This window comes from Oryctolagus cuniculus, chromosome 6 (genome assembly GCF_964237555.1).
Source record: "Oryctolagus cuniculus chromosome 6, mOryCun1.1, whole genome shotgun sequence".
NCBI classification, from domain to species: domain Eukaryota; kingdom Metazoa; phylum Chordata; class Mammalia; order Lagomorpha; family Leporidae; genus Oryctolagus; species Oryctolagus cuniculus.
In genome coordinates, this window is record NC_091437.1 from 67,210,353 (window position 1) to 67,427,603 (window position 217,251).

General features: G+C 50.1%; 2 protein-coding genes and 3 long non-coding RNA genes across 20 annotated transcripts; 3 read left to right on the top strand and 2 right to left on the bottom strand.

The window, feature by feature from the left end:
* Nucleotides 1–4,515: 4,515 nt before the first annotated feature.
* MAPK9 (mitogen-activated protein kinase 9) lies at nucleotides 4,516–60,763 on the top strand. Of its 11 annotated transcripts, none has more exons than XR_011389921.1 (13): nucleotides 4,516–4,709; nucleotides 15,949–16,119; nucleotides 27,487–27,616; nucleotides 32,899–32,957; nucleotides 37,221–37,359; nucleotides 47,568–47,733; nucleotides 48,890–48,955; nucleotides 49,108–49,179; nucleotides 52,730–52,912; nucleotides 53,970–54,094; nucleotides 55,193–55,256; nucleotides 56,397–56,468; nucleotides 57,742–60,763. XR_011389921.1 is itself a non-coding variant. In XM_070076505.1 (13 exons), the coding sequence occupies exons 6-13, from the start codon at nucleotides 37,231–37,233 to the stop codon at nucleotides 57,882–57,884; spliced, it is 954 nt and encodes a 317-aa protein (XP_069932606.1). In that variant the 5' UTR covers nucleotides 4,632–4,709; nucleotides 15,949–16,119; nucleotides 16,512–16,750; nucleotides 27,487–27,616; nucleotides 32,899–32,957; nucleotides 37,221–37,230; the 3' UTR covers nucleotides 57,885–60,763. The 11 variants fall into 11 exon arrangements, 10 of the variants coding, with proteins under 10 accessions (XP_069932605.1, XP_002721353.1, XP_008273220.1 ...); XM_070076505.1 differs by lacking the exon at nucleotides 48,890–48,955 and adding an exon at nucleotides 16,512–16,750 and having other exon boundaries at nucleotides 4,632–4,709; XM_070076504.1 differs by lacking the exons at nucleotides 48,890–48,955; nucleotides 49,108–49,179 and adding an exon at nucleotides 48,731–48,802 and having other exon boundaries at nucleotides 57,737–60,763.
* A 25,620-nt stretch (nucleotides 60,764–86,383) lies between these two features.
* RASGEF1C (RasGEF domain family member 1C) lies at nucleotides 86,384–175,629 on the top strand. 6 transcript variants are annotated; one of them, XM_008274993.3, is made up of 15 exons: nucleotides 86,384–86,509; nucleotides 151,305–151,550; nucleotides 154,590–154,772; nucleotides 154,940–155,062; nucleotides 156,121–156,258; nucleotides 158,913–159,113; nucleotides 159,910–159,984; nucleotides 162,973–163,062; nucleotides 163,992–164,094; nucleotides 164,633–164,712; nucleotides 164,795–164,890; nucleotides 166,224–166,319; nucleotides 168,239–168,362; nucleotides 174,507–174,579; nucleotides 175,005–175,629. In XM_008274993.3, the coding sequence occupies exons 3-15, from the start codon at nucleotides 154,596–154,598 to the stop codon at nucleotides 175,027–175,029; spliced, it is 1,401 nt and encodes a 466-aa protein (XP_008273215.1). In that variant the 5' UTR covers nucleotides 86,384–86,509; nucleotides 151,305–151,550; nucleotides 154,590–154,595; the 3' UTR covers nucleotides 175,030–175,629. The 6 variants fall into 6 exon arrangements, with proteins under 6 accessions (XP_008273215.1, XP_069931916.1, XP_008273219.1 ...); XM_070075815.1 differs by having other exon boundaries at nucleotides 154,594–154,772; XM_051833827.2 differs by having other exon boundaries at nucleotides 86,487–86,600.
* Nucleotides 92,821–96,172, bottom strand: LOC138850063 (uncharacterized). The gene is made up of 3 exons (XR_011389448.1): nucleotides 94,583–96,172; nucleotides 93,667–93,781; nucleotides 92,821–92,992 (listed from the first exon to the last, which is right to left on the bottom strand). It is a non-coding gene; the product is annotated as an uncharacterized lncRNA (long non-coding RNA).
* Nucleotides 175,630–199,988: 24,359 nt separating the features above from the next.
* LOC138850004 (uncharacterized) lies at nucleotides 199,989–206,164 on the bottom strand. The gene is made up of 3 exons (XR_011389388.1): nucleotides 204,604–206,164; nucleotides 204,161–204,199; nucleotides 199,989–200,189 (listed from the first exon to the last, which is right to left on the bottom strand). It is a non-coding gene; the product is annotated as an uncharacterized lncRNA (long non-coding RNA).
* Nucleotides 206,165–213,895: 7,731 nt separating this feature from the next.
* LOC127487622 (uncharacterized) lies at nucleotides 213,896–214,494 on the top strand. The gene is made up of 2 exons (XR_007914629.2): nucleotides 213,896–214,039; nucleotides 214,150–214,494. It is a non-coding gene; the product is annotated as an uncharacterized lncRNA (long non-coding RNA).
* The last annotated feature ends 2,757 nt before the right edge of the window (nucleotides 214,495–217,251 follow it).

Below are 217,251 nucleotides of genomic sequence, written 5' to 3' on the forward strand. Positions count from 1 at the left end.
CTTGTGTTGGATGATTTTGCACAACTATAGGCTAATGTGTTCTGAGCATGTTTAAGGCAAGCTAGGCTAGGCTAGGCTATGATGTTAGGTGGATTAAATATTTTCTTGTTTAAAAAAATATTTATGGGGCTGGCACTGTGGCACAGTGGGTTAATGCCCTGGCCTGAAGCACTGGCATTCCATATGGGCACCGGTTTGAGACCTGGCTGTTCCACTTCCAACCCAGCTCTCTGCTATGGCCTGGGAAAGCAGTAGAAGATGGCCCAAGTCCTTGGGCCCCTGCACCCACATGGGAGACCTGGAAGAAGCTCCTGGCTTCAAATCGGCATAGCTCCAGCTGTTGTGGCCAACTGGGGAGTGAACCATCGGATAGACAACCTCTCTCTCTGCCTCTCCTTCTCTCTGTGTAACTCTTTCAAATAAATAAATCTTTTTTAAAAAAGTATTTATTTATTAAAAAGAGAAGAAGCGAGAGTCTATCCACTGGTTCACTCCTCAAATGCCCTCAAAAGCCAAGGCTGGACTAGGGCTGAAGGCAGGAACAAGTCCTTGAGCTATCATTTGATGTCTCCCAGGCACATTAGCAGAGAGCTGGACCAGCAGAGGCAGCTCTAAATCCAAGGCACTTTAATATGGGATGATGCAAGAGTCCTAAGTGGTGGTGGTTTAACCCACTGCACCACAACTCCTGCCCCTGGATTAAATGCAGGGTTTTTTTTGTTTTTGTTTTTTAAAGATTTAAGAGTTACAGAGAGGCAGAGAGAGAGAGAGAGAGAGAGAAAGAGAGAGAGAGAGATCCTCCATCCACTGGTTCACTCCCCAGATGGCTGCATCAGCCAGAGCTGGGCTGATCTGAAGGCAGGAACCTGGAGCTTCTTCTGGGTCTCCCACATGGGTGCAGGGGCCCAAGCACTTGGGCCATCTTCTACTGCTTTCCCAGGCCATAGCAGAGAGTGCGACTGAAGTAGAACGGCCAGGACTAGAACTGGCACCCATATGGGATGCCAGCACAGTAGACGGCAGCTTTATCCACTACACCACAGCACCAACCCCTAAATGCACTTTCTACTTAGGATAGTTTCAACTTAGGGTGGATTTACCCAGACTTATCCCATTGCAAACTGAGGAGCATGTATATTTGTTCCTCTTCTGACAGAGGCAAATAGAAATGCTGCTTCAGGGGCCAGTGTTACAGCACAGCAGGTTAAGCCACTGCGTATGATGTCGGCATCCCATATGAGCACTGGTTTGAGTCCTGGCTGCTCTACTTACTATCCAGCTCCCTGCCAAAGCACCTGAGAAAGCAGGTGGGCCATGTCCTTGGATCCCTGCCACCCATGTGGGAGACCTAGATGAAATTCCAGGCTCCTGGCTTTGACCTGGCCCAGCCCTGGCTGTTGCAGCCATTTGGGGAATGAACCACGGGAATCAGGGGATGGAAGGGATCTCTGGCTCTCCATCTCTCTCAGTACCTCTGCCTTTCAAATAAAAAAATCTTAAAAACAAAAGAACAAATGTAGGTCCAACTGACAGGAGGTTCTACTATGGCCCTTTGGTACTCCCAGCAGCAATGGATGGAGATGAACAGATTTCCTGTGGCTCCTCCAAATCCAGCTCAGGAGAACCAGTGGGAACCGGAAGCCACGGCAGCACTCCCAGACCTCCATCCTTAGCGCACCTAACAAATTAATGAGGGACTCCTGCCAGAATCCCTCTTCCTAAGCAAAGCACAGCTGATACAACGACTGAGATGTTTGATCTGGGTGAGATCTAGAAAATGTGTCATCCTCACGTCCAGGAGGCAGTGGCCATCCTGACTTTTGTGCTCATAGTTCTCTTGCTTTTCCTCAGTGTTCCACCTCTGTCACCCAGGCATCGATTCAACCAACCACGGATCAAAAATATTGGAGGGGGGGCAGTGTTATGGCATAGCTGGCTAAGCCACCACCTGTGTTGCCAGCATCCCATGTGGGCACCTGTTCAAGTCCTTGCTGCTTCACTTCCAATCTGGCTTCCTGCTGATGTGTCTGGGAAAGCAGTAGAAGATGGCCCAAGTCCTTGGGCCCCTGCACCCACGTGGGAGACCTGGAGGAAGCTCCAGGCTCCCGGTTTCAGCCTAGCCCAGTGCTGCCCTCTGCTGACTCACTGGTGGGTGTTTGTCCTCTGTTTTCAGAACTAGGCCATCCCATTGTCCCTTGGTAGAGGAGCCCGCAAATGTCAAAACCTACAAATGCTCAAGTCGCTTCTGTAAAACAGGATGCTATCTGCAGAGAACCCAGGCACACCCTCCTGTGTACTTTCAATCATTTCTAGATTTGTTGTAATACCTAATGCAACATGTACATATCACATATTTGAGTGGGTTGAGCACAGGTGTACTCCTTGTCTGGCAAATTCAAGTTTTGCCTTTTGTAATTTTTGGAATTAAAAAGAATATTTTTTAAAGATTTATTTTATTTGAAAGTCCCAGTTACAGAGACAGAGAGAGAAAGAGACCTTCCATTCACTGGTTCACTCCCCAAATGGCCACAATGGTCATGACTGGGCTAGGCTGAAACCAGGAGCCTCGCATGGGAGACCTGGAGGAAGCTCCTGGCTCCTGGCTTCAGATCAGCTCCCCTCCGGTCACTGCAGCCATTTGAGAAGCGAACCAGTGGATGGAAGACTTCTCTCTCTGCCTCTCCTTCTCTGTGTAATTCTTTCAAATAAATAAATCTTTTTTAAAAAATGAAATACATCAACAAGTGCTCTGGGTTAAACCAGAGCTGTCGGAGAGCTGAGTCCTTGTGCCACAAATCAGCAGTGCCAGTTCACCCTCAGGCCCACAACTCTCCAGTCCGCTTGCCCCATCGCCAGCAAGACCAGGTGACAGGTTCCTGAACATAGCACATGGCTCCTCATTGCTCAGCCTCGGGGCCCAAGTGCCCTCTCTGCCTGCCCAGCCTCTGCAGGGGCTTCCTCCTGTCTGGAAGTTCTGCTGCTGCCCCTGCTTCTCCCTGGCTGGCAGGTACGACTGGTGTCAGTCACACACATGAGTCCTGCCTGGCTCATATCACGCTTGCAGGCCTCAATCAGGATTCTCTGTGCCAGACCAGCTGCCCTGTCCCACGTCCCCCCAGCTCTGTGTCCACAAATGTCTACTGTGTTGGACAAACCAGGAATAACCAGAATTCTTACAGAAACCTCAGTGACATATGCCTAATTGCATAAGCACAGACAGCAAACTTAGGTTACTTACCGTGCACCGGGTGACTGCTAAAAACCAGGCCCAAGTGCCTCTGGAAATCCACTGTCTCTTCCCAGCCTGGGGGGATGTGTCTATGCACATTTGCTCCTTGTTGGGACCTCATCTCTGATAGCCCGGCTTTTACTAGTTTCTCATCTTTTTCAGTAACGGCAATTTTAGGTTCCCTGTTTTCTCCTGAGCAGCTAGCTGAGGCAGGTGGCAGGAGCCCACCAGATGGGTCCATTTCAATGCAGACCACGTTCAGGAGCCGGGATTAGTGATACTCAATTTTAGAAAACTCCCCCTGGCGGCCATGGGAGGACACCACGGCTAGATCCCGTTCTCTGCCCCACCCCTCCTCTGAGGCCGTGGTGCCTGCACGAGCCCGGCCCTTCAGAACCTGGGTCACAGGCTCGCTTCTCTCCCCAGATTCTGCAACACTCCACCCCAGACCTGCAGGGTCCTGCTACTCCCCCTGCTCTGTGGACCTCGGCGTCCCGGGACTGCTGCCCCAGCTCCTTACTCACCACTTATCAATCACGGTCCCCAACTCTATCGGTGCCCGAAATCCGACGCCCCTAGCCCACGACTGGCCTCGGAGCTTTTCCCTCGGGGAGCCCCGCCTCCGCCCCTCATCCCAGCTGTACTTGTCCGGTCCCTAGGGGGCCCTTCTGCTCCCCCTGAGCCCTGTCAGCCAGCACACTCCCTCCTGCTCCTGTCGGCCGGGAAGACTGGTGCACGACGGTCATCTCCTCGCACCCTGCGCCTGAACCCTGACCTTTGGCCGCACCCCTAAACCCGTCCAGTGGGGCGTGCGTGCGGCACGTCCGCAGCGAGCTGAGTCCCAGGCGCCGCGCCTCCCTCCTCCTGTCTCCTTCCAGGTCGCCTCGCTGCTGGGCGCCTGCACCTGCAGCCCCGGGGCTCGGACCCACGAGTAGCCCCGGTCCTGAGGCGCCGCGCCTCGCCTGCGGCCCATCCTCTCTCGCCTCCTCCCGGCTCGGCGTTCGGCCGCAGCTCTGCGGACCCTCTTTGCCCGGAGAGAGGGGTCATCGGGCGACCTCAGCCACGCCCGTCTCTCCAGCCCACTACACGCCGCTACACGCCGGCACTGCCCCACGCCGCCTCCGGACCCTGCACCAGACCTCGGACGCAGACCCGGCCTGGCCTGGCCCCGCCCGAGTCGCCCGACAGCGGCCCGCCCCCTAGCGCGATTGGCCGCACCCGCCGGGCTCTCCGCGCACTGATTGGTGGAGTCACGGATCGGTCAGGCCGGGCGCCGCGGCGGCGGCGGCGGCGGCGGCTGAGGGGAAGGGAGCCGACCGGAAGGGTCGAAGCGCCCCGCGCCCCTCACACCCACTGCGGCGGCGGCGGCGGGGCGGAGCGGGGCGGGGCGGGGCGGCCAGCCTAGCCGGGAGCGGCCAGCGCGCAGCGCCGCCAGTGCGCCCGCCCGCCCTCTACCCCGGCGCGGCTGCAGGGAGGCGAGGTGAGCCCGAAGGGCTGGCTAGGCCCGGCGTGGGTGCTGGGGTCGGGCGCGGCGGGGAGCGGGGTGGGCGCGGGGCCTCTGGGGCCGGGCCTCCGGGGCTGGCGGGAGCCGCGGGGTTGCTGGCGGGCCGCAGCCCCTGCCCGCCCGTGCCGCAGTCGCCCCCTCCCGCCCGCTGCCAGCGGCGAGGACCGCGGAACCTGGCCCCGCAGACCTGCCCGCGGGGGTCTGTGGCCCCCTCCTCCAGGCGGGCCGCGCAGCTGCCCTCTCGCCCCGGATGCTCGGTGGTCCCCGCGACCTTGGATTAGGCGCTGGCTGCCCCTTCGGGAAAGTGGGGCCATGTCTGATCTTCAAGACTGGGCTGTCTGTGGGAGCACCTGGACGCAAGTCTGTGCACACTGGTGGACTATAGGGCCGGATACTGCCCCTTGCTGGCGTGAGTGTGGTGGGGGCCCCCTCCCCACCCATCCTGTGCCTTGTCATTGCGCGCCCAGTGCTCAGCTACGCGGAGCAGGCCCTGCCCACCACAGCTCTTCCCCAGAGCACTGCTCCCTGGGCCCGCTAATCCTCCCACCTGCCAGGAACTTGCTAACCTCCGTGTCCCCGGGACTTTGCACCTGCTGCCTCTCCTGTTTACGTCGCGTCCAGGACCTTTTTGTTCCTTGCTCTGTCCAGATGTCTCATTTTCAGCGAGGCCTTCCTCGGCTACCCTCTGCAAGGGATCATTCTGTCTTGTTATTTTGTTTCATTTTCTTCCTAGCACTCTGAGTTGAAACTGTTCTATTTATTTGCCTCTCCTTTTCTGTCTTCCCCCACTAGGCTGTAGCTTTCTGTAAACAGGTAGTTGTCTGATTTGTCTGCTTTCTCCTGGTACTTATAGAAAGCATACAGTAAGTATTTGATAGTCTCAGTTCAGCGAATGAATGAATGATGTAAGGAGCGTGCCTACCTGTTGTCTCTGCTTTACCTGTTCATTTAGTGACTTCTGAGTGACTTGTGAAACTCGGAAGCTTGTTCTCATTTTGTAGAACATCTTAACGTCCTTGACCTCTTTATTTGGTAACTATGGTAACGAGCTATGATATAAAATGTTACATCTTTATAATGGTTTAGCTCTAACGACCTCCTAGTAAATCCAGGAGACAGCCACTGAATTCTCCATTATCTAGGTCATGCTTTTTGCTGGGCCCTAGGGACACAAAGGAGAGAGCGACAGGGTCCCTTCCCCCAGAGAGCCTGGGAGCCCCGTGGAAAAGGCATGACGCACAGGGTTGGTTCCAGGACAGTGGATGATGCCTGCGGAAGGGTGGAGCAACAGGTGGTGCTGGTGGGCCTCCACGCTTGCCAGGCCAGGAGAGGTGCAAAGAGTGTGAAAGGGCAGGGCCAAGGAAGGAACCTAACGCTGTGTGGCGTTGGCCAGGTGTGGGAGCGTGTAGTGGTGGGGACCCTGGAGGAGGAGCCCCTCGCCCAGCAATTTTCTAAAAGAAGCTTCAATCCACAGTTGCACCTGCACTCTCCTGATTTCTCAATATTGGCAGTAGCTGTTTGTTGTTGTTGTTGTTGTTGTGAGCCTAGCCAAATACAGACCTCATTCAGCCTGGTTGCGGGATTGTGGTCCTCCAGGACGGACTGTGGGTGGGAGCCCGGCCTGCTCAGGTGCTTACTGAATTGTCCCTGGGGCCCTGGAAGGAGCAGCGAAGACACCTGTTTTCACAGAGGAAGAAAAGCCCAGAGTCCCTGCTCTGCAGCACAATCCCTCACAAGACGATGCTTCCCTGGGGCCCCCAGCCCTGCCTGTGCTCCTCTGGCTTCTAATTCGTTCTGAAACAACAACACTCAATCTGTGTAATGCTTTCCTCCATTTAACCTTTTATTCTCTTCAGAAGTAACCAGTGGGGTTAAAAAAAATCCTATTTTGGCATAGACTTCTGTGGAAAGCTTTCATTTGCCTGAGGATTTAACTTTCAGGATCCTGGGACTTTAAAATAATTTAGTGAAAGGGCATAACTTTGAAATAAGTGTTAAAGAGTAGAATTGAATGTTTCTATTTAAAATAAAATCAGGTTTCTGGCTAAAATATCAGGCAAAGTGATTGTTAGTAACCAGTTATTCCCTGATGTCTCAGGTAACCTAGAAGTCAGGGATTTTTCTTAAGAAGTGCTGATTTGGCTGCAAGGCAACTATTTTTGGTCTAAATATGTACCTGGACTTCACACTTGGCAAGAAAGTTTCCATTTTTATATTTTTATCGTTAATTCTTTTTTTTAAAGATTTATTTTTATTTATTTGAAAGAGTTACAGAGAGAGGTAGAGACAGAGAGAGAGGACTTGGGCCATCTGCCACTGCTTTCCCAGGCCACAGCAGAGAGCTGGATGGGAATTGGAACAGCCGGGTCTCGAACCGACACCCATATGGGATGCTGGCACTGCAGGCCAGGGTGTTAACCTGCTGCACCACAGCGCTGGCTCCCACCTAATAATTAATTCTTAATCATTTGTACTTGATTGTATGAACAAGGTTTCAGCATTAGTCTTTTAACTGTTTATGATAGTGACTCTGAAAAGACACAAAAAGAACGGTATCCAGCTTCAACAGTTAGAAACCCTGGCTGATTTTGCCTCATTGGTAGCCTCTTATCTGTACACAGTTACCTCCCGTATTTTTAAACAAATCCTAAGTGTTATTTCACCCATGAGTTTTTCATTATATACTTGTATATCACTAAGAGGTAGGGACCCGAGGCTGGTGTGGAGGGTAAAGCTGCTGCCTGTGACGCCGGCATCCCGTATGGGCACTGATTCGAGTTCCTGGCTGCTCCACTTCTGATCCAGCTCCCTGCTCATGGTCTGGGAAAAGCAGCAGAAGATGGCCCAAGTGCATGGGCCTCTGCCACCCATGTGGGAGATGTGGATGAAACTCCTGGCTTCCACCTCGCCTAGCCTGGGCAGTTGTGGCTATTTGGGGATGAACCAGCAAGTCAGACTCAGGGTGCACTCCTGTGCCCTGGCCTCCTGAGATAAGCTGGGCTCTTCCCTCTGGAGGTGGCAAGAATCGTGTCTATCCCCATTTCTCAAATGGCTGCAGGCATGTGCTCTGGCTCACTCAGATCAGTAGCAGACCCACAGGGGATCTGACTCTTGCATCCTGATTTTAACCATTGCCCCATACATTTTTTTTTCCCCACATAGTTTTATCTTTGAATAAACATTTACTGGGCATGCCCTTTAATAGCAGGATATTGAGAAATAGGTCAGACGATTTTCTCTCATAAGGAGCTCACAGGATGGAAGCAAGAGTTTCACTGGTGGTACAATAGAAAACAAGTTCAGGACAAGGCAGGGAAGAGGGCACATCCTGCATACCGTGAAGGGAAAGGCTGTGGAGGGAAACGCAAGAGCGGCAGGTGCTCAAAAGAGAATGCAGGTTACCCAGGAGCAGGGGAGGGGAGGGGAGTCATTTCAGGCAGATGGAGCAGCTGAGGTAGAGTCCTGAAGGTGTCCAGTAGCTGGGCGGGGCTGCTGACCCCAGGTGGCTGACATTGCCCAAGAGCAGATCAGAGGGCCTGCCGTCTCCCGTGCTGTGCTGATCAGGATTCCAGTCTTCCTGAAGGAATCCAGGGAATGGTATGATTGCTGCATATTTTCAGCAAATCTCTCTCTCTTTAAAATTCTCTATCTTGCAAAAAGTATAGATTCATGAGAAGTTGCAGAGACAATACAGAGGGGTCCCAGGTGCCGCTCACCCAGTCTTCCCCCTGATTGCATATTTACTTAGCTCAGTAGATATCAAACAGCAGGAAGTTGGCTCTGGTGTAACGTGTGTACAGCTTATTGCCATCACATGCGGCTATTCATGTGACAGCCACCACCACCACAATCAAGACATGGAACTGTTTTGCCCCACCCCTTTATAGCCGCACCGTCCCTAGGCCCCCACCATCCACAACTCCTAGCAACCGCCTTATCTCTCCTGTATCTCTGTAATTTTGTCATTTCAAGAATATGGTATACATGGAACTATATATATAGTATATGTGTATATATATATATATATATATATGACTTGGGATTGCCTTCTTACCCTTGAGTACTGCCGTGCCTCAGTACCCTCAGGGGACTAGGTTCTAGACACCCCTCCACTCCCGCCACCCAGATACCCAAAATCCATGGGTGCTCAAGTCCCTTATAGAAAATGACATAGCATTTGCTAGCATGCACCTATCATCCCGTGTAAGTCATCTGCAGATGATGTGGAATACCCAGTGCGATGTGTTATGTAAATAGTTGTACTGTATTGTTTAGAGAATGGCAACGAGAGAAAAGTCTGTCCGTGTTCAGTACAGTTTCTGAAGACATTTTGATGTGCTGTTGATTGACTCCATAGGTTCAGGACTGTGGGATGTCCTTGAGATCCCCCTTAGTGTAGTGTGTGTCTTCTTAAGGATGGGAAGTATCCCATGATGTGGCTGTACATTCACCCATTGAAGGACCTGGTATAGACAAAGCTGCTGTGATAGTCGTGTACAGGTTAGCGTGTGGACAGGCCTCCCTCCATTCCTCCCATTTCGAACGCCGTGCTGTGGCTGTTTGGAAGTAGCAGGAGTTGCTTCTGAGAGAGCAGTTCTGCTGCCCATCTGTGGAGTGCTGAGAGCAAGGCCAGAGAGGAATAACAAGAAAGCCCAGGTCCCTTTGAGCAGGACAGGAGGCCGGGAATCACACTCGCTCCTTGGAGCCCATGATGGGTGAAGTGAAAACCAAATGCTACTTGATTTTCTGTCTTGCAGTAAATGATATAGCTTTAAGAACTGATGGTTCAAGAGGCTAGAAGGTCTTGATTGTCTAGGAACTGTTAAGTTGTTGTGTTAAGCTATTCATAAGAATTAAAATAGGGCAGTGGAACCACTAAGAAATTGAGCAGCGGGTGCTGAAGCAGAGGGATTGTGAGAGTCTGCTTTTCCCTGTGACTGGCCGTCAGTTAATTCAATAGTGTGTGTCCTGAGTATTCGGGAGGCTGCTGTGACTGAAGGTGTACCTGAGCGTCATCTTGGCAGGGAGAACCCACCAGGGTGAAATGGGAATGCCCGAGTGTCTCCTGCTCCTCTCCGGCTCTGGGACACACAGCTTCACCTCCTGAACACAGTTAGATGGAAGAGCGCTGAGTGGGTCACACGCGCCTCAGTTCACACCTGGGTCGTGCTGGGAGTTTGGGCAACTCCTGGACTGTCTCCAAGCCTCAGTTTCCTTGTTGGCAGAGTGGGGACAGTAACCCTTTACAAGCTGTTTGTAACTTATAAAAGCCTGGCCCACTCTCCTGCTTCCGGTCTTGTCTCCGACCTGTCCACCATACAGCTTGCAGAACCACTATCCCGTAGCTTTCATGAAAAACTTTTCAGTCCATTTTTAAATGTGAAATGTGTGCACGGTTTAAAAAACAGAACAGAAAGTTGTCATGGGAAGAGTGAAAGTTTCTCATTTCCCGCTGTTTCTCTGGGCTTCCTGGCATAGGCTGTGGGTTTGTGTGTGGGGGTGTTCTTATGTACATTGGCATTGATGTGTGCATTGTTTTCCAACTTGCCTTATTTCCTTTATACATCTGAGATACCTTGCAGATCAGTACACGGGGTCCCCGCCTCCCATGTAATGGCTTTATGCTACTTATATGCCATCATCTAGTCAACCCAGTGTGTATTTAAGGTTATTTCTAGTGTTTTGCCTGTTAAAAAAGAGGTACTACAGGGGCTGGCGCTGTGGCTCAGTGATTAAAGCCACCGCCTGCAGTGCCGGCATCCCATATGGGAGCTGGTTCTAGTCCTGGCTGCTCCACTTCTGATCAAGCTCTCTGCTGTGGCCTGGGAAGGCAGTGCAAGATGGCTCAAGTCATTGGGTCCCTGCACCTGCATGGGAGACCTGGAAAAATTTCCCGGCTCCTGACTTCAGATCAGCTCAGCTCTGGCGGTTGTGGTCATCTGGGGAGTGAACCAGCAGATGGAAGATCCACCCCCCCACCCACCCCCCGCTCAACCTCTCTCTGTAATTCTGTCTTCCAAATAAAATAAATCTTTTTAAAAAAAGTACTACAAACCCTTCCATGGATATCTTCAAATGTTTGAATACATGTATTTGTCAGATACATTCATAGAATTGTAGTTTTCAGGTTAGAACTCCTGTGTGTTTAAAGTTTACATTAGCTACTGCATGTATTCTTTCACCAGTGTGTATCACCAGTGTATAGCTCTCACCAGCTTGTGTGAAGGTACCTGCTTCCTCGCGCCTTGATTGATACCGTGGACAAGCCTGAGCTCTGGTGTTGCCTTCTCCAGGAAGCCTTCTCTCCCTGCACTGCTTCACGCCTTTCCCTCCTTGCTTTTGGGGAGCTCATGGCCTGGGGGAAGGAGATGGACCTGCAAAAGCTGTGTACTAAGCCCAGGGCAGAATGGTGTGGCTTGGGGGGCATGAAAAATTCTTACACTTGCCAGTTTGTAAGCCTATTTTCCAAGCCCCAGTTGATGGTGTGTTTTGTGGAGGCTTCTTCCTGACAGAGTTTATTTATCCAGAGCTGAGTTCCATGCTTTCCTAGGCTGCTGCGAGGTTTTCCATCTTGTTCTGCTGAAATCCAAACTTGATAGAGAAGGTGGCTCTGACAGGTGCCCTCTTACGTGATATTTTTTCCTGCGTAATAAGGACGACATAATATTGGAATTATTTAAGTCTCGAGGTGAATTTATATTCAGTTTCTGCAAGCCAGTATGATTGGATGTCCTCAAGAAATGCAAACAGCTGGCCTGACACTACTACTCAAAGACAGACTGCAAGCTACTGTGGCCGAGTCCAGTGATGCTCTGAAGGTGGAGGTTGGCTGGTGCCAGTCCCAGTGTGGGCAGGGGTGCAGCGTGGGGGTGGCTCTGTGCCTCCAGGGTGTTCAGGATTTGGCTGGTGGGCAGATCTGCTTTATGACCTTGTGACCTCCATCTCCGGATCACGGACAGCCAGTTCCTTGGCTAGCAGCAGGAAGGAGGGCAGGTGGAGGGTGGGCAGCTTTCTGACCTGGGGGTTGCCTCCATCACTGCTCTCGTCCTATTGGCCAGCGTCGGTCATCTGGCCCTACCTGGCTACCAGGAAGGCTGCCAGACTCATCTCCAGCAGGGCAGCTATTTTTGTCCTCCAGGGATAGGAGGTTTCTGTCGCTAAAGTGAGCAAGGAAGGAATGGGTCCTGGAGGCCGTCAGCAGCCTGCGCGCAGTCACACTGCTATCCCGTAGGTACTTCCTGCTGGCTGTCCTGCCTTCTCCAGCCTCTTCGCCCTCCTCCTCCTCCTCTCCAGACCCACAGGTCATGTGCAGCCTGCCTCAAAGCTGCGCTTTTCATTCCATTCCCACCTGCCACTCATCCAGCCCCGCCTTAACCTCCCCAGAACCCTGTGTGGACAGCAAGCCGACAGCATGCCCTTGGTGCTTGAACGGCTTCTACAGCCCGTGGAGATCTGGCCTCCTTTTCCCTCTGCGGCTCCACTCCCCCACCGCCCAGCAATACTAGGTCTCGGGTGACTCATTGCTGTAGGGATGTGCCTCCACCTCTCTGCCCATGCTGCTCCTCCTCCCATTCCCAAACCTTTCCCTGTCCTCCCAGGATTAGGGCCCTCCTCGTTTCGTAGCTCTTCCTGTAGGTGCCCACAGCCTATGCTTTGTAAGCGTGCTGAAGGCAGGCCCGGGGTTCTGGCACAGGACCCTATCTGCAGTGGGTAGCTCTGTACTTACGAATGGTGAAGGAGCAACTGCCCCTCTGGGTACTTGCCTTTTGGCTCAGTCTGTCTCAGTCCTCTGTCTTTGCACCAAACAGGAATCTACCTTGTCTGGACACAGTATGAGACTCTTCCTCTATTATCCGCCTCCTGCATGTTTACATTTTGCCTATAGCCCTTCCCTCATTGCAACTCATGTTATAATACCCAAAGAGAGACATCTGTTCCTTATACTTCTCCCCCAAGCGGTGGATAATCTGCTGCTTCAAGACTGGCTCCTAGATGTTTGTGACAGACAAAGGCACCAGTACATGTTGAACTGTCACAGCCTCTGACAGACTGTAAGTTGATCTTTAGAAAAAGCTGTTCCAGTCATTTTCTACTACCACTTGTATTTTTTTTTAAGATTTATTTTATTTATTTGAAAGAGCTATAGAGAGAGGTAGAGACACACAGAATGAGAGAGAGAGGTCTTCCATTCGCTGGTTCACTCCCCAGATGACCGCAATAGCCAGAGCTGAGCTGATCTGAAGCCAGGAGCCTAGAGCTTCTGCCTAGTCTCCCATGTGGGTGCAGGGGACCAAGGATGAGGACCATCCTCCACTGCTTTCCCAGACACAATAGCAGAGAGCTGGATCAGAAGCAGAGTAGCCACGACTAGAACCAGCGCCCATATAGGATGCCGGCTTTAACCTGCTGTGCCACAGCACCAACCCCCACTTGTTGAATTCTTTATTTAATGGAGAGTTTAGGGGCTGGTGCTGTGGCTCATTTGGTTAATCCTCTGCCTGGCCGGCATCCCATATGGGCACCGGGTTCTAGTCCTGGTTGCTCCTCTTCCAGTCCAGCTCTCTGCTGTGGCCCGGGAAGGCAGTGGAGGATGGCCCAAATGCTTGGGCCCTGCACCTGCATGGGAGACCGGGAGGAAGCACTCGGCTCCTGGCTTTGGATTGGCACAGCGCCAGCCTTGGCGGTAGTGAACCAACTGAAGGAAGACCTTTCTCTCTGTCTCTTTCAATCTATAACTCTGTCTCTCTCTCTCTCTCACTGTCTAACTCTGGCCAAAAAAAAAAAGTAAAAGTAAAATAAAAAAAATTAATATATTTAATGGAGAGTTAAGCTTGTGATTATAAAGTAAATTGAAAGTATGTCATTGTAGCGGGTCAGCGCCATGGCTCACTTCGCTAATCCTCCGCCTGCGGCGCCAGCATCCCATATGGGCATCGGGTTCTAGTCCCGGTTGCTCCTCTTCCAGTCCAGCTCTCTGCTGTGGCCTGGGAAGGCAGTGGAGGATGGCCCAGGTGCTTGGGCCCCTGCACCTGCATGGGAGACCAGGAGGAGGCACCTGGCTGCTGGCTTCAGATCGGTGTAGCTCTGGCCATAGCGTCCATTTGGGGAGTGAACCAATGGAGGGAAGACCTTTCTCTCTGTCTAACTCTGTCAAATAAATAAATTTTTTTAAAAAAGTATATCATTGTAAAAATTAAAAATAAGAAAAGATGAGGGAGAGTAGGGTATGAAGTATCATTATGCTCTTGAGATTTGTTTGCTTTATTTAAATAATAGAAAAAATAAAAAGCTTTTTTTTTTCAGGTCAGTTACATGGGCAGCCTTGTGAGAGTCACTCAATGCCCTGGCACGTGTCAGATCAGCAGAGATTGTTGGATACTTGTGCTTTACCAGGGATGAGGCCCTGCCTGTCCTGTCCTTGCCACGTGAGATGCTTGATGAACAAGACAGACTTTCCTGTCCTCCCAGAGCCCAGGGGGCAGGGATCTGCCGGCCTTGGGAGGCACCTGAGTCCTCCCCAGGGCTGTGTGACCAGCAGGCACCTGAGTCCCCCCCAGGGCAGTGTGACCAGCAGGCGTCAGTTGCTCTGGAGTGGCAGGGCTGATAAGCTGGGGTCGTTGCAAGAGCAGTCAAGCTGTCCAGCATCTCAAGCAGCACGGTGTCCCTGGATGCACATCCTGCCACAGGTGCCGATGGCTGTCAGCTGAGTGGATCGTCACACTTGCAGTTGCACTTCAGCCGCTCACCTGAGCACAGGGGCAGAAGCACGCTGCAGTGGTTACTTGGAGGAGCTATTACTTTGACTTGAAATTGTTATTGAGGCTAGTTATTAATCAGTATGCTTCCATCTTTAAGAGGAATCCTGGACATCATGGAGTTGAAATAGAAATCGTCACTGTGATTCATTATGTAGACACTGAAAGTAGAAAGTAGAAAAGGAAGGCATTTGATGGACCTGTAGAGTAAAATATAAATTCTGTGTTTTATGGCAGAATAGAATGTTTACCTGCATGATTTTATTCTTAGGGTTTTTTTTTTTTTTTTTTTTTTGGACAGGCAGAGTGGACAGTGAGAGAGAGAGACGGAGAGAAAGGCCTTCCTTTGCCGTTGGTTCACCCTCCAATGACCGCCGTGGCCGGCGCACCGCGCTGATCCGAAGGCAGGAGCCAGGTACTTATCCTGGTCTCCCATGGGGTGCAGGAACCAAGCACTTGGGCCATCCTCCACTGCACTTCCTGGCCACAGCAGAGAGCTGGCCTGGAAGAGGGGCAACCGGGACAGAATCCGGCGCCCTGACTGGGACTAGAACCCGGGGTGCCGGCGCCGCAGGTGGAGGATTAGCCTATTGAGCCGCAGCACCAGCCATTCCTTAGGTTTTTTAATATAAAAAAAAAAAGACCCAAAGTTAACTTACTAACTTTTAAATAAATGTCATCAGGCAAAAGCCGGGAAACAGTTACCTATTCCGGTTTGCTGGTTTTCCGTATGAAATCATCCATGCTCCTGTAGAGAGGGACTCTCAGCCTTATGCCTAAACCACAGAAGTGCCGCTTCTGTGGCTGCCAGCCTATACTTATGTGAATAAACATCACGTGTCAGTATGATTGACTGCAGGTCGTAGCAGAGTTCTCTGGATGTGTATGTCAGTGTTGAAGCATGGTGCTGCTCTGGACCCAGCCTCACGAGACAGGTACACTGCCATGGATATGCGTGACACACCAGTACCACCATAGGCCTGTCATTGTGTCCTATGATTCATGCTTTCTGGTTTATCCCTTTGACCCAAATCTGTGGACTCAGCAGAAGACAGATCCATTTGCCTTCCTTTGGGAACTCTAGAGGTGATCATTTTGCAACAGTGCCCCACCTTTGGTCAAGGTATCCAGGCAGAAAGTGGGCCCACAGGCAGCAGGCTGTTAAGATCTTACCGCATAGTGACTCTCGTGGCTGGCAACAATGTAGAATTTCATTTCTGATCCAGTCTCTTGATGGGAGCTTACAGGGCTTGGAAATTTCTTCTGTTCCCAATGGCCTTGTACCAGTGACATACCTTTGCATTTTTTTGTGTCTTGCTTATGTTCAGCCCTTGGTCAAACTAAACTTTTATCCACTTACAGTCACACCATCTTCTATGCCAATAAACTTGAAACTGTTCAGTGAGGGGTGTGTGTATAATTTCAGTAAGAATGCATATTCATTTCATTTCTCTTTTAAGGAACCTGACAGCGGTACCAGCACTTGGGAACACTGTATGACACTACATCATGAGTGACAGTAAATGTGACAGTCAGTTTTACAGTGTGCAAGTGGCAGACTCAACGTTCACTGTCCTAAAACGTTACCAGCAGTTGAAACCAATTGGCTCTGGAGCCCAAGGAATCGTTTGGTAAGTATGGCCTGTTTAATCGTGTGGGTTGAGTTGTTGCATACTCCTGTATCTTCAGAATTTAGAAACACTGATTTTTTTTTTTAAAGCTCTGATATAGGTTTATGAGCTGATTTGAATCAACCTCTTGCTCTAGTTAGATGTAGTCAGATTGTAGTATACATCCCATAGTCTTAGAATGCTGCATAAATTTAAATAGGTAGCAGTTTTTCCTTGGCTTTGTTTATTTCTCTGTTTCTTTATTTTCTTTTCATCCCCTTACTGTTATGATTTCAGAAAAATAGGTATGACAGAGAGTTGTAGAACAGGAATTTGGTTTTTTATTCTTTTCTTCATCATGGCCACCTTTTCCCCTCCCCCTTTTATTCCCAATCACTCCTATTCATTTCTAGGCGCCACCATTGCAGTGCCTTTGCCATTCATTGGCAGGATGAGGCCAGTCAGTGTCATTATCACTCCATGGATTAACCAGGAAGGGATGCTGTGAGGGGTTGGGCTGGCCGCCTCTTCCTGGTGTTTCACTTCAGCCATGTGTCCAGCCCAGGACGCCAGAACCGTTAGTCTGACCCTGAACCCTAGTCACATGCATGGTAAGACAGTCAGCTGCAGCAGCGTCACTGGCCAGCTAAAGGTAACGTCTTCACATGTTTTCTAGACGACGGTTACAACACACCCCAAACTTGTTATCCCTCATTCCAGGGCAAAACTTTTTTTTGTCAAATAAAACAGATTATCTTTGCCTTTGAAATAAATGATGATGAATCTTAACATCTGCTGTTTACAGCTAGTAGGTTTTGGGGATTCAAGGTCAAAGAGGACTTTTTTTGGATGTGCCGACAGGGGAGTCTATGTTTCCATGTGGGGGTGTTGAGCTCAGACGGTCTTTATCAGTGATTTCAGCTGGTCTCTTTTGTAGAGGTGTATGATCAGGAAATTAGGTGTTTTCTTCAGCTGAAGCTGGTGAAGGCCCTGGGAGCTAAAAGGAGAGAAGGAGATGGAGCTCTGTGGAAGGAATGTCTGGCTCCACTCATGAGTGGTAACGTGCTGTGTCGGTACCTAAATGCACCGTGCAAAGAGAAGGCTTACCGTCATGGGCTGGTTCAGACTAGGAAATGTTGATGCTAATACATTGTAAAAAAGAAGACATTCTTTTCATTTCTAATCAAGAATATCTGGAATTAGATGGTAATTTTACAGAAACAGTTTGGGGAGAGACAGAGGGAGAGACAGAAGAGGGGAAAGGCGGGAAATACAAAGATCTCGGGGGAGTCGGCTTGTGGCTCTAGCGAGGCAGCCAGTAACATTCTGCATTTGCTCCAGTTGTCTTGTTTGTGAAAGGTGGCAGATGTTCCCTGATCACTGTGAGCTCTACCCTGTCCCTCACGGGGCAGATGGGGAAGCCAGGGGCCTCTCCCGTCTCCTGGGTGCTAGCAGTAGCCTGGGACCAAAGCTTAGCTCCTGACCTTGGCCCTCGCTGCTTGCCCCAAGGAAAGGCTTGTCCGTTACTTTTGGTGTGACCAGGACTCTGGCCCAGTCTTTGTTTACAATCTTTGTAATAATGAATAAATAAATATTCTTTAAATACCTATTTGAAAATTTTCAGCTACTTGTATTTATCTCAAGACAATTATTATGATGATGAACACTTTTAATTTTTATAACTATAACTGATTCTCAGTTTTATGGTATTCTCATAGATTTCTAATTGAGAAAGTAAAAGGTTTCTAAGTGATTTTAGCTTTCTTTTCCCATTTCTATGTTGTGTCAATCCTTTACTGGTAGGATTGGAAAATAATATGTGTCATAAATATATGTGTCATAAATATATGACACATTGCCATTTAAAAAAAACATTTTCCTAAAATAAACTCAGTAATAGATTAGCTACTACTTTGGCAACAGGAATTGGGTTTTTCTGTCATATTTCGTATTAAAATATTGCCATTTTGCAGTTAATTAACTTGGTGATGTGAAGCCGCCTTTCATTGTTAGCTTATTTTTTTTAAGATTTATTTATTTATTTGAAAGGCAGAGTTACAGAGAGGCAAGGCAGAGAGAAGTCTTCCATCCACTGGTTCACTCCAAAAATGGCCACAACAGCTAGAGCTGGGCTTCAGATCATATAAAGATTTCAGATTTATAAAGCCAGGAGCTTCTTCCAGGTCTCCCACGTAGGTGCAGAGGCCCAAGGACTTGGGTCATCTTCCACTGCTTTCCCAGGCCATAGCAGAGGGGGGATCAGAAGTGGAACAACCGAGACTAGAACTGGCACTCATGTGGGATGCTGGCACTGCAGGTAGTGGCTTTACTGGCTGTGCCACAGCACCAGCCTCTGTTACTGTACTTTTTTTTTTTTTTTAAGATTTATTTAATTTACTTGGAAGTCAGAGTTACACAGAGAGAGGAGAGGCAGAGAGAGAGAGAAGTCTTCCATCCACTGGTTCACTCCCCAATTGACCGCAATGGCCAGAGCTGAGCTGATCCAAAGCCAGGAGCTTCTTCTGGGTCTCCCACATGGGTACAGGGGCCCAAGCACTTGGGCCATCTTCTACTGCTTTCCTAGACCATAGCAGAGAGCTGGTTTGGAAGTGGAGCAGCCAGGTCTTGAACCAGTGCCCATATGGGGTGCCAGTGCTTCAGACCAGGACTTTACCTGCTATGCCACAGCGCCAGCCCTGTCTGTAACTGTACTTTGACATTATCCATTGATGCCCTTGGGCTGTGGTACGCAGAATAACGCTGCCCCTTCCCCAACCTGCCCAGATGTCTACGTTCTAATCCCTGAAGCTGAAGCTCATGGGTATTTTACTTTACGAGGCATTAAGAGCTTTGCCGATTGGGTCGTGTTGATGATCTGGAGATGGATGACTGGCCTGGGGGGTCCAGTGTAACTAAGAGTATTCTTGGAAACAGGAGGGAGGAGGGTCATAGTCAGAGAAGATGCCGTAACAGAAGCAGAGTTTGGGGTGAGCACAGGATGTAGGGATCCTGTTGAAGCCTGAGCTGCCCAGGAGCAGATTCTGCTCTGGGGCCTCCAGGGGGAGCCTGATGGCAGCCCTGTGACTTGCAGAACTGTGAGATAATTGTGTCGTTGGTATGTCGGTGATTGGTGCCGATTTGTTACAGCAGCAGTAGGAAACAACACAGGGGGCATGTGTGGTCTCATCTTTTTGAGAAAAAAATATCACAAAGCAATAGTGTATGATTTATAAAGCTAGTTACTCTTCTATTTAAATGTAAGCTTTAGGAAGACATAGGGACAGGTCTACAGGTACACCAGAAGTGCAGGTGGGGCCCAGGCATGTTCAGGATTAAATGGAAGAGCTGGAATGAGAGTAAAATATTCTTACTCCCAGTTTTAAATTGTTTCTAAGTTGTCTTTGATTTTTTTCACTAAAAAGATGTTAGTAAAATTTATTGGGAAGCAAATTTTAAAATGTATATCATTTTTAAAGTGTTCATAAATGTCAACTGAGTTGTGTGTCCTTTCTGGCATCAGCTCCTGCTGACCTTCCACAGAAGTGGACCTACACTGCTAGTACCCTCAGGTACCCAGCAGAAATAAGTGTAAATTCTCCCTGGAGGGAGATAGCATCATGCGAGGTATCATCGAATTTCTAGATGGCAGCATTACAAGTGCAAGGTCCAGAACCAGTCAAAAGTAACCAGACATGCAAGCAGAGAAGACAACACGAACAAGAAACAACAGACAAAAGGAACAGATCCATAGGAAATGTGGTGTAATTAGATCCAGAAGTTGTATTAACTATGATAATATATTTAAAGTAATTAAAGACAGAATGAAAATTTTCAGTGATGAAAACTATTTTTAAAAAACAATGCAGGGGAGCCGGCGCCGTGGCTCAATAGGCTAATCCTCCACCTTGCGGCGCCGGCACACCGGGTTCTAGTCCCGGTCGGGGCGCTGGATTCTGTCCCGGTTGCCCCTCTTCCAGGCCAGCTCTCTGCTATGGCCAGGGAGTGCAGTGGAGGATGGCCCAGGTGCTTGGGCCCTGCACCCCATGGGAGACCAGGAAAAGCACCTGGATCCTGGCTCCTGCCATCGGATCAGCGCGGTGCGCCGGCTGCAGCGGCGGCCATTGGAGGGTAAACCAACGGCAAAGGAAGACCTTTCTCTCTCTGTCTCTCTCTATAAAAAAAAAAAAAAAAAAAAAAAAAACAATGCAGGGGCTGGTGCTTTGGCGTAGTGGGTAAAACCACCACCTGTAGTGCCAGCATCCCATGTGGGTGCCAGTTCAAATCCTGGCTGCTCCACTTCTGATCCAGCTCTCTGCTATGGCCTGGGAAAGCAGTAGAAGATGGCCCATGTCCTTGGGCCCCTGAACCCACATGGGAGACATGGAAGAAGCTCCTGGCTTCAGATTGGCTCAGCTTCGGCCGTTGTAGCGATTTGGGGAGTGAACCAGTGGATGGAAAACCTCTCTCTCTCTCTCTCTCCTTCTCTGTAATTCTTTCAAAATAAATCTTAAAAAAATTAAATAAACCTAATGAATGGATTTAACAGTATGTTAGATATAACTGAAGAAAGAATGATCTGGGAAATAAGTCAGCAAAAAATAACCCAGAATGAAGCGTGGAGAGACAAATGAGTATAAAAATACAGATACCAAAGAGGAGCTATGTTCATTTTCTACTGCTGCATGGGAGATTACCACAAACTTGGTCATTTAAAGCAATCAGCATGTATTACCCCATAGTTGGTGAGCTCAGGCATCTGAGTGGGTTCGCTTGGGTTTTCTGCTCAGCATTTCTCCTTGGCTGAAGTCCGAATACCTCTCATGTGGAGGCCCTGGGGAAGCCTCTGCGCCCAGACCCAGTCACGTTGTTGGCAGAATATCCTTCTTGGCAGCTTCATGTCTGCCAGCCAGAGGCCTCTCTGTGCTCCTAGAGGTTGCTTGTTTCCCTCCTCAATCTTAGAGGTGGCAGTGGCAAGCCCGGTCTTTCCTCTCTTCCCAGCGGCCGGAGCAAGCTCTTCCTTCACAGGGCTCACATATGTTAAGGGGAGGAAGCTTAACACAGAATGACCTCTGTGCAGAAAGCTAAAAAATTAAGAAAAAACCCCAAATAGTGATGAGGTATACCATGTGTATGACATACTTGGTGCCAGTTTTCAGGCTTGTCAACAGATTGAGTATAATCTGAATCTCAACAGACTTTTATTTAAAAAAATGAGTTTAACAAGCTGATATTAAATTTATGCTCATAATGTAAAAATGAATGTCCTAAAATGATAAAGATACCCTTTAACAAAGAAGAAGGACTCGTATCAGAAATGAAGAATTACCAGAACCTTTGGTGATGAAAATGTGTGGTGCAAGGAAAGGCACACAGATACAGATGGGCTTCTGATTTCAGATGGTGGTGGCCTTTGTGTTAGCTTTTTGTAACCACAGCAGAATATATGAGGCAAGTAACTTTTTTTTAAGATTTATTTACTTATTTTTACAGATTTATTTATTTGAAATTCAGAGTTACACAGAGAGAGAAGGAGAGGCCGAGAGAGACTGGTCTTCCATCCGCTGGTTCACTCCCCAGATGGCCGCAATGGCTGGAACTGTGCCAATCTGAAGGCAAGAGCCAGGAGCTTCTTCGGTCTCCCATGTGGGTGCAGGGGCCCAAGGGCTTGGGCCATCTGCCACTGCTTTCCCAGGCCATAGCAGAGAGCTGGATCAGAAGTGGAGCAGCCAGGACTTGAACCGGCGCCCACATGGGATGCCGGCACTGCAGGCGGTGGATTTACCCGCTATGCCACAGCGCCAGTCCCCAGCAAGTAACTGTATAAAGAGAAAAGATGTATTGAGTTCACAGGTGTGGAGTTAGTCCAAGATGGGGCAGCCCTGTTGGTTCGGGCTCTGAGAGGGCAGTGGATGGCAGTGGCAGAGCCTGTGTGAAGGAAGGATCACGTGCCGAGCCGAGAAGCAGAGAAGTGGGTGAACCCAACACAGGCCTTTTTATTTATTTATTTATTTTAACAACAGTCTCCTGAGAACTCAAGAGGTTACTCAAGAACTACCTTCCTAGGCTCATCCGTGATGACCCGAGGAGCTGCCACTGGGTTCCATCTCCTACAGGTTCTAACGCCTTCCAGTGGTGTTACCCTGGGGACCCAGCCTTTAACACATTGGATGATGAGGATGCCTAAACTCCTATCTGAACCAGAGCAGCCTTACAGAGCAGTGGGGAGAAGACAGGCTTTCAAGGAGCAGATGAGTATTCAAATGGGAAAAGGTGAAATTACAGGCAAAACAGTCTCAGGTGACTGGCTTGATGTGTAGGGAAAACAATAAAACCTATTAATGATACTATGGAAGATGTTCTCCATGATCTTTGGGGGCAAAGAAGGGCTTTAAACAAAATATAAAAAGTACTCATAAAGGAATTCATCATAAAAGATTGACAAATCTGTATTAAAATTATGAAAATCTTTAAAAAATGTCATAAAGAAACAAAAGACAAGCATATGACTTATATAGGAGCCAGAGTTATGGCACATCGGGTTCAGCTGCTGCTTTCGATGCCTGCATCCCATATTGGAATACCAGTCCAAGTCCTGGCTGCTCAACTTCTTTTTTCTTTTCTTTTTTTTTGTAAAGATTTATTTATTTATTTATTTTTTACTTATTTGAAAGGCAGAGCTACAGAGAGGCAGAGGCAGAGAGAGAGAGAGAGAAGTCTTCCCTTTGCTGGTTCACTCCAAATGGCCGCTGGGGCCGGGCTCCACCTTTGATCCAGCTTCCTACTGATGCCTCTGGGAAGACAGCAGATGATGGCCCAAGTACTTGGGCCCTGCCACCCATTGGGGGGACTCGGGTATAGTTCCTGCCTCAGTTGGCCTTATTTAGACCTGGATATTTCAGCCATTTGGGAAGTGAACCAGCAGATGGATGATATATCACACTCTTGCATGCTGTTCCTCTCTGTCTCTCTGTCATTCTGCCTTTCAAATAAATAAATCCTCAAATTAAAAATTAAATGACTTACACAGTCATTCATACATCACATATGAAGAACTCTAACCAGGAAGACAACCAAATAGTAAGCAGTTCATCACAAAAGAGGATGCAAATAACAAATCAACATAGGAAAAGGTACTCACTGTCTTTATTATTTAGGGAAATATAAATTAAAACCACAATGAAATCCCACTAGACATGCAACACAGTGGTTAAAAGCTAGACTTGATAATGCCAAGTGTTGGGGAGGATGTGGAACCACAGACACACAGCTCTCAGACGGATATGGCTCTCACAAGCACTGCTGGCAGGCCTAGGAACTGATGGAACCACTTGGGAAAAGAGTTTGACACCTACTAAAATAGGATGCATGCGTTCGCACTGTCGGCTGTGTGGTCCTGAGAACTTGCATGCATGGGGCTGCAGAGCTAAGTGCAAGAAATGTTTATGACAACATTTTTTGATAATCACTTAAAAACAGCCAAAATACCTGCCAATGTAGTGTGATACTGTCATGCAAAGGACTGTTACAGCCATGAGACGAGATGAATTACAGCCTCATACGCCATCAGCTGGTGTAAGAAGCCAGACACAGGACATTGCAAAAAACAGGCAAAAATTAACTATGGGAACTGGAGGATACATCTTTGGCTGGAAAAAGCGGGAAGTGGCCATCATGAAAGCCAGAAGTGATCTGTAGTAGGCAGGAGGAACAGTGGTTACTAGAGAGTGGGAGGGGCGTTGGGGACTTCGACAGAACATGGCTGTTTATGATGAGGCATTGAGCTCAGGAATGAAACAGAAGCATCTGGCAAGCACCAGGCATCTCTCCCTTGCAGCACTGAGCCCAGGGTCAGTGGGGCAGAGCCTTTCACGTTCCAGAGAAAGTGGATTTTCCACCTAGAAGACGGTTATTCAGGGAGAGGGCACAATCCGATCAGTTAACCTTCCAAAGGCTTTTTCTGAGGGGATTCTGGACAGTGTAGCCCAGCAGGGAAGATAATACAGGAATATGTGTACAAGAAGCAGCGGAGGCCAGTGAGAAGAAATCCCAGGGTAACAGCTGTGTGGCAGGCTCTGCAAACCCCAGGAGAAAGGTCTGCAAACTGTGGAGTGGATCCCAGAGAACACAGCACATGAGTGAGGAGCTGAGAAGTGCTGGTCTGCTGACAGGCTAAAAACAATGTTTTTCTTCTCTTAATAAGAAAAACAATTTTCCCAAATGTGGGAGAGGCCGGCGCCGCGGCTCAATAGGCTGATCCTCTGCCTACGGCACCGGCACCCCGGGTTCTAGTCCTGGTCAGGGGTGCTGGATTCTGTCCCTGTTGCTCCTCTTCCAGTCCAGCTCTCTGCTGTGGCCAGGGAGTGCAGTGGAGGATGGCCCAAGTGCTTGGGCCCTGCACCTACATGGGAGACCAGGAGAAGCACCTGGCTCCTGCCTTCGGATCAGTGCTGTGCGCCAGCCCCAGTGTGCCGGCCGCAGTGGCCATTGTGGGGGTGAACCAATGGAAAAGGAAGACCTTTCTTTCTCTTTCTCTCTCTCTCTCACTTTCATTCTCACTGTCCACCCTGCCTGTCCAAAAAAAAAAAAAAAAGTGGGGGAAAGATAGAAAAAGTCGGGGCTTTAAAGTAAAACTGATTTTTCAAAGGACATGCAAGGCCAGCACTGTGGCATAGCGGGTTAAGCTGCCGACTGCAGTGCTGGCATCCCATATGGGTTTAGGTCCCTTTCCAATTTCTGATCCAGCTCTCTGCTGGTGGCCTGGGAAAAGCAGCAGAGGGTGGCCCAGGTAGTTGGGCCCCTGCTACCCACGTGGGAGACCCCGATGAAGCTCTTGGCTTTGGTCTGGCTCAGCCCTGGCGGTTGTGCCCATTTGGGGAGTGAGCCAGCAGATAGAAGATCTCTGTCTCTTTGTAACTCTGACTTTTAAATGCTTAAAAAAAGAAGAAGAAGAATAAGAAGAATGTGATGTTTGAGCAATTGACAGGGTGTAAGAAAATGGAATCCTTTTGCCCTTGATGCTGGGAATAGTCTCATTCTGTTAGGAGTGGCAGCAAAGGCCATGTGTCATGTAGAAGTTGAAGTCAACCCCAGTTCTGCAGCTAGTGATGTCACAAATGCATGCGTGTTTTCTCTGACGCTCTCTCTCCCTCTCATGGTTTTCAACTTGTAGACACATCCTAAAGAAGAAACACAAAAGGCTGAATTGAATATACAAAATGACTGTGTTCTCAGACTTGACCTGGGGTTTTAGAGGGAAAGAGAGAGAACTGAGAGCTGGAGGAGGAGGAGGTGGAGTCTAAGAGGCTCGGGTTGCTGCTGGGGAGGCAGGAGTTTCCTCTGAGAGCTGCTGGAATGAAAAGTTTAGGCTTGTTATTCAAAGTCTAAAGGTAACCCAGGGGAAAAAACCCCTTGCTAATGTAAGAACAGAAAACTGAGAGGTGCTAGAGATTTGAAGTAAGTGGGTGACTCCTCACTTTTCATAATGGGGAGAAAGTAGCTAGTTTCTAAAGTTGACAAATAAAGACACTGATGAATAGAATAAAACTAGTAGAGTGAATTCTTTCAAGTTAAGAAGTAACCTCAAGAAACACAAACGCGTAATAAGTGGAGACTGTGCTCCTGGCATTGGCGCTGGGCGTGGGAAGCCTCTCTTCACTCAGATAGTTGATCTGGCTCATTGTGGACCCACACTTATTTTAAGTTGACAAATAAAAGTTATAATTATCACATATAACATACCGTTTTGAATTATGTATTCATTGTGGAACTGCTAAATTAAGCTAATTATCCTATGTATTACTTGATACTTTTTTTTTTTTTTGTCCTGAGAACACTTACAATCTTGGCAGTTTTCCGGAATATAATACATTGTTATTAACTGCAGTCACTGTGGTGTACAATAGAGCTCTAAAACTCACTCCTCCTGTCTGAGAAACATAAATACAGACAGAAAAATGTGTATGTGTGCATTAACTAATGGTTTGTTTCACAAATAGGTTTACCTGCAGTGCTTTGTATCTCATTTGAATGGCAGAGTTAAATTTGGGCATGGGCCGGCACCACAGCTCACTAGGCTAATCCTCCGCCTTGCGGCACCAGCACACTGGGTTCTAGTCCCGGTTGGGGCGCCGGATTCTGTCCCAGTTGCCCCTCTTCCAGGCCAGCTCTCTGCTGTGGCCAGGGAGTGCAGTGGAGGATGGCCCGAGTACTTGGGCCCTGCACCCTATGGGAGACCAGGAGAAGCACCTGGCTCCTGCCATCGGATCAGCGCAGTGCGCCGGCCACAGTGCTCCAGCCGCGGCGGCCATTGGAGGGTGAACCAACGGCAAAGGAAGACCTTTCTCTCTGTCTCTCTCTCTCACTGTCCACTCTGCCTGTCAAAAAAAAAAAAAAAAAAATTTGGGCATGAGCTCTACATATTCCTATGTGCGCACACATAATGTGAACTGAATTAAATCAGCCCAAGACATGGAGGTTCTGGTATCCTAAAGGCTATAGTAGGCTGTCCTCAACTCAAAGACAGCTTGAAGAATTCAGTTCAGCGTTGTTGGGAAAAAAAAATACTAAAAGAACATTAGTATCAACAGTGTTATAAACTTAAGAGAACAGATGAGACCCTGTTTTAAATGGTGCTTAGATTGGGAGGTGGCCTGGCGAGCAGGCGGAGGCGTTGACACTGACGGGACATCAGTACCAGCTTGTAACCTGGCAGTGTGTGATTGGGCTTCACAGTTTTTCACATCTGTTTTCTAGAGGAACGCAAGCACTGAATTCCAGCAGAGAAGTGAGATGCTGGACTTTGTTCTTCTTTCAGCAGGATGAGGGGTGTTTTTCAGTGGTATGTTAGGGATAGATTTTGATACCTTGGGTACTTATCACAAGCTGAGGTTTCAGCTTCTATTTTCTTTCTAGATCCTTTTGCCTGGGGAAAATACTGTCATAATTTAGCATTATTATATTCTTGTCATGAGCAAAATTTCACCATTCCCTCTGCTGCAATACTCCAAAATATGTTTATCTTTTCATCTGTGATGGCAAGGACCAGTTTTTTCAACCTACTGACATGCGTAAACTGAAGATTTCATTTCTTAACCAGTCTCACATGCTTAGTGTGAAATTACCTGCTTCTGAAATACTAATCTCAACTAATAAGGTGAGAATTGGGTGTGCCAAGTATCCCTGAACCCCATGCTAGTGCAGCACCAAGGTCCTTGCCTCTGTGAAGAGTTATCCCATCCTGAGCCAGTCACCCCCATGCCCTCCACCTGTAGAAAGATTTTCCTTATTTCTTATGCTTTAGAAAAATAATACATTGAATGTATATTCTGCATTTCTGTTTCTTCCAAAAACCATCCTAATAGATTGATTATTCTATTTCCTAATTTATAGTGCTGCTTTTGATACAGTTCTTGGGATAAATGTTGCAGTCAAGAAACTAAGCCGTCCTTTTCAAAATCAAACTCATGCAAAGAGAGCTTATCGAGAACTTGTCCTGTTAAAGTGTGTCAATCATAAAAACGTAAGTCCTGCGCCTGTTTGCATGCTTTGATGTTGTCAGTGATAACATGGTTTTCAGAGCGTTGGGAGATACACGGAGTTCAGACACAAGGTAAACGAATGACAAAATGACTAATGCAATGCCTGTATTTTACTGATAAAATTCTGAATTTACATTAGAGAAATGGAAGTTATTGAAGGCATCATAATCCATTTGGGAATCTAGGTCGCTCTGCTGAGGGAGAGGAGCCAGTTAATCCCAGAACCGCTTGCTGTCCACTCTTTCTTTCTCTGTTAAATGGGAACAGGATCCATCCAACCAATAGAGAAACAACTATTTCTTAGGAAACTTGTTCTCATAGCAGCTTTTTTCCTTGCATACAGACACTTCAGGTTTTTTTTTTTTTAATATTTATTTATTTTATTTAAAGAGTTAGAGAGACAGAGAATCTTCCATCTGCTGGTTCACTCCCCAAATGGCTACAACAGCCAGAGCTGAGACAGGCCAAAGCCAGGAGCCAGGAGCTTCATCCGGGTCTCTCATGTGGGTACAGGAGCCCAAGTACTTGGACCATCTTCTTTTGCTTTCCCAGGCCTTCAGCAGGGAGCTGGATTGGAAGTGGAGCAGCTGGGACTCAAACCAGCGCCCATAACAAGTGCCAGCATCACAGGCAGTAGCTTACCCCACTATGCCGTAATGTTGGCCCCGATATTTCAGGATTTTTTTTTTAAGATTTATTTATTGGCCAGCGCTGCGGCTCACTAGGCTAATCCTCCGCCTTGCGGCGCCGGCACACCGGGTTCTAGTCCCGGTTGGGGCGCCAGATTCTGTCCCGGTTGCCCCTCTTCTAGGCCAGCTCTCTGCTGTGGCCAGGAAGTGCAGTGGAGGATGGCCCAAGTGCTTGGGCCCTGCATCCCATGGGAGACCAGGATAAGTACCTGGCTCCTGCCATTGGATCAGCGCAGTGCACCGGCTGCAGCGTGCCGGCCGCGGCGGCCATTGGAGGGTGAACCAATGGCAAAGGAAGACCTTTCTCTCTGTCTCTCTCTCACTGTCCACTCTGCCTGTCAAAAAAAAAAAAAAAAAGATTTATTTATTTATTTGAAAGAGTTACAGAGAGAAGGAAAGGCAGAGAGAGAGAGAGAGAGAGAGAGAGAGGTCTTATATGCTCTGGCTCATTCCACAACTGGCCACAACAGCCAGAGCTGCGCTGATCTGTAGCCAGGAGCCTCCTTGGGGGTCCTCATGCGGGTGCAGGGGCCCCAGGACCTGGGCCATCCTCCACTGCTTTCCCAGGCCATAGCAGAGAAGTGGAGCAGCCAGGACTTGAACTGGCTCCCACATGGGATGCCGGCACTGCAGGTGCTGACCCCACTCACCATGCCACAGCGCTGGTCCTGACGTTTCAATTTTACATGCATATTCTTATTTGATATTGCATTCTATATAGCTATACTGGGCATGTCCTCAGAAATCAAAACACTAAATTTTAAGAAGAAATAGTATGTTCTTGAAAATGAGGTTGTATCCAGGCACACTGTGGGTCACTCCTGTTGTGCTCTCTGAGCATCACTTTGATGAAATCATGAAGTGGCAAATCTGGAACAGATTACATTAAACTCATGTTTCCCTTTGTTTTTACACCTACGCTGACTCCTCCTGGTGAAGGGAACATTAAATACAAAACCAAGATAGGTTCATTATTTTGAGTCTGTGGTCCGAGTTGGTTTTACTATCTCCAGCAAGTGCTTTATTTAACTTATTTCTTAATTTTTTTCCCAAGTTATAAGAAAATGTAGTTATTGTTTTTAAAACTCAAGCTATATAAACAAGAAAAAAAAAAATCTCAGAACCCACCACCCACAGATCACTCACATTAACATGTTGGTGAGTGTTCTTAGGCTTGTGTGCAACTGTACCTAAGTGAGATCAGTTGTGTTACCCTTCCTCCTGCTTTTGTTGCCCAGAGAATATCTGTGGCACTCATATGCTTTAAGGAAGAGAGAGAGAAACCATTTTAAAAAAGGCAGCGTAGTATGTACAATAATTTACTTAATAAATCTCTTGTTGTTAGGTAGTTTTCAGCTTTCCTCTGTTATAACCAATACTGTACTGAACAGTACTGAAATTCACACTTGTCCCGTGAATTACTTGGCTAGGATTGCTGGTGAGAGGGCAGGCCCCCTGCTTGTTTTAATAGATGTTGACCTCCAGACAACTGTCAATTTTACACTTCAATTAAGAGTGTCTGAGAAGGCCGGCGCTGCGGCTCAACAGGCTAATCCTCCGCCTAGCGGCGCTGGCACACCGGGTTCTAGTCCCGGTCGGGGCGCCGGATTCTGTCCCGGTTGCCCCTCTTCCAGGCCAGCTCTCTGCTATGGCCAGGGAGTGCAGTGGAGGATGGCCCAAGTGCTTGGGCCCTGCACCCCATGGGAAACCAGGAGAAGCACCTGGCTCCTGCCTTCGGATCAGCGCAGTGCGCCGGCCACAGCGCGCCAGCCGTGGCGGCCATTGGAGGGTGAACCAACGGCAAAGGGGGACCTTTCTCTCTGTCTCTCTCTCTCACTGTCCACTCTGCCTGTCAAAAAAAAAAAAAAAAAAAAAAGAGTGTCTGAGAATCTCTTTCACAAAAATCCCCTCATACTACATATTATAGATTTTTGTTTTATTTTTGCCAAGCCGATAGATAACAAATGCTATTTTATTTTTATTTGTGAAGTTCAGTTTATTTCCATACATGTATTAGTCATTTATTTTCTTTTTTTTTTAATTTATTTAATGAGCATAAATTTCCAAAGTACAGCTTATGGACCACAATAGCCTCCTCCCCTCCCCGTGTCTTCCCTCCCATCCACAACGCTCCCCTCTCCCACTCCCTCTCCCCTTCCCCTTCACATCACAATTAATTTTCAATTATCTTTATATACAGAAGATCAATTTAGCGTATGTTAAGTAAAGATTACCACATTTTGCTCCCACACAGAAACATAAAGTGTAAAATACTATTTGAGTACTAGTTATAGCATTGATTAAACACCTAAGAGTAATTGTGTATTAATTACAGAGCTCAACCAATAGTTTTAAGTAGAATATAAAATGCATCTTTTGTATTGTTGTGGCTTCCCCCCGACCTCCCTCCCTCCCATGGCCCTCCCCTCACCCACTTCCTCTCACATCCCCCCCCCATCACGTTTCATTTTCGGTTACCTTCATATACCGAAGATCAATTTAGTATATACTAAGCAGGGATTTCAACAGGTTGCACTCACACAACCGAACCAGGTATAGGGTATTGTTCGAATAGTAGTGTTGTTTTTGAGTTTCATAGATAAACATATTAAGGACAGAGATCCTGCGAGGGGAGCATGAACCCAGTGACTCCCGTTGTTGATTTAACAATTGGCACTCTTATTTAAGTCATTTATTTTCATTTGTTGAGAATTTGGTTTTCATGAACTTTGTCCATTTTTCTGTTGGATTGTTAGTCTATTCTTATGCGTTTGTAGGAGGTTTTTAGATATTAAAGCTATCAATCTCACTTTTGTTTCCATTTCACATTATTTATATTGTTTTTGCCACACTGATTTTTTTTGTAAAGTTTATTTTTGGTTTTGTTTTAATGTTATAAAATCTCCTAGGTTTCCTATCATGCTTAAAAGAGACCTGTATTTATCAGGATTATATTAATGTTTATCCATAGTCAAATATTCTGTGGTTTCATGTTTTAGATTTAAGCCTTTGTTTTGCATTTATCTTGTGTTGTATTTGAAGTGTGAATGTAGTTTTGTGGTTTTTGCTTTGGTCAGCCAGTAACTCCAGCCTGCGCTACTGAATAATGTTTTCCTTCGTCATTTGAAATGGCTGAGGGGGTGCCTTTGATGCTCAGACAGTAGAACTCATTGTCTCAGCCATGGAGCCTGTTGTGGGGTCAGCCCAGCTGCCCTCTTTGAGTAAATATATGATGTTATGAAGTGTTCCATCCTTATCAGAAGAAAAATGTGAGCTTAACTGTCAGGTTTCAAAAGTTTATAGAAGGCCAGCGCCGCGGCTCACTAGGCTAATCCTCCACCTTGCGGCGCCAGCACACTGGGTTCTAGTCCCGGTCGGGGCGCCGGATTCTGTCCCAGTTGCCCCTCTTCCAGGCCAGCTCTCTGCTGTGGCCAGGGAGTGCAGTGGAGGATGGCCCGAGTACTTGGGCCCTGCACCCTATGGGAGACCAGGATAAGAACCTGGCTCCTGCCATCGGATCAGCGCAGTGCGCCGGCCGCAGCACTCCGGCCGCGGCGGCCATTGGAGGGTGAACCAACGGCAAAGGAAGACCTTTCTCTCTGTCTCTCTCTCTCTCACTGTCCACTCTGCCTGTCAAAAAGAAAAAAAAAAGTTTATAGAAGTATATACGTAGTACTTAGGCCTTCAGAATTGAGAAGACTGCTTTACTTAATATTTTTCAATCCATAGTTTCTTCTTCTTTTTTAAGTCTAGAGACCAAAAGACATTATATAAGGGCACTTCAGAAAGTTCATGGGAAATGGAATTAGAAGGTGTTTATTTTGCTGCCAAAAAATTTTTGAAATCCATAGAAAATGAAGGACCTTCATAAAATTTATATAAAATGAGTATTATGAAAAAATGCATAGATTTCAAAAATTTTTGCACCAAAATAGAATCAGTCTGTCTGTCTGTCTGTCTCTCTTAAAGATTTTATTTAATTGAGAAGCAGTGTTACAGAGAGAGACAGAGACAGAGAGGGCTTCCATTCAATGTTTCACTCCCCCAGTGGCCACAAAGGCTAGACCTGGGCAGATCAGGAGCCAGGAGTTTCTTCCAGGTTTCCCATGTAATGCAGGGATCCAATCACTTGGGCCATCATCTACTGCTTTCCCAGGCCATAAACGGAGAGCTGGATCCAAAGAGGAGTAGCCAGCCGGGATAGGAACTTGCATGCCATAGGTGGAGGCTTAGCCTACTACGCCATAGCGTCAGCCCCTAGGATCTCTTAATTCCATGTTCCATGAGCTTTTTGAAATATTGTCATATGTTTGAATTCTGTTATAATAATAGAATTTACTGGGGACATATGCAAGTGATTTGATTTAAAGTACATATTATTTTTCAATTGATGTTGAATGTTTTTCAAAAACTATGTAAGAAATAAAATGTTTCATAAAAGCAATAATAATAAGGAGAATAAGAAACACTGAGTTCTACTTTGTTTTTTTTTTCCAGTTTTATTACATTTTAATGCTGTTTAATTTTTATACTCAAGCAGTCATGACATAATATAATTAATTTTCTCTTTTCAGATAATTAGTTTGTTAAATGTATTTACACCACAAAAAACTCTAGAAGAATTTCAAGATGTGTAAGTATCATTTAATTCAATAACTCACGATGCATCAAAAACTAAAAATTTATTCTTTTTTTTTTTTTTTAATTTTATTTGAGAGGTAGAGTTACAGACAGTGAGAGGGAAAGACAGAAAGAAAGGTCTTTCCTCGGTTCACACCCCAAATGGCTGCAACAGCTGTGCCAATCTGAAGCCAGGAGCCAGGCACTTCCTCCCGGTCTCCCATGTGGGTGCAGGTGCCCAAGGACTTGGGCCATATTCCACTGCTCTCCCAGGCCACAGCAGAGAGCTGGACCAGAAGTGGAGCCATCAGGACTAGAATTGGCGCCCACATGGGACGCTGGCACCACAGGCAGATTAACCCACTGTGCCACGGTGCCGGCTCCCAAAAACTAAAAATTTAGAAAAAAGAAGTAACTATAGATGACAATACATTTTTTTAACTTTTATTTAATGAATATAAATTTCCAAAGTACAGCTTATGGATTACAGTGGTTTCCCCCCCATACCGTCCCTCCCACCCGCAACCCTCCCCTTTCCCACTCCCTCTCCCCTTCCATTCACATCAAGATTCATTTTTGAATCTCTTAATATACAGAAGATCAGTTTAGTATACATTAAGTAAAGATTTCAACAGTTTGCTCCCACACCGAAGCATAAAGTGAAAAATAATAGATGATTTTTTAAATGATGATGAAATCAGATCAGACCTATTGTCATGTTTAATCCCAGTGAGAGTCAAGTTGGGAATTGATAATTTCTTTCTTTTCTTTCTTTTTTTTTTTTTTTTTACAGAAGATCAGTTTAGTATACATTAAGTAAAGATTTCAGTCGTTTGCACCCCCATAGAAACACAAAGTGAAATATACTGTTTAAGTACTTGTTATAGCATTAAATCTCAATGTACAGCACATTAAGGACAGAGATCCTACATGAGGAGTAAGTGCACAGTGACTCCTGTTGTTGACTTTACAAATTGACACTCCTGTTTATGGCATCAGTAATCTCCCTATGCTCCAGTCATGAGATTCCAAGGCTATGGAAGCCTTTTGAGTTCTCCGACTCTTATGTTGTTTAGACAAGGTCATAGTCAAAGTGGAGGTTCTCTCCTCCCTTCAGAGAAAGGTACCTCCTTCTTTGAAGACCTGTTCTTTCCACTGGGATCTCACTCACAGAGAACTTTCATTTAGGTTTTGTTTGTTTGTTTGTTTGTTTGTTTTTTTACCAGAGTGTCTTGGCTTTCCATGCCTGAAATACTCTCATGGGCTTTTCAGCCAGATCCGAATGCCTTTAGGGCTGATTCTGAGGCCAGAGTGCTGTTTAGGACATCTGCCATTCTATGAGTCTGCTGAGTATCTCGCTTCCCATGTTGGATCACTCTCCCCTTTATTTATTCTATCGGTTAGTATTAGCAGGTACTAGACTTGTTTATGTGCTCCCTTTGACTCTTAGTCCTTTCATTATGATCAATTGTGAACTGAAATTGATCACTTGGAATAGTGAGATGGCATTGGTACATGCCACCTTGATGGGATTGAATTGGAGTCCCCTGGTATTTTTCTAACTCTACCATTTGGGGCAAGTCAGCTTGAGCATGTCCCAAATTGTACATCTCTTCCCTCTCTTATTCCCACTCTTATGTTTAACAGGGATCACATTTCAGTTAATTTTCAACACTTAAGAATAACTGTGTATTAATTACAGAATTAAGCCAGTCATATTAAGTAGAACAGACAAAAAAAAAGACAATACATTTTAATAATATAGACACTTTTCTCCATGGAAGAGAAATACTCAGAAAAATGGGTGTGAACAATTATTGTGCCTAGAGGGTGTTGTGGTTTGCGTGTCTTCCAAAGGCCCATGTGTTAAAGCTTTGATCCCCGAATCATCTGTGAGTGGGTTAAGCATAGAACTTACTAGACTATGGTGTCTGAAGGTGGCATCTCAGAAGGTGAGCAGATTGGGTTAGGTTGTGGGGAGAGCCCCTGTGGCTGTGTAAGGAGGCACCCGGGACGTGAGGAAGAGCCTCCTGCCCCTCTGCTTCCTGGCTCAGCAGTGCCTAACCAGCGGGGGGCTCTGATCTTGGGCTGTGAACTCCCCAACTGGAGCCAGAATCAGTCTTTTTCCTTCCTAAGCAGCTTTTCTCAGGTGTGTTAGGTAAAGTAATAAAAAGCAGAGTAACAGGGTTATCATCTCCACCACAGAGAAAGTACAGCTGGGGAATTCTCCAGAGTGGCTGGGACCCTCCGTGCTGCTGCTCCTCTTCCCTGAACTGAACACTTTCTCCAGGCTCCAATAGCCAGGACTGTAGCATGCAGGCCTTTACAAGTGTTATTTGAGATGATATATCACTAAGTGTTATGTCCCCAGAATCTTCAGTGGAGTTACCTTACCAACAGTGAGACAGAATAGTAGCTGACTAAGGCGTGGTGCCAGCTTCATGCTCAGTTTGTTGGTGTATTCAGCCAGTAAAGTGCTGTGCTCTCTTGGACTTGCTCGTATTAGTGACACACAAGACAAGCACCCCTTTTATTTTAAGAATTGCAGGTGACAGACTCCTTCCTGCAGCCTGGCAGGGGAGCAGGAGCGGGAGCAGACAGACAGCAAACACAGTACATAAGGAAGTGCAGAGTCCAGGAGCACGTAGACTAAAAGACAGGCTGGGTCCGAGGGTCCGAAGTGCTGGTGGTTGGCAGTCAGGCTGCGGTTTTGTTGTTGTTATTGTTGATTTTTTTTTTTAAAGATGTATGTTATTTATCTGAAAGGCAGAGTTATGGGGTGGGGGAGGAGATAGATATTCCATATGCTGGCTGGGCCAGGCTGAAGCTAGGAGCCAAGAGCTTCATCCATGTCTCCCATTTGGATATGTAGGGGCCCAAGGACTCAGACCATTTCCTGCTACTTTCCCAAGTGGAAGCAGCCAGGTGCCTGTATGCGATGCTGGTACCGCAAGTGGTGGCTTTACCCGTTACGCCATGACACTGGACCCTGGGCTTCAGTTTTGTTTTTGTTTTTCTTAAGATTTATTTTATTTAATTGAAAGACAGAGTTACAACCAAAGAGGGAGAGAGAGAGATCTTCCATCCGTTGATTCATTCCCCAAATGGCCACAACAGCCAGGGCTGGGCCAGGCCAAAGCCAGGAGCCAGGAGCTTCAACCAGGTCTCCCATGTGGGTGCACAGGCCCAAGCACTTGGGCCATCTTCTGCTTCTTTCCCAGGCCATAGCAGAGAGCTGGATCAGAAGTGGAGCAGCCAGGACTCAAACCAGCACCCATGTGGGAGGCCATTGTCACAGGCATTGGCTTTACCTGCTATGCCACAGCACTGGTGTAGAATCTAGACACCTCTGGGGAGTTTTGCTTTCAAAGGGAGCAAGGAAAGAGTAGGGAAGTAAAGTCAGAAGTTCACTTTTGCTGTTGTATAATCAATTCTGTAAAGATTAGAGTTTAGGGGCTGGAGCTGTGGTACAGCAGGTTAAAACCCTAGCCTGCAGTGCCAGCATCCCATTTGGGCACCAGTTCAAATCCTGACTGCTCCTTTTCTGACCCAGCACTCTGCTATGGCCTGGGAAATCAGTAGAAGATGGCCCAAGTCCTTGGGCCCCTGCACCCGTGTGGGAGACCCAGAAGAAGCTCCTGGCTCCTGGCTTTGAATCAGCTCAGCTCTCGCTGTTGTGGTCATTTGGGGAGTGAACCAGTGGAATGGAAGATCTCTCTCTCTGTCTCTACCTCTCTCTGTAACTATTTCAAATAAATAAAATAATTATTTAAAATAAAAGGTTAGAGTTTATTTTTTAGAGCAGTTTTATAGTTTCACAGCAAAATTGAATGTTGCTACAGAGATTTCCATGTGCTCCATGGCCCCACAGCTGCACAGCCCTCCCATTACCAACATCCCTGCCAGAACAGTGCATTTGTTCCCAGGAGGAACCTGGAACAGTGTGGTTTGTGTGCCACCAAGATTGAGCCAGCAGCAGAGCAATTTAGGAAGGAGGAGAATTTGAGTGTGTGATATTGTTCTTAACTTACAAGACATTGGGTAAGTTAGTTGTTTATATATTCTTTGGGAAAATTTTACAAAGTTCCATTCTATATTTGCTTCTTTTCCAGATATGTTATAAAAATCTGGAGGAAACAAGTTATCTTTTTTACTTTAGCCAGTGAAGATCTTGGATAGTAAGTTACTGCTGGTTCATAAGCATTCTGGGTTAATAATGATACAGGAATTTTGAATAATTTCCAGGTGCACAGCTGATGGTTTCTTTTGTCCTCAGGTATTTGGTGATGGAATTAATGGATGCTAACCTATGTCAGGTGATTCACATGGAGCTGGACCATGAGAGAATGTCCTACCTTCTTTACCAGATGCTTTGTGGCATCAAACATCTGCACTCAGCCGGGATAATTCACAGAGTAAGTGTAGTAACATTTGTTTGTAAAGTCGACATCCTTTGGTTGTCATAATCCTTTAGATACAAAAAAATAATGCTTTTTAAAATATTGGTGTTGAAAATCCAAGTAACCTAGAGAACGCTGTTGTGTTTCAAAATATGGTTCAGATTAGAAGCTGCTTGCGGAGCACCTGGTTTGCAGGCCTGTTCGAGCTGCTGGGACTCTGGGAGGAGTGAGCGCTGCTCCTGCTGTTAGGTTAGCATTTTACTGTGCAGTCACACTTCTCGCCTGTTAACTTTTTATTTTGAACTTAAAACAAGAATGGGACACAGCTCCCAAATGCCATTGAATCCAAATTCACCTCTTACTGCTATTTTTTGTCATATTTGAAATCTCATTTTAAAAAAAGTTGAGAGACACACACAGACAAATGCAGCAAGGGGGCTCCCATCCAGTGTTCACTTCTCAAATGCCTGTCATGGTGGGGTTGGGCAGGTCAGGCCTGAGCTGGGAGCTGCGGCTGAATCCAGCTCTCCCATCATGGCTGCAGCAGCTCAGTTCCTGCAGCCATCACCACTGCCTCCCGGCGTCTACAGCACCAGGAGTTGAACCGAGGTGCTCCAGTGTGGGATGTAGATGTCTTAATCAGTGCCTTAACTGCTAGACTAGACCCTTACTTCTAAAATCTCATTTTCAACAGGCAAGGAATTTAGATTTGGGGTGGGAGAGATCAGAGGACGACAAACTTAAACAAGACAGTTTCCTGACTCCTCTTACTTGCATTATGCCCCAGTTATGTGTGTTTTACATCAGGCAGTTTCGCTGTGACAGGCCCTCTGCCTCTCTGGGGGAGCTGCCTCACGAGACACCCTTAGCATCTGGAACGGCCCTGGTGTGGCCATGCACTGGCTGAATCCGGGATGTGAATGAGCTGTCAGGACTTGGCATTTAAAAACCAGGGAGACATGTCATTCTCTAAGCTGGTTTTATGTGTTTCCTTGCTTTATGACTTGAACCACTATAAGCAGAACATCGTGATAGAAATTTTTTTAAACACTTAAAATGTTGTGTGAGACCAGACGTGGATATCACATCATTTTATCAGAAATATATATTTTTAGTATTCTCTGAATTATTACTGTACTAATTTTGTTGAAGGACTATCTTTAGATCTTATGTTGTAACAACAAGAAGTCCTGTTTTCCTGGAACTAAAATCTGTTTGGGGAAGAAGATAGTGTGGCCAGGACAATGAAGCCTGGAATGAATGGGTGACTTTTTTGGTGTTTCAATAGCATTAATTCCTTTAGATCTGGTGGTGCTGAGAAAGGTGAGGTCCATCACAGCCACTGAACGGAGGCCTTCCACAGTGACAGTGCCGTGACCACTCCATGTGAGCTCAGGACTGTGGTATAAGGCCAGCACCCGGGCCGGCCTCTGTGCCAGGGCCTGGCAAGTTGATTAGCATAGGGTATGTGACCAAATACAGCTTTTGCTGCCACCAAGTGGTCACTTAAAACAGTATCTGGCTGGCACTGTGTCATAGTGGGCTAACACCTCTGCCCATGGCACCAGCATCCCGTATGGGCCCCGGCTGCTCCTCTTCCTATCCAGCTCTCTGGTATGACCTGAGAAAGCAGTAGAAGATGGCCCAAGCGCTTGGGCCCCTGCACCTAAGCGGGAGACCCAGAAGAAGCTCCTGGCTTTGGATGGACCCAGCTCTGGCTGCTGTGGCCATTAGGGGAGTGAACCAGCAGATGGAAGACCTCTCTCTCTGTCTCTCCCTCTCTCTGTCTGGGACTCTACCTCTCACAATAAATAAATAAAATATATTTTTAAAAAGTAAAAAATAACCAGTATCTTAGTTGACAAATTCTCTTTACAAATAGTAAATAACACTAAGCTTCTTAATGAAAAAGATTTCCTAACATATCATTCTGTTCCTGTTGCTAAAAATTTCACAAACCTTTATGTAATTTAAGGCAATCTTAATATCTCTTAATGCACATGGTATTAAATTCAGACATCAGTATAATTTCCCCCATTCTTAGGCCTTATTAATTTTAGAAGGGAAAGCAATAAACCTAACTTACTTCATTCCTCTTGGGCCCAGAGATTAGGGGCAAACAGTGTCCCTCAGTTCCTGGAGACCACCATATGAGCTATAATACACGCAAGACTTTTCTGTGAGATTGAGTCGATTTCCTTACCTGCAGGTTCTGGTCCTCACCCAGCCTCCAGTGGGAGATGTTAAGAAAATAAAAAGTACAGTGTAACAGCTATTTGCATAGCATTTACAATGTGTTAGGTATCACAGGTCATCTAGAGGGGATTTAAAGTAAAGGGGAGGATTGCATGGGCTCCTTACTACACTATTTTCTTTTACTTTATTTATCTATTTGAAAGGCAGAGAGACAGAGAAAGAGTGAGACAGAGAGATCTCTCTACTGGTTTACTCCTCAAATACCCATGGTGACCAGGGCTGGGGCAGGCTGAATCCGGGAGCCTGGAACTTATTTTGGGTCTCCCATGTGGGTGGCAGGTTCCCATGTACTTGACCCATCACCTGCTGCCTGCCAGGATGTGTGTTAGCAGGAAGATGGAATCAGAAGAGGAGCCAGGAAGCAACACCAGGAACTCCACAATATGGACTGTCGTGTCTTAACTGCTGTGCTAAATGCATGCTCCTCCATCATTGTATATGAGGGACTTGAGCCTCCTTGGATTTTGGTATTGTGGGGGGGGGGGGGGATCCTGGAAGTAATCCCCTGTGGATACCTAATGACGACTGTGTTTGATCTGTACAGCCCAGGTCCTCTGCTGCTGACCAACAGGTCAGTAGGGCCCAAAGAAGCATTGGATTTGCTCAGTTCAGTGTTTAGACCATCAAGACCTGCGAAAATTATCCCATTGCCCACCTCTGCATTCTGTCCACCTGTTTTGTCCCCTCCTACCTCCTACACCTGTGGTGCTCTGCCAGGCTCTGACTGTTTTCGTGTCTGCTCATGGACATAATACACACTTGTAGTAGCAAAGTTTCAATGTTGCACAGGTATATAAAACAGAGGGAAGAGCCAGCACTGCCCCCTCCTCCCCACCCCCAACCCTGTCCAGGCCCCTAGAGGAGAGGAACCTGAAGTTAGCCCCTTAACGTGGGAACCATTTTGTGTGAACCAGTTCTCTCCCTTGTCTATACTGCCACGCATGTGCAGAGACAAACACACACACTTTTGGTTTTGCTTTTTATAAAGTTTTGTTCACAGTCCCACTGCTCTTTAGTTTATGTAATTCACAAAATTAAAAGAAATGAGAGGGCCGTGGTCCTCCATCGCCACTAGAGGCGGCCATGACAGCATTGGGGGGACATTTCCTTCCAGCTTTGCAGTGCCACTGCTGTTTGCTTGGTGTTCATGCCACCTCTGCGTCCTGTATGACTCTTATGCTCTCAAAGCATTCTGTGTAACTGTTCTGTAACTTGCTGGACAGGTTGGATTATGTCTTCATCAAGGAACAGCTAATTCTGCAGGTGTCTGTGAAAAACAGATGCCCACCCCCTGCCTCTGTTTCTCTCTCTCTAGGAGCAAACTCTATCAGTTCTTGTAGCTGATTATTTTGATATTTACTTCTGTACCTTGAGATAGTGTGTTGAGATCTCTCTTCACTGACCTCTTCTGTGTTTTGGGCATAAGATACAGATTTAGATCTTCAGCCCAGAGCACCTTTCCCCTGGCCCCTGTACCCAACACAGTTAGGATGGCGCCCTGTGCCTTCTGTCCTCACTGACCTTGTAACTGTTCCTCACGGCTGAGCTTTATGCCGGACTTATATTTATTCCTCCTTTACCGTTTTTATCCCTGCAGTTAATAGCATTTCTCTGTGGGTGTTTGAAGTGTCGGCGTGTACGTTTGAAGTGAGGAGTGGTTTTCTGTGTTCTTACCACTCCTCTGACCCCGAGCACCTGCCAGGTGTCTAAAGCTCTGGGTGCACCCGGGTGTCTCCTCGGTTTCATCCCAGAGCAGCTCTCTCCTGGAGGCCCTGCCCTGCTCGCAACTGCACGGGCAGCTCCCGTGCTGGATGCAGGTGTTTCCCGGGGGTCCCCTTGCCTCCTGCCATGTTGGGGTCCCGCTTCCTGACTATTCTCTTCTCTTTCTCGCTCAGATGACTCCATTTTTGGTGGAACATAACTTCCAACAGCTTCTAAAATACAGTGCAAGGGAGGCAAAATTTTTGAGGCCTCAGTGTCTGAATCTCCGTTCTGCCCTCTCACATGACTAGCTGTTTGGTTGGATACAGACCTAGGAGCCCAAAGTCAGTTGCCTCATTGTGGTGAACACAGTAGCCTGTAGCAAGACACCCAGCAGGCCTTGGAGCGTTCCACTGCTGCCTTAGTGCTCCCTCTTCGTATGTGCCTGGTGTGAGTTCTGTTGTGATTTTGTCCTTTGCACTCTGCACTGTGATGGTGATAGCCTTTACGTGGACATTGTTTTCAATGCTGGTCCTGGGCGTAGGGCCTTCAGTCTGCAGCTGCGTGGTCCTGAGCTCTGAGAAATGTGTGCTCGCTGCCTTGGCCCTGTGCTTTAGTGCCCCCTTCTGGGAAGTTCTGCCAGGTCCTCAGCACATGCCTTTTCATAGCATTTCTTCTTGCTGCCTGGGTGCACTGGCATCCTTTGGATGGTGTCTGTTACTCTGACGTGTTTTTTTTTTTTTTTTTTTTTATTACACCCGGTGTTGGTTTTCTCTGCCCTGGGCTCCATTTGCAGTATGTTTCATCTCTCCATGTCCTGTGCAGGGCTTTTGTGTGCTTTTGGTGTTTGAGACAGGAGCATTAGAAGGCATTGGCAGTGCTGGAAGCATGGACAGGAAGTTGGATTTCTTCAGGGCCACAGGGGCCACAGATGTCCTGTGGGTCTTATCTCTGGGGCCACTTAGTTTCTCTGCAAAGGTTCCTGCATTGCCAGGGACAGGATACATGCCTGGCTACTGGTAATATGGGGCTGTTTGGGGCAGGGCAAGGCCAGGAGTAGCTGGGATTCTCATGTGGCAGAACACAGACTTCTGCTCACCAGGCCTGTCTTAAGTGGGGCCTCAGCCACGCTCTTTTCTGTGCCTAACACAAGAGTATGTGTTGGTCCTGTGCCTGACCTCCCAGATCTGGAAACAGGCAGAGGCCTCATTCCCAGGGTACAGGTGGGAGTCTGGGGGGTGCCTACATGTTCTGTTCCCCGCCTTGTTCTGCCTTCTGCAGCACCTGTGGTCTATTTCCTGGACCTTTCCTGGCTATTACGGGCCAGCACAGAGGTTGGGCTCCCCATCTCTGCTCTAAGTCATTCACTCCTCTGCTGGCTTTCACCCCACAGAGCATGAGGCTTGCCGTTGAAGGCATCAGTGATGATGGGCTTAGACAGGAGAGGTTTACTGGGAGAAGCCTGCAAGGGAAAAGGGGAGCAGGTCAGCAAGGTAGGGCTGTCAGGGCAGTCCAGGCTCATTCCTTGTGGGAGGGGAGCGGGGAGTGGGAGGCAGCTGAGTCCGAGCCTGTCAGAGGACTCTGTGCCACCTGGTCTCCTGTCCACTCAGTCATGGCCGAGTCACCATGGGAGGCATGGTCATGGTGATGTGGTCAGAAGCTGCCACGGGGCCGTCGTCCCTTCTGTTTGTGCAGCGGGAGACCACAGAGTGCATTTCCATGACCTCCACAGTCCCTGTTCCCCTCAGCTCTGCTTATGCACGGGGGCCGAGGAGGCAGCTCTGGCTGTGCTTCCCACGGCCTCCTCTTCCCCAGGGGAGGCTTAGAGGATGGGCTCAGCAGAGTAAGTCATGGCCCCTGGCCTGCAGCTGCTCTTGGCCACAGCGCCTGCTCCTCTTCTTCCTTCTTGATCAGTCATGGACAGCCTTGGCCAGGGCAGGTTTGTGTGGCTCAAACTTCCATTCCTGAGGGGCCAAGTCTGGGAGTCACCATGGGCCACCCCAGAGGATGCCACCCCATTCCTCAGCTACACAGCTGGCTATGACGTGCTTGGCAGTTGAGTAATCTTGGCGTGTGGAGTGAGAGTTTTTGTAATAGGGAAGGCCAACTGGAAACGGGGACCTGCCCCCTCAAGATAATGCATCAAAGAGGGTATTGCACCCCACGGTGTGGGAACAGCAAAGGAGGAGGCAGACAGTGGCCCCTGCGCTCTCTCACCCATCTGGCCCTTGGGGAAACCCAATGGGGCTGGAGAGTGGCTGTCGCTACACAGGCTCAGTAACTGGCGGCCTGGTACACCATCACCAAGCAGGACGCAGCTTGCTGCCCCCACACCCGAGTGTTGAGCCAGCACATGCCTCTCTCCATCCTAACTGAAACAGGCCCAGGAAGCTCTGCACATGTGTGGGTGGACAGCGGTATCTTTTCCATTTCCCTAAGGCCTGGATTAGCTCTCCTTCCCTCTGTCATGACTTGAGGGTGGATCTGGGCCTGTAGTTCTGGTCCTGCCAGCCCGCAGTGGAGGTGGTGTAGGGTGGTGGTGCTTGGGTATCCAGGCTTTAGGATCCACCTGGAGCTTGCGTCCCATTGTCCTCACTGTTAGGTTTTTCTCCTTTCCCATTGTGCAGCCACCAGGGGCAGTGGCTGAAGGTCCCTGTGCGGAAGAGCCAGGGGAGTGCAGACTACAGACGCTTGTCCCTGTGTGCCGGGTCCTCCCTCCTAGGACACCTCTTCCTTCAGCTAGCCTGGACCTGGGAGTTGAGCAAGCAATGAGGGTGGTTGTTCAGGACAACCCTTCCACCTCCTGCCACTTTGCGCCTGCCTGTTTTTGGTCACAAAACAGTGAACATTGTTGGCTGCTCAAGGAAGCACCATGCTCTGGGTCAAGCCTGATCCATGGGGCTTGGGTCACTTTGATCATCCCTGGTGTGTACTGTTTTTCTGGTTTCTGATGGCTTTCAAGATTTCAGGGGTATTGAGGCCGGCGCTGTGGCGCAGTGGGTAAAGCCGCTGCCTGCAGTGCCAACATCCTGTATGGGCACCAGTTTGAGTCCCAGCTGCTCCACTTCCAATCCAGCTCTCTGCTGTGGCCTGGGAAAGCAGTAGAAGATGGCCCAAGCCCTTGGGCCCCTGCATCTGCATGGGAGACCCAGAAGAAGCTCCTGGCTCCTGGCTTCGGATTGGCGCAGCTCTGGCCGTTGTTGCGGCCAGTCAGGAGTGACCCAGTGGATGGAAGACCTCTCTCTCTCTCTCTGCCTCTCCTTCTCTCTCTGTGTGTAACTCTTTCAAATAAATCTTAAAAAAAAAAAAAAAAAAAAAGATTTGAAGGGGAGACCTATGTTGACTCTGCTGTCTTGATTCTGGAGGTTCATTGGTTTGGGAAAGCTGACTGGTTGTTTTGTGGAGGCTGATTGGACAGAGTCTGTGAGTGTGGGAGAGCTCTCTGGAGCCCCTGTGGCCTCTACCTGTCTCCCCATTGGCAGAAGTGGGGCTGGCACTGCCTTGCGCGGAGCTCCACATGTCAGGATGGCTGTCCCAGTTGCAGATATCCCAGACCTGAGTTTTATCTTAGCTTTCCAGTAGATGGCAGTAAAGTGTGTTGTTTCACACGTCCTGACAGGTGGCTGATTGGCTCAGGTCATCCAGCCCCTCAGCTGGTTTCCATGGTTGCACTAGCCCTTGTGAGAGCTGTGCTGCTGCGCTCACTCTGTCATCCTGCAGGTGTGCTGCTGGTCCTGGGCCAGGTTGGCTCTCAGGTGCTTCTCTGGTGAAGCATCTGCAGGCTCTGTGTCCGCAGATCCAGCTGACCATGGAACGAAGACATTTTTAAGAAAATTGCATCTCTTCTGAATATGTGTATACTTTTTTTCCCCTTGTTGCTATTCCCTATACAATACAGTATGACAACTATTTGCAAAGCATTTACATTGTATCAGGTATGGTAAGTCATCTAGAGGTGACTTAAAGTATACAGAAGGCTGTGTGGGGCTTCTATGAAAACACTGCACCTTTTTGTGAAAGGAACTTGAGCACCTGCAGACTTTGGTACCCATGAGGGGTCCTGGAACCAGTCTCCTCTGGATAGCAAGGACAACTCTAGTTGCACAATACCCTGAGGTGGACTGGGCGGGCAGGGCAGGTCCTCTTATGGGGCCTGCTGAAATTTTTTGTTGTATTTTTACTTTCTAAATGATTTACTTACTCACTTGAAAGGCAGTTACAAAGACAGAAGAAGAGAAAGACAGCAAGGGGAGGAAAGAGCTCTTCCATCCACAGATTCAATCCCCAAATAGCCACAACAGCCCAATGCTGGGCTAAGCCAGAGCCAAGGAGTTGGAGTTGGATCTCCCATGTGGGTGGCAGGGGCCCAAGCACTTGGGCCATCTTCCTCTGCCTACCCAGGTGCATCAGCAGGGAGCTGGATCAGAAGCAGAGCAGCAAGGACTTGAATCAGCACTCATATGGGACATATGGGATGGGATTCCAGTGTTGCAGGCAGCAGCTTAACCCACTGCGTCACAACGCCAGCCTTTGTTGTATTTTTAAATATTATTTTTGTAATTTAAATTTTCCTGAATTCAGAACATTGAACAGTGTTGAAACATAATTGTAGCTGTTGTAAATTTTTAAGTGGATTTCTGCTTATCCTGATCACAACACCACAGCTGTCACCATCTCCAAGGCACCAGGTTTGCAACCCATCTGTGGCCCAGCAGCTAGGGTGGTTTTTGTTTTTGTTTTTGTTTTTGTTTTTTTTTTTTTTGACAGGCAGAGTGGACAGTGAGAGAGAGAGAGAGAAAGGTCTTCCTTTGCCGTTGGTTCACTCTCCAATGGCCGCTGCGGCTGGCGCGCTGCGGCCGGCGCACCGCGCTGATCCAATGGCAGAAGCCAGGTGCTTCTCCTGGTCTCCCAAGGGGTGCAGGGCCCAAGGACTTGGGCCATCCTCCACTGCACTCCCTGGCCACAGCAGAGAGCTGGCCTGGAAGAGGGGCAACCGGGACAGAATCCGGTGCCCCAACCGGGACTAGAACCCGGTGTGCCAGCGCCGCAAAGCGGAGGATTAGCCTAGTGAGCTGCAGCGCTGGCCCAGCAGCTAGGGTGTTTTAAGCTCATTTGCTGAACAGTTTTATGGAACTTGAAACTTCACATTTAAAAGTATCCAGGGTTCTTTCTCATGGCAATGATTTAGCCATTTAATGTTATACTCTGGGAAGAACAGATATGGATTGTCTAAAAGTCAGTTTTAGGGTCAGATTGTAGTCCGCAGGCAAAAAGTCAGATTCCTGTGGCCTGAGGAAGGGTCTGCGACATGGGGGATCCACATGAAGAAAGGCCCTTATGAAGTGTGTTAGGCACTGGAAGTCAGTGGAGGGTGGGGAAAGTGTTCATTCCAAACAAAAGTTTTCTGAATGTATGTGTTGAATGGAGCCTCCTGCCCAGGAGGGCCAGGGAGGTGGTTTCACTTGTGCCAGGTGGGACTCTGGAGACCATAGCCTAGGTAGTGCTGTAGGGAGAAGCAAGTTCCTGTAGGGGGCAGTGAGCAGGAGTTGAGATTGGTGATCCTGGAATTCCAAGGGGAGAAGAGCCATAGGGAGGCCAGAAAACTCTGGGCCTGTGCTGTCTGGAATGGTGGCCACGTGAGGCATTGGAGCACACAAAATGTGGCCATAATTATAAAGTGCAGGCCGAAGATAGAGCACTGAAAAATATTGCAAAATATCACATTAGTGATTGTTCTGTGTCGCTTATATTTTAAAATAACACTGTGAATGTATTGGGTTAAAAAAATAGATGGTTAAAATTAATTTCATCTTTTGCTTAGACTTTTTTACATGACTACTAGAAAATCTAATGCAAACATAGGGTCTACATTGTATTTTTACTGGTCCATGCTGCCCTGGTCTGAGGAGTGAGTGTGAGGATTTGGGGAGAGAGTGTTGGAGGAAGTGAAGGCAGAGCAGGTAGGAGGGTGGAGTGGGTGGTGGCTGCAAGGGGGGAGCCGGGGCTGGGCAGCCTGGGCAGGGGAGGGCTATGCCGTTCTGGAGGTTTTACATAAAGGAAGGTCCCGAAGTTTCCATGCAAGGGGGGCTCCAGATCTCCTCAGCCTGGTTTGGATTAGTTTAAGAGTAGGATTTTCCAAAATGATTCCCAAAACAGAGTTCAATTCTGACCTTTACTCTACACTCACTCACTTTAGTAGGTACTGACTGCACCAGCCCTCAGCCATGTGGTATTCATTTTATTAATTTAAACCATTTCTCTCCTAGGACTTGAAGCCTAGCAACATTGTAGTGAAATCAGACTGCACCCTTAAGATCCTTGATTTTGGCCTGGCCCGGACAGCGTGCACCAATTTCATGATGACCCCCTATGTGGTAACGCGGTATTATCGGGCACCTGAAGTCATCCTGGGTATGGGCTACAAAGAGAACGGTGAGTACACAAGGGAGCAGAAGAGGCTGTTGTTTAAAAATAGCGCTAGGTTAGTACTAGTTTTTCTTTTTCCTTCGCACTGTATGAAGTGTAATGTGGAGACAGTGTTATGTGTAGGTTATCATAGTCCATAGATTAAAAAATCATTAATTTTGTATCTACAATGGTTAAAAGCATTCACTTTTAAAAATTCACTTTTGAAATTATTTTTGAGCTTTTTACAAAAATCTAGTAGTGCACAGATGCTGGGCATGCAGCTGGGGTCAACACACCCCAGGAAGAACAGTGCCAGGGCCTCCCACACCCCCCAGGCCTCTCGCACAAGGGTGGCCATTGTCCTGAGTTCCAGCACCACTGACTGGCCTCATTTATTTTTGAACTTGTTTTAAACAGAATAATGCAACGTGCTGTCTTTTATGTAAAATTGGTGTTTTTTAACCTGAAAACTCAGCTTGTTCTAGCAGTATCAGAGCTCTTTGAAAACAAGAGTTCTTTTTCAACAAGTTGGTTGAAAAGAACTAAATCACATTTACTTGTACGAAGGAAAACAGCAGAAGTGAGTTTTGCTCCAGGTATATGTCGATGCTCTGTAGCCTGTGCTTCTGCTCTTGAGGGGCACAGCTCTGTGTGCCTCCTGTGGAAGGGGGAGAAAATCAGATTCCCAGTTCACGTGCCCACCCCCGCCTCCCCCAGCAGGGGCCCCTCCTGGCTCTGCCTGTGCTGTCCCAGGACCCACAGGAGAAGTGGGGGCCCCCCGGCACAGCCTCACTGAGCCCAGCCACGCCAGCCCGCCTCTGTGGCTGTGCCCACTGGACGCTGCTGTCTTTCTGACATGGCACCCTGGGGAAGGCTGTCTCCGGAGGTGTGGTACCCATATTTTACAGAAGCTCCCCCTGACAACCTGGTGCAATGGAGCGGATTTGTTTTGTCTGGGAGGGGTTTGAAGGAAAGCGGTGCGGGGGCTCTGGCTGGTCAGTAACCACCTGGTGTTTGGTAGTGGACATCTGGTCTGTCGGGTGCATCATGGCAGAAATGGTCCTCCATAAAGTCCTGTTCCCAGGAAGAGACTGTATCCTTCACGGGAGGGGCCTGAAAGCGTGGTGTGCACACACACTTCTTGTTTCTGCTTTTCTGTTTCTGTTTTTGTTTTTTTAAGCCGTAAAGTATTGGAATCTTTGGCAGTAAAATCCCAGATTGCTGCAAACTGAAGGCTAAAATAGAGGTCAGCAATCATTCATATTGTGTGAAAAGTTCACCCTTAGCTAGCAGTTTATCTCCTGTATCTGTGTGTTTAGTGCACTGTTAGAACTCCTCTTCCTCACCTTTGTTTTGTTCATGGCACGTCATAATTTTATCATTTCATTTTATTTTCAGTTGATATCTGGTCAGTGGGTTGCATCATGGGAGAGCTGGTGAAAGGTTGTGTGATTTTCCAAGGCACTGACCGTATCCTTCCCGGGACCTTGACCCCGGCCATGCTTTCCATAAATGCCACAGGCAGCATGATCTCACCTGCTTGCACGAATGCTCCAAAGGAAAACAGCGTCCTCCACACTGTGTTCTAAAGGGGTCTTTATTGTGTCTGTTAAATTAGTGTCACAAAGCAAGTGGTCTTTTTTACTTGACTACCTATGATGATTTTGTTTAGATTTAGAGTCGCGTTAAGCTCTTAATTTTATTTAAAAAAAAAACTGGAAATTTATGCAGAATAAGTTATTCACTGTTTGATAAATGCATTCAGACATTTAAATGAAAATGATGTTTTATTTAGTTCATTCTATTAACTAGAAAAGGTGCTGTCTAAATTTAATGGGCTAAAATGTTTGCATGATTTTAATTAAAGACTATTTAGTTAGTTGTCAGTATGTATTAATAAGGTTCTCCCCCAGTGTAAGAACTGAAGTTTACTACCGAAGACCAGAGTGAAAAAGTTTAAAATAGGAATTTGGGGAGAAACAATATCTTAAGTTTACTTGTTTGTTACTCTGTTAATAGAAATTTTAGTTGCGACACACTAGGGAAGTTAAGTAAATATTAAATGCAAAGATGACCCGTCCTGTGGTCAGCAGTCAGGTTCCTGATGAGCAGACAGGAGGCTGACCACACAGTAGCCGTGAGAGCCCTTCCTTCTTATCCCGTGATCCTCCCATCTCCAGCATTCTCTACCCCAGCATGCGTCTTCCCACTTGTGTTCTGACCACTTCATCTTTCTGTTGGTGTTGATTTTGTGTTTTGCTCTGAAAGGTAATAGTGGCCCCTGCCAGCCGATGCTGGCTGCTCTGAAAGGAAATCAGGCTCTGTAGTTAGTGATTTGTGTGTATTTTATGAAAGTAATTTTCGTTTTTTATAATTTTACAAGGATAGTTTTCTTATGAATTATTCACAACACAAACCTAAAATGAAAAAAATCCTATATTCCTATCATTTTATTTATTTATTTATTTTTATTTTCCACATCGTAATCACAGATTATATAATATGTGAAGATAAATATAGCATTTTATCTTGTTCTTACAAATTTCAAGCACTTTTCCATACCTTTACCTCAAATTCATTTGTTTCAAACTATAAGTATTTTGCAATAAAATTGAGTAAATTCAACTAAAAAGGGAGAACTTATGGTAGTCTAATAATTAAAAACTGAACATAGTTTGTCTCAATTCTTACTCATGCCTTTCTTTTAGTAATTAAGAAATATTTTCTTCAATAAGTACAAAAATGAAAAATGTGGGTACATTTTGGTATACTCTAGTAATTTGAAATTTCTACTTTATATTTAATATAATGTCAGTAATTCATGCTTTTATCTATAGTGTTACCTAATGTTGTTCTCACACCTTACATAGAGATCCACACTATTTTCTAAGGGAAATTTCGCCAGCTTTTTCAAATATTGCATTGAGATTTTGAGGGATTAAGAAAGGTTCTGGAAACCAGACTGAGATTCTCAGAGATCCACTTCAGATTTGCAACCAGAGCAGAAAACTCCTGTGCCCTCCTCGCCCACTGTGGCCTATGAGAAAGAGAAAGTGTTAGCCAAGCCACCTTCAGCCCCAATTTGGGCTCTTCCCCATGGCAGCTGTGCACATCCTTGAGCAATCCTGCTCAGAACCTTGGTTTTCCTTTTGTAAGATGGGAGACTTGCCATATGCCCCTTAGGATCTTGGGCGTTAAACAACAGTGTCTGCACATGCCCAGAAGTCCCCCAGGCTGGTCAGGTTCTGCTCCAGGGCCCTCGGGTTCTGTAAAAATGACTCTTTATCCAGCAGGTGTTTATTCGGCCAGGTTCCTGATCTGACGTAGGTTTTGAAAGGCTCATTCCGGAGAGGAAGGCTGGACGCAGGAGACCCGTGGGAATGGTGGAGGCCACACCATGCTGGTTGGCCTGCAGGTGGGGAGATGGTCAGCACTTCAGAGCCAAGTTAGGAGATGTCTGTTAGTAGAAAAACCCAGTGAGGAGTTCAGGAGATAGTCTGAAATAAAGAGAGGAGGGGACCATCAATCCGACAGTAGCACTGAAGCCTCAAGGCTGGCAGTGAGTGCCTGCAGAGAGGAGAAAGAAGGGCCAAGGATGAACAAGCTAAGGCCTAAGAATTGACCATTGGATGGGGTGCTGGCCACTGGCAACCCTGATGGGCACAGGTTTCCTGGAGTAGGGGAAAGCCTGGGAAGAATGTGTTAAAACAGAGTGAGAGGCTGGGAATTAGAGACACAGGAAAAGACAACTCTTGAGAGAGTGTAGGAATAAAGAATGGAGTGATAGGTAGCAGATGAGAACCAATAACAGTGTGTCTTCAAGTAGGCTGAAGATGGGGGGCAGGGCAGAGGCCCAGATAGCTCCCCAGTGGTAGATGCTGCGTAGGTGTGGGGAGGGGCAGCTGGGCGCCCGAGGTGCTTCTGGGAAAGAGGAGAGAAGGAAAGCTGTGAAGTAGCTGTCACATTCTGGTCAAATAGGACAGTAAAAGGTAGGCATGCCTCTCACGTGGTAATGTGTGTGAAACAGGCATGCAGGAGGAGATCCCGCAGGCATGCGGATGCCTGGGACCCGTTACAAGTGTGATGCTCAGGAGCGTGGAGTTGGTGTGCCGGAGCCCCGCCTGGGCTGCTCCACAGCGCTGTGGGCTCGTTGTCTGAGACAGGCCCTGTCACTTTGTAAGCCACTCTGTCCGTGCTTTGCTCGGGCTGGCTTCCTCTGGTTCAGTTTGCGGTTTCAGTATCACTTTCCATGGTTACCATTCCAGCCGTCCTAAGCTTCACAGGCACCCTGGGAAAGGGGCATGGCTGCTGTCACCCGCGCCGTCCAAATCAGGAAGCTGACCCCTGGGAAGATGGACTTGGGAGTGTTTAGTGCACAGCTGAGTCTGAAACCAGGTCACGTGCTTTGAAAGGAAGCAGATGCCCATGGTGTTGGGCTGTGTCAGGGCCAAGCTCTCTGGTTGCCCTGGCTCTTTCTCAGCCAGGTACAGACATGGCTGGGTCCTGCCCTGCCCCTCCCCCTGCTACCTGGGGCCAGGCCCATGGCAGGGCTTTGAGTCCCTAGCTGTAAGCTGAGGACAGCAGAGAAGTTCTCTCCACAGGTCTCTCAAGTTCTCCACTTTAATGAGCCGGGATCTCTTTATCTAAGGGAACTTTAGGAAACTGATTTCAGTGTCAAGTGATGGCTATCTGATTCCGTGTTTAATCATTGCCGCCTTGGGTGCTCTTAGTTGTAAGTTAATTTTGGACAAGAATGGAAAGGTAGATAGCCTTCCTTGTGCTGATTTAATAAACTATGATGATAAGATGCAGAGTGTAAGAGTTTTTAAAATAATCTAAGCTAGAAACAGAAACCTTATTTGAACACCATTTCCAGTGCTTCTGCTGACCCAGTGGGGTAGCCTCATTAATTTCTTGTCATTGAGTATAAATGTAATTTAAGTACTCCCTCAGATGGTGCTACTTAGTGTACTGTGAATGTAAGGCATTTCAGTTGCATTTTCCTCAAGAGACCTCTTAGATATTGATCAGTGGAACAAAGTCATTGAGCAGCTAGGAACACCGTCCGCAGAGTTCATGAAGAAACTTCAGCCAACTGTGAGGAACTATGTGGAAAACAGACCGAAGTACCCTGGAATCAAATTTGAAGAGCTCTTTCCAGATTGGATATTCCCATCAGAATCAGAACGAGACAAAATAAAAAGTAAGATATCCTCTTTCTCTCATACTTATTTTTGAAATCCAGGAAAAGCTTGCTTTTTTTTTTTTTAAATGTGTCCATTCTAAAGCCTGTGAATGTTGGGAGGAGAAATAGTTGAAACCACAGAATACAGTCAGGTGCAGGCCAGACACCTGGTACATGAAAGCACTGTGGGGAGAGGGCTATAGATGCGGAAGTGTTGTCCTCCGTGTTCAGATCAACCTGAGAGGTTCTTAGGCCACAGTCCCAGCAACTGAAATTCAGAATGTCGTTGGATATAAAGAAAGCTGGAGTGAAGATTGCAGAGTCAGAATCCATGCTCGTTGTTCAGTAAAAAGACCTTTCCTGCCCTTCAGTGTCCTTCACTGAAATGTGATTGTTAAGGAAAACGGTCGATTTGTTTTCATCCGCATCGAGCTGCAGCCTTGCTTTGTCTGTACAAGTTGTGAACTTCATTCAGTTGCCAGAATCTAGCTGAGCCTGTGTTTTAGTTATTGAACTTGTTGGTTTTTCCCTAACTACTAATCTCTAAATTTAGGGGAAAAAAAATAAGTGAGTATTGCTAATATTGTATACAGCTAGGCCAAACAGAGGCATCTCTACAGTGTTTTATTTTGTGAGAGTATCAGACTCATGTGTGGTTTTAAAAGACCGTTCTAATTTCATTTTAATGTGACGGGAAAAAAATACTCATGCCCACACCCCTGGCAGTGCCGCCTGAGCTCTTACCCCGCGCCCCGCTCCCTGCCATGTGCTCTCAGCCGCGGGCCCCCTGCAGACACTGGCCCAAGGTGCCTCGGAGCCTCCTACTCCATCTTGGGACACAGATTTCTCCTCCCCTTCCTGGGTCAGAGGAATAAGAACACGTTGGAAAGCCTGGGTTTTTTGTTGTTTTTTGTGAAAGTGGCTGTTTGAGTTTTCCTTAAGGCTTTGGGCTCTGTTGATCTCTAACCTGTCACATCTCTTCAGCATTCATTTATCTTTGTTATGTGTGTGTAGTACACATTTACTTCTTCACTGGGTGTTTTCCTGAGTTCACCAGTCTTTGTTTTCACCCTAGCGAGTCAAGCCAGGGATCTGTTATCAAAAATGTTGGTGATCGACCCCGACAAGCGGATCTCTGTGGACGAGGCTCTGCGCCACCCGTACATCACTGTCTGGTACGATCCTGCCGAGGCAGAGGCGGTGAGTGCTGATGCTGAGAAGGCAGATGCAGGGCTTCCCCCTGGTTGGCCCAGAATGGCCACGCAGGAGCAAACAGGTGCTGGGTTTAAGGCTCCTGACTGCACAAGGGCCAAGCGTTGTTTGAGACCTGGTCAGGAGCAGTTTGGGGCAGTTGCTGCTGGGGCTGCAGCTTAGAGCATGAACAAGCTTACGTGGAGACAACTGTCTTCACTTACACAAATGCCAACACGCGGCACTTGACACCGAGCGTGTGTCCTAAGAAGCCTGTCGTTGGGCAGTGCGCTGTTGCGTGGGCACTAACAAAACCACGGTGTCACCAGGCAACATATTCTATGGGAGCACCGTTGCAGGCGTCGTCGGGTGTTGGCCAAATCTGTCCCTTGTTCTGTGTCCCTTCGGTGCCTGGCCTCAGATTAAGTCCTCTTCCTCAGGCTCCTCCTCAGAGAGGCTGAGTAGTTTGCTGGAGAGCACACTGACCCAGCCCAAGGGCATCCGTGCCTCCCATGGCCACGCTGGGCTGAATGACCTCGAGCTGCCGGTGAACGATGCCCTAGCAGCGTTCTCAGTCCGTGCTGGCAGGTCTGCAGTGTTGGCTTGTGGATTCCAGCACCAACTTCAACATTGTTGGTGTGAAAAGCATCTGACTTAGAAGCAGGTGTTTGCAATAGCGCATCTGTGAGTTAGGTATTGGGATTGGGAGTTCTACCATGAGGAAACAAAATGTATTCCAAGAAAGTACCACCCCTTCCATAGCTCCCAACACAAGGCCTTGTCTGGGGAGCTCCAGGGAGCAGCCTGTGATTATCATTTTATAACTGTGTCTGAGAAGATGTCATTAGAATATCCTGAGGTCCTGCGATTATTAAGAGGATTATTATTAATAGCTCAATTTCTGGTTAATTCTTCCTTAACCATTTTGATTCTGAAACTGATGTAAAATTATATACTGATATATATATATTGAAATATATTCAAATATATATTGAAATTGATATAAAATCTTTAATGAACCATTTGTTAATGAAAAGAAATTCATATCACTCTGCCAAATGTCTCACCTTTTTTTGAAGTTGACTTTACATGTAATCTGGTTTTTAGCCACCACCTCAGATTTACGATGCCCAATTGGAAGAAAGAGAACATGCAATTGAGGAGTGGAAAGGTAAATCCTGACTTGCCGTGCCCCCGGGGTCGGGGGAGGGGGCTTTCCCTTTGCTAGCAGCCCTTTGGGAAGGACCAGAGACCCCAGCCCACTCACCTCTTTCTAACCGAGGGAGAGAGGAACATGTGTGGCCTTGTACTGCTTGTTTCAAGGATGAAGGATGAGGGCTTCTTCACCTGACTTTAAATTCCCAGATGTTGCTTTGTAAACTGAACCCCATTGATGGTCTCACTGATGATGTGTCAGGTTGTAAGGCAGCCCCGGTTCACATAAGCAGACATGGGAACTCTGCTGGTGTGTTTAAGCCATACAGTTGCACATAACAGTACAAAATCTAGTTGCAGATCAAAAATATGCAAGTAGATATTATTATCACCTGAGATTAACCAGGCACCCCACCACCACCACAACCTAGACAGCAGTGTGGAGGCTGACTGACAAGTTCTCATTCAAAAGCAGGGTCCCTGGTTACTGAGAGCCCAGAGCCGGGGCCAGTGGGGGTCAACCCTGCTGGTGTGACACGGGGAGCCGGTTCCCTGTGCAGGCACCCTCGGCCTGCCGTTCCCATAGCCATACTCACAGGCCTCAGGAAATGCTACAGTGTGCCAATGTCAGTTCACATTACTGCCATTTTAGAAACCCCTAATAACTTACTTGGTAGGCAGTTAGTTCTTACGAGTGAAAGTTGAAAACTAAAGCTGAAGCCAAGAAAAGACTGAGGTGTACAGATTGATTTCTGGCCAAGCTACAGGGGCCATAGCCCACACGGGCCAGTGTCACTCGCAGAACCACTGTGACAGTGGAAAGAAGTCTGTGCATGCCACTGGGTAGAACATCCAGTCCTTTAAAACGTCGGTGAAAGCCACTCTTCTCTCCCTTTCTCCCCTGACTCCTTCCCCACCCCCTGTTGAACTCAGAATGGCCCTGTGTTTCTAGCTACCTTAATGGTTGTGTGGAGGAGTTGCGAGTGGATGTTTTGGCCTAGGCAGATTCTGTCACTGAATTGCCTGAGTGTCGCAGTTTAAAGCGCTCACCACGGAGCCCAGAGCCGGGGGGGGGGGGGGGGGGGGGGGCGGTGATTTGAAGCAGAGCTCAGCCAGCAGAGACACTGAGGCATTTCACCTGCATCTCTGTTTGAAGAGCTAATTTACAAAGAAGTAATGGACTGGGAAGAAAGAAGCAAGAATGGTGTTGTGAAAGATCAGCCTTCAGGTTAGTGATTGCTCTGACCGCTCGCAGGCCGGCGCGCTGTCTCCTTTGCCTCTGCAGCTTCTCCAGATGGCAGTAGTGTGTTAAGTGCTGGCTTGGCCAGCCTGGGGTTTGGGGACTCTGTGGAAAGAGCCTGCCCTTTGGCCTGTGCTGCTGGTGGCTGACAATTTGCTGATGTGCAAGGCACTGAACTGCTGCAAGAGCTGCTGCCAACCCCATTCCCAGATGAGGAAACCGAATTTAAAGTCTTTGTTCCAGTCCCATCCAGTTAAGTGCAGGACCTGGGCCATCGTCTGCTGTTTTCCCAGGCCATTCACGGGGCACTGGATCCAAAATGGAGCAGCCAGGACTCGAACTGGTGCCCAGATGGGATTCTGGCATCACAGGCAGCAGCTTTACCCACTATGCTACAATACCAGCACCTGAAGGTGTTTTTATATGAGAAGTTTTCTTTGAATATTGATGCTTTTTTCCTTAGAACATAAATAATGTTCCAACTGAAATGTCTGATGATACTTGAATCCCATCCAGGTTTAAGTCTTTGTGATACTGAGTTTTAGGGTAGATATAGCAATTTCCTTTTAATGTCAATTTGAAATCACCAGGTTTTTTTGTTTTTGTTGTTGTTGTTGTTTTTTAAGATAGTTAATGTAATTATACGTGACTACATGCAAGGGTGATTCAGAAAGTTCATGGAAAATACAATCAAAAGATAAGTTTATTTTGTTGCAAAAAAATTTTTAAATCCAGGGACTGGCCTGGGAAAAGCAGCAGAAGATGGCCCAAAGTGCTTGGGCTCCTACATCCATGTGGGAGACCTGGAAGAAGCTCCTGGCTTCTGGCGTCTGCCTGGCCCAGCCTTGGCCATTGTTGCCTCTGGGAGGGGATACCAGCAGATAGAAGCCTCTATCTATCTGTCTCTCTTCCTTTCTCTCTTTAACTCTGACATTCAAATAAATACATAAATCTTTTAGAAAATGTTCTTTAGAACCATACATAGATTTTTCATGATACGTATTTTCAATGAACTTTTTGATAACCTATGTATATTTAACCATCGGGAAGAAAAGGGGAAAAGACGGGAATATTTGGGATACTGGTCCTAAAGACAGGCTCCAGAGTTCGTGATGCCCAGTTGACTGACTTCCTGTTTGTGCTAGTAGTTAGGATGGGGAGCTGCAGAAGGGCAGCGCCAGGGAAGGGCCTGAGCCTGCTTCCCTGGACTGGCAGCAATGTCGTGCCTCAGATTTTATTCTGCTTGGTTTTCTTAGCACAGATGCAGCAGTAAGTAGCAACGCCACTCCTTCCCAGTCGTCATCTATCAATGACATCTCATCCATGTCCACGGAGCAGACACTGGCCTCAGACACAGACAGCAGTCTTGATGCCTCAACAGGACCTCTGGAAGGTTGTCGATGATGAGTCAGAAATGGTAGACTTGTCATCAGTGAAGGGACTCTTGCTTCCTGGGCCTGAAATGCTTGGGAGTTGATGGAACCAAATAGAAAAACTCCATGTTCTGCATGTAAGAAACACAATGTCTTGCCCCTACTCAGTTCTCCTAGGATTGCCTGCTTAGATTATAAAAGCGAAGCAGATCATGGCTGAAGAAAAAAAAAGTGCAAGCCCCAGTTTTAAAAATTTTGTTCAAGATCATTTCAGGTGAGCAATTAGACGAGGTTAACTTTTGTTTGAGTTGTAGGTGGTGGTGGTGACACTCATCCATAACTGCTGGGTCTCATGTGCATGTGACGACAAATGCCTGCGTGACTTGCCCATCTAGCACTTTGGAAATCAGTATTTAATTGCCAAGTAATCTTCCAGGTAGTGCTACTTCTAGAATTATCTCCTAATCCTCCTAAGTAATTGGATATCTGTCCAGAAAAAAATAGGTTTGTGTATATTAATTGGCCACCATCATATTATCATATCTTACCTTCTTTTACGGTATGATTTATTCTATCTTTTGTATTTCAGAAAGATTATAATGGAATCTATTTAATAAATAAAACATATAGCTTTTCTTAAATTTGCCATGTTTTGGCTGAGAAGTCTCACTGCTAGCACCAGGACCACATCCCTGGATGCTGTCTTCTCTGAATGGTCTGGTCTCGGGTGATTGTACAGTCAGCTTTACTGCATGATCAAGTTCTGTTTTATTTTGTGCTGCTTAAAACACACTCACCTTTGAAGTCCTATCTTCCTTACGCCTTTTTCTCTGGGTCTTCTGGGCTTATTATTAATTTAAAATACTACCTGAAACTCCCATCTGCTTTATTAAGCATATGACACCTGTCTCAATAATACGATAGCAAACAGATTCCCGAATCTGCTGCCTAATGGTCGTGTTAAACTTTCTGAAACGGTCGCTGACTGTTGTTGCAATAATTGACTTCGTCAGAGACTGGCCTACGTGGTTCACTTCCTTCCCTGGGGTGAAACAGGTGATTCCAAAAGGCAGCGGTTCCCTCGGCAAACCCCGCGTTCTCGCTTGGCTTTTTCTCTGCTGAAAGAAGCCGGGTGAGTGCCCCTTGGTCTGTCGCGGGGTGGGGCTGAGTTGGGAGGCCCGCTTGCTGCTGCTGTTGCCTTTTGTGGCCGCCTGGCCGCCTCGCCCTCCCTTGCTGAGGGAAATCTGTGAATGTCCTGGGACACTCTGCAGAGGAATGTGAAGGAGAAACCCTCCAGAGTAGTGATTAACGTTGACTACCTTCTGATTTTAAACTGCTCACCTGAAATTGATGCTTTCAGACGTGATGAAATGTCAGGTTTTCAAGATGCACTAAGATACTGAGTATACAGTGTCACTGCAGAAATGGAGTTAGGGCGATCGCACTTCGGCTGCCTGTGCTCTTAATGTGTTTCCCCTTGAGCTTATGTTGTTACCAATTCATTATCTCGTATTCACTTATTTGAAGCTATTTGGTCAATATTCTATAGAATGTGTTCTGAAGGAGGAAGAAAGTTCATGCTAGATGTAAAATATATGATTCTGTCTGCACCAGTTGTATCTTATCGGTTGGTTGGTCTTGTCACTGGAGACTGGAACCCTTGAGGAACAAAATTGACATTGAGATAAGAAGTAGTTTCCTGAAGTGTCTGTTAGACACCTTCAAGAACAAAGAGGAAACAGTAACTTGGATTGAGGCCAAAACACCTGTTCCGTGGCTTGGGGGCATTTCCACCTTGTAGACCTGATGGTCTCGGTGAGGAAGGCATCACTACACACACGTCAGCATCTTACGATGGCCTTCTCTCTAACACATTCAAATAAAGAGACTTTACTAAGTCTAGTTTAAAGGCAGAAACAAAGAAAAGGGAGAGTTTTACAAACACGTCACCTGCCACAGGCTGATGGTGAGGCCTCCTCTGGGTCCTGCTAACGGGGAGACACCAACGAGTAGAGTGCCGTGCCCGCAGGGTGGCCTCTGCCGCGCACTGCTGTGTGCACTGAGTGAGCCTGCCGCCCTGAATGGAGCCCATGTCAGCGTGGACAGGGTCTCCACCAGAGAGAGTGCACCAGGACAGGCACCGAGCTCCACGGACATACCTCACCCAGTATCAGGGTCCCCCCTTGTGAGCCGACATCTGCCAGGGTCCTGGTGCAGTCAGAGTGCTGGGGATAAATGCTGTCGTGGGATAAAGAACTGAAAATGTGCTCAACTTTCTCATCTTTTCTATTTTATTTTTGTAATTTATATTGTACACAACCCTGGAAGTAACTATTTTGGACATGTATTTTTATAAACCAGGTAATTTATTATTATCCTGGAATTTGGACTAGGTTTGTTTCTTTTATTGGCTTCATTTTCACTCCGGAAGGAAATGACTGCCTCCCCGATGCCTGGGTCTTAATTTCAAGCGCAGGTTCAGGAGAGCAGAAAGAGTTCTACCAGAATAGAACAGTCTGGAAACACTGGCCACACCACGTTGACCGGGCTCTGGGCCTGGAGATAGAAACAAGGCTCATCTCTCGTTGGGGGCCTGGAACAGGGAGCCTCAGTGCCGAGAGGCGAGCACCCTCCCCAGGGCCCTGCTGACACCCAGAGCCCAAGTGTGAAACACAGAGTGGAATACCGGTTTAATCCGGATTTCATGCTGTGTAAGTCAGGTTAATGATGTCTGAGTCCGTCTGATTGATTTCCAATGTAACTCCTCTGGTATTTCATATGATAGTAAATACAAGTGTGACCTTTCAGACTGCATATCTCAAAAGTAACATTGCCTAATGTTTTATAATAAAATATATTGTGTGTGTTTTGATTGGTGAAAATAATGCAGACTACATTTTAAAAGAGAAATGTGTAGCACGTCCAATTTTTTGTTTTTCATGACGATTGTGTACTTCTGTATCACCACCTCCGATTACAGGATTTCACATGAACACGGGTAGATTTTGGAGTGCCATGATTCCATCTGGTATCAGAAAATGTTTGCAAATTGAGACACAAAAACATTTCTCTGTTAGTTCTCTCAGTGAACATATTCTGCAGATTCCTGAATCTCCAGTTTTTCAAAAGCAGAGGCAGTAAGTTTTGACTCCTAAAACATGCAGGTACAAGATTGAATACTCAGGGCTTCGGTGTAGTTGTTTTCCTGTAAGGGGCAGCCAGAGGACTGCCCCAGGCTCCCTTTTCCCAGTGGTGCATGGACTCTGTGCACTGTGCCACGGCTTTTAAGGCATTTTGGGAGTTCGATACTTGAAACCACAGCAACGGAAGGGCCCACCGAAGGCTCAGTATCACTCCAGAGAGGGGAGTGTCAGTCCTGTTTTTAAAGGTCTAAGAGAAGGGAAGTGTTCCTGGTGTTGATGTGAGGTTTTTTTTTTTTCTCTTAACTGCTGTGTGTGTCCCACAGTGGAATACCTGAGGCAGTTGGCTTTATCACGGTTTTGGAGGCTGAGTTCCAAGATCAGGTGGTCTCACTGGTTTGGCATCTGGTGAGGATGGTGACTGGCAGCGGTGACGCACGCACAGAGGAAGGCTCCTGTGGCGAGCCAGGAAGCAGTGCGAGAGCTGGGCCCGGGCTGAGCTTTTCTAACAAACCTGCTTTCGAGACCCGCCTTCCAGGGGCAGCCCCCATGAACTGAGGCCCTCTCACCAGGCCCCATCTCCTCACGCCTTTCACACCTGGGCCATTGGTGGACATTCAGCATCCAATAGATCCAGATCATAGTGGGCTCTCCCAGTTTCACTGTGGACAGCACAACAATGTGGTTTGTTTGACAACTGAAAGGTACATATAAGTTGGGTGGGGTGAGGTGCACTAACATGTCAAAATGTGTATGCTTATTGTCCAGAAGATTTTGTGTCTACTCATGGGAATGTAAGTATGAGGTTACCTTTGACTATAAGGCAATTACTTGATTTTTTTGTTTGTTTTTAATCAGGGAAGTTGGCAACAAAATCAGTAATAATGTGACAGAGTGGTTAGCCATGTGTCCTGCAGCCAACATCTGATACACATTGACCGTGTAAGTGGATGTGTCTGTCACAGTCTCTGGGGACGAGTCCTACCCTGTGTCCCCAAGGCCTGGAGACCAAGCTTTGGTGCCAAGAGCCGCAGCACTTGCTGTCTTCGTTTCCTTGCCTTGGTGTCCCAGAGCGAGAAGGGAGATTGAGAATCATGCCTGATCCCACCACGCAGCAGTGAGGAGGCTGCAGCCCCAGAGAGGAGTTCCGGGCCCAGCATCAGGTCGCAAGTGACAGTTGCCTCCTGAGTCTCATCATTCACCCTTGGCTGTAAATACCTTTGAGAAGCCACCACAAAAACCAGAACCTTCCCCCTAGGAAAATACCATCAAGGGAATCCGGGACCCCAGCAGACGCTGCATTAAGAGCCGCTGTCAGATGCAGCATCCTGATGGTTCACATGCTCAGAGGAGCTGCAGCCTGCAGGCCGTTCCATGGCCTCGCTCTGCACTCTGCTGTACACACTCGGCTATAATTCCCTCTGCGCCCAGCCCCAGTTAGTACTCTGGTTTGACATCAGGAAGAGAACACAGTACTTAGTTTCAAGCCGAATCTGCAGGCCAACAGTGGAGGCTTAGGGGAACAGAATTAAAGGCATCTCAATTTCACCATGATACTGTGCTGAACTTGGAAATAAATTCTTCCACTTAGATTCCCACTTAAATGGCTGATTCTCCAAAAACATGTTCTCCCTCCTTCCCAAATGCCCTGTGACTTTCTTAGAATGTTAAGTGTTCATTTGCACACATATGATGGGAGTAGACAGATTATCTAGTTCCCACCCCGACCTGAAGACACCCTTGCTGCTCCTCACCCAGCCTCTGCCCAGATGGTTTTCCCAGAGAAATTCTCTTCCCACTGAATTTGTATCGTTTTGACTCTTAGAAAGTGTTTTGTTAAATTGAGCTGACACAGGGGAAGGGTTTTCTCTGCACTATCTTGCATTTCTTCTGTCAGCCCCGGGTTATTTCAGAATCCAGTGAGGTGAGCAGACAGGACAGGAGGTCAGTGCTGAGGAGCTCAGCTGACCACAGTTAGGGCAATGTATATGTCAAAGGAGAAGGGAAATAAGGAAAAGCCCCCAGGCCTGTCCTGTGGGTAAAACAGCAAGTCTGACCCATTTTTTAGACAGGCTTTAAGTATCTTAGAAAGGTCAGCGTCCAGTCTTCCCTTCTCTAGGTCAAACTCCAAGTTCTTCCAAGCCACTTGAGGCTGAACAAGGTCCCAGAGCCACACCTCTTTGGGCATTCGTTGTCAGCTGCCCTGAAAATACAGACCTAGGAGTGGACAGAGTTCCAGATTCAGCCTGAGCAGTGCACCCTTCAAATGAGTGGCTCCCCCACGCCCCATTAATTGCCACCCTCCCAAGGAGCCTTAGCTTTAACAGCTGCATCATACTCGGCACCTGCAGCCCGGCCCTGGACCTCATTGTGTGGGGTTGCAGTTGACTCTGAGTCGGTCCTTCTGCCAGCTTCCAACCTTGGTCAGTCTTCTGAAATTCTGTCCAGTGATGAGTCACAGCCTTAAGGCAGACCACACAGTGAGGTGGCAGCGTGCATTCAGTCAGCACGGGTCAACCCAGTGGCCCACGTGGAGTGTTACCTGCCGTGAGGCTGCGGGGTTGGGGGGATCTGTGGGAAACCATGAACACCCCTCAGTACCATTTGCTGCTCAACTACCAGTCTGGTGTCAAGAAAGACACCTGCCTGTGGCCCAGAGTTCCTTCTGTATTTCACTTAAGAGGAACAGGAGGTGCACACCAGCTTCCCACACCCCCAGGCTCCAGCTGTCCAGAACCGCCCGAGGTCTCCACCTTGAGCCTGTCCTGCCAGAACGCAGCCAAAGCCCGGGGCTGTCCATGGTATCTGTTTTCTGTTTGTCGCATCCTTCACTAGCTCCTTACCTTCCATGAAAGCAGCCTGTGGGACAGGCAGGGGCTGTGCTGTGGATGCAAGTTGCTCCTAAAGGTTCATCTGCTAGAAGCTTGGTCCCAGTGTGGCCGTACTGAGAACGGCATCCTGTAAGAGGGAGCCTAGTGAGAGATGGTCAGGTCATAGGGGCACCCTAGTAAGTGGATTGGTGCCTTTATGGAGAGACTGGGTGGGTTCACTAAGACTGGATTCGGGCTCATGGGTCCATTAGAGTGGATTGTTGGCGAGTGGCTCAGCCTCCCCTCTGTCTGTCCCACACGGGCTCCTGCCACACACTCCCGCCTCTGCTTTGTGTGTCTCCACCACAGTGGCACAGCGCAGCGCCCTCGCCACAAGCCAAGAAGATGCCAGCACCTTGCCCTGGGAGCTCTGCTGCTGTGAGCTACAGAAATTGAGTGAGATCCAGGCTGTCCTGCAGGCTGCACGCCCTCCATCATGTCCTGAAACCTGGAATATTTATCTAAAGCTTTCATAGATGCACCCCGATCCTTTGGGTAGAGTGCATTTCAGTGAGACCATGTGTCCTTCATAGGAATCCATGCCGAGACAGTTCACATCTCTTTGACCCGCTGTTGGGGATGTTAAGTTGGCTTCTGGGTCCGGTGGTGACGATCCATTGGCCCTTCAAACAGTTGGGGTCTCTCCTTGGGAGGAGCTCACTCCAGGGAAGGGGCCCGTCTGCACACCCCATGCTTCTCATCTCCACCTCGGCCTTGTGGTGAGCCAGGAGGATGTCAGGAGGGCTCCTGGAACAGTGACCCCCTTCTGCAGCTCCCCTGCCAATGGCATTTGCCAGTGTTGTGCTGTCAGGTGTCCCTGGCATCCGTGGGGTTGTCTGGGGGTCCCGATGTGAGCTCTACCTGAGAAGCAGCCCCCACGCCACATCCTTTCCCCTAGGAACCGTGTTGAAAGTAGGGTGCAGGGCTAATAGCACCCTCAAGTGGTATCATGGGAAAGCTTCTTTTGGGGGCTTTTCCTTATTTCCCTTCTCCTTTGACATATACATTGCCCTAACTGTGGTCAGCTGAGCTCCTCAGCACTGACCTCCTGTCCTGTCTGCTCACCTCACTGGATTCTGAAATAACCCGGGGCTGACAGAAGAAATGCAAGATAGTGCAGAGAAAACCCTTCCCCTGTGTATCCTTCACCCAGGTCCCCTGGGGTTAACCAGTTCACCCCCACATGCCTGTCCTGTGCCCTCATGGCGCGCACCTGTGCCCCTGCACGCACAGACACCGGCGTGCAGTCAGGAGCTCCCCCTGCCGGCTTATTGATTTATTTACTTATTTGTATGGGCATCCAGATTTTTCAATGTGAACTCATGAATCCACGAAGTAGATACAGATGTTTCTCTAGACAGACATAAACGAGCACCTGTTTGTCTTTCGGATGCAGATATTCAGTCCTGAAGCTAAACGTGTCCACGTGGACTTCAGGGAGAAGAGCCGAGGCAGTTCACAAAGAATCTCAGGGGGGCGCTAGTGAGCCTGGGCACGCACACTCCTGGCTGCAGACCAGGAGGCTGAGCTGCAGGATCAGGCAGCTGTGCACAGGGCCTGGCCTCACAGGCCCGAGGGACGGCACATGGGCTGAGGACTTGCCCGGGAGAGGCGGGGGGGGGCTGGAGAGACAGACGCTATCTATCTATCTATCTATCTATCTATCTATCTATCTATCATCTATCTATCTATTTTACCTGACTAACAAACTGATAAGATTGACAGAAAAAGTTAAAATTAACTACTTGAACCAGACACAGGAAGTTCAGTCAGGAAGGGGGGAGAAAAAGGAAATATGGTAAATTGAAAAACTGCAAAAAAAAATATGCATAAGTAAGTACTATATGCTAATTAGAACAAATGTAAATGACCAGAACATACTAAACAAGAAAAAGACTTAAAGATCCTAAGCAAATATAAAAGCTAGCAATATGTCAGAGGACAAATATGTACCCATTTTAAACAGGAGTTAAAAGTCAGATGCTTGGCCTAGCTAGGGTTCAATTCCAGGCCCTGGCTCCTGACTCCAGGTTCTTGCTAATGTGGACCCTGGGAGGCAGCATGGCTCAGGCAGGAGGTCCCTGCCTCCCACACTAGGGACCCAGACTGAGTTCCTGGCTCCTGGCTTTCCACCCCCAGCCATTGCAGGGATTTGAAGTGAACCAGAGGATGAGCGCTCGCTCGCTCGCTCGCTCTCCTTCTCAAATAAATTTAGGGAAAAATGTCAAAAAAAATGAGTTTAGCACTTGCCATCATTTGTCTGTGATGTGGCTCCCAATTCATGCAGACTTTCTTTTTTATCTTATTTTTAAAGGTTTATTTATTTATTGAAAGACAAAATTACAGAGAGGCAGAGGCAGAGGCAGAAAGAGAAGTCTTCTATCCGCTCATTCACTCCTCAAATGGCTGCAACAGCTGGAGCTGGGCCAATCTGAAACCAGGAGCCAGGAGCTTCTTCTGGGTCCCCTACACAGGTACAGGGACCTAAAGACATGGGCCATCTTCCACTGCTTTCCCAGGCCATAGCAAAGAGCTGGATTGGAAGTAGAGCAGCCGGGACATGAACCAGCGCACATATGGGATGCCGGTGTTGCAGGCTATGGCTTTACCCACTACACCACAGCGCCGGCCCCTCATACAGATGTTTAAGCCTCAGTCCCCTGCAATGGTGCTGAGAGGGTAAAAACTAATTCCATTTAGTGTCTGGAGATGGGGCCTTGGGGAAGAGACTGGGCTGCAGTGGGTCGCTGGGTGGAAGTCTGTGGTGGAGCCATAATGGTTTTATGGGGAGAGACCACATGGATGGGGTGCTCCTCATGGTACCCCATGTGCTTGTTCTGCATCCGCCACTCTGATCAGATGCCAGACCAGTGGGGCTGCCCGGTCGTGGACTGTAAAGCTCCAAAACCTTGAGCCAACATAAACCTGCTCCTTCCTAAGTAGCTTTGCTCAGGTAGCTTAGCTGCAGTAACAGAAGCCTCCTAATACAGCGTCAACCCCAGAGATTGACAAAGGAGCAACAGAGCAAACCCAAAGAAACAAAAGAAGGACCATAGAAATAATAGGGATCATGAAATTAGAAAACCAAAATGAGAGCGAAAATTAGCAAAACCAAAAGGCTAGTTAGACAAACCTCTGACAATTATGATTAAGGAAATAAAAGGGGGGCGGCTGGCATTGTGTAGTGGGTAGAGCTGCCACCTGTGATGATGGCATCCCATATATGCGCCAGTTCGAGTCCCATCTGCTCCACTTCTGATCCAGCTCCCTGCTAATGACCTGGGAAAAGCAGTGGAAGATGGCCCAAGTGTTTGGGCCTCTGCCACCCACATGGGAGATCCATATGGAGTTCCAGGCTCCAGGCTATAGCCTGGCCCAGCCCTGGCCATTGCAGCCATCTGGGAAGTGAACTATGGGATGGAGGATCTCCCCTACTACCCTTACTTGCCCTGCCCCTCCTCTCTCTGTAACTGACTTTCAGATAAATAAATAAATCTTGAGGCTGGCACTGTGGTGCAACAGGTTAACACCCTGGCCTGAAGCGCTGTCATCCCATACGGGCGCTGGTTCGAGACCTGGCTTCTCCACTTCTGATCCAGCTCTCTGCTATGGCCTGGGAAAGCAATGGAATATGGCTCAAGTCCTTGGCCCCTGCACCCGTGTGGGACACCAGGAGGAAGCTCCTGGCTCCTGGCTTTGGATAGGCACAGCTCCGGCCGTTGTGGCCAATTGGAGAGTGAACCCGTGGATGGAAGACCTCTCTCTCTCTCTCTGCTCTCCTCTTTCTGTGTAACTCTGACTTTCAAATAAGTAAATAAACACATCTTTAAACAATAAAAATAAATAAATCTTTTAAAAAGACTACAAGTCACATGCCAAGTGGAAGAGGGAGATGATGCACAAAAGGTTAACAGTGTTCCAACAAGTAGGAGAACCTCATGAAGCAGGGAGAGCTCTGTGCAAACGTCAAATGCCAGCCGAGAGTAGCCAAGCACCTCTCCCGGAGGAGGTGATTTCACCTCGGCAGTTCGGAGAGGCCAGTGTCACCGTCGCCATCTCCAACGGGGGAAACAGGAGTAGGAAAAGAGCGTGTTTCCACAGCCAGGGAGAGCAGAGCTGGGGTCCGAGGCCAGCTGAGCCAACACCAGTGCTGGAGCCACTGTGTGTTCTGGGTGGTCTCTGGGAGGCTTGAGTGGGCCTGGGACCACCCAAGAAAGTGGGGGCGTAATCAAGGTCCCTTCCCACTGTCCCACCCGCCCCCCGCAGGTACTGTCGGGAGAGTCGGGGCGACAGGTCAATTTTTACTAAACTTTCTCCAAGCAGATAAACCCTCTCTTCCTGAAGCTTTTAAATGCCCAACGCAGTGTTTGCAGCGAATACAATCCTGATCCCAAAACAAGAAGTGCGGCGGGGGGGGGGGGGGGGGGGGTGTTCCTGGATGCTAACCGAACCCAGGAGGGCCGGTTTTCCTCCATAACACAAGGGTGACTGCACTCGCCTGTTTCTGTTTTTTAAAAAGAGACTCAACAGAAGCTTCCTCTTGGGGCAGTGGCAGAGCAGGTCACGGGAAGATCGGGACAAGGCAGCGGCTGTCAAAGGACCTTAGCCGCCTCCCCATGGGGGCCACAGAGAAGGTGTGCCCACGTGTGCTCCTCCCTGAGCTGTCCACGGTGCTGCAGAGGGCAAAGCCCAAAAGGAGCAGAAGAGGCCGTTGGGGGTCTGCGTGCACACACGTGTACGTCTATACACCGGGGAGCTCCAAAAAGTTAACAGAAAATGCAATTGAAAGGCACGCATGAACTTTTTGGAAAGCTCTTTGTGCGCGTGCGCATGTGTACCAATTGGCAAGCGGGGCGGAGCTCTGGCAGGGCCACTCCTAGAAAGGCCAGTCCCCCACGGCCAGCGGTGGCCCGCAGTCCGGCTGGGGGCACAGGGCGCTGCTCCGCAGGGCACACACCCAAAGGGAGCCTTCTGCAGGGCCAAGTCTGCGACTCTTCCGTGGGGCAATGGCGCTTCCCCGGCTCTCCAGACCTCCGCCCTCCCCTCCCCGCCACCCCGTCCGGGTCACTCACCCTCAGCCAACGCCCCCAGTACCTCTGTTCCAGGTTCCAGGCTGCAGGCGGCTGTAAAAATGGTGCTGGGCCCCTGCCTGCAGGGGGTCTTAACCTCCAGGCTGAAGTCACGCAAGCAGCCCAGCCTGAGTGGGCAGAGCCTAACGACCACATAAATCCGGGCTGGCCTCGCCTGGGAACCAGAGCTGAACAGGGGAGCCCAGGGCTGGAAGGCAGAGGGCAGTGGCTGAGCTGACCGCCACAGACAAGGAGGACTCCATGGTAAAGGGTCCTGCGCCTATTGACTCTCACCCAGAAACCACTCTCCCTGTCTCTAACGCCACTGCAATGCAGTCCCCGTGCTTAGGGACAGTGGCCAACGGTCTTAAGAGCCCTCCCGGCTTCGCGTCTGTCCTGCTGCCACCCATTTTTCACCCCGCGTGGAACGCGCCTGCAGGGAAGCCCCTCAGGCGTGTCTGTGCCCCACAGAGGGCCACCACGGTCTCCGTCAGCCCCAGGGTGTTCTCAGGTGTGGGCTCCCTGCTGCCACCCGCTCACACACAACTTCGCTTCATTATCCAGGCTGCCAGCCCTCACATCTGGGTCCCTGGGGTGTCCTGAGATCCTCTTCTGTGCTTTTCCCTCAGGTCAATTCGAAACATGCTGAGTTCAGGTCGGTAGTGATGATGAGGGCAGTGGCCAAGGCTAGCGGGAACCGTGGATTCCACTCCCACCTTTTTATGCTTTCCCTTGAGCTTCTCTTTACAGATTTCCATTCTTATTTGTCAGGTTTATTTTCATTTTTCCAGGTTTCTTTCTGGCTTTATTTCCATGAGAGGAATCACGCCACAGTAGGCATGGTGAGAGTAATCATGACCCAAGATTTTTCTCTAAGGTAGTAGGTGAAGCCTCTGTCTCTGGCACTGGCATCCCATGTGGGCACTGGTTCAAGTCCCAGCTGCTCCACTTCTTATCCAGCTCCCTGCTAATGCTCCTAGCAAGCACTGCCCCAAGTGCTTGGGCCCCTGCACCCATGTGGGAGATCCAGAAGAAGCTCCTGACTCCTGGCTTCCTGTGGCCATTTGGGGAGTGAACCAGCAGTTGGAAGACTCTCTCTCTCTCTCTCTCTCTCTCTCTCTCTCTCTCTCTCTCTTTCTCCTTCCTTCCCTCCCTCCCTCCCTCCCTCTCTTTGTCTGTAACCCTGTCTCTCAAATAAATAAATACATCTTAAAATAAAAGAAAGAAAGAAATATTTCGATCCACATGCAATGACAGCTGCCTGCTTAGTGCCAGCCCATTTAAAACCACGCTGGGTCAAATGCCTGCCAAAAAGGAGGTAAATACAAGACCGGACCAATCTCCCTGGTCTGCTTGGGTAGAAGACAAGTCGGGCCACTGGATTCTCCTACACAGACGCCAGCAAGAAGGAAGGCATCCCCTGGGGAGAGGACGCTCTGATGCAGCATTCCTGTATATAAATGCTGTCTTACACTCATTGAAAGGCATTTTATTGTTCTTTACATATATCAAGTAAGGAGTGTTGAACACTTCTCCCATTGCATAGATGATCTACAAGGTCAGATACCTTGGAAGTCAGCATGACAAGATAGAGTAACACGTTAAACTTCACCTTTGAATTTTTTACCATCTTAGACTAAGTTATCAATCAGGATTGTCTATAAACAGCTATTTGGAAACACTTGCCATTGGAGAACTACTGTATGCAATGATGTTTTGCCAATTTCTTGGAAGGACTAACATAAAGGAGATACACTATCAGTAGAATTTTTTGATTATGTGATCACAAGACTTGAGATAATTAAAAAGAAAATTACACATCAAAAAACTTTGAAGTGCAAGAAACATACAGAAGATTGGACAAGTTGTCAGTGCACATCTCAATGGATTTCTACAAGCTGAACACACCTGTCAAAGAAGCACCCACTTGGACCCAGAAGGGAGGCCCCACTGTCATCCCAGAAACCGCTTATGTCCCTCTGCAGTCACCAACCCCCAGGGGTAACCACTCTCCAATCTCTAACCCTGCAGATTAGTCTTACTGGTTATTATCCTTCATGTTATTGGAATCTACAGCACATACTCATGTCCAAGACTCCCTCCATATTATTGAATAGGGTTGTAGTTCATTGCTTATTGCCATATAGGATTCCATACTTTACTTTCCCATTCCACCATTGATAGGTTCTTGTATGGGTTCCAGTCTGGGACTATTGCAAATAGTGCTGCTGAAAACAATTGAGTGCACATTGAGGATATTGCTTTTTTCTGATGGGGGCAGAATTGCTGAGTCAGGGGATGTATTTGACTTTAGTGAGGTATTGGTTTTCTGTTGCTACTGTAATAAATTACAACAAATGTGTTGATTAAAACAACACAGACTTAGCTTCTCACAGCTCCGCAGATCAGGAGTCTAGGCTGGCTCTCAGTTTCTTTGCTCCAGATTTCACAAAGCTAACAAAAGGGCTCATTTGACTGGCCCTGGGAAGAATCGAATTTCCCCTGAGTTCCTTCCTGGCTGTTGTAGGATGGAGGTCTTCATCTCCTTGCTGGCCTTACCAGGGCCACTCTTAACTCTTCCTGGTTCTTACATGTGGTCCCTACACCTCAGAGCCAGCAACAGTGCTTGGAGTCTCTCCAACTTCCCTTAGGCTGGATCTATTCTGCTCCAGCCAGAGAAATGTTCTCTTAAGGGCACATTTGATTCGATGGATCACATGCAGATAACCCAGGAAAATGTTACGTGGCAAAGAAGAAACAAAGATGTAAGGGTAAAGACTTCAGAAGAGGGTTCGTGAGAAAAGCATATTATGAAAAGTATGCACTGATTTATATTTTTTAAAGATTTATTTATTTATTTGAAAATCAGAGTTACATAGAGAGAGAAGGAGAGGCAGACAGAGAGAGCAGAGAGAGAGGTTTTGCATCCACTGGTTCACTCCCCAGTTGGCCACAATAGCCAAAGCTGTGCTGATCCAAAGCCAGGAGCCAGGAGCTTCTTCCAGGTCTCCCCTGTGGGTGCAGGGGCCCAAGGACTTGGGCCATCTTCTACTGCTTTCCCAGGCCATAGCAGAGAGCTGGATTGGAAGTGGAGCAGCCGAGACTTGAACTGGTGCCCATGTGGGATGCCGTAACTGCAGGCGGTGGCTTTACCCACTACACCACAGTGCTGGCCCCCATTGATTTCAAAATTATTTTATAGTAAAATAAATGTCACGTGTTATAACATGTCTGAATATGATCTAGTTTGAGGCATTAAGAAGGATAAGATGTCAATGTGAAAAGAGCCTCAATTAGAGCAACATGAACTCTGCTAAAACTAAAGCTGGACAGAAGAATCTGAAATCACTGATGCCTTATGAAAAGTTTCTGAGGGCAATGTCCTGAAGAAATTGGCAGTTTAGAAACAGGTATTCTGCTTTGAGAAGGGACAAGATGATGCTGAAGATGAAGCCTGTAGTTGCAGACTGTCTACATCAATTTGCAAGGAAGGACTTAACCTGGTTCATATTCTAGTTCAAGAGGACTGATGAGGAACAGCAGATACAATGGCCAACAACACGATAGAAATCTTAGTTGGTTCCGTTTACAGAATTCTGAGTGGAAAATTAAAGTTTCTATTCACCAAGTGCCAAAATTGTTACATCCAGATCAGTAGACAAAAGCAGGGCTTTCCGGGGAATTTTAAACAACACCAATCAACATCCTGAAGCATAGGAGCCAGCACTATGGCACCGTGGGTTAAGTCCTGCCTACAATGCCAGCATCTCACGTGAGCACGGGTTCAAGGCCCAGCTCTGCTTCAGATCCAGCTCCCTGCTACTGCACCTGGGAAAGCAGCAGATGATGACCCAAGTACTTGAGCCCCTACCACCCACTGGGAGACTCAGATGGAGTTCCAGGCTCCTGACTTCAGCTCTGGCCATTGTGACCATTTGGGAAGTAAATCAGTGGATGGAAGATCTCTCCCACTCTTTAACCTTGCCTTTCAAATAAATCTTTAAAAAAAAAAAAAAGAGAGAGAGAGAGAGTCTGAAGAATTGCTTCAAAGAATTCTAACAGGAGATGAATCACATAGCTTTACCAGTACAATCCTGAAGACAAAACACAAACCAGTGGCTACCAGGTAGAAGTGCTCCAGTCAAAGGAAAAGTGGACTGGTCAAGAGCAAAGGTCATGGCAACAGATTTTGGGGATCCTCAAGGTAATTGTTGAACTTTTGGGGGGAGAAAAAGAACTATAACATTTGCTTATCAGGAGAGTGTTTTTGAGAAGTTAACCAGAGATTTATCAGAAAAACACCTATGAAAGCTCACCCAAAGAGTCCTTCTCCACCAAAACAATGCTTCTGCTCATACCTCTTACCAAACAGGATAAATTTTGCGTGAGTTTCAATGGGAAATCATTAGAAGCCACTTTATGATTCCAACCTGGTCCTTCTAATTTCTTTTTTTTTTTATTTTTGATAGGCAGAGTGGACAGTGAGAGAGAGAGACAGAGAAAAAGGTCTTCCTTTTGCCATTGGTTCACCCTCCAATGGCCGCCACGGCCAGCACGCAGCGGCCGGCGCATCGCGCTGATCCGAAGGCAGGAGCCAAGTGCTTTTCCTGGTCTCCCATGGGGTGCAGGGCCCAAGCACTTGGGCCATCCTCCACTGCACTCCCGGGCCATAGCAGAGATCTGGCCTGGAAGAGGGGCAACCAGGACAGAATCCGGCACCCCGACCGGGACTAGAACCCAGTGTGCCGGCGCCGCAAGGCGGAGGATTAGCCTATTGAGCCACGGCGCCGGCCTTTAATTTCTTAAATCTTCTAACTTACTTTCTTTCTTTCTTTCTTTCTTTCTTTCTTTCTTTCTTTCTTTCTTTCTTTCTTTCTTTATTTATTTTTGACAGGCAGAGAGGACAGAGAGAAAGGTCTTCCTTAGCCTAGTGAGCCGCGGCGCCGGCTGCTTCTTTAATCTTAAAGAAAACTTTTTAAGGGCACTCATTTTTCTTCAATTAATAATATAAAAAAGACTTCATTGACATGGTTAAACTCCCTGGATCCTCAGTTCTTTAGGGGTAGACCAAATGGCTGGTATCATCACTTACAAAAGTGTTCCTGAATTTGATGACAATTATATTAAAAAATCAAACATATTTTTAATTGTTAGTGCTTTTTATTTTACTTCTTTGCAAGAGAGAAAGGTTTTATCTGTTCATTTACTCCCCAAATGCCCACAACAGCCAGGGTTTGACCAGGTTGAAGCCAGGAGCTGGGAACTCCATCTGGGTTTCCATCCAGGGACCCAAGTACTTGAGCCATCACCGCCTCCCTCTCAGGGTATGCATTAGCAGTAAACAGAAATCAGGAATGGAGCTAGAACTAAAATCCAGGCACTCTAATATGACATGTGAGCATTCCAAGCAGCATCTTAATAGCTGTGCCAAATGCCTGGGCCCTGTACTTTTTTTTTTTTTTAAGATTTATTTATTTATTTATTTGAAAGTCGGAGTTACACAGAGAGAGAAGGAAAGGCAGAGAGAGAGAGAGAAAGAGAGAGAGAGGTCTTCCATCCGCTGGTTCACTCCCCAATTGGCTGCAATGGCTGGAGCTGCGCCAATCCAAAGCCAGGAGTCAGGAGCTTCTCCCAGGTCTCCCATGCAGGTTCAGGGTCCCAAGGACTTGGGCCATTTTCTACTGCTTTCCCAGGCCACAGCAGAGAGCTGGATCGGAAGAGGAGCAGCCGGGACTCGAACCAGTGCCCATAAGGGATGCCAGCGCTGCAGGCAAAGGATTAACCTACTGCTCCACAGCGCCAGGCCCCTAGGCCCTATACTTTTAATCTTTATCTCTTAATTCCATTTTTTCATGACCGTTTTCACGTTCTCTTACAGATAAAGATAATTATGTAGAATAGAAAGGATTTTTTATGTTTTCAGCTCCAAAAATGATAAATATTTGAGAATACAGAGATCCTTACCCAAATTTGCACACTGCACAATGTTCACATCGAACATCACATGGTGTCTCACAGATGTGCACCATTTTACATGTTAGTTTAATAAGAACTCCAGGCCAGCGCCGCAGCTCAATAGGCTAATCCTCCACCTAGCAGCGCCGGCACACGGGGTTCTAGTCCCAGTCGGGGTGCCGGATTCTGTCCCGGTTGCCCCTCTTCCAGGCCAGCTCTCTGCTGTGGCCAGGGAGTGCAGTGGAGGATGGCCCAGGTGCTTGGGCCCTGCACCCCATGGGAGACCAGGAGAAGCACCTGGCTCCTGGCTTCAGATCAGCGCGGTGCGCTGGCCGCAGCTCGCCAGCCGTGGCGGCCATTGGAGGGTGAACCAATGGCAAAAAGGAAGACCTTTCTCTCTGTCTCTCCCTCTCACTGTCCACTCTGCCTGTTAAAAAAAAAAAAATAAGAACTCCAGTTTTGTGCTGCTGCTAAAAACTTTGGCGATTATTTTTGACTCAGGGATAGCTCTTCCTTCTCCAAAGCCCATACCCCAATCCTTGCCTAGGGCCAGCAAATGCTCCCAGGAATAAAAGCCGTCCTTCAACTGGTTCCCCTCAGTGGAGTTTTAGTCCATCTAGTATTTGTGCTTCCACAACTCTCTGCAACCTGTGAAAATATAATTTTAAAACATGTATCCAAATTTTTCTGCTTGTCAGAAGGAATCCTGTACTGCCTTTTGACTACTTATTATGCAAATATCCTCTCATATACAAATGAAAGAACAGAATAACAAATCTTCCTCATGTTTTCCTTGATCTATCACCTGGAAAGGTTTTTATATTTATGTCTTCTGCTATGGACAGAACTGTGTCCTTCCGAAATCCTAACCCTGAATGTGGTGATGTTTGGAGACTGTGCTTTTAGAAGCTAATTAAGGTTAAATGAGGTTGTATGGTGGGGTCCTAATCTGAGATTGCCGCTTGCTAAGAAGAGGAAGAGAGTGGGAGATGCAACTGCACATTAAGAGACTCTGAGCACACAGCAGGAGAGCCCTCACAGAACCCAGCCACGTCAGCCATGGCTGCCGGTCTAGAACTCTGAGGAAATAAGCTCTGTTACCCAATCCTGGGCATTGTCTTATAGCACCCGAACTGACTGATATATCTCCTCTATGTGTTAAGTAATTTATTGACATCATGAAATTTTACCCCTAAATTTTCCAGTGTGCACTTTAAAAATTAAAGTTAATGCCAAATCCATACTCAAATGTCCTAAGTTACAGAACCTTTTTAAGAGCAAAACAGCTGTACTGAACCCAAGTGCTGCCTAAAATATTTTAATTATAATCTTACTTAAATGTGTCTGTACACAAGGTAAACAGAACCTGAATTCTGAATAAGAGGGCTTGTGGGATATAATTAGTAAGCCACTGTGCTTTTAACCCTCTTCCATACAGTTAGTCAGTGGAGAAGCAAGTGATTGAAAACTTTGACAGATCTCACAACTTTGCTGATCACTCATAGGAAACAGAAACCTCTATTATCTATAAGTAAAAAATCCAAGCGCAGTCCATTGAAGTAAAGAAGCCGGTGATTCACACTCTGGTCCATTCAGACAGAGCTCAGCCTCCTAACTTCCCTTCCCCATCGCTCAGTAGGACGGAAAGCAGAAGCCGCACACGATCGTCTTCCCCTCCCTGTATTTTGCTTCCATTCCTTCTCCCTTTTTTTTTTTTTATATTTATTTATTTATTTATTTATTTTTTGACAGGCAGAGTGGACAGTGAGAGAGAGAGACAGAGAGAAAGGTCTTCCTTTGCCGTTGGTTCACCCTCCAATGGCCGCCGCGGCCGGCGCGCTGCAACCAGCACACCGCGCCGATCCGATGGCAGGAGCCAGTTGCCTCCTCCTGGTCTCCCATGGGGTACAGGGCCCAAGCACTTGGGCCATCCTCCACTGCACTCTCTGGCCACAGCAGAGAGCTGGCCTGGAAGAGGGGCAACCAGGACAGAATCCGGCGCCCCGACCCGGACTAGAACCCGGTGTGCTGGCGCCGCAAGGCAGAGGATTAGCCTAGTGAGCCGCGCGCTGGCCCTCCCTTTTTTTTTTTTTTTTTTGTCTCGATGGGGAGCCCGAGGTATGGCCAGATGGGAAAGTCCCACACTTCAGTTGGACTTGAACGCTTCCATCTCAGAGCTGTGCCTCTCGGGACCCCACTCCTGGTACCAAGTTCGGCCACCAGGCAGGGTCGGGTCAGGAAAGCAGAAACCAGGCATTTCAAGGAACTACATCTTCATTAGATACGCAAGAACCTAGTTCAACAGATCTGGGGAGGCTCGGCAGAAAAGAACACGGAGTAACTATAGGGGCAGCGGTCGCCCCCTAGGGGTGGAAGAAGGAAGGAACGAGTCCGGGCTGTTTCGGGTCCAAACGTTCCCAGGAGGGCCCCACAGAACAGGGCCCGGCCATGAGGAGGGTGCACCGGGCCGGCAGGGGCCTCCGTGGGAGAAGCCACGAGGCTGTCCTAGGAGCACGGGATGAGCTGAGTGTGGCACTAGCTTCCCTGCTGCGGGGTGGGTGGGAGAGAGGGGAGCACCTGTCTCCTCAACTCCTTCTAGAACCTTCCATGGCAGAAGCAACACAGGGGCAGCTGACAGTGGGCCCCCTGGGAAGTTCTCAAAACCGGTGCAAAGACACTTTGGGGGAGAACTTGCTTCTTCCTGCTCCAGCTCAGGGCCCCTGCACAGGCAGCAGGTCCCAGTGCAAAATGGAGGGGCGGGGCTGGTGTTGGGCAATCAGACACGTTTTGCCTTCCCACCGTGGTCTCCCAGCCCCTCCTTCCCCTCCTCACTTCTGTCCACTGAGCATCATTCTAGGCAGAAAAGAATTAAAACTTGAGCTTGTCAGCATGAACTTCAGTGTTCGTCACTGTGCTGTTCAATTCCAGTTTCAGATGCTAATGTGAGAGCATTCAGCGGCCATGCCGAATCACTGAGGTTTGTGCCTCACAGTGTGGACACAGGCACACACCGGTCCTCCCCAAGGAGCACTGCCCGCAGGAGTGCTGTGCACCCTCAGCACTGTCAGGCGGGCCCTTCCTTCTTCTTCCCTTCAGAGTCATCCTCTTCAGCCTGACTGGCTGACAAGTAAGAGGGCATTGCACAAAGTTCAAGGAAGCTGGCGTTTCAAGTTAAGTTGGTGTTGGGCCCTGCATTATGGCACAGTGGGTTAAGCTGCTACCTGAGATGCTGGCATCCCATGTGAGCACTGGTTCGAGTCCCAGCTGCTCCACTGCTGTTCCAGCTCCCTGCTAACGTGCCAGCAAAAGCCACAGAAGATGGTCTGAGTACCTGGGCCCTGCCACCTCCATGGGAGACCCAGATGGAGTTCCTGAGGCTTGACTTCAGCCTGGCCCAGCTCCAGCCATTGCAGCCATTTGGGGAGTGAACCAGTGGATGGAAGACCTCTCCCACCCTCTTTCTCTGTAACTCTGCCTTTCAAATAAATAAAATAAATCTTTAAAAATAAAGATAGGCTAGTGCAAGCATTTGGCCTAGGACTTAAGACACCTGTTAAAACGCCCACATCCCACATCAGAATACCTTGATTCAATACCTGGTGTGAGCTCCTGATTCCAGCTTCCTCCTGGGAGGCAGCAGCGATGACTCAAGTAAACTGGGCCCCTGCCACCCATGTGGGAGACCTGGATGGAGTTCCTGGCCCTTGCTTTGGCCTGACCCAGCCCCAAGTTGTTGTGGGCATTCAGAGAGTGAATCGGTTGGTGGGAGGGTCTCTCTGTCTCTGTACTCAAATAAATAAGAAAGAATTTTTATTAAGAGAAACTTGTTTTGGTGCAAAATAATTGAAATCTATTGTGATGTTTTCATGACACGCATTTCCGTGAAATTTTTTGATGATGCCTCTTGAAAGGACAGGTGAGAAAGGATTTGATTGGGGCCAGTGCTGTGGTATAGCAGATAAAGCCACCACCTGCAGTGCCAGCATTCCATATGGGCTCTGGTTCGAGTCCCAGCTGCTCCACTTCCCATCCAGCTCTCTGTTATGGCCTGGGAAAGCAGTGGAAGATGGCCCAAGTGCTTGGGTTCCTGTGGGAGACCTGGAAGAAACTCCTGGCACCTGGCTTTGGATCAGCCCATCTCCAGCCACTGCAGCCTATTGGGGAGTGAACGGCTGGATGGAAGACACCTCTCTCTTTCTCTCTCTCTCTCTCTCTCTCTCTCTCTCCCCCTCTGCCTTTCTGTATGTTAGTGAAATGGCGCTTTTTATCTGTGATGCCATCTAAGACCCAGGTGCCATCTTAGGCTCTGGCCCCATTGCTATTTTGCATAGTAAGCTTTGGTCCTAAGCCCAGCCTGGCTGGCTAGAAGTCAGGTGACAAAATGGCCCAACCACAAGCATCAGTTCCACCCCCATCCTGACGGGATTCATTGCTCCAGCTTCCCTACCCTCTGCAAGACTTAACAGGACCTGCTTCCTGTACACATGCTCTCTCTCTCTCTCTTGCCCTCTTGCCCTCTGCCTCCAGCCTATCGGGTTTCCCCCACCCGACCATAAACCTATCCCTTAACTCCGATGTTTGCTGTGCTTTGTGGTGGCCTTACACTATAGCTCCGCCTTTCAAATAAATAAATAAATATTAAAAAAAAAAAGGATTCGATCAGGTTCCTCCCACCAAGTCATTCATGTGCTCTGGAATGCCGCTGTCTCCTGTCTGCCTTGGAAGCAGCTGCTGGTTGCAGCAGAAAACACACATCTCAGGGCTCTCACGTGGCGCTAGGCGGAGCACTGCCCTTGTCCTGCTGGGCTCCAAAGCTCCATCAGCCTCTGGTGCTCAGGCATCGCAAGCCCTAAATGCAGATGGGCGAGGTTGGCTGCATGTGCTCTAGGCATACCCCCTTGCTCCACTGGGCTTCACTTGGAAGACATGATCAAGATCAACTTGAGTATTCCAAGATAGCGACAGCAGAGCCGCAAACCTTGCCTGGATCCTGTGCAGCTATCCGGATGGCAGCCCATGGAACCGGCCCTCCCTCTGCCCAGCAATTCACAGCTCACTCAGTTTCTCCTCCCTCAGTCTGCTCTGCCCACCCTTTTGTCCTTATGACCGTGTGTGGCCTGTCAGAAGCTCACCGTTCCCCCCAGGGGACTCTGCAGGGCCACCGCCCACCGCCCACCGCAGCTTCTCTGTCTTGCTTGGAGGTGTTCAGCAGCACACAGCCCGTCGTGCACAAGTGTGCCGGCCGGAGTGTCCAGGCTGCCCGTTCCCACACCAGGCACCAGGATCGTGGATAGGGCACAGACTGGAGACACCACACCCTCAGAGCTCACACACACTTGTCCCCAGGCTTGCTGGGAGGAGAGACACATCCAGGCAAAATGACCACGAAGGAAATAGTGGAGATACTGGATCCCAGGCTTGGCTGGGTTCAGACCTGGTGGGCACCTGGCCAAAGGTTCAGATTCCCAGGCCCCAAGCAAGCACTCCGAGCGGAAGTTCTTGGCAGGGGCTTCAGGCATCTGTGTGTGAGCAAGCCCCCCGGGGAGGGCACGACTCTCACAGGCCCAGCCTTCCCAGCTGGGCCTGTGGTCCTGCAGCAGACAGCAGCCCAATCCCAGCCGCACCCAGGGAGTCCAGCAGGAAGCCTGGAGGGATTGGGTGTGAGCTGGCCAGACTCTGGACCCTGGCTTTGCTGGCAGCCTGCAGAAGTTGCTTGGCCTCTCCGAGCCTCTCCTGTAGACCAGGGTATTAGTTTCACACTGCGGCTGTCATGAACTTGGTGGCTCAAAACAATACAATTTTATTGTCTTCCGTAGTTCAGAAGCCAACATGGGTCTCATTGGACTTAAAAACAATGTGTTGGGGCTGGCACTGTGGCACAGTAGGTTAATCCTCTGCCAGCAGTGCCGGCATCCCATATGGGCACTCTTTTGAGTCCTGGCTGCTCTTCTTCTGATCCAGCTCTCTGCTATGGCCTGGAAAAGCAGTGAAAAGATGGCTCAAGTCCTTGGGTCCCTGCATCCACATGGGAGACCTGGAAAAAGCTCCTGGCTCCTGGCTTCAGACTGGCTCAGCTCCAGCCATTGTGGCCATTTGGGGAATGAACCAGCAGATGGAAGATCTCTCTGTCTGTCTCTCATTGTCTGTAACTCTACCTCTCAAGTAAATAAATAAAATCGTTAAAACAAACAAACAAATAAAAAACCACAATGTATCAGCAGGCTTGGTATTTCTGGGGATTTTAGGGGAACACCTGTCTCTTGAGGTCACCCATGTCCCTTGGCTCATGGCCCCTTCCTCCAAGTCTCTGTCCCTACCTCCATTGCCCCTCTCCCTGCCACAAGATCCTGCAGGGTCCCTTTGGCATGGAAAGTGATGTGTTCACAGGTTCTGGAGATAGGACCTGACATCTTTTGGATAGCAACCCTCTTCCCTTTAGACCAGCATTTCTTGAAGTTTGCCCATATTCTGCCTGCATCTGTGTCACCTGACACCTGCTACAGATACGGACTGGGAGCCACTCACACCCAAACCTGGAGATGCTTTTCCCAAGTGTTCCAGGCCATTGCTACACACGCTAACTCTGATGGCCTGGACAAGTGAGACCCCAAGTATGGCAGGTGCCAGGAAGGCCAGGAAGACAGCAGAGGTGTGCATGCTCAAGCCCCCCACTGGAGCTGGGTGGACAGACCGTGTGGCAGCCTCCCCCGAGCTTTGGGGCCGGGGCCTCTCAGGAAGTGTTCCTACAACTGCAGATTTTGGCTCCTCAGAACCTAAGTCTGCGCTGCCAGACACTTGGGCTCCGGGCACCAGTCCTGGCTGTGCCCACAAGGACAAACACGGTAGCCGTGGCCCCTCTCGGCTGGGTCCCCAGGTACTGCTGCCTTGTGGGTCCCCCAGGTTCACCTTCAGGGTGCCGGGGTGCTGCTTGTGGGTGACAAGGAAGGAGACCCCAAGGACTTATCGTGGGGTAGTCATAGTGTTCCAAGCACGCACCGTGGCAGGCAAGTTTCACACCCTGTGGAAATCTTACCTGCTGGGCTGCACGGCAGGGCTGGCTCTGCTCATGCTGGGTGGAGCTCACGCCTCTGCCTCTGGGGGCTTTTCACTCTGGGGGAGTCTGCTCAGCCTTCCTGCCAGCCCTGAGCAGCCTGGGAGAGAGGAGGGCTTCCTCCACCCAGCAGGGGAGCTCTGACCCTCTGCCCAGGTCCCCCAGGGCTCTCCATCCAGGCCTTAGTTGTCATGAGGGTGTCCATGCACCTGTCTGGGCAGTTCCTCCCACTGCACTTCACTCTCCCTGCCCCTTCCCTGGCTCCCTGGATCCCCCCAACATGGACACAGAGCCTCTGCTTCCTGGGGGCCTTGCTGGGAGGCTTCCGTCATCCTCAGGCCGACCTGCAGCTGTGTGCAATGGGTGCTGGGGAGCCAGGTCAGCATCAGGCCCCCGCTCAACCCTCCACATACACTCATACCACACACACATGCTTACCACACACATGCACACCACACTGCACATACCACACACACACACACACCACATACACACACAGCTCACACCACACACACATGCTTACCACACACATACACACCACACACCACACTGCACATACCACACACACACCACATACACACACAGCTCACACCACACACACATGCTTACCACACACATACACACCACACACCACACTGCACATACCCCACACTCACACTATACACATAGCAACACACACAGCTCACACCACACACACATGCTTACCACACACATACACACCACACACCACACTGCACATACCACACACACACATACATCCCATATACACATACAACACACACAGCTCATACCACACACTTACCACACACATACATACCACTCTACACTACATACACTCTACACACTTACTACACACATATCACATACACTGTGCACACACATGTTTACCACACACATACCCCACACTCACACTATACACATAGCAACACACACAGCTCACACCACATACACATGTACTACATACACACACTCATACCACACACACACACACACACTATACATACTCACCATACATGCTTACCACACACATGCCACACTGACACCATTCACCTTCACAACACACACCCTACACACACATTCACAACACCACACACATTCACACCACACATATGCACGCACACACACACTACCCCATACATACTTGCTACATGTATGCATTCCACACATACCACACATACACTCACCATGCACCCACTCATACCGCAACACACCCACAATACTGCACACAATACCACATACACCCCTACCATTCTACAATACACACATGCACACAGTACTGCATATGCATGCACACAGGACACACATACCATACACAGGACACACAAACACCATACACTACACACACATATGCTGCTTGCACATGCATGGAGCACAGCTGCACATGTGCACAAGCCCCATGCAGACACACACACACACTCGCTGCATATAGAGGCCGTGGTCTCTGTGGCTCCTCTCTGATCCCTGTGCAGAGTAGTGGCAAGACAAGGCCTGGTCTATAACTGGGAGTCCCATGCTCCCACCCTTGTGGCCACACAGTGACCCCGGGCTCTTTGCCTTTGTGGTCATTTTGGAGAACACTCCCCAGTCCCAGGAACGGCAGAGTGACAGGCACTGCACTAATAAATCGCCTTGGCTGCAGCCCAGCACTCTGTCCTCATTGCTAGGTGGCCTCGCAGCTGGCTTGTTCCTTCCTGAGTCACCTGCTGTGGCTGCGCCAAGAGCTGGAGGCAGAGGTGCTGCCAGGGTCCTGCAGGCTCCTGGCGCTGTCTGCCTGCAGCTGCTGGGACCCCAGGGGTCTCCTTCTGTCACCTTGAGGGCCCACACTGGAGTCTGCACCTGCAGGCCCAGCCATCTGCAGACCTCCCAATGACCCCCAGCCCCATGGCCTCAACACCCCTCCCTCCCCCGCCCCCCCGGCCAGGACCCGCTGCCTATATCCCTCCTCGTACCTCCACTCGGACTCGGCTTCCTGCCACTCAGCCCCATGGCTCCTATCCTGAAACAGCCCTGCTTGGGTCTGTTGCCTCCTCCTTGCGGGCTCCTGCTGCCTCTCCCTCACGTCCATCTCTGTGTCAAGCTGGTGGGGCAAACATGGGCAGCCCCAGAGTTGTATCTGGGCCACATGCAGCAAGGCAAGGGGGCACACTGGGAAAGGCTTTGTGGGTGCCTGGGCTGCATGACTGGAGACAGCCCCACTGTCTCCTGCTCAGGGCACCACTGGTGGAGTTGAGGCCAAATCAGAGGCTCCTTGCCCCACCCAGGAGGCCCTGTCCCCTTCTGCCTGCCCCCTCCCAGCCCTGAAAATGATGCTGAATCCACGCTGACCATAGGACCTTTGCCCCTGCCATTCCCTCTGCCTAGAATATTCTTCCCATTGTTCAGGGACCAGCACAAACTTTGCCTTCCCAGACAGCCCTCCTGGTCACACTCAGCCTCCTGGCCCTGTTGCTTCTCTGGTGCCACTGAGCACTCTTGGAGGTGATCCTTTTGATTATCTCATCTGCATGCTTAGTTTTCAGCTCCTGTCTCTCAACTCTGAGCCCTGGGTGGGCAGGAGCCCCTGTCCTGCTTGCCAAGCCATCTCCGGCACTTGTTGCAGATCCAGTCCTCTGGCCCCACCTCTGCCTGCAGTCTGGAGTGGGAAGGGAGGAGGGGATGAGGTGGGCTGGGTGCCAAGGGGCTCTGCAGGCTAGTGTGCTCTCAGGTGGGCTGGAGGACATCTCCCAGGGCCTGGCCACAGCACCTGCAGCCAGGTGTCCCCAAAGCTCCTGGCCACACTGGCCACTGTGCCTGCCGTGTCTCCTCTACCCTGCCTGACGTCCGGTGTGGTGACAACAGCCAGAGACACAGCCTTCCCACTCACGTTCACAGGGCACAACCCAGCCTCACTCAGAGGCTCTGGCCATTGGTGGGGAGAAAGGGGCTCCAGCAGGGCTTGCCCAGGCCCCTACTGGCAGAGAGGGGATGGCATGGGCAAGGTGCACAGGCGTTGTCCTGGTTAGGAGGGCCCCCGTGATGCTAGTGCCCCAGCCTGTCACAGGGAACGATCAAGTGGTCAGAGCTCTCTCCGGCTGCCTTCTGTCTCCTGTGAACCCCGGCAGGGCCCTGGGAGGACACACCAGGACTGACCTCACGTCTACCTGCTGCAACCACCATTCCCCACCCCCACCTGCCAGCCTCTGTCCCGCCCTCCCCTTCCCCCACTGAGCCTTAGCACTGGCCTCAGCCTCTGGTGCTGGCCCTGTCCCAAGGCCCCACTGCCTCCCTGCCGAGCCCACCCATCTCACATGGGGCCCAACACGCCAGGTGTTGCAGGTGGGTGTTTCTCTCTCCGGGCCTCAGTTTCCCCACTGTGCGAGAACCGTGCTGGACTGTTGCTTTTCCCTGGCCCTTCTGGAACAGCCCTCAGGGCACGCGTGGAGTAGCCCCTTCTCCATCAGGGCCAACCCAGGGCTACTGCAGCCTCAGCCACAGGGAGGCCACACCCAGATCTGAGAGCCTGCAGAAGCGGTTTGAGCTGGTGTCTCTGAGCCCGTTCCTGCAGCCCTGGGCTCTCCCGCGAGCCATCAGGCAGATGCGCCCTTTCTGAGGGTGTCGGCCCAGGGCTGCTGGGGGCTGGGAGGTGGGGGAGATGGACTGGCATACCACACCATCTAAGCACCTGGATCTAGCTCTTCCCGAAAGCATAACACCTTGGCTTTTTTTGCCTGAGTGGATTAGATTGCGTTTCTGCTGCGTCTCATGCGGAGGACAGGTGAGCTGACCTCTATGCTAGGGCAAAGCAGGACCCCCGCACTATGCAGGTGGGCCCGGCTCAAGGCCCTCCCTTTCTGTAAGTGAAGCAGTTCCTGGCAGCCCAGCCGCTTCAGGGTGGTGCCCATCCTCCCTGGGCTTTGCCTCCTTGACTTACCTGAGGGGTGTGTGTGTGCGAGCACACCCGTGCGTGTCTCTGGCTGTGTGTATGTGCATATATGCGTCTGTACATGTACACGTGTGCAAGCTTCCTATCCCCGGTGGCCTCCGGACCTGGGGCCATGGACAAGCCGCAGGTAAGTGGTACAGATAGAAGGAAGAGAGGCACGGCGGCAGGAGGCGGGGGGAATTGCAGAGTCCGGCGGTGGCAGCCGGGGTCGGAGCCCTCTGGGATCCAGGCACAGGTAGGGTAGGTTCTGCTGATGCAAGTGGGCAGCTCTGGCCTGTAGGGTCTGGCCACCGGGTGGGAGGCCAGCCGCAGTGGAGGGTCCTGAACGCAGGACCGGACACATAGCCTTGACCGTGAGGCCTAGGAGCAGTGCAGGGGCCCGAAGGGCAAGGCAGCGAGGCGTCGGGAGGCGCGGGCTGGGCAGCGGGGAGAGGGCTGCGCGGCTCCACCCCGCGCCCCTCCCGCCCTGCGCTCCCCTGTGCGGCCGCGAGGGGGCGCCGCACCGCGCTCCTCAGGGGCCGGCCGCCAGCGCACCGGCGGCGGGCGGCGGGCGCGGGCAGCGCCCCGGGTCCGCGGCGCCGCGGCTGGCAGCGGGCGCAGCGGGCACTGCCCATGGGCCGGGCCCGGAGCTCGGGCGCGCCGGGAGCCGGTGAGTGAGGCGCAGCCTGGAAGGACGCCTGGCGCCGGGGCGGCTGCGGGCGGCTGTGGGCGCAGCCCCCCGGAGGAGGTCGGGAGCGGAGGTGCGGGCAGCGAGCGGGCGGGGACAGCGGGCATCCGGGCCGCTGGCGGGGACGCGCGGGCTGGACCCCGGGCGCAGGTGCGCGCGCGGGTGACCGTGCATGGGGCCGGCCGGCGGCGGGGAGGTCCGCGCGGCTGGGCGGTGGGCGGCCGAGGGTGGCCGTGAGGCGCGGGGATGTGCGCCCGGGTCACAGGGCCGAGACGCAGGGACTCGGGGTGGTGGGGCGGGGACCCGCGGAGGCACACCCCCGTCCCCTTGGCGGGAGACCCGGCTCTGCCGCGGGTACCGCGCTGCCTGGGCTTGTGGAACAGGCTTCTTTCAGCCACTCTGGTGGCAGGAAAAGCCAGCCTGGACCCTGTGCCTCCGCCCTGTGGTAGACCTCAGTTTCCCCGTCTGTGAAATGGGGACAGCATAGCTGCCCTGCAGGTGCGTGTGAAGCCGAGTCCTCAGGGGCAGAGGGCGTTGCCACCGAAGCCGGGATTGCATTTGCGGAATGGACAGGTGCTGCCCTCAGAGGGCCTGCAAGGGCGGGCGGCTGCTGGGACTCTGGGTGTGTCCCCACGCAGTGACAGTGGGCAAAGTCCAGGGACTGCTGTTTAGATGGGACAGTGAGGTCTGGAGGGGCCCTGGGGGAGGGGCGGGGGAGGAAGAAGAGGCGCCCTCTTGCCTGCTCCGTGCTCAGCAGCTGGGCTAGGAGCTGGCCAGGGTGGGTGGTAAGCATCCCAGCCGCCGGCCCCTGGGGTTGTGAGGCACCGTGTGCTGTGCTGAGCCCCAGAAGCCAGAGAAGGCTGCTGGGAACATCCGCCTGCCAGACAGGCGCTGTGTTCCATTCCACAGGTGAAGCAGCTGAGGCTTAGAGAGACAAGACCTGCTCAGAGTCGCAGGGCCATGCTCACGCTCCAGCTCCAACAGCACGAGCTTCAAAAGCCATAGGGCAGCTACAGTGCCAAGCAGCCTGCCTGGGGCGGCCCAGTCACTCCCGGTGCATCCACTGAGCGCCTACTGTGTGTAGCTGGCTCCCTGCCCCGGGTGGGAGGGGGCGTTGAATGAGAACAGTAATCAAAGAATACACCGAGGTGTGCACAGGGGCGCCGTGCTAGGGGCAAAACACATCAGGGGGACTGGGGCAGAGAGAGGCCCGGGTGGGGGGGCAGAGCCTCAGACTGGCCAGGGGGGTGTCCCTGAGCAGTCACCTCTGCCTGCGACAAAAGGATTGGATCCCATCGATAAGGTCTGAGCGAACAGCAGGTGCAGGTGGTGGGGGCAGCGGCTGGAGCAGACAGGTGGCGGGGGAAGGGGTAGGGGCTTGGGTTTTCATCCGGGTGCCGTGGGCATTCCTCGGAGGGTTCGGTGTTGGAAGGACGCCTGATGGCCTGTTGGCAGATGGAGAGGGAGCGGGGAGGAGGTGCCAGCACTGGCCAGGCGGAGTGGCCGTGAGCACATGGAGGGAGGTTCTTGAAGAGCAGCCAGCTGGCTGTGTGGCTTGCCAACTGTTGTAGATGAGAGAGCCTGGTTTGGGGTCAGGTGCTGCCCATTACCTGAGCTCAGTGCTGCTCCCCAGTGTCCCTGTGCACAGAGGGGCACCTGCCGAGGTCAGAGGAGAGGCTGGTGCTCAGGCTGAGGCTGGGCCCTGCATCTGCGAGTCTCTGAGCATCGCTGCAGCTCCCACTGCTGTTTGGGCTGAGACCTGGAGCCAGCCATTTCTCCAGCAAGCCCAGGCTGCCAGGTTCCTGGTTGGAAGCCAGGAGCTGAGCACAGCAGTGAAGACCCTGCGTCGAGAGTGCCTGAGTTTGAGTCCCAGTCCTGCTTCTGACTCCAGCTTCCTGCTGATATGCACCCTGGGAGGCAGGGTGCACCTCAAGGAGTTGGGTCCCTGCCACCCACGTGGGCGACCCAGACTGAGTTCCTGGCTCCTGGCTTCAGCCTCACCTAGGCCTGACTATTGTGGGCATTTAGGGAGTGAACCAGTGGATGGAAGATTCCTATCTGTCTCTACCTTTCAAATAAAATTTTAAAAAGTATATATATTAAAGGAACATGTTACTTAAAAGCTGAAATCTGGGTAGGGTTCACCCATTGCCACATTGGCATCACAGCCTCTGGACTTGGTCAGCGGTCCTAGACAGGTATCTTGTCTTAAAACGTAAAATTAATATTTGCATCTCCTTTCTCCCACCCTGAGAGACTGGCTCCCCACAGCACCGATATATTTAGTCGTTTGCCTAATCCTAGAATTCACCCCAAATCTTTTCAGAATTACTGCTGATGAAAACCTACAGGGTCAAGTCCAGGGTTTCTCTGGGTGTGCGGTCAGAGCGCTCAGTGACCCTGCTATCAATTTGATCCTGTGTCAGCTTCATGTGTTCTTGCAAACATTCATTTTGGGGCTTTTCCTGTAAACATGATGCTGTAACCTTTTTTTTTTTTTATATATGTACGACATTTCTGTGCGCAAAGGTCAAAAGCATACCAAGCTCCACTCACAAGTCCCCATGCCATCCCTGGGTCTTCCTCCATGATCCCATACACAGACACACCCATCCTAGTTTCTGCTGCTTCTCTTTTTTTCAAAGCGAGCCCTGAATGCGTTATGACAAAGGTTAGCCTGTGCATGTCTTCTGTGCACCTTGTTTCTTTTGATCGGGAGCAATGTGGCAATCCCTCCTTCCATGTGTCTTCCTTCACAGAGCTCCCAGCTGGTGTCCCGGGATGCACTTGGGGTTTTGCCCCAGGTGTTTGTAATTGAAAGTAATGGAGGATGAGTAACCTTGAACATGTTGTTTGCATTTGTGGAGATGTGTCTTTAAAGATTTATTTATCTATTCATTTATCTAGATTTACTTATTTATTTGGCAGGCAGAATGATGGAGACACACACACACACACACACACACACACACAGAGAGAGAGAAAGGGAGAGAGAGCGAGCTTCCATGCACTGGTTCACTCCCCAAATGCCTGCAACAGTGGAGACTGGGCCAGGCCACAGCCAGGAGCAGGAACTCCAGCCGGTTCTCCCACATGGGCAGCAGAGACCCAACGACTTGAACCATTTTCTGCTGCTCTCCCAGGTGCATTAGCAGGGAGCTGGCTCAGAGCACCTGGGACTCAAAACTGGTGCTCACAAATGGAATGTTGATGTCTCAAGAGGTGGCTTAACCCTCTGTGCCACAACACCAGCCCCAGGAGGTGTATCTTTAGAATAAATTCCTACAAGAACTAGGAGTAGATGTGTGTTTATTTTACTGGATATTCCCGAATTCCTCATCAAGGGATTGCACCTTTTTGCACTCCTACTGCCGATGGATGGCAGTGTCTTCCCCATGGCCTCACTGACTGAAGAAATATTTCGGTGCATTTTGAATTTATGTTTATATTATTAGGAATGAAATTTTATATCCTTTCATAGGTTGGAGTCATGTGGTTATCTTTTTCTATGAATTATTTGTCCATAACGTTTTGCCTACTCTTTTGTATTTTTGACCATTTTTTCCTTGAATGTAAAAGTTAGCTTAAAATACGATATAGGGGCGGAGGTTTGGCACAGTAGGGGAGATGCCACTTGGGAAGCCCACATCCCGTATCAGGCTCCTAGGGTGCAGATCACGGCTCTGCTCCCAATTCCAGCTTTCTGCTAATAACGTGCAGCCTGAGAGGACAGGTGATGGCTCAAGTAGTTTGGGTCACCGCCACCCACGTGGGAGACCTGGATGGAACTCCTGGTTCCTGCCTTTGGTCTGATCCAGCCCCAGCTATGTGGGATTTGGGTGTGTGTGGGGAGGGCTCTGCCTTTCAGATAAATAATATAAATAACACAAGAAGATATATATATATATATATATATATATATTTGTCAGGCAGAGTAGACAGTGAGAGAGAGACAGAGAGAAAGGTCTTCCTTTTCCGTTGGTTCACCCCCCAATGGCCGCTGTGGCTGGTGCACTGGGGCCAGCGCACCATGCCGATCCGAAGCCAGGAGCCAGGTGCTTCTCCTGGTCTCCCATGGGGTGCAGGGCCCAAGTACTCGGGCCATCCTCCACTGTACTCCTGGGCCACAGCAGAGAGCTGGACAGGAAGAGGAGCAACTGGGACAGAATCCGGTGCCCCAACCAGGACTAGAACCCGGTGTGCCGTCGCCGCAGGCGGAGGATTAGCCTATTGAGCCACGGCGCCAGCCAAGGATATTTTTAAAAACATGTACATATTAGCTAGTATTTATAATTTGCTATACTGCAAATATTTCTACTGCTTTTTTTTTTTACTTTGCTTATGATGGGTTTTCCTATAAAGAGACTCACTCTGATGTAGTTGATTTAATCACACTTTGATTATACCTGGTTTTGAATCATAGGTAGAACCCATTTCTAATTATTTAAGCCCAATTATTTAAGAATTCATTGTGTTTTCAATACCGTAGGGGTTGTGTTTCATCTGTGCTTCCAATTTTCTACTTCTCCGGATGCCTGTCCCTCTCTCCCAACACCAGGTATTAAAAGCCCATCTTTTCTCAGAGATCTGAGATGTGCCTTAATCGCATGTCAGCAGTCCAAAGGCATGGGCCTGCTTCTGCTCTCACAGGCTTGGCCGTTCCTGTTCATCAGCATCTCGGGGTGTGTGTGTGTGTGTGTGTGCACTCCACTTGTCGTTGCTGTCCTCCACTATCTATCTGACAGGGCTCGTCTCATCTCACTGCTTTTTAATTTATGAATTCCCAGCTTTCCAACACGCCGCTTGTGTTTGGGGAAGGAACGTACGAAGTGCATATATTAAATTCAGGATTATTCACATCTTTATGAAAAGATGCACTTTAGACAAAAACCAGGTCTCTTTCTGTCCATTCAAGGCTGCTTTCAGGAGTGTTTTGTTGAGGTCTTCCTCACAGAGGGGTTTTACATTTCTTGTTAGGTTTATTCATGAGTATTTTACTTCATTTGTTGTTATTAAAAATGTTTTTCATCAACTATGTTGTCTGACTTGATTCTGTGTCATTTTATTTTTCTACCTTACTAAATGCAAATACACTTGTTGGTAGTTTTATCATTGATTATCTCAGATAGTTCAGCTCCTTTACTGATTTTTATGAATCTGCTTTTTTTTTTTTTTTAATTTTTGACAGGCAGAGTGGACAGTGAGAGAGAGAGACAGAGAGAAAGGTCTTCCTTTGCCATTGGTTCACCCTCCAATGGCCGCCACTGCCTGCGCGCTGCAGCCGGCGCACCGCGCTGATCCGATGGCAGGAGCCAGTTGCCTCCTCCTGGTCTCCCATGGGGTGCAGGGCCCAAGCACTTGGGCCATCCTCCACTGCACTCCCTGGCCACAGCAGAGAGCTGGCCTGGAAGAGGGGCAACTGGGACAGAATCTGTTGCCCCGACCGGGACTAGAACCCGGTGTGCTGGCGCCGCAAGGCGGAGGATTAGCCTAGTGAGGCGCGGCGCCGGCCTGAATCTGCTACTTTTTTAAATGAAATTGGCTAAATCCTTCCACGTCAATATTAAATATTGGATGTATCTTTTCCTGAACTTTGTAAAATGGCCTCTAGTACCTACCCCACTGAAGAAGATTCTGATTTTAGGATGGGGAGAGATAATAGATAGATAGATAGATAGATAGATAATAGAAAGAAGAAAAGAGAGCATGAAATAATTCCCATTTTATTAACTGGATTTTTTTAAAAACTAGGAATAAGTGTTAATTTTTGTTGAAGCTATATATGGAGAGAATTATGGCATGTCTCTTCAGCACTAACTTTTTAAAATATTTATTTTTTAATCTTTGAATTCAAAGGCAGGGAGAGAGAGAGAGAAGGAGAATCTTTCATTCACTGGCTCACTCCCCATATCCAACAACCAGGGCTGGGCCAAGGCCAAAGCCATGAGCCTGGAACTCCATTCAGTTCTGCCATGGGGGTGTCAGGGACCCAAGTACTTGGGCTATCATTTTCTGTTTCCCAGGATGCACTTGCAGGAAGCTAGATTAAAAGCAGAGTAACAGAGACCCAAGCCAGTGCTCCAGTATGGGAGGCAGGCATCCTAAAAGGCGGCTTAGCCCACCGCACTGCCTTGTTCGCCCCTCTGTAGCACTATTTATGGGAAGAATCATGACTAGATGACCCATGTCAGGCTTGGGACTAGGGTAAGGCAAACAGTCAGACACAAAATGTGTGAATCTTAACACGAAGCCCTTCTTTCATTCCTGAAATAAATCCACTTGGGCACAATGTGTTTTGATAGACATGGTTTTATTAGTTCCCTGTTGCTCTGTAACAACTTTCCATGGACTTCGTGGCTTCCAGCAACACACATTGGTGGCGTCCTAGGTTCTGTGGATCTGGGTCTCGGCGTGGCTGGTGTTGTCTCTGCTGGTGTTGTCCAGGACTGGGTTCTCATCTACAGACTGCACCAGAGAAGGATTTGCTTTCCACCCACGTGGTTGTTGGCAGCCCTCGGTTCTTTGGAGTTGAGGGACCGAGGACTTAAATCTGTGGCTGGATGCTGGCTTTCCGGCCACCCTCCACTTCTAGAAGCCACCCACATTTTCTAGGGACACCTGCAGTGCCTGCCTCACGGGCTTCCCCAATGCAGCCATTTGCTTCCTCAAGCCAGCAGTCTCCAGAACAAATCAGCAAGTCAGATTCTCAACGTAGCATGACATACATACCCTGACCGCGTAACCTAACCGTGGCCATATCCCATCACCAGCGCCACATTCTGTGGGTTAGGGGAAAGTCAGGGATCCTGGCTGCTCTCCAAGGCATGAATGCCAAGAGATGGGGACTGTAGGGGTGGCCGTCATGCAGACCCTCTGCCTCAGAGTGTTGGACTCTGCTTGTTGGTACTGAATTTTTGCTGCTGCTTCCTCAGGCATCACTTGGTCAGACACAGTTTAGCATCTGATGGTTCCCTCAGGAGGACCTGTGAGGACCCCACCCCCCAATGCTTGCTTTCAGTGCCCTTCATATTTGAAGGACAGGTGGGCTCACCCTTTCTGGCCTTAAATGTGTTGCAATGCCACATGTTGTCAAGAAGTCTGCTATAAATGTGTTTTCCTTGCCCATGTAAGTGACTCACTCATTGTCTGGAGTTCCAGAGATGTTTTCCTTTGCGTTCAGTCTGAGTTCTTTCGCTAGAACAAGTCTCGGAGTGGATCCATCCGGAATCAGTTGTCTCAGGCACATGGGGGAATCTGGGAATGTACAGATTCAGGCGTTTTTTTACCTCCAGGAAGTAGTCTCAGATTATGGTTTTAAATGTGAATTACATCTCACTCTTCTGATTTTCTCCTTCAGGGATTCCAATAATACATATGTGTGTTTAGATCTTTTTTTTCCTTTTGTTTCTACCACTTTATGATTCTCTTTATTACTTTGTTTTGGGATTGCTTTCATTCATTTCCTTAATGAATATTATTAAATGTTTAGCCAAAGCTGTTATCCCTCTGAAATCTTTTACTGTTCGTTTCTGAGCTGATTTTGTCATTTTCTTTCTTAGGCTTGGGCAACTCTAACTTCACGTCTACCTAATGTTTGGGTCCATTTCTGTTTTGGTTTTCAATTTAGAGTCTGTTTTTTTCATGTGTCTGGATGTTTTCTTAGTGTTTCTCAGTCTGTTGAGGCTTCTATGAGAAAATACCACACACTAGGTGGTTTGTGAACCACAGGGAATTTATTTCGCAGTTCAGGAGGCCCGCCGACCTGGGTCTGGCTCCGGGATGGCGCCTGCTCAGCCCCACACCGCAGAGGGGGAAGGGCACCCCAGGACCCGATCGCCTCCCGAGGGCCCCACCAGCCAACACCATGCCCTTGGGATTTCAACGTGAATTTGGGGGCCACACAAACACCCCATCTACTGCAGCAGGCAACTCAAGCCGGGCGCAGCGTGGTAACCTTGTTACCGTTTTCACAATGGCTGGCAGGGAGAATCTGTGTCGGCCCCTAGGTTGGCGACGCATGGCTATGATCTGTGTCTTCCCTCAGCTCCGGATTACCCTGGAAGGCTGCGGGCAGACGCCGGGGGCTCGCGGCTGCCCTCTTCTGTTGGTGCTGGGCCTTGATGTGGGGGCGCCGGCTCCCGTTCCCATTTCACTTTTACTTCTGTGGGGTCGTGGATTCCAGTGCTAGCGGCATCCATTTCCCGCTACGCCTGCAATGGCTGCCGAGGACCGCTTGAGCTGCATGCCTGACCCCTACGTGGGCGGAACTTCCTCTTCCTCGGGCTTTTCTTCCCGGTTCATGGCCCCCGTCCGCGCAGCTTCCGCCCTGAGCTTCCCGCGTGCCCACACTCGCACGGGCTCTGGCGCCCGTTCTCAAGGTTTCTTTCCTAATTCGCACCAGTTTAAGAGGCACCGCATCCAGTCCCCCCATTATGCTGTAGGCGGCTGGAGCTGGTTCTGTTTCCTCTCCTGGCGGTTACGGCAGGCGGGTTTGCGTCAGGGCAGCTGCCATCTTGGGGGGGGGGGGTCCTCAGCTGTCCTCAGCCTCTGCCCTTGGGCAAGTGTCATGCGCTCTGGTGTCTTGTCTTCACCGTCATCTGCCCAGCTTTTAACCATGTGGGACATGTGCTGTGTCTTCTGCTAAACCGTGTCAGAGCAGGTGGTGGGAATCGTGATGGCATCAGAATCACCATAGAACAGGGAAATTCTACAAACCCACAGGCCACATATCGCACCCCAGGAATTCAACAGCAGCACAAAGATTCTCTGTCACCCAGTGCATATTTGCTTTTCCTCAGTCGCCCCCAATAATGTTCTTTTTGGCCTTATTTTAAGATCCAGGATCCAATCTGTGATCAACACTGCATTTGTTTGTCTTATTTTAGATCTTTTTTTCATCGTTCCTGACATTGTTTTGATGGCTCCATGTGAATTTTCTCCCACAATTTGGATTTTTTTTTTTCCAGACTGCTTGAAATCTGATTCAGGCTAAGCGGTTTCTAAGTTGTTTTAGAATCAGAGGATGTTCTCTAAGCCCACCCTGCCTTTCGCCTCCTGGTCCCGCACCCCCCGGGCCTGGGCGTCAGCCAGCAGGTATGTGGAGGGGAGGAGTAGCACTGGGGGGCCACGGCCTGAAGTCTTCCCCAGAACATCTTGTGATGCGATTGGGCTCCTTCCTCATTCCCAGTGCCCTTCCTGTCACAGGGGGCTGCCTCCACTCCTTCAGACTCTGTGGGTTCCTCTGTCAGCAAAAAACGCTCATGACTTGCCAGGCCTGCCGAAGGTCCCCACAAGCAACCAGGTATCACAGCAGATCCCCAGGTCTCCAAGGCCCAGGTTTGAACTCATCTGCTGTGGCCTGAATGTTTCCCTATAATCATGTGTAGCCCCCTGGTGTGATGGTACCGGGAGGTGGGAGGTGCAGCTTTCAGGAGCTGGCTGGGTCATGAGGGCAGAGCCCCCCTGAGTGGGACGAGTGCCCCCTTGTGAGAGGTGCATGGGAGTTGTCACAAGGGGGCGCAGCAACAAGGCCCCATGTGTGGGGCAGAGAGCAGCCCTCAGCATACCCCAAACCTGCCGGCACCTGATCCTAGACTTCGCCGCCGCCACAACTGTGAGAAGTCCATTTCTAGTATTTAGAAATTACCCAGCCTGCAGCATTTTGTTAGAGCAGGACTAGCATCCACCAGTTCCCTCACTGGGGACCCTCTCAACGTGCTCAGGTTCACTCTAGGCCTCAGGTTGCACAGGGGCCAACTGCGTAGGGGCCAGACCCAGAGCAGTGTCTGCTGGACTTTCTCCTCTGCTCAGTTTCAGAGATGAGGGTTGGGGGCTGGATCCCCCCCCCCCCCCCCACTACCAGGCAGAGCTTCCTGTGGCCCTGTCTGCAGGGGGTGCCCTCTGGGGCCTGACTGTGGGTCCTGCAGATTCCCGCAGTGTCTTGAGCCACCTCCAGTGCATTGCCACCTGGGTCGCCCCAAACTACTGGAAGCGTGACCAGGAAGAGCCCTGTTTCTAACCTGAGTGCGGCCCATGGGTGCATCCACCCTGCACCGAGGAGACTCCTATTTGGGGTCCCAAGCAGTGAATGTGGCTGAGGGCGGGAAGGGGCCCACCTCATAGAAACAGCTCACCAGCGCCTCTGCAGGCTAACTGTTTCCTTGGTTCCTGTGGTCGTTTGCTGGTTGAATCCAGACAGCATTCAAAAGTGCCAGAACCTGGCTGTGTGATAAATAATAAATGACCACTGGCTCTCTGATAGTTCAAACACCTGTGCAGTGCCCCTGGCTGTGTGCCTGTCACCGCCTCACAGCAGGCTCAGGGACATGAGGGACTTCTGGGGGTCAACCAGCCAGGAGGGGCTGCGAGCTGTGTCTGCTGTTTGGGTTTCGCCATCTACAGTCTGGGTGACTTTGCAGCAGCAGCAGCGGTGTGGCCTGCACTCGCCTCCTGTCCTTGAGGGGCCCTGCTCTCTGCTCTCTGCTTGCCCCCTGCCGTGGTTTGACTATGGTGCCTCCTGCAGAGGCTTTACTGGAGCTGTAAGAGGTAATAGGTCTTTGGGACCGGTGCTGTGGTGTAGCCAGTAAAGCTACCGCTTGCAGTGCCGGCATCCCATATAGGCGACGGTTCGAGGGTTCGAGTCCCAGCTGCTCCCCTTCCGATCCAGCTCTCTGCTATGGCCTGGGAAAGCAATAGAAGATGGCCCACATCCTTGGGCCCCTGCACCCATGTGGGAGACCCGTAGGAGGCTCCTGGCTCCTGGCTTCATATCAGTGTAGCTCCAACCATTGTGGCTGATTGGGGAGTGAACCAGCGGATGGAAGACCTGTCTCTCTCTGCCTCTCCATCTCTCTCTGTGTAACTCTGACTTTCAAATGAATAAATAAATCTTAAAAACCATAAGAGGTAATAGATCCTTAAAGGGCCATCACTCTCCTCCCTGGAGTGAGTCCCTGCAGGTGCTGGCACCTTCCCAGCCTCTAGAACCATGGGCTGAAATAAGCCTCTTTGTTCATAAATTCCCCAGTTCAGGTGTCTTGCCACAGCAGCAGCAAATAGGCTAAGACATCTCTCAGCCGTCCACCCAAACGAAGGCCAAGTGGCCCCCTGGCTTCAGGTCTGGGCTGGGCTCAGCCAGGAGCATCTTTCTGCACACCCAGGAGCCTTTCTGTCCTGGGAGCCGTCAGAAACCCCTCTACACTGGCCGCGCCCTGGGTCCCAAGGTCGGAGTCCCCTGTGCCCCACAATGATCTTGTCCTTCACAAGGGTGTGTGGGTGCAAGCACTGGGGCTCTTAAGTGCCCGGTGTGCTCCCCTACACTTCTTCCATACGGGTGCGACTCTTGGCAGATGGGCCTGTTCCAGAGAGACCGGGGTAGGGGTCAGCAGGACGCTGGATGCAGGGCTGGCCACAGGTGCCCAGCAGTAAAAGGGACCTTGTCCTGCAGTGGAGGCTCGGGGGGAGCCTCCCGGAGCCCAAAGCACCTGCTCTATATTTGGTGTTAATCGAGTCTCCCAGGACTCAGCAGAAGCATCCGCTTTGCAATACAGAGCATGTATTGACTGCCTGGCACCCACCGTGAAGGCCATGCCAAGTTCTTTCTACAGTGTTTGTGGGGGGGATGCATTTGAAAAGGTTAATAAAGTTCATCAACTCCTAGCGAGACTGACCAAGAAGAAACGAGAGAAAATATAATTTACCAACACCAGGAACGGGAAGGTGGTGTCCCTGCAGGTTCTGCACGCACGAACAGGATGGTAGAGTCTGTGTGTGACGCCTGCCGGCGCATTCGCCGCTTTCCATGAAGCAGACGATGGCTTACAGCCGTCCTCACTGCGGTCAGTGGAAGAAGCCAGAGAAAACCGGGACACTTCTATTTCTGCTCAAGACATTGAACTTCTGACAAGACACCTTCCCAGACAGACAGCTTCAGGCCCAGCAGGCTTCCCTCATGAATCCTGCACAGTACTTAAGGAAATACCGACACACCCTTGTTTAATTAGAACAGTCTATCTGACAGTGACACGTAGAAGAGAGAGGGTGGATCTGTGGACGCCCTTGTCATCTTTGTGTGGGAGTGGGTGCAAGTCATTTACAAAACAGCTCAGAATTAGCTAGCAAGGCTCGTACCTGCTGGGAACCCCGGCAAGGAGCAGTTCCACTGCTGAGCTGTCCCAAGGGAACGCTGTGCCGGTGCCTGTGCCTGTGCACGCCCCCAGAGCCCTGCTCTTGGTGGCTACACCTGGAAGCCACCTCTGTCCCATGGGTAGGAAAAGAGAAAAAGAAATGTGGTACACTCACATAGTGGACCGTCAGTAGGGTCATGGGAGTAAAGAGAACTGTATACAAGGTGATGCCAGCTCCCTAAGACGTTAAAAGCAAGCACACTCGACCATATATTGTGTAGGGGAACAGGTTTATGAAGTGAAATTATTTTTTAAAAATTCAGTACAATAGGGGCTGGCACTGTGGTGTAGCGGATAAAGCTGCCACCTGCAGTGCCAGCTTCCCTTGAGTGCCAGTTCGAGTCCCAGCAGCTCCATTTCTGATCCAACTCGCTGCTATGGCCTGGGAAAGCAATAGATGGCCCAAGTGCTGCACCCATGTGGGAGACCCAGAAGAAGTTCCTGGCTTTTTTTTTTTTTTTTTTTTTTTTTTTTTTGACAGAGTTAGAGAGAGAGAGAGAGAGAAAGGTCTTCCTTCTGTTGGTTCACCCCCCAAAATGGCCGCCACGGCCAGAGCTACACTGATCCGAAGCCAAGAGCCAGGTGCTTTTTCCTGCTTCTTCCTGGTCTCCCACGTGGGTGCAGGCGCCCAAGCACTCAGACATTCCTCCACTGACTCCCAGGGCCACAGCAGAGAGCCGGACTGGAAGAGGAGCAACCGGGACTAGAACCCGGCACCCATATGGGATGCTGGTGCTGCAGGTGGAGGATTAACCAAGTGAGCCACGGTGCCAGCCCGCTCCTGGCTTTTGGCTTCAGATCAGCCCAGCTCCATCCCTTGCAGCCATCTGGGAGTGAATCAGTGGATGGAAGACCTCTTTCTCTCTCTGCCTCTGCCTCTATGTAACCCTACCTTTCAAATAAAATCAATAAATCTTTAAAAAAAAATTCAGTGCAATAAAAATGTTAATCATGTCACATAAAAGATGTTAAATTATTGTGGTTTAGCCTTTTTTAAATGTATACATGAAGGAGCTTTAAAAAGTTCATTGAAGGGTTCAAAGGACACAAGCACTTGAACCATCTTTCACTGCTTTCCCAGGCCATAAGCAGAGAGCTGGATCAGAAGAGGAGCAGCCAGGACACGAACTGGCACCCATATGGGATGCCGGCACTACAGATGGAGGCTTAGCCTACTATGCCACAATGCTGGCATAAGCTGATCTTTTAATTTCATTTTTCCAGGAACTTTTTGAAGTATCCTTGTTCATCAAAACATCATATTGTAAACCATTATTATTCATATACAATGTTTACTTGTAAACTATACTTTAAAATCAAGCAATGAGTAAATTATTTTTAAGTTCTAGCTAGTGAGAGAGGGAGGGTAGTGAGGCTGACAGGGGTGTGTGGAAGGCCTGCAGGTGTCTCATTTGTCATCACGCACTGTGGCTGATGCACGTGCCGCAGGTCATCTTTCTCTGCGGCATACTCATTGTCAATGGATACAGGTTGAGAATCCTTTATTTAAAATGCTTGGGACCAGATGTGTATCAGATGGTTTGTTTTCTCAGATTTGGGGATATTTGCATACACATAGTGAGACATCTTGGGACTGAGACCCACGTCTAGACAGGAAATCCAGTTGTTTTCCTAAGCGCCTCATACACGCAGTGTGAAGGTCATTTTTGGTGGTATTGCTGCGGTGCCTGCATTTTCACTCTGACTCATCGCGTGAGCTCAGGTGTGGGATTTTCCACTTGCGGTGTCCTATTGCCACTCGAAAATGTTGGATTTTGGAGCATTTGTATTTTGTTATTTTCAGAATAGGGTTGCTTGACCTATAATAAACTCTTCCTTAAACAAGAAAAAAGAGATTTATGTATTTTTTAAAGATTTATTTATTTATTTGAAAGTGAGAGTTACACAGAGGGAGAAGGAGAGTCAGAGAGAGAGAGGTCTTCCATCTGCTGGTTCACTCCCCAATTGGCCGCAATGGCCAGAGCTGCGCCGATCTGAAGCCAGGAGCCAGGAACTTTCTCCAGGTCTCCCCCGTGGGTGCAGGGGCGCATACACTTGGGCCATCTTCCACTGCTTTCCAAGGCCATGGCAGAGAGCTGGATCAGAAGTGGAGCAGCCGGGGTCGAACTGGCGCCCATATGGGATGCCAGCACTGCAGGAGGCAGCCTTATCCGCTGCACCATGGTACTAGCCCCAAGATTTATGTATTTGAAAGGCAGAGTATCATAGAGAGGAAGAGAGAGAGAGAGAACCTCCCATCTGCTGGTTCACTCCCCAAGTGCCTGTAGCAGCCCAGCCAGGAGCCTGGAACAGGCACTCCGGCCATCATTCAGTTGCTGCATTCGCAGGCCCATTAGCTGGGAGTGGGACCTGAAGCCAAGCACCCGGACTTGACTCAGTGCACTGCAGGAGGCTTCAGCGGCTGCTCCACGGTACTGGCCCCTGGAATGTTCTCTGGAGAGGCTTTTCACACCTTCCACCCATCCTCCTGCTGGCTGTGTTCCCACGTGGGAAAGCGCCAGGGCACCTCTGCCTGAGGGTACCCCTGAACTTGTGTGAGCGCCACAGGCAGGGTCAGCCCAGAGGCAGGATGTGCAATGCCCCCTGCTGCTCGTGGCTGTAGGGGCCGGGAGTCAGGCAGAATGTGTGGCTGGGGCAGGAGGAGAGTGCGGAGCCAGGGAGAGCCCTGGCTGCTCAGCACCCTCTCTGCACTCCCTCGCCGCAGCCTGCTTACGGGGGTAGATGGAGGAGTGTCAGCTACAGCACCTGGGGCCGTCCTTGCAGGGGCGGGGCAGCCTGCACACCCAACGCCCAGACGCTGACTGCTGGGCATGCGGCTGACTCTGCAGCCTCAGAGAAGGCTCATCCTGCTCTGCAGCCCAGCAGGGGTTTGCAAGCTGCGTGGACCCTGTGTCACGTTCCCATACTTTGCTGTTTGCTGGTAGTGCCCATCTCCTGACCACACTAGAACTTCTCCCAGCTCAACACTTCCGACAAGCCCCTTAGGAATGCAAAATTGCACACTCAGTAGTTTCTGCAAGCATGGCCAGGATGTAAGGAGGCTGAGATGGCAGGCATGTGACAGCTGCTCCCAGAACGGAGTCCCAGCCCGGGGCCTGCGGTTTGCACACAGATATTTGTGCGTGAGCACAGCCAAATCGCATTAGCACTTTGGATGATGGAAAGGACTGTAGCCGCCTGCACGCCACGCTTCTGAAATGCTTGCCGGGGAAAATGTACTTCTCTTTTGCAAACAGTGAGGATAGAAAGGAGGAACAAATCAGGTTATTGTGCTGTAACCAATTTCATGTGCGGAGTCGTTGACAGATGCGCATTTCGTGTAATAAATGTGATCGGTGATGTTGCCACTCACCGTAATGAGGGGAGAGAGACTGGAAGCCAGCATCCTGCCTGGACAGGGAGGATGGCTCAGCCATTCAATCCTCCCAGAACAGGGAGGGCAGCCCAAGGTCACACAGCACCCAGGCCTGGTGTGACTTTCAGGAGAAAAGTCACAAAATTTCCTCTTGCCTTTTTTTTTTAAACCTTTTTTCATGCATTAAAAAAAAAAGAAACGTGAAGCATGGGAGGAGCATTGAATGGCCCCATACTCTCCTCTCAGCTCCCACAGTTGTCAGCATCTGTCCCCCACCATCAGGGTCTTCAAGAAGGTCTAGGCGCAGTGTCAGGGGTGATTGTCACAGAGCCTAGGACGCTGCTTGGGACCCTTGCATCCCTCATCGGAGTGCCTAGTTTGAGTACTAGTTCCCTCTGTGTCTGATCCAGCTTCCTGCTAAAGAACACCCTGTAAAGCAGGAGATGGCGACCCAAGTACTAGGGTCTTTGCTACCCATGTGGAAGACCCGGATGGAGTTCCCAGGCTGTTACAGACATTTGGGGTGGGGGAAGCCCTATGGGAGCTCTCCTCCTCTCTCTCTCTCTCTCTCTCTCTCTCTCTCTCTCAAACAAAATAAATAAATAAAAATTAATTAAAAACTAAGGCACAATATCACTGCCCCTGTCGTGACTTTGACATGCGTGCATCTTGGAGTTTTATTTGCATAACCGACATGCCACTGACACAGCTCATGAAATTAATAATAATTCTTCATATTGCTGTCTGTTTGCTGGTGCTATGAGAAAATCCCTGCGCTGGTAATTCATGCTGAAGAGAGGTTTACTGAGCTCCCGGCTCTGGAAGCTGAAGTCCGACAGCCTGGCATCTGCAGCTGCTGGCACCTGGCAGGGCCTCGTGCTGCCTCCCGACAGGGCCGAGGCGTCAGAGCCGGGCACTGGCTTGGGTCTCTGCTTCCCCACTTTAGAAGGTCATGGAGGCCACTGTGGGGAGCCCCTCCCTCAACCTTACAGAATCCGATTTGCCTCCTAAAGGCCCCCGTGCAGATACCATTAAGATGACTTGGAGCATGAAGGTTTGGGCGGCACCTCCAGACCCCGCCCATCGTCAGGAGCCCCAGTTGTTTCTCGTGGGTTTTACCGCTGGTTCCGTCAGCATGCATGCAAGTTCCACGTTTTGTGTGGCTTCATGTATCTCTTCAGTCTGTATTTCTAGGATAGACTTTGGTTTTTTGTTCGCTTTGGTCTTTATTCCATTGATTTGTTGGGGACCTAGAGATATTTAGCCTGCAGACTTGGCTGTTGTGTGCTGCTGATGTCCTCTGACCTGTTTGTTCCCAACACGACCCACAGGGTAGTTAGGCCTGCATTAGCACAGCCCTGTGGAAGTGCAAGGCCAAGCCCCGTGAGTCCTTTGAAGTTTTCTAGAAGCCATATCAAACGGTAAAATTAACTGTAATCACATTTTCCTTAACCCAGAATATCCAAAACATTACCATTCCACGGGCTGGCGCTGTGGCGTAGTGGGTAAAGTCACCGCCTGCAGTGCCGGCATCCCATGTGGGCGCTGGTTCGAGACCCCGCTGCTCCACTTCTGATCCAGCTCTCTGCTGTGGCCTGGGAAAGCAGTAGAAGACGGCTCAACTCCTTGGGCCCCTGCACCCACGTGGGAGACCTGGAAGAAACTCCTGGCTCCTGGCTTTGGATCTGCGCAGCTCCGGCTGTTGCGGCCAATTGAGGAGTGAACCAGCAGATGGAAGACCTCTCTCTCTCTGCCTCTCCTTCTCGCTGTGTAACTTTGACTTTCAAATAAATAAATAAATATTTTTTAAAAAATTACCCTTCCACTGAGTCATCGATATCACTAACGAGGCATTGTACGTTCCTTCTTGTCTTCAGAATCACAGGAGTATCTTGTGCTTGCAGCACATGTCCATTCCAATGTTGTTATCAGAAATACTTGGCCTGCATTTAGGTCCCATAAAAATTACAATTGAAAACACACTTATAAATGTTCTAATGGCTGAGTCCAATAGCAGGTTTTCTAAACTTTGAACAGCTGTGCATGTGACCGACAGCAACACTCGAGACCCAGGTAGCAAGTGGGAGCCATTGCCACGGTCAGGAGACTGACCCGAGCCCTCCAGCTTTTTCACACAGCACAGTTATGTTTGACTGTGTCCATGTTGGGAGCATCTTCCTTCCAATGCTAGGGGTCTGTCTGCTGTGTGGGCAGACAACAGTTTGCTCACTGCGATGGTCCAGAGGTCCCTGCCCCCAGGGGCACCCGTCCTTCCCTGGCACCTGTTGATGTGGCGGATTAGGCTATTAGGTTGTTGTGTAGCTACAGTCACCAGTCAGTTGACTGTAAGGTAACATTGTCTTGTGACATGATTGCTGTTTTTAGCCCTTGCATATACTCCTGTGGAGCTGTGGTCTTTCTACTTTTTACTGGCTGAACATTATGGTTAGTGGTACATTAAGCCTGTGATTATAGAGGGGATTGAAATTATGTGTTTTGCAAAAATTAAAAAAAAAAGAAGGGAAGAAGGAGGGGAAGTGAGGGGGGGAGGGAAATATGGTTATCCTCTTAGAATACCTATGCAGGGCTGGCGCTGTGACCTAGCGAGTAAAGCTGCCACTTGCAGTGCCGGCATCCCATATGGTGCCAGTTTGAGACCCAGCTGCTCCACTTTCAATCCAGCTCTCTGCTATGGCCTGGGAAAGTATTGGAAGATGGCCCAAGTGCATGGGCCCCTGCACCTAAGTTGGAGACCTGGAAGAAGCTCCTGGCTCCTGGCTTTGGATAGGCGCAGCTCCAGCCATTGTGGCCATTTGGGGAGTGAACCAGCAGATAAAAGGCCTCTCTTTCTGCCTCTTCCTCTACCTCTGCCTTCCTCGACCTCTGCCTCCCTATAACTCTGCCTCCCAAATAAATAATTTTTTTAAATTATACCTATAAAGTACATGAAATCTATTCTCTTTCCATTAATAAAAAATTTTAAAGTGAGATTATCCCGGGTGGGTCTGACTGAATCTGGTGAACCCTTCAAGAACAAGGTCCTTCCTGAAGTGGGGGTTGAAGCTCTAGAGAGTCTCCTTGTGGCCTTGAAGAACCAAAATGCCATCGCTGAGCAGAAGGTGGAGCCTCTGAGAGCTGGGGCCCTTGGACTGACTGGGCTGGATTCTGCCGACCACCGCCGAGCTCAGATGAGACACTGTCTCAGGCTTTTTCTGCGGCTATGGCATAATACCTGGCATTGGTAGTTTATAGAGAAAAAGGTTCATTCTGACTACCATTCTGGAGGCTGGGGAACCCTCCAGTTTGGCTGCCATCACTGAGGGCCACGCGCCGTGTCAACCCAGAGTGGGAAGATGGAAGGCCAGGTGGGCACTTGAGGAAGAGACAGCATGAGAGCCAATCCCCGTTATAACAGCCCCCTCCCACGGTCAGGCCAGTCCCGCCAGAGCCAGGGCTCCCTCGCTTGAAAAAGGCATGCATCTGCCCTCTCACCACCTCTGATCACCATTCCACTGGGGACAGAGTTTCTGTGTGTGTTTTGTGGGGGAATAAGCCACAGCACCGTGAGTTCAACCTTGGGAGTCCCCAAGCAGAGGACTGGATTGGAATGTTCTAGAATCCTGCCCACGGGAACTGAGATGTTGTAAGTTTATCTTGTTTAAAATCATGGAACTTGTGGTCACTTGTTACACAGCAATAAGAAACCAACTCATGTATCTATGGTGTCTGCTGTTGGTGCTTTAGGACATAAATAAATTGCTGTGGATATTTATAAGCAAGTGTGTGCATGGATGTTGATTTTATTTTCGTTCCCATTTATGAGTGAAATGGGTAGGTCATGTAGTTAGTTCACATTTAATTTTCTAGGAAATGGCCAAATTATTTTCCAAAGGGGTTTGGACCATGGTGCATTCCTTGTAGTGATGTATGGAGATTCCAGTTGCTCTACACACTTGCCAGGTTTGGCACTGCCAGTCGTTTGCATTTTAGCTCTTCTAATAGGTTGTATCTCACTGTGACTTCAGTGTTCCCCAGGAGATAATGGTGTTGGGAGCTTTTATTTTTTTAAGATTTTATTTATTTAAAAGGCAGAATCACAGAGAGGCAGAGGCAGAGAGAGAGAGAGAGAGACAGAGAGACAGAGATCTTCCATCCGCTAGTTCACTCTTCAAGAGGCCGCAACAGCTGGAACTGGGCCAATCTGAAGCCAGAAGCCAGCTTTTTCTGGGTCTCCCACGCGGGTGCAGGGAGGGTGCAAGGACTTGGGCCATCTTCTGCTGCTTTCCCAGGCCATTAGCAGGGAGCTGGATCAGAAGTGGAGCAGCCAGGACTCAAACTGATGCCCATATGGGAGGCCGGCACTGCAGGTGGCAGCTTTACCCGCTATGCCACAATGCCAGCCCCTGGGCACCTTTTCTTGTCCCTGGCTGTCATCTGTGAGTCTTTGGTGCAGTGTCAGTTCATGTATTTTGCACATTTTTAATTGAGTTTGTTGGTTTTTTTTTTTTCTGAGAACTCTTTCTATATCGTGGATACAAGCTCTATTTCACATAAGTGATTTGTAAATTCCTCCAGACACTATGTGGCTGTCGTTTTATTCTCTTCATGGTGTCTTTTGAAGAGCAGAAATTCTTAATTTTGGTGAAGTAAACTTTGTTCATTTTCCTTTTGGATTGTGTTTTAATGTTTATTCTGAGAAATTATGACCTAACCCAGAATTATAAAGATTTTCTCACACATTTTATTCTGGAAACTTTATGGTTGCAGCTTTTATTTTTGTGTCTGTGTTCAATTTTTAGTTAATTTCTGCCTTTGGTGGAAATAATGGATAAATATCAATGATCTGGGCCGGCGTCGCGGCTCAATAGGCTAATCCTCCGCCTAGCGGCGCCGGCACACCGGGTTCTAGTCCCGGTCGGGGCGCCGGATTCTGTCCCGGTTGCCCCTCTTCCAGGCCAGCCCTCTGCTGTGGCCAGGGAGTGCAGTGGAGGATGGCCCAGGTGCTTGGGCCCTGCACCCCATGGGAGACCAGGAAAAGCACCTGGCTCCTGGCTCCTGCCATCGGATCAGCGCGGTGCGCCAGCCGCAGCGCGCCGGCCGCGGCAGCCATTGGAGGGTGAACCAACGGCAAAGGAAGACCTTTCTCTCTGTCTCTCTCTCTCACTGTCCACTCTGCCTGTCAAAAAAAATAAATAAATTAAAAAAAATATATCAATGATCTGCATCAGATAACGGGTTGTTCCAGCATCATTTGCTGAAATGATCATGCTTTGCCACAGAACTGTGTTTGGCTGTATTTTTGTGGCCCTGTGTCTAGGCTCTGTGAACCCAGCGAGCTTCTTCCCTAGCTGTTCAGCCGATCTCTGTGTCTGTCTTGATGCCAGGACCCACTGTCTTGCTTACTGTAGCTTTAAAATAGGTCGTGAAGAGAGATGGTGTCTTAGCCCACCCTTTGGAGATATAACAGAATACCTGAGACTGAGTAGTGTATGAAAAAGAGATTGATTTGGTCCATGGTTCTCCTGGATGGAAAGTCCCATCAGCGTCGCGCCAACTTCTGGCTGCACCACAGTGTGCTGGAAAAGCAGGAAGGGAGCTGGCTGCTTGCAGAAGGGGCGTGTGAGGGAGCCAAAGCAGGAGAACCAAGCTCACCGCAGTCACACCCTGCTCTGAGAACTAGCCTGTCCCTTCCAAGGTGGCACCCCACAGCCTGCCTCTCTCTCTCTCTCTCTCCTCTCTCTGTTTCTCTCTCTCTCTCTCTCAAGATTTATTTATTTTCTTGAAAGTCAGAGTTACACAGTGAGAAGGAGAGGCAGAGAGAGAGAGAGAGAGAGAGAATCTTCCATCAGCTGGTTCACTCCCTAAATGGCCACAATGGCTGAAGCTGGGCCAATCCAAAGCCACGAGCCAGGAGCTTCTTCCAGGTCTCCCATGCGGGTGCAGGGGCCCAGGCACTTGGGCTGTCTTCTACTGCTTTTCCAGGCCATAGCAGAGAGCTGGATCAGAAGTGGAGCAGCTGGAACTTGAACCAGTAAAGCCCCACCCGCTACACCACAGAGCGGAACCCCTAATTGTCTCTTAAAGGCCAGCCACCTCCACACCACTGCACTGAGGACCAACACATGAACCATCAGAGGGCCCTTGCATTCCACACCCAGGATGGGCATTTTGGGTTTGACTTTGGGTTTCATTTGCCTTTCTTTTTCCAGTTTCTTAGGGTGGCAGCCAGTGTCATTGATTTCAGATGTTTTTGTTCTACAGTAGGCATTTACTGCTCTAAATTGTTCTGTTAAGTACTGTTTTGGCTGCATCCCACGTATTTTGATATGTTGCATTTTCCTTTTTGTTCAGATAAATACTTTTTAGCTTTCTTTATGAGTTTTTCACTCATAATTATTTAGAAGTGTATCATGAGTTTCCAAATGTTTGGGGAGGATTTTCTATATCATTACTAATAATATTTAATTTAATTTATTTGTGGTGAAAGGTCACTTTTTATATGCCTAAAATCCTTCTAAATTTTTAGAGACTTGCTTTATGGCCCAGAATGGAGTCTACCCTGTTAGATGTATGTGGAAATGGGTAGGATTAGGGGGCCCATGATGTGGCGTAGTGGGCTAAGCTTCCGCCTACAGTACTGGCATCCCATATGAGCACTGGATCTAGTCCCAGCTGCTCCACTTTTTTTTTAATTTATTTATTTATTTGAAAGTTAGAGTTACACATAGAGAGAAGGAGAGACAGAGAGACAGAGAGGTCTTCCATCCACTGGTTCACCCCCTAACTGGCTACAATAGCTGGAGCTGGGCCAATCCGAAGCCAGGAGCCAGGAGCTTCCTCTGGGTCTCCCACGAAGGTACAGGGGCCCAAGCACTTGGGCCGTCTGCTACTGCTTTCCCAGGCCATAGTAGAGAGCTGGATTGGAAGTGGAGCAGCTAGGACTTGAATCAGTGCCCATATAGCATGCCGACACTGCAGGCGGCAGCTTTACCTACTGTGCCACAACGCTGGCCCTCAGCTGTTCCACTTCTGATCCAGCTCTCTACTATGGCCTGGGAAAGCAGAGAAAGATGGGCCTAGTGCTTGGGCCCCTGCACCCGTGTGGGAGACCCAGAGGAAGCTCCTGGCTCCTGGCTTTGGAATAGCTGAGCATTGGCCATTGTGGCCATTTGGGGAGTGAGCCAGCAGATGGAAGACTTTTCTCTCCCTCTCTCCCTCTCTCTGTAACTGTACCTGCTATCTTGTGAAGGGTTCTACAAACATTGTCCTGTGCAAAATGGGACAGGTGCATTGGGCAGCCTCACTTTATAACAACCTACTCTCATGAGAACTGACCAGGTCCTGAGAGAACTGCATTAATCCTGTCCAAGAGCAGGGCCTCCAGCAACCTCACCACCCTCCATTTAGGCCCCACCTCTTTGTAAACAATTTTTATTTATTTTTACTTATTTTAACTTACTTGAAAGGCAGAGAGACAGAGACAGAGCTCTTCCATCTGCTGGTTCACTCCCTCAGTGCCCACAACAGCCTGGGTTGGGCCAGGCTAAAGCCAGGAACCAAGGACCCCCTGAAGGTCTCCCACATGGGTGGCAGGGGCCCACACACTGCCTCCCAGGAAGCTGGGTTAGAAGCAGAGCAGCCGAGACTCGAGACTCAAACCGGCACACTCTGATGTGAAATACCGTTGTCACAAGCGGTGGCCTAACGCGCGCGACCCCACCTTTTAAAGGTCCCGCTGCCTCTGAACACCGCCACATGGGGGCCACACTCCTGCGCATGAAACTTTGGGTAACAAACTTCATCCAAATCCCAGCAGCTTACAAAAACAGGCGTCATTTTCTCATTCTCTGGAGGCCAGAATTGAGATGACCGAAACCAGTAGTAGAATGTTTCTTACCTCTTCTTTGTCCTGGTAGTTTATTTTTTGTTTTAAATTTCCTATTTATTTTAATTTTATTTGATAGGAAGAGGGACACACATACACACACACACACACACACAGAGAGAGAGAGAGATCATCACTCCCTAAATGCCCACAGGAGCTGGGACTGGGTTAGGCCAAAGCCGAGAGTCTGGGATTCAATCCAAGTCTTCCATGTGGGCAACAGGGACTCAAGTATTTGAACCGCATCAACCATTGCCTCCCAGGGTGCCTGGTAGCAGGAAGCTGGATCGGAAGCAGAGTAGCTGGGACTCAAACCAGGTGCTCTGATATGGAATGTGGACTTTGTTTTTTGTTTTGTTTTGTTTTGTTTTTTAAGCGATTTATTTATTTGAAAGTCAGAGTTATACAGAGAGAGGTGAGGCAGAGAGAGAGAGAGGTCTTCCATCTGCTGATTCACTCGCCAGTTGGCTGCAAAGGCTGGAGCTGCGCTGATCTGAAGCTGGGAGCCAGGAGCTTCTTCTGGATCTCCCACGCAGGTGCAGGGGCCCAAGGACTTGGACCATCTTCCACTGCTTTCCCAGGCCATAGCAGAGAGCTGGATCAGAAGTGGAGCAGCCAGGACTCAAACCAGCACCCATATGGGATGCTGGCACTGCAGGCCGTGGCTTTACCTGCTATACCACAGTGCCAGCCCCCGAAGTCAGGTCTTAACAGCTGCTGCAACCATTGCATTGTATTAGGGCCCTGTCCTGACTGCACCCGCAGGGCCCTCTTCCCCGGGGCGGTCAGTCTGAGCTACTGGAGCGTAGGGCTTCAGAATGTCTTTTTGGGGGATACAGCCCAAGCTGCATTGAGGCTGTTGTTGTCATGCACTTTACTTCCATGCGTTTCCAAACCCCACACAAAGTGGTTATTTTGGCTTTCCCCTGTCTATTCTATTTTAATGCTGTCTCCATGGAAAGGGAAAACATGTTCCTATCTGCCCAGGTTGTCACTCTTCCCAGAGTCTGTGATTGCCTTGTGTGGATCCAGTCTGGGGTGGTGGCTCAGCAGGCCAGGGAGCACCTGACTGTTGCTGATGGAGAGCAGAGCCGAATCCAGCCAGCAGCGACCACTCAAGGTCCCTCTTCACCTTATTATTCCTGCTGCATGTACCTGAGCTCCCCTGGCCCGAGGTGTCACCTGTTTGTCTAGGCGTTGAGGAGACCGCCATGGTGAGCCCCTCCATGTTTGTTTGCCATTGGGATGCAGGCATTGGTGAGTGCAGAGTGGCACAGGGAGTGGGAGATTTCCAGGTAGCTAGGGCTGCTGTCTGGCAGTCGGGTGCTGGTGGCCCGAGCACGTGTAGAGAGCTTGCCAGGCTGCCGGCTGCAAATCCTATAGCAACCGAGCCTGAGACGAAGCTGTATGGACCTGCAGTCAAGAGCTGCCCTCCCCTCACACACTGATGGCCAATTAAGGGTGGAGGCTGAGCTCCCCTGAGACTCAGGGACCAGGGACTCAAAAGTGATGACATCTATTTTTAAAAAATACTTATGTATTTGAAAGGCAAAGTTATGGCAGGGGATGGGGCAGAGATCTTCCATCTGCTGGGTCACTCCCCAAAAGGCTACAGTGGCCAGGGAAGAGTCAAGCCAAAGCCAGGAGCCTGGGACTTCATCCAGGTCTCCCATATGAGTGGCAGGTACCCAAATACTTGGGCCATTTTCTGCTGCTTTCCTGGGCACATTAGCAGAGAGCCAGACCGGAAGTGGGGCAGCCCAGACTGGAACAGGCGCCCGTATGGGATGCGGCAGACTCTGCAGGTGGAGGCCTCACCCACTGTGCAAGGCTGGCTCTGATTGCTGATGACATGGTTGAAAAGACCGCAAAGTGTGGCCCGCGTGCCAGTTTGTCTTCTGACTGCTTTGGTCTCGGAGCCCGTATCAGAGCCCCTGCGCAGTGCTGGCCTGAGAGGAGGCGGCCTTGTGGCTGCTGGCCGTGTACAGCAGCGGCTGGGCTGCCCTCGATACCAGCCCCTGCTTTGACAAATGACTGGGAATCAATCACCCTGCTCTTTGTCAGATTCCAATGTGCCCTGAATGCTCCTGTGTGTTTATTACCTCTGCAGACTAATAAGTAGCTGGAGGGAGAGGGACTCTCTGCTGGCTTTTAGCATAATTGGCTGCCTGGCTCGCACGCGCGCACACACACTCACACACACACACACACACACGCCCTGTCCAGAGCTGCAGATGGGGCACAGTGCGAGCAGGCTGGCGGTGGCGACCCTGGCCCATCCCTGCCTCGCCGGCCCTGCGGTCGCTTCACCTCCATCTCCTTTCTCTACGTCTTTCCTCTCCTTTCTCCAGTGTCTACATGAAAAAGCAAAGGGAGTCAGAAGTGCCGAGAGGGGTAAAGGAGAAACCCCAACCTCTCCTCCCTTCCTTTTGCACAGATCCTCTGCCGCTCCGGTGGCTCACACTGCTGGGCTGTCCTCGCTGAGCAGCTCACAGTCTCCTGCATGTATTCCTTGAGCAGAGGGGCCAAGGCTCACTCACCCAGCACCCTGAGGCCAGAGGCATCTCGTCCCGGCCGCCTTGACCATGGCAGCCGTATCGATTGCGGCACTTTTTTTCTGGATTAGGTCCTTAGGGTCACTGCTGGATCAAAGGTCAAAGGCGTTGGTCCCAACTGGCTTTTCTGCCTTTGTGCCATCCGCCAGTGGGGTCACCACACTTGGGGTCCCACTGTGCCTCATGCTCCTCCTCCCTCTCCACCCTGGGCCCCTGACCCGCCCTGCCCTTTGAGCCTTCCAAACCTCCCCCCTGGGCTCAGAAACCTCCCCTCTCCCTGGCTTCCTCCTGCTGCCCCCATCCCTCCAGCCTCTTTGCTCTGCCCTCATCTTGGTCAGGTCCACCAGGAGCTCAGTATCCCCTTGTGACCCGCCCCCCATCCAAATATCAGCAGGACTGTGGCTGTCACCTTCCCGACCTTGTCCAGACCGCAGCCCCCCCTGTCCAGGCCCTGGTCTTGCAATCCTCCCCGTACTCCATCCTCCCTTCACTCTGAACACCCAAGCGACACGGTTGTCTGGCCTCTGCCCATCCCTGCCCCATGGCAAGTCCACCTTGCCTTGCTCTGGCCCTGCTGACCTTGGCCTTCACGGCTCGCTGCCTCCTCTGGGCTTTGGCACTGCTGCCGACACGCGCTTCCCCTCCCTGGGTGATGAGTTCCCCACCAGATACTGCCCCCACACTGCAGCCCTGGGGCATGGCGGTCACCCGGCCCATTTTACAGAGGAGGATGTGAGCAGCACCTGACCGCCCCAGGGCCAACAAGGAGCAAGGCCAACTGCGGCCTGTGGTCAGCCTGCAGTGAAGCCCATGTTAAGAGGGCGGGACTCAGCCCGCTGTGGTGGTTAGAGGCGGTTAGGGTTGGGTCATCAGGGCAGAGCCCCCGTGACTGCATCCCAGTGGCTAGGTTGGAAGGACAGAGATGGGAGGAGACCTACACAGTGCTCCCTGGGACTCTGCTGCAGAAAAGCCAATGCCAGAGCAGGCCTCCAGACCTGTGGGCCAGAGCAAACCTCTTTTCTTTATAAAGTAGCCTCAGGTCTTTCGTTATACTAATGAAAAATGAACTGATTTACACAAGGGTATTAGTGGTCTTTCCACAGCGAATACAGAAATGCAGAGAACACGTTTGCTTCAGGTGTGGCTGGATCTGGGATGAGGTCTTGGCTCCACCTTCTCCATGGGGGCTCCTTTTGCAGGAGGGCCCCCAGCCGCTTCACACCTCCCATCCTCCCCTGAGGACAGAGCGAGGGGCTGTGCTCCTGCTGTTCACATAGATGCTCCCTAGGCTGAGTCTCATGGCCACCACCCACCCCACCACCACCACCACGGGGCACACGCACCCATGAATCTGTCCAAAGGCTGGGCCCTACCCTGCCCCAAACCATCACAGTCCTGCCCCAAGTGGCTCTGGAGCCCTGTGTCCTCCCACTACAGGCAACAGAGGAAAGACAAATGGGCTCTGTTGTCAGAAGCAGGAGCAAATGCTGGGCAGGCAGCAGGCACAGGGGCCATGGCTTCGGGCAGCTGCAGCAGGGCCAAGCCTTGGCGTGGGACCCAGACGTAAGTAACTGGGTCTCCATCTGACACAACTGGGCTTGCCCCAGGCCAGCCCCGCTCTGCCACGCCCAGCTGCAGCCAGGGCAGAGGGCTCGTGCAGGCACCCATCCCAGGGTCTCTGCTGGGGCTGCAGGAGTCAAGGGGAGGCTGAAAGTGGGGCCGCTGAACAGCCTGCCTCCTGAGGGGGTCACAGCAGAGGCTCTAGGTGAACTCAGCATGAATCCAAAGTGACAAGAGCAGGCGGGCGGAGAGGGACAAGCCATCGGGGCTCCTGGGCCTGGGGTCTGGTAGGAAGACGGTCCTGAAAGTGTCCTGTCCCGGAGTGGATATTCCTGGAAGCATCTGCAGCCAGCCACACACACACACCCCCACTTCACGTGGAGGGCCTCCCTCCCACCCCAGGTCCCCTCCAGGCTGGGAGAGCTGCAGCCCCTCGGAACCCCTCCTGGCCTGTAGCCCTGTTCTCTGGGAGGCCAGGCTGAGTGTGGGTGGGAGTGGCGTGGGGGTGGCAGGAGTCAGAGACCAGGCCCTGGGACCCTACCTGGGCTGCACAGGAGCTGGGAGGAGACACAGGTCTCCATGTGGCTGAATCCCTTTTTGGGACAAAAAAAGGTATTAACCCCAGAAGGCAGCCTGGCTAGGCGGCACAGGCAATGCTTCTTCCCTCCCTGGCTCCCTGTCCTGGCAGGGCCCAGAGGGTGTGATTGATGTCACCGAGCAGGCCCGAGGTCCCCTGCCGAGCCCAGAGCAGGAGGAGACTTGGCCAGAAGTCATTACACTGATGACAGGATTGATGGCCCCGGGTGAGGCCGAGGCTTTGCAAGATTAAAGTGGGCACTTAGCATGGCTGGATCAAGTGCCCTCCTGGGGCCACTCTGTCTGCCAGAAGCCTACGGGGAGAGAGGCAGGTGGGAGGCAGGCCTCTGCCTCCAGGGCCCACCCGCTGCTTGGGAGGGGGTAGCCACCAAGGCCTGACCAAGTGGCATTTCCCTGTGACACCCCAAGCCAGGAAGTCCTGAAATCCACCCACCATGTGTCCTTGGCCCCAGACCTCTCTGATGGACCAATGATGCCACCCCTTTGGGCTTTGGGCTAGGATGAGGCTTGAATATAGCCATGTAGCATTCAGCACCGTCTTCAGTCATTATTATGAGTTATATGTTTATTTAAGTGCATTTTACAAAGCATATAGCGAGGGCATTAAACCCTTGAGTTCACAGATGTCCTTAGTAAGGGGACTTGCTCACTTTAGAGTGTAACCCGATAGGAGAACCACGAGCAAGTGAACAAATAAGTGAACAACACAGGGACGCTCTGGATTGGGACCTACCCCATGGGACCTCGGCATGGCCTGTCGAATATGTGCAGAAATGAGGGTCCGTAGGCTGAAGGTTGGGACCAGGGGACTGCACAGGGCAGGTATGCCCAGGGGGTCCCGAAATCTGAGACACCCTTTGCTGGCTGGAGGATCTGGCAAGGCTGGGTGGGACCCAGGACCAATCAGGAGGGGGATGAGGCCCAGGCATCTGCATTTTCTGGGAGCCCTTGCTGGCTGGCTGGCTCCACCGGGATGCCTGTCAGCACCTGCATCTGGCCAGCAAGGCCCTTCTCTGGTGGTGGGAGATCTCTCCTGCAGACACACAGGGCTTTGCTGGCCTCTGCAAAGGCGACTGCAGCCAGGAGGTCTCCTGTGCAGCTCTTGGGCTCTGTTCCTGCTCTGATTACCTGAGATTGCCTTTCAGGATGATGTCTAGGGAGATCCCTTTGCCTGGGTCCCTGGGATTGACTCCTGTGCCTGGGGTCTGAGCAGCCTGCCCTTGCCCCCGCTGGGCCGCCTGGGTTGCATCCCAGGCCAGCAGCAGAGTCCCTGACTTGGGGCAACCCTAACCCGTTTTCAGAGTGTGATGGAAGCCAGCGTCTGCCCAGGTCCACAGGAGGGTGGGGGCAGTCTTGCCGCCCGTGTTCCAGCTGGGGGCGGAGTGCAGCCCAGGCCTTCTCTCCAGGCCTCAGTTTCCCCTTCTGTGAAATGCAGACTACACCAAAAGTCCTTTGCAAGGGGAGACTTTGAATGTTCTCAGCATGAGGAAATGCTACAGGTGTAGGCAATGGGTGTGCCACCCAGCCTGAGTGAGTTTGATACGGGGTACACAATCATCAGAACATCACACTGTACCCCTGTGTGCAGTTAGTATGTGTAAACCAAAATGAATCATAATAAAGTAATTTGAAATAGTTAAAATAGGCATAACACAATGTAAAACTTACACTGTATAAATGACAGGTCATTGTTGAAAGATTTAAAGAAATGGTAAAATGTCCCAGGTTCACAGATCGTAAGACAATATCATTAAAAAAAATTCCCCCAAATTATCTGTAGGTTTAGCACAGCCCTTGTAAAACTCTTAGCTGATTTCCTTGCAAAACTAGGCAAAGTTATCTCAAATTCCTATGAAAATACAAGCGACCCACAATATCCCAGATAATCTTTTTAAAATTTTTTAAAAGATTTATTTATTTGAGAGGCAGAGTTAGATAGGGAGAGGGAGAGACAAAGAGAAAGGACTTCCATCCCCAAATGGCTGCAACGGCTGGAGCCGCGCTGATCCGAAGCCAGGAGCTAGGAACTTCCTCCAGGTCTCCCACACGGGTGCAGGGGCCCAAGGACTTGGACCATCTTCCACTGCTTTCCCAGGCCATCAGCAGGGAGCTGATTTGGGAGTGGAGCTGCCAAGACTTGAACCAGCACCAGTATGGGATGCTGGTGCTGCAGGCGGAGGCTTAACCTACTATGCCACAGCGCCAGCCCCCCAAATAGTGTTGAATGAGAAAAGCCAGGGACTCCTATGTCCCAATCTGAAATCCTAACTACACAAGTACAGTACTCAGAACTCAGTGGTATTGCCTTGAAGATAGACACCAGCAGAATACAGTTGGGAGCTCAGAAGTGGTCTGTGAATATTCTAGAAGACACAAGGCTGCACATTCCCAAATGGGTTGAATGGTGTATTCCGGATATCTCAGCAGCTGCAGTTGTTTTAAACACGGCTTTGCAACAAGTCGCGAGGGAAGCAGGTTCACTTTGGCATGCTTGTGCACCTGCAGCCCTGAGTGCTGGCAGTGGATAACGCCCCACTGTCACAGAGCTGCAGCCCAGAAAGGGACTGAGCCCAGCAATCTGGGTGTGTCACCGGTCTGGGGGCTGGGACACACACACACACACACACACAGGGCTCCCCGCTTCTCTGACAAGGGTCCTTTCTCTGCCTGCCCCAGGGTTCCGAGGGCACCAGCGAGCACAGCATGGTTCTTTGTTTTATCGTAACCCTGATGACTTCATGCTCCCTTGTTCTTCCCAGAAACGAGGGTGACACATTTGCCAAAGTTCAGCTGTGAGTGCCTCCTCAGATCAGGAGGGAGGAGAAGCGTCTGAAGCAGCTGCCGCTTCTCCAGTGGCTCCCAGATGCTCCGCGTCCCCGTGTGCCCTGGCTGGGGGCGGGGTGCTTGGCGTTTCTCCCAGGCTGGGGTGCCTGGGCACCACGGCCGCCTGCCCTGGGCACCTCTGGGGCCTCGCCGTGGCCTCTCCATGGAGGATGTCCCCCAGTCCTGGCTCTCCATCCACCCCGTCATCCACCAGTACTCAGTGGTGTAGAAGCCACACGGGGGTTATTTATTGGGGAGACATGAAAAAAGCTTAACGTTTTTTATTTCTCTGTCATTTAAGAAAAATTCCAGACCCTTGGCAGTCACCTCTGGCTATCAGAGCAGGGCCTCGGGGAGTAATGTCCATGTGGTCGCTTAAACCTAGGCAGCTGTGGCCCTTGTGAGGCCCTGGTCCCAGGCAGGTCCAGACACTGGGGCCCCCTGCCTCGTGTCCCAAACCCTGGGCAGCCATGGCTATTGAGTCAGGAGACAGGACGGCAGGCCTGGCCTGGGCAGGGGCAGCAGAAGTGAGAAGTGGTGGTGGCAGTGGGGTGGGGACCTCCCTGGGCCGATGGGCAGTGCCAGGCCCGAGCACAGTCCCAGCCAAGCCAGCTCTGCTGAGCTTGCAATGGAATGCGGGTGCCCAGTCTTGTGTAAGCCCCCACTGTGTAAACAAGGCAGGCGTGTTCAGTTTCCAAGGGCTAGGGTGCGACCCGGGCAGAACACCGTGGCCACTGCTTGTCAACCCCTGGGGGACTTCAGGAGCCACCGGTGGCACGCTCCCAGCAGGGGCCCACAGCTCTGGTTCAGGGGGACAAAGGGTGCACTAGGCCAGGTCTGCCCGTGAGCCGGTAAGTGAGAGCCAGGCAGGGGCTGGTGGGCTCTGCTGGGGTGAACCTACCCAGAGGGGGCTGTGTGTGGCAGGGCAGCTGCAGGTGAGAGGGCACAGGTGGAGAGGCTATAGCATGGGGTTCCAGGTGTGGGAGCATGGCTTGGGTGGGCCCAGCTCTGGTCTGGAGAAGGCAGGGAGCGGCCTGGGCTCCGTGTGGGCTGGGTCTGGAAGGCTCTGGCAGAGGGCACCGTGGCCAGGCTTTGTGGGAGGGTCTGTGTGGAGGAGTGGACAAGTAGATCTGGCAGCCGTGCTCGGGACTCCACCCCAGCCGTGCCCCCATTTCCTTAGCCACCTCATGATCGCTTAGCCTGGTTGTACTCTGCCAGGCTGTGGAGGGGCTCAGGAGAGAGGCGAGGACAGTGTGACGGCAGCAGAGGGACCGGCAGCCGGGTGGGTGAGGCTTCCCGGAGGGGGCATCTAAGGATTGGGGCGCAGGCTGGGGTCATGAGGGGCCTGCATGCCCAGGGCAGGCTCGGGACAGCCAGTGTCCACTCTGCCCCCTGTGCCTTTGGTCCTCCTTGGTCCACCTTTGGGTGAACTGGCATAAATGCACCTGCACCGAGCTGACGGCGTGTCTTAGGAGCCGGCTCTATAGATGTGGGAACCGAGGCCCAGAAAATTGAGGGCCCCCACCCTTCCCTGCCCGCAAAGCAGGTCCCTGAGCCTCCCAGCTTTCCTCCTGAGACCACTCTTAGAAGCCTCCAGAAACCACAGGAGGAAAACAGAGCGTTTATTTTTGACACATGTTCCCTGTTCGCGGAAGCGCCTGGGAGGTGTTAGTCAGGAGGTGTGGGTGCCTCACGCACACTCTGGGAGCCCGAACTGCTATTTTCACCCCCCACCCTCACGAGGTGGAGGTGGTGTCCCTGCAGGATCTTGACGATGGCTGCAGTGGGTGGGGAGCCGAGGCCCAGCCCTGGGCACCCCAGGGGCATCACTGCAGGCGTCAGAAAGGCAAGCGTTTAGGAGCCAGGGGGAGGCTCTGAGGATGGTGGGGTGCTTGTTCACTGCAGGGTCTCCTGGCCCTCGGGAGTTACGTTGGGGGCCCAGGCCCGCAGGGAGAAAGGACTGTGTCCTCACAGGCGTCCCCTTCCCAGGGCTCTGCAGGAGGGAACGGCAGGCCCCGCTGCGGCCGGCGTCGGCCCTGCCGCCTCTGAGTGTGCTGGGCCGCTCCTTGGCAGTCTCCCACTCTCTTCCTGATGGCTGCAGGCCTCTCGAGGCTCACTGCCCCAGACTCTTGCTGCTCAGAAACCTCAAGTGGGTGGGGCCCCGCTCCTGGGCTGGGCAAGGCCACAGAGTGCCTGGGGCGGGGGTGGGAGTGTGGTCCCTGCATGCGGAAGTGCAGGGCCATGGCCGTCTGCCCTGGCTGACCCTCCAACCTCTCAGATTCCAGGACCCACTTTGGAGAAGCTCCACGGTGCGCGAAGAGCCCCCTCCTCTCCAGCCCTCGCTGGGCAGAAGGCCCCACAGAGGTCCAGCTCGCTTCCCACACCCCGTGGCCCTAGCCCTGCCGGGGAGACCCCCATGCAGGCCAGGTAGCCACATGCAGGGAGCCTGGTCTGGGCTCAGCTGTTACATTCTTATCTCTGCCCTGCGGGACGTGCCCTGACCCTGCTGTGCTTCACCCCTGGGTGAAGCCCATGGGGCAGTAGGGGCAGGTGGGCAGGCAGGGTATGGGTGGGGAGAGGCCCCCAGGCCCTGCAGGGCAGGGGAGGAGGAGACACTATGCAGGGCTGGGGTGGAGGAGACACCATGTAGGCCTGGAGTTGGGGAGATGCTGTGCAGGGTTGGGGTGGGGGAGACGCCATGCAAGGCAGAGAGGGGGCTGAAGCCATGCAGGGCTGGAGTGGGGGAGACACCATGCAGGGCAGGGGAGGGGGAGACACTGTGCAGAGATGGGGTAGGGGAGAAGCCGTGCAGGGCTAGAGTAGGGGAGGCACCATGCTAGGCAGGGGTAGGCACTGGTGCCTTCAGTAAATTTGCTTTTGGCAAGCCTGAGCGGCTATGAGCCCAGCCCTGGGCAGGAGCCCAGTAGGGGCCGGCGGCCGTGCCTGGCCCAACGGGCAGGGCTGCAGGAGCTGCACCTGGCCCTGGCTGCAGGGAGCAGCTGTGAGGAGACCGGCTGAAGCAGGGTCACCACTTCCTCCCTGGCACTGCTGGCTTCCCTGTGTCCACAGCAAATGTGACTTCCAGAGTCTGACATTTGTTCTCTGCAGTCAGCAAGACACGGTTTTCACTCTCACGGAACAGGCCACACACTCCCCTCCTGCAGCTGCCGCCAGTCACTGCCTGGTGACCGTCATCCCTCACTCGTTCACCCCACCAGGCTTTGCTGAGAGCCGTGTCCAGGTGCCGGGCGTGCAGCTGTGAGCGGAATGAGGCATGGCCATGCCCAGAGGAGCTTGCCATTCCATGGGAGGACACAGGGCTTTGGCTCTGGGCAAATGACATGAATCCAGGGCCTGGATAACTTGTGCTGCATGGACAAGCGGCCAGGAGACGCCGCAGGGAAGACCTGGGGGGAGGGTGTTGCTGAGGTGGGAACGAGGAGCATGGAGCCCCCTGGTGGCAATGAGTGCAGAGTGCACAGGGGGAGAATGCAAGGATCTGGTAGGAGAGAGGTGTACCTGGAGCCAAAGGGGTGGAGCTTCCTGGGCCAGGAGAGGGCCAGCGTGGGTCCTAGGGCCAGTGATGTTTTCTCACAGCCTCTCAGTGCCTACACGGACATGTCATCCCTGCTCTGCAAGAGGGGAAAGTGAGGCTCACAGAAGTCCCCACACACCCCCTCACTGCTCACGCCCATCTGCCCCTGCTCGCCCTCCCCAGTTCCCCCCCGGAGCCCCTGATGCTTGGAGGATGCTCCCCCTACTTCCTCCAGTGGCCACCTCCAGAGCGCACCAGCCTCTCCCCTGTCCTCTGCCTCTTTGACAGCTTCTTCCAGTGGAGGCACTGAAGCTGGCCTTGAAGGGCTGGCGGGGAAACACAGTAAACAGAAAAGCCTGGGTCTCAGTCTGTTCTCTGTCGCTGTGATGAAACGCCTGAACCCAGGCGGTTCATAAAGAGTAGAAGTTTCTTTAGCTGGGTCACATGCGCTGGCGAAGGATGCCAGGAGAAACCATCCAGTCCTGGCTAAAGGAACGGGAAAGGGGTCTGCAGAGACTGAGAAACATCCATGAAAGACACCTTTCCTCTGCTGTCTCATACCCCCGGCCACAAGCAGCCCCACAGGAGCACTGCACGGGCCCCGGAGGAGCCAGACACGGAGAGGAGGAGACCTTTCTCTCCAAGTGGAGGAGCTGCTGCCCTTCAAGGGAAGGGTGAACCCCACAGCTCCTCTCTGACTCTCCCCTTTCCACATTGTCCCTGGATGAGGGCATAGTCGTGAGAGGTGCACAGCGAATGTTCAATGTAAGGAAAGCCCCAGCTTTCTGGCCAAAGACAAAAAACGGGTTGACAGCAAGCTAGAAAATGCTGTGAAAGTGGAAGAAAAGGGACAGCTTGGGAAAGCAGAGCCACGAGTTGTTTATGTACTCCTTGCTGGTCCTCAAACTGCACGGGCGTGGCTCTGACTCCAGACAGCACACCAGAGCTGTCATCACTGGAATGCAACACACACCATGCTCGGGTCGGTCTCAGGCTGGCCACCAGGGCGCACCCAGATTTGAACAACCACTCAGGGGCTTTGAAAACAGAAGCAACATGGAAACGACAGTGCACAGAAGCTTGGTCAGACCCTTTGGTCCAAAATCCACTAGATCAATTGCCTGCTAAAACATAAATATAAATCTTCTGCATGGGCATTTAAACCAGACCCAGAATTCCATAAGAAAATACTCAGGATGTGCAGAATACCATTCAGAATTACTTAAAATGTGCAGAAGTAGGAAAACTTCAACTTGCACAGGAAGAGATAATGAACAGATGCCAGCACTGAGATGAAGCAGATGTTGGAGTTACCTCACAGACACTTTATTTTTTAAAAGATTTATTTTATTTATTTGAAAGACAGAGTTACAGAGAGAGATAGAGACAGAGAGAGAGGTCTTCTATCTGCTGGTTCACTCCCCAGATGGCCACAATGGCCGGAGCTGCGCTGATCTGAAGCCAGGAGCCAGGAGCTTCTTTCAGGTCTCCCATGCAGGTACACGGGCCCAAGGACTCGGGCCATCTTCTGCTGCTTTCTCAGGCCACAGCAGAGAGCTGGACCAGAAGAGGAGCAGACAGGTACTAGAACCGGCGCCCTATATGGATGCCGGCGCTTCAGGCCAGGGCATTAACCTGCTGCGTCACAGCACTGACCCCGGTCACAGACACTTTAAAGCAGTCATTATTATAAAAATGCTTCGTCAGGTAAGGGGAAAGACTCTTGAAACAAATGGAAACCTAGAAAGTCTCAGTAAAGAAACAGGAGGTATATGGGGCCGACGCTGTGGCATAGTCCACTGCCTGCAGTGCCAGCATTTCATATGGGCGCTGGTTCGAGTCCTGGTTGCTCCACTCCTGATCCAGCTCTCTTCTATGGTCTGAGAAAGCAGTGGAAGATGGCCCAAGTCCTTGGGCCCCTGCACCCACGTGGGAGACCTGGAGGAAGCTCCTGGCTCCTGGCTTCAGATCAGCCTACCTCCAACAGTTGCAGCCATCTGAGGAGTGAACCAGTGGATGGAAGACCTCTCTCTCTCTCTCTCTCTCTCTCTCTCTCTCTACCATTGCCTCTGCCTCTCTGTAATTCTGCTTTTCAAATAAATAAATAAATCTTAAAAAATAGGAGGCATAAAGAAGAAACGAGTGGGCGTGTTAGTACTGGAAGGTACTATAATCAGAATTTTAAAACTCACTAGACAGGCTCAGTGACAGAATGGAGATGGCAGGGAAGAGGTTGGGTGATGCTGAAAATAGTGGACACAGCAAATATCCAACCAGAACAACAGAGAGACATCTAGAGGAAAGTTAACAGAACGTCAGGCACCTGTGGGACAGACAGTAACAAAATGTCTAACATTTGTGTCACGAGTGTCCCAGGACAGGAGAAAGATGTGCAGTGGTCCCGAGTCCTGCACTTGTGTGGGAGACCTGGAAGAAGCTCCTGGCTTCAGATCTGCCCAGCTCTGGCCAACGTGGTCATTTGGGAAGTGAACCAGTGGATGGAAGATCTCAATCTCTCTCTCCCCCTCTTTCTTTAATTCTGCCTTTCAAATAAACACATCTTTTTTTTTTTAAATTTTGTCAGATGCTATTTTTGATAGATGTGTATGTAAAAATAAGAAATCTACATTTAAATAAAGGAGGGTAGAGCTACCCACAGGTGCTAAGTTTTTTTTCTTTCTTTTTTTTTTTTAAAGATTTATTTTATTTATTTGAAAGACAAAATTACAGAGAGAGAGGTAAAGACAAAGAGAGGGATCTTCCATCTGCTGGTTCACTCCCTAGATGGCCGCAATGGCCTGAGCTGCACTGATCTGAAGCCAGGAGCCAGGAGCTTCCTCTGGGTCTCCCACGCAGGGGCAGAGGCCCAAGGACTTGGGCCATCTTCTACTGCTTTCCCAGGCCACAGCAGAGAGCTGGGTCAGAAGTGGAGCAGCCGGGACTAGAACCAGTGCCCATATGGGATGCTGGCATTTCAGGCCAGTGCTTTAACCGACTGCGCCACAGCACCAGCCCTGAGTTTTCTATATTCCACTTGAAGTGCTGAAATATTTAAATAGACTGAAAAGTTGAGTATGTATATTGTAATCCCTAATGCAACCATACAAAAACTGTCCAAATAGTCAAAAAACAAGTAGAAAGCTTAAAAGGTTCAAATAGTTTTTTAAAAAGAGAGAAATGGGGTAAGAGAAGAATTAAAAGGACACACAAACAAAAATAAAATTGTGCTGTGAACTCAAAACTGTTCTAAAATATAGTTTAACAAAATAACCAAACATATTAATAAATATATAATTGTAAATATTCTAAACATACCAATTAAAAGACAGATTTTTAGAATTAATTTTCTGGGGCCAGCGCCGTGGCTCACTTGGTTAATCCTCCGCCTGCGGCGCCAGCATCCCATATGGGCGCCGGATTCTGTCCCAGTTGCTCCTCTTCCAGTTCAGCTCTCTGCTGTGGCCTGGGAAGGCAGTGGAGGATGGCCCAAGTGCTTGGGCCCTGCACCCACATGGGAGACCAGGAGGAAGCACCTGGCTCCTGGCTTCGGATTGGCGCAGCACGCTGGCTGTAGCGACCATTTAGGGGGTGAACCAAAGGAAGGAAGACCTTTCTTTCTGTCTCTCTCTCACTGTCCAACTCTGCCTGTCAAATAAAATAATAAATACATGAATAGAATTAATTTTCAAAATGATATGATTTTGTGTTGCCTAAAAGAAACCTACTTCAAATATAGTGGTATATGTGGATAGGTTCAAAGAAAAAGAATGGAAAAAGGATATAACCAGAAAAGCAAGAATAGAATAAATCTGGAATGGCTGTATTAGTAACATAACAGACTTCAGAGAAAAGCAACTTATCAAAACTAAGGAAGAACATGACGGTATGATAAAGGGGCCACTTAGAGAACAGAGCAATTCTAAATGTGCATGCACCTAAGAACAAAACTTCAAACTACAGGAAGCAGAAATGACTGAAAGTCAAAGTAGACAAATTCACAATTATAGTTAGAGACTTCAACTGGAAATGGGAAAACAATAGAGGAGATCATTGAAACCAGATCAAGGAAATTGACAAACCTCTGCCAGAGAGAAAGAGAAGAAACAGATATAGAGATGAGAGAGACCTGCAGTTATTGGAAGGAAGGAAAATCAGGACGTTTGTTTGTCTCCAGCCATCTGGCCCCTCACCCTTGAGTTCCCCAAGCATGGAGGGTGAGGACTCAGTTGGACCAGGATCAGAGAAACTGAGAGAGGACATTTGCACCCAGAGCATTTGCACTCCCAGACTGAGAGAAGGCCAGCAATCAGCTGCATTTTTAAAAAGATTTATTTTATTTATTTGGAAGGCAGAGTTACAGAGAGAGGTAGAGACAGAGAGAGAGGTCTTCCATCTGTTGGTTCATTCCCCAGATTGCTGCAACAACCAACCAAGGCTGGGCCAGGCCCAAGCTAGGAGCCAGGAGCTTCTTCCAAGTCTCTCACATGAGTGCAGGGGCCCAAGTACCTGGGCCATTCTCTGCTGCTTTCCCAGGCATATTAGCAGAGAGCTGGATGGGAAGTGGAGCAGTCAGGACTCAAATCGGTGCCCATATGGGATGCTGGCGCCACAGGCCGGGGCTTTAGCCCTCTCTGCCAGAGTGCTGGCCCCATCAGCTGCATTTTTAAAGACTAACAGTGGAGCAATTTGTAACTAAAATCTAAAATATAATGCAATTTGCTATAGTTCCTCCCCTCCTCCACTAATATACTTTCATATAAATCTAGCAAAATGTGTGCAGGATTCACATGCTGCAAACTAGGAAACTCTGATTAAAAAAAATCAGAGACCTAAATAATTAGAGAGCATACCATGTTCATGGACTGGAACACTCAGCATAGTGAAGTCATCCATTCTTCCCAAGTTAATCTACAGGTTTAATGCAATGCCAGTGAAAATCCCAAAAGGATTTCTTGTCAACATGGACAAGGTAATTTTAAAATTACCTGTGGAAAGGCCAGGGGACTAGAAAGCATGAGAATGTGAGTATAAAGATGAATCTATTTATGACAGTCACATCTGTGAAGCAGTCCTTAATATAGCAAGGGGAGCTGTTTGCTGAATCACTAGTGAGCAACTGTTTGGCTCCCAGTCATTCAGGGTGCTGTCCGAAGGGGTCTAGGTCAGGAGGATGCTGGGACTCCCACTGGGGTCTGCTCTGGCTGCCTGTGAATGGCCATGTGGCCCATGCTGTATGGCCCTGCTGTCCATCTTCTCAGGACTTGGGATCCTCAGGGGCAGCATCCAGAGCTCAGTCTGGGAGTGAAAATGCACTGGGTACAAATGTCCTCTCTCAGTTTCTCTGATCCTGGTCCAACTGAGTCCTCACCCTCCGTGCTTTTAGAACTCCAGGGTGAGGAGCCAGATGGCTGGAGACAAGCAAACGTCCTAATTTTCTTTTCCTTCTTTTTAAAGATTTATTTATTTGAAAGGCAGAATAAGCAAGAGAGAGAGAGGGACCTTCCATATGCTGTTTCACTACCCCAAATGCCTGAAACAGCTGAGACTGCTGGGCCAGAGCCAGGTACCCTGAACTCCATCTGGGTCTCACATGTGGGTGACCCAAGCACCTAGGCCAGTCTCTGCTGCCTTCCTAGCCATTAGCAGGAAGCTGGCAGGAAGCACCCAGGACTGGAACTGGCTCTCCAGTATGGGATACTGGCATGGTACACGTCTTAACCCCGCTGTGCCACAATGCAAAGCCCCATCGTCATGAATTTCAGGAAGCAGAAGGCTGATCCTCATGCTGCTTGGCAAGCCGGCACTCACCAGCTCCAGGGAGCATCCTGTGCCAATCCTGAGACTCCCAGAAGGGCTCTGAGGCCAGGACAGGCAAGACCAGAAGGGATCACAGTCTAGCAGCCATGCATTCACTCACTCCCTCGCCCCATCCATGTTTTTGTGTACCCAACCACGTGCCCGGCATATCCTCAGCACCGGGGCTGCTGCCGTGAATCTGGGAGATGTTGGCCCAGAGCTTTTGGTCTTTCAGGGAGACAGAGAAGAAATGAGAAAAGGAACAGAACAGAAACAAGGGCCCCCGTAGGAGGCAAGGGCTGTGCTGTAACAGCGCTGGAGGCGGGTCCTCTCTGGGGACACCCACGGGGCCCGAGGCTGGGGAGGTGAGTCCACAGCTGCTTCACCTCATCTACTGCCCCGGGTGCCCCCCACCTTGGTTCCCCATCCCAGTCCGCAGGGCCATTTGCCCTCCCCAGGGCTGCACCAGAGACTGCACAGCCAGGACAGGTCCTCCAGTGCCCAAGGCCCCATCTGGAGCTGCACTCTGGCTGAGATGCCCTGGAACAGCTGGCTCCTGGCTGCTCCTGCTCCTTCACTGCACGTCTGCGTGGGGCCTCTCGGGGGCAGAGGCTTCCCAGGGCCATGTCTTGCCACCTTCCTGGGGACACTTCCCTTGGAAACTAGCTGGGGTGCCTTGGCCTTCAGAGCCACCCAGCCGGCTCTCCTCCCGCCCACCACCATCCGGGTATCTCAGTGCCTCCCCCAGCTCCCTCCTCTCCGGGCGCCTGGGAAACGCCTCTCCAGTCTGTAGGCTGTGGAGGAAACTTGCCTTTGTTTTCCAAGTATATAATTTAAGGTGTTCCTTAAAACATGGTGTTTGGGGTGAACATTTGCCCTAGAGGTTCAGAATGCTGGTGGGGACCCCTGCCAACACATATTGTGGTGCCTGTGTTCAAGTCCCGGCTCCACTCCTGATTCCAGCTTCCTGCTAACACACCCCCTGGGAGGCAGCTCAAGTAGCTAGGTCCCTGCCAGCATCGACCTGGGAGACTTGGATTGAGTTCCTGGCTCCCAGCTTCAGCCCCAGACAGGGGCCATGGTGAACATTTGTGCAGTAAACAAGAAGGGAGTCATTCATTCTCTCTCTCTCCCTCTCTCTTCTCTCTCATATCATATATATATGGTATAAAAAAGTATAAAAGTATATTAAAAAGTATATATATATAATATTTATTTTATTTTAGTTGAAAGAGTTACAGAGAGAGGTAGACAGAGAGAGAGGTCTTCCATCCACTGGTTCATTCCCCAATTGGCTGTAATGGCTGGAGCTGGGATTATCAGAAGCCAGGAGCCAGGAGCTTCTTCCGGGTCTCCCACATGGGTGCAGGGTCCCAAGGACTTGGGCCATCTTCTACTGCTTTCCCAGGCCAAAGTAGAGACCTATATCAGAAGAGCTGCAGCCGGGACTAGAACTGGTGCCCATATGGGATGCCTGCGCTTCAGGCCAGGGCTTTAACCCGCTGTGCCACAGCGCCGGCCCCATAAATATATATTTTTTAAAAAATGATCACAATCAAGATGTTCTGATATACATGCACATAGTGATAAGTAAACAAGTCAGCTTACCTATCATCTCGTGTGATGACCATTTGTTGGTGGTAGGAGCCGTTTTGGTCAGTTTCCAGTTTGTGAACCAGGCTGCTGGCTATGCTGGGCAGTTTGACCTTTGTCTAAGGGGTCCCTGCAGGCATGGGCGACCCGCAGGCCCAGAACATTCCTGTTCCCTCTGCTCTCCATGCGGCTTCCTCCCCAGGCTCTGAGCGCCCTGGGGAATAGCAGGGGGAAAAGGGGATGCTGGTGGGGAAGTTGCCGCTGTTCTAAATGTCGGGCCCTCCCCATGACTGTTCAGGGCTGCACCAAGCTCCGGCAAGCACCCTTCCTGGGTTGTCTGCCGTCTGTCTGTTGTCACGGTTCCCTGGTGTCACCACATTGTGTTACACTGTAAATACAGCTGCTGTAAATCCATGAGCAGATATCAGCAAGGCAAAGAAACTGAGTGACTCGCTTGTCGGAAATGTCTGTGACCTTGCCAGGGCCCCGCCTGGGAGCGCAGGGGAGCTCGGGAGCTGTGCACGGGTTCCCACTGCCCGGAGACCCTCAGCACAGGGGAGTTTTACTCACTGTTTTCTTCCCCCTTGGTGCTTCTTTCCAGAGGTTAGTTTTATGTGCCTTTAAAATGCTTTCCAGTGCTGTATTGTCAGGGACAGACAAAAGTTCTACAAAAAGCTCCTGTAGGGGTGGACATTTGACTCAGGGATTAGGACAATACTTGGGAATGCCTGGGTTGAACCCCCTGGCTCCGCTCCTGATTCCAGCTTCCTGCTAATGTGCACCCTTGGCAGCAGCAGTGATGGCTCAAGTTCTTAGGCCCCTGCCACCAAGAGACCCAGATGGAGGGCCGGGCTCCTGGTTTTGGCCTGACCCATCCGCAACTGTTGCAGGCACCTGGGGAGTGAATCAGCAGGTGAGAGATATCTCTGTGTGTCTCTCTATTTCTCAAATAAAAAGTAACAACAACAGCAAAACCAGAAAAGGCTCATGGAAAATATAACTTAAAGGTAAGTTTATTTTGGTGCAAAAATATTTTGCGATCCATGCATAGGTTTTTCATAATATGCACTTGCCATGAACTACCTGAAGACACCTTGTATACGGCTGGCTTACCTGCACCAGGGTTTTCTTCCCAGAGGCAAGGCTGATATTAGCAGTAGGGATGATGCTGGAGCTGTAGTCAGGCAGAGATCTGGGTATGGGCATTGTGGGATGTTTCTCTGCTGCAGGGGCCCAAGGGGAGTGACCTCTGCAGGTGACGTGATGGCCATTGTGTGTCAGCAGAGACCACCCTCCCAGGGTAGAGTCTGGCCTTGCTCTCCAGGTGGAAGGCAGGTGGTACTGAACCTGGTGGGGTCATGTGGCTTCTTACCGGGGTGGGGTTGGGGGACCCAGGAGGGGTGAAGGCCTGAGTCAGCAGGAAGAGAGGAGCTCCACAGAAAACACCTACAAGTTAGCAAAGACGTGACACCCAGAGAGGTGGCTCCGCTGGTGCATCCTGGTCCACTCAGGAGCCCCATAGGCAACAGTGGCACCTGGGACACAGTTCTGGCCTCATGATTTTTTTTCTACTTCTAGTGACATAGGCCCAGCTCAAACAGGCCAAAACAAAGACAAACTGGGAATTACTATTTCACATAAATCAGAAATCTACCAGCAGGGCCAACTTGATGTGAGCTGGCTTCAGGACCACAGCAATGTGCTCAGGGAGTGGCCTGCACTCCCCTTGGACTTACTTCCTTGAGGGGCTGAAGGGGGCTTCCCTGGCACCCCCTCTTGGCTGCTCATTGCTACATCTGCTCAACTTCTGTCTTGCTGGAAGGAGAGCATCAGAAAGGCCAGCAGAACGTTTGGTCCCCTGGGCCTCAAAACAAACAAGTGACAGCAAAGACACAGGGCAGGGAGAACAGGAGTAGCGGCAACAACAAGAAAATGCAGGGAGCTGGAAAGCAGAATGAGCAGCCAATGAGGGAAGACCTTAGAAAGCCAAGTCCTCCCCATAGCTCCAGGGCAGGCATTTGTCCTAGTGGTTAAGACACTCACGTCTCACATCAGAGTGCCTGGGTTTGAGTCCTGACTTCACTCCAATTCCAGCTTCCTGTTAACGCACACCCTGGGAGGCAGCACTGATGGCTCAGTTAATTGGGTCCCTGACACCCATGGGAGACCTGGATTGTGTGCCCAGCTTCTGCTTGGCCCAGACCTGGCATTTGCCAGCATTTGGGCAGTGAGCCAGCAGACGATAGCACACTGTCACTCTGTCTCTTAAATAAATGAATGAGAATTTTAAAAAAATCCAAATCCCAGACTGTGGGCTAATTAAGGGAGGACACTGCAGCCAGGAGTTAGATGTACAACTCCTCTTGCCCCCAGACAGCCCACCCAGAGCATCTGTCCCTCTGTGAGCCTGCCCACAAGCCCCACCCTCCCCCTCAGAGTGTCCAATCAGCTTCTTAGTTTCTGCATGACAGCCAAGAACTCCCAGATGTCTAAGCAAGTGCTTCCAACATGGTAGATGGAGGCCAAGACAATCAGGGGAAAAGGCAAATGAGAGGAAACAAAGACATTTCAAGAAGAAAAAACCTTCTAATAAAATTTACTGCTAACATTCTCAGAGAGGTGAGAGAAGATATTGCATCTATGGGAAAAAAGAACATAATGTGTTAAAAAGTAACATTCGTAGGACAAAAATCCAAGAACTCATCAAAATTTATAATATGCTAGCAGAAATAAACAATAGAAGATTTGAAAGATAGAACTGAAAAGAGCACAGAGCTGAGAGAAATGAGATTTTGTTAATGAAAAATGGGACAGAAAAGATTTTTAGCAATTGGAACGCAAGTCCAGGAAGGCCAACCTTCAGTGTCAAGAATTCTACACAGAGAAAATGGACAAGAAATCTGTGAAATGATTTAAGAGAATTGTGCCACACTGAAGGCCATGGGTTTCCAGCTTGTAAGCCTAAAAAGTACTCCAACAATAGGAATGAAAAAAGTTGTGTTGGGGCTGGTGCTGTGACATAGCAGGTAAAGCTGCCGCCCACACTGCAGGCATCCCATATGGGTGCTGGTTCGAGTCCCAACTGTTCCACTTTTGATCCAGCTCCCTGCTGATGTGCCTGGGAAAGCAGCAGAAAATGGCCCAAGTCCTTGGGCCCCTGCACCCACATGGGAGACCTGGAAGAAGGTCCTGGATCCTGGCTTTGGATCGAGTCCAGCCCTGGCTGTTGTGACTATTTAGGGAAGTGAACCATCGGATGGAAGATTCTCTCTCTCTGCCTCCGCTTCTCTGTAACTGCCTTTCAAATAAATCAATGAATCTCAAAAAAAAAAAAAAAAAAAAGTCATGTTGAGGTGCACTCATTGCAGAGTTGCAGAACACTTGGGACCCCAGTGAACAGCCATCCAGGTTTGCCTGAAGGGTTTCTTGACATACAGAGCCTTTAGTCCTAGAACTGGGACAGTCTTGGGAAAACTGAATGACTTATTATTCCATTGGAAATAAGAAAATTCTACAACGTTCAGAGATAAGCAGAGAATAGCGCTTTCAAAACTGCAAGAAACATTTTTTCCTTTGTAATTCTATACCGTGCTGAACTGTCCATCATACTACCAAGTATAATGGTTATGTGTGAACATTATAAGATCTTAAATTTTCCTTCCTAAGCACTCTTTCTCAAGAAACTATTGGAGCACATACTCTTTTTTAATTTTTAATTTTTATTTTTTGACAGGCAGAGTAGACAGTGAGAGAGACAGAGAGAAAGGTCTTCCTTTGCCGTTGGGTTACCCTCCAATGGCCGCCACGGCTGGCACACCACACTGATCCGATGGCAGGAGCCAGGTGCTTCTCCTGGTCTCCCATGGGGTGCAGGGCCCAAGCACTTGGGCCATCCTCCACTGTACTCCCTGGCCACAGCAGAGAGCTGGCCTGGAAGAGGGGCAACCGGGACAGAATCCAGCGTCCCGACCGGGACTAGAACCCGGTGTGCCAGCGCCGCAAGGTGGAGGATTAGCCTAGTGAGCCATGGCGCTGGCCGCACATACTCTTTCAAAGTAAATGACTGAACTAAGAAGACATGCGATACAGGAAACAGGAGCCCAGCACACAAGGAGAAGGAATCATCTGGAGGATAGGGAGAGGCGATCTCAGCATGATAGCTTTGCTGCAGGTATGGAGGACAACAGAGCCATACTGTAGCAGTGTGATGAGAGACACACACACACACACACACACACACATCCCCGACTCCTACTTCCACAAGGCCATGTATTTTTATTTTTTTAAACATTGATTAGGTACCTCTTTTTTTAAAATATTTATTTTATTTATTTGAAAGACAGAGTTAAAGAGAGAGATAGAGACAGAGAGAGAGGTCTTCCATCCACTGGGTCACTCCCCAGATGGCCGCAACAGCCGGAGCTGCGCTGATCCAAAGCCAGGAGCCAGGAGCTTCCTCCAGGTTTCCCACATGGGTGCAGAGGCCCAAGGACTTGGACCATCTTCTACTGCTTTCCCAGGCCATAGTAGGGAGCTGGATCAGAAGATGAACAGCCAGGATTAGAACCGGCACCCATATGGGATGCTGGTGCTTCAGGCCAGGGCTTTAACCCGCTGCACCCCAGCACCGGCCCTGGCCGTGTATTTTTATTAACAGACTTTGTTTTTAGAGCATTTTTAGGCTGACTGAAAGATTGATCAAGAGGTACAGATAGGCCGGTGCCATGGCTCACTAGGCTAATCCTCTACCTGCGGCACCAGCATGTCGCTCCCCCTCTTCGTGGAGGAACGACACAGGACCCTGCGCTGTTCTCTCTGTCCGCTCGGCCCTCCCCGGGCTCGCCGCTGGTTCTTCCCGGGTTGGCTACCATCCCTTCCACCTCCGTGGAAGGGCAGCTCCCCCCGGCCACATTCCCCACCTCCGCAGGGGAGCGGCACACCACCGGCCGGCTCTTCTCGGGGGCTGCACAGGTGTTCCCCTTAGATGTTCCCCTTAGATGTTCCCCATAGATGTTCCTGGTGCATGCCGTCTCTCTCCTCCTTTATAGTCCTCCTCCGCCAATCCTAACTCGGCTGCCCACACGCCGAGTACGCTGCTCTCCTCCAATCAATAGCAAGTCCTACAGTTTATTAGTTGAACTGGAGGCAGCTGTGCGGAAGCTGTTTTCTTCTCTCCCAGCGCCATATTGTGGGAGAGCAGATGCATAGAATAAGTCTTAATTCCAGTAACTCAGTCTAGTCCGGATTGCTCCCCACACCAGCACCCCGGGTTCTAGTCCCTGTCGGGGTGCCGGGGTCTGTCCCAGTTGCTCCTCTTCCAGTCCAGCTCTCTGCTGTGGCCCGGGAAGGCAGTGGAGGATGGCCCAAGTGCTTGGGCCCTGCACCCGCATGGGAGACCAGGAGGAAGCACCTGGCTCCTGGCTTCAGATCTGCGCAGCACTCCGGCCATATCGGCCATTTGAGGGGTGAACCAACGGAAGGAAGACCTTTCTCTCTGCCTCTGTCTCTCTCTCTCTCTCTCTCTGTCTAACTCTGCCTGTCAAAAAAAAAAAAAAAAGAGGTACAGATACAGACATCCCCTACAGATGCATAGCCTTCCCCCATTATCAACATCTCCCACCAGAGTAGCACATTTGTTACAATCAGCCGGCCTAGGCTGACACTGTAATCACCCAAATCCCCTAGTTTACATTAGGGTTCACTCTGGGTGTACATCCTGTGGGTTTGGACATATTAAGTGATGTGCATCCACCCTTACAGTATCATACAGAGGCCAATCAAAGCCTTTCCTCCTATAGTAGTTTCACTGTCTCCAGTCCTTTCTGCCCCACCTATTCAACCTTCCCTCTCCACCAGCCCTTGGCACCTGCTGATCTTTTTGCTGTCCCCATAGTTTTTCCTTGTCCAGAATGTCCTGTGGTTAGAGTCTTCAGATGGGCTTCTTCCACTTAGTGTGCCTTTAAGGTTCCTACATCTCTTCAATGCTCAACAATTCATTTTTAAGTGATGAATGATTGTATTAGCTTTTTGTTCACTATAACAAATACCTGGCAGAAGCTACTTAAGAAGGAAAGAGGTCTTTTTTGGCTCAGTTTTAGAGGTCCATAGTCTGAGACCAGTGGTGAGGCTGGAGGATAGCATTGTGTACAGAGGATGGATCCCGTGGAGAGGCGGGAAGCAGAGAGGGCAGCTGGGCCCAGCTCCAGCCCCTCAGGAGCCACCTTCTGAGGGCACACCCAGCGACGTGCAAACTTCCCACCAGGCTTCCTCCTGAGCGTCGCTTTCCACTCTCAGCATTATGAACTTGTGATTTTGGAGATTAGGCATCTGCTTGCGTTCAGCTGTTGAGTCATGTTCAAACCATAGCTGTAACACTCCACTGTCTGATGTTCCAGTTTATCTACCCACTGTCCTCCCAAGGGACATTTTGGTTGCTTTCAAGCTTTGGCAGCTATGCTATGACTAGAGCTGCTATAAGCATCTATATGTAGACATTTGTGTAGACATAAGTCCTCAGCTCTTTTGGGTAGATACCAAGAAGCATGCTTCCTTAATCATAGAATGTATTTAGTTTTGTATGAAACCACCCAGCTGTCTTCCAGAGGGGCTGTGGTGGGAGTTCCTGTTGCTCCACACACTCACCAGCATTGGTGCTGTCGGTTTTCTGGATTTTGACCATTCTAATAGATATGTATGGAGAATACATTGTTTTAATTTGCATTTCTCTGAAGTTGTGGGATGAGGGGCTTATCTGTCATGTGTATATCCTCTTTGGAGATGTGTAATTAAAGTCTTCGTCCTATTATGAATTTATCTTCATCATATATATTTAAGGCATAGGGTATGATTTTTTGAAAATTTTCATTGACATGTAAAAATTGTGCATATTGATGGAATACAGGGTGACATTTTAATCCATTCCTACCATGTATAATGATCAGATCAGGGCAGTTGGCATATCTGACACCTCATTTATCATTTCTTTATGTTGGGGACATTTAAAATATCAGTTATTTTGAAATATATACTTAACTATGGTCAACCAAGGTTACCCTTGCACACTGCAGAACATTCAGAGCCATCCCTCCTGTCCAGCCATACCACCGCACCTGTCACCCATCCCCTACCCCTTCCCAGGCTCTGGTGGCCACTGTTCTGCTCTTTACTCCTGTGAGATCAACTGTCGCTCCCCCTCTTCGTGGAGGAACGACACTAAGCCCTGCCTAGGCTTCATATCCGAGTCACGGCACCATTATGTCGCTCCCCCTCTTCGTGGAGGAACGACACAGGACCCTGCGCTGTTCTTTCGTCTGCTCGGCCCTCCCCGGGTTTGCTGCTGGTTCTTCCCGGGTTGGCTACTGTCCCTTCCACCTCCGTGGAAGGGCAGTTCCCCCTGGCCACATTCCCCACTTCCGCAGGGGAGCGGCACACCGCCGGCCGGCTCTCTCGGGGGCTGCACAGGTGTTCCCTTAGATGTTCCCCTTAGATGTTCCTGGTACATGCCGTCTCTCTCCTCCTTTATAGTCCTCCTCCGCCAATCCCAACTCGGCTGCCCACACGCCGAGTACGCTGCTCTCCTCCAATCAGGAGCGAGTCCTACAGTTTATTGGCTGAACTGGAGGCACCTGTGTAGAAGCTGTTTTCTTCTCTCCCAGCGCCATATTGTGGGAGAACAGATGCATAGAATAAGTCTTAATTCCAGTAACTTAGTCCAGTCCGGATTGCTCCCCACAATCAACCATTTAGCTTTCACATGCAAGAGGTCTTTTAAATGTTTGTGGAAGTGTATATTAAGATAGAACTATGCATGGATTTCAAAATTCTTTGCACCAAAATAAACTTACCTTTTCTGTGAGCTTTTTGAAGCCCCCTCATATAATGTAGTCCTTGTCTTTCTGTGCCCGGTTTATTTCACGTAACAGAATGAAAGTGACAGACTTTCATTCTTCTGGCTGAATAATATTTCATTGTGTGCATGTACCACATTTTCCTTCTCTATTAATCCATGGATGGTCACTCAATTGAGTCCATATCTTAGCTACTGTGAATAGTGCTGCAATAAATATGCAGGTGCAAATTTCTATTCAATGTGTTGATTTCAATTCCTTTGGATACATAGCCAGTGGTGAGATTGCTGAGCCATCTGGTAGTTCTATTTCTAATTTTTGGAGGCACCTCCATACTATTTTCCATAATGGTACTAATTTACATTATTGGGCTCATTTTTGTTGGGTTATTTGTTTGCTTTATTATATAAATTTATCTCTTTTTTTTTTGACAGGCAGAGTGGATAGTGAGAGAGAGAGACAGAGAGAAAGGTCCTCCTTTTGCCGTTGGTTCACCCTCCAATGGCCGCCATGGCTGGCGTGCTGCGGCCAGTGCACTGCGCTGATCCGAAGGCAGGAGCCAGGTGCTTCTCCTGGTCTCCCGTGGGGTGCAGGGCCCAAGCACTTGGGCTATCCTCCACTGCACTCCCTGGCCACAGCAGAGAGCTGGCCTGGAAGAGGGGCAACCGGGAAAGAATCCGGCGCCCCGACCGGGATTAGAACCCGGTGTGCTGGCACCGCTAGGTGGAGGATTAGCCTATTGAGCTGCGGCGCCGGCCATAAATTTATCTTTTAATGATATTTTCCATTACCTTTTTTTTTTTAAAAGATCTATTATTTTACTTAAAAGGCAACGAGAGGGGCTGGTGCTGTGACATAGCAGGTAAAGCTATGGGATGCAGTGCCGGCATCCCATATGGGCACCAGTTTGAATCCTGGCTGCTCCACTTCTGATCCAGCTCTCTACTATGGCCTATGAAAACAGTAGAAGATGGCTCAAGTCCTTGGGCCCCTGCACCCATGTGGGAGACCCAGAAAACACTCCTGGCTCCTGGCTTCAGATCAGCACAGCTCCAGCCATTGCGGCCAACTGGGGAGTGAACAAGCAGATGGAAGACCTCTCTCTCTCCCTCTCTCTCTCTCTCTCTCTCTCTGACTCTCCTTCTCTCTCTGTGTAACTCTCACTTCCAAATAAATAAATCTTTTTTTAAAAAAAAGGCAATGAGAGAGAGAGCGAGAGAGCGAGTGTCCATCCTCTGGTTCACTTCCCAAATGCCCACACAGTCAGGGGTAGAACAGACTGAAGCCAGGAGGCAGGAACTCCATCTGGTCTCCCATGTAGGTAGCAGGAACCCAAGACCTTGGGCTATGATCTGCTGCCTCCCAGGCACACAGCAGGAAGCTGGATTAGAAGAGCAGAGTAGCTGGGACTCTAACCAGCCACTGCGATGTCCAGATGTCCCAGGTGGCTGCTTAATCTGCTGTTCCACAACATTTGCACCTGTTTACTTTCTTGTTGTTGAGTTTTAAGAGTTCTCTGTATATTGTGTTTTATAAAAAGGTTTATTTATTTAAAAGGCAGAGTGACAGAAAGTGAGGGGGATGGGGAGGGAGAGAACTTCCATCAGCTGCTTCACTTACCAAACGTCCATGACAGCCAGGTCTGGGCCATGATGAAGCCAGGGAGCCAGGGACCCCATCGTGGTCTCCCACATGGTTGGTATTGTTGCAGGAATTTTGTGGATCAACCTTGGGCTTGTGTCTGTGAGTCAGAGAAAAATTATGAGAACAGACGCAACACTGAGCAGAGAAGCAAAGCTTTTAGGAGCCAACAGAGGAAGACTCCCTGCAGCAGAAGGGTTTGGAGGGAAGGAAGCCAAGGCGAGAGAGACTCCTAGCCTAGAGTAGCTGTGATGCTCCCATGGGTTGGTTTTCACAGGTGTACAGGGCTGGAGCTGTTTGGTCCCCGCTGAGACAGCTGCTGCTACTGGGCCGGGGACTTGGGATTGGGGGTCGTTTACAAAAGGACTTTTTTGGCTGAATTTTTGTGCTTAGTCTAAGGTGCATTTGGGCCCCTCACCGTTGAGCTCCACATCCTGTCTCAACAGTCTGCAATGCAGAAAGAGGTTGTAAAATGGAGGATTTTGATCAGGGGCAAAGTTAAGTTTTAAGGTGGAGTCTGTCTGGTCCCTCATCTGTAGGGTCTCAGGGTCTCAGGGCCCCTCCCCATAAGGGCCCAAGTGCTTGGGCCATCTTCCACTGCCTTTCCAGGAACATTAGCAGGAAGCTGGATCAGAAGTGGAGCATCCAGGACTTGAACCAGCGCTCGAATATGGGACATGGATGTCACAAACAGTGGCTTAACCTACTGTGCTTCAACACTGTCCCCTTTGTATTTTAGATAACAATCCTTTGTCTGTTATGAATTTTGCAAGTATTTTCTGCCAGTCTATGACTTCTTCTTTTATTCTCAGAAGTGTATGTCTTGCAGAAGCATACATTTTTCACTGTAATGAAGCCCAGGCTATGAATTCTTTCCTTCATAGCTTGTGCCTTTGATGTTGGATCTAAAAAGCCATTGCCAAACTCTAGGTCATCTAGATTCCCCCTATATTTCCTTCCAGGAGGTTTATGTTTGCATTTTACATTTCGGTTCACAACATATTTGTGAATGATGCTAAGTTCTGTGTCTGAGCTGAATTTTCACGTGTGATGTCCACTTGTTCCAGTGCCAGTTGTTGAAAAGATGGTCTTTCTGTTCGTTGTGTTGCCTTTGCTCCTTTGCCAAGATCACTTGACTGTATTCAGATGCATCTGTTTCTGGGCTGTCTGCTCCATCCCAGTTGATCTACTTGTCTGTTCTTTCACCAACACCTCTCTGTTAATTCTCTGCCTTCATAGTAAGTCTTCAAGTCAGGCAGTGCTGATCTCCAATTTTGTTTTCCCTTGCGCCATCTTCCTGACCTGGGAGAGGTTGGCCCAGGTGCCCAGCAGTGTTGGCCTGTCCTGGCCGTGTGCAGGGAGGGGCTCTTCCTCCTGCTGTACAGACACTCACGGCTCTCAGCTCCCCCAGAGCTGCAGCTCGGCCACTTGAGCCAGGAAGCAGAAGGTGCAGAGCTGCCCCCTCCCTCTGGCTGTGTTTCTGCTGCACACCCAGCACCTGGTGCTCACCTCAGCCCTGCCAGGCACCCACCTGCCCTGGGCCCTGTGTTTCCCAAGGTTCACTTCATAATCTTGCTCACAATGTCCCCAGAAGCGGCCTGGTCAACTCCCAGAGAAGCGACATCAGACCGTGACTCAGGGACTCCCCTGCTCCCCTCCTCCTGGGGCCGCCATCCAGCAAGGGCAGCACTGCCCTCTCCCTATGCGGCTGGGATGCACCTGCCTTCTATTTCCAAAACTAGGCAGAGTGTTGCTCAGGGATAGAGACACAGGTGGAACTGTGAAAGGAGGCAGGGGACCGATCAGCACAAAAGTCAGGATGGTCGTTAGGGATGATGAGTGGGGGTGATCAGGGAAGGTGTGTAAGGAGTTCTAAGGTTATGGTGATGCTCTTATAACATCACCTTGTTTATTTGAGAGGCAGAACCTCTCTCTCTCTCTCTCTCTCTCTCTCACACACACACACACACACACACACACACACAGCTCCCATCTCCCACTGAGATAGGAACTCAAACCAGTCAGCAGCCGGAGCCAAGGATTGAGCAGGAATGTCCTAACTGGCATCTAATTTTTTTCTTTTACTTTAAGGTGTATTTTATTTATTTGAAAGGAAGAGTTGAGAGAGAGAGAGAGATCTTCCATCCACTGTTTCACTCCCCAAATGCCTACAACAGCCAGGGCTGGGTCAGGCTGAAGCCAGGAGCCTGGAATTGCATCTGGGTCTCCCACGTGGGTGGCGGGGACCCAAGTACTTGGCCCATCTTCTGCTGCTTTTCCCAAGTGCATTAGCAGCGAGCTGGATTGGAAGTGGAGCAGCCAGGACTTGAATAAGTGCTTATAAAGAATGCTGTCATTGCAGGCAGTGGCTGAGCCACCCTGTGCCAGGTACAGTGCCAGCCCCCTTAACTGGTGCCTTAACTGCTGTGTGAAATACTCACCAAAATGCTCCTTTTATTAGCCTGAGTAGTAGTTCACAGGTGTTATGTAGACGTGCTTATAGATTCTTTGTGCTTCATTTTTAAAAAATTCATGGGCAGAAAAATTATCAAGAGAACATCTCCCAATGGTACTTTCCAAATCAAGCCAAGGTTTCATTCTAGTTGGGTAACCTGAGTCAGCTGCTTCAGGGCAAGCAGAAGGGACGCCTCCCTCATTGGCCAGGACTCAGTTTACCCCAATTGCACCCTAACCCCAGCTGCAGTCCATGGAGGAGAAGTGGTTCCTGGAAGCAAGGCTGTGTTGGGGGTGGGAGGCTGAATCAAAGCCCCTTGACTGCGGTGTGGGGAGTGATTGGGTCGTGACTCCCCTTGTAGAAGTGTGTCCCCCGGAAGTAACAGCGCTCACGGACTGAGAGTAAGGGACTGGATGAGCAATGGAGCAGGACAGAGCCCGACTTTTTCCTTGTTGGAGATCTCTGTTTTCTTTATTCCAGACACAAGGAGCTCGTCCATCTGCTGGTTCCTCCCCCAAATGCCCATAACGGCCAGGAGTTGGGGACTCCAGTTGGGTCTCCCATGTGGGAGGCAGGGACCTGAGCACTTCAGCCGTCCCCCACTGCCTCCCAGGGTGCACCTGAGCAGGAAGCTGGATCAGAAGCAGAGTGGGGCCTGGAACCCAGGCACTCCGACGTGAGCTGTGAGCCTCACAGACACTAGGCCACAAGCAGAGCTCTATTTTCAGTTGCCCATCTGCACCCGGCAGATCCTGTCAAGCGGCCCCTAGCTCTCAGCAGCAATAGCAGCATCTGTCAGCAGGATTCAGGGCCATCTGGAGCCCCAAAATAGCCCAGGTCCTCCTCTCACTGCAAGGCAGCCTCCCGAGGATGAGGCGAGGTGCACTCCCAGCCTCGCCGGCACTGTCCGTGCCCCACCGCATCCCTCAGATACCAGGGAGCAGGGAAGAGCCCTTCAGGGGCCCCAGGCTGTCTCAGCTCTAGGCTTTGCCTGGAGCAGAGAACAGGAGCCCAGGGTTTACATGAACAAGCACAGTCCAGGCCCACAGCTGGGATGATCCTAATTCCCGGGCTGGGGGCTGACACCTGTCCTTCTTTGAGGCCCTTAGAGACTGCTGGGGGCAGACCACTCCTGGAGGTGTGGTTGCACTGGGGCTGCTGGCATTGAGGTGGCCGCCACGGGCTCCAAGCTGCTGAGCCCAGATCCCCCTGCTGAATCCTCAGGCCCTAGCTGTTTGCCACTCAGCCTTTGTGGGGCTGGGACCAGGCACCCCAGGATTCAGGGAAGCCCACTAATTAGCCACCAGCTGTCAGAACCCAGATCCTCTTCTCCATGAAGCGGGCAGTCACGGCCGCAGGGTGGTTTAAGAATTCAGTGATGGGGCCGGCGCTATGGTGTAGCAGATAAGGCTGTCGCCTGCAGTGCTGGCATCTCATATGGGTGTGGGTTTGAGTCCCGGCTGCTCCACTTCCAATCCAGCTCTCTGCTATGGCCTGGGAAAGCTGTAGAAGATGGCCCAAGTCCTTGGGCCCCTGCACCCGCATGGGAGACCCAGAAGAAGCTCCTGGCTCCTGGCTTCAGATTGGCACAGCTCCGGCCATTGCGGCCAATTGGGGAGTGAACCAGCTGATGGAAGACCTCTCTCTCTCTCTCTGCCACTCTTTCTCTCTCTGTGTAACTCTTTCAAGTAAATAAATAAATCTTTAACAAAAAAAAAATGAGGGATGGAGGAGAAAAGGAGACAGGAAGTGAGATGCAGAAGCTGTATCTCTTTTGAACTGAAATCCCCAGAGCTCAGAACCTGTCTGGGTAGGCTGGGGCAGGTGCTTCACCCAGGATCCTTGGAGACAGCCCCAGTTCAGCTCCTCAGTGCCTAAGGGCACAGGAACTGGTCCTGTCCCCCGAGGAAGCAGCAGAAGCAGCCCCAAGCAGAGATGCCTATGTGGCCCTGCTGCCAGCCTCTGGGCTGCCCGAGGGCCCAGCCACCCACCCAAGGACTGGCCTGGCTTGGCCCCTGAGAGCAAGGGGATTTCAGGCCTCTGCACGGAGAGGAGGGAAAGAGGTCGGAGACTGCAGTGGGGCTCTGAGCTGCCAGGCTGGGTGGCTCTTGCTCATGGCCGTGGAAGGCGGAGGCCATGAGGTCCTGGGGCTTGCAGGATGCGTGTGGAGCCAGCAGCTGTGTGTGGCTCAGCTCCTCCCACGAAGCAGCAGCTTGGAGGTTGGAGCAGGAGCAGTCTCAGTCCCCAGAGCTAGCTGGTCCTGAGGGAGAAGTGGAAGAATACAAGGTATATCCCAAGGTTCCTGGAAAATGGAATTAGAGATGTTTATTTGGGTACAAAGACTTTTTGAAATCCATGCATAGTTTTCTCATAATAGGCATTTCCATGAGCTTTTAGAAGCCCCCCTCACCCCACCCTGTGTAAGATGCTTCTTCTCACCAGCACTGTTTCTGTCGTGGAGTTCCGTATGATGGTGACAACAAAAGGGAGTGAGGGTTAACTGCCTGGAAGGACGAGGTGATGAGCTGTCATTCACTGAAGGCATGGTTGGCTTCTGCAGACCATGCTAGGCAGAGCTAATGAGATACAAAAAGCCATGAACCAAACCCAACAGAGTAGCCAGCTCAGGGGGTGCTGTGTGCAGAGAGAGTAGGGAAGGAGCAGCCACAGGCTGTCTCCCACCCAGACCACAACTGAATGGGCAGATTCTGTCTGATGCCAACTGGAATTTTGCACTCGCTGGATGGGCAAGGACCGTAAATTCTTAGAAACAGACAACTAAGACTGCATTATGAAAAAATGGAAAATTAAATGTAGATCCCAAACTAGAAGGAGATTGACTCCCTCATCATCGAAAACCTCCCCTAAGAGAAAAACGCCGGAGCTGGAGGTCCCACTGTTGAATTCCACAGGACATTTAAAGAAGAGTTAATACTGAGCCTTCTCAAACTTTCTCCAAAGATTGAAAAGCAGAAACTGCTTCCTCACTCATTACATAAAGCCAGCACTGCCCTGATGGCATACGACACAGAGACCCCACAAGAAAAAGAAGACACAGACCAATTTCACCTATGAACGTTGATGTGAGCATCCTGAACAAAATACTAGCAAACCAAATATTGAAGGAATTACGTAAGAGTACTTCAAAAAGTTCATGGAAAGTGAAATTTAAAGTTAATTTTGGGACAAAATCATTTGAAATTCATGCAATTTTTTCATAATATACATTTTCATGAATTTTTGAATGCTTTTCCTTTTCATGCATTTTGTATTTTTTGCTCCAAAATAAGCTTATCTTAATTCCATTTCTGTATGAACTTTTTGAAGTACCCTTGTACACCATGAGCAAGAATGCAAGGATGGTTCAACATGTGAAATTAGCAGAATGAAGGGAAATAAAACCAAGCATTTCTATTAACGGAAAAAATTTTTGAAAAAATTCAACATTGTTTTATGATCAAAACACTCAGCAGGGAGCCAGTGTTGTAGCACAGCAAGTGAAGTTGCTGCTTGCAATGCCAGCATCCCTTATTAGCACTGGTTCTAGTCCCAGCTGCTCCACTACTAGTGCAGCTCCCTGCTAATATGCCTGGGAAAGCAGCAGAAGACAACCAAACTAATGGACCCCTGCCACCCACCTGGGAGACATAGATGGAGTTAGGCCTGGCTCAGTCTCAGTAATTGCAGCTATTGGGGATTGAACCAGTGGGTAGAAGGTGAATCTCTCTCTCTCCTCTGTCACTCTGCCTTTCAAATAAATTAAATAAATCTTTCTAAAAACACTCAACAAACTAGGAGTAGTAGGACACTATCTCAACATAATAAATCATACATAAAAAAGACAGTTAACATACTCAATGGTGAAAGACTGAAAGCTTTTCCTTTAAGAGTTGAAACAAAGCAAGGCTGGCCACTCTAATCATTTCTATGCAACTTAAGACGGCTAGCTGTTTCCAGAGAGCAGGCAAAAAAAGAAATAGCATCCAAATTAGAAGGTATAAAATTAGCTCTTTGCAGATGATATGCTCTTACATGTAGAACATTCTAAAAATTCCACCAAGAAAGTGTTAGAATTAATTAACAAATGCAGCAAAGTTGCAGGATACAAAACCAGCATGCACACACACACACACACACACACAATTGGTTGTGTTTCTCCATGCTAACAATCAATAAGCCAAATAGGACATTAAGAAAATAATTCAATTTCCAAGAACAGCAAAAGGAATAAACTTGGAAACTCATTCTTAGGAATAAACTTGACCAAGGAGGTGGAAGACTTGTACACAGAACAGTGCTGAGAGAAATTAGAGAGGAAGCAAGTAAGTAGAGCAATGTCCTTTCTTTGTGGATTGCGAGCTAACATTGTTATGGTGTCAGTGCTGCTCGAAGCAGTCCACAGTTTGAACGCAGTCCTGTCCAAAGTCCCAATGATGTTTTTCTGCACAGTAGAAAAAATTCTATCCTAGAATTCACATGAAATTTCAAGGGATTCCAAATAACCAGAATCATCTTGACAGAGAACAAAGTTGGATTACTCTTATTTCAAAATGTGCTCCCAGGAAATGATAAGCAACCCAAGGGGATACTGGCATACAGTCTTAGAGATCTGCGGATTCATGAAGGCAGGGAACCTTTTCTCCTGCCGAGGGCTGTTTGGATATTTATAACATCATTCATGAGTCATACAAAATATCTAAAAATTGGGACTGGCATTGTTGCATAGCAGGTAAAACTGCCACGTGCAATGTTGGCATTTCATATGGGAGCCAGTTCAAGTCCTGGTGCTCCACGTCTGATCCAGCTCCCTGCTAATGCACCTGGGAAAGCAGTGGAGAATGACCTATGTCCTTGGGCCCCTGCACTCCAGTGGGTGACCCAGGTAAAACTCCTGGATGCTACTGGATGCTGGCTTCCAGCCCTGGCTGTTTCGGCCATTTGGGAGTAAACCGGCAGATGGAAGATCTCATTTTCTTTCTCTCTCTCTCTCTCCCTCCCCCATAACTCTGCCTTTCAAATAAATAAAATAAATCTTGAAACAAAATTAACCTTCTATAGATTTATTGAAATCCAAGTCCCACTTGTGATTGCTTTGGTCCTTACGTGGCCTGGGGTCAGACTTTCCCCAACCCTGGTGGAGAGCCCACTGCATATATTATCAACGTAATTTTTAAAAAGATTTTTTTATTTACTTGAGAGAAAGTGGGGGCGGGGAGAGAATCTTCCATCCACTGGTTCACTCTCTAAATTGATGCAACAACCAGGACTGAGTCAAGTCAAAGCCCAGATCCAGGAACTCCTTCCAAGTTTCTATGGGTGGCAGGAACCCAAGCACTTGAGCCATCATCTGCTGCTTCCCTGGTGCAGTAGCAGGAAGCTGGATTGGACGTGGAGGAACTGGGGCTCCAACCACCACTCCAATGTGGGACGTGGGTGTCCCAAGTGATGGCTTAACATACGTCCACCCTGTCAGTGTTTTTTGACAAGGGTGCCAAGACCTCTCAGGGGGCACAGCCTTTTTGACAAATGCTCCTGGGAAAACTGAATACCGCATGCAAAATAATGAAGTTGGATCCTTACCTAATATCACACACAAAACCCTGAAGATATTAATGCAGCCTCTAAAACTATAAACTTCTTAAAATATTGGGACAAAACTTGTACACATTGGATTTGGCAGTGAATTCTTGCATATAACACCAAAGGCACAGACAGCAAGAGAAGAAGTAGACATATTAGACTTTCTCAAAATGAAACATGTTTGTATATGAAAGGAGACTCTCAACAGAGCAAGAATATCGCCCACAAAATAAGAGAGAATAGAGAGAATATTGCAAATCACATAGCTAAGAAGGGATTCATATCCAGAATATATAAAGACTTCCTCAGGACTCAAAAAAAAGTCCCAAATAACTCATTTCAAAAATAGATAAAAGACTTGACCTGACAAAGAATACATACAAATGACACCTGACATATGCTCCACTTTGGCAAACATCGGGAAATGCAAACCTAAACCGCTGGGAACCCGAGAATGGCTGTAACTGGAAAACAGAAGTATCAGTGAGGATGTCAAGAAACCAGAGCTCTTTTACATGTGTGTGGCAGTGGTACATCTGTGAAAAGCAGTGTGGCAAAGACAAAGCATCTGGAGAGTCCATCAGTGGGGGAGTGGACAACATAGGATGTGTATACCATGGGTTACTACTGCCGTAACACGGATCAAACTTGCAGACATTGTGCCAAGTGGAATAAGCAGGACACGCCACAGAGCAAGTGTTGTGTCGTTGTCCTTGTATGAGGCACCTGGAGTCGTCAGATCTACAGAAACAAAGCAGAGCGGGGTTCCCGGGCTGGAGGCAGGGGAAGGGTGGGGAGGCGCTGCTTCCTGGCTGTTGAGTTGCAGTTGATGAGGAAAAGTTCTGTGCATGGATGGTAGTGATGGTTGCATCACATCGTGAAAGAACCTGATGCGCCAAACTCTACATGCAAAACTGGCTAAAGTGGTAAATTTTATGTCAAGTGTATTTTTTAAAAGATGTGTTTATTTATTTGAAAGGCAGAGGTAGAGAGAGGCAGAGATAGAGAAGTCTTCCATCCGCTGGTTCACTCCCCAGATGGCCTCAACAGCCAGAGCTGTGCCGATCCAAAGCCAGGAGCCAGGAGCTTCCTCCAGGTCTCCCACACAAGTGCAGGAGCCCAAGAACTTGGGCCATCTTCTACTGCTTTCCCAGGCCATAGTAGGGAGCTGGATCGGAAGAGGAGCAGCTGGGACTAGAACCAGTGCCCATATAGGATGCTGGCACTGCAGGAAGCAGCTTTACCAGCTACACCACAGCACTGCCCCATGAATTGTATTTTATCACAATTTTTTAATGGATAATGAGAGGCCAGTGTGTGGCACAGCAGGTTAAGCAGCTGCCTATAATGCCAGCATCCCATATGAGTGCCAGTTGGAGTCCTGGTTGCTTCACTTCTGATCCAGCTCCCTGCTAATGAGCCTGGGAAAGCAACGGAAGATGTCCCAAGTTTTCAGGCCCCTGCACCCACGTGAAAGACCCAGATGAAGCTCTAAGCTCCTGTCTTCAGCCTGGCCCCAATCTGGCTGTTTCTGCCATCTGCGAGTGAACCAGCAGATGGAAGATTCTCTCTCTCTCTCTCTCTCTCTCTCTGTGTGTGTGTGTGTGTGTGTGTGTGTCCCTCACTTACTCATTCTTGCTCTTTCTCTGTAACTCTGCCTTTCAAATAAATAAATAAACCTTTCTTTAAAAAATAAATATATAGTAAGGACAAGAGGACAAGAGTGGACAAATGTGTGAAAATCTGTTCCACATTAAGGCAAGGACAGAAGTGGCTCTGATCTGCAGTTGTGGGCTTAGTCCAGGCTGCGCAGCTGGAGTGGCAGGGATAATTCCAGTATTCACTTCTCTTACCACAATGCAAGCCTGCAAGTAACTAGCTTAGAAAGGAAAAAAAAGCTTTATTTCACTCACAACTTTGGGGATTCAAGTCCAGGGCTTGGGTGGCCCCTTGGTTTGGCAGCTGGTGAGGACAGTGAAGTGCAGGAGAGGAGGGATCACTAGCAAGTGAGGAAGAAGAGAGAGAGAGAGAGAGAGAGAGAGAGAGAGAGAGAGAAAGTCTTCCTTCTGCTGGCTCACTCCCCAGATGGCTGCAACAGCTGGAGCTGCATTAATACAAAGCCTGGAGCCAGGAGCTTCTTCCAGGTCTCCCACGTGGGTGCAGGGTCCCAAGGACTTGGGCCATCTCCTACTGCTTTCCCAGGCCACAGCAGAGAGCTGGATCATAAGTGGAGCAGCCAGGACTCTTACTGGCGCCCAAATGAGATGCCAGCACTGCAGGCAGTGGGTTTAATCCAATGTGCCACAGCACCAGTCCCAGTGACTGCCCTTTTTAAAATCACAATGCTCAATCTAAAGTCTCGATGCTCTTTTTTAAAAATATTTGTTTTATTTATTTGAAAGACAGAGTTAGAGAGAGAGAGAGAGAGAGAGAGAGAGAGAGAGAGAGATCGATCTTCCATTTGCTTGTTCACTTCCCAAATGGCCACAACGGCCGGAGCTGAGCAGATCCAAACCCAGGATCCAGGAGCTTCTGCCAGGTCTCCCACTCAGGTGCAGGGGCCCAAGGGCTTGGGCCATCCTCCACTGTTTTCCCAGGCACATTTACAGGGAGCTGGTTTGGAAGTGGGAGCAGCCTTGACTTAAACCAGTGCTCATATGGGTTGCCGGTGCTGCAGGCTGGGGCTTTAACCCACTGTGCCACAGCACTGCACACCCCTTCCAAGGCTCTTAAGCCTGGACAGTCTAAACATGTGCTCAGTCCCCAGGAGCCCTAGAACCTAGCCACGTCCTCCCTGCCACATACCAAAGGGGACAGCAGTTTCTGTACGGTTGGATGACGGGGATAATCACAGTCACACATGCCTGTGGGGTCCATGTGTCCATCAAAAGCAGTGGCCAGAAGGTCTGTCCTCCTAGGGCTGTGTCTACCTCACAGCGAGTCCCACCAGACTTGCACTTGTCCCCAGTGGCATTTTCCTGCCTCCCACCAAGGACCTGGGCTGGGACCACTGCACCCCCAGAAACCTTGCCAGCACCAGAGGCCTGGGAAGGCATTGGTGGACACTTCCCTCCAGGACGGCCTGTGTCCCTGCAGACCCAGTTCCCTCATGAGCCATGCTGGCTGCCCTGTGCCTGTGCGGGGACCCCAGGGACTCCAGATGTGGGTGGGGTCTGCAGATATAAACACAGAAAGACCAGGATATGCCCCGGGGTGGGGACTGAACAGTGGTACCAGGAGGTGTGGGCAGGGGCGAATGCGGGGCTCATGGCAGGCAGGTGCAACTCTGGCTGGGAAGCTGTCCTGGCCGGCCGGCAGGTGTGGCTCCCAGGGATGGTGCTCTTCAGGTGCGCAGGCTGGGGAGGTGTATCTGATTGGCGAGACCTCCGTGGAAGGTCCCAGCAGGGCTGCTGCACCATCAGAGGGCGAGGGTATTCCCCAAAGCAAAACCCTGATAGCCTTGTCAGGAAAAGGATGTGCATGCTGGCACGGCAGACCCAACAGGTGGAAACCTGGGGTAGGAGGCTTGGGTCCAACTGGGGTCTGGGCCGGGAGGAGGCCCGGCTCCTTGGAAAGGCTGCAGAAGGCTCCAGAGTGGAGAGAGGCGGGCAGACTTCTGTGTTCAGGGGCCCTTAGGAGCAAAAACACCACTCTGGACAGGCTGGCCTGTCCCAAGGGGGCTGTCATGACGTCACAGCCAGTAGTATTGCTTCTCACATCCTGGGCAGCAGTGGTCCCACCTCGGGAGTCTGTGTCCCCCTGACTCCATGGCTTGGGGATGGCAGCATCAGCGCCCAGGTGGGCTGATGGGCAGGTGCAGGGAGTGAGGCTCAGGCCCAGCTCTGCCAGGTGTGAGCATCTGAACTAGGCACTAGCTGTTCGCTCTCTGAGCCTTGCTTTCTGTATCTGTAAAATGGGAGAGCTTCAGGCTGAGACGGGAGGTCAGACAGGGTCCTCGCTGTTTCATTCCCGCCTTCACAGCTCTCAGCAGCATCACTGGAGTCCCCAACACCACACAGCTTTCCTGAGCATCTGCTAAGTGCCACGCCCAGGCCCGGTGCATGCGCAGCCATGGTGAGGCAGCCAGGCTCCTTCAGGAGAGCACAGGACTCAGGGAGACTGGGGCCCTGGCAGGCAGCAGGGGCGGCCTGGAGGCGACACGTGCCCTCGTTGGGGGCAAGTTAGAAAGTGGACTCTGCCCAGCCACTCTGGGCATGTCTCCCAGCGCGTGTGCCTCAGAGACCCTGTCCCAGGATGGCCACGCACTCCAGCCCCACCCCCTCCCTCAGGCCTGGAACCTGCCCAGGCGCCCCGGCGGTCTTTCACCTCGAGGCTTCAGATGATGACCGAGCTCAACCTGCAGCTCGAGGGAATGACAGCGAAACGGTGACCGCGGGGTGCGGGTGGCACTGGCCTGCTGTTGCGTTTGTGCACGGGAACGCCACTGGCCTCGCGTGCGTGTTTCTCTCCTGCCGTGTCCACTCCGTTACTCCTGATCACATTCTGTGTGCTGACTGCGGCTCCACAGCCATCATTTCAGCAGCCACAGAGGCTCGTGCAGCAGGAGTGCTCCCTGCCTCATCTGTTCTGCTCCCATTCATTCTCCGTGGCACTGCGGATCGTGTCCCGTGGGAAGAATGCCAAGGACTTGATTAGGGTGAAAGGATGCTATCAAGCATAAGGCTCTTGGCACATCCAGCCAGATCCTGGTGCAATTCAGCAAGAGTGTGGCATTGTATAACACACACACACACACACACACACACGCACACACACGGAGCTCCTCCAGCATGCCTGCCTGCACTGATGGTTGTTAACTCTCATTCATCCCATGGGTACAGAGCGAAGCCTGCTGGAGTCAAACCATGAGGTATTTCAAAAAATTCGTGGAGGGACACACATTAGAGCTAGCAGTTCACATGTCCACAGAGATGACCACATCTGATATCAGCATGCCTAAGCTTGCTTCTCAGCTCTGGATCCCAGAGAAGTATCAGGTGTTGGCTTGAGTTCAGGGGTCCCTGCCACCCACATGGGAGACCCAGGGTGAGTTCCCAGGTCTAGGCTCCAGCCCTAGCTGTGGCCAGCATTTGGAGACTGAACCAGCAGGTTGGAGCTCTGTCTGTCTGTGTCTTCTCTCTGTGACTCTCAAATAAATAAATAAATAAATATTTTTTAAAATCCATGGAAAATTTATTAAAAGATAAGTTTATTTTGGTGCAAAAAATTTGAAATCCATGATGCATCTAAAGGGACATAAAATGTTTATGAAGGATTCATATTATGAAAAACTGCATGGATTTAACAATTTTCTTTTTTGCAGCAAAATAACTCCATTTTTTTTTTCAGGAACTCTGTAAAGTACTCTCCTGTGCCTAGTCCCCATACACAGTGCCATAGGCCCCCAGCGGGACAGGGAGACACCGAGGAATGGACACGCCTCCCAAAAAGGCAGTGGAGAGGCATCCGGCATCCAGGACGAGCCCTTCCACATCAGGCCCTGTCCGTGCCAGCCACCAAGACTCTCAGCCTCTGTAGCACATGCACCCCACCAGCTCCGCCCACTAATCACCGGCTGGGAAACCTCCTGGTGATGTAAGGGACTTTCTTTTTTTTAAGATTTATTTATTTTTATTTTAAAGTCAGAGTTACACAGAGAGAGGAGAGGCAGAGAGAGAGAGAGAGAGAGAGAGAGAGAGAGAGAGACAGGTCCTCCATCCAATGGTTCACTCCCCAATTGGCCACAACTGCCAGAGCTGTGCCAATCCGAAGCCAAGAGCCAGGAGCTTCTTCCCAGTCTCCCATGTGGGTGCAGGGGCCCAAGGATTTGGGCCATCTTCCATTGCTTTCCCAGGCCATAGCAGAGAGCTGGATCGGAAGTGGAGCAGCCAGGACTCAAACTGGCATCCATAGGGGATGCGGGCACTGCAGGAGGCAGTTTTACCTACTACGCCTCAGCGCCTCAGCGCCACACCCATAAAGGAATTTCAAGGGGAACTGTGACAGCAAGAAAATTTCCTGTCACCACTGGCCTTTTAGAAACTGTGGCAAAAAAACACATAACATAAAGTCAACCGTCCGAACCATTTGTAGGTGTAGAGATCAACTTCACGTGGTTGTGCAGCCGTCATTCCCAGCATTCTGCTCCTCCTGCTGAACAAACACCACCCATGAATCAGTGAGGCCCCTGCCCCGCCCTCAGGCCCTGGCAGCCCCTGCTCTGTGTCCTGTCTCTGAGTCCGATGACTGAGGATCTCACGGAAGCGGAATCCTACAGGGTTTGCTTTGTGTGTCTGGCTTATTTCACTTAGGGTAACACCCAGGATTTTCATGCATGTTGTAGCGTGTGTCAGAATGCCCTTCCTTTCTAAGGCTGAAGCGTATGTCATGTACAGATGCAGCGCCTTTTATCTGTTCATCTGTTGATGGCCGCTTGGGCTGCTTCAGTTTCTGGCTTTTAAAAGTCGCTCCTGGAAGTGTGGGCATTTCGCCTGGATTCAGTCTCTGGTTTTGGCTCCTGACTCCAGCTTCCTCCAGTGCAGACCCTGGGAGGCAGCAGGTGCCAGCTCAAGTAGTTGGGTCCCTGCCACCCATATGGGAGAACTGGATCTGAGGCCGGCCCGGTGCTGCAGGGTGAACAGGTGCCAGGACGCAGCTGGGCTCACAGCATCCTGTCCGGTGGCGTTGGGCCCAGAGCTGGCCGCCACACCCTCTGAGCACCTGCAGCCCCCACGGGCACACACACGCAGAGTGGCCCCACAGGGATGGGTGGAGATGGGTTGTGAAATCTCAGTTCCTGCGACTGAAAATTGAACTCTTACAGCTCTGCCCTGGAGGTGAAAATACTTATAAAACTGTCTGTCACCAGGGCTGGGACTGTCCATGCTGCCACCAACACAGTGTCTGAGGCTCCCCATGCTGCATTCGAGTCCTGGCACCTCCCAGGAGCCCCTCTCTGGTCCCCAGCGTTAGCCTGGCCGCCCACGGCCCTCTCTGTCTTTACTGTCAGGGCAGGGGTCTCGGGGCTGGCTCACCATGGCAGACTCAGTCCCTGAAGTTCCCTGGAGCGAGCCCACAGGTCAAAAACCCGGAGGCAACCTGCCTCTGTAGCACTGGGGCTGGGTAAACAGTCACAGGCGTGGCCTGGATGTGTTGCTGTGAGGGCCACATTCCTGTCTAGGGCAGGCTGCCCTGCAAGGCTGGATGGCAGAGCCACAGAGGCCCCTGGCACATGCGCGGATGGACACCTGCTGCTTGCCAGGCCCCGATGCAGCGCATGGGCTCAGAGCACAAGCTCTGGCCTTTGCCTGGAGGAGCTGTGAGTGTGGAGACACCACAACAGCGCAGCTGGCCTCTCACCACACCAGGCACCAACAGCCGCTCCCCAGCCACCCAGCTCGGCTGATGTCCAGCAGCCCCAAGTGTTGGCCTTGGAGGGGTTGCTGTAGGGAAGCACGGAAGGCTCCCTGGGGAGGAGGCCATTTCTGCAGGGATGGAGTGAGGCTGGTGGGGAGTCTTCCTGCAGGAGGGAACAGAGTGTGCCGTGGCTCAGAGCTGGAAAGAGTAGGGGGGAGAGTGCAGGGGTTGTGCTATGAGCGTATGATGGGGAAGGCAGGAGATGAGGCTGATGGGTCAGCTGATGCAAACCACAAGGCGCCCGGGGTGCCAGACAATGCCGGGCAGTGATTTTGACTGCACCTGAGAGAATCCCAGCTTAGACCGGTGGAATGGAGAAATCCACAGAGCAGCTTTAGGCACAGCAGGATCCAGGGCCTCTGCTATGGTTTGGATACGGTTTGTCCCCTCCAAAACTGACGTTGGCATTTAATCCCATTGTGAGGTATTCAGAGGGAGGGAACTTATGTGACTGTAGTGTCTGGAGGTGGGGTCTCTGGGAGGTGATTAGGGTTAGGTAAAATCATCAGGTGGAGCACCATGATCGAGTCCTTGCGGCTTTATAAGAAGAGAGAAACCAGAACACACACACACGCACACAAATATGCAGGCTCCCTATCTCACACTCTGATACCATGCCTCTACCATCGCCAGATATGGGCCCTCATCCTTGGACCAGAACCAGGAGCCAAAGTAGACTTCCAGCTTGCGCAGTCTGTGGTGTTGTGTTACTAGCAACAGCCTCCAACACTGCCCTCGGGAATGTGCCGGCGTTCCCGGCCCCTCGTGGCACTGCATGGCCCCAGCAGGGGCAGGCTTCCACCCCACCAGTGCAGGAACCCCAGGGAAGAGACAGCTTCCAAGTGCAAGACTTCCAGGGGCTGTGCCTGCACACTTCAGCCTTTGTTGAACCAGTCTGTGGCCAGCAGCAGGGAGGAACACGCTGATTATCCAGGCCTTCACTGGATTGGAGGGCACCCTCTAGGCGGGATCTGTCCCTCAGTGGGGAACTGAGAGTGGAACAGAGGTGGCTGCTTCCCTGGGGAGAGTGGAGGGCTGTAAAAGGATGGAGAATGAGTGCTGCGCTATGAGGTAGGTGGCAGCCCTCCCAGGAAGGGATCCCCAGACTCAAGTGGGCACACAAGTGACTGCGGGAGCAGAGCCCACCCAGCCAGGAGCCCTGGGGACCGGCAGCCCCAGCTCAGGTTGACCCCAGCTGCTCCGTGCTGTTGCTTATAGGCAGGCATGCCCCGGACACTGAGCACCTCCACCGTGGTCACCCCAGGAAGCCTCAGCCAACCCCCCACGGAGCCCACAGATGGCGATCAGGCTGGGCAGCCCCTCCTGGATGGAGCTCCATCCTCCGCCTCCCTGGACACCCTGATCCAGCACCTCGTGCCCACAGCCGACTACTACCCCGAGGTGGGTGAGCCGTCAGTGGGATGGAGAGGCAGCAGAGTGGGCTCTCCCCGGCCAGGCAAGGGGGAGACAGCAGGACTTTGAATGGCTTTGGGTCTGGGCCAGGGCAGGCTGGGACGCATGCTCCCCACGCACCGTGAACTTGTGCTGTCTCTCTAACATGTCCCCAGAAAGCCTACATCTTCACCTTCCTGCTCAGCTCTCGCCTCTTCATCGAGCCCCGGGAACTCCTGGCCCGGGTCTGCCACCTGTGCATCGAGCAGCAGCAGCTGGACCAGCCGGTGCTGGACAAGGTGAGGGGCAAGGCTGGTCAGGGCTCCTCTGGTTGCATCAGCTTTCCCCGATGTGCCCTCGGGCACAGACCTCTCAGAAAGGAGTCCTTGTCCCCGCACTCCTGATGAGGAGCCTCTAGGGGGTTCTGGCCTGGTGGAGGCCCAGAGCCAGACGCACAGAGCTAGGACCTTGAACCCCTATGTAGTTCTCCAGTGCTCCACGGGAACCCTTGAGCTCACAGTAAGCCCAGACTCGGGTCCCCAAGAACCGGTTCCGTAGGACCCTGCAGTTCTGCTGGAACTGCTTCCCCCTGCACGCCGGGTTCTACCCAGGATTCTTCCCTGGGACCTGCTGACGGCCCGGCCTTCCCACGGTTTCTCACTTCCTTTGCTCGGTTCTTGGCGGCTCTTGTGGGCTGGGACTATTTATTCATGCCGGCGGGGCTCTCTGCATGATGGAGACACAGCTCCAGCTTGCCTAGGACAAAGGGACTTTACTGGCCCACGTAACTGCCCAGTCTCAGGGACCGCTAGCGCCAGGGGCTCAGATAACATCATCCACACGTGTTCTCTCCCCTGTGACCCTCTGCGTGGCTTCCCCTGGGCCCGGCGGTCTCCACCGCGGGCTCACCTGCCCTTTCAGAGCATGTGGAAAGGACGAGCCCCTTTCTCCATTGGTCTTGTGAAAGTCCCAATCTCATTAGCTTAGCTGTGGCCACATGTCCATCTGTGAACCAATCACAGGGCCTGATTGGGGGTATGCCATGTTCTGATTGGCCAGCGCAGATCTTGGTCCACCCATGGGGTGCGCTCAGATGCTCCTTGACTGTACCTGCTGGGAGCAAGGGAGGTGGAATTCCCCAGGGAAAATTGAGAGATGTTCCTCATGGAAACGAAACAGGGGCGCCAGGCTCGCAGAAACAAGAGATGGCCCGGCGGCATGATGTGTTTTTTCCCCCTCTGCTCCCCTGTGGGTCAGCACTGCCTTCCTGTGTCCCACACCTGTCACCCAGGCTGCTGTGACTTTGCCCCTCCAGCACCTGGTGCTCACCCCACCCTGCCCTCGGCTTGCCTTGCAGGCCCGGGTCCGGAAGTTTGGCCCCAAACTGCTCCAGTTGCTGGCTGAGTGGACAGAGACCTTCCCAAGGGACTTCCAGGAGGAGGCGACCATCGGGCACCTGAAGGACGTTGTGGGCCGCATTGCCCCCTGCGACGAGGTGGGCCAGCCAGGCGGAGTCTTCACCTCACTGCACACCACAGCTCCTCTAGTCAGCCCCTCCCTGGTGGGCCAAGGCATCAGGCCAGGCCCTTAGCTGCTTTCCTGTCCTGCCCTCCACGATGACGCCAGATGGCAGGAGAGGCAAAACCCAGTCATCAGGCCTTTGGCATGACCTGTTCCCTGAGCCTTGTGTCCCCAGGGCCACCCAGCAGTCAGCACTCCAAGACAAGGAATGCTAATGGGGGAGGGAGGAGAGGGGCTGTGCTGGATGAACCCAAAGAACAATCAGAGTCAGACTGAAGACTGCAGTGTGCAGGCATGGTCTGCTGTAACCCTGAGGGCCTGGGCGGAGGACGGGCTGGGCGGCCTTGCAGCCAGACACCCACCACCACCACCACAGGGATCTCAGCCCGCCCCACTTCCCTTATGGGTGAAGGAGTACAAGCGGCTCCACCTCCCGGGACTGTGGTGAGAATTCAGGAGGGGCCTTGCAGGGGACAGAGGCCTCCTGCTGGTACACGCAGAACAGGCAGGTTCAATAGCAATGGGCAGGTTCAATAGCATACCCAGAAGGACCCTGTGGGCAGTACCGACCTTGCTGTGTCTGCAAGGCGACAATGCTGGTGGGGGTGGGGAGGCATGGCCGTCGTGCTGGGAGGAAACTGAAGACAACGTGGCAGGCTGGTGACAGGCTCCAAAGTGGGTGTGGAGGTGGTGCAGCCAGGTGCATGGAGAAGTGCCCAGTGCTGCTGGGCAGCAGAAGCCCCGATACCCACAGCGTGACTAAGCTACGACAGGAAGGCACTGCCCTGCAGTCCCCTCCCCTGGCAGGCAAGTGACCAAGCTGCCCCAAGGGCTCAGTAAGATAGGGCCTCCCCCCACCCCCCGAGTCCCTGACCCATCTCGGGATGCCGACACCTGACTTAGGATGCAGCCAGGGCAGGCGGGGTCAGGAGAGGGGAGGGGTGCTGGTGGACAGTTGGCTGCTCTTATGAGGGGGGAAAGGGGAGAGACAGGTGAGTGGTGGGGAAAGAATGCTGGGAAGAGGGAGGGAGCCAGGTGGGAAGGGGGTGGATGTTGGAAAGGAGGGAGGGAGGCTACTGGGTGAATGGAGGGACCTGTGGGTGAATGTCGAGCAAGAGGAGGCGTGGACATGGGCATGTGGGTGGAGCAGAGAGGGGGCAGGGACAGAGGGTGGCGCAGCAGTCTGGGGCATGCAGGGGAACAAGAGCCCAGTCTGCTGGCAGGTGCTCTGCGGGTGGCTCCGGTCCCTGTGCAGCCCTGGTGCTCCCCAGAGCAGACTGCGGAGGCTCGGCCCAGAGTTCTGGGCCAGGCAGCTGGAGCTGGGAGCCAGGCTGAGAACCTGCAGGTGCGTGTTCTTGGGCAAGGCGCTCTGTCTCTGAGATTCAGTGTTCTCACCAAATGGGGACAGTAACTGTTCCCCAGCGCAGCTTGGCCGTGAGGAGCCCCTAATGCCCAGCGTGTTTTTGCCTCAGCACATGGCAAGTGCGAGCTGCGATGAGAAGCAAACCGTGCCCCCAGCTCCAGCATGGCTCACTTTTAGGGACCTTCTCCTCCGATGCGCTACAAGGCAGAGAACAGGCAGTTCTGCCCCTCTCACCCAGCTGCAGCCGCCAACACAGTTCTGCCCATCTTGCTTCTCGTCCCCTCGCACGCTTCCCGCCACCCAAACATTATCTGTGAGCAAATCCACAGACCAAATTGCACCTTTTGCAACGATTTCTCACAGGGGGCTGGGACCCAAGGTCGTGGGTGCTTTCAGAGCTGTGTGTCTTTCAGCAAATCACTTCCCCTCTCTGAGCCCTACGCTCTTGTCTGTGAAGGAGAGGGTGACGATTCCCTGGGGAGGACGCAGCACAGGGGGCAAGGCTGAGGGGGAACTCCTTGGCACATGGGGGTGAAGCCACCTCTGGGGCCATGTTTGCCACAGGCCTGTGAGCTTGGGGGTCTGTTCTGTCAGTTCTTGACCACAACCCTTGGGGAGAACCAGGCTGGTGGCACCTCCCTTGGAAACAGGAGTCTCTGATGGGGAGTTACTGGTTCCTGCATGGGGATAGAAAAATGGGTGTCCCTGGAGGGGAGGCCATGGCCAAGGACATGGCCTCAGGCGGGAAAGGGTCCCTCTGTGCTGGGTGACAAGGGCGCTTGTTCAGTGCAGTGTTAACCGAGCACTCAGCGTGTACCCAGTGCAGGAGGCCGCAACATGGAGCTCCCTAACCCTTGGGGGAGTAAAGCCGATCACCTCCTGTAAAAGGGTCACACAGGGTGGCCTGGGTGAGGACCGCTGGGGCAGAGGGCAGCACAGTGAGGCTGGTTAGGGGAGGCCTCTCTCCCCTGGGCCTGGGAGATAGAAGGGGCCGCATTCAGGCCAAGCAAAAGGGTTCATCCCGTGTCTCCCTCCCAGCACCTTCCCTGTCCCACCAGCCCCAGTGATCTCACATCTGTAACCCTACAGCCTTCCCCCCATCTGACCTTGACTTGGGAGCCTCCACACTCAAGATGGAGGGGTTCAGGCCCCCTTGAGGCCTGTAGGAGCAGTGCCTCCCCTTGGAGCCCAGGAGCCTGCACGGGCCCCTCTCAGCGGTCCCAAGGCCTGAGCGCCCCTCTCTCCGCCCTCCCCCCACCCACCAGGCATACCGGAGGAGGATGCATCAGCTACTGCAGGACCTGCACCAGAAGCTGGCAGCCCTGGGCCGGGGGCCAGAAGGCCTGGTGGGAGCTGACAAGCCCATCTCGTACAGGAGCAAGCCGCAGGCTTCCGTCCACAGGGAGCTGCTCGGCGTCTGCAGCGACCCCTACACGCTGGCCCAGCAGCTGACCCACGTGGAGCTGGTAAGCGGGCCCAGGCCCAGAGCAGGGACCAGCTGGGAACAGGCAGCCCGTCTCCCCCAGCCTGGTTGCTGTACAACCCAAGGCCCGAGCCTCTGGCAGCAGGGCCAGCTGGCATCTCCCGAGGACGCCCCCAAGCAGGCTCCCTGAGCTCATGGAGGGCTGGAGGGCAGCCCCTGGCCTCCCTGACACCACCTGCCATGGGATCCTCCCCCAGCTCGGTTTCCCATCCAGGACTCACACAGGTGCACAGTGCCCTCCCCAGGTGTCCAGGGCAGCCCCTCAAGCCCTCCCTGCTTGGGAGGCAGATGCCCTAGTGTAGCCCCAAGCACCAGCTGGGCTCTTGTGGATGCAGAAGCCAGGGGCCCGCCCCACAGGAGGGGGCTGGGTGGGGGGAGTCTCTTCCCTTGTGAACCTCACCACCCTGGCTGCTTTCCTGCAACTGCTTTCTTCCTGCATCAGCTCCTCTGCCAGGTGGGTGTGATTAGTCCTTTTTCACTGATAAAGAAAGGAAGTCCAGAAAGGTTGCATGGTTTTCCAGAAGTCACACAGCAAGAAGGACAGAGCCCACACGGCTATTCTCGCTGTTGGCCTCGGGGAGAGCAGCTAATGTCAGTCACCCGATTTTGAGCCTGGTTTCCTGGGCATTGCTCCAGGGGCTGGGGAAGGACGGGCTGCCCGGGTCAGGGTCAGCCCAGCACAGCCTGTGAAGCCCCGGGAGCCAGGGCCAGCACACAGCCACCCTCTGGGGGCCGCTTGGAACCTTCTGTCTCCCTGACCCTTCTCTCTTTCCACGCAGGAACGGCTGCGACCCATCGGGCCCGAGGAGTTTGTCCAGGCTTTCGTGAACAAGGACCCCCTGGCCAGCACAAAGGTAGAAGGCACCTGGGCTGATGGGCTGCTGTCCCGCGGGCGCTCCTGGCGCGTTTCGGCGGCCGCCACTGCCCTCCAGCGGCCACTCGGGGGAGCGCGGGCCGGGGCGAGCTGGGGAATCCTGGATCCGGCGCTGGGGACTGGGCCCACGCCCTGGGATTTCGAGCTCACTCTCCCATCTCTGACCCCAGCCATTAGGGTACTGGAAACGTGGGGTCTTTTTCATTCACACCTGCTAAAGGCAGTGCCAGCTAAACACCATAAGCGACCCCCTTTCCACCTCTCAAGTAGATACTGGCAAGATAGGCTCAGGCAGGTATGTGGAGCAGGTGGAAGGTGAATTGGCAGCCACGTTGGAAGACAGTTTGGATTTAAGTCGGCATCCTTGACTCCAACTTCCCACTCCTAATCATTGATCCCACTGATAGACACACCCCTGTGCGCAAAGACGCATGGACGATACTTGTGATGTGCAATGCTTATTCTGGCCAAAGACTGGGCACAAATTACTGCGACAGCTCCGTAAGCAGAATGCTGCACAACTATGAAAACAGCGTGAGATCTGGCTGAGGCTACCCAGTGAAAAGGTAGCATGGGCGCTGGTGAGCAGCCTGAGCTGCCGTGTGTGTGTTGGGGTGTGGGGGAGGAACCACCAGAGGAGGTGTGTGTCCCCTCTGTACCTCTAGTGTTCATGCGCCGTGTCTGGGAAGGTGCTGGCTCACAGGCAGTCCTGGGGTTGCGGCTCAGCACCAGAGGGACCCTTGGCTGCTCTCGGAGGGATTTTGGGTTCGATGTGTACGGTGTGGTCATTCCACAGTGTTACTTTTTTGTGGTTGAATACATCAAATTGCACCTGACGTCTGTGCCCCGTGCTGCGGGGAGGGGTGGCACTTGCGGTATTCCCAGCTTTTTGCTGTTGTGGGCATCGCTGCTGGCAGCACGCTTAGACCTGGTGCCTGGTGTAGGCAGGTGCACATTTTCTCCAGGGCATCTCTTCTCAGATGTTTTGGTCTCTGTACCCCTTTACATTCTTAAAAATTGTTGAGTACCCCCAGAGAACCTCTAATGATGTAGATTTGATCTATCAATGTTTATCAGTTAGCGATTAAAACTGGTAACTTTAAAAATGTGTTTACTCATGGGGGCTGGCATTGTGGCACTGCGAATTCAGGCACCCCCTGTGACACCAGGATCCCATGTGACACTGGTTCAAGTCCCGGTTGCTCCACTTCCAATCCAGCTCCCTGCTAATGTGCCTGGGAAAACAGCAGAAGATGGCCCAAGTGTTTGGGCCTCTGCATCCACATGGGAGACCCAGATGGAGTTCCAAGTTCCTGGTTTCAGCTTGGTACAGCCCTAGCCATTGCCCCCATTTGGGGAGGGAACCAGTGGATACAAGATCAGTTCATCTCTCTCTCTCTCTCTCTCTCTCTCTCTCTCTCTCTGTAATTCTGCCTCTCAGATAAATAAACCTTTTGAAAGTATTCACTCACAAATAATAATATAATAACCCATTGTATGTTGTCACAGTAGCATACTTTATGGAAAAAAACCTCCATTTCCCAAAATAGGAAATTACTGAAAAGAGTGCATTGCTTTACAATGTCTTTACAAATCTCTGTCAATGGCTGACTTAGCACAGCTGCATTTTCCTACCTCCTTCTGCATTTGGCCTCTTCACACACAGATTTTGCTTGGAGAAAAGCCAGCCTCACACAATGTGTGATTGGAAGAGAGGAGCCAGTCCCAGCCTTCCCAGACAATTGGGAATATTCTCCTTCAACACCTCACTAACACTCAGCAAGTGAGAGGGATCTTTTTTTTTTTTTAAAGATTTTTTATTTCTTTATCTGAAAGGCAGAGTTACAGAGAGAGAAGAAGAGATAATTAGAGAGAGATCTTCCATTGCTGGTTCACTCCCCAGATGGCCACAACAGCTGGTGCTGGGCCAGGATGAAGTCAGGAGCCAGGAGCTTCTTCTTCTTCTTTTTTATTTATTTTATTTGAAAGGCAGAGTTACAGGGAAGCGGGGTTGGAGGAGAGAGAGAAAAAGAGAGACAGAGAGAGCTCCCTCTCTTTCATCTGCTGGTTAACTCTCCAAATGGCAGCAACAGCCAGAGCTGGGCCAATCCGAAGCCAGGAGCTTCTTCTGGATCTCCCACATGGGTGCAGGGGCCAAGGACTTGGGCCATCTTCCCAGGCCATAGCGGAGAGCTGGATCAGAAGTGGAGTTGCCAGGACTCGAACCAGGGCTCATATGGGTTGGTGGTACTGCAGGCAGTGACTTTACACACTACGCCTCAGCGCTGGCCCCTTAATGCTTCATTAACACGTTAATACAGAAACTTGTTTTGTGTGTGCTTCTGTTTAAAGTCAGATTCCTTACTACGGACGTTTGGTTGACGCTGGGTTTGCTGTGCACTGCAGCTCCCACCTGAACACAGCGTCTCTAACGTCTGCTTTCTCTCCTGGGTGTGCCACAGCCTCTGTGTGCTCAGGAACACTGGACAGTGCTCCAGCCTTGCGGCAGGGGCTTGTTTAAGCAGTGAAATCACCATGGAAAAGCCCCAAATGCAAAAAGAGATGACACTAGATAGACCGAACCCAGTGCACTGTTCAGTCTGAGAACTGAAAGAGGAAGGTAGAGGGACACTTAACTCTGCCTCGGCTGGAAACGCCTGTGCGTGTTTGGGTGCCGCTGTACACAGATGACACAAAAGTGACCGTCACTGGGGTCACAGATGCTTTCTAGGAGTGGAGAACCGCCTGCATAACCTCGTGCAGAGTCCCAAGGCTCCACTGTGAGGGTGCACCTGAGTTTGGATTGCAGCTTTGGGAAGACCAGAAGGAGCACACCAAGTTGCTGGCATTTCTGGATGGCTTGGAGTTTAAATGTCTCCCAGGTTGCCTCTGCTGCTCCTGAGCTGACCCTGTGTCCCAGGAAGTTCCTGACCAGAAGCCTCAGAGCGGGCCTGTGTGTTTCTTCCAGCCCTGCTTCGGCGGCAGCACCAGCAACCTAGAGGCCTATGTGAAGTGGTTCAACAGACTCTGTTACCTTGTGGCCACCGAGATCTGCATGGTGAGCAGAAAGCCAGGGTGGGCGTGAATTGCCCCGGGCCAAGGGCAGCCTGGGGCTGGGAGGAGTCTGCCAAGGAGGGCCCTGAGGGCATTGAGCCCCTCTCCCCCCTTCTGCCAGCCCAGGTGCCAGCCGGGCACCCCTCCAGCAGTCAGGGGTGGGGCTGGGGAGCTCACAGATGCTGAGGCAGTGAGGGGCGGCTGCTCCTAGCCCCAGGGCTCTGCCTCCTCTGCTGGAGCCAGGTAGGGTTTGCTCACTCCAGACATACAGGAAAAGCGAGCCAACCTTTGAGAGCCTAGAAAGTTCAGGTCTGTGTTTCCTGGGGCAAGGCAGAGCTATCACCCAGCCCTGCGCTGCCCTGCCAGCAGGGAATCCCTCCTCTGAGGCACTCCCCCACACACACACTGGACAGGGTCAGTGGATAAGCACCAGCAGGGTCCTCAGAAGCCAGCTCCGCTCCAGAGCTGGGACAGGTCTTCACTGGGACTCAAGGCCCATGAAGGGAAGGGGTGACACGCAGGGCTGTGTTGTGGAACAGGCTGGTGTGGACGCCCACACTGGGGGCCAGAACGGTTGGTCTCTGTCTCCTACCTGGCCCAGCCACCATCACCAGTGCAGGCTGCCCTTGGGCCAGGGCGCAGGTAGCTGTGTGCAGCCGAGCCGGCCCATGGTGGGGTGGGTGGTCTCTGTGTAGGGCCACAGCATGTGCCGGCCCACATCCCGACCCCTCCCCTGTCGGTGCCCACCCGAGCCCCTGACTATGAACAGTGTGCTCTAAGACTCCGAGCCCTCGGCCGTGCCCTGACCTCAAGTTTCTCAGCTGTGAAATGGGCTTGGAGAAGGTTAAGGAGGGCGGGGCCTGGTGATTGGGTGTCAGGTCAGGGCTGAGTGGGAACAGGTCATCACAGAGGCTCTGGTGTCCTTGTCCCCAGCCAGCCAAGAAGAAGCAGAGGGCCCAGGTGATCGAGTTCTTCATCGACGTGGCCCGCGAGTGCTTCAACATCGGCAACTTCAACTCCCTGATGGCCATCATCTGTGAGTGGGCATAGCCCACAGGCAGGGCAAAAGCCAGAGCACGCCTCTGAACAGTGGGGGATGGGGACGGGGGCGGGGCCGTTTGCAGGCCCAAGGTAGCCAGCAGTCTGCTTCCCTGCTCAGAGGCACTGGGGGAGGGACCCCCGTTCTAAAAAAAAATAAAGGTTTATTTATTTATTTGAAAGGTAGAGTTTCAGAGAGAGAGAGAGAGGGAAAGAGATCTTCCATTTGCTGGTTCACTTCCTAGGTGGCCACAATGGCCAGGGCTAGGCCAGGCCAAAGCCAGGAGCCTGGAACTCTATCCAAATGGGTGCAGGGGCCCAAGCACTTGGGCCATCCTTTGCTGTTTTCCCAAGCACATTAGCATGGAGCTATTTTGGAAGTGGAGCAGCCAGGACTCGAACCGTTGTTCATATAGGATGCGGGCATGGCAGATGGTGGCTTAACCCACAGCAGCCGGCCTGCCTGTGGTGGGAGCAGGACTGTGAGGACTGTGCAGGCCAGAGCAGCCCTCCCCAGCCCAGCCTCCCTCTTCCAGCCGGCATGAACATGAGCCCAGTCTCCAGGCTGAAGAAGACCTGGGCCAAGGTGAAGACGGCCAAGTTTTTCATCCTGGAGGTAAAGGGGGGTTGCTGGGCTGCCGGCCATGGCCAAGGTGAGCCCTGGACAGAGCTGCCCAGTGCCTCGCTTCTCCTTCCAGCACCAGATGGACCCGACAGGGAACTTCTGCAACTACAGGACAGCACTGCGTGGGGCGGCCCACCGCTCCCTAACCGCCCACAGCAGCCGGGAGAAGGTAGGTCAGAGGCCTGCCTGGCACCCCGGGGTCCCCCCTGCTGCAGTCCAACCCCCAGCCCCACCCGGCCCTCTGCAGCAGCTGCCACATCCAGCCTTGTGGCCCTGCTCAGGTGCCTCCAGTGTGGGAAGTCACCACCTCCCAGAGCAGGTGAGCCCACCCTCCAGCAGCTCCAGCCCATGGGAGGGGCCACCTTGGGGGCTGACGTTGGCCTCCTGGGCTCATCCCCAGGAGGGTTTAGCGCTGAGAGCCCTGCATTTCCAATCTGGGCAAACCAGGCCATTTGCCACCCTGCTGCATCTGAGTGGTCCCTAGCTGGGTGACCCGGGGCTGGGCCCTACCCCTCCCCATACACCCTGCCCAGATGAACTGTCCTTTCTTCTGTGCCAAGCCCTTGTCACCTTGGATGAGGGCGACACCAGCACTCCCTGACCTGAGCAGGATGACGAGTTGTTAAATAGTAAAAGACAAAAAAGAGGCCACAAAATGACTGGATGGTGCACACCTGCTCCCTGCGCATTTGCCTGCACCTGCGCCGATGGCCTCCCCTGGTTCACACCACACCCCCACCCCCACACTGTCCCAGCAGGTGATGGGAGAAATGTTCACGGTCATCCCGGCTGCAGCTTTCACTCAGCCCCGCCCGAGCGCACTGCACCACATACAGTAACTCAGTGAGCACCAGCGTCCTTTAGGGCTTAGGAGGAAAGGAGTTCGGTTCCAGGGTTTTTGGGTCTGTATTTCCTTCCTTCCTTCCTTCCTTCCTTCCTTCCTTCCTTCCTTCCTCCTCCCTCCCTCCCTCCCTCCCTCTCTCTCTCTTTCTATTTTTAGATTTATTTATTCATTTTGAAAGTCAGAGTTACAGAGAGACACACACAGAGAGAGAGGTCTTCATCCACTGATTCACTCCCCAAATGGCTGCAACAGTCAGAGCTGGGCTGATCCAAAGCCAGGAGCCAGGAACTTCTCCTGGTCTCCCATATGGGTGCTCAAGGGCTTGGGCCATCTTCTACTGCTTTCCAAGGCCATCAGCAGAGAGCCGGATCATAAGTGGAGCAGCTAGGACTCGAACCTGAGCCCAAATGGGATGCCAGCACTGCAGGTGGAGGCTTAGCCCACTACGCCACAGCAGCGAACCCAACCTGTACCTCCTTTCTACATCCCTCTCCCCGCGCCGCCATGGCGTGCCCTAACTGACCCTGTGACTCTGGGGACTGGCTGAGAAATCTCTCCTCGCCCTCTGGCCCTGGGGCTGTGTCCCAGGTGCCTGCCTCTGGCCCTCAAGCCAACCCTGCAGGGGCCTCCCAGAGCTGACCCGCGCCTTCCCTTGCAGATTGTCATCCCCTTCTTCAGCCTGCTCATCAAGGACATCTACTTCCTGAACGAGGGCTGTGCCGACCGCCTGCCCAACGGACACGTCAACTTCGAGGTAGGGGCTGGGGCCTCACGGCCACAGCCACCGAATGCTCAGACTAATGGGGGATGCCGAGGCAGAGAGAGCGATCCAGCCAACTGCAGGCCCCCATGCTGCCCCATCCCCACCAGAGGAGGGGACCCAGGCTCATGCACGGGTCTGTGTCCACTCGCTCCACACTGGGCTTTGTGCCAGCCCAGTGCAGCTTCATCACTCCCAGGCCTGAGGGCCAGCAAGGAAAGGCCCTGGAGACCCCTGGTGATAACTGGGAGGGGCCTGGCCCCAAGGGAGGGCCTGAGCCACAGGACCAAGTTTTCAGGCAGAGGCTGCAGTGAGCGGAAGCAGAGTTAGGACTTCTGTCACTGCTATAAGGCAAGTGCCTCCTCCTCCAGGGGTCTCCCTTTGATCTATCAGCCAGAGGGAGCTCTCTTGTTCAGGGCATCCCTCAGGCAGGGCCGTGTCTCTGGGCTCCTTAGAAGCAAGGCCATGCTGATCCACTCTGTGTCTTGACCCCCAAGGTGGGCCACCCCCCACCCCCACCCCAGCATGCATTTCTTAGAATGACTGGTGCACCATACATCAGGAGTACCCCAATCTGCATTGAGAAGAGGGCTCTCTCCCGGTGCACAGCCAGGCAGGCCCACCCTGGCACTGGCTTCAGCAGGGGCTCAGCAGGGTCTGGGGTCCCACCTGCCTCCGTCTCCAAGGGCAGCGAGGCTGGGCCATCGCTTGCCCTGAGCTTCAGCCTCTCCCTCTGTAAAATGGGTTTTCCGTCACAGCCACACAGAGGGCCACGAGGAGTAGGTGTGCAGCGTGTCCCACCCCACCCCCCAGCAGGCTATGCGAGTGTCCCCTGCCGCCAGGGCCCACACATGTGTAGGCTGTGTGGTCTGAAGTGCACAGACTCCCTGTAGGCCTGACTACCCCTGAAGGCCAGTAGAGTCGGTGGGATGTCCGGCCCTACTCGTGGTCCCAGGCCACTGACGCAACAGCCACTGATGTATCCCTGGTCATCGTCAGCCCAGGCTGGGGCAACATGGATGAGACCGCAGGGCACAGGGGCCTATATTTGCCCTTGAATGAATGCTCATAGTTGAGGTAGGACAAGGCATCTGTGTGGCCCCAGGTTTGGGGAGTAGGTGATAGGGACCCGACCTGGCTGCCAGGACTGATCCGGGGACGTGCGTCACCGAGACACACTCCCCACATTCAGGCATGATCTTGTGCTGCTACTTTTTTGAAATCCTCCAGATTGTTAAACTCTTTTTTTTAAAAGAAAATTGGTACAAGTACAGCCAACCTCCCCTGTCTGTGCACCCTGCATGCTCAGGCTCAGCCACTTACAGACAGAAAAGATTTGAAAATTGTGCCCAATGGTTGTCCCTGGGTAATACAGTGCAACAGGGGTTTATGTGGGGGCATCTGGAGGTGGCTGAGGGTGCACGGGAGGCGGTGGGTGGGGCCTGCGCTGACACCAGGCCATTCCGAGTGAGGGGCTTGCACCTGCAAACACTTTGGTGTGCACAGGGGTCCTGGATGCCGAAGGACGCCTGTATTTACATTTTACTTAAATAAAATTGCACTGAATGAATACACATAAATCCTAAATACACTCATGTAACTGCAGGTGCAGCCGTCTGCAAGCCAGCAAGCACACACCCTCGCCACAGTAAGACACAGTCACAAAAATAACTGTGACGGAGACCCCACCACTAGGCACGGCCTGGGCCTCCCCTGCAGGCCCCAGGGAGACTGGGAGCTCGGGGCTGGGGACCATGAAGTCCTCGGAGGCAGTGTAGATGAGACCGCGTGATCCTTACAGAGCACCCAGGGTTCCTGCTGGGTGGGTCTGCTGGCCAGCCCCTGTGTTCCCCCTCCCACTGGAACCTCCGGCACCGGGCTGCCTCCACTCTGTGTCTCTGTGACCCTGGCAGAAATTTCTGGAACTGGCCAAGCAAGTTGGAGAGTTCATCACGTGGAAACAAGTGGAGTGTCCCTTTGAGCAAGACACCAGCATCACCCACTACCTGTACACCGCTCCCATCTTCAGTGAGGACGGTAAGGTGGCCTGGGGGCCAGGGGACCCTGGGGTGGCCGCTCAGTCACCATCCAGGGCTCCTTGCTCTGGGCAGGGTTGCACGAGGCCCATCTTTGCAGGCTCCAGGACAAAGCAGGGAAGGCCACATGCCCCTGGCCAGCTGACTGCCACCAAGGAGCACAGGACAGCCCAAGGAGCTGTGGCTGAAAACTCAAGGACCCCTAGGGCCAGGTTCTTCCTTGGACACAGTTTAGATGCTGTTGGTTGTTGTCAGTCTGAGCCATCCGTCTGCCTGGCCCCCTTTTCCCCATCAGTGAAGGACTGCCTTCCCAGGGCTCCCGAGGGGGCGGACGGGCAGGTGCTGGGCTGACCGTGGGGGCGGGGCGTGTACGCATGCATACCCGTGCAGGTGGAGGTGGGCGTAGCACACACCGGCCAGCAGTGTCTGCATCCTCCCATGCCAATGGGTCATTTGTCAGATGCGTATCTGCTTGTATGTCTCCGGAGTAGACAGCCCCCAGGCTCCCCCTCTTTCAAGAGAGTGACTGCAGGAGGAACACCAGCCAGCGGGGCGGGGGTTGGGGGTGGCTCTTCCCTGGAGGGCAGCAAAGCCCCTGGCCAGCCACCCTCGCCCTGGAACACCTGGCTCTCTTCACAGCAGGTGGATTACAGAGGGGCCCACAGCCAAGCTCAGCGACGTTGTCTACCAAAATTAACAATAATGATATGGTGGATTTTTAAGGGGATTTTTCTTTTGAATACTTTCGACTTTGTCATTTTCCTTTTTACATTTTGGGGCTGGGACCTTTTGGGAGGAGGCTTCACCCACATCCGTGGCTCCTCCTGTCCAGAAGCTCAGCTGCTAAGGGATAAGGCAGGGTGGGCTGCTCCCATTCTGGGGGCCCCCAGACCCCGGGCAGGCCTCGCCTGCTGCATCTGTGAAATGGGGTAATGAGAGCACGCGCCTCCCACCCCCCCCGCCGGGGACCCAGGAGGAGATGGTCTGAGTTGGCACAGGGCTGTGCTCAGTGCTGATGTGCAGTCCCCCTCATTTGCAGGGGACACATCCCAGACACGCCGTGGTAGTACCGAGCTCTTGTCTACTGTGTTTTCTCCTATACACATGCAGCCACATTTAATGTCTTTTCCATCTGAACGAAGCACTTAGCACATACTCTGGCTAAAATTTTGCAGTTTGAGGTGCGACAACAAATTCAGCACAGATTTCTTTTTCCTTCTTCACAGTTTCACAGAGAGATAGGTTCTTACCGCCGAGCTTAGCAACCTCAGCGCAGATTTTGTTCCCTTTCTTTATTAAGTCAAGGATTTTCACCTTTCCACTTCGAAAAATCAAAAGCAAGGCCCTTGACTGCTTCTCTCTGGCGTATCTGGATTGCCAGCATCACCACACCTGCACCTTGAGGCCGTCTTTAAGTAAAACCAGGACAGCCCTGGGAGTCACTAGTGCTGGATCAGCTCCTGAGGGCTAGCAGGCAGGTGGCGCCTGAGTGTGGACACACTGGACAGAGCAGGGAAGGCTGAGATCTCATCGCAGTCCTGAGAAGAGCGTGCAGTGTACAACTCTGGAGTGTTTGCTCCCGGGGTTTCCATTTGACTGTAGCTGGGCGGGCAAGGGGGCTGACCATCATTGCAGTTTCCCGTAGGTGCTGTTACAGATCACCAAAAACCTGGTGGCTCGCAGCAACACAGATGTGTCCCTGTGCAGTTCTGGAGGCGAGGAGTCTGAAATCCATCTCACTGGGCTCAGATCAAGATGTCAGCAGGACTGGTTTCTTCTGGGGGCTCTAAGAGGAGAATCCATTCCTGTCTCCTCTGTCAATTTCCAGTGGCCACCGCGGTCCTGGACGTGGGTCTCCATGCACCCCACTCCGCCCTCTGCTCCCCTCATCACAGCATCCGCTCTGCTGTGAACAAAGTGTGTGGCAGGGCCTTGCGCTCTGTGTCCCAGATGCCACCGTCCCGCATCCTCACATGGAGGAAGGGACGAGTGCCGAGTCCTTGCATGGCAGAAGGGCAGTAAACACCGAACGTGACCCCTCAGGCCACTCACCCCTCCTCTGAGGGTGCAGCCTTGTGGTCCAACCACCTCTTCATCTTGGTGCACTAGGGGCTGGGCTTTTTTTTTTTTTTAAGATTTATTTATTTATACATACATACATACAAAGAGAAGTAAAGACAGACAGAGAGAGGGAGAGGGAGAAAGAGAGAGAGAGGTTTTCCATCTGCTGGTTCACTCTCCAGATGGCCGCAATGGCTGGAGCTGCACTGATCCGAAGCCAGGAGCCAGGAGCTTTCTCCAAGTCTCTCACACAGGTGCACAGGGCCCCAAGCACTTGGGCCATCTTCTACTGCTTTCTCAGGCCACAGCAGAGAGCTGGATTGGAAGTGGAGCAGCCAGGGTTTGAACTGGCACCCATTTGGGATGCTGGCACTGCAGGTGGCGGCTTAGCCACTATGCCCCAGAGCTAGCCCCAGGGACTGGATTTTGATGTGAATTTTGAAGGGACACCAACATTCAGACCACAGCCCCAGTGTTACCCTGATGCTAAAACCAGACAACTTCTCTGCAGAGGAAGAAAATACAGATCAATATTCATCATGAATGTAGATGCAGTAGTGCTTAAAAATACATTAGCAAATGAAATTCAGCAATATATGAAAATAATTCTATATCATGACCGAGTGAGTGTATCTCGGGGGCATAAAGCTGTTCAATACTTGAAGGTCAATGTTATCCACTATTTTAAATACCTAAAGGAGAAAGTTTACATGATTGTATTCATCAATGCAGAAAAGACCTGTGACAATGTATGGACCCATTCATGATCAGATTTTTAAAAACTTCTCAGAAAGTAGTAATAGAGGGGAATTTATCAACTTGGCCAATTGCATCCACAAGAAAGCTTTCCCAGGGGCCGGCACTGTGGCATAGTAGGTTAAGCCTGTGCCTACAGTGCCGGCATCCCATATGGGCAACCAGTTCTAGTCCCGGCTGCTTCTCTTCCAGTTCAGCTCTCTGCTATGGCCTGGGAAAGCAGTAGAAGATGGCCCAAGTGCTTGAGCCCCTGCATCTGCATGGGAGACTGGGAAGAAGCTCCAGGCTCCTGGTTTCGGATTGGCTCAGCTCCAGTCATTATGGCCATTTGGGGAGTGAACCAGCAGATACAGGGCCGTTTTCTCTCTCTCTCTCTCTCTCTCTCTCTCTCTCTGTCTCTCTCTCTCTCTTCTCTCTCTGTCTATAGCTCTACCTCTCGGATAAATAACAAAAATTACTTTAAAAAAAGAAGAAGAAAGCAAGCCTTCCCATGGCATCATATTTGCTAATGAAAGGCTGGACGATTTGTTGCCAAAGTTGGTGACAAGATCAGAACGTCTCCACTTCCCCACTCCTGGATGGTGAGGGGAGAAAAGAGCTCACCGATCAGAAGGAAACGGTGACTCTGGCCCTGTTTGCAGGTGAGGCAAAAAAAAAAAATCCCAAAGAACCTACAGAACTTCCTAGAACTTATGTGTGAATTCAGCAAGGCAACAGGATATAAGATAAACAGACAAGACTCAGTGGTATTTCTAGGTACCGCAAGGAATGTGTGGACACCAAAATTCGAAACATGATACCATTTGCAGTTGCTCCAAAATGGAAATGCTTGGGCATAAATCTAACAAACCACACATATGGGACTTACATACACAAAACAGCACAATGCTGATGAGAGAAAACAGACGTGACATTCACGCAGTAGAAGACTCAGCAAAGTGTCGAAGCACCTCCCTAAATTTATGCTTAGGTTAGATCCAATTTCTATCAACATCCCAGCAAGATTCCTTGTAAGATGTAGACGTGCTTATCCTAAAATGTATGTGGATGGGCAAAGGACCTAGAATAGCTAAAACAATTTTGTAACACAGGAATAAAGTGGGAGGAATCAGCCTACTTGCTCTGAAGGCAGAAAGCAGGAGAAAACCTTCAGGATCCAGATCAGACTGAGCTTCTAAGAAACTATAAATACGTGACTATTACTGTATGACCCAGCCAGTGTCCACTTGGACATTTATTTGTTCTAAAGAAAACGAATTCTCATGTTCACAAGAAAACAAAAACCTGCACAGCAGTGTACAGACACTCCGTTACAGCCAAGCACCAGAGACAACCCGGATGCTCCGCGGTGGAGGGGAGGCTAAACCACCAACCGGGGCACCTTCATACCGTTCCTACCCAGCTGCAGCAAGGGGCGCAGCTGACTCGGCTGCAGCCTGGCTGGCTCCCCGGAGGATGCTGAGTGAAAGCAGCCAATCCTGCGAGGACGCACTGCATGCTTCTGTGGACAGCCCACCTCCGCGTATCCGCGTATCTGCGGCTTCCGCGGGGCGACTTCCACCAACCACACAGATCAAAAATGTTGGGGAAAAGATGCTCCCTGGATGTGCACAGGCTTTTTTTTTTTTTTCCTTGTCATTTGCCCCTAAGCAATATGCGATGGCAGCTATTTATTACTTAGCGTTTCATTGTATCAGGTATTATAAATAGCACATAGGTGATTTAAAATATACGAGGGAGGGCCAGCATTGTGCTGTGGTGGTTAAGAAGGTTCTTGGGGAAGCTCCCATCTCATTTCATATTGGAGTGCCTGGGTGTGAGTCGTGGCTCTGCTTCCAATTCCAGCTCCCTGCTGATGGACACTCCGAGAGGCACCAGGCAATGACTCAGATACATGGGTCCTGCCACCCACGTGGAAGACCCAAGTGGAGTTCTGGGGTCCTGGCTTCAGCCTGGCCTAGCTCCAGCTGTTGTGCACGTGGAGAGTGACCTAGCAGAACTCTCTTTCTCTCTCTCTCCCTATTTCTCTCTCTCTCTGCTACTCTTCCTTTCAAATAAACACAAACTTAAAAAAAAAGTTTATGAGAGGGGGCCGGCGCTGTGGCATAGCAGGTAAAGACACTGCCTGCAGTGCCAGCATCCCATATGGCCGCTGGTTTGAGTCCCAGATGCTTCACTTCCAATCTAGTTCTCTACCATGGCCTGGGAAAGCAGTGAAAGATGACCCAAGTGCTTGGGCCCCTGCAACCATGTGGGAGACCCAGAAGAAGCTCCTGGCTCCTGGCTTTGGATCAGCGCAGCTCCGGCTGTTGCAGCCATCTGGGTACTGAACCAGTGGATGGAAGACCTCTCTCTCTCTCTCTCTCTCTCTCTCTCTCTCTCTCTACCTCTCTTGAACTCTGCCTTTCAAATAAATAAATACATCTTTAAAAACAAAAAGTATATGAGAGGATGTGCATACATTCCCTACAAACATTACACCATTTTATAAAGATGTATTTATTTGAAAGGCAGAGTTACAAAGAAAGAAGGAGAGACACACAGAGAGATCTTCCCTCTGCTGGTTCACATCCCAAATGGCCACAATGGCAAGGGCTGGGCCAGGCCAAAGCCAAAAGCCAAAAGCCAAGAACTCCATCTGGGTCTCCCATGTGGGTGGCAGGGGCCCAAGCACTTGGGTCATCTTCCATGACTTTACAAGGCACATTAGCAAGAAGCTGGATGGGAAGTGGAGCAACTAGGACTCCAACCTGCCCTCCAGTGTGGGATGCCTGAGTCGCAAGTTGTGGTTGTACCTGCTGTGCCACAATACTGGCCCCATACCAACACCATTTTACAGAAAGGACTTGTGCATCCTTGGATCTTGGTGTCTGCAAGGGATCCTGGAACCAACTCTTCACAGATGTCAAGGGAAAACTCTATGTATCATCCTTGAAAGGATGCCATCCAGAAATGCAGAATAGATCAGTGGCTTAAGAAGAGGGTGTGGCTGGGCGGGCAGTGGGTGTGGCTCTATAAGGGCATTGAGAGGAGCCTATGGTGATGGAGACCTTCTGTGTCTCGACCGTGTTTGTGTTGCTACGCTGGTCACGTTCTATTCCATTCTGTGCCATACCACACTCTACTTCTCTGCAGTTTTGCAAGTGCATTGGGGGAAACTGAGTAAAAGGCCCACAGGATCTCTGTGCATTATTTCTTACAACCGCACGTGGATCTACAATTATCTCCAAACACAAAGTTTAAAAACACACAGCAGGTCAGGTACTGGGCAAGGAATGGGTTATCCTGGTCAACTGCAATTTACGTAAATTCACTGCATTCTGTCCAGGTCTATATTTGGCTTCTTATGAAAGTGAGAGCCCTGAGAACCAAACAGAAAAAGACAGGTGGAAATCGCTAAGGTGAGTCTCATGCCAAGACTGGGAGGAAGGGGGGAGGGAGAGGGCTAGGGCTACAGAGATATCCAAGTCATCAGCTTTCTGGGAACCCAGCCAGTCCATGGGGGAAGGGACAGGATGAGGCCAAGGTCACAAGGCTGGGGGGAGAGGAGACGTCCTCCCCCCCACCCCGCCGGGCTGGCGGCTGCCTCCAGAGACCTTGGTGCCGGAGCTCCCACTCCCTAGTTCTTGGCAGGCAGTGAGACGTACTCACTGCCTCCTGCTTGGCTGTGCTATGACACCAGCCAGGGCAGGGCAGGAATGAGTCACAGCAGCGGCTCCAAGGATGGCGCCATGGCCAGGGGAGGCCCCTCCTCTCGGCATGCTGAGGTGGCTCCTGGGGGACACGAGTCTGACCCCAGGGCCGACTCTCATGTTTAAATCTGCAGGTCTTCTATTTTGGGGAAGACATGAGGAGCACTGAGTTGGAGGAGGAGGAAGACGTGGAGCCAGCAGAGGCCGCTGATGGGCCCCGCCCCAGACAGCCCAGCAGGTGGCAGCAGGAACCACATGGACACTGGAGGGCTTTTGTCAGACCTCAATCCTGGGAGACACTCGTGGGGGCCACACCTTGGGGACACCGGCCCTCAGGACTTCTGGGACTGTGTGGCTGGTCAGTCTGCCCATTCTGGGAGGGGACACGGCACTGCCCCGAAGGATCCAGTGGCTGCAATCCCACCAAATGACATGTGCCATGGAGGCCGACGCCATGACCTGTCGCCAGGTAGCCTGAGAGCCACCACAGTGGGCATCGTGGTGTGACGTGAGACATGCCAGCTCAGCGTCTGTGACAGACCCCATCCAGCCCTTCCCAGCGGGCTCGTTCCCACAGCCCGTGCACCCTCCCCTTCCTGGACCGTGCTGGCATCGGGGATGGCTTCCTGGTGACAGTGGAGAAACCATCAGTGTGACCACCTGGAGTCACAGAGTCCACAGTGTGTGCGTCACCGCCCTGCCACCCAGCCCCCTTGTAAGAGTGATGGTCGGTATAAACACGCATTGGTGCATTCCGCACGTCTGTGTCCGGCCCATGTCTTGGACCTCTGTTGGCCGGGTTGCACTGAGTCCTTAGCCCTGACTGAGAGAAGAAGGGCTTCCTGATGCCAGCCTGGGTGTGGTACGGCTGCAGGCTCAGGGGGCCATGGTGGCTGTGTGCGATCCACATGCCCCACAGGATGCTCACACGGCTGGCGCCTGACCGTGCTCAGTGAGCCTTTGGTGGACAGATACCTCTTGTGCAGCATTGGGGGCAATGAAGCCATTTAGGCACCTGTGCAGCCCACTTGGGACCCCCACCCTTGTGCACTGCCAGCCCCTCACACGTTGGTTGGGCCATGGAGCTCTGAAACCCCCACCTGGCCCATGATGGGGGTCACCCAGCCAGCCAGCCAGTGAGATGTGCAGCTGCTCTCCTGGTTGGCGCCTGCTCCGGGGGTGGTAGGGGAGGTGCTGAGGTCACTGACCCACCCCCACTAGCTCCGTCAAGGGCTGGGCACTGCTTCCGCTTTGGACTTGGCTGTCCTGACCTCGGCTGCCAGGTCTGGGAGACAGGCAGAGTCAAAGCAGGCAAGCCAGTTCCACTGGGTGCCTCAGCCAACTCCGGTGATCCAGGAGCTCAGAAGGGCCCAGCAGCCGGCAGCTCAGCAGAGGTGTGGGCATTCTGTACCTTAGGGTGCCACCCTGCCCTCGTGCATCTGAGCTCCCAGGGAGCCCCAACAACACAGAGACCTGGGGCAGAACAGGACCCAGGCCACCACGGAGCCTAGCTACCACCCCTCCCCACACCACATTCTGCTTCCACCAGACTTGGGGGGGGGGGAAGAAGCTTGGGAGTCAAACCCTAGCAGTTTTGGGGGATCCCAGGAATTGACTGGAAACATCTCCTCATCCCCACCCCCACCCAGCACCCCCCTCAGCCCTTGGTGTCCGTGGGCTATATTGGAAAGGGCTGCTGGCATTGGCAGGATCTCCCCTGGCCCCTGGCCACACTGAGCACTGCCCAGCAGGACTGGGGCAAGCAGCACAGAGAATGTTAGGCTGAGCTTGGCAAGTGCTAGGCTGACACCGTGGAGCCGGCCCAGGGCCTGGCTCCAACCAGGAGTCTCTGGCCCTGGAGACAGGGTTCCCAGCTCAACCCAAGGACCAAAGCCACACCAGAACCCTGGCTCCTCCTTCTCACCCTCTGAGCCTCTGAGCAGAGAAGAGCAGACCTCACTCCATCACCAGGCACCAGGGCTGTGCAGCATCTTCAGTGGAAACAGTTCTTGCTCTGCTCCCCAGCGCTCAGTTTGGGTCCTGGGGCCCTGTGCCACAGCCAGTGTGGAGACCTTGAAAGCTGCACACAAGAGGCCTGTCAGCCACAGTGGGGGCCCCTGCCTGTGCCTGATGCTGCCTGCCTTGGGCATCGCAGTCTGGCCTGCAGGCAGCACCAGAGAGGCAGGAAGTTCAACTGGGAGTGAGCACATCTGAGGTGCACAGAGAGAACTGCTCCACAAGGGGGCAGCACACAGAAGTCCCAGAGGGCCTGGGCAGCCCGCAATGGCAGGAAAGGCAGGGCCGGGGGTTGAGGGAATGGCAGGGGCCAGTCCAGGGGAATGAAGTTGACCTCGAAGGCTCCGGGGGCAGCCACTGTGCTGGTGGGGATGGGGACAACGTGGCTTTAGAAAGATGTCTTTGGTACCTTTGACCCAATAATTTTACAATTATTTTTAAAGATTTATTTTATTTACTTGAGGGGGGGGGGAGAGAGAAGATCTTCCACCTGCTGCTTCACTCCCCCACAAATGTCCGCAATGGCCAGGGCTGGGGCAGGCTGAAGCCAGGAGCCAGGAGCTTTATCTGGGTGATGTGGGTGCAGGGGTCCAAGCACTTGGGCCATCTTCAGCTGCTTTCCCAGGTACATTAGCAGGGAGCTGGATCAGAGGTAGAAAGAGCAGCCAGGACTCGAACTGGCTAACATATGGGATGCTGGCTGTGCAGGCAGTGGCTTAACCCGCTACACTGCAGAACCAGCTCCCAATAGTTCTTACTTTTGCTTTCTGCCCTACAGAGGGTGAAGGGATCCAAGGGAATCCAAGATTAGTATATTATTTGCATAAAGGAGAAGTGACAAATGTCATGTTCTTCCTGTTTCTGTTACAGACACAGCCTTTGCTCCCCAGCCCAGCCCAGCTCAGCAGCCTGGAGAGCCCAGTCACAGGCCCCCACTCCTGAGGAGTGCACCTGACCACCATATGGGTGGGTGGGCTGTGTTTCTATTTGACAGCAGAAAATACCCAGTGTCCGTGCACAGGAACTGAGTTACATAAATCAGCACTGCCCCACCGTAGAAGCTGGCACAGCTAGAACAAGGGTGCTTTAAGTACGGGTATGAAAAGGGGCCGTGTTCCCAGGATGCTCACACCAGCTCCCACTTGCACAGACACAGTTTAATCTTCACCAATATTTGGCGGCCCAGTTACTTTCCTAAGGCCAGATATGAACCACCAAAATGAGGAAGTAAATCAAAAGATGATGATGGTCGGTGACCCTGGGACCCAATGCAGGGATGGAGAACCAGAAGTTTTGGGAAAGCCACCAGATGGTGGTGAGGGGGCCCAGGCCAGACTACAGAGCCTGGGCTGAGGGGCCGGCCAGCAGGGGGGACTACAGGTGCCGTGGGGAATGGGAAAGAGAAAGGAGGAGGCAGGTGGAGCCTGTTACAAGCCCTTTAACATTATCAATCACTCTCAAGTAATGTCTTGATAAAGGGTAATTCCCAAAATAATCTCTAAGTCAAATCAGCAAAACCTACTGAAGCATTCTGTACCACAAAATTCCAGTAATTCAGAGGTTCAAGGTGGCCAAACACAGGTGCCAGCCGTCGCCTGCTCTTCCACAAGCTGCACACAGAGCAACAGCTAAGTAGCTGCACCTCGAGGTGAGTGAACACTGGAACGCAGCAAGGGAGACAGGGACCCCTGTAGGACGAAGGGAGCCAGACCACAGCAGACACACGGGAGCAAAGTGAGCCTGCAGCCATGACCCTGCCCCACCGTGACTGGGTGCAGGGAGGTCCCCACGGCCAGCGACAGGGCGAGTGCAGATGCTCGAGGGTGGCTGTGCTAGCTACAGCAGGAGTCTGCTGTCCTCACGGGCTCCGGAGTCTCCCTCCTCAGCCTCAGGGCAGGGGCTGCAGCAGGGATGCCCCCCTGAGAAAAGAGTTACTGTTGGGATCTGAACACAGCCCTGGGGCCCACAGCTCCACCGCACTAGCAAAAAGAACTGGCACCTCAGCAGTCCAGTTAGATCCAGCAGGGCACCTCTGTCCCCAGCACCCTAGCATATACAGGCCTCTGCACAGCATGTCATTCAGAACAGCAAGGGATCCTGTCCCAAGGACCCCATAAGTAGGGACTCTTCCCCTCAGTGCTTGAGCCTACCCACCCTTACCCCTGCTGTCCCCGCTGGGACACACACACACACACACACACGAGGGCTGCCTACCAGTGCTCTTACAACCTCAAGCCCATCACAATGAGCCACCATGGGACCTGCACAAGCCACCAGTACTGTGGGCTGGTGTTCCTGTGACCCTGGCCCCCTGCTACTGTTTATCACTGCTGGACCACAGGCCTCACCAGCACTGCAGGCCCATGCACCCATGACCCCAGCCCATGTCCACATGCAAACCCCTGTGGGACCTACACAATCTCACAGCGATTGAGAAGGAGCACCCTGCCCGCCGCTGCCATCAGTTAAAGTGAAGACTATACCACCTGGAGCTGAAGCCAAGGCAGCCTGCCAAAGTGATACCCAAAGACACATCTTCAGGAGAAAAACCTTTTACCACAAAAGCCACGGTCTGAAGGTGATAGAGACAACTGGTCCACCAGATGTGCAACTATCAACACGAGACACAGGAATTACAAAAAAGCCAGGCAATACAATTCCTCCGAAGGAACCCAAAACTAGCAACAGACGCCAAGGAAAAGGAATTGGGGGCTGGTGCTGTGGTATAGCACGTGCCAGTTCAAGTCCCAGCTGCTCCTCTTTCGATCCAGCTCTCTGCTATGGCCTGGGAAAGCAGTAGCAGATGGCCCAACTCCTTGGGACTCTGTACCTACGTGGGCGACCTGGAAGAAGCTCCTGGCTCCTAGCTCCTGGCTTCGGATCGGCCCATTTCTGGCCGTTGTGGCCATTTGGGGTGTGAACCAGCGTATAGAAGACCTTCCTCTCTGTTCCTCCCTCTCTCTGTCTGTAACTCTACCTCTCAAATAAATAAATAAAATCTTAAAAAAAAAAAGAATACAAAGAAAAGGAATTGACAGAATAGCAGATAAAGAATGCAAAAGAATGTTTGCATGGAAAGGTAATGACTCACAAGAGGAAACAGACAGTTTAATGAAATTAGGAAAACAACGCATACATGAATGAGAAATTTAGAGATCTTGATAAAGAACCAAACAGAGGTCTTGAACTTGAAGACCTCAGCCAGCCAAGTAAGAAATGGAGTTGAAGGGGCTGGTTCCATGGCTCACTTGGTTAATCCTCTGCCTGCGGTGCTGGCATCCCATATTGGAGCCAGGTTCTAGTCCCAGCTGCTCCTCTTCCAGTCCAGCTCTCTGCTGTGGCCCGGGAAGGCAGTGGAGGATGGCCCAAGTGCTTGGGCGCCTGCACTCACATGGGAGACCAGGAGGAGGCACCTGGCTCCTGGCTTTGGATTGGCATAGTTCCAGCTGTGGCAGCCATTTGGGGAGTGAACCAACGGAAAAGGAAGACCTTTCTCTCTGTCTCTCTCTCTCTCACTGTCTGTAACTCTACCTGTCAAATAAATAAATAAAATCTTAAAAAAAAAAAAAGAAATGGAGTTGAAAACCTTGACAGACTGGACCCAGCAGAAGAAGGAATATCTGGAATAGATGATAGGTCTTTTGAAATGTCAAAAGATAGAAACTCAGATAAAAACAAGAAAAGAAATGAAGACAGCCTTAGAGACATTTCAAAAGCCATTAAATTAACAAATATTCCAATTCTGGGGATCCCATAAAATGAAGAAAAAGTAAAAGACGTAGAAAACATATTAAATGAAATATATGTGAAAACTTGCCCAACCCCAGGGATGCTATCGACATCCAGGTACAGAACCACAGATAGACCTGAACAGAAAGGGTCCTCACTTCAGACACGTAGTCTAACTGTCCAACACAACCCAGAGAATTCTAAATACTCCTGAGAAAAGCACCAAGCCACACTCCTTTCGACCAATCAGCAAAAGTGTTACAGGCCATGCTGTATTCCATGTTCTGGAAGAAAAACTGCCAACCAAGAATACCATACCAGGGCTGGTTCTGTGGCATAGTAGGTTAAGCCTCTGCCTGCAGTGCTGGCATCCCATATGGGTGCTGATTCGTGTTCTGGCTGCTCCACTTCCGATCCAGCATCTCTGCTGATGGCCTGGGAAAGCAGTAGAAGATGGCCCAAGTGCTTGGACCCTCATACTCATTTGGGAAACCTGGAAGAAGCTCCAGATTCCTGGCTTCAGATTGGCCCAGCTCCAGCCATTGCAGCTGTTTGGGGAGTGAACCAGCAGAAGGAAGACCTCTCTCTCTGTCTCTCCCTTTCTCAAATAAATAAATAAATATTTTAAAAAAGAATACCATACCTAAAAAGCCATCCTTCACAAAGGAAGGACAAACACTTTTCCAAAAATGAGCAAAAATTGAGGGAATTCATTCTATTGGCAGGCCTTGCAAAAGATAATTAAGATTATTCTACATCCAGAAAGAAAAGAAAGATAACTGGGACCAAGAAAGCAGATGAAAGTGTAAAACCCACCGAGATGCACAAGAGAAAGATAGAAAACAGCTAATCCTCATCAATACAGAAAACCACCAAACCACAAAAGAAACAAGAGGAAGAAAGTGACAAAGGATTTTAAAAATAAACAGAAGAAAAAGTTTTAAATGGCAAGACTAAGTCCTTACTTCTCAATAACAACCAGGAGAGTTAATGGACTAAATTCCCCAAGTAATAGATACTGGTTGGCTGCATGGATTAAAAAAAAACACAAGGTGCAATGATATGCCACCTCCAAGAAACTCACTTCACCAGTAAGGACACACACAGAGCTTGAAAGAGGATGGAGGTGGGGCCGGCACCGTGGCTCACTTGGTTAATCCTCCGCCTGTGGCACCGGCATCCTATATGGGCACTGGCTTCTAGTCCTGGGTGCTCCTCTTCCAGTCCAGCTCTCTGCTGTGGCCTGGGAGGGCAGTGGAGGATGGCCCAAGTGCTTGGGCCCCTGTACCCACATGGGAGACCAAGAGGAAGCATCTGGCTCCTGGCTTCAGATTGGCGCAGCACCAGTTGTAGCGGCCATTTGGGGGGTGAACCAACGGAAGGAAGACCTTTCTCTCTCCCTCTCGCTGTCTATAACTCTACCTGTCAAATAAAAAAAAAAAAGAAAGAGGATGGAGGGAAAAGGATTTTTTTAAAGATTTATTTATTTATTTGAAAGGCAGAGTTACAGAGAGGCAGAGAGAGAGAGAGAGAGAAGTCTTCCATTCACCGGTCCACCCCCAGATGGTCGCAATGGCCAGAGCTGCACCGATCCGAAGGCAAGAGCCAGGAGCCTCCTCAGGGTCACCCATGTGGGTGCAGGGGCCCAAGGCCTCAGGCCATCTTCCACAACTCCCCCAGGCCATACCAGAGAGCTGAATTGGAAGGGGAGCAGCCAGGATCCAAACCTGGCACTCACATGGGATGCCATCACTGCAGGTGGTGCCCCACCTACCATGCCACAGCATCAGCCCTGGGGGGAAAAAGGATATTAACCACAAATGAAAGTGAAAGTGAGAAGGAGTAGCTATGATTATATCAGATAAAACAGACTGAAGAAAAATCCTAGAAAGAAAACAAAGATAATCACTATATATTGAACAAGGGATCAATTCACAAGAAGATATAATTATTGTACAACAGGTCTTCCAAAAGTGTGTGGAAATGTGCATGATGAAAAAAATGGCATGGATTTAAAAATTTTTTGCACCAAAATAAAGTTAGCTTTTAATTCCATTTTTCCATGACCTCTCAGTAGTACCTTCATAAATGTACATGCACCTAATGCCAGAGCACCCAACTTTATGAAAAAAAATTTTTAGATAGACTTTAACACAAAAACTGTTAAAAGAGACAAAGAAGGGCACTATGTAATGATTAAGGGATCAATTCAACAGGAAGATGTAACTATTATAAATGTATATGTACCTAATTACAAGGAACCTGGCTATTTAAAATAAATGTTAAGGAATCTAAAGGGAGACATAGACTCCAATACAATAGTAATGGGGGACTTCAATACCCAACTTTCAGCAATGGACAGATCAACCAGACAGAAAATCAACAAGGAAACAGCAAGGTTAATTGACACTATAGACCCAATGGAACTGATAGATATCTACAAAACTTTTCATCTTACAGTTGCAGAATACACATTCTTTTCACCAGTGCACAGAACTTTCTCAAGGATTGACCACATACTAGGCCATAAAGCAAGTCTCAGCAAATTCAAAACAATAGAAATCAAACCATGCATCTTCTCAGACCACAATGGAATGAAGCTCTAGAACATATGCAAACACATGGAGACTGAACAACATGCTCCTGAATGAACAGTGGGTCACAGAAGAAATCAAAAGAGAAATCAAAAACTTTCTGGAAGCAAATGAAGATAACAACACTACATATCAAAACTTATGTGATACAACAAAATCAGTGTAAAGAGGAAAGTTTATAGCAATTGGTTCCTACATCAAGAAATTGGAAGGGCACCAAATAAATGAGCTATCAATGCATCTCAAGGATCTAGAAAAACAACAGCAAACCAAACCCAATACTAGTAGAAGAAAATAAATAATTAAAATTAGAGAAGAAATCAACAAAATTGACTCCAAAAAATTACAAAAGATTAGTAAGGCGAAGAGCTGGTTTTTTGAAAAACAAAATTGACATACCATTGGCCCAAATAACCAAAAAAAAAAAAAGGAGAGAGAAGACCCAAATCAATAAAATTAGAGATAAAAATGGAAATGTAACAACAGACACCACAGAAACAGTCATCAGAAATTACTACAAAGAGCTGTGTGTCAACAAACTGGGAAACCTAGAAGAAATGGATAGTCCTGGACACATATAACCTACCCCAATTAAGCCAATGAGACATAGAAAACCTAAATAAACCTATAACCAAGATGGAAATTGAATCAGTAAAAAAAGACCCTCCCCCCCAACAAAGTAAAGTCCAGGACTGGATGGATTCACTGCTGAATTCTACCAGACATTTAAAGAACTAACTCCAATTCTTCTCAAGTTATTCAAAATAATTGAAAGGAAGGGAATCCTCCCAATTTTTTTTTTTTTTTTGACAGGCAGAGTGGACAGTGAGAGAGAGAGAGAGAGAGACAGAGAGAAAGGTCTTCCTTTTCTGTTGGTTCACCCCCCAATGGCCTCTGCGGCTGGTGCACTGCGCCGATCTGAAGCCAGGAGCCAGGTGCTTCCTCCTGGTCTCCCATGCAGGTGCAGGGCCCAAGGACCTGGGCCATCCTCCACTGCAGTCCTGGGCCACAGCAGAGAGATGGACTGGAAGAGGAGCAACCGGGACAGAATCCAGCGCCCCAACCGGGACTAGAACCCGGAGTGCCGGCGCCACAGGCGGAGGATTAGCTTATTGAACTGTGGTGCTGGCCCCAAATTCTTTCTACAAAGCCAGCATCACCTTGATTCCTAAACCTGAAAAAGATGCAACAGAGAAAGAGAACTATAGACCAATTTCCCTGAATTGTGGTCAATCGAATTAACAACACATCAGAAAGATCATTTACCCGAACCACGTAGGATTTATCCTTAGTATGCAGGGATGTTTCAACATTTGCAAATCTATCAGTGTGATACATCACATTAACAAACTGAAGAACCAAAGCCATATGATTATCTCAATAGTTGCAGAGGAAGCATTTGATAAAATACAACACCATTTCATGATGAAAACTCTAAGGAAATTGGGTACAGGAGGAACATTCCTCAACACAATCAAGGCAGTTTATGACAAACCCACAGTCAGCATCATATTGAATGGAGAAAAGTTGGAAGCATTCCCACTGAGATCCAGAATCAGACAAGGATGCCCACTCTCACCACTGCTATTCGTATAGTCCTGGAAGTTTTAGCCAGAGCCATTAGGCAAGAAAAAGAAATAAAAGAGATACAAATTGGGAAGGAGGAAGCCAAACTATCCCTGTTTGCAGATGACATGATTCTATATATAGGGGATCCAAAAGACTCCACTAAGAGACCATTGGAACTCATAGAAGAGTTTGGTAAAGTAACAGGATATAAAATCAACACACAAAAATCAACAGCTTTTGTATACACAGACAATGCCAAGGCTGAGAATGAACTTCGAAGCTCAATCCCATTCACAATAGCTTCAAAAAATCAAATACTTTGGAATAAATTTAACTAAGGATGTCAAAGATCTCTATGATGAAAACTATAAAACATTAGAGAAAGAAATAGAAGACATACAAAAAATGGAAAAATCTTCCATGTTCATGGATTGGAAGACTCAGTATCATCAAAATGTCAGTCTCCTGAAAGCAATTTGCAGATTCAATGCAATACCAATCAAAATTCCAAAGATGTTCTTCTCACAGCTAGAAAAAACGGTGCTGAAGTGCATGTGGAAACACAGGAGACCTCGAATAGCTGAAGTAATCTTATACAACAAAAACAGCCCTTAAGGAATCCTAGTCTGGATGAAAAGCCCATGAATGCATTTCAGGCACAGAAAGCCAAGACACTGTGGCAAAAAATGAAGGATCTCTTTGAGTGAGACCCCAGTGGAAAGAAGTGGCCATCAAAGAAAGATGTACTTTTCTCTAAAGGGAGGAGAGAACTTCCACATTGATTATAGCCTTTTCTAAATGCTGATGGTGTTTGTGGATTCAAAAGGTTTCCATAGCCTTGGCAGCTCATGTGAATAGCCTCAGATGGCCAATGACATCATACATAAGAATGTCAATTTCTAAGTTAACAACAGGAGTCACTATGCAGGACCTCTGTCCTCAATGAGTTGTATTATGAGAGTTAACTGTAAAACTTGTTCTCAAACAGTCTGTGTGTGTGTATGTGAGTGTGTGCAAAATGTTGAAATCTTTACTTAGTATAGAGTTGGTCTTCAGTGTATAAAGTTAATTTAAAATGAATTTTAATGAAGAATGGGAGAGGGAGGAGGAGGAGGGGTGGGAGTATGGGTGGGAGGGTGGATATGGTGGGAAGAATCACTAGATTCCTAAAGTTGTAATTATGAAATTTTTTTTTATTTATTTTTGACAGGCAGAGTGGACAGTGAGAGAGAGAGACAGAGAGAAAGGTCTTCCTTTGCCGTTGGTTCACCCTCCAATGGCCGCCACGGCCGGCGCGCTGCGGCCGGCGCACCACGCTGATCCGATGGCAGGAGCCAGGAGCCAGGTGCTTTTCCTGGTCTCCCATGGGGTGCAGGGCCCAAGCACCTGGGCCATCCTCCACTGCACTCCCTGGCCACAGCAGAGGGCTGGCCTGGAAGAGGGGCAACCGGGACAGAATCCGGCGCCCCGACCGGGACTAGAACCCGGTGTGCCGGCACCGCTAGGCGGAGGATTAGCCTATTGAGCCGCGGCGCCGGCCCGTAATTATGAAATTTGTAATCGTGGGGCTGGCACCACGGCTCACTTGGTTAATCCTCCTCCTGCAGCGCCGGCATCCCATATAGGCGCCAGGTTCTAGTCCCGATTGCTCCTCTTCTGATCCAGCTCTCTGCTGTGGCCCAGGAGGGCAGTGGAGGATGGCCCAGGTCCTTGGGCCCTGCACCTGCATGGGAGACCAGGAAGAAGCACCTGGCTCCTGGCTTCAGGTCGGCGCAGCGCCATCCATAGCGGCCATTTGGGGAGTGAACCAACGGAAAAGGAAGACCTTTCTCTCTGTCTTCTCTCTCACTGTATGTAACTCTACCTATCAAATAAATAAATTAAAAAAATAAAAAAGAACTTAAAAAAATAAATTTGTATTCCTTAAATAAAAGGTTTCTTCAGAAAAAATAAATCCTGCTGTGGCCTAAATTTTTTAAAAATCCCCCCCAAAAAATAAAATAAATGATAAAGATCAGAAGCAGAAATAAATGGAATGGAGACTAGGAAAAAATACAAAAGATGAATGAAATGAAGATTTGGTTTTTTGAAAGGATAAACAAAATCAACAAACTTTAGCCAGACTAAAAAGAAAATAGAGAAGGCACAAATAAATCAAATCAAGGTGAAAAGGGAAATTTAGCAACTGACACATCAGGGTAGAGTGACCTCTACCCTAGTCAAGGGGGCAGATGTCCATGTCAAGGTGAGTTGAACCTTTCACCCTGGCCACTGGGAAGTTTATTTGTGACTGGGAGAAGTACGGACTCTGTAAGGAATAAGTCGGGCCAGAAGCTGGCAGGTGCACCATAAACACAAGGATACTGTGGTAACTATGGAGGGGAACAGTGGCCCCCAGAGATACTCACGTCCGCATTCCGGAGCCTGTGACTGTTTCCTGTCTGACAATAGGGCATTTGCAGGTGTGAATGCAGTAAGGATTCTGGAGATAGGAAGATGATTCTGGGGCGTTCAAGTCAGCTTATGCTCATATGAAGTGTTTCCAACAGGGGAGAGGGATGGAAGCCGAGACAGAGCGTGGTCTGTAAAGATGGGGGAATGGCATAGCCCAGGATGGAGGGGGATCAACTGCCACTAGAAAACTCCTGGAAACAAGTTCAGCTGTGACCTCAGAGGGAACATCCCTGCGAACCCGTGGGTTTCAGCCCAGCACCATGGCCTCGACCCAGGTCGTCTCATCCACCCCTGGGTGGTGACACATTTGCCGCTGTGGCCATCCTGGGAGGCAGGGAGGAAACAGGGTAGGGGAAGGGGAAAAAGAAAGAAGTTGAATTGCAGGGTGCAGAAACCAGTGAATGATAGGAGTGAGCTGTGGTGGTGTACAGAACAGCAGGGTGATTAGGTGACAATGATTCGGGGTGGAAGAGAGGAGTTTGGAGTTTCCTGACACAAAGAAATAACAAGCGTTTAAGGAGATGGCAATGCCAGCTACTGTGATATGATCATTACACTCTGTATAGAAATAAATGATCACACTCTTCCCCTTGAATACGTACAATTACTATGTGTCAAAAATTTTGAAAATCAACAAAAACTCACTAGCCAGATATCACCACGTTTAATGTCCTAATAAATACACTTCCACAAATTATTAAAATTGCCCTTGAGATATTCAGTAATGTGATGTCTGGGCGTTGATAAAATCCTAATGATTTTCCAGTGTGATTGTTCCTTTTTTATTTGGTATCTCCACTCAAACACCACCCTCATACGGTAACCTAATATGTTACCGTATTTCTCTATATATTTCTTCCATCTTTCTCTTTGTACATTATATAATTCTCTCTTCTCTCTCTCTCTTTCTCTCTCTCTCTCTCTCAGACACACACACACACACACACACACACAAGGTTTAGGTCATTTTTAAAAAGAGGATTCTATTATTAATGCTTTCTCTTGCTCTGTTTTTTTTTTCACCCATCAATGCTTTTAGAATCCCACCCAGTCCACAGAAGCTTTGTAGTGTTTTAGCAACACAAGGTTTTTAGTGATTAAACAGTGTTCTGTGGTTGAGATGCAGTATAACTAATCTAGCCACGCTGTTGTTGATAAGTATTCATTTTGCTTTTTTTTGTTTTTCCCCCAAAGAAACCAATGCTGTAACAAACACCCTCCTACACAGTCAACACATACTAAAGTCCTGTAAGTGAGATCACCATGTCTTCTACATTTTCACTGGTGTTGCCAGATAAATGTCTTTCAGTCAGGCATGTGGGAGAATCATGTGCTCTCACATTTCTAGTAGCAACAGGAGACTTCATTCTTTTTTTCCTTTTCTTTTGTTTTAATCATTATCATTTATATTTAAACGGAAATACAGATCATTAAAAGTGTATGAACATAGGGCTGGCCCACGGCTCAGTAGGCTAATCCTCTGCCTTGCGGCACCAGCACACCGGGTTCTAGTCCCCGTCGGGGCACCGGATTCTGTCCCGGTTGCCCCTCTTCCAGGCCAGCTCTCTGCTGTGGCCAGGGAAGGCAGTGGAGGATGGCCCAAGTGCTTGGGCCCTGCACCCCATGGGAGACCAGGAGAAGCACCTGGCTCCTGCCTTCAGATCAGCGCGGTGCGCTGGCCGCAGCACACCAGCCATGGCGGCCATTGGATGGTGAACCAATGGCAAAGGAAGACCTTTCTCTCTGTCTCTCTCACTGTCCACTCTGCCTGTCAAAAAAAAAAAAGTGTATGAACATAGAACACAAAATGTAGTTTTTACTCAGTTACATGAATGAGGCTGTTTTTAAGTTTCTTTACTCACAACCCCTATTTTAACCATTGAACAAATTGTACTTAAATTAACAGTAGTAAAAATGTAAAAATTCAAATTTTCAAATTTCAACATGGAATACGGAACAACAACAACAACAAAAAATGCAGGAGGTGTCTTCATTACCAAATAGATCAACAAATTCACAGACACTCACATACTTTCTGAGGCATATCAAAACACCTGCGTCAAAGGTTGCATTCATTTGAGAGGTATCCATATATGTTCAGTGCTGAGACAATTTGTAGCAGTTACAGTATATACAAAGCAGTATTAGACTACTATGGTTCACATTGGAGAAACACAGATTTAAGCTTTATGCTACAACTTGCCAATCTAACATTATAGCTAACGCAGTGACAATTTCTCATTTCATATTTTTCTTCTGAAACTCAATAAACAAGTTCTCATTTATTTTTTTAAAGATTATTTATTTATAGAGAGGTTGAGACAAAGAGATCTTCCATCTGCTGGTTCACTCTCTGATGGCCACAACAGCTGGAGCTGAGCCAGGCTAAGCCAGGAGCCAGGAGCTTCCTCCAGGTCTCCCACGCGGGTGCAGGGGCCCAAGCACTTGAGCCATTTTCCACTGCTTTTCCAGGCCACAGCAGAGCTGCATTGGAACAGGGGTAGCTGGGACTCAAACCAGCGCCCATATGGAGTGACAGTGCCATAGGCAGAGGATTAGCCCACTGCGCCACAGCAGTGGCCCCCGCAAGTTCTCATTTAAACACATGGAATAATGTCATGCCTTCTTTCTGATAACAATACATGTTAAAATACAAAACTTTGTATCATGGAAACTTTACTGTGAAAAGGCTCCCAACACAGTACAATCATAAAGTTTCTTCTTTGTAGATGCCATTAATTTATAATTATTTTAGTAACTAAAACAGTAATAGATTATTGGGCAACAAAAATGTCAGTATGTCACCATCTGTATTTAAGTATAAGCACGTCACACCCACAACCATGGCAAGTAAATGCCCTCACATGTCCTCCACTGCTTCTGGGGTTCCTTTCCATATCACAGGAGCCAGTTCAATGGATACCATGGGGTCCCACCCTATCTCTGGAAGTTCCTTTATTACAAATTTTGGAATTTAACTAATGGAACATCTACAGTCTCAATAAGCTAGTTTTTTTTTTCTTACTCTTCACTAATTAGCTCTAATACAATATGGAATGTTTTAAATATCTATAGACGCCTTGTTAAATTGATTAAAGATTTCTAAAATACAATTAGTGGGTAAAATATTAACCAAAAAAATAACAATAAGAGGTTTTTTTAAAGATTTATTTATTTTATTCAAAAGGCAAAGTTACAGAGAGGCAGAGGGAAAGACAGAGAGAGAGAGAGAGAGAGAGCGCGCTTCCAACCACTGGTTCATTCCCCAAATGACTGCAATGGCTGAAGCTGTGCCAATCCAGAGCCAGGAGCCAGGAGCTTTTTCCAGGTCCCCCAGGCAGGTGCAGAGGCCCAGGGACTTGGACCATCCATCTTTCACTTCTTTCTTAGGCCATGCCAGAGAGCTGGATCAGAAGTCAAGCAGCTGGGAGTCAAACTGGAGCCCATGTGGGATGCTGGCACTGCAGGCAGTAGCTTTACCTGCTGTACCACAGCACCAGCCCCAAGAGTATTTTTGAGACTATTTTTCCCTAACTAGAAAAGCTATGGGATTTTTAATGAACACAGATATAATGACATTTTAACCCTGCTCTTTTACAACATCAATAATAAGAGTAAATGCATGAAGCAGAGAAAAAAAGAGCAGAATTTCAGGAGAAAAATCTAGTGAACATTGAATTTTGGATGCCTCAAACACAAAGGGTTCACAGTGCTTATAAGCACTATCATTATTTTCATCCTTTAAGTAATTCAAATCTTTATTTCATTTCTAATTTTATCCAGAAATAGAAACTTAATTCATTACATAATGTATCTTATCAATTTGTTTTCAAGTATTCAAGTAACTCAAACCCAAGTATTTTCTTTTGTGGCAACAACACACTAACGGACTGAGCTTCAAAGACAAGGAAAAATTCACTTAAAATAACTGGTACACTCTTCTGCCCAAAGAAACAGGACTAAGACTTAACAATGTAATCATACAAATGGTATGTAATAAGAGAAGAAAAAAAAAGATGGCCCAATATAACCAATGTCTTCTTTTTTTTCTTTTTTATTTAGTAAATATAAATTTTCAAAGTACAGTTAATGGATTACAATGGCTCCCCCCCATAATTTCCCTCCCACTCACACCCCTCCCATCTCCCGCTTCTTCTCCCATTCCATTCACATCAAGATTCATTTTCAATTATCTTTATATACAGAAGATCAATTCAGTATATATTAAGGAAAGATTTCATCAGTTTGCACCCGCATAGAAACACAAAGTGTAAAATACTGTTTCAGTACTAGTTATAGTATTACTTCACATTGGACAACACACTAAGGACAGATCCCACATGAGAAGTAAGTACACAGTGACTCCTGTTGTTGACTTAACAATTTGACACTCTTTTTTATGGCGTCAGTAATCTCCCTAGGCTCTAGTCATGAGCTGCCAAGGCTATGGAAGCCTTTTGAGTTCGCCGACTTTGATCTTACTCTGACAGGGTCATAGTCAAAGTGGAAGTTCTCTCCTCCCTTTAGAGAAAAGTACCTCATTCTTTGATGGCCCTGTTCTTTCCACTGTGATCTCACTCGCAGAGATCTTCCATTTAGGTCTTCTTTTTTTTTTTTTTTTTCCAGGGTGTCTTGGCTTTCCATGCCTAAAATACTCTCATGGGCTCTTCAGCCAGATCCGCATGCCTTAAGGGCTGATTCTGAGGCCAGAGTGCTATTTAGGACATCTGCCATTCTATGAGTCTACTGTGTATCCCGCTTCCCTATGATGGATCGTTCTCTCCCTTTTTGATTCTATCAGCTAGTATTAGCAGACACTAGACTTGTTTGTGTGATCCCTTTGACTCTTAGACCTATCAGTGTGATCAATTGTGAACTGAAATTGATCACTTGGACTAGTGAGATGGCATTGGTACATGCCACCTTGATGGGATTGTATTGGAATCCCCTGGCATGATTCTAACTCCACCATTTGGGGCAAGTCCGATTGAGCATGTCCCAAATTGTACATCTCCTCCCTTTCTTATTCCCACTCTTACATTTAACAGGGATCACTTTTCAGTTAAAATTTAAACACCTAAGAATAATTGTGTGTTAATCACAGAGTTCAACCAATAGTACTACTACCAATGTCTTCTTTTTAAAAAGATTCAAAAACAGATCACCTTAATATATGGCTAGATCCGCAGTAACAGGATATTCTGAACCCTAGGAAACCACCAAACAAAAACCAGAATAAGATCCATTTCCCTACTGTTTTTCCATAAATTTTCCTATTGTTTACTTTGGATTTCCTTTGTAATTTTACTGGGAGATTCTCTGCCTTTACCTCCTTTCATAGTGATGACCATGTTTCTGTGTGTAGCATATCCTTAAGCATCTTTTGTAAGACTGGATGAGGGGGCCAGTGCTGTGGCGCAGTGGGTTAAACCCCTGGTCTGAAGCACTGACATCCCATATGGGCATCGGTTCTAGTCCCAGCTGCTCCCCTTCTGATCCAGCTCTCTGCTATGGCCTGGGAAAGCAGTAGAAGATGGCCCGCACAAGTCCTTGGGCTCCTGCACCCACATGAGAGACCTGGGAGATCCAGAAGAAGCCCCTGGCTCCTGGCTTCAAATCGATGCAGCTTCAGCCGTTGCAATCATCTGGGGAGTGAACCAGTGGATGGAAGACCTCTCTCTCTGTCTCTATCTCTCTCTATAACTCTGTCATTCAAATAAATAAAATAATAAATAGATCTTAAAGAAAATATTGGATGAGTAGTGATAAATCCTTTCAATTTCTGTTCATTTTGGAAGGTCCATATTTCACTTTCATTCATAAATGAGAAATTTGCAGGGTACAGGATTCTGGGTTGACAGTTTTTTTCTCTTACGGCTTGGAATGTATCTTGCCATTCTTCCTTGCCTGTAGAGTTTCTGATGAGAAGTCTGCTGTGAGTCTAATTGGACATTCTTTCTTCAGCCTCACCAAGTCTGTTGTTGAGGCTTTCCACTGCATTTTTTTTTCATCTATTGAGTTCTTCCCTTCCAATATTTCATTTTATTTTTTCTTTAAAATGTAAATTTTTTGTGAAAAATGTTCATTCGTGTCATGTATGTATTTCTTTAATTCATGGATTTACTTCTGATTACTTCTAAGTAATCCTACAACCAATTTTTTTAATTCCGGCATTCCTTCGATCTCTTTTGAAATCCTACAACCAATTTTTTGAAATTCCAGCATTTCTTCAATCTCTTCATTTTCACTTGCTAGTATTGAAGTGTTGTGTTCCTTTGGAGGCGTCATGTTGTCTTATTTTTGTTTTTTGAGTTGCTGTGTTTATTTTTGGGCATTTGTGGAGACACTTGTTTTTTTCCCCTGTGATGGCTTTTTTCATTGGACTATACCTCTGTGGTTTAGTGGAGTGTCTGCTCTTTCAGTGAATACCTTGAGGTGTGTCCTGGGCATGGCTAGAGAGCTCTGTTCAGTGTTCCAGGGTAAGGGCAGTGTACAAGGTAACACACAAATTGGGCATAGTAAATCTCTCTCTCTCTCTCTTTTTTTTTTTTTTTTTTTTTTTTTTTTTGTCAGAGTGGAGGATTAATCTGTCCTATTGTTGTAGTCTCACACTCACCTCCTCTCCTCCAAGGAAACCAATGCCTGGTCACCAGCCCCAGTGGGTATAATATTTGTTTGCATTGCCACAAGAACCACACAAAGGATCCATGCAGTCCTTGGTATAAGCATGGATCCCATGGCAATAACCCTCACCAGGGAATCAGGGAGCCCTGAAGCTGTAGAGCCACTCACAGTGACTGCCCAAAGTCCCAGGCACACCCTGCACCTTCCCACGCAACCGCAGTGTTTTCATAGTTCTGGCACACTAGGCTCACACAGTCACTAGCACCCAGCCCCCTGTCAACACTCTCAGACAAACTCAGGTGTCTCCTCTCTGCTGGTTGCTAGGCACATGGACACGAGCTGGTGCAGCTGCTTATGCATGTCCAAAATGGCGCCCACCCTCTCTCAGCCTGTTATAGGATGCCAGCACTGGGTGGTCAGAGAGAGAGAAATGTGCCCCTCCTTTTTTCCCTCCAAGTTGGCAGGTACACTGTCCCCCACAGGGCGCCAGGCTCTTCCTGCAGCTTTATCGCCAATGGCTTAGGCTGCTACAGTCTGGTCTCACTTCACTCTCCAAAGCTGGTGCTGAGGCTCCTGGCTGCTGGTGTCCTGAGTTGTGCACATCCACACCCTCCACACAGATCCAAAGTATCCTTCTAATTTGCAAATTTGCATGGAGTTTCCTCTGCGATTTTCTCCCTGCCTCTTCCCTGAGATTGGGCTCTCTCCACTTTTTTTTTTTTTAACTGTCTTCCTCTAGCCTAGAGCAGTAAGCACCCTTCTGTTCTGCCACCTTGGTGTCTGACCAAGACAATTCTTTCTTTAATTTTCAGATATTTCAAGGAAGACACAAACAGATTAAATGGCATTATAATACACAGGCTATTTGGGAATAGCTAATTTTTCATTGACCAGCAAGTCAGAGATTGATTCCCATGTTATTATGAAAATTTTGTACCTCCCATTTCCCATTTCCCACCCTGCTTCTGATAACAGCATCCCATTTCCTTTTGAGAAATGAACTCTGCTCCATTGTATCTAATTCTGTTAAAGCTTTAAATTTTTATTTTTTATTTGAAAAGAAGAGAGACACAGAGAAAGATAGAAACTGAGAAAGAGAGAGAGAGAGAGAGAGATTTCCCACCTGCTGGTTCATTCTCCAAATGCCCATAACAGCCAGGGCTGTGCCAGCATGATACCAGGAGCCCAGAACTCAGTCCAGTTCTCCCACTTGAGTGGCAGAGGCCAAACTACTGGTGCCATATCTGCTGCCTCCCAGGATGCGAGGTACAGGAAGCTGGATGGGGAGCACAGCCAAATCAAACTCGAGCACTCCTACGTGGTATGTGGACACCACCAACCATCTTAACTGCTGTACCAAACACTCACCCTGGTGAGATTTTACAGGAGGGTGTCTGGCCTCTCCTGGCCTGCCCACGGGGAGAACTTGTGAGCGAGGCTGGGCCAGCCAGACTCTCAAAGGGAAGACGTGTCCATGCCTGCTCACGAGGCAGCTAGGAGCTTGTTGCAGTCCCTGGAGGGAGCCCAGCTCTCGGCCCAGGAAGGATTCTGTCCGCGGAGGATCACTGGCTCTGCCAGCAGAGCCACCCTTCCCTTCCAGAGAAGCTCCCTGGGTTCCTGTGAGCCTGCTTCCTGCTCAGAGAAGGCTGGGGCGGGGGGGGATGCTCAGAGGTCTCGGGTCCTTTTTCAATGTAATGGGTTTAGCACGGACCCTGTCCACTGGGTGAGCGCCACATTCCTGTTACCTTCTGAAAAAGCCCTTCCCTTGTGTGGGCCTGAAATGAGGGTGGGCGAGGCCTACTGGACTCTCAGACACCTTTTTACCTACTAGGAAGTTTCTCTGAGATGCCTAGGAACCCCACAAACGTCCCTTTCGCATCCTTTGTCTTTCAGATCTTTGCCCTTACCCTGGGGATAAATTGGTGGTAAAGACCTGGGGTGGAGAAATTTTGTTTTTCAAATCTATGCTTCCTGGATTTTAAATATTTTACCTAAACTCTACTTTAAAACTGAACTAGGGCAAAGGCCCTGGCTTAGAGGTTAAGATACTGGTTAAGGGGCAAGCATTGTGGCAGAGCAGGTTAAGCCATCACTTGAGGTACTGCATCCTGTGTTTGAGTGCCTAGTTCCAGTCCTGAATACTCTGGGCTTCTGGTCCAGCTTCCTGCTAGTGCACTGGGAGGCAGAAGACGATGGCCCAAGTGTTTAACACCACATTAGGTAAGTAATTGGTGGTGGCCAAGATGGAGTCACATTATCACACAAATAAAAGTATCAAAACTGAAGCCCAGAGATAAAGAAGACATAGTTAGTACAAAAAAGAGTGTTTGTGACATGCGCAACTTAGGAATGGGAACCAAATTCCCAGAAAGCAAAAACAGATGTGGAACAGAAGCAATATTGGAAGAGATAATGGCGGAGAGTTTTCCAAAATGAAGCACTTCAAAACACAAGATCAAGTAGCTCTACACACGCCAGCAAGGTGCGTACAGAGGAAACACACTTAGGCACAGTGTAGTAAGACTACCGAAGTTCCGGCCGGCGCCGCGGCTCACTAGGCTAATCCTCCGCCTAGCGGCGCCGGCACACCGGGTTCTAGTCCCAGTTGGGGCGCCGGATTCTGTCCCGGTTGCCCCTCTTCCAGACCAGCTCTCTGCTGTGGCCAGGGAGTGCAGTGGAGGATGGCCCAGGTGCTTGGGCCCTGCACCCCATGGGAGACCAGGAAAAGCACCTGGCTCCTGGCTCCTGCCTTCGGATCAGCGTGGTGCGCCGGCTGCAGCGCGCCGGCCGTGGCGGCCATTGGAGGGTGAACCAATGGCAAAAGGAAGACCTTTTCTCTGTCTCTCTCTCTCACTGTCCACTCTGCCTGTCAAAATAAATAAATAAATAAATAAATAAATAAAAAGAAAAACAAAGAGACTACCGAAGTTCCAAAAGGGAAAAAAGAGGAAATGCTAAAACACAGCAAAGAGAGGGACAGGGCCTTCCAAGAGGCAAAACTAAGATTGGTGGCTGACTTCTCAACAGAAGTGATGCAAACCAGGAGACGATGCTGTGTCTTTAAAATAAGGAGACAAAATAATTACCAACCTCAATTTTTTAAAAGATTTATTTATTTTATTTGAAAGGCAGAGTTATATAGAGAAAGAGAGGTCTTCAATCTACTGGTTCACTCCCCAGATGGCTGCAATGGCCGGAGCTGCACGGATCCAAAGCCAGGAGCCAGGAGCCTCCTCAGGGTTTCTCACGTGGGTGCAGAGGCCCAAGGACCTAGGCCATCTTCTACTGCTTTCCCAGGCCATCGCAGAGAGCCAAATCAGAAGTGGAGCAGCCAGAACTCAAACCAGTGCCCATATGGGATGTCGGCACCGCAGGTGGCAGCTTTATCCACTACACCACAGCACCAACCCCCAACCTCAAATTTTTATACTCAAACAAAAGGTTTTAATTAAAATAATAGAAAAGCATATGATACAGCAAATATTAACCAAAAGAAAGTGGGTAAAGCCAAACTAGTATCAGACTTAGGAGAATAAGGCAAGAAGTGTTAGGAAAGGTGAAGAGACTTGGCTTGAGGGAGCTTGAAAAGCTTCGTGGAAAATGGAATTAGAAGATAAGTTTCTTTTGGTGAAAAATAATTGAAATTCATGCACAGTTTCATCATAATACATATTTTTATGAGCTTTTTTAATATCTTTTGCGTGCATGGGTATCAAATGTTTGTGAAAAAAAGTCTTACCTTTTAATTCCATTTTCCACAAACCTTTTGGAGTACACTCAACTGAAGATCAAGAACTCAATTAAGCAGTAAGATATTGCAACTCTAAATCAGAGTGAAAGAAAAATACATAAAGCAAAAGAATAGAACCACAAAGACAAATTCAGGGTCACAGAGGAGGACTTTACCATGTCCCCTTTAACAGTTCATAAATGCATTTGTGAGCTGCGAAGTAAGGGAGAGACCCCAGTACACACCCTGAAACCGAGTTCCTCCATAAAGTTTGTCCCCTCAGTGTATCATTGGCTGTCACTGGCCCCAGAAGGAGTTCCCAGAATTAAAAAAGAACAAGACCAAATAACCTAGTATAAAATGAGCAAAGCCTGAACAAGTAACTTATCTATACCAAAAAGCAAAACACCTCGTATATACAAAAAAAAAAAAAAAAGAGGTCCTCAAATATATGGAACAGTGCTCATCATCACTCATAATAAGAGAAACATTTAACATCATCACACCAACATAAAATTTTCACCGATCATACTGGCAACCTACTCTGTTATCAAGTCCCCAGGGAAGCAGACACCCATATTAACCAACTCAGGCTGCGTTTGAAATCGACTGGGTGACTTACACTAGGAATAAACAGACAACCAAACCTGTTTCCTAGCAGTTCTGGAAGCTGGGAAGTCCCAGAGCAAAGCGCCCGCCAATATGGCTTCTGGTGAGGGCTCTCTTCTCTCTGGCAGGTGGGCCGCCTTCTTGAACATGCTCACAGGAGCTCTTCTTGGTGCGGGCAGAGTGGGGAGAGCAGGCTCAGGCACCTTTCCCATTCCAGCACTCCTTTTCATTACTCCACTCAGCTCTGATTAGCTACCAAAACCCCCATCTCCAAATACTATCAAACCAGGGCTTAGGGCTTCAACGCACGAACTTAGCGAGACACAAGCATTCCGTGCATAACAGCGCCCCACAGAGGGCAATTTGGTTATGTCCATCTTAAGTTGAAATCCTACTCCCCAGAACCCCAGATAGAGATCCTATTTGTAGGGTGGGATCTTAAAGAGGTAACTAAGGTAAAATGAAGTCGTTACTGTGGGTTTTATAAGAGGAGACCGAGACCCAGGCATGAGCAGAGGGACGATGCTGTGAGAACGCAGGGAGAAGCCAAGGCTAATAGCCCCAGATTGAAGAGACCTGCCGACACCGTGATCTCACAGTTCTGGCCTGTAGAACTGTGAGACAAATTTCGGTTGCTCAAGTCACCCAGCCTGCGGCATTTGCTATAGCAGGCGCAGAAAAAATAATACAGCAGCACACAGGCAAAATTCTAGTTTTACTGCTAGTCTCCTCGTTGTAGCATGGCTTATGAGAGGAAGAGGGGCAGCTCTGCCGGTGACCGCCTAGAGGGCGCTGATTGGTTTGGGTCTCCCTATGCCAGGGTGCAGTGCAGCCTTGTGGAAGACGGTCAGAATACGGCACCAAGTTTAAGTGCACAAAGCGGAGGGCATATTGCCCCGTGATAAAAATAGCAGAGGATATTCAAAGGCATGAACATCTCTTTGAATAAAGTAGCATGGAAATGGAAATTTACACGGGAACCAATGCCAGCACTTATCTGTTTGGTCGCTGAGCCATGTGGATGTGTCACACGGACGTGTCTCCCGCACGCGTGATTGGCTGAGCCGTGTGGTCCCCAATTTACTACTTTACATTGGGTGCACACGGTGCTTGGGTGCTGCTCACTTTGACCTTTCCCGGGCTATCGTTTGGTGGCCCCAGCCTCTCTGGATGTTGGATGCTGGGCAGCAGCAGTGAGCACAGTACAGTTTCCAGGAGCCTGCGCAGGAGCAGCCGCACTCTGCAGTGTGCTGTGCTGCTGAGGAGGGCAGGCGGCGGGTTAGCGGCATTCAGTGCACCTCTGCTCAAGGTGGTTTTACAGGAACGTAGCCTCCTCTGAGTGGCGGAGCATCTGTATCCTACATGGGTGCATGACTGTCTCCCATGTGGGCACGCCCCGCGTGGATGTTCCTGTGTGGGTGTGTCCACCTTAATATATTACTCTGGAGGGCACTGGAGCTGCTCGCTGTAATTTCTGGTTCTCCTCCTCCTCGGCCCATGGTCGTATTGCGTTTGTGCTTTCCCTGCAAGTTGGAAGCACCCATGTGATTCGCTCGGGTCTTGCTCTCACCCTAGAGGTCACCTGAGGTACTGCAGGGGGAGCATGGCGGAACAGAGCTGCCAGGCAGCGGAGGATGCATGTTCCAGGTTTGAACTTTGGCATTGCTGTTAGTTAGCACAGCACAACTGGTGCATTCTGACTGTGATATAGTTAGTTTTTAAATTAAAAATAAAAACACATGTATAAGTCTGAATGCAGAGGAGTCAGAGTGATTTGAGTTGTAGAGTTTTAATACAAGAAATTACTGATGACAGCACGGTTTGGGGGAAACAAGGAGTTGGCTGATAAGAAGTAAAGAAAACGCTAAAGAATTGGAGAGGAGGGCATGTGGTGCCTCAGGTTACGCTCCTGCTTGGGATGCCTTCATTTCACATCAGAGAGTCTGGGGTCGAGTTCCACTTCTGTGTCTAATCCAGGTTCCTGCTAATGCATCCTGGAAAAGAGGAGATGATAGCTCAAGTGCTTGGGCCCTGCCACCCATGTGGGAGACCTGGGCGGAGAGCCTGGCTCCTCACTTCGGCCAAGCACCAGCTATTGCAGGCATTTGTGGAGTGAACCAGCAGATGGAGGATTTCTCTTTCCCTCTCTTCTCTCTACCCCTCTTCTTCTCCCGCTCTCCGTCTCTCTTACTTCCAAATAAATACATAAATAACTCTTAAAGAGTAAGACATCAGGGCCAGCACTGTGGCATAGCAGGTTAAATCCCTGGCCTGCAGTGCCAGCATCCACTATGGGTGCCGGTTCGAGTCCCAGCTGCTCCACTTCTGATCCAGCTCTCTGCTATGGCATGGGAAAGCAGTAGAAGATGGCCCAAGTCTTTGGGCCCTGCATCCACGTGGGAGACCTGGAATAAGGTCCTGGCTCCTGGCTTCAGATCGGCTCAACTCTGGCTGTTGCGGCCATCTAGGGAGTGAACCAGCAGATGGAAGACCTCTCTCTCTCTCTCTCTCTCTCTCTCTCTCTCTGCCTCTGCCTCTCTGTAGCGCAGACTTTCAAATAAGTATTTTTTTTTAAAAAAAGAATAAGTGAATATTATAAAGAAATTTTTGCTAAAAAAAACATCATGATCAAAACGGCCATTTCCTAGAAAAATAGAACTTAACAAAATTGAAAATAATAAATTTTAAAAATCTGAATAGGCCTGAAATTTTAAAGCACCTGAGCAATTTTCTCTTCTGATTTATGAAGGAAAAAAGCCATTTCCTTGTAGGTTACATCTACCAGGATGCATGGTTGCAAATAATAAGAACTCAACAAACTGGCCCAGCTATTTCAGAGTGTTTGGCTCAAGAAACTGACAAGGCCAGCTCAGCTGTGGCCTCAGGCTCCTGGCCCACCTGCAGCCGTGATGCTATCCCAGCTCGATGGTTCCTCCTGGCCTGGCTCCCCTCCCAGCCAGGTCCTCCCTGAGTCTGGCAACTCCTCTTCCAACCTTCCAGGAACTCAGGTTCCAGGAAGCCTCTTAGAACACACCCTTATAGACCTGCAGCTCACACCCAGTCTGAGCGCTGTGCTGGCCAGCAGACAGGGCTGCCCTGTGACTGCTGCGAACCCCCTTCACCATGTCCCCCCCCGCCCATGTCCCAGCCCCTTTTCTGTTGCTAGTAACACAGAGGCACTAACTGGCTCAAGGTCAAGGGGCTGAATCTGGCAATGGCCTTCTTGCTGTCAGAGTCCAAGGCCACACAAAGGATCAGGTGGTGAGAGTGACAAGCAGCACACAAGAGAACAGCTAAACTGGCTCTTATAGGAGACCCAGTCTCAAGGCAACCCATCAGCCCTGTGATCCGATAACTCATTCATGAGGGCAGAGTCCTTTCACCTCTCAAAGGTCTCGCGTAGCCCCTTACTATCGCAGCATCTCATAATGAGGATGAAACTTCAACATGAGTTTGGAGGGGCCCAGCTCTAGCACCCTTCAAAATTGTGCTCTTTGGGCAGTCAGGTGCAGCCTGAGTAGCCACAAGAGCAGATGTCGAAGAGACCCAGGAAAACAAAGTCTGTTATGCCCACAGGTCCTGAAGGCAGGAGGCACCCTGTGCCACACGGGACCACCCGCGAAAGACAGCAGGATGGTGAGGAGGCAGAAGACAGGAGCGAGGAAGGGTTAAGCCAGAGGCTTTCCTGGAGCTTCCCTGGGAAAGGCAAGGCAGGGCAGGGCAGCTGGTTTCCAATCGGCTGGTTTGAGTCTGTCATCAGGCTGTAAGTTGTAAGGGTGCTGGTGCTATGGTGTGAATGCATGCGTCCCTCAATGTTCATGCACTGAAAGCTTCATCCCCAATGGAACAGCACTGGGAGGTGGGGCCTAACAAGTGGTGGTTAGGTCAGGAGCGCACCGCCCTCACCCATGGATTCCTGGCAATGCCCTGGGAGTGGGCTCACTATTGGGAGTGGGTTTGTTATAAAAGCATGCAGGGCCCTCACTTGCTCTCTTTCTCTCACATCTCCTAGCTCGTCTGCCTTCCGGCATGGTATGAAGACTAAGGAAAGCCCTCATCCAGTGTGGACCCTTGATCTTGGACTTTGCAATTTCCAGACCATGAGCCAAATAAACATTCATTGTTTATAAATTATGCAGTCTGCCATATTCTGTTATAGCAGCAGAAAACAAAGACAGGTGGTTCCTTACTACGTGGTACCTGGCTTTGTGTTGATTAAGGCAGAGGAATATTGTCTCCTGGCTGTATCAAAGACATAAGGCTAAGCATTTACTGTCTCTAAAAGTTGGTGCTGGGATAGGCAGTCTTTCTCCAACTGGAATGATTTTTTTTCAGATGTTAAAACATTATAACAGGATCAGCACTGTGGTGTAGCAGGTAAAGCCACAGCCTGAAGTGCCAGCATCCCACATGGGCACCAATTCAAGTCCTGGCTGCTCCACTTCCAATCCAGCTCTCTGCTATAACCTGAGAAAGCAATGGAAGATGGCCCAAGTCCTTGGGCCCCTCCACCCATATAGGAGACCCGGAAGAATCTCCTGGCTCCTGCCTTTGGATCCACTCAGCTCCAGCCATTGCAACCATCTGGGGAGTAAACCAGTGGATAGAAAACCTCTCTCTCTCTCTCTCTCTCTCTCTCTCTCTCTCTCTGCCTCTCTATAACTCTGCCTTTCAAATAAATAAATAAATCTTTTAAAAAACATTATAACATACAGAAAAATTTTAAGAACATATACAACATAACAGAAAATCAGCTTCACAACTCCATTGGTATAGACACAAGTAAACTTTGACTCTAAAAGGTCAATTTTTGTCCTGATTTTAATTAGACTTAAAACGTTTCCATGAACCCCCAAAAGTGTTGTATGATCCAAGGCATTGTATGAACAAGCTAGCACTGCCTGTGGGGGGACTTCCTGGCTAAGCTGGGGTCACAGGTTCATCCAGAACCTGTGGAGGTGGGGTCCACCCAAACCACACAGATCAAGAGTGGAGAAAGGGTCCTACCAACAGAAAGCAAATCTCTCAGCAAAAAGGTGCAATCACCCATCGCTCAGCAACAAGGGCATGGCTGGGTGATTTTCTCATTGCCTGGACACCTTAGAGTGATTCACAGTCAGTCAGAGTGGCCTCTTGCTGCAGTCAAGAGATAGGGTAAATGGGAGACAGATGAGGCTGCTGTGGGCATAGCACAACCCACTGTTTTACAAGAAGCTTTCTTCTGTAAGCAGAAAGAATGCACTCTAAAATAAGGTAAAAATATAATCCAGTAAATACACAAGCTTGTGACATTCATTCCTCATCACAATCAAGTATTATGTACTGCACACAAGTGTATGGTCTATACTCAATCCCTTTGCTATCTGAGACAGACAGAGAGGGAGAGAGAACTCCATCTGCTAGTTCACTTCCCAAATGTCCTTTACGCTCAGACTGAGCCAAGGCCGAAGCGAGAGCTGGGAACTCAGTCTAGGTCTCTCCTGTGGTGGCAGGGACCCAGTTACTTGAGCCATCATCTCTGCCTCCCAGGGTGTACATTAGCAGGAAGTTGCAATCAGAAGTCAGAGCCAAGAACTCCAATATGGGCATATTAACTCCTAAGCCTAATGCTGCACTATGCTATACTCTTAAACAGCTGGCAGTGCAGCATCACACACACACACACACACAATATGTTACACCACAACATCACAATGGCTACAGGATCATTAGGCAATGAGGACTTCTCAGCTCCCTATTATGGGACCACCATTGTATGTGGTCTGTAGCTGACCACAATGTCTTTTACAGTGTATGACCATAGTATGTAAAAAGGTCCCATACAGCAAGTCACAGAAGGCCCCAGGCAAGGCAAAGCTGAGGTTGTGTCAGCAACCTCTGAGACACACTTCCTGAGACAAGAAGGAGTGAGGAAAATTGGAACAGGGGACAAAGATACGAGGGAACAAATAGACCAAGCTCTAACCTTGAGGGGCTCTTAGCCAGGATCTCTTCTACTGGAAACCTGTTGGTTTGAGAGCAAAACCCAGAGGCCATTGATGAAAACATTGGTTGGACCATGTCCTGGGCTGAACTCACTCATTTGTTCTTGTGGTCAACATTCATCATTCATCTAGTGTTAAAGACTTTACTCTTTTTTTTTTTTCAGTCTGAGTATTATTTTAACTTTTATTTAATAAATATAAATTTCACAAGTACAACTTTTGGATTATAGCGGCTTTTCCCCCCATAACCTCCTTCCCACCAGCAACCATCCCATCTCCCACTCCCTCTCCCATCCCACTCTTCATCAAGATTCATTTTCAATTATCTTTATATATAGAAGATCAACTTAGTATATACTAAGTAAAGATTTCAATAGTTTGCACCCACACAAAGTATAAAGTACTGTTTGAAGACAAGTTTTACCATTAATTCTCAAAGTACAACACATAAGGGCAGAGATCCTACATGAGGAGTAAGTTCACAGTGACTCCTGTTGTTGATTTAACAATTGACACTCTTATTTATGACATCAATAATCACCCAAGATTCTTGTCATGAGCTGCCAAGGCTATGGAAGCCTCTTGAGTTCACCAACTCTGATCTTATTTAGACAAGGCCATGTTCAAAGTGGAAGTTCTCTCCTCCCTTCAGAGAAAGGTACCTCCTTTTTTGAAGGCCCGTTCTTTCCACTGGGATATCACTCACAGAGATCTTTCATTTAGGTCATTTTTTTTCTGCCACAGTGTCTTGGCTTTCCATGCCTGAGAAACTCTCATGGGCTTATTAGCCAGATCCGGATGCCTTAAGGGCTGATTCTGAGGCCAGAGTGCTGTTTAGGGCATCTGAAAGACTACTCTTAGTGGGGATATAAATAGGGCGTGTGCTCTGACACAGGAAGCAGAGGAGAGACACCACATTGTAGGATGCTGAGTGTTTCCTGAAACTTGGAACTCTTTGCTTTATCACCTTATGCATCCTTTCACCTGTTTGTCTTTATACAACAGATGTCAGATGTATTACCTCCACGTATACTACAAGCCCCGTCAAGCAATAGGATAGCTTTCTCTTTTAGCAGTCATTCGTATTTTGAAAGAATGTAAAAGGAAAAAAAATAGTGTTGTGTATTTGGCCAGACACTCAGCATTTCTGTGGCTCTTCTTTCATTTCCGAAGTCCCAAGTTTCCCACTGGGTTCCCAGTCCTTCAAACTGATCTGCTTTCAACATTTCTTTATAGCAGAAACTGATAGCAAACTTCGTATCTTTCATTTGTCTAAGAATGTCTTATTTCACTATTTTCATCCATTTTCACTGGATCTAGAGTTCTAGGTGTTAGGGATTGAAGGTTTATGTCCCTCCTAAATGTGTATCCCAAAATCTAATCCACATTGTGGTGGTGGTGGGCGGTGGTGGGATCGTGAGAGGAGAGCCCTCACGATGGAGATGAAAAAATCATGAAAGGGGCCCCAGGGAGCTCCTCTGCTTCTTCTACCTTGTAGGGATGCAGCAGGAAGGCACCTGCTTGTGAGCCAAAAGAGAGCCCTCACCGGATGTCGAATCTGCCAGTTCCTTGATCTGCGCCTTTTAAACCTCCACAGCTGTGATAGTCTGCAAAGTTCTTCTGTTTCTAAGTCAGCCAGGTATTCTGTTACAAAGGCCTGAACAGATTAAAACCTTGGGTTGGGGGCCAGTGCTATAGCACAGCAGGTTAAAGCCCCAGCCTGCAGCACCGGCATCCCATGTGGGCGCCAGTTCGAGTCCCAGCTGCTCCACTTCCGTTCCAGCTCCCTGCTGTGGTCTGGGAAAGCAGTAGAAGATGGCCCAAATCCTTAAGTCCCTGTACCTGCGTGGGAGACCCAGAAGCTGCTCCTGGCTCCTGGCTTTGAATCGGCTCAGCTGTGGCTGTTGCAGTTATTTGGGGAGTGAACCAGCGGTGGAAGACCTCTCTCTCTCTCTCTCTCTCTCTCTCTCTCTCTGGCTCTACCTCTCTCTGTAACTCTGTCTTTCAAATAAATAAAATAATAATAATAAAAAAACATTGGGTTGATGATTATTTCCCTTCACTAGTTAAAAGATTCTACTCCATGTCTTCCGATCTCGTCGTTTGTTTTTCTTCTTGTTCTTGTTCTCATTCTTTTTCTGCTGCTGCTGCTGCTTTTTAATCCTTCTTTTAAATTTGTTTTAGAGGCAGAGAAACAGCCAGAGAGCTGCCATTTGCTAGTTTACTACCCAAATGTTTGCAATAGCCAGGACTGGGTCGGGCTGAAGCCAACAGCCAGGAACTTGATCTGGGTCTCCCATGTGGGGAGAAGGAACCAAATTTCTTGAGCTTTCACCTGCTGCCTGCCAGAGCCTGCCTTTGCAAGAAACTTATCTCAAGAGCTGGAGCTGGGAATTGAACTCAGAGACCCTGATGTGTGTCTTAACTATTAAGCCAAACCCTGCCCTAACCAGGGCTCCTGAGGCACAGCGTGCAGTCACCTGAACTGCTGCTCTCTTGTGTGCGGGGCATCATTTTTTTTCCTGTCTGCTTTCAAGGCCCAGCTTTTACCCGCAGTCTTCGTCAGCTTAATTATGATGTGTTTGAGTGTGATTTCCTCTGAGTCTGCACTATTTGACATTTGCTGAGCCTCTTGAATCTGTCAATGTTTGTCTTTCGTGATGTTTGGGAAATTTCCAGCCATTATTCCTTCCACATCATTTTCTGCTCTGATTACCTCGTCTTGTCTTCCTGACAGTCCAGTGTCAGGCACCGTAAACCTCTGACACTGCCACCTGGTCTCTGTGCCTCTTCTCTTAATTGTTTTCCGTCTTCACCTCGCTCCTCTCTCTGTGGTTCCAGCTGGACCTTTCGGACTGCCCCCACATTGGGACCACTATTTCCTCTGTTGTCTGCCTTCTGCTGTTTAATGCATCCACAGGACTTTTTATTTCAGATACTATGCTTCTCAGCTCTAAAACTCCCACTTGATTGTTTCTGCTTCTCTGCTGAGACTGCATTTTTCCACGTGTTTTTCAAGGATATCTGCCTTTCCCTCTGTAAAAACAGGTGTCAGAGCTGCACCCACAGGGCCCATTGTTGTGGCATAGCTGGTTAAGCAGTTGCCTGTGATGCCGGCATTCCATATGGGTGCCAGTTTTGAGTCTCAGCTGCTCCACTTCCAATCCAGTTCCCTGCTAATGTGCCTCGGAAATCAGCAGAGGACGCCCCATGTACCTGGGCCTGTGTCACCCTCATGGGAGACCTGGATGAAGCTCCTGGCTCCTGGCTTCAGTTTGGCCCAGACTTGGCTGTTTCAGTCATTTGGGAAGTGACACAGCAGATAGAAGACATGTCTCTCTCTCTCTCTCTCTCTCTATCTCTCTCCAATCCTTTTAAATAAAAAAATAAATCTTTAAAAATAAAAAGAGCTGTGTCCACAACTGGGGTATGTAAAAGTTGTTATCTTTTGTGGATTATCTTTCCCTGATTATTTGTACTTTAAGTAATTTTGGATCACATCTTAGACATTTGGAATACCATGTTGTGAGGCTCTGAATACTTGTTAAAATCCTCTGAAGGGGCCAGAGATATGGCTTAGCAGGTAAAGCCGGCATAGCATTTGGGCGCTGGTTCATATCCCAGCTGCTCCACTTCTAATCCAGCTCCCTGCTAACGTGCCTGGGAAAAGCAGTGGAAGATGAGTTAAGTACTTGGGCCCCTGCCACCTGCTTGGGAGACTCAGATGAAACTCCTGGCTCTGGGGCCCAGCCCTGGCCGTTGCGGCCATCTCTGAAGTAAACCAGTGGACTGTAGCCATATGGGAAGTGAACCAGTGGATAGAAGACCTCTCTCTCTGTCTCTCCCTCTCTCTCTCTGCAGTTCTGACTTTCAAATAAATAAATCTTTTTTTAAAGTCCTCTGGAGAATGGCTTTGTATTGTGGTGGTTTCGGCAAGCGATCAGGCCTCGTTAAATTCAGACCACCATTTCCACGCTGTCTGTGCATGTGGAACTGACGCCACTGTGGTTCTCATTGGCTTTCCCTGGTAGGGAGGTGAAACGGTGAAGCTACTCTAGGAGAGCTTGGCAACTTCTTATAAAACCAAATATGCACTTGCCAGGATTTTACATCTGGCTCAGAGAAACAAAAGCCTATGTTTACACAAAATATGTGCACAAATTGTCATAGTAGCTTTGTGTGCAATGCACAAAAGCTGGAAGCGACCCAGATGTCCTTCAGGAGAGAATGGTTAAATGGGCTCTGATGCATCTATGCCATGAACTATTTCTCGATGATAATAAGGAACAAGCTATTGACACATGCAACAGTTTGGATGGGTGTCACAGACACCATGCATTGTGGGAAAAAAAAAGCCCATCTTAGAAAGTAACATACTGGGTGCTTCCATTTATGTAGCATTCTTCTCTAAATGATAGCACTGCGGAGACGGGGAACAGAGTTGTGGTTGCCAGGGTACGGGGAAAAGAGTGGAAGTGGGTACAACTGTGAAGGAGAAGTGAAAAGGTGTTTGTGGTGAGGGAGTGGTTCAGTACCTTTGCTGCGGTGGTGGTTACACAAACCTACCCCAAAATAGCACAGAACTACACTCATACACAGGGGCATGGACAAACTGGTGACATCTGAGTGACGTTTGCAATCTAGTTATCAGTACTTTGCCAATGTCAGCTTCCTGGTTTCGATGTTGTACCACCATCTCTCGTGTCATTATGTAAGATGTTCCCATTGGGGGAGGCTGGGTAAAGGGTACATAGGCTTTTCAGCACTATTTTTGCAACTTCCTGTACATCTATAATTATGCTGCTGTGGGCCTGCTCTGTGCAGTTTCTTAAGAAGCTGGGATTTGTGTCAGCTCATCCCTGAGTTAGGAGCCTTTCTCCAGCTCTCTCCTCTGCCCTCCACAGTAACAGAAGACAGAAAAGGGGAAAGAGAATGAGCTCCAGGGCTTCCCTCCCCAACATGCTTCAGCCCTGCAGAGGCCCCCTCTTCGCTCCCAGAGTTGAGCTCCGTCCATCAGGAAGGTTCCTTCTTTAGGCTAGTCCTCACTTGGGACATTCAGGATGATAGGACATCAGAGCCCAGGCCCAGAATATTCCTGGGCTCCTGCCTCCCTTGTCTCTACGGGGCTGTGTTCAGAGGTATCAAGAAACCTCCCACAATGTACTTTACACAAAGACGTGTAGAAGGGTGTGGAGAGAACATCTCAGGACGGTCTTTGTAAGTCCAGGTTCCTTTGCCCAGGTTTCTCCATTGCCGTGAGTGAAGGCTGCCACCCTCAGGGCCCTGTGTGGGCAGCAGGAAGAGAGAGCCTGGCCATAGCCAGAATATGCCATGAGCAGAGTTTGCCAATGTATGTCCAAGTACTGAGGGCTGCTGCTCCATCAAAAGGTGCTGAACGAGTGAGTGGATGGATGAGTGGGGGACTTCCTGAGCTCTTACCTCCTCCAGCCTCTGCAGCAGGGTCAGGCTGGGAGCAGGGGCTGAGGGGGCACTCAGTGATCTCTCAGAGCATCCGCCCCCTTGGCCACAATCTCTCAGCACCCCCACGGGACTTCATCTTCAACAGTGAAGATCCCAGGAGAGCTCTTTTCGTCATAAGTCTGAGTAGATGTAGACCGCCTCCCCCCTAACCCCAGACTTCCTTGAGATTCTTATCTACCATGGGGCACAAACTTCCCCGGGAACTGATAGTCACAAATGACACCCACCTGTGCCTCCCACAGGTCCCATGGGCTGGCCCCCTTCTGCCTTTGTAATGGTATTCAGCACCAAGCCGGCACAGTATTTCTTTTTTTATATTCATTTATTTTTTGACAGGCAGAGTGGACAGTGAGAGAGAGAGACAGAAAGAAAGGTCTTCCTTTGCCGTTGGTTCACCCCTCAATGGCCGCTGTGGCAGGCGCACTGTGGCCGGTGCACCACGCTGATCTGAAGCCAGGAGCCAGGTGCTTCTCCTGGTCTCCCATGGAGGTGCAGGGCCCAAGCACTTGGGCCATCCTCCACTGCACTCCCAAGCCACAGCAGAGAGCTGGACTGGAAGAGGAGCAACTGGGACAGAATCCAGCGCCCCGACTGGGACTAGAACCCGGTGTGCCGGTGCCGCAAGGCGGAGGATTAGCCTATTGAGCTGCGGGCTGACACAATATTTCTTTTTTTTTTTCTTTCTTTCTTTATTTTTTTTTTTTTTACAGGCAGAGTGGACAGTGAGAGAGAGAGACAGAGAGAAAGGTCTTCCTTTGCCGTTGGTTCACCCTCCAATGGCCGCCACGGCCGGTGAGCCTATCCAAAGGCAGGAGCCAGGTGCTTCTCCTGGTCTCCCATGGGGTACAGGGCCCAAGCACTTGGGCCATCCTCCACTGCACTCCCTGGCCACAGCAGAGAGCTGGCCTGGAAGAGGGGCAACCAGGACAGAATCCGGCGCCCTGACCGGGACTAGAACCTGGTGTGCCGGCGCCGCAAGGCGGAGGATTAGCCTATTGAGCCGCGGCGCCGGCCAACACAGTATTTCAAGTAAGGACATCTCATGGGAACATTGCCAGCATTCATATCTACGTGTGGCCTTCATGGGAGATTTCTATTCAATGCAGGTACACATGGTCAAATCAAACTTAGGTCTCTTTTTTCACCCAAAGGATGGAGATGAAATCATTCAGTGTATGCAGAGTATGTACTGAATTGTGTCCTTTGTTTCCAAACTCCTCCGTTGAAATCATGAGCCCCATGGTGACTGGAAATAGAGCATGTGGAAGGTAGTGAGGCTCAGATGAGGTCTTGGGACTGTCCGAGGACACAGAGATTGCTCTGTCTCTGCTGTGTACTGTGAGAAGGGAGCTGTTTGCAAGCCATGAAGACAACCCTCACTGGGGGCCTAATTGATTGGCATCTTGATCTTGGACTTCTAGATGCCAGAAATGTGAGAAATACCTGTTATTGAAAACTCCAGTCTATGGTGTTTTGTCAGAGCAGCCCTCTTTGACCAAGGTGAGATTGTAATGGAGGAGTCAGCTAAAGGCCACTTGAAGACACAACCCCAATTGCCAGCCTTGACCCTCCTCCAGCAGATTCTACCTACCCAAGCTGACTTCTGATAGGGTCCTCAGTGGTCCCTTGATGAATCATCAGAAAATGACCTTTTTGCTAAGATTTGACACATAGACATTGAAATTAGTTCTGTTTCTTTATTAAGATTTATTTATTTATTTGAAAAGCACAGTTATGGGGTTGGGGGAAGATCTTCCATCCATTGATTCATTCCCCAGATGGCCGCAACAGTCAGGGCTTGGCCAGGTGGAAGCCAGGAGCCAGGAGCTTGATCTGGGTCTCCTATGTGGGTGGCAGGGGCCTAAAACATTTAGGCCATCTTCGTCTGCTTTCCCAGGCACATTAGCAGGGAGCTGGATCAGAAGTGGAGCTGCTGGGACTCAAACCAGTGCTCATAGAAGAGGCTAGCATTGCAGGTAGCGGCTTAACTTGTGGCATCACCATGCTGGCCCAGAGGATAGTGTTGTTTTGTTTTGTTTTGTTTTGTTTTGTTTTTTGACAGGCAGAGTGGACAGTGAGAGAGAGAGACAGAGAGAAAGGTCTTCCTTTGCCGTTGGTTCACCCTCCAATGGCTGCCACGGCCGGTGCGCTGCGGCCTGCGCACCGTGCTGATCCGAAGGCAGGAGCCAGGTACTTATCCCGGGACAGAATCCGGTGCCCCGACCGGGACTAGAACCTGGTGTGCCAGCGCCGCAAGGATTAGCCTAGTGAGCCGCGGTGCCAGCCGATAGTGCTTTCATAATTGCAAAAACAAAAACAAAAACCCACACACACATTTTGGGGCCAGCACTGTGGTACAGCAGGTTAACGCCCTGGCCTGAAGCACCAGCATCCCATATGGGCGCCGGTTCAAGAGCCGGCTGCTCCTCTTCCAATCCAGCCCTCTGCTGGAGCACCTGGGAAAGCAGTGGAGGATAGCCCAAGTCCTTGGGCCCCTAAACCCACATGGGAGACCCTGTAAAGGTTCCTGGCTCCTGGCTTCGGATTGGTGCAGCTCCAGCCGTTGTAGTCAATTGGGGAGTGAACCATCAGATGGAAGACCTATCTTTCTCTCTCTCTCTCTCTGACTCTCCTCTCTCTGTGTAGCTCTTTCAAATAAATAAATAATTTTTAAAAAATCCGCATTTTGATAATAGAAAAAACAGTTAAGGAAACTAAACTCAACATGATCTTCCCAAATAAACACAACTCTTTGCATTTTCTAGTCCCTTTCCAGTCTTTGTTCATACATGTGGACTTGCTCTGTGCAGCAACAAGCAGGGATTTATTTTGTGTTCTGCTTTTGCCCTCAACAGAACACTGTAAGCAGTCTGCACATTGCCACTGCTCTCTTTTTTTTTTTTTTTTTTTTTTTTTTTTTGACAGGCAGAGTGGACAGTGAGAGAGAGAGACAGAGAGAGAAAGGTCTTCCTTTGCCGCTGGTTCACCCTCCAATGGCCGCCGCTGCAGCCGGCGCACCGCGCTGATCCTGGCAGGAGCCAGGAGCCAGGTGCTTTTCCTGGTCTCCCATGGGGTGCAGGGCCCAAGCACCTGGGCCATCCTCCACTGCACTCCCTGGCCATAGCAGAGAGCTGGCCTGGAAGAGGGGCAACCGGGACAGAATCCGGCGCCCCAACCGGGACTAGAACCCGGTTTGCCGGCGCCGCAAGGTGGAGGATTAGCCTATTGAGCCACGGCGGTCACTGCTCTCTTGATATGTTAGTAGCTGCATAATCACCCTCACACTTGTTGCACCATAATTTCCTTAACAAATAAATGACATTATTTCCGACTCTTTTGTCCCTGTAGCTGATGTTGTATTGCCTTGTGTTGGACGCTGGTCTAAAAGCAGCCTGGACACTGTGTCAGCTCTGAGCTGGCAGTTCACATCCTCCTGTGCCACATGAGTCCCCACACTGCTGGTCTCCAATATCAGACTCTCAGTGGATCACAGGTGACTTGGAAATGGCACAGTTTCCTAGCCTGGTGACATATCTGAAGAAAGGCTTGGAATGCAGGGTCTACTTCTGCAGGAAATCAGCCTGTGGTCACCTCACAAGAAGTGGATCTGGCAATGTGCATGGGCTTCCTTGTGAATGGGACAGAAGCTGCCCTGGCCTGCTCCATGCCTATGAAGCTATGTTGGCCCTGGGTTGGGGGCTGCTACCCCTCCATGAAACACTCCATTGGCAGGGCTGACAGGCAGGGTGCCCCATATTTCTATGGTCAAGATTCAAGTACCTGACTTGAGGCAGAGAGACCTGATGTTTTCTTCCTGGAGGAAGCAACACCCTGATGAAGTCAGCCCTTGGTTCAGCTACCCAGACCCTACAGCACCTGGGTGCCATCCACTCCGAGCCCTTCTCTCCCATCACAGGAGCAGCTCCTTAGCCTGCTGGAAGAATCTCTTTCTGTACATGTTGGACCAAGTCTGTCTCTTCTGCCTGTAAGCAGAGGGTGTTCCTGGATGCACCAGACCTCCTGCTGCAGGGGTCTTCAAGACCCCGGGGATCCTGACTCCATGTCAGCAGAGGGGAAGGCTGGCCAGACCCAGGCCTGCCTTGGCCCAGCCAGCGCCTCCTCTCTCTGTTCTTTGTGATTCAGTCATTCATCACTTGGGCCAAACAAACCTTGACAAAGGACAAAGTGATGTCTTCGATCCTGCTAAAAGGCAGCCATGCCGGCAAAGCATCCCAGGGGAGGGATCAGGCCCAGGCCCCACTAGAGTTCCTGGATAGAGCTCTTCCAGCCGGCCAGACTTCCTTGACTGAGCCAAACGCAAGGAAATTCAAGGATCATCTGAATCCCCAGCCTGGCGCCAGCCTGCAGTAGTCAAACAGGTGAGGTCCTGGAGCCAGCCTGGACTGGGCTTGCTGCCAGCAATGCCACTCCCTCCTCATTAGCTGGGCAAAGAGCTTACTTCTCTGAACTTTGGCTTCCTCCTCTGCAGAATGGGTGCAATACCCACATCTGAGGGGCTTCGGGAGGACTCCACACCAATGTCTGTAAAACGACAGGTTCCAGATCAGAGCCATTTCCCTGTCACTGCTTCTCTGTCTTCAGGGGTGTCCACAGCGTCACTCAGCAGAACCCCAAGGCCTCTGGGATGAGCTCCAGGTGCTTGTGAGCATGGCGGCCCTCCCCCACTGTGCCCCCACCATCACTTCCCTAAGGACACTCTGCCAGTACAGGGAGGAGGGCAGCTTCTTTCCTCCGGTGGAATGTCTCAGAGGTGAGAGGATGCTGGGCCGGGTCCATTTCTGAGGTTCCCAGTACATTAAAAATGCGGAAGTTACAGGAATTGCGGCAAGTTCAGTATCTACATCAGGGAAGGAGAATCCTTGTGTGTGAACTGCAAAATGCTCATGAAAAATGAAATGAAAAGATGTTTCTTTTGGTGAAAAGTATTTGAAATCATACGTATGAGTGCATTTGTGTTATTGACAAGATACTTGCGTTCAGTACATTTCCTGGTGAATTCCTAGCACAAGATGCAAGACGTCTGGGGGTGGACATCTGCTGATTAAGAGTTGCTGGAGTTGTGGCTGTCACCTCAAAGTCTGAATTTCTGGGGAAAGATACAACCCAATCCCATGGAGCAACTTCACTAGCTCCCACTCCAAGAGCACAGTGTGGTGAGGGGCATCTTTAGGTGATTGGGAGCAGTGGAATTAAGGGTGGGATACGGAACCCAAGCAGCCACTGCTACTGTTTGAATATGGTTTGAATGTGCTCCCCACAAAGGTTCTGGGAGCTTGGTCCCCAGTGTGAGGATGCTCAGGTGTCCTAACTCTTAAGAGGTGGGGCTCAGTAGGAGGTGAATAGGTCATGGGGGCTCTGCCTTCATGAATATGTTAATGTTGATCTCTCAGAGGGGCTTGGGTCTCAAGGGAGCGAGCTTGTTCCCTCCGGGATGGGTTGGTGTAAGGAGTGACCTTGGCTCCTCCTCTCCCCACCTTCTGGCTCAAGCACCTGTCCCCTCTGCATGTGGCCATTTCCTTTTCTGCTTCTCTGCCACGTTGTGCCACGGCCAAGCGCATCCTTCTCAGGATGCCAACAACACGCTCTTGGGCCTCCATAGCTGGAGTTGAATAACGCTCTTTGCTTTGTAAGGTGCCCAGCTTCAGGTCTTTTCTTACAGCAACAGAAAATGGACTAAGTCATAAAATGGTTGAGGAAAAAATTCTTCAAATACAAGCCACAGTGTATTTGTCATTCATCACTGGACAGCAATAGCTGAGACGGGCTACTTCGCAAAGAGTGGCCGGACAGTTCCAGAACTGCAGTATCTGGGAGCCTCGGCCAGTGATGCCGTTCTCGGGGCACAGTCCCGAGCATGCGCAGAACCTCGCCGGGTGGAGCTGGGCTGCACAGATGTGTCTCTTCTTGTAAAGGCACCTGAGGGGCAGCGCCCTAACAATTCTATCCAATCCTAACCACTTCCCAAAGGCCCCACCTCCAAATACCACAGCCGGATTAAGTTTCCACCCAGTTAATATCTCACAACGGGAATTAAATTTCAACCCGTGAGGCCTTGGAGGACACTCAGACCACAGCCCAGCCGCAGCAGAGACAGCGTTTATAAAGAAATGGCAGCAATTGCTGGAGTCAAGCGGTGGGCACACCGTGCTTCATGATGCTCTTATTTCCTTTATTTGACAGCATTTGACAATGCTTTGGGATGACAGAAACCAATGTCCTGCGGAATTTTCTATCATATCGTGCCCTGGCGACAATGAGAGGCATAGGTCCTTCCTGCACGCTGTCAGATCCAAGTACTTTTAATTAACTCACACTTTGAACTTAAATAAATGTTTTAAGGGTAGCTTTGTCCAAAGAAGACATACAAATGGCCAATAAGTACTTGAAAAGATACTAACCATTAGGGAAATGCAAATCAAAACCACAATGAGCTACCTCCTTATGCTCTTGAGAATGGCTACTATTAAAAACAAAACAAAACAGAAATTAATGTGCTGGCAAGGACAGAAAGAGATGGGAACCCTTGGGAACTGCTGGTTGAAATGTTAAGTGGTGCAGCTGTTAAGCAAAGCAGTATGGTAGTTCCTATTCCTACAAAAATTAAAACAGAGAATTGCCATTTGATACTGCGAGTCCCCTTCTGAGTATATACGCAAGAGAATTGAAAGAAAGGTCTTGAAGCAATGTATGTACACTCATGTCCACCACAGCCTTATTCACAAAAACCACAGGTGGAAGCCACACGAGTGTCCCTGGATGGGAGAATGGATAAGCAAAATGTGGTTCATACATACAATGGGATGTAATTCAGCCTTAAATAGAAGGAAATTCTGGCACACGCTACAATACAGAAGAGCCGTTTTAGACATTTTACTAAGTGAAATAAACCATTCACAAAACAACAAATACCATACGATTCTGTCTACCTAAAGTGCCTAGAGTAGCCAAATTCATAGAAATTCACAAAAATAGTGGTTGTCAGGGACTGGGGATGTGGGGAAGGAGGTGTTTAATGGGTTCATGTCTTCAGTTTTGCAAAATGGAAAGTTCAAGGGATCAATGTTGATGATGCTTACATAACAACATGAATGTCCTCTATAGCTACAAAGGGTTCTTGTGGTAAAACTGATGCTACATGTATTTTACCACAATTTCTTTAAAAGATTTATTTGTTTATTTGAAAGGCAGAGTTACAGAGAGGCAAAGGCAGAGAGAGAGAGAGAGAGAGAGAGAGAGAGAGAGAGAGAGGTCTTCCATCTGCTGGTTCACTCCCCAGATGGCCGCAATGGCCGGAATTGAGCCAATCCAAAGCCAGGAACCAGGAGCTTCTTCCAGGTTTCCCACGGGGGTGTAGGGGCCCAAGGATTTGGGCCATTCTTCACTGCTTTTCCAGGCCATAGCAGAGAGCTGGATCAGAAGTGGAGCAGCTGAGACTCGAACCAGCACCCATATGGGATGCCAGCACTGCAGGCTTTATCCATTAATGCCAAAGTGCCTGCCTCCTTATCACAATTTTTATAAGGTAGCTTTGTAGTACTAGTATAAATAAAAATCCCTTTGTTCTAAAGAA

Excerpts from the sequence above, each read along its gene's own strand:
- MAPK9 (XM_002721307.5), top strand. The coding sequence starts at position 15,998 with ATGAGTGACAGTAAATGTGACAGTCAGTTTTACAGTGTGCAAGTGGCA. Across the intron at positions 54,095-55,192 it reads ATCCTGCCGAGGCAGAGGCG|CCACCACCTCAGATTTACGA; the intron begins GTGAGTGCTGAT and ends TCTGGTTTTTAG. Across the intron at positions 55,257-56,396 it reads TGCAATTGAGGAGTGGAAAG|AGCTAATTTACAAAGAAGTA; the intron begins GTAAATCCTGAC and ends CTCTGTTTGAAG.
- RASGEF1C (XM_070075814.1), top strand. The coding sequence starts at position 86,473 with ATGGGCCGGGCCCGGAGCTCGGGCGCGCCGGGAGCCG. Across the intron at positions 154,773-154,939 it reads CAGCCGACTACTACCCCGAG|AAAGCCTACATCTTCACCTT; the intron begins GTGGGTGAGCCG and ends ACATGTCCCCAG. Across the intron at positions 159,114-159,909 it reads AGCTGACCCACGTGGAGCTG|GAACGGCTGCGACCCATCGG; the intron begins GTAAGCGGGCCC and ends CTTTCCACGCAG.